General features: G+C 45.7%; 1 protein-coding gene and 1 pseudogene across 1 annotated transcript; both read left to right on the top strand.

Annotated features, from left to right (window-relative positions):
- The first annotated feature begins 19,502 nt into the window (after window positions 1-19,502).
- On the top strand, window positions 19,503-20,431 carry LOC147679455 (uncharacterized; annotated as a pseudogene).
- Window positions 20,432-24,852: 4,421 nt separating this feature from the next.
- PPTC7 (protein phosphatase targeting COQ7) lies at window positions 24,853-199,933 on the top strand. The gene is made up of 6 exons (XM_086943019.1): window positions 24,853-25,467; window positions 85,368-85,547; window positions 128,751-128,949; window positions 131,406-131,529; window positions 154,303-154,432; window positions 198,832-199,933. The coding sequence occupies exons 1-6, from the start codon at window positions 25,266-25,268 to the stop codon at window positions 198,888-198,890; spliced, it is 894 nt and encodes a 297-aa protein (XP_086799145.1). The 5' UTR covers window positions 24,853-25,265; the 3' UTR covers window positions 198,891-199,933.
- The last annotated feature ends 43,860 nt before the right edge of the window (window positions 199,934-243,793 follow it).

The following is a 243,793-nucleotide window of genomic DNA, read 5'->3' as shown; positions in this document are numbered from 1 at the left end:
GCATTTGTGGCATTGATGCAATCACATAAGGAGAGGTAGGCGAGGGCCTACTACAGAGCGGTCCTCATAGTAGAACGTGGTCGATGGTAATCACAATGATCAACAAGTGTACGCAACAAGGAACATCGGCATGGCCCAGGGGACTGCTACACCACCTCAAGACACTGCACCCCGGATCCCTCCCCACCATCATCAGACTCCGAGGAAGCGGAGGAAAACAGCTCCGCGCTAGTAGCGTCCGAGTCATCCTCCTCCATCCCCTCGATACACATGGCCCTCCAAGCGAGTAAGTCCTCCTGGAGTTTCCCATCCCTGCGTGTGCTCTGCATATGTGTCTCCTCCGCTAGGGCCCATTCCCTAGCGTCCCGTAACCAACTAGAGATTTCAGGCGCCCTCTGTCCCATCCAAGTAATGGCCACCCGCCTTCGCGCCAGAACCAACAGGAGTTGCAGTAATTTGTAGGACAGACCCTTCTTCCTGGGTTTGGGCACTAGCGCCAGCAGACAGTGAAGCGGTTCCAGTTGGATCGCAAGGTGTGTAATCCGGGTAATATGTGCCACCACCTCCACCCAAAAGTCATGTACTAGGGGGCATTCCCAGGCCAGGTGAAGGAATCCCGCCCGTTCAGCCCTACACCTCGGGCAATTATGGCTCCTGTCTGAGGAGATACGGTGGAGGGAGGCAGGTGTCATATATGTGCGATGGAGGAAATTAAAATGTATCAATTTGAAACGCGCATTACAAGAGACTTTACGAGTCAACATTCCTATCCGCTTCCTCTGGGCTGGATCCAGTTCAATCCCCAGGTCCGTCTCCCAAGCCCTCCAAGCCGGCATCAATGGGGGAGTCGAGTCCCTGCGCATCGCCGAGTAAAGAAGGGAAATCAGTCTCCTACCTCTGCCACAGGACAAGATGATGTCCAGAGTATTAGTGAGCTCAGGCGCCTCTGAGAATTGGGGCCATGTCGTCCTGGCTACATCCCGGAGACATCCATAATGCAGGTACTGGCCCTCACGCAGTCCAAACGAGTCCGCTGCTCTCTCAAATGACACAAACGAGTCGTCCGGATAGAGATCCGCAAGTGTCTCGCAACCGCCCATGCGCCACTCTCGGAAGGACATATTCGCCTCCATCTTGAGTATTGGGGCCAGGATCCAAAGGGAGAGCTCCCTATGGAATGGCGCACGTCGCAAAACGCGTTCAACGAAATGCTGCCAAATGCGGGCCGTATGCCTGACGACATAGGGCAGAGCGTCGTCGGCGCCCCGACCCTGCATTAGTGCTTCCTGTAGCACCCTGTCCGAAGCCACTCCCGCCAACATTGCCAACTCCCAGTTCTCAGTGTCAGCAAACCATCTGGCCGCCGGGAGAAGTTGTGCAGCATAGTAATATAAATCAAATCTCGGGGCCTCAAGGCCTCCCGCATCCCAACATTGCGTCACTGTACGCAACGCAACTCTGCTGCGACCACCCGCCCAGAGAAGAGATGTAAGGAGCGAATTCAGTGTGCGGAACACCCGGGGGGGCAACGGGCATAGGGTATTCTGCAGCACATATAGAACTCTAGGGAGCATCACCATTTTGGCAACTGCTAGACGGCCCATAAGGGAGAGAGGGAGCGTATTCCAGAATACAACGGACTTGCGGAGGGCCACAAGGATCCTGTCCATGTTATGGGTTAAGAGAGCCTCATCAGAAGCGGCCACCTGAATACCCAGGTACCGGAACGCCAGACGTTCACATCGGAGGCCCGCACAGTGAGAATCCGGCGTCGGGACGAGATCATCAGGAGTCAGCGGGAACACCAGGGACTTATTAACATTTATGCGCAGTCCCGAGGCCGCACCAAAGCGGTCCAAGAGGTGCAACAGAGCGGGGAGGGCCTCCAGCGGAGAGGTCAGGTAGAAAAGCGCGTCATCGGCGTAAAGGGAGATGATATTTGTAGTGTCTCCCACCACAATACCCCATTCCTGTAACTCCTTACGGGCCGATATGGCCAGGGGCTCAATTGCGAGGGCAAATAAAAGGGGGGACAATGGGCAGCCCTGTCTGGTACCCCTCCCCAACGTCCACTCATCAGAGCGGGCCGAACCCAGACGCACCCTGGCCCGGGGCGTCCTATATAATATCCGTATCCACTCTCGAAAGCCAGGACCAAATCCCATCTTAAGAAGTACATGCATCAGGTATCCCCAATGCACTGTATCAAAGGCTTTGGCCAGGTCAACGGAGACCAGCACATGGGGAGTGTCTCGCCCCCGGACCTCGTGCAATACGTGGTTCAGGCGGCGTAGGTTCATCGCCGTATTGCGACCAGGAACAAAGCCACATTGGTCCGGATGGACGAGCTGAGCTACGTGCGGGGCAAGGCGATTGGCCAACAGTTTGGTTAGGATTTTCGCGTCTGAGTTAATCAAAGTGATAGGACGATACGAGGCGGGGTCTGTACTGTCACCGCCCGGTTTCAGGATCATACAAACCTCACCCTGATTCAAGGTGGGTGGGAGGTCACCTGTGCGTAAGGCTTAATGGTAAACCTGCAAAAGGAGGGGGGCCAGGGTGTGCCCGAACGTATGATAAAACTCTGCAGGGAATCCATCCCCGCCAGGGGTTTTGGCTCGTGGGAGGGCGGCAATCGCCGCAGAGATTTCACCGAGCGTCAGTTTGACATCAAGGTCTTTTGCCGCTGCCTCTGGGAGGGTCGGCAAGCCAATGTTTTCGAGGTATGGGTGGTAGACCTCCTCAGATATAGACTGGTCAGACTCATACACAGCCCGCAGGTGGTCCCGCAGAACCGTGAGTACAGCAGCTTCCGAGTGGACCATATCGCCATTGGGCGCCCGCAGGGCTACTATACGCTCAGCCGTGAACTCCCGGCGAAGTATCCAGGCCAACAAGCGGCCAGATTTATCCCCCTCTCGATGCAGCCTTTGTCTATATTGGCCCAGCGTAAAGCGATCGAGCCTCGTGAGAATATCATGGATCGATCCAAGGGCCAGGCCCTCCACGCGCTGATCCGAGATGTCCGGGTCAGGGCGGGCCTGGACACGCAAGAGCTCCGCCTCCGCAGTCTGTAAGTCTGATAGTAGTTGTTTCCTGACCCCGTACGTCAGGCCCATACACGCACCGCGGACGACCGCTTTTAGTGCCTCCCACTTAGTGGAGCAGGGCAAGTCACTCCCCGCCCAGTTAAGTTCCAGATAATCGGAGAGGGACGTTGCCACATGATCCCGGGCCACCTGATCTTGGAGCAGATCAGTTGGCAGTCTCCACGAGCGGGGACGTTCCGTCCGGTCAGGCCATTGCGCCAGGCACGTGACCGGAGCATGATCCGACAGGTATCGAGCCTGGTGTGTGACCGTCAACGTGAGAGAGGAGGGGAGATTGGCCGCCAACACTCTATCTAGTCTACTGTGAGTGCCATTGGTCGGGGAGTAACAAGTGTAAAGCTTCTGTGTGGGGTGACACGCGCGCCAGACATCGATCGCCCCTATATTATGCATCACATCCCGCAAACACGCCGTCATACGGGGCTTAGTTCCCGCTCGGGGTGGATTACGGTCCAGTTCATGATGTAGCACACAGTTAAAGTCCCCGCACCAAAGGAGGGGCGCGTCTAGGCTAGGAGCCACTAGATCCTGCATACGGGAGAAAAATGCCGGATCATCAATGTTCGGCGCGTACGTATTAAAGACCAGAAGGACCTTATCATCCAATCTGAGTTTCGCCAATATGTACCTGCCTTCCACATCCGCATCAATATATTGGACAGCGCATGGAACCCCAGGGGCCACCCAGATTAGGACCCCCCTAGCGTATGTAGAGTAGGAGGAGTGAAATAGCTGGCCTCTCCATTTCTTGGCTAGGCGCTGCGCACCATCATCATCCAAGTGGGTCTCCTGTAAACAAGCAACTGAAATCCCATGGCGTTTTAGGAAGGTGAGGACCCTGTGTCTCTTAGTGCACGTACCCAGGCCACGCACATTCCACGTCAAGAATTTAAACCCCATGACCACCATTCATGCCCAGCCGGGCAACAGTTTACACACAGCCTAGGCTGTCGCCAGTAGGCCCTCGCCACAAAGAAGTTCAAAAATGCATCGCACAAAGCAAGCGTCCCGCTAAGCAGAAGCAACATGCGCCAAATGCCAGTGTCATCAGTGTCACACCCCAAATCCCGCCCCCCAACAACCCCAACATACGAAATATTGACTGGAACCCCAGAAACCCCACCACCCACGAGCAATAGGATAGCAACAACCAGAAACGCCACCCCGCCCTTCCCCCGCCAGTGCCAGGACGTGCACAGCCACCCCATTCAACACTCTCCACTCACACACACACACAACAAAACAACCCAAACCACCCCCCCTCCCAGCTCCCCGAAAGACCCAAAGAATCCGGTATACGAACCCGGACACCTCTCCCCCCCTAAGTCAGCAACGCGGGAGGAGCAGCTCACACTCACAACCCCCCTCACTCGGTGCACATGCAACCCAGTCGCCAAATGCAAGGTATCGATCAGTGAACAATCACCCACTACATCCACTCTGAACGAGCAGAGATTTAAAGAGCTACTGGGCAATAAGGAACCATACAATAACAGCAATCGCACAGCAGAGTCAGTGTAGGCAGGGCCAGGATCATTCCAAGTCTAGGGTCTGCAAGGCAGTTTCCGGGACCACTGGGGCCGCAGACTCCACGTTCACCGGCGTCACCTGCAGGGTATCCGGGACCAAAATGTCATCAGGTGCAGCCGCACCGTGTAACCGTGACTCAGTCCTGTCAGGCGAGGCTTCCATCAGTATGGCCCCGTCCGGACCCACCGTGGGTCGAGTCTCAGGAGGACCACGAGATCCAGAACGGCGATTCCTCCTGCCACGCCGTCGTCTCTGCGGCCTGGTCCCCCACACTTCACGCGATCCTCCTCTCTCACCCGGGGGCAGATCATCCCCTCTGATCTCGAGCCACTCCCATACCTCTGCCGGCGTCTCAAAGAAGTGTGCCCGGCCCTGGGAGAGCACCTTGAGCTTAGCGGGGTATAAGAGCATATACTGCAGCTGCATGTCGCGTAGCTTCTGCTTGACCCCCAAGTAAGATTTTCTTTGCTCCTGCACCTGCTGGGTATAGTCGGGGTAAATGGAGATGCGACTGTTCTCGATCGTGTGGGGCCCCGATTCTCTCGCCGCCTTGAGGATGCAGTCCCGGTCTTTATAGTTTAGGATTTTTGCAATGAGGGCTCTAGGGGCCTCCCCAGGACGCGGAGGGGGCACCAGGGCTCTGTGGGCCCGCTCCACAATAAAGACACTGGACAAACCGTTCGGACAGAGATGCTCACGGATCCAGGTCTCCAGGAATCGTTCAGGGTTCCCTGCCTCCAGTCGCTCCGGGACCCCCAGGACCCGTATGTTACTTCGGCGCGCCCTACCTTCTGCATCCTCGGCGCGTCTCTCCAATGCTCGGGTAGTAGAGGCAAGCTGAGAGAGTGACTTCTGTAGGGACGCTACCTCCCCCTGCAGCTGAGTAATGTTGCCCTCCGCGTCCGAGACTTTATCCGCCACCTTGCGAAGGTCAGTCCTCAAAAGGTTCACGTCCACGGACACTGTCTCAATCTGGCGCTCTAGGGCAGTGTGCGAACCCTGTATAGCCTTAAGAAGTTCCGCCCTGGACGGCTCCGGTGACTCCCCATCCCCATCTCCAACGCCCGTTTGGCGCGTGATCCTCTGCGGTGGCAGACGAGGGGTAGTATACTGTGTGATCGTGTTGGGTTGGGTAGCCTTAGGGCCACGGCCAGTCCGGCCTGTCATATCTGCAGCCCCAGGGATCAATGTTCTCAGCGGGGCCCTCCCTGAAGCCACCCAAGCAGGGTAGAGTGCGCACCACCACAGCGCCGAAGTGAAAATGGGTAAGCAGTGCACGGGTCCACAAGACCAAGATCGCAGTAGGCAACGCAGGTCACAGTTCAGATGCCACCAGAGCGCAGTATCACGGGTTCACCTCTACCAGCGAGCAGGGCAGAGCGGGGCACAGACAGACTCTTCTACCGGCCGCCACCGATCCCAAGGAGGCCGCCCAAAACCAAGTCCAAAATGGCGGACAGCCGGGGGAGGGGCGCCGTACGTCCACGGGTCCAACAGCCTCTCCGTGAGCCCCCCCGGCGTCCCACAAGTGTCAGGGATCCCGATCTGCCTCAGGGCACAGGATACTAGCCAGCGGGAGGGGGCACAGGAGTGGCAGATCCAGAGTGGTCGGGCCCTGAGAGAATCACAGCAGACCAGGGCCCCCACACGCACCTCCGCGCCACAAGGGGGGGCCAGGGCAGATTGGTTCCACAGCCCCCACTCCCAGATGAAGGCGCTCCGTCCTCCGGTCGTGCAGCGCTAGCAATCAGGGAGGGGCGGGCCCTCCGCACTTCAGCCCAGCGGGGCCGCGTAAGATGGCCGACACCTCTGTCCCTCTCCCCTCCTCACCGCATTACAGTAGGGCCGCAGTCCTCCGGCACCGCCGTCTCCCGGTCCCGGGTCAGGATCTCACAGCAGTCAGCTGGCGGGCATCAGGTTACGGACGCAGGCTGGGGTCGCTGCTCACATCTGTCGCTGTCCGGCCCAGCGAGTAGGCCAAAGCCGCGGTGCCGCGTGAAGGAGCACGCCGGCGCCGCCTTCAGGAGCAGCCAGGCCGCAGATCGCGGCGGATTGCCGACCACGGGTCCGGTCCCTCAGGCACAGGAGTTCGGCGGGACTTCCACTGCCTCTCCGACACGCTTTCCCGGAAACGAGAGGGTCCGGGCAGGAGAAATAGCAGGATTTAGACGGTCTTCGGGACGGAGCTGGTGGAGCTCACGTCCTGTCGGCCATGCTGCTTGGCCACGCCCCCGATAATATATACCATTAAGTTGTATTATCATATGCTCTCAATGGCACTTCGAAATGCATGTATCAGAGCAGTGTCCCTTTATATATTTATTTGTATAGCCCTGTATGGGCAAATTATTCCTGTTTAAATACATTTACTAGACAGTCAAATCACACACTGGACTACAGGATAATATACATCTGCTATATCTTGCTATTCTCGCCCCCTACTACAGTTCTCTCCAGGCTACTTTCCCACATGATCCCATGTCGAATTTAGAGGTGTACCACATTTCCTCATCATTATTAAGCCCCCATGGGGCCATAGTTTTTAGTTCGATGATGTACTTTGACTCCAACACTCGGAGTGCCTTGACCCTGTCTCCTCCTCGTTCTGAACGATCTATTTGATCTATACAATAGAAACTCATTAGGTCCCTATTACCCCGGTGCAGCTCTGAAAGTGGCGTGCCACCGGATAGGATCTATCGTTTTTCGTGATGGCACGCATGTGCTCAAGATTTCTCAATTTCGTAGGGGTGTTCGTACTCCCTATGTATCTTTTCTTACAGGGACACTCTAGGCAATAGATGGTGAACTCCGAGTTACAATTTAGAAGTTTTTTGATCTCTCTGTTGGGTTTTCCCTCATTAGTTCTCCCTGGGTAGTCAGTAACTTTTTTGCTGTTCTTACAAGCCTTACAACGTAGGCAAGGGAAAAATCCCTTAGCTTTGGACAGTTTTGTCAGCTGTGTTTTGGAGGAGAAATGACTGTGGACTAGGTGGTCTGCTAGTGACTGGCAGCGTCGGTACGTAATTAATGGTCTTACAGGGAGGTGTTTTTTCAGCACATTGCATATATATATATAGACGACCTGCCGCTGATATATCAATGCCTGCAACAACTATCTTACAATGTGAACATAACTATTGCATTATCACAGGATCTGGGATTTGTCATCAACCAAGAGAAATCCGACCTGATTCAGCCAGGGTAATTCCTGGGATTTTTCATAGATCCAGTGATGGCCAACCTGAGTTTTCAGGAGAAGAAAATGGCGGTGCTAAAAAAGGAACCAAGGATTATCATTCTGAGAGACATTATGTCTCTCAGACAACTGACCAGAATAGTAAGTCTACTGTCCTCGTCTAATCAGGCCATTCTTTGTGTCCTCTACATTACAGGGCCATTCAGAAATTGAAGGCGAGTTACCTCATCTATGAAATGAAATAGTCAGAATTCATACAAATACCTATAATAGCCAGAACGGAGATCCAGAGGTGGCTGGATGCGAGGAGGCATGGAACAGAACAGCTGTCTTCTCAGCTCTTCTGGATATCAAGTCCCTCACAAAAGAACAAGGGGGCATATTAGCAAGAACCTCGTTAAACTTATCGCTGTTTTAGCGGCAGGAAACTGTAGCTAAAACGGCGATAATGGGCTTGCTAATATGTGTTATAGATTTCCAATAGAAGTCCAGGTTAGATGTCCTGCACATCTAGCCTGGGCTTCTATTGGAATTCAATAACGCATATTAGCAAGCCCATTATCGCCGTTTTAGCTACAGTTTCCTGACGCTATAACAGCGATAAGTTTAACGAGGTTCTTGCTAATATGCCCCATGGTTTCTTGCTGAATGCTCATGAAAATGGACAATGTGTCAGCAATGAGATATAACAATTAACTGGTGGGCACAATATCCAACATCTTGGTGGATCTAGCAAAGGATTTCTGGTATTTCTGCCTGTAAAATTGTTTTTTGTACAGCTGAGTATCTTATGGGCAAATAAAACTAAGTGCCAATTGGAATTTCAGATTCAGCAGGGTCTCCAGTGTTTGTAAACTGAACCGCAAGGTCTTCAAAGCTCAGATGCCCAGATGAGGACTTCGCAAGATTGGCCTCTTTGCATCCAGGTTGAACAGCCAACTTCAGGAATATCTCAGTTTAAGACTGTGCTAAAAGCTCAGTTGGTTGGGAACTCATAATTAAGTATTTCTCCTATTTGCCAGGGTCTCAGCTCAGATGAGAGGACAGACAACTGATCTGATTTTGGTGACTCACATTTGGAGATCACAAACATGGTTCCCCACTCTGCTGGAGGTAACAAGGGAGCTCCCAATAGTGCTTCCAGTTACACTGAATATACTGACAGACTAAAGAGATCACTTCCATCCTCTGGTCCTTAAGGATAATCTCAAGTTGATGGAGTGGAGGATTTCTTGGGACATTGGACTAACTAAAGTATTTCAGGGGTCTTTGCAAAGTTCATCCAACAAGCTTGGGCTGAGAGTAAGGTCAAGAGGTACCAATCAGTCTGCAGGAAATGGTACATTTGGAGAAACATCTAGAGCCATCAGGAGGCGGGCATTGACATGTTCTGAATTTTGAGTCTTGAAAGGGCGGCATCAGGCTTGGCATACAGAACAATAAACACTTTCAGGTCGGCGATCCCTGCAGGACACTGCTGAGTGAACAACAACCATGTAGGTGAACATGAGGGTGTGTAAACTGATTTAAAGAATTCGACTCTCCAAACCTCCAGAGCCTATATATTTGAGTCACTGGGATGTGGATATGGTTCTAAATTGAGATTTTCCTAGCCTTGGTGTCTGAAAGGCTAGATTTTATTAAAAACATGGAGGCAAGTATTATGCTTATTTCTTGCTTTAATTAATACAGCAGCCAAGAAAAACTACAATACCCAGAAACTCTGGGAAAGAACAACATTACATCACAATAAAGTTTCCAATCAGACGTCGAGTACAGCAATAATTATCTTGACTGACAGCAACAAGCCCTCTTTTCTTGCGAGAGTCACTCAAGATCAGATTCAGAAAACAAAATTAAAACCGGAGATAAAATTAGAATCACAGTCATGAAATCCTTAAAGATGTCCATAAGATCAAAAACAGCCACAACAGGAAATGGAGAAGCAGAGAGGGAACTCCACCAGGAATAATCCAGAGAAAATGTTTCAGCTTTGTTAATTGGAAACAGCTGAACCTGCTGAAGGCACTGGAGCTGCAAACAAAAGACCAGGGAGGGTTACTAAAATAGTGGTGGGATAATACTTGTCTCTGTGTCCTTAAACAAAAATCTAGCCTTTCAGACACCAATGCATTGAAAATCTCAATTTTATTACAAGACCAGAGGCTCATATTATGCTTGTTCAAAGCAAAGATGCAACGAGTCAGATGGATGAACAACTAGTTTACAATAAAAAGTTCTGAATGTATTAACGTTTGACCAATCTGTAGGTCTGAGAATATCATGTAAACTTGCCAATGCCCAGAAAGACCTAAAGGCCAAAGCCCGTCTGGTTGAATGGGTGCCAAAGGAAACAGTGGAAATGCCATCCAAGGACATTGCTCATCCAACCCAATGAGACAGTGAAGGGGCAGAAACTGGTCTATGGGGTTTTTCAAATGAAATAATGAGTTGAGATGAGGACCCTCTGAGATCTGCAGTTCGCGAAACGTATGGTTTCAAACAGTCTAACACGCAATTTAGGTTGAGAGGGAAACAACAGATAATGAACTGATGAAAGATTGGTTTCGGTACGTCTGTTAACTTGAAAATAAACTCCCAAGGCAGAATATTGGAAAGAGGATACAGCCAGAGCTCAAACATCTGAAACACGTTTGTTAGACACCAACCAATAAAAGCATTGTCAACTTTGCAGATAATTGTTTGAGAGATAATTCAACATTGTCTGGCTTTGAAATAAACAAACGCAATACCAAATTAACATCCCACATATCATTATATTTGGGTACGGGTAGTTAAGTAAAAACATACTCCCTTCACGACAAAGACGAAAAACCAACAAGTGTTCACCTATAGGTCTTAGGTCCACTCTGACATGCTCTGCAGACATTGCCGATTTGTAAGTGTTAATTATGTTAATTATGCAGTAGGCTTTTCACTGTGAAGCCAAAGAGGCTAAGAAATGAACCACCAAGGTTACATTCTCTGAAAGGGGATCTGAATCCCTGTCCACATACCAGCTACACTAAACCATCCAAGCTGCTTTGTATACCTTAGCTGTTTCCAGTGCCCAGGACTGTTAGATGAACTGGACAGCTTCCTCTGAAATTCCTGGGGTTCTCCAAGAAGGCTCAAAAATCTCCATGCAAAGTTACTCAGTGGGAAATACACTATATAATACATTATGAAACCTCTTTTATTTAATGCACTGCCGAGGTATGTGTGTAATCAGAGAGCCACAGAATTTAATTTGGCTGATGCAGTGGAGAATAGTGATGTATGTGTTTATTGCTAGGCGGTCGCAACGAGTGACAGAAAGCACTGTGAATTTGTAAGTCATTATTTTATACTTGCATTGCACAAGTTATATGATAGACTGCTACAAACTGTGCATACAGTTTTAGGATAAAATGGAGCTTCCAAAATGTAGATTTGAGTAATGTGACGCCATAAGTAATGCATTTTTTTCATAACTGTCCCTGATCTCCTTATCAGGGGTACTATTAAAAGCAAACACTTCACATCCCAGTTGTTAACCACCAAGGCAAAAAAGAAAAAACACATCTTTGCCTTCACAGTGCTTGGAGTGATTCGAGCAATACAAGTCAGAACCCCTCCCAAGCATCCTTTACATTTGCAGATTAACTCCTATCACACATTTGAATTTCAAGCCGACAAGCAGGCACCCTGGAAACAAGGCTTGTTTGAAGGATTGTAATACCTGTCTGAAGGGCCTCTTCGTTTTACAGCAAATTAGACTCAATTTACTACAGCTGAAGTATTTTAACGATCGCGGCTGTCCTTGTCCAAGGGGAAGAGCACATGTTTTGTATACCAGGCAGAAGTTAGGCCTGGAAATGCACGACCCCCTTCCCAGGACTCCACAGCCCTTCTGGGGGGCGCCCCACAGATTGAAGACCTCTGATCTAATCTGAAGTGGCATTGTGGCCAAAAACAACAATGGGTTGGAATACTATCCCGAACGATTGCCAGTGGATAAATTATTTACTAACATTCCTCCCATCACCTTTTGTGTGTTTTATGTAACACTTAAGTGGCCATGGGCATGCTCAGATGTGGGACCTCTGCTTACAGCACCACTGAAATCAAGCTGCACTTGACTGAAGAGGACCAAATAGGCTGAAACTGGTATGTGGTTGCTTTTGCTCTAGTTCAAAGAGGACCTGGTTTGGCAGTTAGGGTTGGATTGTTTGTATTGGAGTAAGACCAAAGCTAATTTGCATATGGCTGGATCTAATATGGGGTAGCATGGTGGGCAAAATAACTGGTTTGGAATGCAACCCTGAGCGACCGCCAGTGATTACATTATTTACGAGAATTCCACCAATCACCTTTTGTGTGTTGGCCTATGAGAATATGGCAGCATAAGTAAGACCAGCAGGGGAGAGGCAACTACGGCTTGCCCTGAAGAAATTTTCAAAGATGGTGTTTTCTCGTTCCACCACCAAGTAGTTACATTGGATTATGTAGGAAACCAGTACAGATGTTTCAAATGTAGGGCCATACTCAGCAAGAGGTGCAATGCTTCCAAAGCAGGTGCAACAGGAGGGCTACTGAAGACATTCTGATTGGATTGATCACCAAAATAGACATTTTAAAAATTCGATTTTTAACATATTACGGAGGCAGTTTCCTTGGTGGTAACTAGGCTTTAAACAGGCATTGTTCATACCTCCAGTTCTGACATAGAATATAACATTTCATATCAAGAGGGAAAGCTTCAGTTCTATTAATGACATGGAGGTGAGGATTATCCTACCCAACAACCTTATAATGAAGTTCTATGTCGGTACACGGAGGGTTCATATTATGCTTCTCTTTTTTTACTGAAGCACATACAGCAGCCAATAAACTTTAAACAGCATAACCCGAAGGACTGCTCCTTCTCTGTATACACCAATCGCAGTTCCCCATATTGCTATAAATGCCCTGAACACAAAAGTCCATCCTCTTTATTTGCTGTTGCAGCATGCGAGATAAGTGATGTTTAGTTATTTCATTTGCATGTGAGTTTATGCATGCAGTATTGATTTATGTTGTTTTACCGATAGCGATCGCGAGTAAGTGTGTAGCCGGGCTGACAGATGCCCGTAATTAAGTGGAGCTTGACAGTCGCGCTTCCCACGCGCTTGAGGAAGTCTGTCTTTTCTGCTTAGTGGGTGGTGCACATGCGCAAGGAGATGCTCGGATCGAGTTGCTGTCGATCGGTCCCTTGTGTGCTGCATTTCGTGGCTGGGGCTCTAAAAACCTCCTCTGTCCCTGAGGACACCCGATGGGGCGAATAAACGAAGTAGGGCATTGCCAGAGGAGAGTTTGGGGTGCCTCCCTCCACATTCAAATTGTTTTGCTGAGTCTGTTTCACGTTGTGCATGTTTGAATTTGAAACAGACTTTAACTTGAGGCCCTAAGCCTGTAAGAGTATTATTAACAGCATACTTGGGCTTACTCTCCCGATGAACCTCTTCCACCACTCCAGTATAGTGCAGGATTGCGTAAGATGAGGAGGAGGGGGATGAATATACTTAATTGGTAGAGTATGAAGAAGTGCCTCATGAGCACCAAAGGGAGGAGCAGTTAGTTGAGGCCCTGGATTCCCATTTCAAGATTTAGTGAATCGGGTATTGATAAAGACGTTACAGCCTTTCACCCAACCAATCAAGAACTATGGCAGGCGAGCCCTTGGAGGTCTTGTGGGGGTATTCTCAATGAAAGAACTGAAGTTGGGTAAGAAGAGTTCGGCCAGGGAGCCACCGTCTATGCATTCATCTGCGGAGCTCCTATCACAGATGGCGTCATTGGTCCTACAGGACCATGGATAGGGAAGATCTTTTGGCGTTCTAGGTTTTTCCACCCCAGGGGTGACGGAGATTTACTTACATACTTCCTCTGACACGTCCGAGTCTGATGATGCGGAAAAAAGGTACGACCAGTGAAAATACGTTTGTGTAAGATGCACCATGTGGATCCTGAGGTTCCAAATAACAAGAACCTTTTGTTTGACCCTAAAAACATAGTGCATCCTCGGTGAACAGAATGGGTAACTTGTGCAGCGGTCGCACACTATGTGCAAGATAACATACAACAAGGTTTTGAACGGGAGGTGTGCAGCACTTCGAAATCCGAGTGTCCACGACCCACACTCCTGGGCAAGGTGACCGAAACATGAGAGTTAGACCACAATATGGCCACGTTCTTAAAAAAGTTTGCAAAATACCCAAAGAAGGGACTTGACAGGGCTTGGAGGGGATGCCAAGATAAACCGTTGGATGTGTCGTGGCCTCTCACAAAAATTCTTGACCCGTCTGAGGTACTTGAGTGGACACAAAGAGCCCTTTATTTCTTAGGGATCTCCAATTGTGCCTTGTCGATGGAACACAGGAAATCTTTCTTAATGAGGACTGACACCCAATTGGCGGAATTAGCATCCACAGAAGCAGGTTCCCTAGCCAATGGGCTTCTATTTGGCGAGAAATTTGTTGAAGATAGGAAAATATGTTTTGACGTTCTCTGCCCTAGACAAAGAGGATTCTACCAGGCCTCAAGAGGATATGTGGCCATGTGACGCGGAGAAGCCTCCCGATCCAATTTCTATCCCACTAGAAATAGAGAGGGCAGAGGTCAGCAACGCCAGGTAGGATACAAAGGAGGAGATATCTCTGGTGATACATCCTACACAGGTAAACATTTTCCCTTCGGTGGAGGTATCAGTAGGAGGAAGGATAAGTTTGTTTAAACACAAGTGGGCCCTAATTACTCAGGATCCATGGGTTCTGCAGACAGTCCAGGGATACCACTTGGAGTTCTACTCAACTCCATCCTAGAGTCAGATACTACATCCTCTCCATTTTTCCCAGACAGAAAGCAGTTTCATAGATGAGGAGGTATCATCTCTGATATGCAAAAGGGCTATTAAAGAGACTAGTCCACACCCGCAGGGGTTTGTCAGTACTATTTTTCTGGTCCCAAAGAAGGATCAAGGTTTCCGATTGGTGTTAAACCTCACGGAATTCAACTCTTGGATTGTGTCTCGCCACTTCAAGATGGAGGGCATACATCTATTGAGGGATGTGTTACTGGAGGGAGACTAGATGACGCATCTCAAAGACTCTTATTTAACAGTTCCCATTAGCCCATCTCATCGGAGGTTCCTACAATTTCAATGGCGCCAGAGTTGGTTCGAGTTTGTCGCCATGCCTTTCAGCCTTTCCTCAGCTCCTTGGTGTTTAACAAAGCTGCTCAGACCAGTGGTACAATACCTTTGAGAAAGGGGATTTTGTCTAATAATTTACCTAGACGACATACCGGTTATGGCACAAACCACAGATTTGGTCTTGCTTCATCTGTCTTGGACAATCCAGCTCCTTTAGGATCTGGGGTTTGTTATTAATAGAGTAATGTCAGTGGTAGTCCCTTCCCAACAGATGGACTTCTTGGGATTTCAGGTGGACTCCGTTTTGACTCAACTCTTACTTCCTCTGAAGAAGAGAGTGGCGATCAAGAAAGAGTTGAGGAGAGCACTTGCCTCTCAGACCATATCCTTGCGGATATGGGCCAGGTTGGTAGGTCTTCTAGTGCCATACATACAAGCAGTATTACCGGGCCCTCTTCATTATCGTGCCCGGCAACGACTGAAGATATTACATCTTCGTTGAGGTCCATCTTACAAGGAACAGATTGTGTTAACTACGAAAGCCAGGATGGAAATGTCCTGGTGGCTGAATCATATGGATGTGTGGAACTGCAAATAAATCTTTGTGGCGATTTTGGAGACAATAATAGAGTCAGATGCCACTCGTTGGGGCTGGGGAGTCTGGTGTGGTCCAGTGGAGACAGGGGGCAGATGGTCCCCAGAGGAACTCCAGCTTCATATAAATTGTCTCGAACTCCTAGCGGGGTCATTTGCAATCAACAATCTCTCACCGAATTAGACGAGTTGTTGCATCCTGTTAAGGATGGACAATGTTTCAGCGCTGAGATACATCAGTCAGTTGAGAGGAATGAGATCTTGTCTTCTGGCAGAGATAGCCTAGGATTTTTGACACTATTTTTTTAATTTATTTTTTAGAGTTTTATATAGCGCAAAGTAGAGCCGAGGCATCAGGTATCAGAGCGCTTTATATGAGCACCACTTTCGTTACAGATGAGCACATTCACTGTTTTTGTTAGGCACAGGGAGATTAAGTGATTTGGCCAGAATCACAGGAATTTGAGCATCGTTGCAGAGACTCGAACCCGGTTCCCCAGCTTCAAGTTCGAATGCTCTAGCAGTACGACTACATCCTCTCCCCATATTGCCTGCAATACCACATTTCAGTAATGGCAGAATACATTCCGGGACATTCCAATGTGGTGGCAGATTAGAATTCATGCTTCCTGATGAATACCAGCGACTGGAGAGTGCACCCCAGGGTTTTTCATCAGCTGAATTTGAAATATAAGGCACATGCACAATGGATCCATTTGCATCCCGACTGAACGCTCAGTTACCCATCTTCTAAAGTTGGAGGCCGGATCCACAAGCTCTAAATTCAGATGCATTTCTCCAGTCCTGGGCGACGGGTCGGCTTAATGCCTTTCCCCCTTTCCCCCTTTCGCCGAGATTCAAACAGTATTGGAGTTTCTTCAATTTTTCTTTCTTTTAATGATACATTGAAACAATTTTCCTTGTATTTCAAGTTGTTTTTATTAATTCTTCATATTCACAATTAAAGCTTTATTCTTGATTCTTAAATTCCATCATTTATGGATTTCTTCATTAGCTATATTTCATAAACCCAATGCATTTCGGGTCGGAATGTTGACCCTTCATCAGGGGTCTGTAAGGAAAGTACAGGAAACTAGGTGAGCTAGTCTTAACTAAATGGTAAATAATGTACATGATCTAAAAAACATTTTCACTTGAATGAACATTGCACATTTGATTACATTCGAATTGTGATATTCAGTTACTGTGTTACGTAGGTACATATGGATAGTTTACTGGCTCATGACTATGTCAATTGATTACTAAAAATAGTCATGAATTTAGTTAAAAAGTTAGGTGCATGGTAACTGGCGTAGTGTTACACTGGAATAAACATGGTGTCATCCGATTATATTTCAATCCCGAAATTCTATTACAGTGTTATGTGTTCTCGTCTTGATGGTTAACGGGCTCGTGACTATATCTTTCGATCGCTAATAAACTAGTTACGTGGTATCTGGCGTGGAGTACCTCCTTTGGAGTGCTTACATCGCAATCCACGAGGGCTTATGTAGCTAAATACACTCATTCACCGCACATTACATTCTTTGTCTCAGGGACATGTTGTATACAAAATGCAATTGTCTTTAGCTGTTTATTCATTTCTGCATGCTTTTTTATAATGTTTTAATCAAGACTCAAAATATAAACTAGACTTTTTTCCTTTGTCTGTACTTGTTTAAAAGTATAACAAACACGTTTTTGATGTATTTGTTTTTTTCTTTATTTATGCATACACTTATGTAACTGTATATATCGGGACACAATAATGGCATACATTGTACTTTGCCCTATGTCTCCCCCTGTAAAGCGCTCTGATGCCCGCAAGGGTCATGTTTGCGCTATATAAAACCTTCCAAATAAAAAAAATAAAAAAAGAGTTATTTTCGTTGAGTTCTGGTTCAGGTCGATGGAGTGGATCGACGGAGTTCTGGTTTGATGGTTCAAGTTTATGGACTGTGATTAATGGTTTGCAAAGAAAGAGGACAGACTTTTGTGCCACAGGAATTTATACACATATGGGGAATTGTGATTGGTGTATAGAGGGAAGGGGAAGTCCTTCCGGGTTATGCGGTTTAAAGTTTATTGGCTGCTGTATTTGCTTCAGTAAAGAAAGAGAAGCATAATCCTTGCCTCCGTGCCCTTAATAAAATTGAAAATTCTTGATGCGTCAACTGTAAAAAAAGAATATTCTCCCTTCCTGTGAATGATGTAATTAAGAGTACGTTTTTTCACAGTAAAGGATATTGACGTAACTAAATTTGTATCATTATACTTGATGAAACTATTATTCATGAGTTCACATGATGTTTTTATTTTTTATTTTTTAAACATTTGTTTATTGACATTTAAGAAAAGCAGAAAGACATCAATTACTATAATAGCTCTGCTAGGTTTCAGAAAACAGATCATAAATAAGTGCATCACAGTTATAGCTTAGCATGTAAACAATGTACAAACACAGAATTGTGGGGGAAAGGCACAGTAGAGCGGAAAGACATATAACCCAGTTGCACAATAGTAAGATGCTCTCTCGCACATTCCTGGTACATAAGTGCTAGGGATCTCCAACCTTTTCTGTAATAAGAGCTACTTATGTTCAATAAAAGCCACTCAGATCTACTTGTATATTAGTTCTACACTAGTGACCATATCAGATAAGATTACATTAGAGGCCACTATATGCAAGATACGAGCAGTTATCAACTCATAAGGCATGGTTGCATGCAGTAATGGAAAAAAGGCTTTTTCAATGTGGAATGCCTCTACATGGGTAATGCAAAGCAGCCATAGCTGCAATGCTCTGGCACCAAGGTAATAGATCTCCCGATTGTCATGAGTTATCACTCAAATATCAGCTTTAAATGTATTTTTAAATTCAACAACTTCTCACCAAACATATTGTTATCAGGTCTGAAAATACATACATTCTTATCTCAAATACATGCTTTTGAATTATTGTATACATACATTAGTATAATAAAACAAAAGGTTTGAATTCTATGTCAGGAGAGGCGGATCCGATTATGCTTTCTTATTTCTTTATTAGAAATGCTCAGCAGCCAATAGAAAAACAGTATATAAAAATAAAACTACAATACCCTTGAACCTCTGGGTATCACATGACATATCATAGAGTCACTGGTATAAAAGATCCCTTAGAGAATACCAAATCATCTTTCTTTGCTGCTCCGCAGCCAGTTAAGTGGATTCCTAACATTTTACTATCTGCATTATTACTGGATTCTGGCATTGTATCTGTATTTGGTGTTTATTGTTTATCAGCGCGCGTTGTTGCCGCTTTGTTTGCGCTTTAAATCCTGCCGGTTTTGCTGGCTTTACAACTTTCTTTCTGCGGGTTGTTTCGGCCTCGTTTTACGCTTGGTTTGTTTTCTTTGTGTGCAGCGTATGGCTTGAGGAGCACGCGTATTCCTCCTCGGTGCAGGCGCTACGCTCCCGCATTCTTTCTTGTGGAGCGGGAGTTACCGGGGCAGGGGGGCTCGCGCGCGGTGCGCGAAAGCTTCTCCTATTGTGCTGTCAGGCAGCCGTACCGCACATGCGCGGCGGCCATTTTTACGGTGTTTTTTCACTGAAACCTGCACCGGAGGATATTTCTGACGTGGCGTCCTCACCCAATAAAGCCCACAGCCTACAGCTTGCCCCAAATTACTCCCAAATTTGAAAATATTACATTTGGGCTTCATAATATTCATGGGCTTTGCCTAGAGTGGCTAGTTTGGGCAAGCCCTCCCTCCACATTTAATTTGGCTTGTCTCACAGGTTCTGCCTGTGGGTTTTTGGCTTGCTTTGAAGTTGGTCAATCCCTCTGCATTGTGCCTTTGGCCATATTGGTTTTTAGTCTCCTCTGTGTGCATTATTGTCGCAGTTTTGTGTGACTATGGCAGGTTATGATGAGGAGGAAGACTATTATTATGAGGATGACGCCTCTGGCTCTATGGAGCAGGATTTGGTTGAGGTTTTCGATCAAGGGGTCCAACAGTCAGTCAATAAGGCACTGGTTCGGGCAATTACTCCCTTGAAACGTCATTTGTCCAAATATGCACAACAACAGGGCTGGTTGCCATCTTCTCGGGCTTCGTCTAAATCTCCCAAGAACCCCCATAAATCAGATTTTCAAAAGTTGGCAAAGGCCTTATCTTCAGACCACGTCTCTGCTAAGTCCTCCGTGGGGCTTCCACGTCTCAGGTTCAGCTGACTGATTCTGATGTCACTCACCCCTCTTCCTCCTCTGACCAGGATGATCCTCCACCCTCTAAGAGAGCTCGTAAGGAGCACTATGTGGATGCTCCCACGCATCCTCCTCTTCTCACATTTGAGCCTTCCGACATCATTCATCCTAATTCGTCATCTTGGCTTCCGTCTCCGGCTGTAGCAGAATATGTTCAGGCACATATTCGCCGGCCCTTTGAGAAGGATGTCTGGGCTCGCCTGAGGTCTGAATGCCCTCGTCCTGATCTGTCTGACAATTTGGCTGACATCCCGGAGGTTGACCCTACCATGGTCACGTACCTTAAGAAATATGCCAGGGATCCAAAGAAAGGGATCGACCGAGCATGGCGTTCCTGCCAGGACAAGATTCTGGATTTATTGGGTCCTCTAACTAAGATTTTAGCCCTGGGATTTCAAGCCAAAGAATCTTCAGGTCTTGTCGATCTGGATGAATTGATCGAGTGGTCCCAAAGGGCCATTTGACAATTGGGTAATGCCAATTGTGCGATTTCTTGTGAGTGTCGCCGCTCCATCCTTCTGAAACTAGACCCAAAATTAGCAGAACTGTCTTCTTCTGAGTCGGGTCCGTTGGCTTAGGGACTGCTTTTTGGCCAACCTTTCCTGAAGGAATTGACCAAGCTTGTGGCTACTTTTAGTGGGCTCGATAAGGCTCAAGCTTCTCTGAGACAAGCCTTTCGACCGGTTTTTACCAGGGCCGGACGACACAGGGGACGCTCGTTCGGCCGGGGATCTCAACAGAATTCCCAGCGGGGATTCTAGTCCCAAAGAGGCGGAGGACAAGATGCTGGTTACAACAACCGTTCCAACTTCTATCTCTCTTGCAAAGGAAGAGGACAGTATAAGAAAGGAAGATTCCGCTGGAATCAGGGAGGACATCATGATTTCAACACTTCAGGTGAGGTTGATTCCAGCTTTGGAAGTTGTATTGGGGGGCAGGTTCCAATTTTTTCTGCACAATTGGCGCATGATCTCCAGCTATGCATGGGTGCTGGAAACTGTTCAGGGTTACAAGATACAATTTTACCAGCCCTAGCGTCAATCCCACCCTCCAACCCCATTGGTTTTCTCCCTTCAAAATCAAAAGTTCATTTCAGCAGAGATAGAATCCCGTCTGAAAAAAGGGGCGATTCTTCAGACTTCCCACCATCCAAAAGGGTTTGTGAGCACAGTTTTTCTAGTTCAGAAAAAAGGGGGCGGATCCCACTTGGTTCTAAATCTGAAGGATTTCAACGGAGGAGTGGTTTATCGCCATTTCAAGATGGAAGGCATCCATCTGTTGCGAGATCTGCTTTGAGAAGGAGACTGGGTGGTCCGTCTCGATCTAAACGATGCGTATTTGTTGATTCCAATTTACGGCCCGCATCATCGGTTCCTGCAGTTCCAATGGCAGGGGAGTTGGTCCGAGTACTAAGTTCTCCCGTTCGGCCTCTCGTCAGCACCTTGGTGCTTCACGAAACTTCTGAGGCCCGTTGTGGAATCCTTGCGTGCTCGGGGAGTTCGTCTGATTATATATCTGGACGACATTCTGATCATGGCAGATTGTCTCCGCACCCTCATGACGCATCTGGAGTGGTCTATCAACCTTTTACAGTCTCTGGGATTTCTGGTGAATCCTCAGAAATCTGTCTTCATTCCTTCTCAAGTGATAGACTTTCTGGGTTTCCAGACCAATTCCCTCTCCTAACAACTTCTCTTGCCCAATCAAAAGATTCGCTACATCAAGAGGGAGTTGAATTCAATTATATCCAGACAGAATGTATTGTTGAGATCTCTAGCATGAGTTGTCGGTCTGTTGGCATCCTCGATTCAGGCAATTTTCCTGGGCCCTTCACACTACCGGGCACTTCAACGTTTGAATATCCGTCATCTCCACAAAGGCCTTCGCTATTCAGATCTGGTCCCTCTTTCAGAGGAAGCGAGGTGGGGGATGCAGTGGTGGTTGGACCACATGGATGCCTGGAATGGGACTAGCCCTGTTCGGAACGTCTTCGGAAATGGTGATAGAGTCCGATGCCAGCCTGTGGGGTTGGGGAGCCTGGTGCGGTCCATTGTCGACGGGGGGTCGGTGGTCTCAACAGGAGTTGTCTCTCCATATAAATTGCCTGGAACTCCTTGCGGGGTCCTTTGCGATCCGTTGTTTTTATCCTCGCCAGTCCAATTGTTGCATTCTTCTTCGCATGGACAATTTTTTGGCAGTTCGCTATGTCAACAAGCTGGGCGGAACGAAGTCCAGGATATTGGCGGAGATCGCCAAAGATTTCTGGCATTTTTGTCTCCAGAGGAAGATCACTGTTATTGCCGAATACCTTCCCGGTCGCAGCAATCTGATTGCGGACTGGAATTTGCGTCACCTTCGAGACTTCAACGATTGGAGACTTCATCCTCGCATATTCCGTTCTCTCCTCCGGGTTTGGGGCCAGTGTCAGATCGACCTGTTTGCCTCTCGTCTCAACGCTCAGCTTCCCCTGTTTTTCAGCTGGAGACCGGACCCGGAAGCCCTGGTCACGGATGCATTTCTGCAGACCTGGCCACCGCTCCTGTGTTACGCCTTTCCCCCATTTATGATGATTCCCAAGGTCCTGGCTTGCACAAAGCGTTATCAGTCAGAGCTGATTCTGATCACTCCTCTTTGGAGGGCTCAAGCTTGGTTCCCAGTTCTCCTGGAAATGTGTTGTGCAGTGCAGCTCCTTCGTCCCCAGGAGTGGAATCTCTTGCTGGATCCTCTCGGCAATCCGCATCCCCTCATCCAGTCGGGCAATCTTCTTCTGCTGGCATGGCAAATTTTGGGGATCGCTGGAAAATCCCGGGCCTTTTGCGAGACGCTTCCAGATTTATCAGCGAGGCTTGGTCATCCAACACTCACAAACGTTATACAGGGTCTTGGAAACGATGGTGTGATTGGTGTGTTCAACGGGAGGTGGATCCCGCTTCAGCAGATCTCTCTCTGATCATTAATTTTCTAGCTTCCATTGCTTCCTCTGGTTTGGCTTATCGGGCAGTTAATAATTTCCGTTCGGCCATTTCGGCAGGTCATATCCATATTGATGGTAAACCTGCAGGTGAGCATCCGTTGATTTCCAAATTGCTTAAGGGCATTCGCCTGGCGAAGCCTCCTTGTGCGAAATACGTGACCCTGTGGGATGTTTCCATTGTGTTGCGATTTTTGGAGGCCTGGCCTTCCAATTCCTTGTTATTTCGCAAACAACTGTCAGCAAAACTGACTATGTTATTATGCCTCGTGTCATGCAAACTTGTGTCTGATGTTCGAGTACTGGACCTAGCGGGTCGCAGTTTTACGCCTGAGGATGTTACTTTTGTTATTTCCAGACGCACAAAAACTAATACATCTTCGGTTACCTATCCTTCTTTTCCCAATAATCCCAAACTTTGCGTGGTTCAATGTGTTAAAGATTACGAGGTGAGTACTGCTCCTTTTCGTCACGATATGCATGGTCAATTGTATATTGCTTTGCAGAAGCCTTTCCGCCCTGTCGCCCCAGCTACATTGGCCCGCTGGGTCAGATGGCTCATGTCGGAGGCTGGTATTGATGTCTCGACTTTTGGTGCTCATTCCGCACGTGGGGCTATGGCTTCTAAAGGGAGTGACTTTGTTTGACATTATGAAGACCGCTGATTGGTCTTCTGATTCTGTGTTTAAAACTTTGTATTACAAACCTATTGATCATATTGCTTCTGTTGTGGTGGATCAGCTTTGAACAAGCATAATCCGTGCCTCCTGTCCTGACATAGAATTCAAAATTTGCGAACATACGTGACAAGAATTTTCAATTCTATTATGGACAAGGAGGCGAGGATTATCCCACCCATATTCTGCATTTACATCTTATCTTGTTATTGATCATTGCTAATTGCATATGGTATTTTGTTTTATTGTTCCTTGTTTTTACCCCCCCTATTCTGTTGACATTCTGAGCACTAGATGTGTATAATACGGCTTTCTATCTCTTTTCAGGATCTGATCCGAAATAGAGGTTGATGACCAACACGATTCGCCCTGCCTGATGGTTATCTTCTCTTCTAAGTTGTCTACGGCTGCAAACCTCCGGTTTTTCCTTCTCTTCATGGATTCTGTTGCCTGGTTCCTTCCTTCTGGATCTGCATATTGGACACTCCATTTGGTTTTTCTTTTTGACCTGTTTTAGTCGCCAAAGAAAGAGGATTTGGTATTCTCTATGGAACCTTTTATACCAGTAACTCTATGATATCTCATGTGATACCCAGAGGTTCATGGGTATTGTAGTTTTATTTTTATATATTGTTTTTCTATTGGCTGCTGAGCATTTCTAATAAAGAAATGAGAAAGCATAATCCTCGCCTCCTTGTCCTTAATAGAATTGAAAATTTGTGTCCCGTATGTTCGCAAATTTTGAATTCAGTAGGACTGGAGGAACTCAGGAGAGCTACTTATGGGTAGCTGGAGAGCTACCAGTGTCTCAGGAGCTACTCGTTGGAGAAGCCTGTGCAGCTACACCAACCAAAGCAGAGTCACTAGTGATGAAAGTTGTGTATCCCACGTGGTCTGAAGACTCTGGGGCAGGAGGTGGAGGAGTTGAAAACATGGAAAGTATCTAAAATAATAAGGAAAAGCCAAACTGTTTCGGGGTAACTGCTGACAGCAAGTGATAAAGGGCATGTGCTGATATATAACGAGGTTACTATTGAACTGGATAACATAACAGGTTTGCGTTGCCTTATTAGGTCTGGAGTAGAAGAATGGTCAGTGAGAGAAGAGATGATAGAGTTTGTTCTAATGAAGCAAGAGAAAAATGAAGAGTAGACCGAGGATAATGTGTATGTTGCTCCTCAGCCAGCTTCTCCGAGAGTCATTGGCACCTAATTTAATCATTGAGTCAAGGACGCAGTCTAGTTCACGGTCTAAACGCATCGTCCTTTTTCAATGTCAACTACCGGTCTCTGACAGCTTTGGCACAGGGCCAGCGCGAGCGTGAAAGAGAGTGGGAGTTGAAGGATCCTTCTACGCCTACATCAAATCGTTGTGACGTCAGCCAAAGGCTAGCCCGTCTCAACACGAAGCTGGATAGGGGCTCGTGCTGGAGGCACTGACGTCTAAACTACGCCAGGCACCCGCCCCTCTTTTATGTCAGCGCGTGCGCGTGCATGTCTAGCGTGTCCGCGCACTGCACGCCGAAAGCTTCCGAAGATGGCGGTGGTTAAGGTCACCAGGAGGAGCCGGCTCTGACGGGATCACACTAACCTTTAATTTTTTGTCAAACACTTGTACAAGTCCTGGTATTGTCTCCTGGGTTCATAAAGGGGAGACGGTTTATTCCTGTGACGGAGGTGAGCGGAGGCCGTTTTGCGGCGGCTGTCTAGGGGGCATTGTCACCCGCAGCCGCGGGAAGCAGGGACGGCTGCAGCCCCCTGTGCCATGTTCTCGGTACTTTCCTACGGCAGGTTGGTGGCCCGTGCAGTTTTCGGCGGCCTTTCCCAGACGGACACGAGGGATTACAGTCTGGTGACCGCTAGCTGTGGCTTCGGCAAGGACTTCCGCAAGGGGATCCTGAAGAAGGGCATGTGTTACGGAGACGACGCTTGCTTCATCGCCCGGCACCGGTCAGCCGACGTTCTCGGTGAGTCTTAAAATGCCTGAAGCCTGTAAACTATCTTAGCTAACAAACCAAGTACATGGTTGGTGAGCACAAGGGCCGAAGACGATCCTTTAAAAATGATATATCGGAACCTACTATGTAGGTAGAGTCCTTGACCTTCAACTGCTGCGACACTCCCGTGTAGCATATCACACATAGAATTCCTCATGCAGACTATGGGCCTGATTACAAGCACAGGTGCTATTTAGCGCACCTGGTAAATAACGATAACCTGGGCTGGGCTTCGAAATTTCTGGGGTGCGATAAATGGCACCTATTACGAGTTATTGAGGAATAGCATGCGGATTTTATGTAAGGCAACAAAATCGCATGGTATGATAAATGCTATACACATTTAGACAGAGTTGACATGTCGAAATTTAATGAATGCTGGTTATTTAAAGTATCCAATAATTCTAGGATCAGTTATGTAACGAAATTAAACGCTCACCTTTTAATCAGAGCCATAGTCTGATCACTTTTACTCGATTGCTATAAAGGTTGCTATTTGTTTGTGCTCATTCCCCCCCCCCCCCCCACTCCCACCTTTTTAAAGCCAGATTGTGCAAGGTGAGTTAGTTGGGTTCACTCCTTTTGTTTGTGTGCTGTGCTAATAGGAACCAGTTTGTCTAGACCTACACCTCGATCTGGCAGGCGTCTCCAAGCCTTATGACATTCAGAGGTCGTAAGGAGGACCTTGCTGCTGGGTACTACCCACACACCTACCTGTTTCGTATTAAACCATCTTGGACGTTCCCTAAACAAGTAATGCTGAAAGAAAAAAAACAGACGTCTTGCATGCAACCACTTGCAAATAATAAATTTCATAGAAAAACTTGTCTTGCCATAAAAACCTAACGTGATCTAAATAATTCTCCCTTAACGGGAGAACATAACCTGTTTTTATAAGCATCATGTCTTAGATGCTAACCTTTAATATCCATAGTACAGGATTCTGATCATGTCTTTGGCCCATACTAGGCAACCCCCTTTATTGCCCTTCCTTAAAACGTGTACAGTAATATAAGAATCATAAGCTCCCTGCCCAATATTATTTCGGCTTTTTTCACATAGAATATCTCCACGTCTTATTCTAGACAAGATACTGTTTTACGTGTCTGCGAAGCTTTTACTAAAGTATAATCTTCTGCTGTATAGTGCACTGCTGCAGTTTGAACAAGGCCCATTTTGTACGAGATTCCTAAAATAAAAAACACGCTCCATGCAAAAAAGGAAAACATGCATTTTTGTAGTCAAATTATTTCGAGGTTCTGTACGTTAGGACTCAATAGAAAAAAATGTTTTGTAAAATTCACGTTCAAGCGGTGCATTCTGATCAGTATAGTGCCCTTTTAGAAACCCGCTCAAGGCATGGTTTATAGTTAAGTATAGAAGGTAATTCATAGTAAGTTATCTCCCGTCTGTGCAATCACTCAGCTCTTAAACTTGGCAAATAGAAGTGTAAGTAATTGTTGTCTTTCACTTTCGACTCCTGTTTGAAGATGGAAAGGCTGGCGCTTAGTTTAAAAGGTTTTGTTCTTTTAATTCCTTATGTGCTGCACTCTTTAAAAGGTACAATGTAGTTCAAATGCACAAAGGGCGTTTCTGGTGCAGAAAGCTGTCAAATAGAAGGGGGGGGGGGCTGTTTTAAAAAATAAACTACAAACTGTTTTATTGCATGTCAATTCTGATGTTCCTTAAAGGTTTTGTATGCTCACTGCTGCGATACTGACCCGCTTCATCCTCGGCATTCTTTGTTTTTGAGTTGTTGCGTCACAGTGCATTGATAATACTCTTCGCTTGCAGTGCACACTGCAGAAATGGTGCTGCCTCTTTCCTTGAAACATGTGTGCTGCAAGACCATCTGACATCAGTAACCTAATTTCTGCACTTCGTTTCCCAAACAAATGAGTTTTTGACAGTGCCTATCTTTTTGGGTGAAAGTTAACAATCTAAACCTACACGCAGGAGGGGGGTACAGAAGAGACTAAATTACAAAGTTTCCAAACACCAAGAACAGTAACAGGGTAAGCAGCATTGTGTTTCTCTCTAACACACAAAGCATGTAAAGCTTAGGTAGAACTGGTGTACTACTTATGTACAAAACTGGAAATTGCAATGTTGTCACCAATAATTGCAGTCAGTTAGCAGATATGTTTACGAGAGTGAAAGCTGACTCGTTGGAGAACTTCAAGTTTTTGGCTTGGTTTGAATTCTTCCGTATTGACTGGGGCATTTATTTCGATAAGGATTAGGATATTTTATATTTAAAGGGGGCTGATGTCCTGTGTTTCGGTGCACTGGCATTTCAGAGATTCTTAATGAAAACTAAGCTGCATGCTCTTCTGGACGCGAATTGGGTCCACCGGCTGTGTTTTGTTGAGCATCCTCTAATTGAGGAAACTGTCAAGTCTGGGTGTATTTTCAGCTTTTGTTTGAGAACCTTCCCGACAGAAGGAGGCCTGAGACATTGTAGACTCTTCCCTGTCTCGTTTCATGTTTACATAATGAGGTTGTTAAAGTAGTCCAACCCTTTTAGATCAAGCTTTAACCAGAAACGGAGAAGGACCTAGAGTGTGTGTGTGTGTTTATTTGTATTGTTTTCTTACATTTTAGCATAACAGTAAAACGACTTGCCTGTATTTTTCAAAGCATCGTCTGCTTGACAAAAACAAGCATTGTAAATGAAATTGGTCTCATTTGAGTAAGAGAGCGCGTTTGGCATTGTAAATTTACCTATATTATGAAGTCTATGTATGTGGTGTGTAGGTGAATTATGTGGGTTGGATTAGTTATTTGCGGAATGGTGTGGCGTGGAATTACATGTTGTGTAGTGGAATTATGTGGTTGGTGATTGTGGTATTGAGTGTACTGGGATTATGTGGAGTGGGAATGTGAATTATGGAGTGTACTTATGTGGAATGGTATTTTGTGTTGTGGAGTGGTTTGTTGTGAAGTTTTTGTGGTGTGCTGTTGAATTTTGTGTCATGATGTGGAATTGAGCTTTGTGTGTTGGATGTATGTTGTGTGTTGTATAATTAGTTGAGTTATGTAGTTTTGTGTTGAATTATGTGGTTGGTGTGGATTTGAAATGTGTGGCTTGGAACTGCGTGGAAAACTTTGCCTTTTTGGTGAAGGAAAAAACCAAAAGGGTAGGAGCTAAGTTCCAGATATGTTTTTGTAAAAATATGAATTAGTAAAATGAGTTTTTTTTTGGGGAGGAGGGGGGGGGGGGGTTGTATAAAATCTGCAGGTAATTATACACAATACATGTGGTCCAAATTTTCTGCAAAATTGTAACTGCAAAATCCTCCACATTGAAAACCCGGCTTTGGAAATTAGACTAATTTATTACTTAAAATGCTTGTGACGCTCCTAAGTGCATTTATTATTAGATATAACCCGCTCAGAACAGAGGACCAGATCAGACGAGAGTTCTTCCCTGTTTGTATTTTGAAATAAAAATATTATTTTTCTCCTAGGTACTTAAATGTCCAAGGTTTCAATGCTCTTGTCTTAATAGCAACTGTTGTATGTGCTGTAGAGTTGCCACAAGATGGCGTTCTAATAGACAAATACATTAAAAATGCAACAATAACATCATGAAAGTTTGTGTGCTCGTATACAAGTGGGACAAATTAACAAGTTTTTCATAGAACTGGGATTACTATCAATGCAGACTAAAACACAGTAAAAACAAAGGTCTTGAGTGTGGAATGGAACTCCTTCAGTTAAGGTGGAAAATCGTGGGCACAAGGCTAAGTTAAAGTGCTATGAAGCATACTCACATTCACTATTAAGTGCTGCCTTAACTCGTTCTCAAAACATCCCTTTGTCGTCCGGTCCATTGCATTCGCTTTGCCTTTTATTCTCACCCTGGAATCACAAGTAGCTCTAATAATGAACCCTATTCCATTAATAAGGCACTTTTTAGGTCTCGCCTAGCGTTGCTGTGCTCGAGTGCAGCTCGCTCGGCGAGATTTATTGTTAGAGTAGTTTTAGAAAAGGGCTTTAATCCCCACCCATTATTTCCATTGGCTGGCTTCACCGTTTATGGTAAACGGTGGCCTGCCATTGGAAATGAGGGTTTTTGGTGGATGCCTTTGGCCGCCAAGCCGGATTTGGTGGCCAGCTTTGCTGCTCTCGCAAAGCAGTTTCTTATCTTTATGGGGCCATGTGTTAGAAACGCATGGCCCCATAAAGACAAGCGATCAATGCTTGTTTTAATGTGCCTTGCTTTTTGGCAGTGTTGAAATGTGCCAAGTGTTTCCCGACTTTTTTTTACTTTGAGGCAAAAGTGCACACATAATTTTCTTTTTAACATGTTAAGTTAAAGTATTTGCTAATGCGTCCATTTATTTGTTCTTTTTTAATTTAAAGTATTTGCTACTTATTGCGTTGAGCCGAAGACAAGGCTCGACCACTGGTCCACAGCTCCCCAGTCGGCAGCTCTCACCACTGAACCATCACCTCTCCCTCGAAAGCAGCATACCGTTCTCTCTACATGTTTGATCCAGTGGTAAATGGTTGTTGTCTTTAACATATGCTTTGTACAAAGAAGACGTCTTCACTTTCTTTCCTGATACACTCATCAGCCCGATGGCATCTGATGCAGTATTTCCAGAGCCATGCTTTGCTATAACCCCTCGGTGCAAGGCAGGCTTGTTGTAGAACAGAAGTGGGCGGGATCTACGCTCCTCTCTCACAGTGGCCGCCATTGGAGCTGGGGAAGCAGGCTCGAGTCTCGGAGGGGACGCGCAAGCATCCTGTGATTTTGGGCAAATCACGTCATCTCTCGTGCCTAACACAATAATGTGCCTGTCTGTAATGCAACTGGTGCTCATGTAAAGCACTCTGACATCTTCGTGTCAAGAATGTGCCAGATAAAACTGAAAAAAACTGCAGCAGCCTCCAGCCAGCCCTAAGAGTGAGCAACCCAAAGCTCTGTAGGAGTGTCCCCATGTTAGGGCCTGGAAATAAACCATCAGGAGAATGCTTTTCCCCCATTCACCTCTGTTGAAGCAGAGGCAAGTTCAAATGGGGGGCAGCCACAAGGACACGGTTTGTGGCTTAAAATCGTGAGTCTCCCACTTGAAGAGGGTCTACAGGAGCCTCGTGGGGTGCGGGGGAAATGCTTGTTTCGTAACTAGGTGCTGTTCACCTCAGTGTTCAATCCCCTCTGCCTAAACCCCTCTTCTATCAGGAGCTCCCTGTCACCATCCCACTCCTCCCAGCTGGCGCCTCGACACCTACAGAGCCCCGTGTCCGATCGTCTGCCTGGGGATGCCCTATCTGGAGTGATGGAGATCTTGGAGCTGAGCCTCTCGACCCCTCTGGGCTACCACAACCAGTGAGTGTCTCCCATTGTGCTGAGCGCTGCGGGGTGAAGGGTGGACGCAGACCCAAACCGGTACAACAATATATTTATTTTATTTGAAATGTTTTATATAGCGCTGGCTAGACCCAGGGGTATCAGAGCGCTTTACATGAGTATCAGACCATAGTTGAAGGTTACATTGTTACAAAGTTTACACCGTTTTAGAGCATAGCTACACAGTTACATGTTGCGTCGAGACAAACAATAAGGACATATCGGTAAGGGAAAAAGCAGACAAGGGGAGAGATTCAGGGGAGAGGGGGTAGGAGCAGGGGAAGTAGACGGAGAACAAAGCAGGGAAACCGGAGGGGTAGGGTGAGAGACTTAGCCTGAAAGTGGAGGGGAAGGGTGGCGGGGGCACAAACCGGTAGACGAGTAATAGCTGGGTCCAAAGTCCAGTAAGCTGTGATCCCAGGGGAAGTGGTATCATTCCTCCATCTGCGTTGCGAGAGGCTCCCTTTACGCAGTGGACTCTCTCAGAGGGGTCTCCGAGACTCCAAGGCATATCTACTGGATCCTTCCCCAAAAGGGGAGAGGGAGTGCTTTGGCCTCCCTAGACTCTGTGGACTCTCTCAGAGGGGTCACTGAGACTCCAGAGTATGAATATTGGATATTTCCCCAACAAGGGGAGAAGGAGTGCTTAGTCAAAGGGCGACAGGGGGCTAGAAGGCGGGTAGGAACTGGCAGGTCAACAGAGGGGGAACAAACGGCATAAAAAAGAATCACATTAATTACAGAAAGAAAACACCTTCAATTCCAGGGTAAATTAGTGATCTAGAAAAGTCAAGATCTGTGAAAGGCAGGGGTTAGGGAGAACAATGGGAGGGAGTCAGCGAGTTGAAGAGTCTCACAAGGAAGAGATACAGATAGCAGAAAAGGAAATGAATACGTTGTAGAGTCACTCAGGGGAGAGATGCAAACTGGAAAGCTCAGAATCACAAAATAGTGATATTAAGTACAAAGAACTACTACATATACTAGTGGTTAGAGTTGTAACTATGCAAATAGTAAATTCACTCAGGATTCCAATTACATAACGATTAGGCTAAAATTGATTATATAACTTATCTATAAAGTGAACGGAGAAATAAGACATCCAAGGGGGTAGAGAGAGGGAGGGGGAGATGAGATAGGTGATGGGAGGGACGGGGGCCTGGGGGGGACGGGGGCCTGGGGGGAGAAAGAGATAAGGACATATTTATTTTTTAGACACAGGGAGATTAACTGATTTGCCCAGAATCACAGGATGTTGATCCGACGCTGATACTTCAACTTGGTTTCCCAGCGCCAAAGTCGGTAACTCTGACCTTTAAGCCACATCATCATTGCCTCACAGAGCAGTGGGAAGATCTAAGTGCCACACTGGACCGTACAATATCCAGGCACTTTAGGACTGAACTGAATTTGGCGTTAGTCTAGGACTAGGCAGAGTTTAACACTGGGGGATTTAGACCTTGTCCCAATGATTCCTGGTCAGCCTCTTGAATCTTGTTGTTTATTCTTATGAACTATATGCTGCTTCTATTAAAAGTGATGAAATGAAAAAAGTTATTGACCAGCATAGTTGAGGTTTTGCTCTATGAATTATGGACTTTATATTTTATTGATTTTGGTTTGTAAAATGCTTTTGACATTTTACAACTGTCAATCTAGGTCTTCCAGTCTTAAGTGGGCTTCTCATGTGAAATCCGCTGCTGATGTGAGCTTGTAAACTCCAGAGATTGTTTTAGGTATCAGTCCTCGAAAAATCTTAAAACTGTTAAAAGGCCTGCAGGTCTAGTGACTTAAATAATCTACTAGACCTAATTGTAATGCTCTTGACCCATAAACTGGTTTCAAACGATGTGTTCCTGGGCAAGTATTTTAATTCACTGAGCCACCATTTTCTTCATTATCATATGAGTGCCCCTCCAAATATCTGTTGGGGTTGAGGGATGAAGTAGTTTGAATTGCTGTTAGTAAATGCAGGCTAGGTTAGAGTACGGAGAATTTAAAAATGGTGATAGAAAGGAAATAATAAGGATCATCTTTGAGTGATGTTTCCAGTAGGCCCGTAGGAATTGGAGCATTGCCAACTATTGACATATTCAAGGCATTTCAAAGAGACTATTTCTGCTATGGATCTTTACAAATTTGTGGTGGGCATAGTTCCAGCAGATTTGTGTCCCTCTCACAGCAGCTTTACAAAGTGCAAGTAGTCTGCAATTGCTGAAGAAATAGGATGGTAGAATTTGTGTCTGTTACTGCACAGTGCTGCAGAGGCAGCAGCAATATGTTTTCATAGATTTTTTTTACACACTGAATTGTGCTTTCTTTCTTAGAAGTACAAATGGTTGTTATAAATATTTCAGAACGCAAGTGCGAAAATGCGCTGCATTGTTGAATACTTAAAAGGTCCCAAAGTTGAGACCGATTGCATTGCAAATGCTTGTTTTGTTCTGCTAGCGAGCCTTACATCCACTCTGTCCGTGCACCTCAAACCTAATGTGGCATGTTTGCGGCTTGTCGCATGTTTAACCACGGCGCAAAATACGCCACGGTGCAGGCGTTCTATTGCGCGGGCGAGGCCACGTCGGCCAACGGATGTGTGCAGCACTATGGAGGTAGTGCTTGCGATAGCTGTTGGGCGACACACGCACGCAACGAGTTAAGAAGTCTGTGTTAATTATTGGAGACTGATAGTTTAGAGTGCTTTTGAGGTCCCACTACTTCTTTTTTTGCGTTGCAATGATTGATGCGCATGCTTTGTGCTGTTGTCCTGACCTGTGCAGCATTATAGCGAGAGATTGTGTTCTATCCATGTTTCGGCGAACATTACCATTTGCACTGATTCAGACTAAAAACAAAATGGTTTCAAAATTAGGCAAATGTATGCATTAAGGTGTAAGGATGCCAGGCCAATGTGGACTCCGGGTGACTGTATCATTTTTTTAAACATCTACAGAAATACCAAAATATTGCAGTAACTCTCCCTGCTGAAGATCTTTAATGTAAGCTTGCTTATCACAGATACCTTTCTGTCCTTTGTGGCTGCACTTTGTTTCCTCTGTGTTAGTACTTACAAGTTTTATTCCAATGTGTCACACGTCCCTCGAGATTCCTTAGGAGTGGATAACGTGAGAGGCAGGGGCGGCTCCTTCGCTATGGTGGAGGAGCGTTGGCCCACTAGCTCACAGCCAGCACCTGGAAAATAAAACAATGTAATTTGTTTTTATTTTAGTTGCTGGCTGAGCCAGTGTGCAGCAGGGGATGGGAGAGGGGCGAGGAGGAGTGCAATGTGCACTTCTAAGCGCACATGTGTGTCTGGCAGGTCATCGCAGGTCGGCCAAACACACATGCGCACCAAGGTTTCTCCAACCCGGCTGCATTGAACAGCCGGTTGGAGAAACCCCACAGACTCCCTGAGCAGAGTGTCTTTTCAGTCTTCTTAGGTCAATCCCCGCACTGCTCTCATGGCATGAGAACAGCATGGGGATTTGTGAGAAGTTGGCCTGATATATAATGTTCACTATTCTAGTGAGCACTCTGTATCAGTCCAAACAACCCTTATTGATGATTGGTTGTAAGTCAACCTTATAGACCAGCTATCAGACAGCTAGACAGGAGGAGGTGTCGCCCTGATAACCCGCACTGATTTTCACTTCCAGACACTACCTTCCTCCCCTATTCCCGCTGTAGACTGTCTAGTAGTCCGTTCCACCTCATTTGGGGTTCCCCTGACTTGTGTACTTATTTATCGTCCCCCTCAGTCCACTCCCCAATTTCTCACTTCCATTGAGGACCTTTTGGCCACTTTAGTAGTGAACAATTCAGCAGTCCTGGTTCTCGGAGATCTAAACTATTGGCCTAATGACCCGGCGGAGGACGCCAGATCTAAGGAGTTCACAGCCCTGCTTGTTAGTCTCAACTTCCTCCCCCAGCTTGCTACACCACCTCACATCCAAGGTCATCAGCTTGACCAAATATGGACCCTCAATATCCCAACCAACTCTCCTATCATCTCGCCCTGTCCCTGTTCAGACCACTCCCTTATTTCCTTTGCACTAAACCTTGGACAGCCGCCTAAACCTCCTTTGCCCAAAAACATCTGGGTTAGAAAGTGGGACAAGGCTGATCTTCCCGATGTCTGCTCTTCCCTTGCGGCATCTAGCCCTGAGCTTAGTGAGCTATCTCTCCCCACTCAGCTCACAGCCATCAACAACTGGCTGCTAAAGGCATGCAACAGCTTTGTTCCCCTTAAGAGAGTGGCTATTAAACGCGCCCACGCTGCCAACAGGTGGTTCACTCCTCTCCTCAGGGACAAGAAGTTGGCGGCGCGCAGAGCAGAACGAGTATGGCGACGCACCTACTGTCCCCTTCTTAGAGCAAAGTACTGCCTGGTACTCAATGAATATAAAAGGGACATACTAAAAGCTAAAACTGAGTACTTTCCTGGTAGAATTCTGGCAGCGGAAAATCAATCTAAGGAAATATTCGCCACGGTACACGAGTTCGCTGCCTCCGACAGGGTGATTTCTAAAATTCCTCCGTCTCAATCACTCTGCAATTCCCTCAACTCCTTCTTTATCGAGAAGGTAGCTCTCATTAAGGCCAACATCCCTCCCTCACTCCCGACACCGTCCATCGCTCCCCCGCCTCCCGCTGCTCCACTCCTCACTCAGCTTCCCCCTTTGACACGAGAAACCCTTCTCCCCTTACTGGCTCGGGTAAAATCGGGCTCACCCCAGGACATCGGCCCGGCTTTTGCCCTGAAAGAGATCTTCTCCAGCTGTTATTCCCCTCCACGCACATTAATTAACCACTCCCTTAAAACTGGCATCGTCCCAAACGCCCATAAATCAGCAGTTATCATTCCGATTCTGAAAAAGGCAGGTGCCGATCCATCTCTGCCCGCTAACTATCGTCCCATTTCCCTTCTCCCTTACTTAGCGAAGGTCTCAGAGGCTCATGTTACCGGGACCCTGAGCTCCTTTGTGGAGTCTACTGGCCGCCTCTCCTCCTGTCAGGCAGGTTTTCGCCCGCTGCACTCAACCGAGAAGGTGGTAGTTTCGGTGATGGACAAACTGAGGGAGGGCATTGATATCTGCCTCCCCCAGGCCCTGGTCCTCTTAGATCTGTCCGCCGCGTTCGACACGGTGGATCATGACATCCTGTTGACCCGTGTCGAGGCGGCGGGCATTGGGGGCACGGCCCACGCCTGGCTCCGGTCCTTCCTAACGGACAGGGAGCAGGCTGTCCATCTGGCCGACTTTGCTGCCCCTCCTCGTAGAGTGACATGCGGCGTTCCCCAGGGCTCCTCTTTGTCTCCCCTGCTATTTAATTTATACATCTCACCCCTTATTTTTTCTTTACAGCAGATGGAGGTCTCGGTGTTCAATTACGCCGACGACCTCCAACTTATTTTTAACCTTTCCCATTCTCCCTCCTCTGCCCAGAATTTCCAGAGGGTGATGCTCTTCATCCAAGATTGGATGAACTGCAACCACCTCAAACTAAATCCCGACAAAACCGAACTGGTTTTGACCGGGAGTGGTTGCAGTCTCTGGTCCCCGTCTTTTTGGCCCGACTCACTTGGTCCCCCTCCCCTCCCGGTTCCAAAGGTCAAAACCCTGGGCATCTTTATCAATTCCCAGCTCTCCCTTCACACGCAGGTTCACTCAGTGGTGTCCTCTTGTTTCTTTTCACTTCGCACTATTCGTAAGGTTTCACGTTTTTTTTCTGTTCCCGCCCTCAAGCTTATCCTCATGGCCATGGTGCTATCGCGCCTTGACTATGGGAATGTGGTCTACAATGGCGCCCCAGACTACCTGATCCGTCACCTTCAACAGATTCAAAATCAGGCTGCCCGCCTGATTTACGGACTCCCTAAATTTCACCATGCTACCCCTCTGCTGCAATCTCTGCACTGGTTACCGGTGAAGGAGAGGGCTCTCTTCAAGTTGGGCTGCATGACTTATCAGGCTAGGTCAGGGACTGCCCCTGTCTTCCTCTGTGATGTCATATCACCCTACCTTCCGGCCAGAGAGCTCCGCTCATCTCACCAGGCCCTCCTGACAATTCCCCGCTTTAGGAAGAAGAGGTCCGGGGGGACAAGATTTGCGGTCCTAGCTCCACCCTTTTGGAACTCTCTCCCTTCTGCCCTCAGAGCCTCTACCTCCTATGCGGAATTCCGCAAACATCTTAAGACCTTCTTGTTCTCCAGATCCCTAGCAGTCTAGCCTCCGTCTCTATGTCCACTGGTTCACCGCTACCTAGCGCCATGAAACCGTCCCGGTATAAGCGCGCTCTACAAATATGTTAAAATTCAAATTCAAATCCTAGTAGCATGGATACGAGCAGTCTTCGGGCTAAACTCTAGAGGGCGTGTTAAGCCAGCTGTTATACCATCACATATACCCCTTGAACACCAAGTGAAAGACACCACACAAGTGTTATGAAAATAAACAGTGTATTTATTTAGATCACAACAGCCCTGTACTCTTTATGAGGACAGGGTACTAAGCACACAACAAAACTCTTACGAAAATACTTTAAGTTGCACAATTTACACAAATGCCCGAGGGGCACGAAAAACCATATACTACAAAAGTGGAATGCGAAATTACTAGCAGGTAAGTACTGGACTAATAGGCTTTGGAATCGCTAGGACTACGTTACTGAACCTTCAGATTACTAGTAGGAGGCCTAGGGGACTCGGGTGCAGAGTGTGCACTCTCACGCGGGATGCGGGACAAAGTCTATGGAGGCTAGTAAAAGCAAAGTTAGTATTCTCGGGCGAACCCGACTAGATAGGCGGAAAACGAAAGTGGATCTGGACCCTTGGATAGTGAGGCTATGCTGGGGCACCGAAATGCCGAAGTTACCTAGCCCAGGGGCTGCGGCTGCATAGGTCTGAAAAGACGTCAGGAATCCTCGTTGTCGTCTATGGAGCCTGAAAGAAGAAGTTGCTGGCAGGCGACCAGTGAAGATTGTTCGATGGATCCAAGCCTGGATCGAAGATGGAAGACACCTGTAAGCAGAGGGGACCAAGTTTTGAATCACTAGCCAGTGATTAGATGGGCACCAGGATGGCACCGGATGGAGTCACCTCGACCAGGTGAGTGGGCGACGCTGGGCTCTGCAGTCTCACGGACCAGGAGGCGTTGTCGGCGACCAGGATAGAGGTGCGAGCTGTCCCACGATGGTTGATGCTGTCGACGTCGCTGGACCCAGGATTGGGGCAACAAGTTTTGGCAAATTCAAGCCCACGCGGTGGACCTAAAATGGCGTCTGGAGTGGACCAGGAGGGTCCGGGGTGCTCCTCTTTTGGAAGGGAGCAAGGGCCAGTCTGGAGCAACCAGACCAGCAGTGTTGTCGTCGTCGGGAAGGCCACAAGCCAGCGGGCTAGTAGCCAGACAACGCGGTGAGCAGCAAAAAGCAGAAGGGCCCCACGCAGACCTCGTGGATGCTGGGGGGCTGGACTTCGGTGCTGGAGCTGCTCAGGGTCGGGGCTTCTCGGACCCCAAAGCACTCACCAGAGGATTCCTCGGCGGTCGTGCTGGAAAGAAGTTGTGCAGTTCTGATGATGGCCGGTCCCTCGAGGTCTCGTCGCACCTACGGTTCTCAGCTTAGCTGTAGAGGTAGGTAGAGGTCAGAGGTGCCAGGGAAGCCGGGGCTCGTCGTGCTGGTCGGCCGGATTCCGGAGGAAGGACGTGCAGCAAACCGCAGTGTTCTTGGATGGTGCCTGCGGATGCAGGGTGACTACTCCTTAGTCACAAGGGAGAAATCTTGAGAAGAGTCGAGAGTTCCTTTCGTGGAAAGTAGTTTCTTGATTCAAAGATGATCTAATTTGTAAGGGTCCCCGCTCCTGCCTTTATCCTAAAGAAATGGGTGGGTACGCGACTAGGTCCTGCCCTAGGGGTGGGACCAGGAAGGGGGGTGGTTACACCCCTCTCCCATGCCGGACTTTCCCCAGGCCAGGGGCTGGTGTGCCCCTGGAACTGGTTCTAGCCGGCAGATGCATAGTGAGCACTGGGGTGCCACTTGCAGTCACCTTCCTGTAAAGCCCAGCCTACCCAGGATACACAAAACCCTGTCTTGGATGGTGCTAGCACCGCCCCTGACAGGGAACCCTTTGTCCAAGCTCCCCTCGCTGGAAGGACTCCCAGCTGCAGGGGGTCAGACTTGTGTCTGTGGTGGCAGCATCCATTTTGAGATGCTGAGGCTCGAGTTAACTTTAACCGGGGTTCACAGTTACATACATGTCGTGTCCCTCTAGAAGGGTGGAATGCTAACTCCGTCGCCAGAATTGGCGAGGGGTTAGTATTCCAATTCGTATGACACCTTACTCGACATGTTTTGATAAAGCGATACCAGAGATAGCATATAACCGCAAGGATTATAATGCACTTAAGAGTATATGGTATGCGTTATCATGGAACAGCTATTAGGACTTGGTTCCGCAAGTTGCAAATGGCCTCAGCTCATGCCAGAGCACCATCTCACACGATTCCAAGCACTCTGCCTTCAGGATTGTCAAGGCCTGCCATAGGAGTGACTGATAGGAATCTGTGTGTCCATTTTAGGGTTAGATACAGGTATACTATATCTAAAGCAAGGGGTGATTACACCACCTTGCCCCAGCTGTCGTGCAGCCAGTTGTGTCAGATTTAGATGGCCAGCCAGGGGTGGCATAATACATGCTTCAGCCCCTGGTAGGCCCTGGGTACACCTATGCCCTGAGTTACAGGGTCTGATAAGGTGGCCCAGTACCAATTGGAAATGTACCAAGGTACATGGAATCCATTTTAGAGAGAGAGCAGTAGGCCTGGGGTCCTGATTGGCAGGGTCCCAGGCCAACTAAGTCGGAAAACCAGCAAAACACCAGGCAAAAAGTTGGGGGCAACCATAGTCCGGTATCCACTTTCCTACAGGATTGCACAGGGAGTCTTTGATGTAGTCCTAGCGTTTGCTGGGGCCAAAAAGGAAGACCGAGGCGCAATGCATGTGGCGACCGGCAGCTGCAGGTAAGTTTTCCTTTAAAAAAAATAATAATAATAATATATTATTAAACTCCCTGCCCTACCACTTTTTTTCTGTGGCGACTGCCCCTGGTAAGAGGTATTGGTTTTGTGCTGCTCCCCAAGCTGCATTCTCTCGCCAGAGGCTGTGCCTTTGTATGTAGCTTGTTATAGTGCCTACACTGTCGTCTCTAGAAGCATTGTGCCAGTAGACTCATTAGGACTATCGTAACATGGCCCTTTCGTAAGCTTTTTGAAGTTAAGCGGGGTTCAGCAACACTCTCTCTCATTTTAATTTAGTGCTATTGAACAGCAGAAGTGGACTATTTCACCACTCCCAGCACTTCACTGCTCGGCTGGAGGCATTGCTTTGTCATGTCTCTTCTGCAACTTATTTGACTATACGGTCCTATTCTGAGTGGTGACTCCTCTCGTCCAGAAAACAGCTTTAGGCTGGTCAAATACCCCAATTCAGCCCAAAATATACTACCTTATTTTGGGGAGAAACCTTTGATGTACCCTGGTTTTAACTAAGGTCGTTAACCCCTTCGCTGCTCATGACCAGCTCAGCTCGTCATGCAGTACACTGGTCGTGTGCTTATGACGAGCTGAGCTCGTCATGAAACAATGGTTTTCAAATAGGCTCAGCACCCAGCGGGAGTTGCCTTAGCAGTCAAAGTGTTTAAATAAATAAATAAATAAATAAATTTCTGATAAACTGGAATCTAAAAAATAAAACCTGGATATGGGTCTGGAGCATGGGAGGAGCTGGACATTTACTATTTGGACAGCATGAGGGGGTGGAAGGGGCTAAAGGCAACGTAGATGATGAGTGAATAAAAAAAGTGGGACGCAGGGTGGCACTAGGACAGTGGCAGGTCCTTCTATATGGCGGAGGAGCATCACCCCACTGCTTGGCAGCAGTGAAAGAAAGGAAAAATACAATAACTTGATGTTATCATTTTATTTGTTCCTGCTGTGGCATCTTGGTGGGGTAAGTCTGCTCTCCTCACAGGGCAGGGGAGGAGTGGTGGACACACTGTAAGTGCGCACAATGCTTTGGTCGGCCATCTTGGGCCAGCCAAAGTGTCATGCGCACTTTGCATCTTCACCACCTAGGCTTCATTACAGCCTGGGTGGAGAACATGCCCTGGCCCCGATTCCCTGGCTTGTCGCTGAGCCGCAGCACTTAGACCAATCGCAGTTCTGCATTGCAGCATTGTAATTGGCTCAGGGGAGCCTGGGTGTGCTTTCTCAATCATGTTCGACGCGGAGGAGAGATGACGTTAGAGAGACTCTGCGATAAGTGAGTTTTTTTTAATCCTTTTTCTTAATTTCCCGCCAATCCTGATCCGTGCGTACTGCCACTGCGCTTGAAGCTATGACCACGAGCAGGAAATAATCCATGTAACAGTAGCAGTCTTCAGGGCGTGGCCGAAACAGAAAAAGGGGGACAAATGTAAGCTATTCACCAATGAAAACAAAGGAACTTGGAAAAGCAAATGAAGGAACCAATCATAAGCGATGCGTGTACTGCATGCTTATACAGCAGGTCTCGAAAGACTGCGTATGCACTGCCTAAGCAAGACCTAAAGTCACCTGAACCATCGCATAGTACTCTGAAAGAGTTAATCATATTGCAGTATGAAGGTATTATCTAGACACCAACATTCAAGTTTTGCCTTCACCAAGAGCTTCATGAGTGAGTTGAAGGACTGAAAACACCATGTTTGTTTTATTTGTGTGAACAGCTGTCACCTCTCCTTCAGTCAGTAGCTTACTCGAGTAACATCCAAACACGATGGGCAATAGAAGCAAAGATTGGTGGAGGCTGTGTCATTCAATGTGCGAGTGACGCCCATTGTGCAGTGTGACACAGCAACAGAGTGGAGTTTGCTGTGGTGCTAATGGTCTACCGCCTTTCCTCCTAGCCGTCCTCACCTCTCGAGGAAATGGATATTTCACACAGATCTGAGTTGTAGTGCTTTTGAGGCAGGCTGCCTGCTAACCTTCTGAACCTACCTCTCAATCTTGGGCCCTTCCCATTTCGCACAGCTGGTCTGTGACCAGAAGTTAAGATAGCGAGTTGTTAATATGGCGTATGCAGGGCAGCAAGTCGGGGATACACTCGGGTACACGGCATCCACCTACTATTTTCACAGGGTGGACGCCGTCCCCCCTGCCAAGAAGTTGTTCCCCATAGAAATATGCTGAACTTGTCCCGTTGTAAGACAGCAGGACACGTTTAGCAGCATCTGTACGTTGTCTGCTTTCAATTGCCAGCAAAATCGTGCAGGCATGGGCGTTTTTATGTTCACCTCCAGCTGGGCCGAAGTTAAGGGGCCATTAGTTCTCCTTTTGTTTGAATACACTGACTGGAGGTGGCCTGGAGCCTCGCACTTAAATGTAAATGCAACGGAGGGGAAACAAAGGCACACAGCTTTGTTCAGTCCCTGTATATAAGAGGTGCATACACTGTAAGATTTTCAGGTGTTTGTCTGTCCCAGAATTTACACAAATAACAATTTAAATAGCACTACTTAATTTTTTTTATAGTGCTATGCAACCCAGTGCAGTGTCAAAGCTTTTTACATAACATACCTATTATACATTGACAATATATAATGTCCATGTGTAAATCAATACAATTCACAAGATGAGTTACATTAGACAGGGTTACAAGGTGTAGGAGTCACATGAGTTTCATAGCTCACTGTGCTATATTACAATTTACGAACTGCAGAAAACAAAAGGATATGTGTTAAAAGCAGTAACACTTTTTAGTATCTTCACAAAATAAAAATCTGTCATCTGCATGTTGCATGAAGTGCTTTGCAGGAGACACGTTTACCATATACTACTTTGATTCAAATCTGGGACTTCACAAAACACAGACCGCTCCAACAAAGGCGTTACATTCCAGAGAAACCTTTGCTCTGTATCTCTGTGCCTGGGAGCCTGACTCGGAGTTTAGAACGCGGCAGCTAGCAGAGCTTACGATCCGGGGGTGAGACACGCACCCTCCCTGCACATTCACTGCTACATCTCCGGTTTCCCGCTTTGCGGGAAAAGCTCTCACCTGTGAGCAGTCCGCTTGGGTTCGGTGAGAGACTATAACGCCCAGAGGTCAGTGGGGCACGGCTACACTCGCCCAGACCAGGTGCTTCAAATAACCTGCGGACCTGCGCATCGTGGGACGCGCGTGGGAGAAGCCTGGGCCAAGGGCGAGCCCGTTTCAGCCCGGGCAAGGATGTTACGGGTCACCCCCCCCCCTAATATTGTCTTCACCAGCTCCACGAACCTAAGGTTAGTGACTAACTGAAATTGATTCACTAAGGAACGATCTGTCTGATGTAGGTTGGTTTTTATTCCACTGTATAATTATACATATGTCAGTGCATAATGGCCACAACATCACCCCCTCAAGGAAATGCTAGAAAAAAGTACTGGGGGGTCCCTAATGGGTACTTTGGACAATCTTCTGATACGAGTATCTAGTGCCCTGGCTAAAGACATCGAACTGACAGAAAAAAGACTGTCTATGGACAATCTGTCAGTTAACCTCTCAGATAAAAGGTCATCTATTGGAAGTATCGCAAAGGCAATCACCAGTTGCCCAGGGGCCTTCCCACCAGGACATACAGATCTCCAGTGGAGGGGAGGTGGACAGCTACATTTTACAATCAGCAGAGATCTTTGTTGGTCGGGACCCCACGGATAATGTGTTAAAAACCGGGACACAGAAAAACAAACCCCCGAGGAAGCCCCCCTCGCCTAATATAAAGACCAGGTCTGCGAGAATTGCCAAAACGGGGGTGGTAGAGCTATCGCAATGTCCGGTGACGCTCAAAAGGAAAAGAACAGGGGCACAAATGCAGGCTGCAGAAAGAGGGGCTCAAAAGGTGAAGGAACACACGGAGAACCCAGCAGTCGGTACTGGGCCCTGCACTCAGGAACGTGCTCCAACAAATGAAGGAACAAATCCACTAGTAAATAAGGAAGGGGAGATGGGGGGCGAATCACACTCTTTTTGGAAAATCATGGAAAACACTATCAAAAAGACAATTAAACCGATTCATGACAGACTGGATAGGATTGAATCAAGACTGGGGTGTGTGGAACTTTTGCTTGCATCAATACAGTCAAGGGGTCACCTGGGCAGGCATCAACAGGGCAAGGCCACAAAGGCGCCAGGGAGAAATACTGAGCGTAACATCACCAAAGATAATAGTATCGTGCAGCAAGTACCAATGCTGCCTTAGAAGGCTGTCAACCATCATCAGCCAATAGGCAAGGGACAGGCAAGGGGCTATCGCCTAGCCCAGGTGAGGATCGGGGAAAAACACAAAGAAGTACAGATAGTGCTGGGGGATCTAGTACTCATGTAGCCCAATCCTCTGTGGTACAACCCCAGCCTGTGCTTAAGCCATGCACTAATTACCGGGTGACCACTTTGTAAACAATAGATTTACCACCAGACTCTGCACTCTACGTGGTAATCCTAGCAGGAGTACCATCACTTGATCACGGGAGTAGGGAAACATATAGGGAGCTAAAAAATAAGTATTTATTGGCTTGACGAATCGCCCTTTGCCACCCTATATGTGTGCCTAGTTACTGTTTCCTAGGCGGGTTAACTGGATGGGAAGGCGGGCAAAGACAGGGGAAGGGGATTACATCATTAATTTTAGCGATCCACGATGTGCAGAATACATCTGGAATTGGGCCCAGAAAGAACAAATGGGACGAATCTACCCACTACCCCTAAGATACTTTTATGCCCCTCCACAGAGTAGACAGTGGGGCTACCCAAGTAGGAATAATGGCCAGAATTTCCCTGCCCCACAGAATATAAGGCTAGAGAACATGTTTGATGCATTGTCTGGGCTATCTGAGTGTGATTGACAACAAACTCAGAAAGGCGGAGAAGGCGAGGGTAGTTCCCCCACCAACCGTAATCTCCATAGTAGAACGGTGTTATAGTTCTGTGTCACCCAAAGACCCAACAATAGTAACTCAGTGGAATACATTGGATCTACTGTCCTGGAATTTTGCAGGCTTAGCAACAAAATTTGAAAATAGAGAATGGTTGGAGTATGTAACGAAATGTAATGTAATCTGTGCACAAGAGACCTGGGCAGTGAACCCAACCATCTTTGATTTGGATGGTTATAAGATGTTCAGTGTCCCAGCAGCCAGATCCAATGCTGGAAGGGCGAGAGGGGGGCTCGCGGTGTGGGTCCGTCTGACTATAAGAGGAGTTTGGAAGGATCTACATTGGAAGTCCGATTTGTATGTTGGCGGTTCAGTTGAAAACCAAGAAACTCAATTTAATTGTGGTCAATTTTTATAATGTGAGCGGGGGGAGAACAGAGGAATTGGAAAAATGTTTAGGTGCCCAGATGGAGCAAATGACAGATACCCTAGCTCCACGAATTTTAATTGCGGGGGATTTTAATTGCCACTTATGCCCCAACCTAATACCCTTCACTGAGAATTGGTCTGCTTGTAATTTGGAGGAAGGTGCCCATTTTGAGCATATTACAGAAGGGGTTAAATTAAACACAATGATGTCAAATTTGGAGTTGGTACACTCAATGGATTTAATATCCCTTAACTCGGAAAGTGGAGTAAATCCAACATTCAAAGGGAGAGGATGCGGTTCCTACATAGATTTTGTATTGGTGTCGCCAACAATAAAGTTGAGACTACTAGAATTTAACATTGAGAGTAGTGGCTTCAGTGATCATAACCCCGTCACCCTGGTAATGGTATTATCAAAAGGGGCGAAGGAAACAAGAAAGAGACTAACGGATGTTAGAGAAACGGTAACCGATCAGGGCAGACGTCTAAAGTGGGCCAAACTGGATGGGGTAACTTTTTATATGTCACTAGTGGCCAAGGGCTCAAAATGTCTGGAACTTTGTTTGGATCTTGACGTAGTGGGCCTCTGGTAGTTGAGGCGTTTAATAATCTAGGACGGCTAATATATAGTCTTCTATATACAAACGGGAAGGGTAAAGTAGAGTCCGAATGTAAATCAAGGGATGAACCAACGATTTTGCGATGTAGATTACGCTATAAACAAGTCAAGCGTAGGAAAAATGCCCTCCAAACGGAGGCTTGGGAAGATCTGAGGGAGGCCTTGGAAAAAAGGGACCTTTCAATGTTTTGGTCCATAATAAATAGACCCTGCTTTCAAGAGGGTAATAGTCCCAGTACAGCATCTAAAGTACTGCCTGACCAATGGGTGGCTCATTTTTCTGGGCTATATAACCGAAGCATCCAGGGAGATGGAGAACAGAATGTGGGAAGGGAGATAACTATAGAGCCGATTATCTTCACCCTGAAAGAGATCGAGTGGGGAATCAAGGGCCTCACTCGAAATAAGGCACCGGGGCCCAATGGGATACAGCCGGACCTTTTTCGAAGCAACATAGAACTGTGGGGCCCGATACTGACGAGAGGCATTAATGCGGCAGTAGCCTCAGGCCTTCCCCGCTCTTGGTCGACGGCCATAATAGTTCCCATTTTCAAAAAAGGTAATCAGGACAACCCACAATGTTATAGGCCCATTTCCCTGATAGACGTAACTGCAAAGGTAATGGGCAGGGCCATCCTGAATCGCCTCATGTGCTGGGAAGAAGAGAATTGTATTTTGAGCGAAGTACAATATGGCTTCAGGGCAGGCAGAGTGTCTAAATCTATATTTACTGGTCACAAAATACACAGTGGCAAGTAATGAAAAAGTGTATTTAGCCTTTATGGATCTGGCTGCTGCTTTTGATTGCGTAAACTGAGCAAAGTTATGGGCTATACTTTTGGGTTTAGGTGTTGACACTGGTCTTGTCCATATCCTGAGAACCCTCCAACATAATACAACAGCAAAAGTGAGGTACAACCCAGAGGGGTGTTGACAGACTCCTTTAAATGCACAAGCGAAGTCCGACAAAGATGTATTTTAGCACCCTTTTTGTTTTCAATTTATATAAATGGGTTGGAAAAATCCTTAAGCCTGCAAGTGGACTGCCCAAGGATAGGAGATAGATCGGTGCCGCTCCTCCTCTAGCGGACAATGCAGTCCTGCTGGCACACACTCCATTGGGCCTGCAGCTTCTCATTGATGGGTTCATCAAGTTTATGAACAGCTTGGATCTCTCAGCCAACCTGACAAAATCATATGTCATGGAAGGTGTCTTCTAAATGTAAGGGGAGACATTTTAATTATAGCGATATAATAATAATATGTGAAAGAAGTTTTAGAGGGAATTGGATGCAGCACTCTATTTTCAAATCCGCAAACCATTACTAAATGGATTGAGCGATAGTAATTGGAATGCTGTTTAAAAGGCAGGAGGCAATGCGGGAATCCCACTCAAAGAAACTGCAGACAGTCAAGGTATATCTCCCAGTGAAACCTTGTATGGGGCCTGAACCTTATCTTGCTCTTGTATATAACCCACATGACAGGTTTTTAATAACATGTTTTAGACTCGACACGATTCATCATGTGTTATCAAACCCCTTCGGGGTTTACTGAGTCAGTCGAGTCAAAGGGACCCTGTGGCTGCGATCCACTATCTCCACAGGATTCCCTTCATTTTGTATTATTTTGCCCATTTTACCTAATGCCCAGGTGCCGTTTTTTAAGAGGAATTCTAAAGAAGGCTAACCTCAGATCCGCTAGAGACGCGCTGGTCTATTTAAAAGTATCAAAAGATCCCCTGACTTTATTTTGTGTGATTAACTTTTTAAGAATTTCTGCTAAATTGAGGTCCAGTATCGAACTATGATAACTGTTATTTGCATGGAGAGGAAGGAAAATAGTTCAGTTTTAAATTGTTTTATGATTTATGTGACCCCCTGTGTTGCGGACTGTGTTTTTTTTTCTTTTTTTCTTATCAACATTGGATGAAATGTTGGCATATTCATGTATTGTATTTTTTTAATGCTGTACTTTTATGGTGTTTCTTAAATGCCGAATAAAGTTTTATAAATTGAAAAAAGATCTGTTAAAAGCAATAACCCTTTTTAGTATCTTTACAAAATAAAAATCTGTCATCTGCATGTTGCATGAAGTGCTTTGCAGGAGACACGTTTACCATATACTACTTCGATTCAAATCTGGGACTTCACAAAACACAGACTGCTCCAACAAAGGCGTTACATTCCAGAGTTAACTCGCCATTGTTCCTATTCCCTGAGATTTACGGGGCACCTTTACAGCCGATGCCTTAACCCAATCAAACATTTTAAAATGTAGACTTTGCAACCAATTAAGCATAACAGATCTACTGCCATGCATCTCCTTGTTGCCAATTTCTTTGTGTGTCGGGCTTAAAAAAAAAAATGTATTCGTTGAGGACCAAATTTTGCGTCAGGATTGCGCCACTTTTTGGCATAACCCCAATGCCAAATCCCATATGTTAAATCTCATAATGTGCATAAATGTACTCATGATATACCTGAGAATCATATGTTCTTGCCATGTACGGTCAGTGCAGCCTCTGCCTTCCAGCAAGGAGCGTGTCAGATCAATGAGCCCCTACCTGCCTAACGTGCCACAAAAGGGCCAGATTAGACCAGTCTCTTGATGCAGATTGCAGTGACTACGCTTGTGAGACTTACCATTTGACGGACTTTTCGGTCTCATGCCGTAAATTTTCTTTTCAAGTGATGAAAATGGAACCGCATACGAAGGCGGCTTCATAACCTATCGACACTAGTCTTGTCTTTTTGCAATGGTTGAGCGTTAGAAACACTATGAAATTGGATACATGATGGTAGTTAGCTTGTCTAAATCCCGATTTGCTATCGTGATGCCTTCTTTTAGCAATCCCTCACTCCTATCTGAACATGTAATTCTTTTAAAATAAACTAGCAGTAACCCCAAAACCTTTATTTTTTTCTTAAATCATTTTTTATCACATGATGTATATGCACATTTGGTAATTCATTCATGTTGTGAGAATGCCTGAATGTTTATAAACGCCAGCTTTACTTGGAAAGTGAAGTGCTCTAGAGTGTCCATATCAGACTCCCTATATAGTGTTGGTTGCAGGGGCGGACGGCAGGGCACACTCTTCTGAGCTGAGCAAATCCTTTGATTTCCCCATACCTGTGCGGCTTCTCCTAATCGAAGCTTGCTGCACCGGTTTTACCAGTTGTGTGAAGGTAGATGCCACCGCTGCTGCCTATGCCACACCTGTTCTGTGTTAGCGAGGGAAGCTTGCATTGATGATGTCCTTAGACTACCTTTCTATGTCTGTGTACATGCTTGAAGTATGCGCTGTTGATGATCATGTGGTCGTACCTCTTATGTATTTCAAAGCGTAATATACGTTTTTCACTATACAATATGATTAACATTATCAATGTTTGTCAGGTTTTCTTTTTTTGAATGGCATTCATATCTAGCTTTTTTGTAGATCACTTTAAGAATAATGTCCCCGGGTGCACTTTGTGGAATGGAATTGATAGCTGTGCAGTTAATTGACCGGGAGACTAATGCAAGCATCGTTCTTCAGGCTAAAGCACGGCTCCTTCTCGGTCTGTGTGCTTCTTTTTGTGTGGTGTTTTTTTGTTTTTTTATTTTTTTATTGGGGCATTATGAGAAATAAATCCTAACCGTATTAATAATTGGTCTTGCATTGCTTGATGGTAACCAGATTCGGTCATTAATTTGACATTGGCAAACAAAGAGTGTTGTACAGAGTTCCCCAATGGGAGCCAGTGATTTAGCTCTACTTGTCTTCTCTCTCACTAGTTAGAAGGGGGATAAGTGCATGGTGTAGACCCTTTTCAGAATTTAAGGATACCTCACACAGGCTACCGGCAGGACCACAACTGTTGTCCCAGCCGATGACCGTCCAGTGTCATCATCGGTATCCTGCTCCTACGGCAGGCTGGCGGTGCAATGCCCGTCGGGCAGCAAGGGGAGCTGCACTTTGGCGGAGATCTTCTATTCCGAGCCAACGGGTGTGTGTGTGTGAGGGGCCTAAAAAAGTGCAACAGTGAGCGTGGGGGTGTGTGTGTCTAAAAAAAAGTCAGTCGAGTCCCTTGGAGATTATATTTTAATAGTCAGGCTCACTGCTTTGTTAAAAATAAAGGGGTATTAAGGAGTGGTGGGCAATGAAACCAATCCTTATTCAACCCTTGATGTGAATGCGGTCGACATGTTTCTTGCCATAAGGGCAATTCGTCAGGACCTACGTGCTCATATAATTGCTGGGATCCTCTCAATTAAGAGGACACCGGTATACGACCTGTATAGTATCGTACAGAATTGGTTCCTTGCGAGGGACCTCCTGGGAACCGTTGTAATTCCTCCTGAGGGCCTCACGAGCCGGCTGTCCAGACTTCGTTGTTCCCGTGGGAGGGGTAGGTGCTGAGATGCCTGCCATCAGCGACCTTTGAGGAACTCCTCACTCGCTGTTGGCCCCACCTGGACAGCTCGTGAGGCCCTCAGGAGGAATTAAGCTGTGCACCGGTAAAAAGCTGTGAAGAGCTGTGTGGAGCTGCGAAGAGCCGTGTGGAGCTGTGCAGAGCCGAGCTGAGACGGGGCAGGGACGCTCTAAGCACTGTTTAACCGCCCCGCAGTCGGATGGTACTTCGGTACTTCAAGGTCAAGGTCCGCGGGAGCCATAATGTCGTAAGTTCAACTGCGGGAGCAGCACCTTTCTCGTGCTCGGCGTCTCATCCTCGGCGTCTCCCCGCTCTCCCCTGCTCGCTGCAGCCGGCGGTCAAAACAAAGACGCGGCTACTGGATTGCGGAACTGGAACCGAAGTTGTTGATTAATGGTGTTACACATTACGAGTTTACACACTTGAATTAAGCATGAGCATGGTTTGAATGCTGTCCCACACGATTTAGATCAACGGCAGTTGCGTTATGCGCAACATAATTTAATGTTACTTGAGTTTGTTGAGTTAGGTCTCGCAAATAAAATTTTTGTTTGAGGACCAATTCTTCAGGCAAGTATCAGGCACAGCTATGGGCACCTGCTTTGCCCCCAGCTATGCAAACTCGTTCGTTGGCTGGTGGGAGGAGCAGGTGCCCAGGGAGTATGAGGGACAGGACAGTGGAAGAGTTGTACAGTGGCATCGGTATATCAATGACCTGTTCATTGTGTGGAAGGGGACGGTGAACACTGCTCATCGATATATCGATGTTCTTAATGAGAATAATTACAACCGGCACTTATCGGGTACCATTAGTCCAGGGGCAGTGGACTATTTGGACCCGAGGGGTTTGGTGATAACGGCAGATTGCACACACCACTCTTTCACAAACCTACGGCTGGCAATTCTATTCTTTTTGCCAGTAGCAACCACCCGCCCAAATTGATCCAAAGTATACCGTATGGTGAGCTACTTAGATTACGGAGAAACAGTTCCAGAGAACAGGACTTCGAGGCAGCTGCCTCGGAGTGCATAAGTAGATTTAATGTGAGAGGTTATGACCAGGGTGCTCTAGAGAAGATTTAAGAGGGTTAGAAAGATCCCTAGAGAAAAACTACTCAGACAAAACACAAGATGAATGACACCAGTAAAGAAGGTCAATTCCGTATGATCACTCCCTACTTCTCGGAAGCTACCAATCTGAGAAAGCTGCTTACGAAGAATCGGCACATCCTCAAAACTGATACTGTCATTAAGGATGATATACCGGCACATCCACTGGTCACATTTAGAAAAGCTAGCGCCCTACAGGATATGCTGTTAAAGAGCCATTTAGAGAGGGTTGCACCAAGAGTTGGGACTTTGAAAGAGATGAAGGGCTTTTTCCCTTATAGCAGGTGCAAGGCTTGCGCCGCCAGTAAAAGAGTAAATGGAAATGTATTTGAGCTTGTAAAGCGCACTGCTACCCGTAGATTTCCTGGCGCTGTATAACGCTGGGGAACCCGTCCTGGCTTTCCCTGTGAGATGGTCCCTATTGGGCACCCCCAAGGTGAAGCCAGACATCCCCGGCGTTGATAGGGCCGTTTGTGGAGATTAAGCAAGCTATTGCCCAGAGTTGCTGAGTGGGACCCATGGTTGGAATGGCACCGAAGGCGAGATTTATCGAGCCCGCTGACTTTGGCCCAACACCCCGCCGCGTCGGGAATTGAACCCTGGTCCAGGGCAGACATCTGCTTCTGGGTCTGCCGCCTCTAACCAGTGAGCCACACTACTCCATTACTACTTACATACACTTTACCAGATACAGGGAAATTCAAGGAAATTACGAAATTCTTCACGTGCAGTACACCCTACACAGTTTACTGTTTAGTTTGCCCATGTGGGCGACGCTATATTGGTAGTACTATACACCAGCTCAAGATCAGAATCCTAGAACATCTGAGAGCGATAGACAAAGCTGATCCTGCCTATCCAGTTGCACAACATTTTGCCGAATTCCATCAGAGCGACAGAGGCAAACTACAGTATTTCGGTCTGGATTTCATTGCGAATAGTATCAGGGGTGGAGATAGGCTACGCAAGCTACGGCTTCTAGAATCCAGATACATCATTGATTTATTGACCAAATTTCTGAAGGGCCTGAACAGTGGAGATGAGCTAGTGATAATAATAATTCTTTATTGTTTGATTACTTAAAATCTTACAATATAAAATACACATCTACTATAATATGGAGAGGAGATAGTGGTACATTTGGGAAAGTAGTAGATCAGTTACCCCATTTTACTTTTGTTTCTGTCTTGATCGATTCCAGATTTGTCTATGGTCTTTGAGAAAAAGCACTTTATGAATTTATATATATATGAATTTAATGCTTATGAATTCAATAAGTGTTTAAAGAATAATATGATTAACTGTTAGTACGCTGTTGCACCTATGAATGATATTGATTCTCGCAGCCACTACATGAAGGAATGTTGTAAGGAAGGGACAAGCCGATTTACGGCGAGATCTTGTTTTTTTTTACCCCTTGGCAAGCTGCCTCATTATCTCTGAGCCGCTGCCGAGCCGCCGATCATTGCCTCACCTCTAACCTACGCGGTGAAAGGTGAACAATTGCTAAACTTTTATTTATTATTACAGTTTTCACCTTTTTTCTTAACGTTTCTTAAACGCTACCACGATAATACAATTGAACTGGTATCTCACAGGCAACCCGGCTTTCTCCACGCTTTCTCCAAGCCACTCCTAAAAGCGGCCTCCACGCTCTGGCGGGCCTACATTCCTTCCCTTCTGCACAGCTTGTTTGACCGGCGGCAGAGGTTGTGACCTGCTGAGCTGAGAAACCACCGACCAAAGGGAAATGGAGTGGGGGTCGAGGTAACCCGCGAGCGTGGCCGCCGTTAGCGGCTACCGCAGAGTAAGAGCCCGGGGGGTCGACTGGGAGGTGGCCAGACTAAGTCTGGCTAGCCCGCGGTCCTCCCTGTGAGCCCCTAGACTCCCCTCCATCACTAACTGATAAGCGATCAAGTGATAAAGCTCAACTAAAGTACAGTTAAAGTTAAGCTCAAGATCACGCAAGAAAACGCACAGGACATATGTCATCGAAATACAAGTCATCAAAAGAAACCAGAAAAGTGAAGGATAAGTGAAATGAAGGACAAGCCCTTCTCGACCAACTATGCGAACAAGGAGTTGCACCCAATCACAAAGCACTCACCGCCCCCACAAGAGCGCTAAACGAATGAAGACCAAACTGCTCTACTCTACTCCGCTTTTAAGACAATTATAATAATGGCTTATCGCATTGAGGAGGGCAGGTAACCAACTTCCATTGCTTCTTTATACACCACCAGAAGGCGAGGTGCCAAGATATGTAAAATTTGACTGTCAGGCCATCCGGTCCTGGGGCCTTATCTACTGGGAGACTGCCTATGGTCTGCCTGACGTCTTCTACCGTGAAGGGTGCCTCCATGTACTCCCGGTGGGCTCTGTTGAACCATACTAGTGCAATGGAATCAAAGTATTTGTGCAGTACTTCCTCTGCCGGGTCGGAAGTGGATTGATATAGTTGGTCGTAAAAGCTGTTCATAGTGGATAAAATGTCTGACTGGGAGCAAGCCATTGTACCATCAGTGTTGGCCAATTCTGTGATGAAGGGAGAGTGTCTGGGCTTGTGCAGGAGATTGGCCAGTGTTTTACTCGGTCTATCCCCCTCCCCGTATCTACGCGCTGTTGCCTGGTAATGTATAATTTTGACTTCACGCTCCGGTTCTTCCTGATATGACATCAGCGTGGTGCTTATATTCGCCAAAATGAAGGGTGTTGGCGTTGCTCAGTACTGTGTTTCTAGGTCCTGCAATTCCTTTTCTATTCTACTCGGACTGTTTCTTATATCATGGAGGACACCCGACTGACCTGCTATTCAATGTCCACGGATTACCACTTTAAACCCCTTCCCACAAAGCACCCTCGGTTGTCACCGAACCTATGTTGTGCGTAAAGTACTCTTGGATGTGTGTTCGAATGGTCTCATGAAAGGCTGTGTCTAATAAGGCATTGGTGAGTAGGCGTCATGAGAATGGCTGTCGATAAGGCTGTGGGATCAGTAGGGCCAGGGCTACTGGGGCATGGTCCGATAGTGTCCTCACTTGGTGGGTGGCTTCCCGTACTCAGACTTGTAGGGGTGTGTGATGTAGTTTCCCTCTCGTAGTGCGGGTCGGGTACGGTGAGATGTAATGGTGAGGGGCTTGAAATGAGCGAAGGGTCATGACGACCGTATATCCCTCTATGCCGCTGACATCCTACTTTACCTGGCCTCCCGATATAGAGCTATTCATGGGGTGTTAAATATCTTCACAAATTTTGGGAAATACTCCTGTTACGCCATAAACTGGAACAAGTCTGTATTTGTGCTCCGTGGTACGGTACCGCTACTCCTGGAAGGGTATAATGTGGAAGAGGCCACAGATGGCTTTTGCTATCTGAGAATATTGGTAACCTAAGATCCCACTTTTGTTTTTTATGACCGTAATCTAGCACCACCGCTAGCCCGGCTGCGAGCGGGTGTGAAACATTGGAGATATCTGCCTCTTTTGTTGGTGGGCCAAGCTACCCTTCTTAAGATGCTGGCCCTCCAACGCTTTCTCTACATCCTTCAAGATTGCCCACATCGGGTCCCAGATGCCTACTTCTCTGGAGTAGAGAGAGAGGTGGTTAGTTGAAAGAGAGAGAGAGGTGCTGCTATGGGACGGGGGGAGCTCCTCGTATTGCAATGAAAAAGTTGACGAAGGGGTGGTATGATGGCGGCATTGCCCTCCCAGACCATAGGCTTTATTATTGGGCATCGCATTTAGTGGTTGTAACTCACTGGATATAGCGCTCCCCTATCAACCCTGCTTATCTACTGAACGGTTATCAAACTGGACGAACTTGATACTTGGGGGCACTATATTTAAAAGTTAGCAAAAGGTGATATTTTGGGCCCACCTCTCGCGCTATAACGATTTGGCATCAGGCAAATTCCCGTCTTGGATGGTCAAATGTAATTACAAAAGCCACGCCCCTGTGGTATACCCAGAGATTGGGACACCTGTGTCACCAACCTGGCTTTGACAAGTGGGATAGGATACTATAGGAATTTCCACTGTCGGGGATTTGATTATAAAAGGTTTGGTCCTTAGATTTGAGGAGCTTAGGGATGAATACGAAATGGCCCATGGGGAGATATTCAGATATCTGCAAGTTAGACACGTCCTTACCACTGCTTTACCCGATCTCACGGACATACCAGAGTCGACACCGTTAAAAGATCGACTGGCCGCTACACTCAAAAGCTATATCACTAACCTATAAGAAGCTATGCAATAACCTACCTGACACATTCCACAAACTTAGAGCGGTGGCAGAATGACCTGGGACCCATTGACAATGAGGACTGGCAAACTGCATTAATATCCCCCACAGAAGCAACTATCACTCTCCGCTTCAGACTGATACAATTCCGAATCTTACATAGATCGTACATGACTGGTTACATGGGCAAAGATCCGCGCTAGACTAGATGCACTCTGCCTTGGGGGCTGCCAACAACCTGCTTCCTTCTATCACACAATTTGGGAATGCCCTGAGCTGCGGCAAATATGGGAGGGGTCCAAAACTCGTATCCAGAATGCCTTGGTAAAAGAAATCATCTTACAGAGAGACTAGGTCTTCTTAACATTTGGGCACCGTCTGACCTTACAGAGGTGGAACAACAAACTACACTAAGCTGTACCCTTGTTAAGCAGGAAATTGCGAAAGGTTGGTGAGCGACACACACCTTCTCCCAGAGTGTGGGTGAAAGAGTTTGATAAGTGCATGATTGAATAGACTGAAGTTTTCAAGTCACGAGAGTGTCCGAAGAAATGGGATAGGAAATGGGGCAAACGAAATATATATCGTGGTAATCTATGTATTTCCCCATCAGTGGAACTGGAAATGCAGCATGGTGGAGAGCGGGATATTGGGATATTGTGATTGTAATTATTCTCTCCTTAGCCACTGTGATGACATATTCAGCAATTTATTCGGAATTTCATATGGAAAATGTGTGTGATTCTATTGAAATTAATAAAGATTAATAAAAATAAAGCTGTGCTGTACAAACTGACCGGAAGTCAGTGATCTAGAAAGTGTCTTAGTGCAAAACAAAACAATTCTTTGTAAGTGGCAGACGTCTTGGAATAGTCATTTCATACTTTACTGTGTGGCAAACCGATTCGATCATGTTTACAGTTTTAATCACTATATTTATTGTTCTTGCGCGACAAACGTGACTGAGAACGGGCGGATACTAACGTTCGCCAAAAAGTAGGATTGCCCCAGAAAACAATTACAATCAACAAAACAGAAGGCACATTCGCAACAGGACACCTCCATTCGAGGTGAAGGTTTCGGAAGGAGAGCAATCAGGTGGGACACTGAATAAACCGACAACTTTTTTTCAGGAGTACAAAATAATTTGAGGAATAAGACAACGACCTGCACAGAGAACACACCCACCATAAAAAAGAAGAGCAGGAGGACAAGAAGGGGCAAAAAAGGCAGGAAGCGAAAGCGCCACACCGGTTATGACACAAAGCAAACTGGCAGGAAGATGGAACTAAATGAAAGCAAATAAACAGTACTCAACCTATCAGATTGTGTGTTGACTGACACGGAGATCAAAGTACTGCAATTGGGATTAACTTTCTGTCCAACTTCCGAATTCGACTACACACAGACACGTATAGACGTTTATAAATTTGTACGTAAAATCAAGTTAATGAAAATACATGTACTGAACCCTAGAAGGAGAGAAGGTACACAAACGGAAGGAATAGAGCCCTTTGGTCAACTCATATGGGCAGATTTAGGGACGTTATGGACTCTCCATGAATTGGACGATGAGTTAAAATTCCAAAGAGACATTGAAGGTGGCACAACGTGAATGCTCTAAGAAACCGGCATATCACAGAAGAGCTGCAATAGTAATCTGAGGGTAAAATCAAAACCAATCCCACGGACACCACATGATAGATGGATACATTTCAAGAGACTGTAATTGAAGACCTGAAAAAATTACAAGAAAAGAGATTCAATGCAAACCAGAGTAATCTAACCAAAGAACAATGGTAGGCCGTTGTGAAACTAAAAGAGGATGACAAGATTATAATCAAACCCTCGGATAAGGGAGGGAATGTGGTGGTTCTAAACAAGAAACAATATGAGGGTGAGGCCTTGTAACAGCTGAATAAGGATGAGCATTACTCTTCCATCACAAGAAAACAATATGAAGACATTATAGCAGCATTCCAGGAACTAGTGATGAAATGATGGAGTGTTAGAACAGGAGGATTGGACATACCTGAATTGTGAATTTCCGGAGTTAGCAACATTCTATCACCTACAGAAGGTTCACAAACATGAACAATTGCCACCAAGATGACCAATAATCAAAGAACAGTCTCCTAGAAAATACCTCCATGTATATAGATTACTTTATTCCCCCCATGGTGAAAGATCTCCGCTCTTATCTACGAGACACTAAATACTTTCTTCGATTTCTCGAAGGGACACATTGGGAGACCGATATGCTTCTAATAACTTTAGACATCACAAGCCTATACACATGTATTGATCACAAAAAAGGCTTGGAAGCATCACAATTTTTCTACAAAAAAGACTCCTCCAGTTTTGAAATCATAATCAAATGTTAATTGAATTGTCTGGGTTCTGTCTCAATAATAACAATAATAACAGGCCAACTGTATGCACAAAAGCAGGGTACCGCCATGGGAACGTGCTTTGCCCCCAGCTACGCAAATCTTTTCGTGGGCTGGTGGGTGAAGCGCGTGGCCTGAGTGGGTACTAATGAGGGATGGGTGAACAATGTGCCTCCATGGACACGCCATATTGATTATCTTTTCATCATTTGGCGGGTTCCACAGAGTGAAGCAGAGAATTATATAAAGTCTCTAAATGAGAATTATTTGAATCTGCAATTTACCAGCAAAAAAGAGGTGGGATATTTGGACCTGAGGGTATATATAGATAAGGATACCATGGAAACATCACTTCATCGTAAACCTACCGCAGGAAATTCAATCCTGCATGCTGGCAGCTATCATCCCAGAAGCGTGATTAACAACATCCCATTGGGGGAGTTTCTGAGGATGGGAGTTTCTGAGGATGAAACTGAATTGTTCCACTACATGCAAATATAAAAAAGCTAAAGAAACAGCGAAACGGAGATTTCTCAGAAGAGGGTACTGCAGGGGGATTCTAAATAAAGTAGAATCTAGTTGTGGTGAGGTACAGCGGGGCCAACTCTTAATTGCCAAAGTGGAGAACAGCATGAAACGAGAAGAAAATCAGATGAATCCCAGATAACACTGAGAAGTCATCAGAAGTATTCCAAATCATGAGAAGGAATTGGCGGATGGTAAACTCAGACAGTGTAATAGGGGTACTGATGTAGGATAAACCTTTAGTGACCTACAGAAGAGGAACATCAATAAAAGACCATTTGGTTAGGAGTCACTATAAAGTGAAACCAAGACCACTTAATCAATCAAAGGGTTTTATCCTTGCATGAGATGTAAGGCCTGCAGAAATAGCAGTAAGGTAAAGGAATACTTGATACTGGGCAAGAAATCCAAGACCATAATATCAAAGTTTCTTAGCTGCAATTCAGACCATACAGTTTTCTGTTTACAGTGCCCAGGTGGCAAACAGTACGTGGGTAGTACGATCCACCCCACGAAGTATAGGGTCTTGGAGCATCTTCAGGCAATTAATAACTAGGATCAAAGTTATCCGGTTGCCTGGCATTTTGAACTCCTGCATAACCGCAACAGTAATCTACTAAAATTCTTCTGCCTGGATCAAGTAGAAAAATCTGAGAGGCCAGGACAGGGTGAAAAGATTATTCACCCTAGAATCCAAATACATCATTAAACTGCAGAGGAAGGCCCCAAGAGGATTAAACAATGAGGAGGAGATGTGGGTCCATGTAGGCTAAATAGAAAAGAAATTGATAGGAAATGAAGGGAGAAGCTTTGGCACACCCAATAAGATATTTCGTAAAATAACTTTCAGTTTCTGGTTGTGCTCGTTGACATTGCATAGTATAGGATTTCACTGCTGCGAAAAAAGCCCATACAGGGCATGATGAAAATGGAATATTTGGTAAGTATACTAAATGTTCCAAACCGAACCCCTGAAGGAATTCTATTAAATTTAAGAGAGTTCACCCCCGAAAAGTTGGGTGAAGGAAATACATTCGAAGTAGGGTATAAGAAACAAGGGAAAAGATTCCGTAATCATATGTAATTGTTCGAATTTCAGTTCCTCCCTCTTCTTTTCCTATTTCGTCGAAACTGACATTATTTAACATATATTGAAGAGGAGGATTCAAAATGGTCCATCCCAACCTTATCCTTGCCCCCCATTAGGAAATGGTCAGCTAGGGCAATCCAAATCAATGCACTGACTAGGGACCACAAGTTAAGAGCCCTTAATGGCAGAACTATATCCGATCAGGCAGGGGCACTGACCTTCAACAGACTTACTGGGCCGTCCCGAATTGACTACATCCTAATGGATGTTAGCTTTTGGGCAGACCTTATTGATATGGAAGTCCTCCCAAGTCAGGACAGTGACCACAACCCCCTGTGTTGCAAGTTTAATTGGGTTACCCCCAAAGACAGGAGGGTGAATGTCATCTTAAAAACATCTAAAGAGATTATCCCATATAACAACAACCGTAGATTGAAATGGGATAAGGCTAATCTAAAGGAGGAAGATCTAGGGGCCATAAAATCATTGGTTGAGGGCTTGTCTTCTGATTTGGAGATCTGGGTTGGTGAAAATCAGATTAGCGGGTCCCCATACCCCTCCCTTGACTCAGCTTATAAAACCACAATAGATCATGTCGGTTAATTCTTTACCTCGAAAGGGAAAAGCAATAGGGATACTGTTAAACCCCCCTCTTCCAATAAACCTTGGTATACAGCCCAGTGTAAGGGCAAAAGAAAAAACCTGACAAAAGCCCTGATTTCTGGGGATCCTTTACTGGTTAGAGCGGCCAGGAAGGAATACCTAAAAGCATTATCACTGGCCAAACGTGAGTGGGAGGAACAGCATTGGCAGGACCTATCCAATGCTGTGAGCAGTAGGAACCCGAACCTTTTTTGGGATCTGATCAATAGAACTAGGCAGAGGAAATCGCAACCATTGGCTGCACATATAACCAGTCAGCAATGGTTTGATCATTTCTCATCCCTATATGGAGGTAATGAGGAAACAGCCAGCCCTGGGGTAGATAGTTTGGGTGATGGAGACTTCTTAGGGGTAGTCGATCCCCCATTTACAACCGCAGAAGTAGTGACGGCGATCAGACATCTAACCCCAAAGAAAGCAGCTGGGCAAGATGGGATTCCTGGAGACCTGTTGATAGCGGAGCCGCAGGCTTGGGCCAAATTAATCGCCGCCATAATGAACTTGATTACCAGGGGACACCAGGTGCCAGACTCTTGGAAGGGGGCAGAGGTAGTAACCGTGTTCAAGAAGGGTGCAAGAGATGACCCTGCGAACTACAGACCTATCAGTCTGATCGACATAATTCAGAAAGTGGTCGGCAGGGTCATCATCTCAAGAGTAGGAGACTGGATGGAGGAGGCCAGTATTCTCTCCCACCTACAAGCGGGGTTCAGAAGAAAGGTAGGCACGATGGACCAGGTCTTTCGCTTTTTTGTTATCTATTGGAAGGCAGTTACCATCATGAAAGGCAGCTTATACATGGCCTTCATAGATCTCAAAACGGCTTTCGACCTGGTCCCCGCGCAAAATTATGGGAGATCCTAGGAGAGATGGGATTCCCTGGTGGCCTCCTGAACCTAATCGTAAAGCTCCATGAGGGGAATTACGCGAGGGTCAGATGGGGAACCCAGGGAACAGTTAACAGATAGGGTCCCTGTGAGGAGAGGAGTACGCCAGGGCTGTGTTATGGCTCCGACCCTTTTCTCCCTATTCGTGAATGGAGTGGTGGACCATCTGAAGGGGGAGGAGACGGACGCCCCATCCCTGGCGGGGGAAAGAATCCCCACTTTACTCTTCGCCGACGACACCATATTAATCTCCAAATCCCCAGTGGGTCTACAAAAACTCTTGAACCGGTTTAGCTCCTTTTGTACCATCCGAGGCTTAACCATCAATACCTCAAAAACTAAATTGATGGCACTCTCCTCCTCTAAAAGATTAAAAAATAACTTCCTGCTTAATGGTGTTCCTTTGGAGTTGGTCGAGTCTTTTGACTATCTCGGTGTCCGGATAAACAGTCGAATGACCTGGAAGGACCACTTGGCCAAAATGCTACTCAGCCATCAAAGAGTTTCGGGGGTGATGTTGAGGGAACTCCGTGAATCATGTAGTAAACCTGTCTCCCCGGCCATGGCCATTTACGAGGGTCAGATTCTTCCAGCGGCATTATATGGCTCCGAACTCTGGGGGTTCGAAAATGTTTCAGATCTTTCGACAGCGGAAAACAATTTTCTAAGGAAGGTGGTGGCTCTTCCTGCTTCCACCCCACTAATCCCCCTGAGACTAGATCTGGGCAGAAGAGCACTAAAGGACCTGGTAAGGCTACGCCCGTTGCTCTTTTGGACTCGTTTAAGAAGGACTGAGGAGCTTGCAAAGTATGGCGAGGGGTTGGATGAGCTTCTCCAACTGGACACGGGTAAAAAAATAGGATGGTTGAATAAATTGAAAGACCTGGTTCTTAAGTTAGGACTAAGGGATGCTTGGGAGTCACAATTGCCGCCACCCAAGGAGGTGATCAAAAAGTTATATTGGGACTGGGTGCAGAGTAATGCACTGAGGGTTACGGATGGGGGCTCACTCACGGACCAATTTTTGTTAGTTAAATGTGTGAGAAAATTGGAGCCCTTCCTCGACCTGATAACCAAACCCTTAGATCGAGCACTATATCTAAAACTGCGATATGGGACGCTTCCGGTGCATGACTTCACGGTGAGGTGGTCAAACTCTGGTGCCCCCATGCGTTCATGCCCTGGCTGTGTAGCACCAACAGAGTCTGTGGCCCATCTATTTTTTGCCTGTCCAGCTTACAAAGGGGCGCGGAAATTTTGGCTGAAACCTGTTTGCAGAGAACTGGGGTTGAGGTGCCATAGCCAGGCACTCCGTGTACTCTCTACGGACTCTTCATCTCCCTTCATGATATGTGGGGTGGCAAAGTTCTTGGGTAATGCATGGACGACACGCTCCCGTTTATTGAAATTGCACTCGGGGGGGACCAACGGTTTGAGGATACAACCGCTGGTAGCAATCTAGTGACTGTGGTGTACCTCCTTTCTTTTATTCGTATTTTAATAATTTTATGGGAGTATTGCAAATGTATTTTATATGTATTCTTTTATGGTGATCAAGTTGCCGAATAAAGATATTTCAATCAATCAAACATATATTTTAATTATATGTATATCTAAAGAATGACGTTGAGGAACCAATATGGGCATGTGATGAAACCTGAATCATTGACAATGAATATAGTTTTTAAAACTGTAAATATGATAGAATCCTGTTTGCTACCAAGTAGCGAATGAAATGACTAATCCAAGATGTCTGCCACTTACAAAGAGTTGTTTTGCACTAAGACACTTTCTTTATCACTGACTTCCAGTCAGTTTGTACAGCACAACTTTATTTAAAAGCACGTAATTCAAATGAATTGTTGACACTGAAGGCAGGAATGCCGAAACGTGTATGTCAATCGGACACGAAGAATACAATAATGAAAAATGCATTGCTCCAGAGTGCTCTCTTTTGGAAAAGTGATTCCCAGATCTGAGAGAGAGATATGTATGTATGTATTTATTTATATATATATATTTATATATATATATATATATATATATATTACACGCTGAAGCCGGAACCTGCTTGACCGCAAAGCCGTAAAAAACGAAAGGATTGAGGATTCTGAGAACGGCCAGAAAAAGCAGTGTGCAAGGTGAGCGATAACCGCTTGAACGTTAACTTGCAATATAAAGCATTCTATTGTGGGAGAGGGAATACGCTAGTGCAAGAAAATATTGGGACAGTTTGTTGTTCGCGACAACTCGCTCAGATATATTTCCTCATCAGCGCTTTAATGGCAGAGACAGCGGACGTGCTTCGTGACCGCGAGGCAATGGCTGAAGCTCTCTATTCGAGTGTGGTTGTAGTCGATAAAAGCAAACCTAAGAAATTTACAAATGGATAAAAAAGATGCATATGTAAGAAGCACTTTGAAAAAATTAGAAAAATTGCAGAAATCGGAGCTTACCAAATGGTGGGAGAGTAAATCCCTACAAAAGTATAAGGAAGCTGGAAGAGTCCCTAGGGGGTTGAGAGTACTAATAGCACCCTCCTTCGAAAAAGCAAATCCTGAGCTGTTAAAAGAATGGGCAATAAATAATCTTGATGCCTCAATGAACATGGTGAGCCTGCTGATAAAATACGCTGAAATTGACAGAGTGGATATTATAAAAGAGATAGAGGCAGTTTTACTTAAATTAGAAGCATTTGAGGAACAAGATCTGATCAGAAAAGGAAAATATCACCAAACGCTTGGATAAACAGGAAGTCATCAAAAATAGGAAAATCTATAAATTTGCAAGAGACAAAAAGGATTACGAGACGGGAAAAATCTTTACCTTCTCGAAAAAATTCGATAATGTAAAAAGAAAAGCGCTCTTGCCCAAAAAAGTTGCAATAACTGCAAGCAATGTTGAAAGGGAAATATCTTCTATCTCTACTGATGACACAAATTCAATAACCACCCCAATAAGCAGCAACAGTGGCAGTGTGGAATCCATAGATGACGTGGGAATAAACCTGAGCGAAGCAAGCTTTACACCCTCAGAGGAATTGGGGTTTATGGTGGAAGACCGCAGATACTCCCTACGTTCGAGGGGGACACAACAAAAATCGCACAATCAAGCCGGAACAAACGCCGCAACTAGAGGCGGAAACGCAAGAGGCAATTGGAGAAACAGAGGAGGGAAAGGGAGAGGGAAGGTGCAGCAACCCCAATAGGACAAGAAGGTATGAATAGTCAAAACACAGTGATCAACTTAAGCGACTTGGACAAGGCAGAATTACAGCTACTTGCTTCGGGTCTATCTTTTTGTCCAAAAACAGACTTCCAATACACTCAAGCCAGAATTGATGTGTTCAAGTTTATACGAAAACTAAAATTGGTCAAGTTCCACAAACTAAAAAAAGCCAATGACAGGGCAGTGGACATAAACTTTTCTAACACACCTAGCACAAAATTTCAAATCTCTGATATCGCTGGGTTAAGAACAGTACAAGCATTGGCGGCAACATCTGATGGTGATGACTATGAAAATACTCAACAGGAGTTAAGAGATATGGGTATAGTAAGTACATGCCATGCAGAGAGCCCCTTTAAGCCGATCTCTACTTTTGTACCCATTATGCCACGCGATGCGATAGATATCTTCAGTGAGGTGGTCATTGATGACCTCAAGCAACTTAACAGAGACATGAAAACCAAAAAATTCAATAAAAGCTACAAGGAGCAACAATACACAAAATTGATGAAAAAATCAAGGATGCGAACAATGTAATTGTAAAAAACGCAGACAAGGGCGGCAACATAGTTCTTTGGCCTAGAAATATGTACATTGATGAAGCTAATAAGCATTTGAATGATCTGGAATGCTATAAAAAAAGCTAGTACTAGGGAACTGACGACCACTAAAGACCTATTATTTAAGGAATTGGCCAATTGGAAAAGGAGAGGTCTTATTAACAAGGAGGAATATAATTTTCTAAAAAATGACTTCCCAACAACCCCTACCCTATACTTTCTTCCCAAAATACATAAACAGGTGGATCCTATACCAGGGCGTCCCATTATATCTGCCCGGGGAGGACTGTTGGAGCCAATCTCTAAATATGTGGACTTTTTTATTAAAAGCTATGTTGAAGCCCTTGACTCATACATTAAGGATACGGGTCATTTTTTGAAAAAACTTAGTGAAATAGTCTGGTGTGATCAATACTGTTTCATTGTCATGGATATTTGTGCCCTATATACCAGTATTAACCATGAACAGGGTTTAGCTGCAGTTAATTTCTACCTATCCAAGAGAGAAATTAAATTCCATGAACACAATAAAATGATCCTGAGAATGATTGAAATATGTTTAAAACATAATTACTTCCTTTTTAATGCAACAGTATACCAACAACTCAGGGGTGTGGCAATGGGGGCATGCTTCTCCCCCAGTTTTGCATGCTTGCATGTGGGATGGTGGGAGGAGCATGTCCTCAAGCCCATCCTAGAAAAAAGCTTCCCGAACAAAGTAGTTCCCTGGTGGCGATTTATAGATGATGTCTGTGTCATTTGGCAGGGATCTGCAGAATCAGCACAAAGCTTCATTGATACAATTAATGTGAATGAATTGAATCTTAATTTCACAGCCAATATAAGCAAAACAAAAGTGGAGTTCCTTGATGTAGAAATCTATATCTCTAATGATATAATAAATACCAGACTGCATAGGAAAACCACGGCTGGCAATTCGATCTTACATGCCAGCAGCACCCATCCCAGACACCTTATTAAAAGCATCCCCTATGGGGAATTTTTGAGGATTAAAAGAATTTGCAGTAATACTGATGATTTTAAAAACTTGTTTAGATGAATCAGTGCAGAGATTTGTCATCAGAGGATATAAAATGGAAGACCTAAAGAAAGCCTTGCTAAAACTTGACACTCCAATAGCCACACCTAATGAAAATTTGATAATCAATAGTCTTGAGACTACCAGGGAAAAAGTACCGATCAGATTAATTACGGCCTACAACTGTCAACATAAAAGAATAAGACAGATAATAACAAAAAATTGGTCTATTCTAAAATCTGAAATGAATGTGGAAGGGTGCTGCACTCATTAACACTGTTCAAATGTTTTTCTCGGTATGTGTGCAATACTGGACTAGTGCCTGCAAACTGTATCAAATGGATGAATATGGCCTGATGTCAGAAGTCACCAGGACTCCAGTATGCACTACCTCAATGCAATTGATTGTTTGTACATTCAATTCATTTCATCAATTCTTATGTTTTCTGTTTTATAATTTAATGAATTTGGTTGCATTATACTCAAATGATGATACGGATAATAATGTGAGAAAAGTTGAACTAATGAATATAATGATGATATTATTATATGTTTATATATATGTTCCAGGATAATGTCGTTTTAAAAGAATATTATTGGCAAGTTTGCAAAAAGAAAAGTTAAACAACAATGATAAAAGAAACAGTTGGTTAAAACATAGTCTATCTTTTATGTCTATGACAAAGATGGGAGGAGTCTTGTGTAAGGGAAAATAGTATTTAATCACCGTGGTGGTCATGGCATGTTATGTGATCAAGTCCGGGCTTACCGGACGAAACGCGTCATGTCTGTTGGTGTGAGGAAATAAAAGCACTTGAAAAATCGAAACTTGCCGTGTGGTCCGTGTCCTGGTTTGGTGTCCATGAGGCGGTGAACACTAGGAAGTGGAGGCCCTCTCACAATGTGTTCACCTTTATTTTAGCAAGGCGGCAGTGGACAAAAGCATGGTAGGTACAGCTGATTTTCGCCACATCTCCCGACGCGTTTCAGGTTCCTCTCTTTTCTTCATGGGGATGGCAGTATGGAAAAGCGGCTTGCAGGTGATACAAATAGTCCAGCAGTGATTAGTCCAGCCCGGGAGATCTGACTGACGTTTCCACCGTCAGTGGTACCACTGCTTTTTGTGTCTGACATCTGTTCGCTATTTCTTTGCGAGTCTGATCATATTTCTTCGCAAATGTCAGGACTCTGCCCATGGCGTAGTCTCGTTCATCGCAATCACGTTTTTCTTGCTTACGGACTTTGATCCAACCGTTTTTTCATAGCTGATCTGAGTTGTTCCTGTTCTTGATCTGTGTTCTTGAGTAGCTCCTCTTCTAGAGCTTCAATCTCTTTGAGAGTTTTGTCCCGATCACTCCATGCAAATTGTATCAGGATTTCCAACATGCCCTTACACGATAAGGCTATGTGATCTGGACAAAACTCTCAAAGAGATTGAAGCTCAACATCATCAGACAAAACTGGTTAAGGGGAGGAAAAAACAAACCCCCAGAAGAGGCAGGAAAACCAGAAGGGGCAGCCGGAAGGGGAAGAGCCAAACCATATCCAAATGTGATAGTGACAAGAAGCAAGAGGGGCAAGATGATAGATGATCATGACCATCTAACCATCGTAAATCTCTCACATAGAGTGTTAACATCAGATGAGTCTGTATTAAAATTGGGGCTCACGTTCTGCCCGAACGATGGCATACAATACACACAGACCAGAATTGATTTGTTCAAATTCATCCGAAAAATTAAGTTACATAAATATTATAAAACCAAACCCGCTCCGAAAAACTTTTACGAATAAATCCAAAGGAGACCGATCTCCTAAATGTGAATGACCTGACGGCATTGGAACTACTTGAAAGCCTACGACATGGGGGTATTACGGAAAACATCACAGAAACCACTACCCTAACTCTGAGACTGTCGAGAGTGGAAATTGATCAAGAGGCACCAAGTAGTGGATTCAAGCAGACTTCTAAATTTCTTCCACAGCTGCCCACCCATGCAATAGATACTTCCTCAGAATTGACCATCAGGGAGCTGATGGCCTTCAGGGAAAGTAAATCATCAAAGTAAAAAAGGGATAATTTAACCAAAGCCCAAAGGGGGGCATTGAGAAGTCTAACAGGATCATTCTATTATTTGTAAACCCTCAGACAAAGGGGGCAATGTCGTCCTTCTCTCGCGAGAACAGTATGTTGAGGCTATGCGACAAGTCTGAGATGACAAGTGTTATGAAATTTCAACAAGGGATGTATATCAATCAAGCATCGAAAATCTACACTGTCTGTTGAGGAAATGGCATGACAAACACATGCTTGATGTGGATGAATTTTTATTTTTAAAGACAACTAATCCGATTCTACCCACCTTCTATTATTTACCGAAGGTACACAAGAACCGAGACAAACCGCCGGGGTGGCCCATAGTCTCCTCAATTGGTGGCCTGACAGAAAACCTCTCAATTTTTGGATCACTTTTTGTTTGAATCAGTTTTTGCTTTAAAGTCTTATAACAGAGACACAACTGATTTCATTGAACATATTGAGAAATTGAGTTAGCAACCGACGTATTGTTTAATTACATTGGACATAACCAGCCTATATACATGTATAGATCATATACAGGGTCTCCAGGCAGTAGAATATTTTCTGAAGAAACGACCACTGAAATTAGCCATGCACAACCAGATGTTATTAAAACTCATTGAATTCTGTCTATATAACAACATTTTTCTCTTCCAGGGTGACATGTTTAGACAGAGCTCAGGTACGGCGATGGGCTCCTGCTTCGCCCCCAGCTACGCAAATTTATTTGTGGGCTGGTGGGAGGAGCAGGTAGCCTGGGCCCCAGGGAATGATGAATGGTCAGAGAAGGTTGTATCATTGCATATATACATTGATGACCTGTTTCTGGTCTGGAATGGAACTGTAGAATAGGCTGAGTGCTATATAAGAGTACTTAATGATAACATTTGCAACCTAAAATTCACCGGCCAGATAAGCTTGGTGGCAGCAAGCTATCTGGACCTGAGTGTAGAGGTATCCAATGGTAAAATTAAGACTTCTCTTTACAGAAAGCCAACTGCCGGGAATAGTACGTTACACGCGTCTAGCAGTGGAGAAGTGTGGCTCAATGCTTAGAGCGTATTAATAAAGGGTTATACCCAGCTAATGTCACTGGGACCTGGGTTATCAAAGTGATTGGAGGAAGGGGTCCCAGTAATCAACGAACAAATTGCAGAACAAATGAAAATAAATCAACCAAAAAACAAATTTGTCCACATTGTTTTAATCACAATGTGACTGTATATACCAAATATATACTTTATCCAAGAACGTAAGAACAATAGTGGTTTCACAGTGCCCCAAATGTGTTGGAGAGAAAAGGAGGGGGGGTGATCCTGTGAGGATAAAGTGAAGGGAAGGAGGAAAATTCTTAAGTGACAGTTTAATCAATAAATATGCAACATTTGTCCATACTACACAGTATGTGCAGAGATAGGGACCACAAGCTTCAAATTATTATTTCCACAAAACAGCATACTCCACATGGTTCAGAAAATGAAAGCGATAGGGCGTGGAGTTGATAATACAAATGGTTGTCGACGTTTCGACCCTCTTGTATGCAGGTACAGTTGCTATCCTTGCTGTGGGGTCTTCATCAGGACGGGGGGGTAGGGACACACCACGAGGTGGTATTCAAAGGACCCTGGTTCAGTCTATCGGCGTGGTCCAAGATACCGTCGATACTAGCGAAACACAAGGTGGTATTGGGAGGACCCTGGTTCAGTCTATCGGCGTGGTCCAAAGTACCGTCGATGCTAGCGAAACTAGGAAATAAATGAACAACGCGATCAATAAAGGATCGTGAAGAGGTCTGGTCAAGTCAGGAGATAACTTGTTGTTTTCGATTACGGAGTGAATCACGTCCCGCAAGAAGCTGAAAATCGCAATTTTCATTAAATTGGTGCAACACAAACTCACCTGGGGGCTCTTCCTTGGGGGCAACTCTTATGTTTGGATTTTAGCGGCTTGCTCTGCCGCGGAGGAGCCACACTGCAGAAGCGGACCCCCTGTGATTCCTAATAAAGTCACCTACTACAAGGGAGGTAGTGCCTTGAATAATTATGCATAACTAAGCAGCGCTTTTCATGCGGGACTGTTTTCTTCAACCACTAGGTTTTTATTCAAAGTTAAAAGCGCAAAACTTTGGGCAGCCTCACTGGAGGAAAACCTTAATCCTACCACATTGACCAGAAGGCCAATGGAGGGGGCCACGCCCACTGGGGGCAGGTCGATAAGTAGGATTAGCAACACATTCTGCCTCAATATTGCCGCAACTAAACTCCACTGAATGTGAATGTAAATGTATTTGAGCTTATATAGCGCACAGCTACCCGCAGTGGGTTTCCCGGCGCTTGCTTAGGGAACCCGTCCTGGTATTCCCCTGTGAGAACCCCGGCAGGGGATCCACAAGGTGAAAGCCAGGCATCCCGCCACGAGGGGCCGTTGTGGAGATTAAGCAAGCTATTGCCCAGAGTCGCAGAGTGTGAACCCGTGAGTCGAGAAGGCACCGGAGCGAGAATTATCGAGTCCGTGGAATTTTTAGCCCAAGACCCGCCGAGGTGGGGAATTGAACCCTGGTCCAGGGCCGATCTCAGCTTCCGGGTCTGCCGCCTCCAACCCCTGAGCCACACTTCTCCACTGAAGAAGGGGAAAACCTGAAACGCGTATGGCACATGATGTAAGAAGCCAGTTCTTCAACAATTGTGACTGCTGCATTTTCATTAAATTGGTGTAACACAAACCTACCTGGAGGCGCTTCCTTGGGGGCAACTCTTATGTTTGGAGATATATATATTCTGTTCAGCTTGTCCACAGTCCACTACCCTCTGCTGCCTTCGGTTTGTGCCTTTCCTGCTCGTTTCGCTGCCTTCTTTTCTGCCCTTTATTTGCCTCATTTTATGTTGCCATTAATGCTCATCTTCTTCCTGGGCTGCAGTGACAGAGCGGCATTGTGAATCAATCAGTCCCAAGTTGCCTCCATCTTTAGTAGTATTTGGAAACAGGTGTGCTCGCTTTGTAGCATGTGACCACGACATACCGGAGCACACTGAAGTGCTTGTAATGGTATGGTGGACTGTAATTACCACTGTAACTCTGCTGGAATTAAGAGGACAAAGCGGAACTCACTATGAGGAATAACCAATTTTATAATCCCTACAAGTCCCAGAAATCACTTGGATGTGGTCACATGCTACAAAGCGAACAAATACTACTAAAGATGGAGGCAACTTGGTATTGATTGATTCACAATGCCACTCTATCACTGCAGCCCAGGAAGAAGATGCGGACAGCATTGAAACGCGTTGGCGAGCAGAATTATTGACGGATGTTGTGTAACCTCTGAAGCGCATTAAAATAGGAAACTTCCTACCTGCTGTGAGTGCTTTTTCTTTGCAAGAGCCTTTGGAAACACAACAAATACATATGTATGTATACATGAACTGAAAAAATCCAAAGTTTAAAAGGACATTATAGTTAGATGAAAATGTCAGTTAAAACGTGCAGTTTTAAACGAGCATTGGCATAGCCAATAGGCCTCGCCTTTGGGACCATGTAAGTGTTTAGCCAGAGCTATTGGATTAGGCAGTGTTATTAGGCTATGTCACCCAAGTGAACATATATGCCTAAGTAGAAAGGAGAGCGTTTGATGTACCCAATGAGTGTAGATCTTGTTAGTGTGGATTAAAATGATAGAGACCCTAATGTATTAATAAAATGTGTAGTGTTTTCAATACATCAACTTTAGAAGGCCAAGGGACTGTGATGATGCTAAGAGCAATGTACACAACGTTTGGCTGTAGAAAGAGTACTGTGTTTTCCTTGTGTAGTTTCGATATTTTTGATAACCAGCCTTTCACATTACCAGCACCCGTGTGTGTTGTCTCTTCTAACATATTGCTTTAGCATCAACCTCTGTTTAAGATCCTGCAATGAACACTAGTGGGCATTTTGCGAAAGACCAAGCAACCAGTGACCTGCGTGTAGCACAAAAAATATATTGGAAACATATTGCTTTTTTAATTAGATATATTGTGGTCTAGTGGGAAGTAAATGCTGCTGTACAGTTCAATGTATCTTGTCAAAAATATTGGCATCCGGCTGTTCCTCCGGAGATTGGCATAGTGCACTTTTTTAAAGAAACAAAATAAAATACAGTATTATGTTTTATTAGATGAGTTCATAACCAGGTGTGTATGGTAGAATGTTGAGTCATTTCACAAAAAAAGGCACATTTGAAAAAACACGCAAACATCAGCAAAAGGACGAGGTGGGGTGGCATCTTTTGCCTCAGATTTGCTGCAGACATGACCCAAGCCCCATGCTTCATGCCGGGGCGGTTTTTACAGGTTAAGGGCCCTGTGTTGTTTTCCACGGTGGTTTGGTGTATGCATTATCCAGGTCAGTCAGTGGCTGCTTATTCTACCACAGTAAGCTATACTAACCCCCAAATGGCAGGTTAAATGGAACAAACTATCTTAAACTCACTATCGGTCAGATATGTTCCATTTTCCTAATGGGATGCTCCTCATTTTCCTCGAGTGCCCCTGCAAGTCAAACCGTTCAATGGAGAGTCAACCTTGGTCTAAGATCCCCAATCAAGAGCTGAGGCCCATTTTTGTTCTCTCCGTCTGAAGGGTTTGGAAGGCAGCTTTGGGTCATACACGGCCTCCTTGAACATGTATTACCAGACCGTATACATCATTGAGGAACTGGTAGGTACATACCTTCCAAAAAACACCCAAGAAAGAGTATTCTCCTAGTATTTTAAATTGAAATAATGGATGTTTTAGGTGCAAAACAAGTGAGAAACATGAAAATTGGATGGTATAACTATAGCACCACCACGTAAGGCGAGCTCGTACGCATGACGTACCAGCTGAAGACCGGATATCCCTGCTGGGTTGTCTTCTTCTGCTTCTCCTTTGGGATCATACTGAAGGATTTGCACATGGAACTGCAGAGGAGTTCTTGGGCCTGTTCTCTGCATTCAGTGCCTGGCATCCTGTGCTCCATGGTCGGCTATAGGTGCTACGTGCACTGTATGGGACAAGGCACGACAACCGGTGCTCTGCCATCACTGGCTCATATGTTCTGTGTCTATAGCGTGAGGTGCCTTGGATAGCCGCGGCCTGGGAGGAGAGTGCAGGGATTCCCACAACCTGAGCCCACCCATGGAGACAAAATATACGGTGTACTCGAAGGCACGAGCTGGGGAGATGTGGTAAATAAAGTTTACCTATACGGAATTTCTATGCGGTAAAGTTCAATAAGAATAACTCAATCAAAAATGAGAGGCAGAGTCTGTGGCATCTGAGTTTATAAGGGTTTTATTCCATAAAATGGAATTGGTTCGAACCAGGTATCATGTTCCATCACCACGAAGGTTCAGGAAGGGATAGACAATGCTTTATTAACAGAGTACAATATATATAGTAAATGCATATAATGGTGATGGATACAGAAGGCATAACAGCTGAGAGAAAAGAGATAAGAACACATGTGCGTAACAGAAGGCGTGCACGAGGGCGTACACGGAGGTGTGTGCTAGACAACGTCACATGAGTGTCACAGGTGGGTGGATCCATAGAAGAATCCTGCAGTGTCAGCAGAAATATGTGGCAGAGATGCGCGCGCAGCAGCATGACGTGTGATTGACGTGGAACTGGAGGGTGAAGGGGACTTGACATTTGCACTATACGGGGAGACAGAAGTCTGGCGTGTCAGAACAACCTAAACCCAAATCATATCTAATATCTTGTGTTTGAGGAACTGTATTATCTAGAAGGAAAGGTCTCTCGGGCAGAGGCTATTCTATACTGACTGCTAGTGCATGCATATGTGACTACGTGTCTACGTGTAATGCCAGGGGGCCATGGGCCTACCATGGTAACGGGAGCAATGAATTACTTGCACGGAGACAGAAAGGCCAGGCCCTTTGCTCTGCAGCTGGGAAGATGTTTTCCTAAATCACTAGACAGGAATGTATTTTCGAGGAGCGGAGCAGATAACTTGAAGGCTGAATACAGTCTTGGCAGGCAAGCAGGCCGAGCCGGGCACCGCTCGCCGCACAGGGAGTAGGGTAAGGGTCATGGATGCGGATCCAGGCTGCAGCTTTCAGAGGCTGAAGGCAGAAAAGGCTCTGGCAGAAATCAGGGCCTAGCTCGCCAGAGCCAAGAAAACGTGAAAGTGCACCATGTAAAGACGGTGGCACGGCATACTTAGGAACTGAATATTCGACCCATTCATGGTGGATCTGAAAGAGGACATGTTAACGTTGGACGCAAATGTATTTGCGTCTTCATAGCTGGTTGTGGAGGGAACATACATACATACATACATGTACTTGAAGCACGTACATGGAGCCGTTGGGGTCTACGTTAGGGGACACAATTGACCATAAAAATTCATATTACCTCAGCAGAAGGGCCTCTTTCTGGCCAGACATACCCAGACACGGCCTGTGTGCTGTCCAGCAGTGCGTGAGGATATCCTCTCGCTTATTCAAATGTAAATCACTTACTTAAAAAAACAAACCAAATGTAAATCACGATTATTGCATATACATCACACCACGGTCCCAGATGCATCTGCTCTTCTGCTAAAGTTCATATGGTAATTTCTGATTTACGTAGTTTACGTAAAGGCATTCCAAACTTGACTGCAGTTAGCACACTTGGGAGCGCTTGTGCACTTCAGTTCCAGTAGTTATGGTGCTGCTGGCAATCCCTGCAGTGCAGGTGTGTTTGGCACCTACAGTTGCTTACCTGAGTGGTCCCTAAGTATTGCTGTACTTTGGACTAGCAGCGCTAGTGCCTACGGCATTGTTTTTATAAAGCGACAGTGTTTTAAAAATAGGCAGTTTTTCCCATTCCCTGCCTCGCAATTAACAAGTTGCAGGCGCTTCATTTTATGGGAATTATGGTAGTGGCAGCCCCTCACAGACCACAGCGGCGCAGTCCTTGGACTGGGAGAAATCCTTGGGGACTCCCACCCCCTTGACATGGCGTTAATGATCCATTGGGATCAGTGCAGGAGAACAGAACACCCAGCAACAGCCCGGACTCTGCAGTGTGTCACAGTTAGAGGCAGTCACGGGACTGGGAAACATCAGCACTTGAGGGAAACTAAACTTGCACATTTCTGGGAAGCACTAGTTCACTCCCATTATGCTGAAAAGTGAAGCAGACATGGGAATAATGGCAGCACGAGCAAAGCGTGCACCCCGCTGTGACTGTCGCCACAGCAGTCGCCGTGGGTAACTGCTCATACTAAATAATGCAGAAGTAATTTGCAAGAGTTATTTGAAACTAGTGATGCACTCATAGAAAGCAGTTAATAACAAGCGAAAGCATGGCACAATGTGTGTAACATGACCCACTAGGAATGCAGCTGCCACCCTGCGCGACGCTGCTCGCTCCCAAGAGCAAAGCGCAGTGGGAGTGACGCATTGGAAAGGAGATGAGAAATGCACCCGCCTTTGGCCATTTGCGTGCTTTCATTATTGAAAGACGCATGCAAAGGCCAAATCAATGTGTGGGAGGAATCAGACCCACACAGAAGTTTAGAGCGCTTACAAGAAGCCTCCCATGGACGGCGCATGTGCGCTCCGCTAGGCTCGACCTAACAAAAACCACAGAAATTCTCCTGTAATCTCAGGTACCTATAACTTGTGCCTTAAAGTAATTATTACTCACTCCCTTGCCATGCAGTGTTGTCCTCCATGATTTCATTTCAGATGTTTCAGTGATGTTATCAATGATGTCAAAGAACTTGTAATGAGTGATGTAATTTTGGAGATCGTAGTGTATTGCGAGGGCTTGAGTTAGTTACTTTAGGACACAACTTTGTCCATGTGCGCACTTCCTGCAGCCCCCACTACATTAAAAAAAGATTTAGTGGTGCCCTTGCCTCTTCTAGATGCAGCACCAGCAGTAAAATATTTAGTAAACAAAAAAAATAAGCCATAGGGCGTTATGGGGCGCACTTTGACGGCGCAGCGAATAATAAATTATTGGTTCCTGCTGCTTCATTGTATTTATTTATGGGTTTCCCTGTGCCCACCCACATATTTAATTTCCATTGGGGGCTGCAGAGGGGAGCCCCAGTTCCCTTCCGACACTGTGAGAGATGTCCGAGTGCCTGAAGGATGGATTTGCGTGAAACTTGACAATTTACTATCGCTGTCAGATAAGCTTCGTCTAAGCAATAATCGTGAAGATCCTTCCATGGGGGAAAAGTGGAGTTGGAGAGGTGAAAAAGTGTATAATTTCCCATTGAGGGCCGCGGCTCGTGGCCGCGTCAGCAGGCATCGTCGGTGAGACCACTGTTGCGGTGCCCTCTGCGGTGCCTTCAGGGCACTGAGTTGGCGGCGACGTATAAGTCTTCTGGTTGCTTTTCTTCTGTTGCAGCACAAAACATACAGTTCCCAGTGCTGAGGGCAGAAGAGCTTGAAGTCTTTTCTGTTCCTGAGACATCTTGACCAGGGGGCAAGATCTAACTCAAGCCCTTGGAGAAACTCACAAAAGTAGATTGCAGAAAGTTCAGTTGAGTCCTTTCACTGCCAAAGACAGAAGAAGCCACTGCGGGCCAACACAGCAGAGCACACAGCAAAGTGGTAGTTCCTCCTCGCAGCTTCTTCAGCTCTTCTTCTTGGCAGTCTTCTTGAGCCATAAGAGTCCTGAAGTTCAGGGCCCCAATATTTATATCCCAAAATCTTTTGATATATTGGGCAGAGAGTGTCTGTGCCCAGCCAAAACAAGTTCTGCCTTCTCTGGTGTGGCTTCCTGGCAGGAGGTGGAGACTGCATTGTCTGAGGCAGACCAGGCTCATTCAGGTGCAAGGAAGTCTCCTCCCCCTACTCTAAATGCAGCCCAGGTCTACTCAGCTTTTTCCTGACCCACCTAGACTATCCAGAGCCACTCCTGATCCCAGCCCCTGTCATCCAAAACCCAGACAGTCAGTCCACAAACCCAGCAGAGGCACACTGGATGGTTAGTCAAGAAAATACCTACTTTCTAAAAGTTTTATTTTCAAACACCGTATGTAAAAATCGCCTTCACTAAAAGATGCACCGTTAGATTGTGAGTCAAGCGTACTAAACTTCATTTTCCTCCCTAGTTCCCAGGGCCAGTTATTTTATAAGATGTTATAAACAAACTCCCCATTCTATCCTATGGGGAACAGGTAGCCTTGCAATAGTGAAAAACGAAATTGGCAGTAATTCATAATCAGGACATGCCACACACATCAGGACATGTCCTGCCTTTCACGTATACTCATTCTGCCCACAGGGGTACCTTGGGCCTACCTTGGGGGGGGTGACTGACATGTAAGAAAAGGAAAGGCTGGGGCCTGGCAAGTGGGTGCACTTGCCAAGTCGACATGGCAGTACCAGACTGCACACAGGCTCTGCAATGGCAGGCCGGAGTTACATTTACGGTCTGTTTGGGTGGGTAGCTCAATCCAGTGCTGCAGCCCACCAACAGCATTCGATTTACGGCCCTGGCACACGCAGTGCACTTTACTAGGGACTGAGACACAAATGAAACAGGCCAATCATGGAAACACCAATCCACAACACATTTTACCACAGGAGCACTTGCACTTTACCACTGGTCAGCAGTGAGAAAAGTGAACAGAAACACTAAGAGTAAAAACCACGAGGTCAGATAGCAAAAACTCTGGGGAAATCAGCCAAAAGATGCCAAGTCTAACCATGTCTTTGAAGCATGTGTTTCTCTAAGTACAGTGAATCAAAATATATATATATATATATATATATATATATATATATATATATATATATATATATATATATATATATATATATATATATTTTTTTTTTGTACGAGCAAGAATACGTTGGCTTGACTAGTTATCCTGTGTCTCTTCCATTCTCTGGTAAAAGAGTTTAGTATCTTATTTGGAGATCAACCATGTGAACCGGGCAGTTCCTAAACCCACATCATACCGTGTTTATATGAAAAAGGACAATTACATCCTCATTAGGTTCAGCCACATTGTAGTTTCAAATGCCAAATATGTACCCTTGTCCAATAGTACCACAAAGGTTGTAGGAATATATCATTATATAGTGTTGCATTCTCATGAGCTAAATGCTATTACATCAGACATGACAAATAACGTAAACATTGTGAGCAAGGAGCCTATAATATAAATAATGTGTAACAAGATGATGACCATTTCAACAAATAAATCACACCAGATTTCATCCTATCTACTGTGGTAGACTTCTTTAGGCAACATGTAAAATTCATAAGAGCAAAGCAATATCAATATATGTATATTAATTCAAAATGATCAAATAACTCCTATACTACTGCCTATATTGGATTGTGGTCTAAACCACAATACATAATAAAAGTGAATGTGCTGTTAGACGTAAACAACTCCAAACCTCCAAATGAGATACATTGTCATTTTGTCACTCACGAAATAATCAGCTGTTTTCCAATGAAAACTAGTCACATGTGAATCTTGCAGTATCCTATACCTGTAGAAAGAGTGGATGCATCGGATGTAAATCACAGTGTATGTGCACAGAGAGTGCAAAGTCCGACCCCTGCTATCCAAGTATTGCACCAACCACGTATTTATTTATTTTGAAAGTTTTATAGAGCGCGAACAATATCCTTATGGATATCAGAGCGCTTTACAAACCGAGTGGGATAAAAAAATGAGTAATAATTAAACAAAACATTTGAGAAAAGAAGTGCAAATCGTTACAAAATAAAAGAAAACCAGGTAAGGTAGCAACGGTGCATAAGAGCTCAATATACATAGTCACAGGAGGAAGAGTACTGAGTTCCGATATTACAATTGCACTTACAGTGCAAATGCCAGTTCCTAGACTATGCTTAGTATGGGCCAATAATTGCTAAATTCATATGCAAATATAGACTAGAGGCCATTAAGTAGCTCACCTATCCACTACAAAGTGCAAATGCAGATATAAACAACATATCCAACCACTATCTAACCAATATTGCACCAACAACATAAAGTGCAAATGACAGTTCCTAGACATTGCGGCCAGTGGGCCAGCCGTTACTAATCTCCTGAACAAACGTACAGTTGACCCATCCACTATTGCTAATGCATATGTAAACAACCTACTTCAATCATACAGATACAATATATCTTCATCAAATATTAATTATCCCCTCCTTTTTAAATGGACAGCATGATAAATTAGGTGTCAAAAAGGGTTCTAATCTCATAAATAAGCGCAAGAAACGAATTCATCCATAGTTTCATATATTACCTGAAAATGTGGCTGTATTGTCTCGCCCCAAGTGGTGCATCCCAATTGCTGAAACAAGGTAAACACTGCTCTTTAACTAAAAATCCTGTAAAGTGCAGGTGCTATAATGTGCATAATGTCAAAATAGCATGATAAAGAAACATTTCCTATCCAATAAATAATCAGCACTCAGTTCGAAGAGGACCAAAATCTCAACACTGCGGAAAAGCAGAAATCTGGGCTAAAGTAATTACTCATAAATGGACATGCAACTCAGCATCAAGATTGTGTCTCTGGAGTCTTTAAGTGCCCAAGAGGATAATCATCCGCAATTTACATCGGCATAGTTCCAAATTCCCTAATGCCCCTGCGCGGAAGGAGCTTGATGTGCTTAATACCAAAATATTGAAAGATACCAAATTGCCTTAGTTCACTTCCCAAAAATGCTTCACCATGGGGGTGTACTCGGTCCTGATGCTTGGTTTCCCTAATCTTCTGCAAAATCCTGAGTCTTAGCCTATTAATAGTGCTGCCCACATAGCATTTACCACAACCGCATTCCAATACATAGACTGCAAACTCTGTATCGCAGGTTATTGTTTCCCAGATCTTGCATACCCTGCCCTCAAAGATCTTCTAATGGGTCCAGTTGATAACAAATTTGCAGGTCTTGCAGGTGGCACATTTTCTAAAGTCTAAACTCCTACTTGTCAACCAATCGGGCTCTTGATAAAACCTGTATCTTGTTAGTATGTCTCCCAAGGATGGTGCTCTGATAGTTGATCTTGGTATATTGACCAATGACATCCTTCAAATGTTTATTATGCTTCAAAATGTGCCAATTCCTATTGATCAGGGAGCGAATAGAACCATATTCCTTGTTGTATCCCATGAAAAAAATGATCACTTGATTCTGATCAGTTGTAATTCCTCCAACGGGTGTTTTTGGTCTGAATGCTCAGTAGCTGATCCCTATTTTTTTTAATTCTTTTTATTGTTGCATCAGAAGTATCACAGATGTAAGAATTAGCATACGGTAGAGCGTCAACATTCCGCCCTGACCGTTAGTCACGCAACTTTTCTTGTTACTGGATGCCATACCCATCATTAGAACACTTTGCTCTTGAACTAGCAACATAAGGAAAACATAATTAAATAAAGTAGTCCCCCAAACAGCAGCCCACCGACCCACCTCTCCCTCCTCCTCCCCCCCCCCCCCCTTGGTCCTATCCCTCCTCCTCTATGGAACTCCTATCCATCTCGTATACATGATCTGAGCATTAAAGTATACATATGTCCATCAGGGATCCCGATCGTACATACTGCCACGCCAGGGGTCCCCTTGACCTCCTGTTCCTAGTCTGCAATGTCTCATTCCAGTCCATGATACTGTCTCCATTTAGCCCATACTCTCCGAAATTGTTTGGGGCAACCCCTGGCTTTGTAGGACACGCTCTCCGCCGCCATGTACAGATCCAGCCCTCTCCTCCATTCCTCCAAATCTGGCCTTTCGGACGTCCCCCAGTATCTTGCAATGTCCCTTTTCGCCACCACTAAAGCCAATACCAGAAAGATAATCAAGGGACGGGTTAGGTCCACTTCTGTTTTCATGCCCAGCAGCGCCAATCTAGGGTCGCGCGGTATGTCCACCCCCAGTACCTCCTCTAGTTCCAGGAACACACCTTCCCAGTATTCTTGAATGACTTCGCAGCCCCAGAGTGTATGGAAAAAATCGCCATTTTGCTGATGACACCTAAGGCACGCTGTCAGTTATCCTACCCATTTTAAACAGTCGCACCCTGTCAAAGTAGGATCTGTGGAGTACCTTGAATTGTATGAGATGGAGTCTTGACTTGATCGCCACCTCGCGAGGGTGCATGAGGGCGAGCTCCCAATCCAGATCCTCCATGCCTCCCACCTCTGCCTCCCATTTGTCTCGTAGGACCTGTAAGTCCCCTAGCATATTGTTGGTCAAAGTTTTATACGTTAGGGATATCGCCCCGCCCAGTATCTGTTCCTGCAGCAATCTACCCTCTAGTGGTGCGTATTCTGGGATGTCTATGAGTGTGATATTTTGTGCCCTCCATGCGTGCCTCAGTTGAACGTATTTGTAGTACTGGGTGGTTGAGCAAGCCAAATTCTTCCCCGAGCGCCTGAAAGGTTTTCAATTCCCCCCTTGCTATCACGTCTCCCACTGTGGAAATACCGATGTCGTCCCACCGTCTAAAGCCTTTCAGCCTATTAAGCTCCCCTAGCCACTTGCAGCACCATAGTGGCGTCTGTCGAGTGAGCCTCTTGTCCCAACCCATTCTTTTTGTCGCTCTATGCCACGCCGTTAGCGTAATCCTGGTGGCAGGTAGGAACTGCTGTCCCACCGTCCCTCCATAGAGGTAGTGCAGTATAGTCTTGTTTGACCATTTAGACCTTTCTAGTGCATAGATAGGGTGATTGGCTGCCGCATGTATCCACTCGTTAATCGGGGCGAGGTGTTCCGCCCAGTAGTACGCCTCTAGGTTGGGAAGCGAAATCCCACCACTGTATTGGTGTCGCTGTAGTGTGGATAGAGCCACTCTCGGCTGTTTCCCCAGCCACAGGAATGCACGCAGGTCCGCATGGATTTTATTCAAGGTCCTGGCAGGCAGGGCATAATATTTGTTCTGAAGTGCATAGAGAAACTTTGGTAATAGGACCATTTTATAGAGTGCGGCGCGTCCCAATAAGGTGAGTGGGAGCTGTATCCACCTGTCCATCTCTATCGTTGCTTCTACCATTATTCGGGCTACGTTGTTAGTGAAAGAGCGTTCCCTATCTAGCGTTATATATATTCCTAGGTATTGAAAGCCTTCCGTTGTATGAATGAGTAGCTCTGGCAGGCACTCCCTCCGCTCTTTGCCTTGGGGATCATAAAGGACCGATTTGTGCCAGTTTATCGCGTGACCCGCCCTCGACCCGAAATCGCCTAGTTCTCTAAACAGTGCTGGGATTGTCGTGTCTGGGTCAGTCACAAACAATAGTACGTCGTCGGCATACAGGGATATTTTCTCCTGTGTTGCGTCCGAGCCTCCCCACGTAAAGCCCCCGATTCCCTGGTTCTGCCTAATCCGTATCGCTAAGATTTCTATTGTAAGGGTAAAGAGAAGGGGGGACAGTGGGCAGCCCAGGCGCGTTCCCCTTCCGATTGTAAATTCGCGGGACAACCTTCCGTTAACCCGCACTCGCGCCCTCGGGTCTGAATATAGGAGCTGAACCCATTTCAAGTACTTGGGTCCAAACCCAAACCGTTGGAGGGTCTCCATCAGGAAAGGCCAGTGGACTGCGTCGAAGGCCTTCTCCGCATCCAGGGAGAGGAACCAGTGGGGGTTCACTTCTCTCACGGACCTCCTGTAGCCAATTATGGGTGCGGCGGAGATTTAATTTGGTCGCCCTGTCCGGAAGGAAGCCGGACTGGTCCATATGTACCAGCTCTGTAATGACCTGTCGTAGACGTCTAGCTAGGACAGTGGCCAGAATTTTCGTCTCCATATTTAGGAGGGAAATTGGGCGGTAGGAGACACAGTCGTCCCTGGGCTTTCCCTCTTTGTAGATTGGGACGATAGTGGCCAAGGCTAGATCTGGCAGGAGACTCCCCGCCCGGTACGACTCTGTGAATAAAGTCTTCATGTGTCGCTGCAACAAATCCGCCGTCCGTTTAAAGAATTCCGCCGGGAAACCATTGGGCCCCGGTGTTTTCCCCGGTTTCAGCGCTGTTCGGCTAACGATATTTCCTCTAGTGTCAAGTCCGCCTCCAAGGCCGCACTGGCCTCCGTGGACAGAATCGGCACTTCCATATCGCACATGTAGTGTAGGGCGTCCTCCCTGTCACCCAAGTCCCTGGCCCTATAGAAGTCCTCATAATAGGTCGCAAAGGCGTCCGCTATGGCCGCGTCCGTGTTCACCCGTCTGTTCACTGCTAACGTGATCTGATCCACCCACCTTGTCGCTCGTTCTTTCCTGCTCAACCAAGCTAAGAGTTTGCCGGACTTGTCACCTACTTCATATAATCGGTGCAGTGTTGCCAGCGCCTGAGTGCATGCCTCGTCTGTGACTATTTCCCTGTAGTGTCTCTGCGTGTCTAGCAGTTTCCTGAGGAGCGCCTCTCCCTTCTGCTGGTGGTATTCTGCTTCTAGGTTTAAGATGGTCACCTCTTCACTCGCTATCTTGCCCTGTCGTTTCCGCCTAGCGTCCCCTAGCCTACTTTGAATGCGGTCTCTCAGGACTGGTTTCATTGCTTCCCATAGGGTAACTCCGGAGTCAACTGAACCCTCATTTTCGGCCATGTAGACCCGTAAGTCCGCTCGCATACCCCAAAGTATTTCCGGCGTTTGGATGTCCCATGCCGCTAGTCGCCATTCCGCCTTCCTCTCTCCTCTCTCCCGCCCCAACTGTACATATAGCGGGGAGTGATCTGAGATCCCTCTCGCTTTGTATTCTGCTAAATCTCTCGCTGAGACCTCCTGTCTGGATACGAAGATATAATCCAACCTAGAAAAGACTTTGTGGGCCCCCGAGTAAAATGAGTATGCCTCGTGCGTAGGATGAAGCCACCTCCATACATCAGTGAGGCCGATGGTGTTCATTTGCCGCGCTAGGGCTGTAGTGGACCCTACTGTGTGAGGTGACCCTGATCTATCCTGTGAAGCGCACATAACATCGTTAAAATCCCCCCCCCACTACTTGTGTTGTGTCGGCCGTGTCCAGTAGTATGGCCGTGATTGCCTTCAGTGTGCGTGTCTGTAACTTGGGTGGGGCATATACTGATAGTATTGTGTACCTACGTCTCCTCCACATCCCCTGAACTCCCGCATAGGTGCCCTGTGGGTCCAGCCAAGTGCGCATAACCGTGAATGGCGTCGTTTTTTTTATGAGAATCGCAACTCCCCTGGAGTCTGTTGTGTACCCTGCATGTGCCAGGACAGCATATCGTCCTCGCGCTATAAATGTGCACTGATTTCCTCTAAGGTGTGTTTCCTGGAGGAGGATGATGTCAGGCTGATCCCTATTTTTAGTCAAAACCCTTTGCTTCCCTGAGAATCTGCATTGGCTAACCCCTTCAGAGAATCGTGCAATCATCAATTTAACCCCTACTTCAGTAGAGCAGATCATCCGTGCCCCCAAGTAATTAGCTGTAAGGAATACTCAATTTTAGAGAGTGTAGATGGCCCACTATTGCCATGTAGAATAGAATTACAGGCTGTCTCTTTTCGAAAGACCTTGATTTGTATGGAGTTCCCCATTACTTGTAATTTCACATCCAAGAAATCAATTTCATGTGTGCTCCAGTCGGCAGTCACTTGTATGCTATAGGGATTTATGTTTAAAATGGCAACATATTTAACCAAGGATGCCTAATCCCCCCCCATCCCACAAAATAAATAGTCAATGAAACGCACCCACATTGCAATTTTACTGATGTGGCGAGCATTGCATTCCGCCCAAACAACTTCGTTATCCCACCAGCCCATGTAGATGTTCGCATATGTGGGGCGATAGCTGCCCCAATCACCGTACCTTGCTTCTGAAGATAGATTTTCATGTAAAAAAGAAACGTTATGGGTAAGGCAGAAGGAGAGCATCATAAGAAACATTGTGGTATGCTGTCAATATCTGGGTGTATAGATCTTATGAAATAACGACAGGCCTCTGCACCGTAGTTATGCGAGATGGAAGTATACCAAGAACAAACATCCATTGTTAACATGATGTAACCGCTGCACCAGGGAATGTTGTTAATCTTAAGTTATTTGAGTTTTGTATGTACAATGCCAGACTGGTGACATAAAAAAGTCTAGAAATCTTGGGGTGTTCTCTAACATATATAAATATTACATATGTTTTTTATGGGTCAAAACACTTCTCTGTGTAGTTGCACATTTTTGCTTTCTCAAATGTAAAGTACGATCTGTTTAATGTCTCAAATAGGATCTTTTTTGTTTGCTACTTCATAAAAAATAACCTTTTTTAATTCAATAGACTTAAAAATAAATGTAAAACATTTTGATTTTAGGTGTTGCTGATGGTGTGGGAGGATGGCGAGATTACGGTGTCGACCCTTCACAGTTCTCAGGGACCCTAATGCGAACATGTGAACGATTAGTGAAGGAAGGACGGTTTACACCAAGCAACCCCGTTGGAATTCTAACCTCAAGTTACCGTGAGCTACTGCAGAACAAAGTCCCCTTGCTTGGTAAGTGTGGTGAATGATATATATTGCCTTTAGAAAGTCAACACTGTGCGTAGCGTTTCAAATGCTTTTCACTGTATATTCTGTGGTGTAAAGAATACTCCCATAAATCGGTGATCCTCAATACACAAAAGCGTGTAATGAATCAACAATTTTTTTCAAGTTCAAGAGATATAACCAATTTCAAAAATTGGAAACATGCTGTAGAATAAAATAAAGGCGTGTATTGATTGACTGGGAGGAAAGAGGATATTCAGAAGAGGACACATGATTGGCTTTGTGAGTGGTAAACCAATGGTAGCAAAAAATATTTATTACAAAATAAAAACAAGCATTAAAGTTTGAGTTACTGGCATTGTAAATGACAATGCTTTGCATTATTTTATTTTTTTAATTTGCAATTGGTATATAAACATTGTTTGTGAATGGTTAGCTGTTGCTTATGCTAAGTAAAGTTGGAAGTAATATAGAGTGCTAGTCTTGCTTGTTATAAGCATGCTGATTTAAAGCGCTCTGATACCTGCGGATAAAGTTTGCGCTATATAAAAGTGAAAACTGATAAATTGAAAAAAGCTACCTGTACTACGTCCTTTCTTCATTTGAAGAAATGAGTCTACGGAGGTGAGAGCCAGCACTCTTTGTAGACCAGACAAGATGGCACGGAAGAAGCTGGTATGGGCACCCAGTGGGCACTGCTGTCAAGCCCAAAGCTCCTTGAGGCACCCTATAGACCAAGGTAGGCTTAATAAAGCTACTAACCCCCACGCCCCCGCCCCCCAATCACCAACTCCATCAACTCTAAATGATGAGAGGAGGGTGGGCAGTAATAAATATAAAGGGGGCGTTCGGCTTTTTCCCCCGGGAATACATGTTCTAGTGGGGGCAACACAGTTAAATTACTTGGGCCAAGAAATGCCACAACAAAATACTGCAGAGACAAAACAAAATCCGACTAATGCCTCGTCAGGGGTAGTAAGCATGATATAAATGCAATTACAATACAATACAATGTGACGCTTAGAGGGAGGTCTTTCCGGGCGGGTGAGAGGCAGTAACAATCCCAAACTCCCAGCGGTCATGAAAGGCAAAAAAATGGAGCGACACTTTGAAATCTGTTGATAATGGACAGCCCCTCACTGACACAGGAAAGAGATTTACCCTGGAGATAATCTAGAGTCCGTGAAGGGGGCACAGCCAACAGGCGAGTCAACAGTGGACACAGGGTGAGAAGTAAAAAAATAAAAAAAGTTTGATACAACGGTCTGGGGTGCTTCTGGACGTTGTCAACTTTGCAATCATCTCTATATTAATGCCAAGTAGTTCAAACAGAGCTGCAAGTGGTATGATGTTTTAGACAGTTCTGGGGTTTTGTATTGTACAGCCCTCTGCATCCATGTAACCATATGCCCATAACTCCACATGCGAAAGCAAAACTACATGTCCAAGAAAGCACAGCGTTTCTGGCGTAAAACCAGGAATGGGTGCCCAAGCGTGTCACGTGTCGTGAGGATATGGATACCTCGCAGCTGTGTCGGGAGGAGCCAGTGGTAAGCATGAATTAATCGGTGTGTTCAGCAAGTAAAACAGAGTGTGGTTGGTAAATGTTTTGAGACATGTAGATGAACGTTATGGGAAAATCCGGGTTTCTTTAGTGCTAAAATAAGTGAGCCCAGAAGATCCGCGGGGTCCAGGGAGGGGTAGAGAGATGGCTGCAAACCAGTAACGGCCCGCTCTTCAGGGTGCTGCGGACACAGAGAGCCCCAGGGCTGGGTGTGGTGGGGAGGGGAGGGCCAGTAGGTCGTGAATTATTCATTTAATAAGCGTAAATCACTAGTCTGGAATGAGTCGTCGATCACAAGTCAGTGCAACATTACAATGTTAACATACCATCATCCACACAAGCATTACTGCGCTGCACTCGCAATACTTTGGTGTTTTAGCAGCCATTTCATCTGGCATGATCAAAAGTGCTGCGACACCACAAAGCAGTTCTTCATCAGCGCTGCATCACTAACCAATAGAAACACACCACAAGTGCAGCTGTAGAATGCACAGTGATGCACAATCAACTAACAGAACGCATCTTAATCACAAAGATGGGCAGTAAATAAAACAAACTTACAGCATCATCACCATCACTTTGTATTTTCACTAAAGTGCCTACACCGAGTAACAAGCCAAAGCTCGCCCACGTTACCGTACTCACCAGCGCGGGTCCCATTCGTAGAAATTACAGCTGGCTTCGGACCTGAGTTTCGAGACCCCTCTTACAGATCCATTGGGCCAGAAGTTTGTGGAACTCGGAGTCGCTCAGTAACAAACACAACATCTCGGCACTCTGAGCCCATAAAACCCGCCCACAGGTGAAAGACTGACGCGTGCAGCAGCTGCACACCCAATGAACGGCGAGCTAACGTTCTCTCGCCCAATCCTAGCTCACAGTTCTGTGTCCAAGACTGGACAGCCAATCAAACAATTAGCAAGAGCTCACACAGCTACTCTTGCATCGCTGGGCGTGAAACCGAAACCGCGGTGGGAGAGCACGTGATGTCGTCACCGTGAGCGTGCACATCGGCTGCAAGCTGTGGATCGCGGAGAAGACACGCCGAGCCTGCTGCCGCTGCGGAGGAGGAGGGACATGCGAAAAGAGCCCGGTGAGTGAGGGGGCAGTGTGGGGGGTAGAGGGAGGGGATATGTATGTATGTATGTATGTATGTATGTATTTTTTTACAAGGAGCCAAGGGAGATTGTGAACGCGCGCAACCTGATCCGATTTCGCAAGGTTGCGCGTGCACATCACTTGTCTCCTGTCTCCCTTGACTCCTTGAAAGCAGAACTGATTACAATAGAGTCTCTCAAAATTAGCACACGCTGCCCCGGCCTCCCCTATACACGACTGAGAAATCCCACATGTAAGAGCAGCTGCCAGCAAGCTGCCCCTATGCAATCCTTGTTCCATTGCAACTCAGGAGAGGTAGGGAGAACTGTTCTATTTTCTGTTTTAAGGGAGCTGGATTGTAAGACTTTGCGACCCGTCTCTCATACATGCTAAAGACTTATTCATCATAAAGTATTGTATGTGACCAAGATTAAAAGCCAATATTGTTTTAAAAAAAAAAAGACTAAGCATTGATATCCGGAGGGAGCACAGACCAGAAAAAAGCATAACATTATATTGAATACTAGTAGGGGTTGGGAGAAATCACACTTGTATGCCTTTTGCCTTCACTACTGGCTGGTCGCAGTCACAAAATAATTTAGGCAGGGCATGTAACTTGGTTTGCTGAGGTGATTGTTCTAAGGTTTCTTTACTGAAAGGTTTGTAATTTGAGCGTCAGTAAGGGAACTGACGTTCCGCTGCACCGTATAATCATAACTGCTGTAATTCCTTCTTATTCTTATAGGTTTTGGTTTAATTTAATTCTTCTGGATTTATACAACACGTGTCCTCCGTTTTTTTGTGTTGAATATCCCCAATTCTTTGTTTGCCTGATTGCGGTTGTCAAATGTGGTTTGTTCTTAGAAGCAGAAACTTCCTCAACGGTTAGCACTTTTGACCAGATTTTCACTGTCATGTGCTACTGGTTGTAAGCAAAATCAAAGGGGATGATAAACTGAGTGTTGAACATTGCAAGCACTCACCCCTAGTCAACTGATCTGGGTTTAATCCATCATTCTTTAGCTCACTCCGCCACCCCAGTTCAGACGAGGCCATATGCAAACCAGTCTGACCCTGGCCTCATGGGAACAGTCCAGCCTGAACTGCCAAGCCATGTCTTCCATGGTAAGAAAACCAGCATCCTGGGACCGGTTTCTGGCTAATCAGCCATCAACAGCCAGACTAGCTTGAATCCAGTGGCAAAGTTAGCAAGGGACGCACGTCTGGGCATACCCTGCCAACTTACGGCGAACAAAGCAAAACCAAAGTGGATGATGGACTGGTGGACTGATGGGTGGATGGATCTATTCACACAAATGAGATTAACATCAAAAGCACTAATTTGTTTTATTGCTGCAGCACGGTCAGTTGTAAGTCCCTATTAAATGCGAGAAAGACAACGGTCATCAACAAAATATAACCTATACACCTTAAGTTCACATAAGGCATCTGCTATGAGGGTTGTTAGTCACTAGTACTGTTCAGCCAAATAAAAACAGGCTTCGTCAAATCAACAGGCATGGAATAACTAAAAAGATCTGTCACACATTCATGGATAATTTAGAATACTTTATTATAGTCCAACATTGGCGGTTTCAAATATCTATACAATCAGTCTGCTTCCTTACATCCCACAAAGACACATTTTCTCAGCTTGGACAACCCAGTGCAGTAACGGGCTACACAGACTATATCCCATGAAAACCCATAAAGGGACCTGCAGAGTTGTTAAAATGAACCAGCATGCAAAACAAAGTATAAACCTGCATGGCTACGTCTCACATTTTATCTTTCAGTACATTTCTAGGCACTGAGTCCCATAACATAACTGCACCTCAGTGGTCATCCTTGAAACAGTTTCCAGATAGGATCAAAACAAAGACATCGGCATCCTCCCAACCGGCCCACCCTGCACTGTGTATGTTGCGACTTGTGTAGCCAAGTGCTTCAACGCCCCGCCTACATAGGGGTAGTAAGTGCTATGTAAATACTGCAATAGATGAAGAATCCACTTAAAATACAATTAATGCATTTCAGATGTCAACGTTCAATGTAATTCCACCATTCTCGTTCTAAAGATGCCCCTTCTTCCTATTTCTTGCCCACCCACTCCTTCTTAATCCTTTTGTGGTGGACAATCCCTATACCCTTACCCACTGTACTCCTGCTCCCTACTTTTGTCATTTAGCATCATCTAGCCTTGATATATATACATACACCATTTTGTGTTGAGCCACAAAATGTTCATGTACCTATTGTACAGCCCCTGGAGATGTGATGTTCACCCTCTCCTATATACACTTTACATCATATAGTCTTTCTGTGTAACAATTGCTTGTTTAATTACTGTAAAGTGATGTGATACCCATATGGGACTGGTTTGTGCTATATAAAACCACACATAAACACTTCTCACTTTTTGTTTCCAAATGGTTGAGTTTCACACTGAGCTGTTTGACATTGTTTACGTTATATCTTCTAGAACTCAACACACCCTTCTGTGTGTTCCTGACTCTGTAACAGTCCACATGGAGCTTTAAAAAAAAACTTGCTCAGAGTTCACATTTTCATTGGTAGATGGTGCTTTCTATAGTGGTTGTACTCAGATAAAACAAATTGCCTTGTGCCTGGACCTATTTTTCTTCATTGCAAAAAATATCTTAATATTTTGCGTGGCTTTTAAAGTTAGTACACGTCATGGCCTTATCTTAGCCGAACCGTGCAGATGAAAATGTCGGAGCAAGTAGTCCAAGGAAGACAATACAAAGTCTTCTAGGGCTGCCGTGCAGTATAGGTTCTGTCACAAACTCGTAAGTTGAAAGAAAAGTTCCTTCACACTTCTGTACGCACCTCCCCAACTTCTTTAGTAATTCTTTGTTTTAACACCGCTAGGGACTATATAATTTGTAGTATAGACTCACTACCATGCACTTCTGTTTTGGATTTTCTGACATGTCCCACCTCCTTGTCACAAATGGGGGTGGGGTCGCACACTACTCACACACCAGCGGTGTCGCCCCTAAGGACTCTGGTTGATGTAGTAACGTGTTTGCGATGCATGATCTTTCGATCTTCTGCTATCTTCGCTGTCTTCGCCATCCCTGGACACGTGTTTCGGGGTATCACCCCTTGTCAGCAGGGATAGGCCATGTTCTGGGGTTGCCGATGGCTGCCAAATATCTGCCAGGTTTAGTACCACTCAGGCGCGTAGGTGCGGGATCCCAGGCTCGTCAGCCAACTGCTCAAGGGAGCTTTAATGTTACAAATGGGGGTGGGGTCGCACACTACTCACACACCGGCGGTGTCGCCTCTAAGGACTCTGGTTAATGTAGTAACGTGTTCGCGATGCATCATCTTTCGATCTTCTGCTATCTTCCCTTATGCTTTGAGCTGACGAGCTCCTGGACGACGCACCTGCGTGCCGGTTCGGGCATCAAGGCCTTTGACGGTTGCTTGGCGGCCTTCTCTTCCACCCCAAACTATTTTCTCTACTGATGAGGGAAGTTATCCCGAAACCTGAGCCATGTCTCTGGCGATATCCAAAAACCCGGGACATGTATCGGGTCTAGAGATCATCATTTCAACAAGTACCTACTTGCACCCACTGGGGTGACCCACTCAAGAACTCCATGTACCAGAGTCCCTAGGGGCGATCCAGAGGAGGGGCTAGCGGTGTGCGGTCCATTGCGATTGTTTCTACAAATTGGCTCCCTTGAACTTTGAGCTGACGAGCTCCTGGATGACGCATCTGCATGCTGGTTCGGGCATCGAGGCCTTTGACGGTTTCTTGGCGGCCTTCTCTTCCACCCCAAACTATTTTCTCTACTGATGAGGGAAGTTATCCCGAAACCCGAGCCATGTCTCGGGCGATATCCAAAAACCCGGAACATGTATAGGGTCTAGAGATCATCATTTCAACAAGTACCTACTTGCACCCACTGGGGTGAACCACTCAAGAACTTCATGTACCAGAGTCCCTAGGGGCGATCCGGAGGAGGGGCTAGCGGTGTGCGGTCCATTGTGATTGTCCCACCTACTTACTGGGGGTTACCAAACTACAGTTGATATTGAAAACTTCGACATTTTCAAAAACTGATCGTCGGAGGCTGAGCAGCAGTTTGGTGGTGGCAGAACGTAACCCGCTCAGAGTGCTTGACTTGCAAAAGCTCAATTTACCTCTGCTCTGAATAGAAATCATAGGGTCTCGGAAATATACTTGCGAGCAATAGAAAAACTTTGGAACAAATTGCTCTGGAATTCGAACTCTGGACTTATAACGTGCCCGGACTTTTCAACCAATTGGAAAGGGATTATATGAATCCCTCCATTTGGGTCCAAGCTTTTGAGAACTGAAGCACAGTTTGTGGAAGGCTATTTCTTTGAGCGGGTAAGTAGTTGGTATTTGAAGAGAAGTTCAATACATCTACTTGCTCTAAGGTAGCATGACCATTTTTCTGCTGTAAACCTTTTTAGTTATGTTTGTCCATCAATTTGCTGGATCATAACTGCAACAGCATTTGTATATTACATTAGTTATTTGTAAAGTGTGCTTATCCAGTATTAGGGGTGTCTTTCATAGATTCACATGCCTGAATCATTCCCCGTCGTCGAGACGGGAGCCTCCGGTAAATAAAAAAGTAATGTCCATAGACATACATAGAGAGAAAGGGGTCCAAGGGTCTCCCCTTAGTAGCCTTTCCTTGTCCTTATGTAAAAAGGACCAAACTGACATAGTCAGCCAATCAGCTCCGACCTCCCTCTAGAACCTTCCTGGGAGGAGCCTCAGTCCCTCAGATTTTCTACCGCACGTTGTGCTAGGGAGTCTCCAGCCTGAGCTCTCCTCAGGATTATTACTAAAAAACATCAAACTCTCTTGGAAGTTTCTCTGAAACAAAAAACTCTTCAAGGACTTCCTCAACACACTACCCCTGAAGTAAGTGTGTGTTTATACTGCCTTTGTCATGTCTGACTTGGGGAAGAAAGCCCTGTTCAGGGCCTGCTCTTCCTGCAGTAAGAAAAGGATTCACGTGGATGACAAACACGACCTGTGCCTGTATTGCCTTTACCCGGATCACAATTCGGAAAAATGCGCAATCTGTCGGTCTTTTCCCAAAAAGACCGTGAGAGACAGAGAAGGTCGCCTTCTGATCTGGCTGGACAGGCTTAAGAACAGGGACAATCCAGAGTCCTCTGTGAGCAGCGTTTCCAGAACTTCTGCTGTCTCGAGCAAGAGGCCAAGGGACGCTTCCCCGGGCCACTCAGACACTCCTCCTGCGAAGACTCACAAAAAGTCTTCTGAGGCGAGATCGGCGTCATCCTCAGTGTCGGCGAAGGAAGATAAAACCTTCAAAATGCCTGCTCCGTCCTCCAGACAAAGCCAGAGGACTACCTCAGTAAAAACCACGGTGTCTACCACATCGGCATCGTCGCCCTCAGCTTCAACGACGATGACTACTTCCTCTTCATCTACAGGTAGGCCTGTTTCTTCAATTATTCCCCTGACAATGTCGACGAAGACTACACCGTCGACGACGCCATCAACAGCGACGAGCACATCGTCGTCCAAACAGTCGTTGACGAGAGTGTCGACGAGAGACTCGTCGACAAAACAGTCGTCTACGAAGGCACCGTCGATGACGACGACGGCTGCGCAGTCGTCGACGACCAAGATCCCTTCGTCAACCCCTCCGTCGACGAAGACCTCGTCGACGCCCGGCTCGTCGGCGACGAGCCCGTCGACGAAGACACCGTCGACGAAGACACCATCGACGAAGACACCGTCGACGAAGACACCGTCGACGAAGACACCGTCGACGAAGACACCGTCGACGAAGACACCGTCGACGAAGACACCGTCGACGAGCGATTCGGCGACGAACGAAACATGGAAGAAATCAAAGCTGGTGGAGACGCCGTACATGATGCTACCACCGTCGACGGACCCCGCGACGACTACGAGCTCTACCATTCAGTATACCAAACAGGAAAAGTCAATAATTACCCCGGAAACGACGTCTCCTAGCAAGGTGGAAAAACAACCACCTCAAGAAATTTTCCAAAGCGAGGAATCCGAGGAGGATGACCATCTGAATCCCGCTACTTCTCTCACAGACCTCCACATAAAATGCCAAAGCACTGATGAGGAACAGGACGAATTCACGTATCAGGAGCACTCGGTCCAAGCCACTGTCCACACCGAAGTCACCCCCATGATATGCCTGCCGGCGACACTGGTGGATGACTTGAAACTTCTTGTGCAAGACTACAAGCGGCGCTTTCCGGAACCTAGCAAAGGAGGTCAAGCACCTGAAAGTCCCGCACCAGAGGACAAGGAAGATCAGACGCCTCCAGTGCATGTTCAGGTGTCCGCACCGGAACGCCCTCATCCTCGCCATCAACCCCACCAGGAAGTTCATCCTCAAGTGGTGGTCTCTTCGGACGAAGAAGAGGAAGAGGAAGAACTGGAGGAAGGAGAGGTCCAGGAGGTTCACTCAGACCACTCGGACCATGCTGATGAGGACGAATATATTACATCATCCCCAGCTTCACCACAACCACGCCAAGCGGACTCCCCACCGGTGGACATTGCGGGTTTCCACAAGCTGGTGGAGAGAGCGGCGAAGAGATTCCACATGGTGGTGGAATCCACGGAAACGGACTGTTTCCTCCATGACTTCAAGGAACAGCCTCAAAAATCTGCAAAAGCTGTTCCAATCATAGACTTTTTGTGGGAACAGGGAAAGAAGCTAATGCTCACTCCTGCTTCTGTGCCAGCGGTGGTCCCACGCCTTGATAAAAAATACAGGGCACCACTCACTGCAGCGGCTTGTCTAAATGGTCACCCCAAACCGGACTCGGTAGTGACGCAGGCGGCCCAGAAAAACTCCCGCAACCCTTCATCACCACTGTCAGCTCCCCCGGATAAAGAGGGCAGGAAACTGGACACAATAGGCAAGCGCTTCACTTCCACATCGGCCATGTCCATCAAGGTGGCCAACTCCATTGCCTTGCTAGGACGCTACAATCGACAATTATGGGAGGACATTGCCCCTTACCTAAAGGAACTACCTGATGACGTCCAGGGTGAGGTGAAAGCGCTCCTCGTGGAGGGTCAATCTTCTGCAGCGGAACTCATAGACTGTGCTATCGACGCAGCCATGACAGGCTTCCGTCAACTTGCGGGAGCGGCTGTGCTGAGACGACAGGGATGGCTCAAAGCCACTTCATTCCGCCAAGAAGTTCAGGCAAAGGTTCTAGACATGCCCTTCGACGGCCAGCACCTGTTTGGAGTACAGGTCGACGAGGCCCTACAGGCCATTAAAAAGGACACAGACACGGCAAGGGCCCTGGGATCTCTACAGTTCAGAAACCAGTCCTTTCGTGGCAACAAGCCCAGGGGTCAATCCTCCTATAGAGGCTCATATCAAAACAGGTCCTCGGCCTCATTCTCGTACAATCAAAAAGGCCAGTACCAAAACAAGCAACAACAGGGCAGACAGTCTTCATTCGGAAGGTCGTCCTACAGAGGTAAAAACACCAAGAGGGGCGCTGGCGGCCGCCAGTGACCACCTCCTCCAGCCAGTCCGAACACCATCTCCGTCCTTTCAGATTGGAGGAAAGCTGACCCATTTCCTTCACAATTGGCAGAACATCACCACGGACCGGTGGGTTCTTCAAATTATTCGATTTGGCCACTCTCTCGAGTTCACCTCCATCCCTCCCAATACCCCTCCACGCAGACGGACACACAAACATCCACGCCTGCTTCTAAAGGAACTTTCGACAATGCTACAAAAAGGAGCAATCGAAAGGGTTCCGGCATCCTCGAAGGGGAAAGGATTTTACTCCCACTTCTTTCTTGTTCAACAAAAAGAAAACAAGTGGAGACCCATCCTGGATCTCCGGGGGCTCAACACCTTCCTACGAAGCCAATCATTCAGGATGGTGACAATTCAGGAAATCCTGGGCATTCTAGAGAAAGGAGATTTTATGGTGTCACTGGATCTCCAGGATGCATACTACCACATCCCTATCCTCAAAACTCACCGAAAGTTCCTAAGATTCGAGGTGGCGGGCCGTCACTATCAGTTCAAAGTACTGCCGTTCGGCCTCAAGTCCGCGCCGCGCATATTCACGAAATGCCTTGCGCCTGTGGCGGCATTCCTGCGCCAACTGGGCCACCAAGTCTTCCCCTACCTAGACGACTGGCTGGTGAAAGCACCCTCACCTGGGGACGCGGTCACGTCCTCCAACGCCTGCACCAATCTCTTTCAAAATCTGGGATTGACGCTCAATGTCAAGAAATCATGCATGGTGCCCGCAACAAAAATTACCTTCCTAGGGGCAATGTTAGACACAAGCTGCACGAAGGCCTTCCCCTCAAAAGAAAGAGCAGACAGGATCTTATCTCTGGCCACGGCTGTGGCAAAGAGAAAGCAACTGAAAGTTCGGACTTACTCCTCCCTCCTCGGGATGATGTCTTCCTGCATACTCCTCATACCACACTGCAGGCTCAGAATGCGGCCCTTACAGGAGGCACTCGCGAGCCAATGGACACAAAGCACTGGCTCATTCGAAGACATCCTTCGGATCACACCGAAGATTTCAAAAGCTCTACAACGGTGGACAAGTCGTCACAACCTGATGGTGGGCTTGCCGTTTCTCCTCCCAGCATCACCGCTGGTGATAACAACAGACGCCTCCCTAGAGGGTTGGGGCGCAGTGCTCCAGGACCTACAGATCAGCGGCAAATGGGACTCTCAAGAGCAATTGCTCCATATCAACCTCTTGGAGCTGAGAGCAGTGTTTCTGGCTCTACAAGCCTTCCTACCCCGCATCCAGAAATCCCCAGTGCTCGTCAGGACGGACAACACCACGACGATGCACTATTTGAACAAACAAGGGGGAACGCGTTCACTCTCGCTCTCACGCGAATCACAGACGATCTGGAACTGGCTGGTACTACACGACATCCAACTCAAAGCGGAATACGTGCCGGGAAGGGACAATACCATCGCGGACGCCCTGAGCAGGCAAAAATCCCTCTCCCACGAGTGGGAACTATCGGACAGCGCCCTCACTCACATCTTCTCTCTTTGGGGAGTCCCAAACATCGACCTCTTTGCCACCAGGAGGAACGCAAAATGCCCGTGCTACGCAAGTTGGCATCCCCAACCAGGATCACTAGGAAATGCGTTCTCCATCGGATGGTACAGCGTCTTTGCATACGCCTTTCCTCCATTCCCGATGATTCCACGGCTCCTGAGGAAAATGAAAGCGGAACCATGCACCCTGATCTTGATCGCCCCGTCCTGGCCGAGGCAACACTGGTACTCGGATCTGCTTCGACTATCCATCAAATCACCGATCCGACTGCACCAACACCCAGCCCTACTGACGATGTCCAACGGACAAGTGCAACACCCGAACCTCCAATCGCTCAAATTATCAGCCTGGCTCCTGAGCACAGAGAATTCGGGGGCCTGAATATCCCACAAGACTGCAGGGATGTGCTAGCCAAAGCAAGTGCGGACAGTACGAACAAGACCTACTGTCTCAAATGGAAGAGGTTCTGCATATGGTGCTCGGAACGGGGCTTACAGCCACTCACCATCACACCAGAACAAATACTGCCATACCTCCTGCATTTGGCCCAGTCGGGACTGGCGCATGCGTCCATCAAAGTCCACCTGGCAGCAATCTCGAGGTTCACCAGAACGGTCACAGGACCATCCCTGTGGTCTAGTCGGCTAGTTAAACAATTCCTCAAAGGACTGTACAGATCCTTCCCGAGGCCTCGGAAGGTACCCCCCACCTGGCAGCTTAACCTGGTACTCAACCAGCTCATGCGACACCCGTTTGAACCCATTCACAGGGCATCGCTTCAACACCTTTCATGGAAAACTGCACTCTTGCTCGCTCTAACTTCGGCCAGAAGGGTCAGCGAGCTGCAGGCCTTGTCCATTCAAGAACCTTATCTACAATTCAGACATGATAGGGTGATACTGCGACCAAACCCTAAGTTCATTCCAAAGGTACCGTCGGACTTCCATCTCAACGAACCTTTGGTCCTTAGGTCTTTCTTCGCCAACCCTTCCACAGCGGCGGAAAGGTCACTGCATTCTTTGGACCTTATGAGGTGCCTGAAGTTCTACCTGGAGAAGACTAAGGATCTAAGGAAATCCTCACAGATGTTCGTGGCATACAGCAGGCCAAGAATGGGCCTACCACTCACGAAGCAAAGCATATCCAGATGGATCTCCTCGGCGATTTCCTTCTGCCACGAACAGGCCGGCCGGCCTCTGAATGATCATGTTACCGCTCATTCCACCAGGGCGATGTCCACGTCAGCGGCGCTGTTTGCAGGAGTGCCAATCCTGGACATCTGCAGGGCGGCGACCTGGAAGTCACCGCATACTTTCTCCAGACACTACTGCCTGGATATCGAACTCCAGAAGGATGCAGCAGTGGGCCAGGCGGTGCTTCGCCATCTCTTTCAGTAAGGTGAGCCTTCCTACATCCCGCCTTCCAGGTATGCACATTATTGCTCTGATGATATTGTTTCTAAGCTGTCTCTTTATTGTATGATATTATATGCATTATCTACTATGACGGCAGAGCAACTCTGTTTTACAAATGTGCTACTGTGATTGCTAGCTACTCTGATTCAGGCATGTGAATCTATGAAAGACACCCCTAATACTGGATAAGAAATGCGTTACTTACCTGTAACAGCAGTTATCCAGTATTGGTGTCTTTCATAGATTCACATGCAACCCTCCCGCCTCCCCTGGAAGGACTCACTTCCCTCTCGGAACTATACTACGCCAAACCTAGCTGGGTGCGTACGAAAATCTGAGGGACTGAGGCTCCTCCCAGGAAGGTTCTAGAGGGAGGTCGGAGCTGATTGGCTGACTATGTCAGTTTGGTCCTTTTTACATAAGGACAAGGAAAGGCTACTAAGGGGAGACCCTTGGACCCCTTTCTCTCTATGTATGTCTATGGACATTACTTTTTTATTTACCGGAGGCTCCCGTCTCGACGACGGGGAATGATTCAGGCATGTGAATCTATGAAAGACACCAATACTGGATAACTGCTGTTACAGGTAAGTAACGCATTTCTTACTCATTAGTGTACATAAACCAACAATGCTTAACAAATACATGCTGTTACATAACAAATACAATACATGTTATTGCTATAGAAATACATGCTTTTAGTGTTGGATGGAATTCCAAATGTTGGTCGCCGAGTTTTATGTGGAAACTTCGTACTTAGCAGCAGAATAGGAGATTTAGGAGTTGTGGCTTGTGTAGAACGTAGGTTTCCACCTTAAGACATAACTTATTGTGTGCTGTAGTGAGGTAAAGGAGTGGGCCGTAGACTCCTCTTGAAGGGTCAGCACAAGCGGTCGTTCTCTGTGTCACTGTTAACAACCGAATGTACTATTCAAAACTTGTTAATGTCATAAATTATTTTTTATGAGAGTCCTTTCTGTTTCTTATACCCCTGTGAGCTTTTTTAGTGATATCAGATATGCAAGTATGTTCATTAAGATCAAATCTACCTGTTCACTGTAGGTCTCTTGATATGCCATAAGTTGAAATGAAGATGAATGCAAAGGTCACACCGGCTGGATGTTCGTTTTATTTGCAGCCTGAAAGGGATAGCAGCAGACAGTGTCCAGCTCATTGGAAATGTATTATTAATGGGGCTTAAATCTAGATTATATACTTCCATTATTAGTAAATGTCAGCATGGAACTGCGTACTTGCTAAAAGTGCTATTTTGATGATCACATGTGGAGCTATAGAACTTACGTTTCAGTCATGCCTACTGTGAGAGTCTGCCATGTGCTTCCAAAAGGCCCCTTAAAATATGCCCTTTAAAAGGACGAAAGAAGCCTGAAGTCGGTATCTGGATGAAATTAACTGTCTGAAGTTAAATGTTGAAAGAACAAAGGGCCTATTAGTTGGTAAGGACTCTACGATATGGTCCAACTCCTGGTGGCTAGCTGATTTCAGCACCCTACTTACAGTAGTGAAATTGGTGAGTAATTTAGGAGTTGCTTTTTTTGACAATTCACAGACAACCTTGACGCATGTCCGCCAAGTAACAGCCCCTTTCACCATGTTGTGCACTCTTAGGGAAATCGTTCCCTTTATAATGGTTCCCTTGGCAGGAAGCTGGTGTCCATTCTCTGGAGCAGCTGTTTCATGGTGATACTTTTAAATCATTTTCCCAACTTAGCTGAAATGAAACTGCTGATGTTTTCTTGCACTGATTAATATCCAGATATGCTCTCTAATAGGCTATTTACTGCTGTCAACGAGCCAGCAGTAACTTCCTGCTTGATTATACAGTTATTAGCATGGTAGACCACCCTGGGCATCTCACCCCCTTCCCCTTTAAAATGTTAGTTTCACTTTGTCCCAGTTTTGCTTTTAATATCTCCTGCATTTGTTATTTATTTATAATTGTACATTTGGTTTGTGGAATCTCCTCGCACTTGTCTGGCCTGGGAGGTCCCATTGACCAGGAGCTAGTGCACCCTGTCGGGAACCCCTTTGAGCATGAACTGTAGAAAGTCATAATAGGTCTTCTGTATGTGTGTGGTTGTGCTTGTATGTGCAGCTCTTCAAATAAACATGTATCAGTCTCTTCACTTCTTGTAACGTGGGCAGACACACACTTCACCACTGCATCCATTACTATTACAATGGCACTGCATGTTCCACTTGTGTGTCTGTAGTGTGGTACCTGGCCCGTGCAGCTTGTTCTCTCTTGTGGCCTGCAGAAGCCCTTCCAGGCCTGATATTGCTCCCCCGTTCACCAGTGGACATGAAGTTGTAGCATCCAGGATAATGTGTTGCATGACCAAATACTTACAAGGTCCCAAAGGTGAGACTTATCGACTTTGCCAATACTTGTTCTGTTAGTGTGTGAAATTGGATGCGAGGAGCAGACTGCTCCTTTCACCCTCCTACCCTACCAGCAGCTGAAATTAACCAGGAGGTTGGTGAATTGAAACTAAGTGGCTAGGATTATGCCTAGTCCCTACCAATCCCTACTTCCTGATTAAATGACACACTCCAAGAGAAGCATTGTAGAAAGATGTGTCTACAGCTCAGCATAGGATCAGATACTTTGATTTTTATTTTTTTGATACATTTTTAACACTAACACATTGCAGGTGTATACAGGTCCTTTCTGTATATGCAAAGGAATTTTATTTGTTGTTTTGCGCTGCAGCCAGCTTTTATATTGCTTTTGACAGTGCTTAAATGTGTCAAACCTATTGGCGTTACCAATGTTTGTTAATTTCTGGGTTCTTAATCCCTTTTGTCTAGTCCTATCCAAGTTACTCCTGATTTGTTTTTATCAACATGCTTTCAAAGAAAAATATATTCTTGTAATAAAGACCAACTATGAAGAGTGCTTCTGGGATTTAATTTGGTCCTCAACGGTGGTCAAAAAAGGGTACAAAATATTCATTGTGATTTTCCAGATACAATTTTAGATTGTGAATATTTTGATCTGAATGTTTGCAAGTTGTGAGTAAAATTATTTCTCAGAGTGAAAGTCATTTTTTTCACCATGCACATTTTTTTTTCAAGAATGTTATACTAAGATTTTTTAAACAATTGGTATTGCGTAACCAATGCTTGCTGCTAGCTGTAAATTCACAAAAATAAGACATTTTCACCTTCATAAGTCTTTAACACTTTTGAGTGGACTAAAATGATGGCATAAATCCAGAAACAGTGAGGGTCCCACATCAATCGTGTATAGACCTAGAAATGTTTGGGGGCGTGTCTACGGGCCAAGCATGGAGGAGGTGAACTGAGTCAGCTCCGTCCCATGCCCTGAATATAAGCACATTATCCTGAGATCCCTGTTCCCGCTGCGCAGCCACCTTCGCCCACTTGACTACAGAGAAGGGGGAGATTAGCGGAAACAACTTGGACGACGATTGAGGCTCCTGAAGAGTGTGGGAGATTGACTGAAGCGGAGCGGCCTTGCTGCAAGTCGGAAGCCGCGGGCTGACGCAGAGGGAGGAGCCGACCCGGGTGCGGCGCAAGAACAGAGGCATCGACCCGGCGCCTGGAGGTGTGAGAGAAGCGACCCGCAGTGAGTGGGGAAGATAGCACCAGCACCTTAGGGGACGGCCGGCCAGGTTCGGATCGGGTGCGCAAAGGGGCAGATAGAAAGCACGCTACCACAGAGCGACCCGGCGCCTGAGCGCAGGCCCGTCGTAAGGAACCCCGCCACACAAAGTATACAGCGGCAAAACCCAAGTAAGAGGAGCGGAGAGCAGGGGCTGGGGGACGCGGCAACGCGGAGGGAGGCCGGGAGATCATGTCAGACTCCTGAGGTCTGGACCAGACTGGCTACATATTGAGGACATTGGTGCCAAAGTTGGCAGGTGCCGTTTTGTACAACGTAGCAGGCGATCACTGAGCGCATGAACCTCAAAGGGAGTCCTAAACTGGCGAAGAGGGACAGAATACCGGAGCTGTGCTAGGACAGTGCGGTCACATTGAGTCCCTGGTGAGGAATCAGCGGACACCCCATGTAGCACATTGGCGAAGCCCTGCCAACAGACACCATACAGTACACACATCCTAAAGGGATGTGCTAAGTGACGAACCAACGGTGTAGATAGCTGCCCGTTCCCAACCCGGGTGACTTACCCTGACCATCACAAAGGTAGCGTTACTTGGAACTCACACTGATGAGCGGGCAAAAACGCCGAACGTGAACCACAGCAACACTACGAGCCGCATAGGGGACAACCTCCCCCTCTCCCCCCTGCCAAACACAGCAGGACCCGGACTGACCTAAGGGGGTGAATATGATGCAGGAGACTAGAAGAGCGGTGTGAGTACACACATATTCGCAGCACCGGCCCCGCCAGATAGGGGCCCCGCACAGGGATTAGATCACTAGACCGCCCCCCCTCCCCCCAGCAACTGGAGACAGGGCACGAATAACACCGACACCAACTAAGAGGGGAGCCGAGAGTATACGCAAGAAAGCGGAGCACGGCGCCAAACCACCACGCAATCATGGGACGAAACAGACTCCAGCAACAAGACCCAGTGGTGAATGCTGAACTACAATCTACTGGTTCCGAGGACCCACTGGCCTCTTCCAACAACGAAATTATACCACCGACAATACTCGCAAGAGGCAAAATTAGACCTCATTTTAACAGAAATAAGGGCCTCCAGAGAAGCGCTCGAATCACGGATGGATGCAATGTCAACGGCCTGTCACTCCTTAAAGCCGACCACAAGTTGGCGGAGAAAGTCACGGAACACAAGCTTGTGCTTAACGATCTGATTCCACAACAAACGGAACATTCCACGCGAATTGAGAACATGGAACGGCAGCTTAAGACTCTGGGAGATAGAGTGGATGAGGTGGAAGGGCGCTCACGCAGAAATGTCTGAATACTAGGCGTTCTGGAACACAGTGAAGGGAGGAACCCCACACAGTTTGTGGAAGACTGGCTGAAGACAGTGGTGGGACCTACAGACCTTACTCCACTATACAGTGTGGAGCGGACACACCGAATGCCTCCGAAACCGCCCAGACCAGGAGCTCCACCGCGACCTCTGATTGCACGCCTACTTCACTATAAGGACAGAGACTCGGTACTCAGGGCAGCCAGAGAGAAAGCCCCTTTGAAATATGAAAACAAGACGATATCTATTTACCCGGACTTCACCCCGGCAGTCCAGAAAGCTAGATCGAATTTCCTGGGAGTGAAACGCAAACTACGTGACCGTAATCTGAAATACGCACTCCTTTTCTCAGCCCGCCTAAAAATCTTGCACAGCAACAAAACTTACTTTTTCGACTCCCCTGAGGAGGCCTCGGAGTGGATGGAAGTGGCGCTAACACCGCTACACACCCAAGAACCCATGGCGGAAGACCAAGAAGACGGACCATCACACCAAGAGGAAATACAGCCCATCTTCGAGGAGACAACTGGTGCAAAAGGAAAGAGGACACAGGGCAAGCCGAGATCGAATCCAGAAGTGACTTTGCTGACGACGGATGCACTGGCAGCGCATGACGCCAGGGAAAAGACGGACATGGGCAGCAATTCGTACTCACACACGGAAATGTCGGGCTCTGTCACTAGTCTGCAATTGTTCCCAAAAATCACTGCACAAGTGGCGAACGAATTCTGAAATATTGAAGTCACCAAGTGGTAATGTATGACGACTATATGTGGAGGCGGAGGTGGGCAAACAGGGTACATATTGAGTACAGGGTAGATTGCTGTAACTACTAGCAGTTACCTAGTGAGTGCGTGTGACCGACCACACCCCCCAGGACGCAGGCACTCTTCAGTTTTTGTTGCCCACGTTGGGCGATGATGTTTGGTCCCCATCTTTTTACAGATGGAGACCTTAAGATTGCTATTGTGTGTGGCGTGTGAGTTCAATCGTCCTGAGTTGGAAAGCCGGGACCTGCTGTGAGAGACTGTGCTCTTTTTAATCGCCCGTTATTTTTAAACTTATTTACACCTGAAATACTTTTTTAATATTCTACAACTTACCCGCTGCCTAATTTACAGGTGGGACACAACGTTTCTCTTCCCCCCGGTTTGATCGACCGGTGCTGACTCAATCCCGCCCACTTGACTTCTATTCTTGCCAGGACCACCCCATCGCAGCCGAGTAGGTGCTGTCTGGGGTCCCGCCATCTTGGGTGAGGAGCAGGAGTAGGAATAGCAGATTAGTGGTAAGCCCCTCACCAGTACAAAATGATGCCCTTACCCCGGAAGCGCAGCGGACGGGCGCGCCGGCGGTGAGCCAAAGGCAAGCCCGTCTGCGCCTGGCCCGCGCCTAGAGCCATAACCCCTGGCCAAATGGAACCTATCTTGACGACAGCTAGTCGCCTTTCCTATAATCGGAGTACACTGTGGGCCTTGGGGGGCGAAAACAGAACATCAGGCTGTATCAGGCAGCAAATGTGCCCAGACACACAGTTAACTCAACATCAGTGTGCTGGCTGTAAGCAAATGCTTCCCCGGGTTCTATGGCAACCTAGTAAGACTATTAAATACCCTGATAAAGTCGTACCCCGAAAAGAGCAGGCCACAGTAAAATGCATGCCGCTCAAGGCCAGGTCGCTGGTAAAACACAGCCTTGAACTGGCTGAATTGATATTCGAGGCAAATGTTAAGGTGGCCTTTATAACTGAATCCTGGACGGATGCAGCATCTGGCCCTGACATTGTCAAAGCCAACCCCCCCAACTATAACTGTTTTGTACTGGGCAGGCAAGGGAAGAAAGGTGGGGGATTGGCGGTAATTTACCACAACTCGGTAAGAGGAAGTTTAAAACCCGCATCTAGGGGTTTGGATGAAATGCTTGCTTTTAATCTTACTTTATCAGACCATCAAACCCTAAAAGGCTGCCTACTCTACAGGCCCCCGGGGGCTAAGGCCCCATTCTTCTCGACTCTGGGGAATCTGTTAGAAGAAGAAATATGTACAAAATCATTTACTATGCTTGGTGATTTCAATTTCCATCTGGAATGCATGTCCGATACTGATACTCGAGATCTTCTAGATCTGATGCAGGGGGTGGAACTATACCAAAAAGTTATGGGCCTGCCACATAAGGCGGGACATACTCTTGATGGCATTTTTTCCAACCATCCTAACCTAGCGGTCACGGCAGTTGACCCTGCTCCCTGGTCGGACCATGCCGCAATCTATTTTCATATCACCTTAGGCCCCCCCTAGGTCTAGTAAGGTTAGGAATCCTCCCAGAACAATTAGAAACTGGAAAAGCATTGACAGTAAGGCCCTAGAGACCTTATTGACCTCCTTACCAACGCATTCCTCGGGTACGGTTGAGGAGGCGGCAATGAGTTATACTAACTGGCTAGACTCGACATGTATGCAATTAGTACCCCCTAAAACTTACCATTCCACACGTTCAAGTCCATCAGCTCCATGGTTTTCGGAACAAATCAGGGACCATAAGGTGAAATGTAAAAAACTGGAAAGAATATGGCGGAAACACAAGGAGGAGGACAAAAAGCTACTGAATGCAGAGTTGGGAGTCTACAAAGAGATGATTCGATCAGCCAAAAAGGCCTTTTTTACCACTCTCATTCAGAATGCGAGTAATTCCTCCAAAGAACTATTCCGCACAGTGTCATCTTTGGCAGCGCCTAAAGCAGTGGAAATTTCCCCGAGTCAAGACTTATGTGAAGGCCTGGCCACATTTTTCCAGGGTAAGGTCGAGAAGATCTTTTACTCTCTCGATCACCTAGTTAAGGTCAATCCTCCACTGACTAACCTTGATAGTTCAGAGACTGACAGCCAAAAAGGAAAATTACTTAACTTCTCCCATATCACCGAGGAGGAGGTTAGGACTTGGATACAGAGGATTAAATCAGGCTCCCCTGGTGATCCCTGCCCAGCCACTATCTTAAAAACAGTCCCATTCATCATAGCAGCGAAACTCACCCCACTTTTCAATAACATGCTGGAAAGTGGTGATTTCCCCACATGCTGGAAACAAGCATCGATCCTACCCCTTCTCAAAAACCAAACCTAGATGTGGTCGATTTGAATAACTATCGGCCCATCGCCAGGTTACCTTTACCTGCCAAAATTATAGAGGGTCTAATAAACTCAGCTGAGCGCATTTCTAGGGAAAGTACGATGTCTGGATCCATCACAGCACGGATTCCGGCCAGGGCATAGTACAGAATCAGCTCTGATAAAATCTGCCGAAGATATAAGACAAGTGATGGATGCAGGAGGAAGAGCCGCCCTGATCATGTTGGACCTGTCCGCAGCCTTCGACACGATCCACCACAGGCTGCTGGTGGACCGGTTGGGGGGCCTGCGGAATTCAGGGAAAGGCCCTTACGTTCTTGCAGGCCTTCCTGTCCAGCAGGACTCAGGTGGTAGCTCTGGGAGACTATGAATCTGCCCCTTTTTGTACTCCCTTGTGGAGTCCCTCAAGGTTCGTCCTTGAGTCCAACCCTTGTTAATGTGTACGTCTCCACCCTGGCGCCAGTTATAAGATCTTTCGGCTTCAACGTAACAGACGACACACAGATTGTAGTGTCGCTGCTACCGGGTGGAGTAGATGACACAGCTGACAGGTTTAGGGACTGCATGTGTGAGGTCAGTAACTGGATGGCAAAAAACTGTCTTAAACTGAATTCAGCTAAGACTGAAGTCCTGCTATTCGGGGCCAAAGAGAACTTCTGGTCCCCAAGATGGTGGCCCGAGGAAATGGGGGCGCACCCCTCTCCAGTTACTAAGGTCAAAAACCTGGGGGTGCAGATGGACGACACTCTCCTTCTGGCCCCAAGTCAACGCCCTGTCTTCATCCATCCACTATGTCCTGAAAACTATACGAAAAGTGCTCCCTTATATCCCTGACGAACACAGAAAGACTGTAGTAACAGGATTGGCAATATCCTGCTTAGACTATTGTAACAGCCTGCTCCTAAATGCCCAACAGGGGCTGTTGAACATGCTTCAAATCCTACAGAATGCGGCTGCCCGCCTGATTACGGGCACTTCCAAATTCTCTTCGGTAGCACAAGATCTGGTAAAGCTACACTGGCTGCCAGTGCGGAAAAGAATATCGTTTAAGACTCTTTGTGTAGTTTTTAAAGCACTGAATGGTTTGGGCCCCCACTGCATGACCTCGGTCTTTCAGTGGTACATACCGACCAGGTCGCTTAGGTCTTCTGACCAAGGACTGATCATAGTCCCCAAAGTCAGGAGGGCCCGCTGGGGGGGGGGGAGGAGTTTCTCCCTAGGAGCGGCTAGGGCTTGGAATGCTCTGCCTCTGGCCCGAAGGCAGACTTCTGACCTGCTTCCCTTCAGAAGGGCCCTGAAAACCTGGCTATTCACACACTAATCTCATCCGACATGCCCTCTAGTGATCCCTCAGCGCCAGGACACCATTTGGTAACCGCGCGCTTAACAAATGTGGAAAATAAATAAAATAAAGAAGTAAAGGTCAGGCACGTATGACACCAATTTACATATACCGCGCACTGACTGTACTGCGTTTGACATATGTAATGGACATGCACTGCCATGGGGTCTCCAAGCACATACAAGATATGCACCTGGAATGTGAGGGGTATGGCATCAGTACACAAGCGCCATAGAATTTTAGCACAGCTGAATCGGCGACAGGTAGATATAGCATACCTTCAGGAGACCTTAATGGTGCAGAGAGCGCCAAACTGCATAAGAAATAGAAGGGTCAATTGTTTGCTACTACTTACGCCGCGTTTTTGAGAGGAGCGGCTGTATGGCTCAAAAACTCAGTTCCCTTCAGGATGTTAGAGCAAAGAGTAGACAAGGAGGGTAGATATGTATTTATAAGTGGGACATCGGATGGTTCCCCCTTAGTGCTCGGCAGTGTATACGCGCCAAACACTGACCAGATGACTTTCCTCGCCACAATTAGCAGGGTTTTGTCTGAATGGTTGGAGTATGACTGGGTAATAGGAGGGGACTATAATGCAGTCCTAGATATATCCCTTGACAGGTCCCACCACCCCGAAGCACTAACACAATGGGCAGACGGTTGGGATTTGACTGATATATGAGGAGCAAAAACATAAGACACAGGGATTATACCTTCTATTCTCCACCTCACAGATTGCACACAAGGATAGATCGCATTTTCTGCTCTAGAGCATTGATTGGGTCTGTTACGACTGCTGCTCATATGGGGAAGACGTTCTCCGATCACAACCCGGTAGAAATCGCAATCCGCTGGGGTAGAATCCCAATTCCAATACCAACATGGCGCCTAACGCCGGAACTACTGGAGGACACTGTCTTCAGGTCCGCAATAACAGATACTATCACACAATATTTCACTATGAACGCAGGCACAGCTAGCTCTAGGCAGATCGAATGGGACGCCTTTAAAGTGACCATACGAGGCGTAGCAATGGGTACGAAAGTGGGCATGAGGTACACAGTAATGGAACGACTCAAGGAGGAAGAAGGGAGACTGGCAATGCTAGAGAGTGAGGCAGCAGGCACGAATGAACAACTCGCACAATTGCAGGAGGCACACATCCACCACGTGGAATTACTGGAGAAATTGAGGATACTTGACGACAAAGAATACACATGCAGACAACACGCGCAAGCTGACAGGTCGGGTCCATTGCTGGCATGATTGGTACGAAATACACCCTTATACACCCCCATATTAGAAGTGAATGACCAACAAGGGGCACCGGTTACGACACAACTTGACATAAACACTACATTCCGGGAATACTACGAGGCACTATATGGGCGACATTCGCAGTTATCGGGTGAAAAGTATGAGTCCTGTATGACTGACCTCACTATGCCACAGATCAGAGGGAGGATTTAGCGCGCCCAATTACGGTTGCAGAAATAAGACAGGCGATCCGAGCACTACCGCGGAACAAAACCCCCGGAACTGACGGCTTACCAGCTGAGTTCTATGGGCCTTATATTGACCTACTTGCACCACATTTGCATGTATTATTTCAAGAGTCTCTGAAATCCAACGGGCTACCTCCTACGACTCTACAGGCGCTGATCGTTTCACTTCTATAACCGGATAGAGACGGGCTCCAATTAGCAAACTACAGACCGCTCTTGCTACTCAACTCGTACTACAAGATCCTTAGTAAGATCTTTGCGACGCGGCTGGCGAAATACATTCCACAATTGATACTCTGACCAATGCGGTTTTGTACCCGGTCGGAGTACAGCGATGAACCTACGGAGACTCAGCCAGATAATGCTCCACGAAGACGCGACAAACAGTACAGAGGGATGTATAACCTTGGACCTAAAGCAGGCGTTTGATTCCATAAGGTGGGATTATATGTTTGCAACATTCGCTAATTTCGGAATACTAACAGAGTTCATAGCATGGGTAGCACTATTGTACACACACCCAACGGCCAGAGTACGCACTAATGAATGCATTTCTGGACCACTGAGTATAGCGAAGGGTACTAGGCAGGGTTGTCCACTGTCTCCCATACTGTTTATATTAGCTTTAGAACCCCTTTTACAAAAACTTCGGACCTTCGCCCCACACAGAGGGATACGGAGGAGCACAGTGAGACACGTCGTGTCGGCTTACGCGGATGACCTAATACTATACCTAAGGGACATGAGGGGTTGCCTTGACCCTATACCGGAGATATTCGAGGAATTTCGGATAATATCGGGACTTACGATAAATTACACTAAGTCATATGGCTATTGTTTTAACGCCACTGAGGAGACCGCACCACTGTGGTTTCCCCCCTATCGGTTACAGATGGCAACAATGACCTTTAAGTACCTTAGGATACAAATATACAGAGAGACGCAGGACATGCTAGACGGGAACCTCTCTAATGGCGAAAGGCAACGCACAACCAGGTGCAGGAAGTGAAATAACATTGAGATATTGATAAAAGGAGTGAATATGGACATGGCTGGAATTTGAATGGAAAATATCCTCCTAAATGATGCAAACACAGTACAAAGTGAATATGAATGAGAATGTGAAAGTGCCGGGGAAGTTGGAGGGAGGGGGGAGTTGATGTAAACAAAAGGGAGCATAAAAAGAAAAAGCATTATTATGTCTAATATTCTACATAACTGAATGGACCTACGACACAAGTTATATGATGGATGCAATGCTTTCAAATTGTAATTGTCCATGACCAATTTGTGAAATAAAGAAATTAAAAAAAAAAATAGAAATGTTTTTAATTTCTTCTCACCTCTTCTTGGTTTCTTCCTACCTCTAGATACTACTTTAATAAGGAATAAAAGTGCAAGAGGTATCACATCATACTTCCATTAATCCAAAAACTTATCAAACACCGACAGCCAATAGACCATATCTATTCGCAGCAATATTCGGAAAATCGATCCAGTTAGATTTAACAATGTTAAAAAAAACTTACGGTAAACCCATTGCAGAAATCTTCAAACAGCAAAGACCATATCCTTTTTGAGGTCAACCATAGTTTAGCCTTCAGTGAAAAGGCACATAGACACTTCTTCAGAGAAGTCCAAATACATCATTAAATATTCTATTCAGGATTATTAAATATTACCTTCAGGATTACCTCATCTTAGATTTGACTCTCCCTCCTTTACCACAGGTACGTAATGCCTTAATAATTTCCAGTGTGGAAGGAGTTCAAGCCAGAATAGTGTGGCAGAGGTATGCCACAAGAAAATGCTTCATAACTTCTGCCTAAAATGCTTTTTACTTTCATGTTTCTTTGCTGTTTTTAAAAACCAAAAAAAATCCCAACAAAATAAGACATGAATGGGTTCTTGCGCAAAAGAAACACACATAAATGGTGCAAGGACGATGTATTTCTTATATACAAGCCTTTGGGAAAAGTAAAGTGTGTGGCTATGCAATGATGTGCTCAGTATGTCCCTAAACAGTACAACAAGACACCACAGGTGTTCTTAGTGTTGCTCAAACAGAACGAATCAATCTGGATTTGTGGACCGTAGCTGCTTCACCCTTGAGGATCTCTAGGCGCTGTTGGATCATGCTGCTTGTTCGCCTGCTGGTTGAACATCCAGGTCTTTAGGTCCTTCCTGAATTGCTGGAGCAATAGTGAGGCTCTGGGGTGCAGAGGGAGGTCGTTCCAGGTCTTGGCTGCGAGATGGGAGAAGGAGTGGCCTCTACTGTTACTCTGGCGAATATGACCGGTAGCAGCTAGGGCGAGGAAAGTTGTGTTGGTTGGGGTATGCAGGTCCTTTGTTGTGTAGTGCCTTGTATGCATGGGTGAGTAGCTTGTACCGGCATCTTCTCATGACTGTTAGCCATTAGAGTTTCCTGAGGTGAGGGGTTATATGCGTCCATTTGGGTAGGTTGGGGATGAGTCTGGCTGCTGTGTTGGATCGTCTGGAATTTCTTCTCGAATTGGGCTGTCATTCCCATTTAGAGGGAGTTGGCATAGTCTAGTCTGCTGGTGACTAGAGTCTGCGTAATAATTTACCTGGTGTTGGTCGGGAGCTGTCTGTAAACCTTCCGAAGTATCAACCGTAGTACAGAAATAATCTCGACTATGGGTCCACATCTAAGTAGTGTAGACTGAAGATAAACGTAAAGGTGAGCCACACCCCTGAAACCCCCAGAACAGATAAGTGATATTAGGAGCGTTCCATTTGGATTAAGCTAATGTCCTTTTATATTTTATCGTCTTCCTACGTGTTCTTGTTAACATCACATAGAGGCTTGTAAAATAGGACCAGACAGCAAATGTTTTGCCCCCTTCAGTGCGATGGCCTGGGGCTTTTTCAAAGCTGTAAATAAATGAGGAGGCATATCAAGAAATTTTAAATAAAAAGCAAGCAATGTATTGTACCAAATTATAACAATAAAACAAATCCTAATTAGAACAACCACTAAGTAAATTAAACATCATGGTGGTGACAGACAAAAACAGACCGAAATAAGAACCATGAGAAACAAAAATAAATCTGTGTATGTTGTATATAGAGTCATGATATCCACCATATTTTTTATTCTGAAGTGTTTACTGGAAAACATGTCAAACTGTGAGACATGGCACACTTATGAGCAATCATGACTGGATAGAAATAAGCAGTACAGTGCAGTGCAGTGCAGGTGCCAGTGTATAGTGAAGGTTTAAGCAATGTCTCTTAAATCGATCTTGGTGATCCACTACCCATGCAGCTAGACTAAGTTATTGATAGAACTTAGAAAGAGTTATGCATAACAAAGCAAGGTAGGGAAAAGGCTGTATGTCATCTTGCCAGAGAATATGATGACTACCAAGACTGGCAGAGAATGCTAATCACTGCATGTGTAGTCCAACTGGACTCTATAAATCAAATCAAAAAAGTTATCCAATAAATCATTCACATTCAACAGTTTTTTTCAAGGGATAAACCTGTTATTCCTTTATGTATGTATCCTCATATGTTATGTCAATTGAGTTGTACAAACTGATTTATCACATTTCATTCAATTAACAATAAATGAATCAATTGTTAGATCCATTACATCATGGAACCAATTAATTAATGCTTGACATTGAAATGCAGTTTTTCATCGTTGATCAGTGAATTTAAAACAATGACTTTCTTGGCAATGCCCAATGCATTTCGGGACAGTAATGTCCCTTCTTCAGGGGACAATCTGTAAAAGCAAAAACGACTGTTCAAAATTTACAGTAAGGTATACTTACAAATAAAACAAAGCTATGCACTTTAAATGATGACAAAACCATGTGCGGGTCATGACATAATGTAGCTTCAAAATGAACACTGGTATCGTAGTAAAGCAAGCATATCTCGCATATGCTGAAGTGCTCGAGTGGCACCACCACATAGTGCCATCAAATCATAGAAAGGTAAACCAAAACACCAAAACAATGTCACTCACAGTGCTGGAAAAAGAAATAAGTGATGTTAATCAGTACCCCAACTACAAGAAGAAATTGAAAAGGAAATGAAAGAAATTAGTGTAAAGTTACCTGGCTGAAAAAACGTCTCACCAGCTATAAGAAACAGGCAAAAAAAATGCTAGTGGTTACCTATTACATGAACCTCTACAACATGCCATCACTAATCTCTAAAGCCAACCAAGCTGCCTACCTGATCATTAACAGGGCTGAACCCTGTCCAACAAACGCTGTATCAATAGAGGTGCCAATAAGTCATTTGCTGAAACGAAAAGTAGTGTATACCACTTAGTCACGCCAAAAGTAAAGGTTTATGGTAAACAAACTTAAAGAGCCATGACGCTCCTGCCACTTACCAGCGGGGAAGAGGCCGAGCAGATAATACCACGCTCCTCAGGTTTTTACAACCCAATATTGTCCCCTGGTTCCTTGCTTAACAAATCTGTGAAAACGAATAAATGTTTCCACTTTACAGCTAGCAACATATATCATAATGTAATCCTGACTCAAACCTATGTTCGTACTCACCACTATTTTCAAAGTTATACGCCGCGAAAAACCATCATCCTCCGAAAACGCTTAGATCAATCAGGTAAACGCGAGTCCGTTACGCGACTCGCCGCTAATAATGCTGTAGAAGGAAAATAGGACTACTGGTCTCGAGAGAGGCCGCCATATTGAAAGCGAACTGCATCCAAGATCAATACTACTAAAATCAAAACTCTGCTGTTAAGAATGCTTAAACCTAAACTGTAGTATACTCGATAGCGGAAATCCTAATAACTACACTGAAAATGAGAATGTAAAGCTGTTCCATCGGAAATAACAAAACTGCAAAAAGTAAAAGGACCACTCAACGCTTTTAGCGGTCGCCATCTTAGAAAGGGTCTGGAGGGGAGAAGATGTACATTAGGCATGCATAAAAATGTGTGTGACTTAAGTCGTAACACGTATATTAAAGAAAATGACCTTCCACACAAAGCATAATCTAAAACCGATTAGTCAATAATCCATTAACCGCTGAGTAAAGTGATGGTCAATTAGAGATGGTGTAGCAACAATAGCCACTTACTCTAAGGCGTGTAAAAAATGAAATAAACTTGCGTTATGATAATTTATCAGTAGTTACCTGCTCAAGAATGCCTATGATACAGTTCTTTATATAGAGAAAAGAAAATAGACGATTATAGCTGGATAGAAGATGCAAGAATTTCCCAGTGCTTCTAAAAGTAAAGAAAGTGCAAAAAAAGGGTCTTAAACAGAAAAGAGCCCTTCGAATTTTCACGATATGCAACACAGTGCAATGTATACAGTGCTATGCACAACAATGGTAACCTTGTATTGTACAATGTAAAAGTGGACCATGGTTTCATTAAAACCCACAGGTACAAGATTCGATGTTCATTTCCGGTGGCATGTTCCTGCTGCAATACAACCATTTTTAATCACTGTTGCCACAACACTACATCTGTTACATCTAATGTGCTACAAAATTTCATAAATACATGATTTATAATAAGCTGAATATGTAACATGATGTTGACATGAAAATACAATTAAAACATGTGTACTCCCGGACACCAGATAATGTTTACAGGAAACAACTCATGTCAAAACGATCATTAAGACCAATTGGTTGCATGGTGCCCAAGGTTTGGATCCAATACAGTTCGCGTTTTAACAGTACCCTATTTACATTCATACCTGGTCTGCTCTTTATTTGTTCAACAACTTGGACCCTGAGTTGAGAAATAGAATGTTTAACTCCCTCCCAATGGACGGCTAAACTAGATGTTGTGTTCCTAGTGCGGATCCTGCTCTTGTGTTCGGTTATCCTAACTCTCAGTTTTCGTGATGTTTTACCAATGTAGGCTTTCCCACATGGACATTTTATACAGTAGATTATGTCTTAGTATGATTTTTTTGACCTGACAAAGGGTGTGCCAAAGTATCTGCAACCATCACATTATTGCAGTGAATGCAACTATTGCATCGCTTGGTTCTAAGTGTTCCTGCTGTGTGTCACTATGTTTGGCGTTAGACAAGATTGTATGTAGATTTCTGCCCTTGCAAAAAGGGGTCTGTCCGAAAATATACCATTGAAATCGTTCTCATGTTGAAGTAAGTCCCATCGTTTGGATATTAGGTTTTTGACTGCATGCCAAACAGTGGAGTATCTGGATACAAAAACCATTCGAGTTTTGGATTCTGTTGCTTGTTTTTGCAACAATTGATCTCGAGTTTTGTCTAATGCCTTCTTAAGACACTGCTCCATGATCTGGGTTGGATAACCCCTTTCCTGAAATTTCTGAGCTTGCTATTCCAATTTGATATCGCTCTCAAGGGGGTCCGAATAGATTCTCCGTACCCTTATGAACTGAGAATAAGGTAGATTCTGTATGAGACCTTTAGGGTGAAAACTGGAATACTGCAATGTGCTATTCTGGTCAGTTGGTTTGGAATAAACTGTAGTCTGAAACTGATTATTGGGTAGCTTCTGTACCTGTACATCCAAATAATGTATGGTCTCCTGCTGAATGTTATATGTATATCATATATGTGGATTTAAGTTGTTCAGTTCATCAATCATTGCCACTAATGATTGTTCAGATGCCTTCCAAATCAGGAAAATGTCATCGATAAACCTGCAGTAAATCAAAATATTGTCCCACCATTCTGAATTGGAAATAATGTGGTCTGATTCATACTGTGCCATGTAGATATTTTTTGCAGTTTTGTTATTTACGATTGAACAGCGTTACAGTCTCATTTTCAGTGTAGTTATTAGGATTTCAGCTATCGAGTATACTACAGTTTAGGTTTAAGCATTCTTAACAGCAGAGTTTTGATTTGAGTAGTATTGGTATTGGATGCGGTTCGCTTTCAATATGGTGGCCTCTCTCGTGGCCAGTAGTCCTTCTTCTATTTCCCTACTACAGCGTTATTAGCAGCGAGTCGCGCAACGGACTCGCGTTTACCTGATTGATCTAAGCGTTTTCGGAGGGTGATGATTTTTCGCGGCGTATTACTTTGAAAATAGTGGTGTGTACGAACATAGGTTTGAGTCAGGATTACATTATGATATATGTTGCTAACTGTCAAGTGGAAACAACATTTATTCGTTTTCACAGATTTGTTAAGCAAGCAACCAGGGGACAGTATTGGGTTGTAAGCCGAGGAGCGTGGTATTATCTGCTCTGCGTCTTCCCTGCCGGTAAGTGGCAGGAGCGTCATGGCTCATTAAGTTTGTTTAGCATAAACCTTTACTTTTGGCGTGACTAAGTGGTATACACTACTTTTCGTTTCAGCAAACGACTTTTATTGCCACCTCTATTGATACAGCGATTGTTGGACAGGGTTCAGCCCTGTTGATGATCAGGTAGGCAGCTTTGTTGGCTTTAGAGATTAGTGATGGCATGTTGTAGAGGTTCATGTAAATAGGTGACCACTAGCATTTTTTGCTTGTTTCTTATAGCTGGTGAGACGTTTTTCAGCCAGGTAACTTTACACTCATTTCTTTAATTTCCTTTTCAATTTCTTCTTGTAGTTGGTGTACTGATTAACATCACTTATATATTTTCCCAGCACTGTGAGTGACATGGTTTTGGGGTTTTGGTTTACCTTTCTATGATTTGATGGCACTGTGGTGTTGCCACTCGAGCACTTCAGCATATGCGTGATATGCTTGCTTTACTACGATACAAGTGTTCATTTTGAAGCTACATTATGTCATGACCCGCACATGGTTTTGTCATCATTTAAACTGCATAGCTCTTTGTTTTATTAGGAAGTATACCTTACTGTAAATTTTGAACAGTTATTTTTGCTTTTACAGATTGCCCCTGAAGGGACATTACTGTCCCGAAATGCATTGGGCATTGCCAAGAAAGTCATTGTTATAAATTCACTGATCAACGATGAAAAACTGCATTTCAATGTCCAGCATTAATTAAATGGTTCCATGATGTAATGGATCTAACAGTTGATTCATTTATTGTTAATTGAATGAAATGTGATAAATCAGTTTGTACAACTCAATTGACATAACATGTGAGGATACATACATAAAGGAATAACAGGTTTATCCCTTGAAAAAAACTGTTGAATGTGTATGATTTATTGGATAATTTTTTTGATTTGATTTATAGAGTCCAGTTGGACTACACGTGCACAGTGCGTATCGTTCTCTGCCAGTCTTGGTAGTCATCATATTCTACTGTCACATTGCACTTGATAGACAGCAAGTGCGCTGCGGCACCATTGTTTTGTAAAAATCTTTAATCTTAGTTTAGAGTGATGAGTTAGATTAGCAGGAGTGCGCTTCCAATCCCCTTTATTATCTTGCCAGAGAGGCACAGGAGGAAAAGTGGGCTATAGGAATGAGGGAGGAGGGGCTAGCCTGCTTTTTCTGGAGGAAGTGATTCAGGTAAGCTGTAGGGCTGTGGATAATACGCAAAAGGGAATAAGTGTGTCTGGTGACTTAAGAAATGGAATAATTAAAAAAAAAAAAAAAGAAAAAGGCTCCTTGCAAGTATGTGCTGAAGGTTACAGTGGATCTAAATACTAATCCTTACCAATCCAGGGATGTCCTTACATATTACCCTTTTCATAGACTGATTCCCTGGGACTGTTTTCACAACACTCCAGAGCATTTGGCTTGGTCATCATAATCAGTGAATCGATAGAAACTACCTCTAATACAATGTTTCTGCATAACATCTCCTTTTTGTCTACTAAACTTAGTGTTGATCACTTGTAACTTTCAGCGACAAATATGCCCTAGGCATTATTTTTAAATTATTTGTACCTTAGGTGTGCCACTTGCCAGCAGTTGGCTAGAAGTCTTATGGTTGGAGATCTGATTCCCCTCCTCCATTTTTCATCTGCACCAGTAAAAGCAGGTTTTATGATTTCTCGTGTTTTCCAAGGTTACATTGCTGTAGCCCTTCGCCTTGATTATTCCCTCCAGTTGTTCAAACATATTGTCCCATATCAGGCTAAGATTCTTAGGAAGGTTTCTGTTTATATTATGACCTGATCTGTCTCAGCGTTGACACCACATTTCAGATTCTTTGAGATGGTGATAATTATTGAACAATATTTGGTTTTTCAGGTGAAGGCTGTGCTTGTTTAGCTACGTTTTCTGCTACTCCGCATCAGAATTTTAAGGACATAGTTTGGCTGATAGTTTTTGTAGCACATAGACCATGCATCGAATTGAATGCAGTCCCTGTCGGATTAGATTGCATATCCTTCCTGAATGAAGACAAAACAAAATTACGAGATGAATCTAGAGTTTTGACCTACCAGTCTTAAATGGTGTTCTCCTGTTAACCGATTTGTCATTAGTCCTGTATAAAGGCATTAACTGATTAGGTTCTGAAGAGGCTCAAGGGTAAGTTTGTAACGGGAACAAAAACATTAGAAATGTATGTAATGAATTACCTCCTACTGTATGTTAAACGATTATTGCAAATCACTGACTAGTTCCGTGACGAGATTAGCTATGCAACATGAAAGGCACACAGTCCAACTCCAAAGTGCTGTTCGTGGAGTAGGGGCGGATTTGAGGAGTAAGCTGGAATTTTGTGATTTGGTGAATTTAATGTCTTCAGATTAAATCTGATTTGGCCAGATACTTGCTAATAAGGATTGTGGGAAGGGCTTGAGCTGCGGAACTCTGCAACCTCCCTGGTAACCATCTTTAGACCACATTAAATGTATAATTATGGTGTTTGTTTTTTTGTTTGTTATCCACCCCTAATAAGCTAATTGCAGACTAAAAAACACTGGAATAGCTTTGAAATAGATTTTGTGTTTGATTATTACCCATTTAAATTGACTGTCTATATCATTTTGGCATGAACAGTACACGTTTGAATCTGTAGTCCATAAGTATTCAGTTGCAGTAAAAAGGACTTAACCAAAAGCACATTTTATCTCCAGATGTAAAAATAAGTGTATTGCATGGTCACTGCCGATTTTACTTTTTGTAGACTAGTTCAGTGTAAAGCAGGTAGGCAATTGAGTGAAGTAGAGTAGTCACTAGCCGAGGGAATCTTTAATATAAACTGAATTGAGAGTAAAGTCCAGTCAAAGCAATCAGGGAGTCAGAGACTTGTCTTCCTCCAGCATGAAGGCTCTAGTGAAAATGGCTGTTTTATTTCTGATTTAGGCCATAATGGGGGTACCAGTTTAGGCATGTTCATTTTTGAGAATTGCTGCATTAGTCCTATCTTTGTGGTGACCAACTTTATTAATTCAGCAGTCTTCCCCACCCTTGAAACAGAAGGACTCTCCACTGTCCGCAAACTCCAAAAAAGGTTTCTAATCATATTTCAGTATCAACTTATTAGTAGCAATCATCAACCGGTAGGATGAAAGCAAATTTTGTTGGGCCCATTCATTCTAAAATGGCGTTTATGCAAATTGAAGCTGCCCCTAGGTGTGAAAACTTCACAAGGGAACATTGGCTCTCATTCTATTTCTGGTAATTAACCATTGTAGGTTAAGTACCCACGGTGGCCCATGAGGCCAAACTGCGACCTACATTAATTAGCATTGCAACATATAAGGCTTTTCTTTGCTGATAAAATTGGCTGCCGGTCATGTGCCATTTCTAAAACGTGGCAGGAGTCCACAGTTTATTTATTCATTCATTTTCATTGGTCCCATCTGCCATTCCTTTAATGGGCAGAAATTGATCACTGGTGTTACTGGTCTGCTACTCCAAGCAGTCCAAAACCACCAATTGCGTAAAGGGCCTCTTGTGTTCAATTTACTGCACATACTATGAAATACCTATGGCAGTGATAGAGCGTGCAGGTCACCCGACTAACTTTGTTACCAAATAATGCACACTTGGGCCCATAAAATATTTTTTATTACACATTAATCAGGTAACCTACACTCTACTACCAGCAATTCAGTTCCTTTCTGATTATTTCCGTGTACCTGACTTACCAATCCTCGTCACAGGTACCTAAGATCACAATGGATCAAGGAGCTAGCTGTGGAGTAAGTAGACAATACCATACAATATGCAGTTTAATAATGTTTATATTCTTTGTAATAACCACAAACTCAGGAGGTTTTGAAAACCTTTATCTCATCATCATCATCATCATCATCATCATCATCATCATCATCATCATCATCATCATCATATGCCATGAGCCACAAATTTACACAGATCAAACTGTCTAACTAGAATTAGAAATATTGTATAGCAATGAATGAGAGTAAAAATAATTTAGAAATTGAAACTAAAGGGAAGGAGAAAAATAAGGAACAAGCTAATTTAGATTAACAGACTTTCACAACTTCACTAAAGGCGGGTAAAGAAAGGGAACATACTAATTAAAGTAGACTTTCGAAATTCACTAACGGTTCAGAGGAAACAAAACCTATGCAATTTGACTTATCCAGATATGTTTATTCTCTATAGGGAGGGCAAGAATGAAACAAACTATATATGCAAAACGATTTATTTTTTGACTAAAGGTAGGTAGAAAGTGGAACATGCTAATAGACAATAATGCATGAAAAATCTCATTTATAGAAAGTAAAAGGAGAAGGGAACGTATGCAATTATGCTTTATTCGAGACGTTAGAAAGGGAATTTAGAAAAACGAACATACACATAGATTTATATTTACCTAGAATAGATTGAAGTCTAACCCTGGCCACGGGTCAGTTTGTAAATACGGGAAAGGACCCTCAAGGATTTAGGTTGCCAGTAGGCGAGCAGGTACAGCTCATGAACAGTCGGGACGGGATAACCCCAGGATTCGGATCAGGACCGGGTTCACCAGAGGGTACGACCAACACCCGCAGCTTCGGTTGCAACGCCTGCGCTACTCCCTCTCTGCAAGGAATCTGCCAATAACCCCGATTGGGTTTTCGAATCTCCCAGCAAAGTGCTTCGCCAGCAATTAAGGTTCCCAAAACCCCGAGTGGGTCTGTGGAAATTCGGACAGAGTGCTCCGCAGCTCTCTGTATCAGTCACCTATAGAGTACGTTGGGTCAGTGACAGGTCAGCTATTCGGACAAGTCAGACAATTTCTCTAGCTAAACTAGGCTAGTTATACTGTTTTTCGGGTCAATGTACCACCCCCCAATGTTGCAAGTGTAAGGATCCCCAAGTTCTGATTGGACAAAGGAGGAGGTTAAGTCATCACACCACCACAATTTTAGACTTTCTCAGACTTAATATTCATTTTTGTACCCACCCCTTACATTTCTAGTTTCCCCTGGCATATGTTTTACAGAGGACCATGGGGTATAGAGCAGTTTAATACAATTGTAGCGATCTGAGGTACAGTTCAGCTTCGTCCTGCTGGGTTACAGGTCGGTTCCCAGGAGCATCTTGGGCGAGGCTGCCAGCTAGCTGGGTTCCTCTGCTGCATGGCTTTCTTTTCCCCATTCACGTGACTGTTACCATACAGGCTTCCAAAATGGAGTAACAAGCGCCTCCCAGGCCCAAAGCATACGATACATGAAAAGCAAGCGAAAACAATTTAGAAACAAAGGATAAAAGATTACACTGCATCCCATGAAACAGCTATACTATATCCCTTACTTTATAATAACTATTGCATTAGGGTAAGTGCAGAACAAACAGCTTTGCAAAAGCGGCTATGCAAGCTCGGAGCATGTGAGAACATAAAGCAGCCATCTTTAAGTGCATTGCGCATGAGCAACAAATTCCCACCAGAACTGCGAGTGAGTCACATCACATGGGTATGACCGACGCATGCGCAGACTAAATTCGCGCAAAGCAGCGGCCATTTAAGAGGCAAGGGTATTACGTTTTTAGAAAACACATAGGCAAGCGTCTCTGGGACACCCTGTGTAGTGTAAAATGTGCAATATTAGTAAGACAAGCAGATTGATTACAAAGTTAAGGTTATTCGAGGTTCATGAATACAAGCAAGTCGCTAATTGTGCGAAACCTTGCTCCATCAGCAGCAGTTTCTGTTTAAATTGTTTTCCCTGGCTTATAAACTGCCACAAACTAAAGGGTAAATCAGACATTGGAGTCTGTAGAATTCCAAACCAGTTGTGTGACTGCATGGGTAGGGTAGCCACGGCTTTGCCTTATGATGTTCGAAGGGCTTGATTTGGCCCTGACTGAAGAAGTCCTGTATATTCTACATTCTCAATTATTTTAACTAGAAAAGGTGTCTCCTATTAGATATGCAGTAAAACCCAGGTTATGAATAATTGGTGTTTTGGCAACCCTTCTCTCTCCTCTCACCACCATCTGATTCCATACCTCCAAAACTGTCATTTTGGAGTAGCCTGGTATGTGTTACATGGCTGTCCACTTTTTCCTCACCCTCACTTTGCATTCTGAGTTGATGCACAGACGGGGCAACCTTTATAACCACCACCACCAGCAGATCTGGATACACTAGACGACCTCTATCTAGGTGCCTTTCTACCATCAGCCTACTCGCCAACTATTTTACGTTCAGCTTTAAAATTCTTATCAGAAGGGACTGCAAGAGTAGAGGACCCTGGGTATTATATTGATTTTGAGGGTGTTGATGTGTCCTAATCAGATTACGTACAGGCGATACCAGATTCTGTTATCTTCCAGTATTTTCATGTAGAGGGTTGCAAGTTGATTTTTCTCCATTTCTCCAGCCAGGCAGTCAGATGTAGTCTCTGGTTACAAATTGAACGTTCAGTCTACTGAAATGGTAATGTTTGATGTAGCTCTTGTGTGTCCACCAGGGGGACACACGCTGAGAAAGATCAATGTGTTTGTTGATTGTGAATCCATAGATCTCTCGTTTGGTCCGGCAATACCTCAACTGCTGGATTAGACCTGCCTGGGTCTGTCAGCAAGAGCAGAACGTTGCCTGCAAATACGAAGACTTCATGCTCATATCCACCAGATGTGATAACCCTAATGTCTCTGCATGCCCAGATTTTGGTCGCAAGCCGCTCGCCCAGTAGAGAAAATAAACTAACGTGTGGGGGATCTCTGCCTCATGCCTGGGTGGGTGGTGGGGGGGGGGGGTCCTGGGGGGAGATCTGTCCATTCACCAATACCTTAAGGGATCTGAGTTCTGTTCTCCTCTTAAACTACATCCAGGAACACCTTGAGAAAACACTTTTTCAACATCGAAAGGCGACAGTATTTCTGGAATGTTATTTTTACCAACCTTTTCTATTAGGTGGGTCGGTAGCCTAGTAATATTGCTACTGTATCTCTTCTGAATAAAGCCCGCTTGATCAGATTCTTTCAGTTGAGTCAATAATGCTTACAGGTGGTTGGTTAGAATATTTGTAAAGCTTTTTGCATCTGTGTTTAGCAGCGCAGTCGACTTGTACGAGTCCTTTTCGTCTGGGTCTTTCCGGGGTTATGTAATAGTGTGATGTCTGCCTCCCACATAGTTGGAATTAGGCCTGAGGTGCGGTTGAACAGGGTTGGCAATGACTTTCATAGCACTGCATAGACAATTTTGTAGAGTAAGCCAGGGAAGCTGTCTGGTCCTAGTGTCTTTCCTGGCAGCATGACTTTGAAGGCCTGCAGAATTCCCACATTTCTATATTGGCCTTATGGAAGTCCTTCCCTCTCTAGAATCCTTGGTGCCTGTTCCCATGATTCCAAGCAGGCAACTGACTTCTCTGTGTTCTTGCATTATCTTATACAGAGCTTGAGTATTCCCGGAAGAAATAGTGTGTACCATTCTCGCTGGTTGCACACATATGATTTCTTTATCTTTGTAAAGTGGGTCTTTGCCCTTCGGAATCCTAATGTTGTGGCTTGTAGCGTCCCTTTGTCTCCATGTCCTGAACTGGACAATTTTAGTAATGCAGTTTCAGCTCGATTTGACACTGTAAACTCTAAACTGTCCCCTGAGCATTTACTTTTTTTTCTTTTTGAAAGATGAATGTGGTTTGCTAGCAGTCCTCTAGCAGTATTTTCTCCTTGGCATGTCCAATGTCTTTTCCTAGTAATGGCTCTGTCACGTACTGTTTCCTTCAGAGCATCCCATATTGTGCTAGACGCCGAGCACGCCAAGATTCCCATATACCGAGGTTTCTCACGATTTATCCGAAAATATAAGGAAAGGTGACAATTCAACTTTGAGATTCTGAAACATGAGAGAATGTGGAACTTTGTGGATTTCATAAATAACGGAGGAAAATTCAAGGTTTGATCACCCGAGGTTTCGCCAATATCATAGATAAAAGATATTTATTCGCCCTGACGAAGTCCATAAACTGTATAAAGTTAGGACGAAACACATGTTGGCGGCAAAGCAAAAAAGAAAGAAAAGTACTGAGTGACTGGAAAGAAGAAAATAAAGAAGTTTTTTTGAAATATACTGGATTCATTTCTTCTGATTTGTTCAGATATAATTTGGATGCTTTTTTGTGGATTAATTCTGATAATGCTTTAGTAACTGCTCAGGAAGAGAATTGTGTAACATCCCATATTGTGCTGGGGGGCTCATTGGAGGGGGGAGGTTTTTGTCAAAGAAATGCTGTATCACTTCTCTTATTATGACTGTTGGTACTGGGTCTCTGAGCATTTCTGCCTGCATCTTCCAAAATGAAGTCTCTGGGCCCTTTTCTCCGTTCCCAAACTATCTCCAAATGTCCGTGATCTGAAATGAAAATATCAGACATTTCTACATCGTGAGGGAACAAAGCAATTAGTGCAAAGCCAAATAGTCTGTGCATGAGTATATGTCAAGTAGGTGGGGGTTGTAAGGGTCAACTCACAATGAAGGTGTTTAAAGCTTTCCCCAGGTTTATTAGTTTCTATTTTTGAGTGCCCACAGTATGGCCTCTGTTACTGGGTATAAAGATCTTATCCCGGTCTAGGTCATGGTCCCAGGCAAGATTAAAATCTCCCCCAAACCCCCCCAAACTGAAACGTCTTCTTTGTTTTCAATCAGGTCTTTGAATAGTTATCGGAGAAAGGGCTCTTGGATTGTTAGGGGAACATAGGTAGGTGAAGGTGTAGGAAGTATTATGCAATGTGAGTTATATTTTGACGAATCAACCTTCCCTGTCTTTTCACTTTAGCATCCACTCCCCCTTTATTTGCATAGGATAACCACACCTTGCATCTTTGTGGGGGGGGTCAGACACTCATAATGTATTGAAGTAGTGTTCACATCTCATCAAAATAGGTCTGTATGCTGGAGGTGGGTTTCCTGGAGATAAACCACCTCCGAGTCAAACCACAGCTTCACCCCCCCCCCCGCCCCCTCCCATTTCTAAAAATGTTGTGGTGAATCGTGGGAGGATAGTATGTTCAGACCTAGATTGTAAGAAATGCTAAGGGCCCAAGCCAATTGGAATTGGACTACAGCAATGCAGTATTATTTCCCTATAGTTGCGTTTCCAGACTCTCATTGAGCCCTAAGGGTTAAGGTGAATTAGGCTTATCCCCGTTTTTCACCTTGTCTGACTTGTATTGCTCGCTATACTGCTACCTCCACTGCAGCCCCGAACTTCTTCAAAAGTTGGATCACATCTTACTTTGACACTGAGGTGTTTATCGAATGTATTCTTATTCTTGTTGCCCTATAGTTGCTCAGCTAATCTCGGAGGGATCCCCACCTCCTCTTGTTTATTGCCTTCAGGCCAGCAGAGTTCTTGCTTTAGGTAGTGATCGCAGTGCTCTGTTTCCCGTTCCAGTGAAATAAGACTGAAGGGATGCCCATACTAATAGGGGATCTTGTTGTCTCTGAGAGACAGCTATTTGGCAGAACTCTCTCCTTCCTCGAAGTCACAGCTGACCAGTCTTGGGAGAGTTGGAATTTGTGAATCCTGGAAAAACATTGCCTTCTCACAAAAGTCTCCTTATTATGAATTCCTTCTCACATAGCTGTACTATTGTCAAGATAATAGAGAACTTGGAATCTTGTTGCGTAGATACTCCTTTCTACCTAGGTTTGTTGGGGGCATCTGGCTGGGCTCTGATGTTATTTAGGACATTGCAGATGAATCTCTGAATATCTTCCCTTCCACACTTTTAGGTACTAATCTGATTCTAATGTTGGTTTGACACTGCTTTCCAAGACTAACTTGCTTTGGAATTCAGAGTTCAGTTTTCTAGCAACATACTGAGCCAGACTTGTGTTTGCTCTTTGGATCTTTCGTCCAATGCTCCATCTAGATCGCCTGCTTTCTCCCTACCCTCAATTCTGTAATCTCACCACAGAGTTCATCAATCCTTGTCTTCAGGCTGGTCTTTGTACGGATCTCATTTAGAGAGTGTTCAAGATAGTCCTGTGTTTGGCTTGAGGTACGGGGGATGTGGTGTGATTTGACTGAAATGTTCCCGTTCCAGATTCTGCTCCATTCCTTTTTGCCTTAGAGAAGGTCCACATGTCGGTCACTTGGTGCTTGTTTTGATTCAGACCTCTTGTGTTCCCCTCCTAACCCCAACAGCCTGCTCCCGGTGAGACAATCTATTCCTCTGTGGACAGGTTTCACAGGTCTTAGTTCATTGCCAGAGAAGCGTAGTCCTCCCTTGGTATTTAATGACGGTCTGTAAACTGCTCTAATAGGTGTACTCCCCGCTGCCCTTTCAGCCGTATCCTTCCATTTGTTTAAGTTGATACATTGAGGTCACTAACAGGCTTTGGGACTCAGCAACCACAGTGAAAACGCTCAATGCTTTAGTGAAAGCCATTGGGTTGTGTGTGTGCCAGTTAGCAGTAGGACATCAGTTGTAGTGTTCTGAACCTTACAATTAGTGTGGGGGTGGTGGGGGCACGCCTATTTAGATCGCCTTATCCTCAAGGGCATTATGCATTTCACACATCCTTTGTAGACTGGTGTCTCTCCCTCTTCTCTGACTCATTGTGCTCCTCTACATTCACATTAAGAGTCGGACAGCTCGACCAGAGAAACTCATGCACCTGCAGAGTTTTTATATACCTTTATTTATTCGACATTGGAATGCATAAGGGACTATTTTACATCTGGAAAAAGTCACCCCATATTACACGGAGTAAACGAAAGTAACCTTTTTGGTTTCTTTTTCACTACAGCAGGCTTGATAATAATTTTAGTTGAAATTCCGAATACAAGCCAGGCATATTCTCTTTGCCAGTGCTTGTTTATTCTCTCACCAAATTATCTATTTTTTTTATGTTTATTATTATTTATTTTTCCATTTATAAAGCCCTTGGTTACACCACCGGTGTGTCTGCGCTAGAACAGACTCTCTGTAAGGAAGTGAATATTCTTATGCAAGGCTACTGGTCCCCGACAGTGGCTCTAACAGCCATGTTTTTAAGAAAGTTGGTTTCACAAGGTTCTTCTCATAGGTCAGCCGGTAAGGTCCGCCGGTAGTGTGCGCCACGTTTTAGCTGCAAGATATCTGAAGGAGCGTGCATCCATTCTTGCTTTATATATTCTCGGCACAGTCCCCAATGCCTCACCTTTGGATTTTAGGTTCCGGCACAGTGTGTAGGATGTTATCAATGGTTGCAGATTAAAAGCGGTGTTATTATTCGCTGCAGAATTCACCCAAAACCTACCAAATCTGAAAATCATGACTGCAAGAGGTTTGACATTTTAAGTTGATGTGCAAATGGTTTTGTTTTCCTTCAGTAGGGCTTCTCAATCGAGGAACACATTAATAGAAGCAAGTATCTAGAGCAAAGGTCGCTCGCTTTCTATAACGACCCCTCCCTTCTCGAAGTGAAGGCTAGAGCAGCTGCAGAAAACTCCTCGTCTGTGCTACAGTGTACAGATACTTTGTTCGTGTACATTAGTTGTCAATTCTTAAGAATTATTTTTCCAGCATTAAAGATGATTCTGAATGTGAAGCTTAAAAGGCAGACTTCGTTTTAACAGCTTATCTAGTCTCTGGTTGTGTGATCCTGTCACTCAATACGTCCTAGACCAGTTACACATCAGTATAAAGTGTTGGAAGTTGGCAGCGAGCGCATGTACTTCGATTAATATTTTGTCTAATGCATTACAGATATATTTTTTAATATCTTTAACCAGTATTTCATGATTCCATGCAAACCTTTGCACGTTGCTATGCTTGGCGCGAACAGCTTCCCATGTATAACCATGCCGTTTCGTTTTAGGGAGCAGCACGGCGTGCATAGTCATTCTGGACCGCGCACGCCATCGGTTACACACCGCGAACTTGGGGGACTCTGGCTTTTTAGTGGTGCGAGGAGGAGAGGTGGTCCATCGGTCCGATGAGCAGCAGCATTACTTCAACACTCCGTTCCAGCTGTCCATCGCGCCGCCGGGAGCAGAGGGCGTGGTGCTAAGTGACAGGTATGTGCATTGTTGAGACACGGTTGTTTGTGTGAGTGCTGTGGAGATTGAAGTCCTACCTCTCTTTAGCCACAGGTGACTGCAGGTTGTGGAGACTGCCCTCTGGGACACACACACACACACGTCACTCCCACGGTGGTCCTGAAAGGCCAGTGGGGCTTAGGTGGGGTATTTACTCGTGCAACAAACAAGACCGGGTGTATTTAAAAAGCACGCGTTCCCTCATCTTGGGGGCTGACCGGCTGAATAGCGCGTTATATTGAATCCGCGGCATTCTAAAGGCTGGGCTCGCTCGCCCAGACTCGAAGTTGTTGAGAGACCCAGGGTAGGAAAACCTGAACGAGGTCCCACCCACCCCTCCCTCCTGTTTTTCTGGGCCTCTTTGGGTTTCTGATTGCGTGTAGCCTAGGTTGCCGGACAGTTTAGTTTCCGGTTGGTACGTTCTCGGGTACGGACGTGCTCAGCCTGGCATGGGGGGTGGGGGGGGGGGGGGCGCGGGCTGGAGTCGGGTCAGTTAAAGGTCCACACGTCGCCGAGGTAATCTCGCTGGTCCGTGATACCCATGTGCACTACGGACTGGGAGAAAGATTACTGCCGCGGTGTCATGCGAAGGGGTGGGGCAGCGCTCCCGGGAAGCCTTTCAACGTATTAATGGAATGTGCACAAGAAGTGTCCTTTTGGCTTTTGAATGTATATATGTATAGCATTTTCAAGAAGACCCTGAGCATTATTTCAGGAGGGTCCCCTGCGTGGGACGCTCTCACCGTAGTGCATTAGCTGCAGAACAGAATCTGCGTCTGGCGATGCAGGCGCTTCGAGAGATACAGTTTGGTCCTTGTGTAACGAGTTGGAGATCTGTGGGGCAGCTCAGGTGGTTGCCCATCTGCCCTGAGAGTTGTTGTCCTTGTAAGGCAAGCTCACGTTGCCATGAAGTGACAGGCCTTTTTATTCTCTTTAGTGAGTTATTATTTTCTTTCTTTGAATGTGCTTGTGTTTGCGACAGTTTCACTTGTGATAGACTGCCTAGAAGAATATCTCGGAGTCCAGAGAATGAAGCATGTGATTACAGCTCATATTGCACGGGCAGCAGTCAAAGTTTCCATTGGTAAGTACAGCGTGTTCCGCGAACCAGAGGCAAACTTGTCTTGGCAGAGCACCAGGTACTGCCGAGGGAGTGTTCAGGAATAGGCCTCGCACTGTCCAATGGGAGAGAATCCTTTACAACTCGAAAGGCGCATATGCAGCCCCAGGCACAGACGGACTGGGCATTGAACTCCACTAGCCGAAGGATTACTGGGAAAGCCTAAAGTAAGCATAATCAGGGATGATACCAGTGCTCTGACTAGTGTCTCGCCTTGTATGACTTTTTTTTAGATAAGTAATGAGCTCCAAGTCTCTTTTTTTGTTTATATTTGAAAATGGTTCCGATTCCTACCATACTTTGCCCCCCACCCCGGTACTCGTAATACTTATTGCAGAAGCCAATATGCACAAAAAGCACCATCGAAAACATGCTAAGAAACCTTAAACAGTTTGATTAAACTGCACATCGCCTCCGACTCTCCTCTGGAAGGTTACTTTTAACCCCTCCCCTGCTGATGACGGAACCGCTCCGTCATCAGCTACGGTTGGGCTGTGCTGATGACGGAGCGGTTCCGTCATGGCCCGGCCGCCGCGCCTGCGCGGCGCTGATTTCGCGCCTGCGCGGCAGTTTTAATGAGCGGGGCGGGTCATGACTGAACCGCTCCGTCACCAGCACAGCTCAACCGTGGCTGGTGACGGAGCGGTTCTGTCACCAGCATGCGGCCGCTGAGCGGCCGCCCCGCCCACTTAGCGCTGCGGCGGAATAGCTGCCGCACCGAAAGGGTTAAATACTTTGAAAAAATGATAGGGATGCACTTCCTAATCAGATGGAACATGAACTCCCTAGTGCCCTCATAAGGAATTGTAGCTCTAGTAGTTTCATTTCTTACACCTCACTGGGTGTCAGTCCCATGGAGGTCTGAGATGACCTTGTTGACACTGAAGATCAATTGAGGACTCCTGAATAGTAGTGAGTGGAGGGGGATAAACCAAGGAAGTCTGAGGGAAGAGTTGTGGGTTAAGGGAACAATCAGACTTCTTAATAGTTTGACTTCCAAGAGGGAAGTACTTGTTGGAGATTCACTTACGGTGTAAGTATAAGCTCCACTTACTAATACTGACAGACTTGAGTAATGTGATGAAAGTGCTGTATTATAAATTGTTTCTGCTAGCTAGCCATTCTTTTATTTGTTTGTTGATGAAGTTCCCCAAGAAATTGTGACCTAGCATTCTGCAACGAAAAATGCTGAAAACTAGAACAAAAAACTCACTGGAAGACTAATCCAAAAAACCGTAGCAATGTGTTTCTTTTTTATGAATGCGGAGGATCAAGTTGTAGCTCTTTTATTTTTTTTTTCTTTTCATTCTCTCAGCCCCGATGCTGCTGATAGCAGTTCCTTTGATGTGCAGCTTGGAGATATCATTCTGACAGCGACAGATGGGCTATTTGACAACATGCCAGATTACATGATTCTTCAAGAGTTAAAAAAATTAAAGGTAATTAACTTTTACACGGGTATGGTTTTCATAAACGTTTTTTTGTGATTTTTAGTTAACATAAGTAATATGTTTGATCAATAAGCAATTTCTACTGGGCATTTCGCTTGTTGTTCAGGTTCTTTAACTTCTGTTGCTGCTTTCCTGTCCCCAGTATCCTAAGACTGAGTTATAAGAAGTGTTCGATGGGTTTATTGAGACATGGCACGTAGAGTTCTCAGTTTATTTCATGCTAGTGACATTCATGAACTCAGCAATGGGCAGCTTTCTTCTTTTTAATTGTTTACATTGAAAAAAGCTCCACAGCCAATCTTAGGAATATAGACAAACTCAGTGGGCAAGGGGCAACTGGATTCAGTCTTTAAAGCAGTCAATAATAACATGATGGTCCAATTTGGGGCCTTCAGTATGCCATAAATATAAAGCATGGGTGGAGAGAGAGTAAAAAATTTACGCATTTCCACTGGCCCAAATTGCAGCTCCTTTCTTTTGGCAGATATTCCAATACACCCTATTCTGACCTAAACCAAAATATGCAATATCAGAAGTCGCACCTTTTCCACCAAAAAATATTCTAAGCTCAAATAGCCCCATAGCGTTACTCCATGCCTCCACAAAGTCTTGTAAAATAAAGATTTTACAAGACTTAAATAGAACCAAACACAATTTTTTTTTGCATTGCAGTTCTTGCCTCCACAGTGTGGTCACTTTATTGTGCGATGAAGAAGTGAGCACATTCCTTGTATGTATGCTTAAAACACACAACACACGTACACCCCATCTCTGAATGATGTGCAGCTTTCAACGTTAGATCTTTCATAGATTCACATGTTTGAATTATTGCTCGTTGTTAGGCTGGGAACTCTCGATAAACCATAGTAGCATAGCAGGGATTTCTTTACACCCACTAATATTGAAGATTGCAAAATAGTTTTGTACCCTATTCAGTTTGTGACCCAAACACCAGCCGATCTGAAACCTAGACTCTTAAGGTGCTACCTGGCAGAGGCTTCAAACTGCCAATTTTGTACTGCAGAGTCAAGTAATCAGTCCTCAAGAGATGTCGATCTGAAAAAAAAATCACGTTATCTATGCTCCACCTGCTACAACGTTTGGAACATTATGGCAGGCATTCTTGAGGGTAAAAATAAATGTGTGGAAAAAGAAAGATCAATGGAGTTGACCCAGTACCTCCACTGTATCCACCCAGGCCATATTCCTGCAGAATGTGAGATTTGCAAGATCTTCCGCCAAAAGATTGTCAAGAACAGAATGGTAACTGGCATATGCAGTTTATGAAGGAAAGTCTGAGACCTCTACCACAGGAGGTCCCATGGTAAGCCAAGAAGATGCTTCTAAATACCTTGTTTATCTTGGCCTGGACAAGGCAAACTATTTGGGTAAGGCATTTTGGACCAGCATTTTGCTTAGGCTCCACACTTTGATTCGCTCAACTGGCTTTTAGTTAGATATCCAACAATGTCTTATGGACATGCGTTCGATGAACCAAAACTTTTTGGAGCAAAGGTTGACTTCTCCCTTGAAATTTAAAGCTCAAGCCCTCCACTCACACTCTAGGCCTGGTAACATAACAATGCCCCTTTCGAGGCTTCAATAGGGGGATACCTGCAGAAACATCACCAGAAGAGGCTTTAGCAGCAACATGCCATCCCATTCTTCTAGGGCGAGGCGAAGAAGTTAGCTGTCAATGTTTAGATCCCCAGGAGTGACGCCCCACCCCAACCCTCTCTTCCAGCTACTGGTAAACCACTTTGTGTGCCACCAAGGGCATATTAATCAGTCAACGGGTCCTATCGTGTTTAACCATTCCAGATGGCGGAGCATCAAGTCTGACCAATGTGTGAACACTGATATTCCCTACCCGTCCTGTCCTGACCCCTAGACATCCCTCCAGTAGCACAGAACCTCATAATTTCCCAGAGGACCACTTGCCCATGCTCTGCCTGGAATTTGAGGATTGCTTGACCAAGGTAGTGATACAAATGGTGCCTTTCTCAGAGATTGGGGCCAGTTCTCCTGTTATTTGTCTGTTGCCAAAAAAGGGCCTTCGTCCCATTCTGGATCTACACCCTCTAAACAGTCTTCGAAAGTTCAAAATGTTCACCCTCGCCCAAATTCTGTCTGCTCTAGTTCCAGGAGACTGGATGGTAGCACTGAACTTGCGAGAGCCACTCTTCCATATTCCTGTCCCGCAGTCTCACAGGCATTACCTGTGGTTTCGGTTAGGCCATGAGCTCTTTTCAGCTCTCTGTGCTCCACATTGGTCTCACCAGTGCACCACGGGTGTTGGCAGTTGAGCTGCAACCACCACCATCGCCTTTGTAGAGGTTGGGAATACCAGTCTTCCCATACTGTGTCATCTGGCTACTGAAGGCAGACTCTCCCTAAACAGTCCTAAGACAACGGCTCACCTGTTGACATTGTTGGGTTTCGCCAATGTTCTGTAGTAACAACTGACTACCAAGGTAACCTCTCGGACTCCAACCAGGTAGTTGACTGAAATTGGGAAAGTCTTGCCATGGTGGTTGCTCTCTCAGTTGGAACCGCAGCAGAACCCTCTTCCTACTCCTTCCAGAGCCACCGCTCGTGACTGATGCATCGTTGCTTGGTTGAGGAGGTCATCTGGTAAAGTTGGAGCTCAAAGATCTCCGGCAGCAGTTTCCCTCCACATAAACTTGCTGTAGTTACATGTGATTCCCTTGGCATTTAAAATGCTCCTCCTGACCATCAAAGGAGAAGGGGTGCAAGTACTCTTGGGCAACATGATCGCCATGTTGTAAAGCAAGACAGTGTGGGGTTGTGAGTTCTGTGCCGAGAGGCCCTGTGCCTCTGGAAGTGTCTGAACACTCAGGATATTGCCATGATCGCTCTACACCTGGCAAGATGTTTAAACGCCAGGGAAAACAAGCTCAGCCGACATTGCCTACACTCAGAGGTGGCGCAGGACATCTTCCAGTAGTGGGTGAGATCCCTAGCTTGAACTATTTGCCCCCGCAGAGAATGTAAAATCTTGAAACGTTTGTGCATTTGAGTTCCCAAGGTAGTTGTCCCTCAGATGCCTTATGCCAGCAATAGGGCCAACGAGTTTTATACTCCGTTCTGGCCCTTCCTCTCTTGCTCTGAGTACTCAAGAAGATCAAGAGGTGGGGCCCAAGTCATGCTAGTGGCCACAGACTAGGCGAGGAGAGAAGTAACCAGCACTTCTGGCCATGAGCATATGTCCTCCAATACAGCTGCCTATTTACAAGAACCTTCTGTCTCAGCAGCATGGTTGAGTCGTGTACCCAAACCTGCGCTATTTACACCGAGGTGTAAATGGAGATTGAGCAGCAGCTGATGGCTTTTGATCTTTCTCCGGAAGTGATTGGTGTCCACTTAGCAGCCAGGTGTCGATCAACCAAATCAATTTATGCAGGAGACTGGGAGACGTATGGTATCTGGTGCTCTTTCCAGAACCTGCAGCTTGCAGCCTCCCAGTTACCGCATGTTCTGTTCTGTGTGTCTTTGGCTTAATGTGGCAACAGTTCAAGATTACCTATCTTCGCTTTCCACTCTTGTGTTATCCTGACCAGCCTTCCCTCTTCAAGTCACCTGTTGTGTTTTTTGAAGCTGCTAGCACATGTTTCTTCCGACTTCATTTGTCATGCTGCAGTGGGACCTTATTTTTGTAGTCTCCTGTTTGTTGTGTACTCCCTTCAAACCCATGCGCAGTGGCCATCTTCACCTTCTTACCATGAAGACCGCATTCCTCATAGTTATTGCATTGGCCAGACAAGTGTGTAAATTTCAGGCGTTGTCTGTGGGTCCTGCCTTATACATCCTTATACATCTTACACATATCTATTCCCATACCAATTAGTCCTCCAGACAAAAACCGCATTCCTGCCCAAGGTAGACACTCCCTTTCATAGCAGTCCATCACCTTTCTGGCTTTCTATGCCCCACGTCATCCTTCCAACGAGGAGGAAAGCCGTCATCGGCTTGATCCAAAATAGGCACTTAGCTTCTTTGTTTACTGAACCAGGTAAAACTGACTGGATGATCAACTTTTCATAGGTTTCTTTGGGGCTGAAAATGGTAAAACAGTGCAAAAGAAGACCATCTCTTTATAGCTTGTGTTATGATAGAAAAGAACCAGCCGCCAGAAGGCTTGTGTGCTCATTCCACCAGAGCGAAGACTGCAACCACTGCGCTGGTGTGTGATGTCCCAGTCATGGACATTTGCTAGGCTGCTACATAGGCGTCCCTCCACACTTTCATGAAGCTTTACTGTCTGGATAGCCAGGTCCAGCAATATGGGCACTTCACCCAATCAGCCCAGCAGGGTTTTCCTAGTTTAAAAGATTCCACACACCCACCACAAGAGAAGGTGTACTTGCCTTGGGATGTTGACAAGGTGGGCAGTCTGCAGTTGGAAATCTCTATCAGAAGAACAAGTTACTTACCTTTTCTCATAGAACTGTATATCACTGCAGATTCCTCACCAACTCCTCCGACTCCTCTTCATTCTCTGGAATAGATTACATTGTCCATTTAATAAGAAGCCAAATAGAAGTTATCTGCACACTGCAATCATTTACATGGCAAAGCATCCAACGGTGGAGATTGAGACCAGAAATCAATTGACGTCCGCGCATGGTCGACACATCGGAGGCAAGATGTAGTTGAATGATGCCACATACTGCCGCATGTGGGAATACCTGTAAAGTTTCTGGAACCAAATGGGCACCTGGGCTAATTCACAAGGTTGGGAATCTGCACTTAAGAGTCTAGAGCAGAGGTCTTCAAACTGGGGGGTGGGCCCCCAAGGGGTTGAGGGGCTTCAGTGATCTTAGGGGGGAGAGGTGCCAGTCTCTGGCCAAGAGAGGCATCATATTTTGTTATCCGTGTTAAAAGCAAGAATGGCAGTAAGCCACATTTTTTTTTTGTTGAGTTTTATATAGCGCAAACTAGACCCAAGACATCTGGTTTCAGAGCGCTTTAAATGAACACCAGTTTTGTTACACGAGTACACATACATTTTTTGTTAGGCAAGGTTTGATTAAGTGATTTACCCAGAATCGCAGGATGTCGAGTCGTTGCCGACTGGGAGTATGTGTAAAAAGGGGTTACAGAACTTGGCTGCAATGTTTTAATAGGTTTAGTCCTGTTTAAACCATGCTAATTTAGCAGTATATTTGTGAAAAAATTGAGGGGGGCCCTGAGCATTTACATTTTTTTTTTTGCAGGGGGGAGCACAGCATTAAGAAGTTTGAAAACCACTGGTCTAGAGCAATGTTCCCTATAATTTATTTCCTCTTTGTGCGGCAGTGGAAGGGCTATGTGTGCTGCAGCCAAGGCTATTTGCCACAATAACCAGGCCACGCATGTGAATGCAGTGCCAAATATCAGTGCAAAAATCAAACCAAACGTTTGCTTAAAGCGAAAAGATGGTGTATTTCCACATATACAGTGCCACATGAAGGGTCTCAAGGCAGGTTTGCAATTTAGATACACACACCATGACATGAATTGGTTACACAGGCAAGTACTCTTCAGGTTGAGAAAAGCAGAAGACTCCATCAGTGGTACCATTATAAAATGTTACTATGGCTTCTCAACTGGAGCACTATTCATTGTGTGGGGAAATGTTGGCAGCCTATACAAGATCACATATACATAAGTTACACAATTACATATCTTCGAGACTATCACTATCTGCTTGAGAGAATCATATGTTCTATTATTTAAAGGGAGTAAGTGTACTCTTCCAGGGTGGGTTGGAAATATATTGAAATTTATTGACCTTTAGGATGTCTTGGTATTTTGATTGCTAATAAGTTTGGTCCTTCACTATATTGGAAGGAACATCTCTGGAAAGTCTGTCTATGGGGTTGTGATTGTCGTCTTTTACAATATTCTTCCGCAAGAAAGTTTTAACTACTGTTCTGCCAGAATATTGGTAACACAATATTGTGAAAGGATATCTAGATAGACATACACAAGTGTGTTTAAATATTTACCTACACATGTTTGCCATGACAAATTACATAGCTTAACCCCTTCGATGCTTGTGACGGAACCATTCCGTCATCAGTCACGGTTGGGCTGTGCTGATGACTGAATGGTTCCGTCACAACCACACCCATTTAGATCTAGGCCAGCACAGGGGGAAAACTCCTTTAGCAGCGATGAGGTTAAAAAAACAGTAAATATTCCCTTACTTTCAGATCATGGTAGTTAATATTTTGGTCACAATATTCTGGCAGCATGATATGCGGTAACTAGATATGGTAGAACCACCAAGACTTGGACTAGCTAGCAGGTCTCCTAAAAGTCAAAAAAGACATCTAAAAGGTAGGTGGGGCACACTCCACTCCACCTGAAGAAACACCTGGCCAATAGAGTACCTGACTAAAGCGGTACCTTGTCACTAGGTTCACTTCGAAGTCCAAGGTTTTCCTAAACCAAGACATTGTTGCTGGCAGGCATATGTGTTGTGAAGCCATGCACCCAGTCTGAGACCCATCTGATGTCCCTGAAGAGGGTCCTTCATGCTAAAGCTAAGCTCAAAATATGTTTGTAAATAAGCCTTCAGTACTCCAAGAAACGCTCTCACCTTTGAAAACTGTGCATCACCTATAAAGCAGTCAACAGCACACACATGTAGCTGGCATCTAAGAGTCCTACACCTAGAGGACTATATAAGGCTCTCAGCAGCAGCCTTGATATACTAGAGACCTAGTAGAAGAGAGGACCCGAGGAGAGACCTTCTCCTGACAAGCATGTGGTACCCTGAATTTCAAGCAACAATTCATTGCTAAGAAACCTCTTAGCTAGCACACTTATCTGAAGCAGGCCCATAATCAACGATCTGCTCCATTGATCCTGGCATGCCTACCTACTCTGACACGTCCTCTGTTGCACATTGCGTCACATATTCTCCCCCAATGTCTGGCCCCTTCTGCTGCTTTCCCACCTCTCGCACTACTTTTCTGTTACAACCACTTCTTAGTTTGTATTTCTACCTCCACTAAACAGCACTCCGTAGCACTGGAGCTGTGTTGCCCCCCCACATCACCCAGGTACCAAAGTACACCACTTCCCATATACAGTAGGGTGTGCTCACTTGGAAGAAAGTATAAATGCTGGTACATTGAAACCAACCATTATAATAGTTTGTCAAGATTACCCTTGACCTTTCCTTCAGCATGGCCATTTTGCTTCCTAATAGAAACCTGTATAGAGACAAAATATTAGTCTATGTGCCCCAAACATTTAAATGGGGACAACAGGAAAACACTGGCTAGGGTTCGCCAGGTATCAAGGCGGTGAACCCGTAACCGGCGAGATACTTTGGGAGCGGTGGCTTGGGTCACAGACGCTTTAAGTTGTGAATTGTAGGTCTGTTAACTTCATACCTTTCTCGAAATACATCTGTCCTTGGTGCTCCAAGGACTTCTCTGTATTCTCTAAACTTACATATGTGACTTACTACTTCATCGCTTCTTAAGATTTGAGCCTTGAAAAATTTGTCATCAAAACGAAACATTTGTCGGTTGTACCATTCCTCTACTGACCTGCTTGTCAACGGAATTTTGGATTGGGATATCTGTGAATAAAAATTGGATCTGTGAGATGGACCGGTCTTAATGACTATATGTGTAGTGGTCTGGATTGTTTAAATTTGTCTTTAAATGGAAACTGTTTCTTTATTGACCTATATACACTATTGAGATGACATAGTGTTGATTCATTTGAGCACACAGTACTTCTGTATTTTATGTAACTACCTTTGACTGTAGTCAGATGTGCAAGCAGTCTGCTGTTACCACTACCATCTTTTTCTGGTGCAATAAAGACCAACGCCTAAATGTGGATTTCTGCTCTGCAGTTGCACTCTGTTAAGAAAATCGCAGCACTTGCTCAGCCTTAGGGACAGCCAGGACAACTCGGCACCTGGGCTCTATGGGCCAGGTAAAATTGAACTGTTGTGGCTTGGTCCTGGGACCCCCATCACCTTTACCATTCTTGGGTTCCACGCAACTCGTCCTGCAAGTGACAGATTGTCACTACCATATTTTCCCATTGACCGCAATGCAAAAGTTTTCAGTATTTAATTGGTGTGATTTTTGTTTTGTTCTAAAATCCATAACTGTCATATGCATCTGATCACGTTGTCTAAATTAAGATAAAAATAAACTTTATTTTTCAGAAATGGTGTACGATTTTTGTTGAGTCATGCCATTTACTTATCGTCCATGTTGGTACTCTGAAATGCTTAACACATGTTCTCTAGTAAAGCCTGACTGCTCTTGGCCACGATACCAGGACTGAGCTTCGGGTTTGTTATTGTGAATCTAAGGACCATCTTTGGGGTCTGTGAAAGTATTGCATGGTGAAGCCTAACAAACATCACCACATAATACTCCACCTTTCTACATTATAGGTCATTTGATGGTAATACCACAATTGGCAAGAAAAATGATTATTTAATCAATTAAAACAAACTAATATGGCCACTTCCGGCTGCTTCTTCTAAACTGCAAAGCAAACACAGAGATGATGTACAGAGTACTGAAACTTTTCAGACACTCATCCCCGGTCACAGATCTGGGTTGAATCCATCATCGTTCTTTAGCTCACTTCCCCACCTCAGTTCAGACCCAGCCATATGCAAATCAGTCTTGACCCTGTGCCTCATGGGAACAGTCCACACCGAACTGCAAAGCCAGGCGAAAACATCAAACAATTTCAATAAACTTTTTTTTTCACATGCAAACAATTTGCCACATGTGGTCAACAGGCCAGACAACCAAAACAGCGCAGTCCGAAAGCGACCATGAATACTTATAGGTCGATTGCAAACCAAAGGGGAGTATCTTGAACTGGTCATGGTCGGTCTACCTTTGCAGTTGCACATAAACAACTGGTCTTTCTTGTGCTGATTTCCTTTCAAGTCTCTCTAACTCTGAGCCAAGCACATGAATATATTGAGTTGTAAGATGTGCCTGCCACTGTAGTCTGCCTTCGCAGAGTTATTAGAGCACACCAGCGCATACAATAGACTGTCACCTTACAAAAGAACGAAACAATCGGCCAACTCCGCTGACTTGTCTCTGGCTCATTGCAGACGGCAGTGTCCCACATCTAAGACAGCAGAACTACCCCTCAGCTGCTATAGTCTGATAAACGATCTCTTGTTTATTGAAGACTGAAAGGTCCTTCACTTGCCAGTTCAGTTCATAAGGCTTTATTTCGGAACATAAAAACAATGTCCATAAAAGCACAGCAAATACAAGCAGGGTACATTCACCAGTAAAAGAACATGATATAAAAGTCCATATAAATAGTTAAAAAATCATACTTTTCCTGGCCCTAATCGCTTTCAGAAGAAAAGTAGCAGTAAAAAAGCAGATATCAACATGATTTAAATTAAAAAGCAGTTTCAGACTGAAAGGTCCTTCACTTGTCATTAACACCGGAACTGTGCATAGCTCCGCCGATTCATCTGTGGATAGGCTCTCACTTTAAAATATATTCCGGTTTCTTTTGACAGCATCCATTTCTCCAGCCCAGGGTGAAATCATGGGGGAGAGAGCCTAATGTAGATATATTTTGACGGTACAAGGAATTATGGAAGTTGGGAACTTTTGCAAAGGAAACCCTGGATGAGTCAACTGGCATGGACAGTGAATTCAGGAAATCATATGTAGTCTGGAAACTGGCATAGAGGGTTTCTTGCCAAGGGTGACATCTAGGCAGGAAATGCAAGAGACTAGGTCTCAAAGGTAATGGATTTCAGAACAACTGAGAACTTGTGTGAAAGACAGATTTCTCCATTGCCATGGATTCAAAAACCATGGTTGTGTGGATCAATAAGAATCTAGATCAGGAACACTACCCCAGGAGATGCGCAGAAGTGTTCTAAATACTGATTTTAAAGATTGCCAGAGTCACGTTAGTCATTTGGAAGATAACCAGGTACAATGACCCGGCATAAACACTACCTTGCCTACTAACTAATCCCCCTCCACAGAACACGGCGCAGGAAAACCATTTGACACTGTCCCAGTCACATAGATTAGGTCGGTTGGTGACCAGATCACCCTTCGCAAACTAGAAACACTTCTACAGCCTCATCATGCAAACTCAAATACCCAGCTTACTTGAAGACATGGAAATGTAAATTGACAAATTCCTTATCTTCACAGAGGGACTCAGTGAGACAAGTCCACAATCGCAAATCTGTGAACCAGTGTGAACCTAAAGTGCCAAGGCACTAAGGAATGAATTGGTGGATGCAGTAGTATAACAAAATACTCCAGATTGTATCAGAGACAGAAGTTCCATGGGCAAAACATTCAAGATTGTCACTTTCCATACACTGTGCATGCTTCAACATCAGACTGTACATTGGTAGCAGTCACAGAAGCCATAATCTAGGTATTCTGATTGCTGGGCTACTAATTAGGTCTCCTCTTTGGTGGATTCAGGAGCCATAACCTCAAAAGCTGCCAGCCAGCACCTCGTAATGTAAATCTTCAGCATACATTTATAGGACAATTACTGTGAGCCCAGGGCCAAAAGAATCAATTTTACATGCAGGCTTCACGCCTGGAAGGAAGGCTTTCATATGGGACTTCTGGAGCTCAAGAGCATTTTTTGGGGGACTCCGATATCATCTTCTGCTTCTCATCGGGCAGGTATCCTAGTGGGTAGCACTGCTGCTAAGTTTTATTTTAATGAGCAAGGTTGTCATCTTGCAACTCCGTTATGGGATTGGTTCTTTAAATGGTATTGTTCCTTATAGAGGTGAAGAATAATTTGAGATCAAGCTGCTGACCACAAATGCCCATGCATCACACAAGTGAAACACCGATCGCCAAGTACTACTGACAGACTGCAGGGGTTGTGGCCTTTCAGAACTGGATTTATTTTCCACAAAGGAACTGTTTGGATTTGGCCACTCTTCCATGGGCATAGAAGTAATCCTTGGCAGGAGACCGAGTCTAGGAGAGTAGGACTATTGCTGAAGCCAAAGTATAATTTCAGTTAATGTAGGAAAGCAGTGAACAGCATAACCAAGTAAAGGTATGAAAGCGCAGAGGGCCACTGGGCTGCTCAACAAAGCTACAGTTTTAAAGGCCACACGTGTCTTCTAGTGCCCATTGACACTTAACTCTTGTACACTCTGGGAAGAATGAAGTAGAGCTTGAGTAAGTCAGACACCCCTACAACACCAAGGACATTTGAAACTCACGAAAACCATCTTCTTCTTTGCCAATTAGTCCGCATGTAGCCAAGTGGCTTAGTCCTGCGCATGGAGATCCAGACTTCTCACCAAGCACCCCATTCCAAAATGTCGTACTGTGCAGGATTTGACTAGTTTTTATTCCTAACTCGTTTCTGGCCAGTTCCTCAGATGGAAAATCCAAATAATATGTTTTTGTAAAACAGATGTTTCCTTTTGCCAGCTTGGCTTTACAGTCTACAAGTGCAGTTTGCCTGTTGAGCGGTCACATTCATGCCTTATGGGACACGGCTGGCAAGAATCTTGCCAGAGGATCTTGGGGCTTTCCTGGCTCGGAGCATCGACCGGCAGGATGATTTTAAAATACATCAACTATGCAGACCTGGACACCACTGGTTGCATTGGCAGAGCTGTTTTGGTACCAGTGTTTTGCAGGCATGCTTGGATGAGGTTGACCATATTTTCTGGTAATGTCCAAGCATCCCTGATGGACATGCCTTTTGATAGTTCAAGACTCTTCAAAGAAAAGACAGACCCTGTGCAAAACAGTTAAAAGGCAGTAGGGCCACAGCACATGCCTTGGGGCTTTTGACTCCTGCAAAACAATTCCCCGATCACTTGTGCAGGTTAATGGACTATTCCCAGGGGCTGGCATTTGCAGGTTCTCGGGGACACCACCATATTGGCAGGGTTGGGGTACTGGGTCTCCTGTCAAAAGGCTTAACATTTCAGGAGGCGGCAAAAGCATCAGAACATCTTTCTACTAGCCAAGCACCTGGCAGAGATCTACTAGACCATGAGTGGTGGCTGCATTCTGAGGTGGCACAGGGCATATTTGATCAGTGATAGAGCTCTAGCTGAACCCATTCATCTCCGCCAAGAACATCCCAATGATTTTTGCACTTTGAAGTTTCAGCGAGTGCATTTGTTAGGAGAGTCATTCTGGCTGAAATTAAACATTTCCAACACTGCCTCCTCTTCTCAAAGTTCCGGAGAAGATCAAAAACAACCAGGCTTAAATCTTAAGTCCTCCTAATTTCCCTGGACTAGGCCAGGAGAGTGTGGTCCCCGGTACTTCGGAGCATGTGCATCTGTCCTCTGATCAGGCTACCACTTTGGGAAGACCTCCTATTGCAGCAGCAGGGCAGGGTCCTTCATCCAAACGTCTACATTTTACACCTCCATTCGTGGAGATTGGGCTGTGGCAATTGACTCCATTTGAGTTGCCGTCTGGCGCCCATTTGAAATTCATCAGTGCTGGACTCTGGGACAAGTTGTTGCCTGGAGTGGGCGCTCTTTCTTTGGCCCAGTAAGTTCCTGCAGTGGGCACTGTAAAATGAAAAGATTGTTTGCCAGCTTTCTGCATTTTCCAGGCCAGCTGTCCTGGATTATGGACCCTGTTGAGGTTTATAGTCCTTTGCATCAATATCTGCTACTTAACCTACCTAAAAATACCCCTTTGAGGGCCCGAGAACCTCCAGAAGGGCCAAGGCTGCTGCAACAACTTTGGCATGCGGGGTAGCTGTTGGTATTCCTGGGCAGTGACGTGGGTGCTGTGCATACCTTCATGTAGTACTTATTGGTCTAAGACCTCTTCTAGGCCTCCCTCCTCCTTTGGGAGGTACTGTTTTGGTATATATTCTAAATGTGAGCAATCTGTAGTTGGGACTAACCATCAGAATTACAAGTTCCTTTCCTTCGGTAATGCTGTTTCTAGTAGATACTCTAAAAGCAGATTCATCACTGCCTTACCACTTTTCGGTTCTACCGAGCAGCCTGTTTACTATCTTAAAAAGTCTATGTTGGAGATCAGACCTCTGTAACCAATAATTGTTTTATGCTCTCCGTCTAAGGGCACGAAAATGGAAAGAACAAGAAACTGATGGGGTGGCACTGAAATGTTGCCCCATCATTTTGGAAAGCCAATGCATTACCCTAAAGTAAGCGTAAAAATTGAGCGGGTTTACAGAGCAGATGCATAATAGTCTGGAGAAAAATGCAAGGGATTGTGATGTCAAATTAGAAAGAGTAGCTCAATTGCATCCTTTCTCCTACCAATAGTAACTTCACCAGGAGTCAACCTGCCAGTCTCAGGTTCTCAAACTATTTTCTGGTGAAACCACGCCCCATATGCAATCCAAAACAAATAAAAGATTGTACACATTTGAGGTGATTGCTTTTGTAATTGATGAATAAGGCAGTGTAAAGAAGTACTCCTTCCAGTTTAACGAAGGGAATTACATAAGGGTGTTTGGTTGGAGGCATACTTTGCTACTGCACTGCTTGCACAAACTCCTTTTTGGTCACATCATTTTGGCAAGCAGGGCCAGATCTTACTGACCTAATCTTAGCATCTATTTATTAGTAGTTGGAGAGTGTGGTGACATTTGGTTGGTTAAGATGGCAGACAGATAATTACTTTGTATTGTGTGAATGCCTCTTACATCTGTCAGAAGGAAACTTCTTTTCTCAAAGGAAGCTCTTTCCAAAATGGGCGATGTGGCATATATATGCGTTGTGATGACCTAGTGTATGCACATGATTCAGCAGTCATCTTTCAATTGAGTTTTTTGTGTCGATGCAATTCAAAGATGGCCTTTGTGAGGTGTAGGCATTGTAAAGTCATGGTGCACTTGAAAACACACCACCCGTTTTTCTTTTCACTCTTAACTGCCAATCAATCAATTGCAAAGCCTGTAGTTTGACATTTGTGTTCAAAGGCAAGACTGTTTGGAATTGCCAGTGCTTTTTGCTTTTATGCGGTGGGAGGTGGTGAGGATGTGTTTTCTTAGGTACAGTTCATTATACGAAAAGTCATGGCTGGAATGCTTGTGCTTGAATTACTAAGCCAGTTGTAATTACTTTGGGCTGCATCCATTATTTCACACACCTTCGTTTGGTCCTGCCATACGCAAATCAGTCTTGACCAGGCTCCAATGGGAACCATGCAGCCCAGACTGCCAGGTCATGTCCTACCTGAACAGGAACACAAGCAAACTAGGAACAGTTTCACCTTGATTAGGGCTCATCAGCCCGGTATAGCTTGGTTCCAGTTACGTTGTGCAGAGGACCCACATCTGGGCAGACCCATTTAACTTAGGGCCCCACATTGAAGTATGAAAAAAAGTGATGGATTGCATGCTCTAGTTTAATCTCAGCCACTTGTTTCGGGGCTGCATCCCAGTCCATTGTTATTTTAGTATAGTTGACAAGAATGCTCAAACCACCAGTTTGGCCCTGGTGCTTTACTGTCACATAAAGTGGTGAGACTAATACCTTGCATGAAACAAACTCCCTTCCTCTGCATTAAAAGGAAGCCCTGGGATTGTGTGTGGAAATCCATGAGGTTCCATGTCTACATCTCTAATACAGATGCTGGCTCAGCACTACAGTAGTTCTTGATGTATATAGGATCACTTTTAATCCTCATGGGGTCTAGTCCTTAAACTACCTTCACCATGCCTCATCTGGACATGGATCTAAGCACTTATCTAGTATGCCCATACTAGATGAGTATCTAGTACTTGCAGAAGGGGGGCAAGTACTCTAAGAATCTCTGGAGGATAGAATAGGTACACTAGCAGTCCGTTTCAAAATTAAAATAATGAAAAGGTAAAACAGACCTGACTAGGCTGTTGAATCTCCAATACGATTTCAGAGAGGGAGAGATCCAACCACATCATGCAGTAGACTTTGTAGTCGAACTGCATGGTAACCACAAGTACTAAAAACTTCAGTGACTGTTCTTCAGGGTAGTGCTCCCGATTTCAAGGGCCATTCTCAAGTTTGACTGTATCAGTGGTGTCATGATAGGAACATGCCTGTATTTTTCAGTGAACGCTGTATCATTCTGAAGACCACAAATGACTTCATACTTTTGGTTTGTCCCGAGAGAGAAAACTAGGGTGGCTTTATCTCCTCATCAGTGCTCAGCCTACATTTATTGCAGCCATAGACAGAGTTACTAAATATTGATCAAACAATGTTTGAGTAAAATACTCACTGGATTGTTAATTTGCTGTCTAATAGGTTGTTGCTTTTGGAATCTTACTTTTCCTTTTGTTATTGACTCCTCCCCATGTTCCAGATGCTCTGAGGCATTCTTTGGTCACATGAGCGCATGTCAATAAGTGTACACCAACGAGCACAATTTAAACTTCACCGGCACTACATAACACTGGCCCAGTATACCTCACCAATCACGTCTATCACAAACATTCCAGACACCTTTTCTTATCCAGCTCCTACTGTCACACATACGGAATACCACATCTGACGGTCAAGCTTTCTCCCACATTGATTCTAAAACATGTGACAACCTCCTGCTACAAACAAGAGCCACCTCCTCACTTCTTGAATTCAGCAACAAGCTGAAGACCTGACTTTTGATTAGTCACTCTAGGCCCTAAGTTTGGCTTGACTAGCATCTGCTTAGAGCCGGGATGCCCTCCCAGGTGATAGTGCGCTTTGCAAATCCGCATAGCAAAATATTCAGTCCATTGTTTTCAGCTGTGCCGGTACACTTGTGGCAGTGAGAATGTCATGTATTTGGATTTTGGTACTTATAGTTCGAGACATGTGGGCTGCTGAATTCATATCTGTGCATAGATCGCCGCCTAGTGTTGGGTCCGGATGATTGCATGTTGTTGTCCTGGAAGAGTCTTCGAAGTATCACGAGATAGGTGGCTCCTCCCTTGGACTACAGTGCGCATGGGCATCCTCTCCATCCTCAGATTGTTTTTTTCCGCCATTGGGTTCGGATGTACTTTCCTACACTCCAAGTTCGGAATTGACTAAATCTTCTTTAAGGCCAAAAGGCCTTCGGTTCCGTTGGTATTGTTTAGTGCTCGGTACCGAGACTCTTCAGAAACATTTATTGCATTCCGGTCGTCTAATCGGGCCGTGAGGCCTTCTCGACTCCACGTGGACCGACCGTCGATGGAACGAAGTCCATTTAAATACTGTCCGAAGTGCAACTCAAAGTTCCCGCACACTGATAAGCATCCCGTGTGCAACAAATACCTATCTCCGGACCACAAGGAAGATAGTTGCCTAGCTTGTGCCCAGTTCCGGTCGAAAAAGACTATCCGGAATCGACGGGCAGCAAGGCAAGAAATGCAGAGGTCGGCGCCAGAACCAGATAACATCTTTGACGATGAGGAAAAACTAGGTAGCACGGAAGAATCGGATCAAGACGTACGTCAATACTCTGAGCACGACTCCGAAAACTACTTCGAAGAAGACGAAGACATAGTCGATCTCGAAGAATACAATCAAGACAACATCGTATCTGTCGAAGACGACTCAGATAACGACGAGGTGCGAACCGGGAGTACACCTCCCCATATAGACACTACACCAATATCAGAGACTCAGGTCGAGGCATCGCCAGTGGGCCTTAGCCAAGATCAACATTTTCGTTCTACAGTCCCGCCATACAGACCGGCTAAGAACATATTCGAATAGTTCTGAGACACGCCCTATGGCACCGGTTCTATTGAATCCAAAACTCATCGACAACACAGTCTTCGGACCAAATATCGTCGATCCGAAAGTAGTTAAGCAAAAGGTCCTCGAGCTGAAGGCCGTAGTCCCAACACAACCTTCGAAGCCAAAGACCGTCGAGTCGACATCGAAAACAAGACCTGTCGAGTAGAGCTCGAAGCCAAAAGCCATCGAGTCCACCTTGCGGCACAAACAAGTCGATCCGATGCCAAAGCAAAGGCACGTCGAATCAACCTCTAAACCAAGGCACGTCGAATTGAGAAAACAAGACTCAAATATCGACAAAGGGAAAAACACTGTCGACTAAAGTAAAAGGCTGACGCCCAAAACTAACGTCGAACCGAAAGTGAAACCTACTGTGGACAACAAAGCGGTCGAGCCGAAGCACCTCGAACCGAAGAAAGGCATCGAGCCAAAACAACATACTCCTAAAACACCTAACGAGACTGTCGCAACCAAACCGCTCGGTCCGAAAAAGGTGGTGAAGCCAGCTGAACCGACAAAAAGGGTCGATAAACATCAGAGACCCATCCAACCACCAAAAGCGGTCGAAGCCAATAAACCTACAGACCCAAAATCAGGCAAACCAAAGGCTGCGGCACCGAAGGAAAGGACGGTGGAGGAAGAGCTTATTCACCCAGACCCCTCCACAGAGGACCAGTCCAAGCTATATATTGACCCATCAACTGGCAAAGTGACTTTGTACACAAAAAAGAAAAGGCCTCTGCCAATAGCAGGCTTTCCTAGAATACCACTCAAAAAGAAACGAGACTGTGCTACCTCTCCTATCCTTTTTTAACCTATCAATCCAGCCACGCCTACAACCCCATATGCCCCAACATCACCTGAACATAACCCAGATGAAGATCAGGATGCAGATGTGGGGTTTGGTTATCGACCAAACCCACCTGAAGACCCCGACCTACAGCCATGGGGTGCAGGAGGAGAACCAGATAATGAAGGGACTCTGCCCATTACAGAACCAGCAGTTTACCCAACTAAGCCATCACCCACTGAAGATACAGTGGCTTTCAATTCTTTACTTGATAGAGCAGCTACCTACCATAACGTAGATATGCACTCTGACGCTATTGAAGAAGACTTTCTCTTTGATACACTCACAACATCTGAGAGACATGTCAAAACACTCACCATGTTAAAGGGCGTCTTAAAACATGCACATGACATTTTTAAAGACACTGCTAGGGCACGGGTCATTAACCCTAGAATTGAAAAGAAATATAGGGCTGCACCTATTGATCCTACATACATAAAAGGGCAGCTACCCCTGGACTCCCTAGTGGTGTCCAACGCACGTAAGAGGGCTAACTCCCAGACTACCGGAGAGGCTGCTCCTCCAGACAAGGAGTCAAAAATCTTTGAGGCATCAGGCAAGAGAGTAGCAGCTCAAGCAGCAAACTCTTGGAGAATTGCCAATACACAGGCCTTGCTGGCCAGATACGACAGGGCGCATTATGACAGCTTAGAAGAAATTCTCCAACACTTACCTGACCCTTATAAACATCAGGCAGATGAACTAATACAAGAAGGGAAGCTCATCACCAATGCCTCAATTAAATGTGCTCTACACGCGGCTGATACAGCTGCCAGATCCATCAATACAAGCGTGCTGCTAAGGCGCCACGCATGGCTTCGCATATCAGGTTTTAAGAATGAAGTCCAATCCACTATTCTTAATCAGCCCATCAACCCAGACTTTTTATTTGGTCCAGCAGTTGACTCAATTCTGGACAGAATGAAAAAGGATGTGGAAACAGCGACGTCCATGGGAGCCCTCCAGTCCCAACAACACCGGGGCTCCTTTCGTCGCTCCAATTATAGAGGAGGAGCCAGAAGTAATACGTCACAGCAATCCTCCACCTACAAAGCTAACACGCAATCCACGTACAACAAAAACACCAACAGGGGTGGATACAGGGGCAATAACACCAAAGGAAGGGGTCGTGGTGGCAATGCAAATAGATCCTCCACTAACACCAAACAGTGACTTCTTGGCACTGCCCCCAGACCATATAACACCGGTCGGGGGAAGACTACAACAATTTCTGCCAATCTGGTTAAGTATCACAACAGACAAGTGGGTCAGGCAAATTATCCAACATGGCTATTGCCTAGAACTCACCTCAACCCCACCCAACATACCACCTGTGAACCGTCCAATGTCACAGGAACATATAACACTACTGCAGCAAGAGGTCATCAGTATGCTGCAAAAGGGGGCCATAGAACCAGTCCCACTACAACATCAGGGGACAGGGGTATACTCCCTATACTTCCTAATTCCAAAGAAGGACGGGTCTCTCAGACCAATATTGGACCTCAGGCCCCTCAACCTGTACATTTTGTCGGAGCATTTTCATATGCTCACTCTCCAGCAAGTCTTACCATTGCTCCGCAAGGGAGACTTTCTAGCAACTCTAGACCTCAAAGACGCATACTTTCATATACCAATACACCCTGCTCACAGAAAGTATCTCCGGTTCACCATACAGGGACAGCACTACCAGTTCAAAGTACTACCATTTGGTGTCACAACAGCTCCACGCGTCTTCACCAAATGTCTAGCTACAGTGGCGGCACATTTCAGAAGGCAACACATCCATGTGTACCCATATCTAGACGATTGGCTAATACACGTGCCATCGGCCCAGCAGTGTGCCAACCACATGTCAAAAACCATCCATCTCCTGCACAGTTTAGGCTTCTCGCTAAACTACCCAAAGTCGCATCTACAACCCTCCCATGTACAACAATACCTGGGAGCAACTATAGATACTGGCAGCAAAAGCATACCCCAATGCAGCACGCATCAAAAGCATGCAAGCACTAATCCAAAAATTCAGCCCCCAACACTCGCTACTAGCGCAAGTGTTTATGCAACTGATGGGCATGATGGCCTCGTGCATATTCATAGTCCCTCATGCCAGACTACACATGTGTCCTCCAAGAGTGCCTAGCAAGGCAGTGGAACCAGGCTCAAGGGCAATTACAGGACCTAGTGTTGGTGACCAGTCGGGCATATAACTATCTGCATTGGTGGAATCCACAAAACCTTTGCAAAGGACGACTGTTCCAAGAGCCTGTCCCACAAATAGTGTTAACAGCGGACGCATCCCAACTAGGATGGGGAGCCCATGTCCTACATTACACAGTACAGGGACTATGGACTGTACAACAAAAGAAGATGCACATCAACCTTCTGGAGCTGATGGCTATGTTTCTGGCTCTGAAAGCATTCAAGACACACTTATGCAGCAATACTGTGTGATCCGGACGGACAACATGACAGCTATGTATTGCATTCAAAAACAGGGAGGAACACACTCTCCACAGCTGTCGCACCTAGCTCAAGCAATGTAGAAGTGGGCCATTCAAACGAACATGTTTCTTATGGCAGAGCACCTCCAGGGCAAGGACAATCAAGGAGCTGACCTGCTCAGCAGGTACAGCCAACAAATGCACGAATGGGAGATTCACCCCAAAGTGCTCCAACCATTCTTCCGGAAGTGGGGACACCCGGAAATAGATCTGTTTGCCACAAGCGAAAACGCAAAATGCCAGTACTTTGCCGCCAGGTTCACACATCCACAGTCGCAAGGCAATGCGATATGGATGAACTGGTCAGGCAAATTTGCGTACGCTTTTCCCCCAGCTCCATTAATACCGCTAGTGGCACGCAAACTATGTCAACATTCACTAACGCTAATCCTAGTTGCTCCCACATGGGCAAGGCAAACATGGTACACGACGTTCCTAGAACTGTCAGTGGTGCCTCATCAAAGACTGAGACTACCACCCAATCTCCTAACTCAGAGCCATGGAGAAATCCAACATCCAGATCTGCAACAGCTGAACCTTGTAATCTGGATTCTGAAATCCTAGAGTTTGGATACCTGAACTTGCCCCCAGACTGTATGAACATTATCAAGGAGGCAAGAAAACCCACTACCAGGGCATGCTATGCAGCTAAGTGGAAACGTTTCGTCATTTACTGCAGTAACTATGATATAAACCCACTTGATGCTTCAACTCAAAACATCACTTGCTATCTCTTGCACCTACAGCGCTGCAATTTAGCCTACTCATCCATCAGAATACATTTAGCTGTGTTAGCAGCATATCTTCAAAACAGGCAACACCTTTCACTCTTAAGGGTGCCAGCAATTAAGGCGTTTATGGAAGGACTCAAGCGTGTAATTCCTCCAACACACCCACCTTCACCAGTCTGGAATCTGAACATATTTTTAACCAGACTTATGGGACCACCTTTTGAACCACTACACTCATGCGAAATACCATTTCTTACTTGGAAGGTGGCTTTCCTTATTGCCATTACTTCGCTTCGAAGAGTTAGTGAGCTGCAAGCCCTATAACTATTCAAGAGCCATTCATCCAAATGCATGCAAATAGAGTAGTTCTCAGAACAAACCCTAAATTCATGCCAAAGGCGGTATCCCATTTCCACATAAATCAAACAATCGAACTGCCAGTGTTCTTTCAAAATCCACAGACTGTAGCTGAAAGGGCCTTGCATACTCTAGATGTCAAAAGAGCTCTGCTATACTATATAGACAGAACTAAGGCGTTTCGAAAAACAAAACAGTTTGTTGCTTTCTCACCGCAACACAAGGGCAACCCTATTTCAAAATCAGGTATAGCCAGATGGATCGTTAAATGCATCCAAGTATGTTATTTAAAAGCCAAACACACCTTAACAGTTCCCCCTAGAGCGCATTCCACACGCAAGCTAGGGGCATCCATGGCTTTCCTGGGTAATATTCCTTTACACGAGATTTGTAAATCAGCCACGTTGTCAACCACACATACATTTACAAAACACTATTGTGTAGATGTACATTCAAAACAGCAAGCTGCTGTAGGACAGGCTGTTCTCAAAACTCTTTTCCAGACTGCTGCGACTGACACAGGTAGCCACCGCTAAGGGAGATACTGCTATACATTCTATGCACAGATATGAATTCAGCAGCCCACATGCCTCGAACGGAATATGCTACTTACCAGTATGCATCTGTTCTTGGCATGTAGGGCTGCTGACATTCATATCGCCCACCCACCTCCCCGGTGCCTGTCGCAGCCGCAGCATTCACTCTTAGCATGGACATCTCTTACTGTACTATACTCCATCTCTGCCACAATGGCGAAAAACAATCTGAGAATGGAGAGGATGCCCATGCGCACTGTAGTCCAAGGGAGGTGCCACCTATCTTGTGATACTTCAAAGACTCTTCCAGGACAACAACATGCAATCATCCGGACCCAACACTAGGCGTCGATCTATGCACAGATATGAATGTCAGCAGCCCTACATGCCAAGAACAGATGCATACTGGTAAGTAGCATATTCCTTTTCATCGCTTGCGCACATGGATTTAATATCTTTAGGACTGATACTAAAGCAGTGGATTGGAAGAAAATGTTTGCCCGTTCTTTGCTGGTACATTTATTCTGTTCCAGAGTGCCAGAGAAGTATCTTTTGGACAAAGCTGGATTCATTGCGTAACAAAGTATTTTTTCTTTCCCTCTTCTATGGCACAGAGTGATGGTGGAGGAATTCAAGTCACTGTATTGAATGACACATATAGTATCCAATATATATAGACTACCTCTATTTACTTTCTTAAGTAGGTATGGAGTTAATAACAGTATGTATATGTGTGTGTATATATATATTTACTGCGACAGTGTAATCGATGTTTTGGATGCAGTATTTTTGTCTGTCGATATGTGACCTCCGTATACAGACATATGATATTGCAGATGTAAAATCTGCATGTCAAGGCTTTGCACACAACTGGCGGACAGCAAAATGTAATACTGCTTTAACAGGGCAATTTTTCCTAAAGTATGTTCCTTTGTGTACATTTAGCAAAACCGGTGTTTACCTCTACTTTGATCCAGTGTTAGGACCTGTATCAATCGATATGGTAGTTATGTATCAGAATAATTTTGCTCTTTTTCTTCTTTCACTGTAGAAAACAAACTATGAGAGTATACAGCAGACAGCACGAAGCATTGCAGAACAAGCACATGAGTTGGCCTATGACCCCAATTACATGTCACCTTTTGCACAGTTTGCATGTGACAATGGATTGAATGTGAGAGGTATGTCTTTGCATGTTAATCTCAAATGCTACATATGCGAATTAAAGTAAAAAGCCTAACTTATAAAGTCATGTCTAGTATTGGTGGCTATGTAGAACGACTTAGAAATGGTGTGCTATTTTACTTCGGTTTGGCTTGGACTAATTGATTGTTTTACTGTAAAGACTCCATTTCTATTAAAGAGACTATCTAGCAGTTTATAAGCCTTCTACTCTGCCTTTCTAATGGTTTTGATTAGTCCCTTTCCTTTTTAAAACATTTATTAGGTCTCATGTGCTGCTCGCCTTGGCGAGATCTATAGTAGTTAGTTTTGCGTCCCGCTTCTTTGGAAGCGGGGTTTGTGTCCGCTGTGTCTCCCTTAGGCCCCGCCCACCCAGACAGGAGATTTAGCTCACGCACGCCGTATCTTCCAGACACGCGTACCGGAGGCTGCTTCGCCATGTTCACTTCTCGCTACAGCTGCCTGCTACGTAAAAAAGGTAACCGGAAGCTGCTTCTTAGTGTTTCCTAATTGCTGGAGTACATCGCGCCTCAGGTGCCTGCCTGTGCCCTGATCCATTACCTCATGTAGAGTAGCGTGTCTGGTTTTGTAATAGTAAAGCGCATCTCTAATATTTTTACTGGAAGGGACCTGCCATGAAAGTTTCCTGTTTTATATCCCGTGCACTGGTTTCACATCTTTCGCTAATGCATTTCCTACAGCTTGTGAATTGTGTGCGGTCTCCCTCCCCTCTGTCTCACCCTCAGATCCCGCCCACAGCGCAGAATGTACTCCTCGACATTCTACCCAGGAAATCCTAGCAACATTCGCTCTATGGTTTCTGTCAAACACACAGCCACATCACAAGCTGTCCGTCTCGTGCAAGGAACGCCCGCTGTCCAGCACCACAGCTCGCCATGTGCAGGAGGAAAAGCTGTAAATTCTGCACTCTGGTTACCCCTGTGTTGCAACCGTGCTTTCATGTATGTGCACGGTACTCCGGCGACATTGACAACATTTTATCGCTTGTGTCCCCTGACACGGGTTAATATTTGAATAACTATAACCTCATACATGCCAAGGATTGTGACCTGCTCCATGCCTTCACACAGGCAGGGTACAAATACTGGATTCCAGGTGGAGCCGCTCTGAAGTGTTGCTTCTGGATCACTTTGCTCTCCTCTTCAGAATTTACGCAGTCTATTCATCCTAAGCAAGTGACGTCAAGGCACCCTTCCATCACCTTAGTAATGCTAGGCAACCTAGAACCAAAGGACCCAGACGCAAGCCATGGTGTCCAGCATAGAGGGCACAAGAAGACTCCATGGTTACTCACCTACAGCACTATCCCAATTGAAGGGTGGGCACAAGTGTCCGTAACTCACCATGACAATTCTTGATTTTGGATATCTGTCCCAGCAGCCCAACACTTTCTGAAAATATCCAGGATTTGAAAGAGTCTTGGATGTGGTTGCACATAATCCCCATGCTAATTCCCCCAGTGATCCTCTCTCAAGCCAGATTACTTCTCAGGGTGACAGGGAAGTCTTTTGAAACAAAACATGTGTGCTGGCACTAGCTGTGCTCTGTCATAACACCCATCAAATGCCCTCAATCACCCACTCTTTGCAGCACTGCCTATGCCGGATTCCATCAGATTCTGAACAAGGCCTGTCAGGGTAAATATAGGTGTCCCTTCACAGCATATATCACAACAAGACCAGGGCCACTGGCATTAGGTGGCATGGGAGGATCAAATTATGCTGCAGGTTTGACTAGATTGTGCGGCAAAGAAAGGTCAAATATGCAGTGTAATGCGGCACATTTTGTGACACTAATACATAATTTTGTAATTTTTTGGTCGCTGCGATACACCACCTACATCCACTCTACACCAAACCGCATAAGAAAAACACATTGCCATTAACAACGCAAATAAGTCTAACTCTATCAAATGCGAGACCTATTGCATTGTAAAAGCTTGTTTTAAGAGTAGTGGTATCCTTGTATAAGCTTCCCTCCCCATGACACACTTTCAACCATTGTTCAAATAATCACTTCTTTATCCATTTTGGGACTACCTTAATTCTTTCAATGTTTTTCGTCATTCAGCGTTGCAGGTTTTATAATGTTAGATATCCAATTAGTTAAAAAAAAATGTAATCAGTGCTGAAACTCCTCTAGTCTTTAAGAACCGTCTGGGAGAGAATCGGTACCAAAGCTGGGCCATCCACTGCAAAGTGCTGGCATCAAGTTGGCCAAATCTTTTAGTACCGGTCCTAGTGTTTCCTCCAATGCACCTCTGTTTAGGAGCGTGAACCATTTGTTTGCAAGTACATCCTAGAAGGAAAGAAGCAAGTCAAAAGATCGGAGGTATGGAATTACCATTTCAGGTCTAGACAAGGTGGCATACAGGAATGATTATGCCTTTAATCTCCACAGAATAATATGGTAAGCAGGTGGTGCTAGATCAGGCTCTCAGATACAAAGTCATTATGGATATTGTTTGGACTATGACTTTTCACTTACATTACATGTCATTTTTTTATTGTACATAGCCACTATCATTTATCTAACTTGGGTCGAGGTGCCTTTCCTGAAAGAGATGCCGGTGCTTTGGCATGTGGTTTAGAACATATTTGATAATGTAATAAAACAGGTACTCGTATGTCTCTATCTTATTTCCAACCTATGGGTACCTTGCGCAACCAAGAGCTGTGACTAGTAATTGCTGATCTAAACAGTTAATTATGAGCTTTGTGTACATATTGCTTGTACGCTGTTATGCAAGATTACTTTAACAGAGTCATACTTTCAGAAGTTGTGTTGCGCTGCCCCTCACCCCTCCATATTCATGGGTTGAGAACCTGGAACTTGAGGTTCGAGGCATGTGGGCTGCTAAATTCATATCTTTGCATTAGATCGCCACCTAGTGTTGGGTCCGGATGATCGCACATTGTTGTCCTGGAAGAGTCTTCGAAGTATCCTGAGATGGGTGGCTCCTCCCCTGGACTACAGTGCGCATGGGCATCGGCTCCATCCCCAGATTGTTTTTTTCCGCCATTGGGTTCGGATGCGGTCTCGACGTCTCTCCGTCGGAACCGAAATAACATCATTTTTCACGGCCAAAAGGCTTTGGGTTCTTCACGTCGGTATTGTTTGCGTACGGTCTCGAGTTTCTTCCGTCTCCCGGAGCCGGAATCACCGGAGTTTCTTACAACTCTTCGGACGTCGAGGCCTTCTCATCGCGACTCGACACTAAGTTCCCAACATGGAGCGGAGTCCGTTTAAACTCTGTCCGCTCTGTGGGTCCAAATACCCACATATAGACGTACACCCGGTATGTAATAAGTGCCTTTCGCCAGACCATGACGAAGGAAGTTGCCGGGCCTGTGCGAAGTTCAGGTCGAAGAAGACTCTCACGATTCGGCGCGCGGTGCGCCTTGTGGCCAAGCAAGCGGCCCCGGATCCAGATAACATCTTCGGCGACCAAGAAGAAGAGGACCAGAGCCATCATCTTCAAATCTCCCCGCCTGAGACGGAGGTCGAGGCCGATCCGGAATATGACGACGACGGAGTCGTGGGTCAGGGCCTTGAATACGTCGACGAGGTAGGGGACGACGCCATGGTTTATGGGGCCGAGGAAGATAGCTCAGAGGACGAGCTATGCCCCGAAGTTGAAGAACATCACGAGGGGGTCGCGGGATCGCCTGTCGGCCTTACCCAAGACCCTGTAGCGCAAGCCACGGCCCCGCCTGTCGGCCCGGCCACGGACATACTTGCTGCGCCTAGGGTTTCGAAACCGAAACTGAAAGCAACGGTCTCGACTACACCTAAAATGGCCGACCCGAAACCGAAACCGAAAGTGAAGGACTCGAACGTCCCTAAGATGGCGGTCGCAACGGCGAAAACAAGTAAGACGACGGCCTCATCGACTCCGTCGACCTCCGGTCCGCAGAAGTCGAAGAAACACGGCGATTCCACAGGGTCGAAATCGGCGCCAGAGGAGAAATCCTCTAAGAAAAGTGGCACGCACAAGACAAGCGCGCCGGCGCCGGCGAAGCCTGCTAAAGCAACCGACACAGCACCGGCTCCAAAGGGGACATCTGCGCATCGCTCCAAGGACTCGGGGTCGGCGCCGTCCATCCCTCTAAAAGACCTCCGGAACGTCGCATCCGAGGGCAAGGCCACCCCGTAGGTGCCAAAGTCATCGGTCACCGACGCATCTCTCGTGGCGGCTTCGCTACAAAGAATTAAGGACAAGGTTCTTTCCTCGTCGACGCCAACGCCATCGACGCAGAAGGCGGCAGATGTCCCGGACAAGCCGGCAAGCAAGCTCCTCTTCCTTCTACCTCCAAAGGTGGTGCCAAAGGCTTTTTCCTCTAAATCGACGCCAAAGAAGTCGGATTCTTCTACGGCGGGGACATCTTCAGGTCAGGTGATCGACCCCGAAGAGGATTCGGAGTGTTTTATAGATGCGGACACGGGGAAGTTGACCCTTTACAAGAGAAAGATCACTTCGCAGCCGGTGGAATCCTACGTCATTCCTCTAAAGAAGAAGAAGTTTCCACAGGACGCCCCGGTCCTCATGGAACCTATTCTACCTCCTCAGGGAAGGAGCCCAACACCGTCTCCAGACCACTCTGACAGTGGGGACTATGGTGAAGATGAACAATACACGTTCCCAGTAAATGAACCTGATGCACAGCCAGATTCTTATTATGGCATTGGGGACCAAGGCAACCAAGATGTGGGGCAAGAGCCACAGTCCTTCAGTACACGTGCATCCCCTACGGAGGATTCTGCAGGTTTTCATGCACTAATTGAGAGGGCAGCTGCTAATCATGATGTGGACATGCATGCTGACCCAGTTGAGGAAGACTTTCTATTCGACACATTTTCAGTTTCGGAAAGAAATGTAAAGACACTGCCTATGCTCAAAGGGGTCCTCAAGCACGCTGCGGACATCTTTAAAGAGCCTACCAGGGCGAGGGTGGTCAACCCACGTATTGAAAAAAAGTACAGACCAGCGCCTGCAGACCCTGCATACATTCGAGGACAGTTGCCGCTTGACTCCTTGGTGGTAGCAAACGCACGCAAGAGGGCCAACTCCCAAACAACGGGTGAAGCTCCTCCCCCGGATAAGGAGTCCAAAGTGCTAGAGGCAGGGGGCAAAAGAGTGGCTGCACAGGCTGCCAATTTCTGGCGTATTGCAAATACACAGGCACTACTGGCACGTTATGATCGTTCACATTACGACACACTAGAGCAGATTGTAGAACACCTGCCTCCGCAGTTTCAAGAGGGCACCAAGATGCTTATACAAGAGGGACAACTGATCTCCAACGCGGCCATAAAGTGCGCACTTGATGTCGCGGACACAGCCGCTAGGGCCGTTAACACCAGTGTCATGCTCAGAAGACAGGCTTGGCTCCGCATATCGGGGTTCAAACCTGACATTCAAACAACCATACTTAATCAACCAGTCAATCCGGATAGACTGTTTGGTCCAGATGTTGACACCACCCTGGAAAAGATTAAAAAGGACACTGAAACTGCTAAATCGATGGGGGCCCTACAATCTCAGCAGTTTCGGGGCAATAATTTTCGTCGCTCAGGTGCCCGTGGAGTCACCAGAGGACAGATGGGTCAACAGTCGCAGTTCCCTAGAGGTGGACCACAGTCCTCGTACCCCAAACAGAACAAGAGGGGCTACAGGGGAAACAGCAACAAAGGACGTGGCAAAGGAGGCAACAATTCACGCTCCTCTGCCCCAAGCAACCAGTGACTCTCTGTCACTGCCCCCCGACCATTTAACACCTGTCGGGGGGAGAATACAGCAGTTCCTGCCCGTCTGGACCAACATCACCACAGACAGGTGGGTGCGACAGCTTATCCAGTACGGTTATTGTCTAGAGTTAAAGTCCACTCCACCCAACATTCCACCAAGGCAAAGACCTATGTCAGCAGAGCACTTGCACTTATTGCAGCAAGAAGTGTTGGTAATGCTGCAAAAAGGGGCAATCGAGCTCGTGCCAGTGGGGGAAGAAGGCACAGGGGTTTATTCCCTGTACTTCCTCATTCCAAAGAAGGATGGATCTCTACGGCCAATTCTGGATCTCCGTCCCCTCAATCTGTACATACTGTCAGAGCATTTCCACATGCTTACACTGCAACAGATTCTTCCTATGTTAAACAAAGGAGACTTCTTAGCAACCTTAGATCTCAAGGATGCTTATTTCCACATTCCGTTACATCCGTCCCACAGGAAGTACCTCAGGTTCACTATCCAGGGCACGCATTATCAGTTCAAAGTCCTACCCTTCGGAGTCACAACTGCCCCAAGGGTCTTTACCAAGTGTCTGGCGACTGTAGCAGCGCACCTCAGGAGGCAGAACATCCATGTCTACCCCTACCTCGACGACTGGCTCGTTCAAGCCAGATCGGAACAGCAGTGCGCCGCGGACATGTCGACTACCATTCACCTCCTTCACGACCTGGGTTTCTCGTTGAATTACCCGAAGTCACACCTTCAGCCGGCACACGTCCGGCAGTTTCTGGGTGCGACAATCAATACCCTGACGGCCTCGGCACAACCAAACCAGGTCAGGATAGACGGCATACAGTCTTTAATCCAGAAGTTCAGACCGGGACACTCACTTCCAGCAAGAGTGTTCATGCAGTTGATAGGCATGATGGCCTCCTGCATCTTCATAGTCCCTCACGCACGGTTGCATATGCGCCCGCTCCAGGAGTGCTTAGCAAATCAGTGGACACAGGCTCAGGGACAATTAACAGACCTAGTGTTGGTTACCAGTCGGGCATACAACTCTCTGCATTGGTGGACTCCACACAACCTTTGCAAGGGCCGACTGTTCCAGGAGCCAGTGCCACAGGTTATCCTGACAACGGACGCATCTCTCCAGGGATGGGGAGCACACCTGCTAACTTACACAGTGCAGGGACTATGGACGACGCAGCAACAGAAGATGCACATCAACTATCTAGAACTGATGGCGATCTTCATGGCGCTCAAGTCCTTCATTGTACATCTGTGCAACAAGGTGGTGTTAGTCCGGACGGACAACATGACCGCGATGTACTACATCCAAAAACAGGGAGGCACCCACTCACCACAGCTGTCTCACCTGGCTCAGAGCATGTGGAAGTGGGCCATTCAGAGGAACATCTTCCTCATGGCAGAACACCTCCCGGGGAAGGACAATCAGATGGCGGATCTGCTCAGCAGATACAGTCATCAAATGCACGAGTGGGAGATACATCCATCGGTACTCCAGCCGTACTTCCAAAGGTGGGGGCGTCCAGACATAGACCTGTTCGCCACAAGGGAGAACGCAAAATGCCAAAGCTTCGCCGCCAGGTTCCCACACCCCCAATCGCAGGGCAATGCGATATGGATGAACTGGTCAGGCAAATTTGCTTACGCTTTTCCCCCGACACCCCTGATACCACTGGTGGCGAGGAAACTACGGCAACACTCCATGACACTCATCCTAGTTGCTCCAACGTGGGCGCGCCAGGCATGGTACACCACGTTCCTCGAGCTCTCAGTGGTCCCGCATCAAAGACTGCGCCTCACGCCCAGACTTCTGACGCAGAACCATGGAGAAATTCAGCATCCAGATCCGCAACAGCTCAACCTAGCGATCTGGCTCCTGAAGTCTTAGAGTTTGGATACCTGAACCTACCTCCTGAATGCATGAACATCATCAAGGAGGCAAGGAAGCCGTCAACCAGAGCATGCTATGCCGCAAAATGGAAGCGTTTTGTCATTTACTGTGCAGACAATGACATAAACCCGCTAGATGCATCTATCCCTAACATCATTTGCTATCTGTTACACCTTTACAAGTGCAAACTAGCGTACACTTCTATTCGGATACATCTATCCGCCATCGCAGCTTACCTTCAAAATAGGCAGCATCTCTCAGTCTTCAGGGTGCCTGCCATTAAAGCGTTTCTTGAAGGACTGAAACGAGTCATTCCCCCAAGAACACCGCCAGCTCCCGTGTGGAACCTCAATGTGGTCCTCACCAGGCTGATGGGACCACCGTTTGAGCCAATGCACTCGTGCGAACTGCAATTCCTAACGTGGAAAGTTGCTTTCCTAATTGCCATTACGTCACTAAGACGCGTAAGTGAGTTGCAAGCACTCACGATACAAGAGCCTTTCATCCAGATTCATCCAAATAGGGTGGTACTACGTACTAACCCCAAATTCCTTCCAAAGGTGGTGTCACATTTTCATCTCAACCAAACTATCGATTTGCCTGCATTCTTCCAGAACCCACAAACAGTGGCGGAAAGGATGCTCCATACCTTGGACGTACGGAGGGCATTGATGTACTACATAGACAGGACACAACACTTTAGGAAGACAAAACAACTCTTTGTTGCCTTCTCACCACAACACAAAGGCAACCCAATTTCCAAAGCAGGAATAGCCAGATGGATTGTTAAGTGCATCCAAATCTGTTATCATAAAGCCAAGCGCACTTTAACAATACCCCCAAAGGCACATTCCACACGCAAGTTGGGGGCATCCATGGCTTTCCTGGGAAACATTCCTCTAGAGGATATTTGCAGAGCAGCCACGTGGGTTACACCACATACCTTTACAAAACACTACTGTGTTGATGTACATTCCAAACAGCAAGCGGCTGTAGGGCAGGCTGTTCTCAAGACACTTTTTCAGGTTTCTGCAGCTGGCACGGGCAACCGCCGCTGATGGAGGGACTGCTATGTATTCTATGCAAAGATATGAATTTAGCAGCCCACATGCCTCGAACTGAATATGCTACTTACTAGTATGCATCTGTTCTTGGCATGTAGGGCTGCTAACATTCATATCGCCCACCCTCTTCCCCGGTGCCTGTCGCAGCTGCAGATATACTATTGTATTTAATCATTAGCATGGACATCCTTTACACTTGCCACTCCATCCTCTGCCACAATGGCTAAAAACAATCTGGGGATGGAGCCGATGCCCATGCGCACTGTAGTCCAGGGGAGGAGCCACCCATCTCAGGATACTTCGAAGACTCTTCCAGGACAACAATGTGCGATCATCCGGACCCAACACTAGGTGGCGATCTAATGCAAAGATATGAATGTTAGCAGCCCTACATGCCAAGAACAGATGCATACTAGTAAGTAGCATATTCATTTTGCAACCAGTATTTCCACAACTGATGATCCTTGCCTACACTTCTTTATTTTATAGCTGTTTTCCCCCATTTCTTCATTTTCGCCAACTGGTACCCTAGTGCGCTACTTTGAAGCCATGCATGAAAAGGCAACAAGCCGTTTATAGCAGCTGACGCATGTGCTTACTCTGTTAGCTGTCAAAAATACATCTCATGCATGCCTCCCCTTTCCTGCTTGGGTAAGAGGTCTTGCAAGATGTTTGACATGCATGCAGAAAAGGTGACCTGTGCTTCAAAACATTTTAGATTTAGTTTTTTTGGGTCTAATTTGGATTAAAATATCTGATAGACTCCCCACAGATTCCTTAACATAAAATTATCCCCGGGCGCCTAACTGGATCCGGAAAGTTTTCAGAAGCAGTACCCCTGCTCACCGGTAGGTGGCAACGTTCGGCTCAGCATGGCATCATTGGCAACATCCGCACCGGAAGTCATGTCTGCAGTGCCACCTAGGTGTGCTGACATCTGTTCTTTTCTTTCCGTGCCAGTCAGCGCAGATCCGGGAAGAGCTACTCCTTTTTCACTTTTTTGGCAAAGATGCGGGAGGGGTCACATTACAAAGGTGGCAGACCTTTGAAGTTTCCCTCTAAGAGCACTGGCCCATCCTGAAGCATGACACCTCTGCCCAGGATGTCCATTGTTTTTGGCCCTAGAGCAGGGGCAGGGGCTCTCCACCCAGAGGTCCAGAAACATGTCTGGTGGTTGCTGGCTGCCTACAGCCGGTCAGAGACCACACTAGGGTTGGTAAGGATTCCGGTGGCACCTCTGAGGTGCCCTCTGTGTACATGGTACAATAAATCCCACACTGGCATCAGTGGGGATTTATTGAAAGGAGTAGTTTGGTACCAAACATTCAGTAAAGCCATCCTGGTGCTCTCTAACTCTAGTTGTCCATGTGCTCTCTATGGCTTCTCTGGCACTTAGGAAATGGGGCCCAGTATTGTAGGGGCAGATCTACTAATGCCCTGCCTTAGGGCTGTGAGGCCTACCAGAGGGGCGACTTACCTATGCTGTCAGGCAGTGGTAGCTTTGTCATTTTCTCCCTCACAGGCTGCAAGGGCGCAGTGGCATTGTCCCAGTGAAAGGGGGGTCCCCTTGTACCCTCTTCAGTCCCCGAGCCCTAGGTACCCAGGGCACCATTTACTAGGGACTTACAGTGGGCAGAAGCACCAATTGGGGTTTGTTTTAGGGAAGGAGCGCTGGCAAAGCTGACCTGGTTGATAGGGACCCTGTCCACTACATTTGAAACCACATCCAAACCAGGCAAAATGTGGGGCTAAACATGCAAAATAGGTCATTTCTCACAGCAGTTTATAACACTTGATTACACCTTTGCTGGATGATTTGTCTTATGCAGGATATCGGCATTGTATTTGAGGTCCAACCATCTTCTGTTACCTTGAAGGACTTTAGGGCTACAGATGTGAAGGGTTTGTAGCTGTAATGGTAATAAATCACTGCTATGCAATTGTGAATTCAAGTGTTGAAGCCAGATATGGCAGGACTGTGCGTTGTGAGTTTAACTTCAACCCAGCACTATTTTTGAAATAGAAAGCTTACATACAGGAACATAAATGTCTGTCTTGTATGGTAATGTTGAAAGGTAGGACCTATAGTAATACATTTTTTTATAAAGTAAAAAAGCATTGGCTAAGACGATAGCCCCCCCTTATAATGCAAGTGCCAAGGAAAAGAAAAAATGCATTTGAAAATACTGTAGGAAAAGCTTAAGGTTCTCTACTGAACTTTAAGTTCAATATTTTTAATGTTTATGGGCCACATGGTTTGCTCTCCAAAGTTCATACGAAGCCTATTGCATGCAATCCAGTTTGAAAATACCACCAAATTAGTTGCAGGTATTTTTAAAGACCATAACAGCTGTCTAAGGAATTGTCAGTGTTTAAAGGAAACATTTGCCATTTACTTTATTCACAAGTTGTAAATGAAAGTAATGCTCTGGCTGTTTGGTTCTCTGCAGAAGCCATGGGGGGCATATTCAGTAATTTCCGGGAGAAGAGACTGCTTCTTTACAGTCTATCGGAGTAAACTGTCCGCCTCATGTGTAGGCTGAGTGATTGCAACTGCCTGCCTCTTCACCTGTACCATAAATACTGCCTAAGTGTGGGACACGCACAAGACTTTCATGTAACATGTGGAAGGTGGGAGATACAAGATCACCAATTCGATAAAGTCTTCTCTTTAGCCAAACCTGTGAGATAGTACCTATCTATTGCTGTGCTTTAATTGGTGACCTTGGGGGAAGGGAGCAACACAAAGCATGGAGGGGTTAGGGCTGCTGGAAGGTGCACATGGAGTGAGCAAGAAAACACATGCAGATAATGGAGCGTACACAGAAAGAAAGTTGTTACCTGCTGTGAGCCGTTGAAGGTAAATTTTAATTCAGTCAAAAGTCTATTACATGAGCTGTGCCTCATGGGCAGGGGGTGAGGAAAACCATTAAATAAGAACCAAGCAAACTAGATTGACAAGAAAGCCATCAAATGATGAGCAGTCTTCTAACCCAAGCCTACAAAGTATTAGTATTGTCAATAATAGGCAGTTATCTATGGGTGAGACCTAAATTATGGTACATTCCATATGATGGATACTTCTTACCTGCAAATGCCTCACCTCTTGAATCTCCTCCAGTTGCCATGCTGGATCCGTAAAGTCCAAATAGCTCTCCGGCGCTGCTAAGTGATACTTAACCATGCATCAGCGCTAGGCACTGCACCAGACATGATCTCACCAGAGCCATAGATGTTCCACCCTGTGCACCAATGTCAAGCCCTTTTTTTATGTCCTTCTTTTTCCCCCTGTGCCCTTTGACGCAGATTCTGAGTGCTCTTTTCAGAACTGTCCACACAAAAGTCGAAAAATTACAATGTGAGCAGGTGGTCCCCAGGAAATCCGGGGTTAAGCCTGTCCTGCCATCAGCAGATGTCCATCTCGACTGACAAGGTGTTTAAGGTGCCTAGGGCTCAAGCACAACTCCATGTTTTGCTATAAATGGTACTTTATGCACAGGAAGGCTATTAAAGAGTGGGAGCAGAATGCATTTATGGCTCTATCCTGGCATCGTCCGAGTTCCAGATATCGCTCCACATCTGCTCCTTTTCCATTGGCAAGCAAGTTACACAGGACTTCAGGAAAATCTAAGAAAAAAACACAAGAAGCTCTGTAGATCAGCATTGATATGATGCTCACATTCCTGTACCCATGGTAGTTCTCCAGTCTTTCGCCAAGTGTCCACTTCAGCCTCGTCTATTGGAGACTGATCTCGCCGACGTGACCCCAGCACAGACTCGAGGGGCCAGGCTCTGTGCTGCCTCCGATTTTTTTTTTTTCTTCAGAATTTCCAGCCTCCGGAGCAGACCCCACGCAAATTGTGGCCTTTACTTGATGTAAAGTCACTAAGGTCCAACTGCGTTTTATGTTGACCCTCCTCCATCGTGGCTAATGGAGGATGCCAGATTCTCACTCTCATATAATGTAAGTCGCCATCTTTCCAGATTTATGCAGAATCATTGTCATGTTTGTCATTAGAAGCATATGTCGCCTGACCTTATGTTTCTAAGAACTATGAGGGCATCAAGCTGTTCGATTGATGATATAGATAGATAACACCCTTAACGCAACATTCGTCTGGGTCAAATGCATACTTTTCACCAAGTTAATGTTAAATAAGAACACACAGGCAAATAACTAAAATAATAACCAAATAACAAAAATAATGTATTCTGAATTGATGTCCTTTTAACTTATATGTTCATAAGGAAGCGATTGGGATACACACCTTGATACACATAATCTATGTCAGACATTCCTAATCTTATGTGAGAAATTCCAGTTTCTGATCAGATTTAGTATATAAGGACTGCCACTTGTCAGAGGTCCTCACCCCGATTATTGCCCGAGATTTTGTCAGACGGTTTCACCTACTTCTAGCACACTTTAAACTTTGCAGATGCTACAGCTTGCCTGAAACTGAAAAAGCAGCTTCTTTGTCCTTCGTAGGGGAACACTGTCTTCACATTTGAAAACATGCTAGAAATGTTCATTTTATTCTCGTTATTTGTGTTGTCTTGCATTTTTTAAAAATAATATTGTGTAGTTGTTTTAGACATACTGAGAAACAGATTTGGTGTAGTAATAAATAATTAGACTCAAAAGTGTTAGTTCATCTTAGCACAGTCTGTGTGATACTGTGACTAATGACAGAAGGCTTGTTACTGTTACCATGGTGCCCCTGATCCCCTTATGGGATTGTTGGTAACCCAAAAGCAGTACTTCGATCTCAACTACACATTGATTAGTGTTTTGTAGGGCTACAATAACCTGTCTTTCACATTCGTCGCTGGTGCATTGAACCAAGTTTACTCGTGTCACCCGTGGGTGGGTAAACGCACCATGTAGTGTTACACCAAAGTCGTTATTTATGCAACACACTCAGGTGATGGTGAACTAGTTTTGTCATGCTCCCTAAGGTGCACCATTAGGGTACATGACGCTGTTGTGTTTCTCGACTGGAGGTCTGTCCAGGCGTATACACCCACCACCAGTTGGCCCCTGCTCAGCTTCTCCTTAAATCCTGCCATCACCGTTCCTCCTCTGAAGGCCTCACCAGTGGTGCCCCTCTGTACCATCTTGGAGCCACCAGTGCTAACTTCCAAGCCATCAAGTTCTAAATACCAAGCGCAAACATTGGTAAAGGAGTCTCAATAGAGACCCCTCCTTAGGAACAAATACTTAAGAATTAAAAAACGCATGATTTATTCAGGTAAGGCTATTCATACCAGACATTGTCAAACATGATGACACCAAAAGCAGTGATGAGGCTAACCATTTTCTGCCAGCAAGCACCGATGGCCCTTCAAATACCAGTGTTTATGATCCCTCCCCAGAGGTTGGCTTGGAGTGTGCAGTGTGCCCCATATAGGCAGAAGGATCTCCTTCGCAACTGTCTAGAATAAGGGCCCTGTGGCTCTGGAATCACCTTTTACCACAAGAGAAGAACAAGACAAACATCCAAACCGATTTTGAAGGTGCCCCTGTTCAATCTTAGTTGACTTTGAAGAAACAAACTTCCACCCCATTGGTGAATACAGTCGTTTCGCTAACTGACATCATAAAGCCTGTGGGATCAAAGTTTTTTTTGTTGACAAATCTGTCCCCAGAGTCTCCGGTAGGACACACTTCATCCTGTGGTGGTGCAGGCATCATCCTGCTCTAAGCAGGACCTGGAACCTTTCCCCATGATTCCCCCTGATTATGAGCCTATAAGAGACAGAGGCTGTCAAAGTTTCTCCTGAGATAGCCTGGCTCTTCACTTCACTGATGCGTCCCACCTCCTTGCTTTGGACCATTTGTGAGACCAATTTGAGGAGGCCGTCTGTGGTGGCCAGGATGCAGCTCAAGAAAGCCCCTGGTCACGGTAGACTTGGTGGCATTCTCTGTTGTGCCCCCTGTCTCCGTTGTGTTGCACTGGGTTTTTGAAGGATTTCCAGGCCAACCTGCTTGATATGCCAGTCAATAGCTCTTGCCTATTTGAGGGTGGAATGCTTATTCAGCTGTTGAGAGGTTCAAGCATGGGTGGACTACTGCACATTCCCTGGAACGGACCTCCCTGTCCGACAATTTCATAGGAGATAACTTAAAATTTGCAGGTTCTCCAGGGAAATGCCCCTTCAGCATCGCCAGCCGTTCCAACCAGTGCAGCAGCCCAACCAACTGCTGAGCGTGCCTTATCTTTAGCCTCTGTGACCCAACCTGCAAAACCTCTTTAGATCGATGCCCACCGAACATGTGTGATCTTTGAAAGGGAGGGTATCTTCTGAATTAGTAGGCCATCACAGCAACTGATAGTGTTCCTGGGTGGCATATTGCTTAAGGCATATGCCTAGGCTGGTACTTGGAGGAGAGTGCCACCCACTGGTGCAGGAGAGCGGTTTTGACTTTTCTGTCTAGTGTCTGGAGGAAATTCAGAGTATGACAATCTGCAGGTAGAGGGAGTATCCACCAGAAAGATCGTTACCAAAGGTAAATTGGTTGCTTTTGCTTGGTTTTCTGTTCCTCCTCTTAGACCTTCAATCACCCAGGCCATTTGTGTAGAATCCTCCTAACGTTCAGATTACCTTGTAGCAAAGATAGGTGCATTTCTCAACCATACTTCAAGTTCAGCCAGTTAGTCCTTCATAATTATGGACTGCTATAGGTTTTTTTTCCTCATAAATTTGTTTAATCAATTTCACCCACAAACTGTTTTTATTTAGTTACCTTAGCTTCTCTCCTGCTTGCTTCGCCACATAGCATCTCTGGCTGTTATGTAGGCCGAATACATTTAACATAGCCCAATATTTAAGCATGCACCTGTATTGGTGGCCTCCAGACCTCTACCCTAGTACATGGACCCTTAAAGTGCCTACTTATCACTGTTACACCAATCTGATAGAGACTTCTAACTGCAGATTACTTACCTTTGAATTTCTTGGCATCAGGCTGGATCTGGAAACGTTTGCGTGAGTAGAACCCCTGCGCGCCGTCTAGTAGCTCCGTTCTGCTCCACGTGACATCTGTTTTGTCGCAGTAGCCTATATAGGCGCCACCCAGGCGTGCGGAAGCCAGTTATTTTCTTTCCGTGCCAGTTAAGCTCTGATTTGAAAAAGAACTACCCCTCTGTCTTTTTGGATAGGCTTTTTTGACTTTTGTTGAGTGATTTTTCTTTTATGTCGAGGATTTCATTTAGACGTACAGGGTTTAAACCGTGTTGCGCCTGTCACCGCACCATGTCGGTGGCTGACCCCCACCTTGTTTGTAGTGTCTCAATCGTGACCACGACACAAAGTTGTGCTCTGATTGCCGAGCCATGGCTCTGAGGGCCTTCCGGGAGATAGCTTTGAAGCTCCTTGAGGCCGGGCAATCGACACTGTCCAGCGAAACTCCGCTGAGATCCTGTCCCTTTCGGAAAAGTGGCCACGAGACAGCTCCAAGAGCTCAGTCCTCCTCTTCACACTAGAGGTCTTTGGAACACTCTGGGAAGAGGCACCTAATCTGTCATCCGTCGACTAAACTGTTAAGGAGCACTGACACTCGGTTCTGCATAATCATAGAAAGGCTCGACTTTGCACCTCCTCCTATTTCCAGGAGCTGCAGTGACCCCCACTTAAACTAAAGAATTTTACGAGGCCATGCACCGCATAATTGAGCCGGCCGACCCCTCTATGGAGCCTCGGGCCCCTTAAGGTTTTTGTAGGGGGCCCCATCGGGTTCTACACTGTCCGCTCTGGCCACGGTGCCGCTGGGGCCTCATGGACCCGATTCCAAGTTGACACTGGTCATGCAAACGCCACCATTCAGACCCGAAGTCTGTGCCTTCAGCGGAGTTGCCACCAACCCCATCCTTAAACCCGGCGAGTCTGGTCGACGCCGGTAGAGCCCTGATGTTCTAAGTCGGTACTTGTGCATTTTGAGGAAGTTTCAGTCATGGGTGAGGATTGGGAGGAGTCTATGAACCCTTTAGAACAGCATATAGATGTTCCTGTGAAACTGTTGGACTGGACTAATATAGGATCTTGGTGAAGCCAGTGTACTGGACACCTCTCCAGATACTGATATGCTCTCTCCACTGACGACTGTGGCTACAGAGGAGGGGGCTTCTTATATCATGGTGGTTAGGAGGGCAGCGGAGGTCATTGGACTGACGCTGCCCTCTGTGCAGATAGGACTAATTTCTTGACCGAGGTGCTTCAGCCTGAGGCTTCCACGTCTGAACCCCTATTGCCCTTTAAAAAAGCACTAACGGATGTCCTTCTAGGCAGTTTGTCCAACCTAGCACAGGGGCTCCTGTGAATAGGACAATTGCATGCCGTCGGTGCCCTCATCGACCCAAGTTTCTTCAGCCAACACCCCAGCCCTGAGAGCTTGGTGGTTCAGGCTTCAACGTCCCTTCTGCTCCTCTGGATAGGGAATCAAAGAGGCTGGACTCACTTGGGAAGAAAATGGTTTCTTCTATCAGCCTGGCATTGTGGTCGGTGAATAGCACATGCTTATTGGCCCGTTTCTCCCACACCCTTTGGGAAACGGTTATGCAGATGTTGCCACAGGTCCCAGATGAGGCCCGGGCCGCACTCTCCCAGGCAGTGAAGGATGAGATGCAGCAAAATTCACGGTTAGATGTGTCTTAGACACGACTGACTTGCTGGGCAGATCGGTTTAATCGACTATGGTCTTACGGCGTCACGCCTGGCTCAGAACATCTGGCTTCTCGGGTGATGTCCAGGCTAACCTCATGGACATGCCCTTTGATGGGAATCTCTTTTTGTGGTGACAAAGCGGACTCTGAGCGCTTCAAGGAATCTTGTGCTACGTTCAGATCCCGCGCAAAAACAATTCATGTACAGAATGCAGAACAAAGTCATACATTCACCCCAGTACAGAGATCTAGGCCTAAATCCATAGTTTGTTTGCTCCTCATGCCATTCCAGTTTAAACCCAGCCATATGCAAATCAGTCTTGACCCTGCACCCAATGGGAATAGTCCAGCCTGAGCTGCGAGGCCAAGACCCCCTGGACTGGAAAGAAGCATCCTAGGACTGGTTTCGTGGTTTCACCCCTCATCAGCCAGGATATCTCGACTCCAATGGCATGGAGAGCACTCGTGGTGACAAATGCAAATACAACGGCATTCCAGTTACACCTCGTGGCAAGTCTAGCTTACGGCCCTTTCGTGGCAATGTAATGGGTTTTCAACGGCATCAGCCGTATCCCAGCCACAGTCCTGCGCAGACTTAAGTTGTGCGAGGATGTGGACACGGTTCATTCCGACCTTGGAATGTTAGCCAGAAGTAGTGTGCCACCCAGCCCTTTGCAGCTGCAGCCTCCAAGCAATCCTAGTTTGAGTCTGCACGACCATTCTACTACAGTTGGAGGGAGAACTCAACACCATCTCCTCCTCTTGAGGTCCATAACATCGGACAAATTGATCTTGCAGATCATTCTGGAAGGCTATTCTCTTCCTTTTTCTTTTGTTTCCTTTCCTCCTCCTATACTGCCAATTCAAGAATGGCTGGCAGGGGATCATCTAGCATAACTCCAAAAGGAAGTTACAGCTCTCCTGGCCAAGGGAGCTAAAGAAAGTGTTCAGATTTCAGAAGTAGGCACTGGTTGCTATTCCTGCTACTTTGTTTCCGAAAAAGAACAAAAAGTTGCAGCCCATTTTGGACCTTCGGACAGTCAGTCTCTTCCTCAAAAAGGAGAAATTCAAGATGCTGACATTGGCTCAGGTCTGGTCTGCCCTAGGCCATGGAGACTGGCTGGTAGCATTGGACTTGCAGGATGTGTATTTTCACATCTCCATCCTGCCGGGCCACAGGTTTTATCTGTTGTTCAAGGTAGGCCGCAAGCACTTTCAGTTTACCATGCTGCCATTTGGCCTTACCAGCGCCCCTCGCATGTTCACCAAGGTGATTGTGTTGGTCGCAGCTCATCAGCACAAGTTAGGGCTATCGGTATTCCCCTACCCTGACAACTGAATTTTGAATGAGCCTTCGCCCCAGACTGTCTTCTCCCACCTCCTGACTACGGTGAAACTCCTGCATTTGCTGGGGTTCTATAAACAAGTCGAAGTCACACCTGACTACTCGGACGCTCCCTCTAATCAGAGGTGAATCCTAGACCTCCGGTTCAGGTCAGCACTCTCCCCAGCAGCTCTGCACTCGGCACAGGCTCATCTCTGCTCAGAGCCTCCTGTCTAACCTGGATCTTGGCAGGGTTCGCCCCAGCTGCTCGTCGCTGCTCTGAGGTGATCGCGCTCCAGCCTGGTGTCTCACTGTAATTCTCCCGATTTCTAAAATGTATTGTTCCCCCTGCTATAATGTTGTCTGTTTCATTTATTCAGGTGTAAATCTATTTGTTATTATCGTTCCTCCTATTGTCTTGTTGCTAGTTCCTTCCTGTACAGGTTCTTCCTCCGTTCTTGCTCGCTGTCTTTCCCGCCACTGCGGCACCGTCCCCCAACACAGCCACCGTTCCTGCCTCCCGTCAACCCTCCCTACTTAATGGCGGCAGCGCGCAGCGGGCGTGCCTTAGCGCCAGAAACCCTGTCTCTCCCAGGCCCCACATCTACGACTCTGCCACCCACCACGCACTCGGTCCCAGAAGACACTCCGACTGCGTCAGATCCTTGCCGATCACCACCCACGGACGATTCTCGTGCAGACCCTGCCGCAGATCCTTCACCACTGACAATACCCTCACCACCGCCAAAGGCCCGCCTGCCGCACACACCACTAACACCCTGACATACATCCTCCTCAATGTGCTCTCCCTGCACCGACATGCCATAGAAATCTGGGACCCGATTGACACCCTCTCACCCGATGTCGCATTCATCACGGAATCCTGGACCAACGTCCCCTCTGGCCTGACATCGCCAGGCCATCCCCGACTGCTACAAGATCCAGAGAAAGGACCGCCCGACTGCCCAGGGGGAGGACTCGCCATCGCACACAAGACCCCCCTCCGACTCTCCACTTCCAACACGAGTGACCCTCACTCAAACACAGAACACCTCCACTTCCAGATCCACACCAGCCCCAGAACCACGCTACGCAGCACCCTCATTTACAGACTGCCGGGACCTCGCACCCAGTCCACAACCACCATCGCCGAGCTCACCCTACCCCACGCAATCACCTCAAAGGACTACATTCTGCTCGGGGACCTGAACTTCCAAGGCGACAACCATAATGACCTCGCCAACCTCTGACTGAAGCAACTGGTCAACACACCCACACACAGCCGGACACACCCTCGACCCAATCTTCGCGGGAAGAACAAACATCCGTTACAGCTACACCACCCAGACCCTCTGGACTGACCACCACTGCATCCACTTCACTTTCTACACCACCACTGCACCCAAGCCTGCGCTGCGACCACCGCAAAGGAGCTGGAGCAAGGTCACAGAGGAAATCCTCATCACCACCACCCTCCTCCAAGACACCCCACCCCGCAAACACGACCAATGCCAAGGAACTGTTCAACGTCATACAGCAGTTCACTAAATCCCCCCAGCAAAGTTACAGACGTCACACCTTCCCAGGAACTCTGCAACAAACTTAGCTCATACTTCCATCTGAAAATCAAGACCCTCTACAACATTTTCAGCGAACAGACTCAGTACACCGCCCCCCCCCGCAACGCCGCCGTCAAACCAACCATCATGCCCTGGGATCCCGCCAACGGCGAACACATCACTGCCACCATGAAGAAAACCCACCCGGGAGCCTCAATGGACCTCTGCCCACCGCACATATTCCACAGAGCTGCTTCGCACCCGAACTTGGACTGACCATCAACCCCTCCTTCAGGTCCAGGGAAGACGTGGCTTGGCAGTTCAGGCTGGACTGTTCCCATGAGCCACAGGGTCAGACTGATTTGCATATGGCCATGTCTGACCTGGGGTGGTCGAGTGAGCTAAAGAATAATGATGGATTAAACCCAAATCAGTTGACTGGGGGTGAGTGTTTGATTTGCTCCATCACTCCGTCCATCATCCCCTTTAGTATCCTTCATGTCTGGCATCTTCCCTGACGACTGGAAGCGGGTGGAGGTTAAACCCCTCCTCAAGAAACCCACCGCCGACCCAACCGACTTGAAGAACTACCGGCCCATCTCTCTCCTTCCTTTTGCGGCCAAAGTCGCAGAGAGACTCTTGAACGCCCAGCTGACCACCTTCATCGAAGAGAACTCCATCCTAGACGCCTTCCAGTCTGGATTGCGCAGCAAACACAGCACCGAGACAACCCTCCTTGCCGCCACCAACAACATCCGCATGCTACTCGACCAGGGACACACCGCAGCCCTTATCCTTCTACACATCTTTGCAGCCTTCGACACAGTCTCACTGACACGCACAAAACCTCTATCATCCTCGACTAATCTCCCTCTCCATGAACCGCCAGAAAAACGCTGTCTCCTCCACCAGCTTCAACTGCATGCACATCCTCCGCAAGACCTTCAAATGGATCCCCCCCGACTGCAGAAAGATGGTCACCCATGCGCTCATTACTAGCAGACTTTGCTACGGCAACGCCCTCTACGCCGGAATCAACTGAGCCCTACTACAGACTCCAGAACGCCGCTTCCAGACTTGTTCTCGGAACAGTCACGAACACATGACCCAACACATACAAGACCTCCACTGGCTCAATCATCGAAGAGGGTCACCTTCAAACTCCTCACCCACGCCTACAAATCCCTCAACAACATCGGACCCAAATACTCAATAAGCGAGTATCCTTCCACGTACCCAAGAGGAACCTCCGCTCCGCCGACCTCACCCTGGGAGAAGTCCCGGTATCCGCAGAAACAGAACAGGTGGAAAAGCCTTCTCCATCGCAGCCAAGACCTGGAACGAGCTCCCCGTTCACACCAGACACACCCCTACTCTTCACACGTTCAGAAAGGACCTCAAGATCTGGCTCTTCGACTGATCCGGAGCTGCCCCCCAGCGCCTTGAGACACTCTTGGGTGAGTAGTGTGCTTTATAGACCCCTCGATTAATTGATTGATTGATTGCAGTTCTGGGCACAGTGCAGTTTTGGGCCTATCCTCCCGAGCAACGATTCCAGAATATTCAGGCTATGATACCAATGTTTCCGCCTCTATCCTGGATTTTGTTGAGATTGACTCAAGGCTGCTAGGTCTCATGTCTTCCTGCATCCTGTTGGTAAGTCATGCCAGATGGGGTATGTGGGCTCTGCAGTGGGACCTGAAGTTCCAGTGGGCGCAGCATCAGGAGAATCTCTGATCTGGTTCTGGTCTCGGATTTCGGTATGGGGGCAGGGACGCACTTCAAAAGACCTACGGTGGTTGATGAACCGCGGTTGGGTCAGAGGCAGAACACTCCCTTCCCCAACCTGATCTCACTGTAGCGATAGATGCATCACTCCTGGGATGGAAAAGAGGTGGAGATCAGGGAAAACTGACCTCTGGCAGAGTTGGTGCTCCACATCAATTTGTTGGAGCTTCAGTGATTCGGTTGGCATTGAAAGCATTTCTCCCCTCTGTCTAGCGGAAGTTAGTGCAGGTGTTCACGGACACCACCGCCGCCATGTGGTATTGCAACAAGCAAGATGGGGTGTTATGGTCCCTTTGACAGGAGGCCCTGCGTCTCTGGACATGGCTTGAACAGCAGGGCATAACCCTGGTGGATAATGGACAAAAAACACTGACAACTGTACGCACCTATCTAATTTTTTTTTTTTTTTAACTCTGAGTCAACTATGCCCGCTTGTATGGTGGGAGCTGTGTGCACACTGTATGGTACCTGCTGTCAGTCCCTGTCCCCAACCAGGACTTAAAAATTTACAAAAGAAGCAAAGGTGCACCACCCAAGAAAATTGATCGCCACAACTCAATCAGTTGTCCATGTCCAGAAAGAAAAGTCTTCAATAATTTTTCTTTTTCTTCTTCTTTTTTTCATTACAAGTAAAAAACTGGGTTCAACACCAAGTACGCGTTTCATCCTTCTACAGGACTTCTTCAGGGAGCTAAAGTAGCAAGGGGTCAAAGATCTCCATATACTTTGTGGGAAAAACAAGCTCCCTACATGGATCAATTCCCCGTCCGGTGAAATATGAATATTTGAAACCTTGCCCCGCACATATCTTGACAATGAAAATGTGCAGCAGTAGCACTTCTCGCTTAAAGGGCGTCCAAATAGGCCAAGTTTGAATGAAGTTCAATATCAGACCTGCACACAAGTAATATATCCTGTACGTTTTTGAGAGCAGGCCCCTTCAAGCAGGATGAACGTCTTGTTGCATGAGTGCTCAATTGCACCTAAACATGGTCTGGAAACGACGAACGTCCCGGTGCTGGGCAAATTGGTAATTGTATAACCGAAAGGCTTATGAATAAATAGCCTACAAGATACAAATGGAGGATCCTTAAGACAGAGGCAACCGATCTGGGCAAACAAAAATACTGCTTCAATACCACACAGTTAGTAAAAAATATGACTTCAAGTGTCGGCTTACCTATAGGTAAAAAGAGCACCTTGAACGTCCCATTACAGGACAACTCGAGAAATTCAATTTTAAAGCGGCTTGTGGATAATTGCCAAAATCGAAATATCGCGGAACCGAGATGTTTGGGGGGGGATACGTCGATCAGAAGGCAGAAACCCTGGTGGTTCGACACCTGGCAGGTTCTCTGAATGCCAGGACAGATTAACTCAGCTGTTGATACCGAGCGGATCACAAATGGAGTCTCCAGTGCAGGTGACGCAAAGTCTTTCAGCAGTGGGGAGAGCCTTGATTAGATCTGTTCTCCAAAGAGAACACGCAGTGTCAGCAGTTTTGCATGCTGTAGTTTCCAAGGCTGCTATGGCTTAACAATGCTTTTCATCTAGTGGCGCTCAGGCTTCCTGTACCCCTTTCCGCCCATACCACTTCTGACCAGTGTTCTCCAGAAGATCAAGAATGGCCAAGCCCAAGTCATTATTGTGGTTACGGTCTAGCCACGGAGAGTCTGGTATCCAGAGCTTCTTCGAATGCACATCGATCCTCTCATCAGGCGGACCCTTCTGGAGGATGTTCTGTCACAGCATCAGGGGCGGGTCCTCCACCCAAACCTGTCAACTCTGCCTCCATGCGTGGAGACTGAGCAGTTGATAGCTTTCGACCTTCCTCCTGAAGTATGTAATGTGGTTTTTGCAGCCACGCTGCCCGCCAATAAAACTGTATAGGCCTGCTGTTGGCAAAAAATGGTAAAATAATGTACAGAAAGATCTATTGACCCTCTTTCTGCTTCTCTAGCTAATATCTTTATCCTTACCCTTGCCCAGCAGGGCTCTGCTTTGGGTACTCTTAACGGTTATCTTTCTGGTCTGTCCGATGTTCAAATCCCCTATTGTAAATAGGTTTTTTAAAAGGCTTGTAAATGTTTTAATCTATGCCCTTTGTCATGACATAGTGGGACCTTAATTTGTTCCTCACATTTCTTGAATTGCAGGCATTATCATGAAAGCCTCCTTACATGATGACTTTTGCGGATAAGGTGGTGCTTTGCACCCGAACTTCATTCTTACCAAAAGTGGTCACCCCATTTCATCTGGGTCAGTCAGTCACGCTTCCTACCTTTTTTGCTCCCCTGCACCCCTCTAAGGAAGAGAAATGTCTTCACCGTCTGGATCCAAAAAGAGCTTTGTCGTTCTACCTTGATTGCACAAGAGTTCCGGGTGGAAAACCAACTCTTTCTTGGTTACATGGAAGCTCACAAAGGTTGGGCTGTGCAGAAGCAAACCATTTCTCGCTGGGTCTTTCTCTGCATTAAAATCTGCTAAGCACTGGCTAGGAAGCAGCTCATTGGGGGCTTACAAGCTCATCCCACCAGGGGGAAAGCTGCAACCAGTGTTTGCTCTTGGATCCCCAGTCCTGCAAACCTGCCAGGCTGCAACATGGGCGTCTCTGGACACATATGCCAAGCATTACTGCCTAGACAGTTGGGTCCGCAGGTACGGGCATTTTGTCAATTCGGTCCTGGAGGACTTTTTAGTTTGAAAATGTGTCTGCAGCCCACTGCCAGGATGGTATTTCTTGGGTATCTATTCAAAGGTAAGAAATCTGCAGCTAGAAGTCTATCAGATGAAGTTACTTATCTTCTAAAAGGCATTATCTGATAGAGACAATACCTATCTGCAGATTCCTTACAGACCCGCCCATGCCTCCCCGCTTTGCATACTCATTTAGTAGGGCTAGGTTTGTTCCATTTTTTCAGTGCCCTAGTTATGACACACACCAGTCAATTCACTTTCTGACTTTTCGGTACTGGCGTGAAAAAGTGAAAAGGAACGGATGTCTGCACCCCTGGGTGGCGCCTATATAGGTGACTGCAACCTCATAACCGATGCTAAAAATTCTGATGCGGAGCCGAAGGGAGCCACCTGACTTGGCGCAGGGCTACTGCTCATGCAAATGTTTCTGCATCCAGCCTGACACCTGGGAATTCAAAGGTAAGGAATCTGCAGCTAGATATTGTCTCTACCAGAAAACGTCTTAATGAAGGTAAGTAACTTTATCTTTATGTCAAACGGATTTGCTGCACTGCTACTGTAGTCTCTCTGCAAGACAACTGTACGACCTGTCCTGTAGTCAACACAAATGCTCCACTTTATGTAACTCATACCAAGCAACACCCTTCTCCCTCACACCTGCATGCCATCAAGATAAAGGGAGCATGGCATCTAAGCAACACTATTGGCAGAAGTGTGCAGTGAAAATGACCAATGGCAGTTTGCAATCCGTGAGCAATGTAATACTCCTACACCTTGGTTTGAGTGTTCACTCAACCACATCAGATAAACTGTCCAATGTGTTGGTCATAGGTAACACCAAATACATTGCGTATTTCTAATTATTTCCAGAGGGTCCTTTTGTTTGTGCATGTTCTCTTCCAGGGGATCCTCATCAATAGTCATAAGCACTGAATAATCCCGCCCATGTGCGGGACCCCGGAAGCAATATAAAAATATATATGTAAAAACACATATATCTCGCTCCCCATATATGTACATACATATATTATTTTTCCCACACCAATGCAGCTCCAAAACTGAGGCTAAAACAATGTAAACACATGTACATGTACTGCAATTAGTAAGGAAACAAAACCCACATTAGGTCAAATTTCCCTTGAACTTTGTGTTTTAATGAGTAAAACCACTCATAAATCCTGAAAATTGCCTATAAATAGACATTGTTAGCCCTCAGGCTGCATTGTAAAACAATAGCATAGAAAATGAAACCATTTTCAACAAAAACTGGCACCGTGCCTTTAAGGCAGCCCTGACCCCAGGCTTCCCATCATGCCTCAGGGGTGACAGTTAGGTCAGTTGTTCTTTCCGGCTCCTTCAGTCAGGACCCTGGTGAAACAGCTCCCGTTCTTTTTGACTTTCTGTCAAAAAATATTCTAGTTAATCTACAATTTTTGCTTTCACTCGACGTCTTTTAGACCTAGGGTGCTACTACCACCTTTTTTAGGCTTAAAAAATGTGTTTTTCCTGTCAAAATGCCTTCCCTTTTTGACAAATGCCCTTCATGTGGAAGGAAGATGGCCAAGACTGACACTCATTCATTGTGTATCCTGTGCCTACCAGACTCTCTCAAAGACCGAGAGAGAATTTGAGTTTATGGACTTTCTGAGAGAGGAAGATCTCCCAAGAAGCAGAAAAGTCAGAGGGCGCGGTCGACGTCGAAAGAAGCCCCGACTTGTTCACCTTCGGCGTCGGGATCGGCGTCGAAGAAGCAGTAGGCGACAAAGAAGACGTCTTCAGCGTCAACATCCAAGGTATCTCCGCTACAGACAGCGTCGAGGGGTCGGTCACCATCAAAGCAGAAGAGCTCGACGGCGAGCCAACTGAAGTCGAAGCAGCATCGTCATGCTGTGACGTCGAGGCATTCTCAGTCTACGCCTGGTCACCGGCGTTCGGCGTCGAGGGAGCCTCTGCCGACACATCGTCGATCGACGTCTAAGCAGCCCACGTCGACGCCCTGTCAATGGCGTTCGAGGTCGAGGCAGCCTCCATCGCCGCCAGAGCATCGGCGGTCGGCGTCGAAGCAGGCATCCTTCAACGGCGAGACGCTCGTGTCGAAGGACAGTCATCGACACTCTAGGTCGGCGTCGAGGAAGTCACGGTCGACATCGAGGGAGCGTCTATCTGCTCGGCGCTCGGCGTCGAAACAGCCACCGTCGACGGATCACCGGAGATCCAGAGAGCGGAGCGTCTCGCAGCCAGTGAATATATCTCCTTCAAGATCACAGGAGAAGTCACCTGTGAGGCAGGTGGTGCATGAGATGGAGAGTGAACCATTGGGCCAGACTCGAGTCCCAAGGTCTCAGCTGGGTTCCCCAGGATCAGCATCGGCTGCGGAGGTGGAGAAATCACCATTACAGGATCCTCCCGCCAAGAGAAGGAGGGTTTCGGAAGAGAGAGGTCGGTCGAGGTCTTCCTCTAGACGGTCTGTAGTGAGCCTGTCCTCATCCTCCTCGGCATCTTGAAGTGGCAGATCCTCGGATGGGGAATACAGCTATTCGGATAGGGACAGGTAAAAGTCCCCTGCAAGGTCGCAGCAAGATCGAACGGATCAGCCTCCTCCACGTTCGCCAGTGCAGAAGCGCGCCCATAAATCTCCTCTTGTTCGTCTTTCCCTAAGGTGGTATAGACCTCTTCACCACTGGGCCAAGGACAAGGAGGCGGCGGATCGGTTGAGGGCGTATCGAGATCAGACCTCCCGCCGCAAAGAACGGTCTCGTTCTAGAGGGCATTCAAGTAGAAGATCTAGTCACAAGGAGCGATCTCGTTCTAGAACGCGCTCAAGTAGAAGATCATCTAGGTCCAGACGGACTCATAGCTCTTAGAGTTCATCGAGGACCCGATCGCACAGGAATTACTCTCCGGCCCTAACAAACAGTCCACGCTCGAGAATATCTCCAACAGAGGATATTTTCTCGTTCCAAGACATCTTGGGCAGCGGAGCACTGAAGCTAGGAGTGCCTATGACAGCTCCGCAGATCAAGACGACGGTCATCTTTGAAACCCTGCAGCACAGAACGGCACCCAAACCCTTATTGCTGTTGGTCCCGGTTATCATGGACCCGGTGAATGAAGTTTTCCTGACTCCGGCTACGGTAAAGTCAGTCCCAGCACGGATTCTCAAAAAGTATCGTCCTCCTGAAGAGGATCCTCTGTTCCTCAAGTCCGATCCACCGCCAGATTCGGTAATCATTGCGGCGGCTAAAAAATCCAATGCGGTGGCCTCCTCATCCACGGTACCGCCGGATAAGGACAGCAAGCTACAAGACTCATGGGGGAGAAGAGTATGTAACACCTCTGCTTCTTTCCTCAAAGTTTCCAATGCAGACGCTCTGCTGGGCAGATATGATAGATCTCTGTGGGACTCGCTTCAGAGGAGGAGATTCTGATGGAGGGCAGTCAAGTCTCCAATCAGATTATAGGGGCGGCGGCAGATGGAGCAACGCTGGCTGCGCATGGTTATGCGCATGGAATCACAGCGAGGAGATCCTCGTGTTTGCGCCTTACAGCATTGAAACCCGAGGCTCAGGCCAGAATACTAAATCTTCCTTTTTCAGGCACATCTCTCTTTGGGGCGAGCGCCGATGAGGCGATGCAAAGGATGAAGACGGAATTAGACCCCCTTAAAGCCGTGGGGCTTGAAAAGAAAAAGGAATTCCGTAAGAAATTCCGTTCGGACAACAAGGGCTCTTCGAAGCAGAGGGTTCAAACCCCTCACTTGCAGAAGGGCCAGAACCAGCAAGGCCAACAAAAGTCGCAATATAAAGGAAAGCGCAATTCATAAGGAAACGGAAATCAGCACCAAGGCAACAACTTCAATAAGCCTCAGCTGAAGCAATGAGTCTTCACTTCCCCCAGCGCCGTTGTCCACTCCAGTGGGGGGAAGCATTGCGCATCACAGGACAGAGTGGCAGGCCATTACAGAAGACCAATGGGTGTTGTCTACGCTGCAGAATGGGTACTGTCTTCGTTTCCATTGTCTACCTCCATCCGTTCCTCCGATGTCAACGTCAAGCCACCAGCTACACATGTTAAAGAAAGAAGTAGCGACACTCCTCGAAAAATCAGCCATCGAGAGGGTGCCGGTGGCTCAAAGGGGGAAAGGAGTATATTCAAGGTATTTTCTGGTCAGAAAAAAGGGCCAAAAGGCGGAATACAGGCCCATTCTGGACTTGAGAACACTCAATCTACATGTCAGAAAAGAAAAGTTTCGCATGTTGGCGCTTCACCAAATATATCCACATCTCAGGAAGGGGGATTGGATGTGTTCGATGGACATTCAAGATGCGTACTTTCATGTCCCGATACGGCCCGATCACAGGAGATTCCTTCGATTCCGGGTGGGAACCTCCCACTACCAGTTCAAAGTCCTGCCGTTTGGGTTGAAGTCTGCCCCCAGGGTGTTCACGAAGTGTGTCGCAGTGGTGGCGGCAGCTCTACGACGCAGGGGGGTCTTTGTATACCCATACTTAGACGATTGGCTGTTGAAAGGTCCTTCTCCGGACAACATAAGGAATCAATTCCAGACATGCATAGAACTCTGTCAACGTCTGGGCCTGCATGTCAACTACAGCAAGTCTGTCTCCCAACCCACTCAGAAGATTCCCTTCCTAGGAGCTCTTCTAGACTCCGAGGTAGGAAAAGTGTTTCCTTCGGAGGAGAGACAGTTTTCGATAACGCTCAAGTGCCAGCAAGTTCTTCGCAACAGGACTCAAAGTGCAAAAGAGAGCCTCTCTCTTAGGGTCGATGGCTTCATGCATCTTCTTAGTACCGAATGCCAGACTTCGGATGCGTCCTCTTCAGCAGGATCTGGAGGACAATGGGACCAGCAATCAGATCGCTGGGACGATCAGATCACTTTGTCAGAGGTAGCTCGTTCTTCCATCCCTTGGTGGACAAAGAAGCAGAAAATGCAGGTGGGAGTTCTCTTCCATCAATCTCCTCCTGCACAAACTATCATCACAGACGCGTCTTTACAAGGCTGGGGGGCGCACATGGGGCCTCTCCAAGTGCAAGGTCTGTGGTCGTCCAAAGAAAGCATCTACCACAACTTGCTGGAATTGAGAGCAGTCCACCTGGCTCTCAAAGCGTTCCTTCCCTCGCTTCAGGAGGAAATGATTCTAGTACAAACGGACAACACCACCACGATGTACTATTTGAACAAGCAGGGCGGAACACGCTCAAGGACTCTATCACTGGAAGCTCAGCGCATCTGGCATTGGCTTCTGGCTCGCAAGTTGTCTGTTCAAGCAGTCCATCTCCCAGGAGAGCAGAACGTGAGAGCGGACGCACTAAGTCGGCACTTCGAGGAAAGAGAGGACTGGGTTCTCAACGACGAAGTGCTAGAAGATATTTTCCAGTCTTGGTGTCGTCCTTCCATAGATCTCTTCGCGGACGACGTAAACAGCAAATGCCCAAGCTTCGCCTCAAGGTTCTACCGACCAGGAACGAGAGGGAATGCTCTTTTGATCGACTGGTCAGGGGAATTTGTGTATGCCTTTCCAACCCTTCCGTTGATCCCGAAGGTGGTGAGCAAGCTGAGTCACTCGTGCACAGCAATGATCCTGATTGCCCCCGATTGGCCGAGGCAATGGTGGTACACGGACCTACTTCACCCGTCAGTGTCTCCTCACAAGAGGCTTCCATGCAGGCCGGACCTATTATCGAAGATGAACGGGAGGATTCACCATCCCAACCTTCCGTCACTGAACTTGGCAGCATGGCTCCTGAGGTCATTCAGTACGGCCATCTAGGACTGCCACAAGACTGCATGTCCATTCTGAAAGAAGCATAACTGTAGCAGGGTTTCCGTTCTCCCACAGAACTGTGCATAGAGATCTAGAACCTCAGTGAATTAGGATGACCCAAAACTCACCTCAGTGTCAGAAATCCCCTTACCGAGCTAGCTACAGTGTCTCATTGGTCACAACAAGCTGACCAATGACTTAGACAAACCAGAACATGATCTTAGGTTACCTCAGGTATCGTGGAACACATGAACACTCTTTCGTTATATAATCATTTCAAACCAAAACTGGGAGTCAAAGAACACACGTGCAAGTTTGAAATATTTATTTTTCAATGCAAGGTTCTCAAACGCAGTATCTTATATAATACCAGAATACATATTATAAAAATCTGAGTTATCAGCATAGTCACTAATCCATAGTAAGCAAAAGGTGATAGCATATTATAATACAAATTCTATAGAAATCTGTATAACCTATATTTCGCGCACCCTATTTAGCATACTAGATTATATCTAAGAAGGTCTCATTTGGGTTTTTTGCAGGGCGGGCCCATACCTCTAAATGTCAGTAGGAGAAGATCACATCAACAGCTACCGGCTCTCTGCATGCGAAGCATCAAGTGTGTTGATTCATTCCCTGTAACTCGATCTTAAACCCGCGTAGAGCCCAATGTTGGCAGCAACATTATTTGTGTTATGTCTTATGTGGTGCGAGGATCAGGCCTCCAGCAACCTTGTGTTAGTTTATTCTTAGAGGGTGCAGTTCTCAGTGTGCAGACAGTTGTACCAAGTGTACCAAGCACAACTGATATCAGAGCAATAACATATTATTCTCAAATAAATCACATCTTTCGTCTAGTTTGAAAGCTACAATAACAATTAGGTGTCGTGTGCAAACTGAAGCCGAAGGAAAATATGTTGTTTAAACATTTAATAAACTCATGCTAACTTAACACAATATATAGAAACGCAGTAACCATATGACACCCCCCCAATGATCCGAGGACGGTCAAAAAGGAAAAAACAAGCCAATACTATAAGAAAGGCAAAACATGAAAGCAGAGTTCAACAATATTGAGCCACGCTAAATGTATGTAGATGTATATAAAAATCAATAATACAAAATATGTATGAATGCCTATAGTGGCCACACAAAAATATAAAAATCTTGAACTTGAGGCCAATTATAAAATCATAGGCCCAGAACATATAAAAGTCGAATGTTCGTAAAAGAAAAGGCACCATTCAGAATTCCTAAAAAGTCACGTGCCATAATAGTGAAAGTCTCCAAAGCCACTCATGGGTGGATAGAATATTCAAAATAGGCAGCCACAGCTTCCAACATGAAATCACTGTCCTCATCCGAAAACAGTTCAGCCATCCAATTAAGCAATCGGAAAGAACATACGTGCTCCTCCAGCACCGAATCCTCTAGCAATATCAGAGGACAACTCAGTGGGTTCTCGAACGCTATGTGCCAGAAAGTCATGCGCCGCTGCGGGTATGTCCCACTGACCCATTAGTCCATGCATCGCTGCCACGGCCATAACCCTTTCGCCAGAACAAACCAACTCGTGAGCAACTACGGGGCTCATCAGATGATCAAAATCGACGTCCGGAGAAGTCGTCAAGCAGAGACACAAATCAATGGCCCAGTCGAAATCACAGCTCAGGCAATGAAACACAGGCTGGACACATGTGAAATAGGAAAATCGAAATGATAATCCAAAAGCCGTGCTTAAAGTCGCAAGCGGCAAGGTGCCATAGTAATCAAGCATCCTATTACGAAACAGAATCAGGAGCTGTTGGACGGCTTCTTGCGCAGGATGAGCATCCATGTTTTATAAAGCAAAATATCACTAAAACGCCTGCAGCCAAAGCCAGCAAAACAGGGAATCCGCCAAACAAACTTGCGAATATAGAATGAAAGAACGCAGGGATAATACCAAATACTTTTTCAAACTTAGTCACGAGACCACTGCTAACCAATTAAAAAAAATGTGCGAGTCCAGACGTGGAGGAGGCATTAAATATTTGATGAACCAGCTCGCAGAAATGAAACGGCAAGTCAGTATTTAAAAGTGCCTGCACCTCTGTGCGTGTGTTAGCTATGTTAAGGACATAAGTTTCACGTGCCGAGCTCAGGGCCACTTCTTTTTGAGACAAAAGGGCTCTTATTCGGCTCAAACCGTTGAACTCCGCTCTCAAGGTTGGGATGCGCGGCCAGATGGAAACATCTCTATTCCCATGCGTGGGTGGATATAACACGTTCTTGCAACACACCACACGTTCTGATACGGTAACCACATAGGCGATACCGACCATTAACCCACAACACTCCTCGTTATTCAAAAGTAAATAACTACCGTTAGTCAATAAAGTGAATGTGGGAACTATTGCAGGAACCGGTGTGCCTTTTAAAACACACGCTAAATTAGGCCGGTCCTGATTACAAGAACCAGGCAACTAGATGTGTCTGCATATCAGTGAACGGTCAGGCGACTGTGTGCATTCTTCACCATTCAGATTCACTTCCTTCCCTCCCTTCAGACATCTGTATGTGTATGGTAAAGACCATGTCTCATGTAGGAAAGCACTGCCTAGTGGTTCATATCGCCCTATAGCAATATATCGCATACAATTTGTAAATTTATACAGAGCAAATGGTAAAGTAATAATACCATGGATAAGCCATGTAGCAGCTGCCTCAGCTACAGAAAAGGGCAAAGATTCTAATTTTTCAATGTGTAACATAGAAAATGATGCATCTCGCATGGAAAGCATGCGCTGCTTGTCAGTCAAATTAAATGGGGCAAATAGTGATGAGACGTTCATGTAACTCCAAGGCACTCGACCAGCTTTCAGAGTCTGTAGTGTCCATGCAAACTGCATAACAGAACGCAATTGATTTTGACCATGATATAATACGGACACTTCATCATGCACAATGTCAACAACAGAAGAGACAATATTGTTCAACGTGTAAATTCGGGAAGAAAGCAGGTTAATACTGTTATCGACAACTGCAAATACTTTTTCCAAATTTGCTTGGTCAATTGCCCTTAGGCGCTTAGCAGCCTCAATTTGAGAAACTTTCCAAATTTCATTGTAAACTGCATAAATCCACCGCTTAGATCTACCCTTAGCCGGGCCTTTTATAAAATCATTTAAATCCACATTTTCAGTTAACTGAGACAGATGTAGTTTAACTGCAGCTAACGTGGAATGTTGCAACCAATTCTGACAGTTTCCCCACAGAGTAAGTGGTGACAGTATAATCAGTTTCAAAACGGGGATCTGGTCTGACTTGTGTGAACCCTTCAGCCAACCTCAGAAACGACGTTGGCAAGAATCAGCACTTCTTTGCCACAACAGCCAACCCTTTGGATCCAAACTGGATACATTAAAGGACGAATTGTGTAATAGAGACTGTATCTCACGAATAGACAAATCAGAAAAATTACCCCAACCTGAATATTCTTCTAATTCGGGGATAATTGGTGTATTTAATTTTTTAGAAGTAGCCAATCCAAAGCATGTTGTTTGGGAAATAGTAGAATTTAGAAACAACATGTGATTCGGGATGAGACATGCACGGTGCAAAGCCTCAGTGCCTTGTACCTGTTAATCTTTGGTACCCCAAACAGATTTAAGGTCAATTATTCCCTTCCAGAACTCGTAGCCATCTACAGCCAATTTGTCTAGAAAGGACTTCGAATACAGCAACTTTGTATCGGTAAGTCTAACTTTGGACATGGACTTTTGTGTCATTCTGAAGTAAAATGACTCAGGATTCGATTGATTAAAATCTGTAAAATAACAGTTTTTTCAGAAATGTATTGGAGCTTTCTATTAATGGAGCTGGGCAGTGTTCCCACTGCGTGTAATTCACAGCAACCCTCCTGGAATTCGTCTTATGGAGAAAATGATTACCATAATGTTGGAAGCAAAACAAATCACCATAATTAACAGAATCTAAATAGAAGTCTTCAGCATCAAAAGCTGCATAATATTTTAAATCAGAGAATAATGCTTATACGGCCTGAATATCCCAATCATCAGAACGTATATTTTGTTTAATCACATCCCCCATGTTTACTCTAAGCACATTCGGAACATTAATCACTTCAGTGGGGCCATGTATTTGAAATCTAACCGCATCCCACACAATCCCATCAAGGACAGGCCAAGCAGTAATGTTGACTGTATTAAATTCTCGTTTCAGTCTCTGTGCTGAATGTGAGGAGGAAAGAGGGGGCCAATGTTCCATTAAGGTACCGAATTCCTGTTCTTTCTTTGACATAATGACCATCGATCAGGCGGAAAAAAATAAAACACAAAACCAATTGACATACAAAGATAAAATGAAAATAGAATCAACCAAATGTATGTCCAAGGGGGAATTAAAAATGTTTTTTAAACAAAGTGGCATATTTCGCAATAGTTGAGGGTTTCTTTGAAAGTTCCGAAACGGAGTCAAAAGAGAATCTGGACTGGTCGGCCAAACGAGTCTGCAAATCAGGCATTGATAAATCAGCAGGATAGGTGTAGTTCAGCTCATCAATGTTAGTAACAGGAATAGTATTTAATAAAGGACTGGAAATAGCAGGCATCTCGAGGGACACCTCCGGTTCTGCACCAGAAGTAATAGCCAGCACAGTGCCTCACCATGGAAGGACAGGATACAGCCGGTGTCATGCTATGAAGAATCGGCCACCCTGTGTGTCTTTACATTGTCAATTGAGATAAATCTGTTTTCCTTACGACCTGGAAGTGGTGGTAAAATGACTGTTCTTGTGCCCTTCACTCCAAGAACTCGAACCGGTGCACGATATGGGGGACCAAACTCTTTCTTGTTATCGATCTTCTCTCGAACCAGTTCTCCAACTTGGGGTAGCCAGCCAACTACCGAGATCTGCAACGCATCATCCGATGTGGAGGGCAAATGTTCCTTAGCTAGACTGTCTCTGGTCTTTTGTAGATCCTGTAAAACATTGCAATGTTCATCTACGTCAAAGGCAGCGGCCTGGGCCTTGCAGTCTAGCCCGTCGAGGTCAGGTACATACATCTTGATACCAAAGAGCATTTCGTACGGGGTCCGCCCACCCAGAGACCTTCTAGGGAGATTATTAAGCGCACGCTGCACGCCATTGAGGTGGGCCAACCAGTTTCTGCCAGTGCCTATAACTCGAGCTGTCAAAGATTGCTTTAAGTCACGGTTCATTCGTTCCACTACACTATTACCCTCGGGTGTGTACGGACTCAAACTTGACTTGGACCCCCAACGAAACCATAGCATCCTTATACGCCCTAGAGGCGAAAGCCGGACCCTGATCCGAATGGAAGGTACCACAGGCAAAAATCTCTATAAAGACTCGCAAATCCTTGATGACAGTCCGTGAATCAGCGCTCCGATGTGACCATACCCACACAAAGCGTGTGCATGAATCAACTGCTACTAAGATGTACTTGTATGCAGTATCCGAAGAAAATGGACCGCAGTGATCCAAATAAACGCAACCAAGCGGTTTATTAGAGATACACAACTGTGTCTGAGGCGGACGCGCAGCAGTTGAAGGTTTAATCTGCTGGCAAATGTCACATTGAAGGACATAATCGCGCGTCTGTTTGTACAGTCCCCGCCACCAGAACCTTTGTTGTAGCTGAGTTACAGTGGCTGAGACGCCCGCATGCGCAGACGCCACACCTTCATGAGCTGCTGTAATCAAAGCAGCCCTGCGATCCGAGTTGGGAACTAGACGTTCGCCAACATCAGGAATTTTCACATAAGGAACCTTATCGGGACTTAAGTGGTATGTGTACTTCGAAGGGAACCCCGCAGGATATTTACCTCCCTTCTCGGTGGTAGCAATAGCTGCCAATATGTCATCATCTATCTTGCTTTTGGACCTCGTGACTGCTGCAACTAAGTATTTCGATACCGCTGACTTCGCTGCTTCATCAGCAAGCGAATTACCAACAGCGTGGACCCCCACGCGCTGATGGCCAAGAGTATGAATCACAAACATGAGTGGCAACTTATCTTTAAGTTCCGCCACTCGGACCCAGATCATTTTATGTTTTATTGTGCTACCTTTGGAATCACGAAATTCATTCTGAATCCAAAAGAACAAGTTTTCATTGTAAGACTGGACACAGTAGTAAGAGTCACTTACGATCAAAGTCGTCACACTAGGATCTGCGTACTCCAATGCAAGCATCAGAGCACGAAGCTCTGCTAATTGTGCGGTGCAGTCCCCAAGCGTCTGCGTGTGCACGACACTGGACTTGAACTCCTCGTTCACCATGGCACCGACCACAATGGCGCATGCGGAAACGTAGGCATGTTTAGAGCCATGCGCAACTTGCGCCGAACCATCAGTGTAAATGATGCAATGGAAATCCTCCAACGGCCGCATTGCTAAAGGAGCAGGATGAACAAATTCATACTGTAAATACTCCTGCGACCGTAAAGTGGCGTCAAAAATAAACGTGACATCCTGGGATGTCAAGGATGCAGCCCACTGAATCCACCTAGGGTGCAAAGCTTTGTCATTTGGTACACTGGCTTTCGTAACTGCCTCCAAGGCAGGACACGGGGTAACAACCAACATGCGTTTTCCTTGTGACAGGGCACGTTCTTTAAGAATCGCCATCTGTACAGCCGTTAACTTTCTCCACAGTGGAAAAAAGCAGTTCAGCCGAAGTGTACAAGTGTGACTTGTAAGCAATAGGTACTGTATCCCCTTCATTAAAAGTCAGTTACGTGAAACCCACCGCCCCAGGGATAATTCTTATCACCAGGTTGGTCTGGTTATCACGAGTCTGTAAGTATTCAGAAGCGAGCAAATCAGCCTGCAAAGACTGCAAAATGGCTGAATGCTAAGGCAGCCAGCATGATTTGGAAAAAGATGGTTGTATCAAAGCATACAAAGGCTTGATACGCTGGGCATATTCCGGAATGTAAGTCCTCCCGAAATTCAAAAAGCCCAGTAAAGATTGTAATTTTTTCAGTGTTGTCGGAGAGCGCAACTGTGCGCATTTCTCCAGGAATTGAGGTGCCAACCCCTTTCCCTCGTTGTTAAGCTCGTAGCCGAGAAACAACACTGTGTATTCTGCAATGTGCGATTTTGCAAAGTTAAACTTGTAACCTATGTCTGCAAAGTTACAAATTATGCTATTAACTCGACACAGATGCTCCCAAAGATCGTCGTCTGTGAGATAAATATCATCCACATACGAACAAGCAACTGGGTTGATTCCCTCCAAAAGAGAGACTATGCGGGCGGAGAAAACTCCAGGACTATTCTTATAGCCCATCGGGAGACGTCGAAACATTTTTTGCACACCGCCGCAAGTAAAGCTGGTCCATTGGGAACTTAGACCATCTAATCTATGGGCATAAAAACCATTGGAAATGTCAAGCGTGGTTTTGAACTGTTTACGCTCAACACTATTCACTAAAGCAGAGCCGTGAGTATTCTGAACTGCACAGTTACGGCAATGCGAGTTTAAATGCCTATAATCCAAAACCAAACGATATGAGCCGTCCGGCTTGTTCACAGTAAAAAGGGGGTTATTCATCGGTGACACACACGTTTCAATTACACCTTGATATTCCAATTGTTCAAGGATAGCCGCGACTGAAGCTTTGGCTTCACGCCGTATGGGATATTGAGGTTGAGGCTGCGGCTGAGACCGTAAAGGAATCTCGTGGCTTGGAGACAATTTATCCCAGCCACACTGATTGCGGTACACAGCCGGTGCAAGCGCCAGAGCCCACTCTTCTGCAAAATGCAGCGCTTCCACTCTCGGTACAGTGTGCGCGAAACTGGGGAGGATCACCTCCTCCCCTCGCGGAGCTGCGAGAACAAAAGGCGGGGGCCAGTCAGCCTCCGAAAGCAAAATGTCATACGTAGACAAAAGATTTTCCCAAAATACCCCTTTTACAGTTCGCTGCATGTCACCTTCGATTAACAGGACAATTTCAAAAAGACGTTCAGGGGGAGCAACATGCGTATCAGCCGTTTCAATTACAACATAAGTGTCAGTCGCTGTCACCTTCAACAGTGGACGGAGGGCCTCTCTCACTATGGTAATCTCCGCCGCGCTGTCCAGCAAGGTCAGAGCCCACGTCAGATTCCGAAGCCGCGTTCTCACTATCTGGGGCATATCGATGCGCTGTCAGGGCGGCGACCTTCTTCGTGGCAAACTGTGGTCTCTTGGGCGTAGTGCCTTCCTGCTGATCTCCACCGTTACGCAGGCGGGGCTGACCACGTCCTTGCTGGCCACCCCGGCCCCTGCCGCCCCCTCCACCACCGGTTGACGGAGCCGATGAGTCCTGAAAGGAACGAGGAGAGCGTTGGTCAGAAGCCTGAAACCTTTCAGGTGATTTAATCATCGCGCGATCGCGCAAATCATAAACTCGATCCGACTGCGCAGGCAACGTAGACGCAGGAGTAGAAACCTGTGTTTGTTGTTGTTGTTGCTTACCCTGATTCTGCTTTTTAGGCCAATTCTGTTTCTTGGACTTAGGTTTACCACTAGTTTCCGAAGACTGTCCCTGGGGCTGCTTTTTCTCTTCATCAGAAAAAGTCCTAAGACCCTTTGCATTGCGGCCAACCGTTTTATAAGCCGCCACAATTATTCTTGCTAACTGACGGGGTTTCTCGGCCTCGGGAATTAACGCCAGAGCGTTAGCCACCTGAAAGTTCACTGCATCCCCCTTGACATTCGCAAGGATCAGATCGCAAACTATATCAAAGGTGCCACACAGGCGCATACCCAACTCAACCGCCGACTCCGGTCCGTGATCATCTTGAACACGTTTAAGGACCGCAGACAGGTTGGTCACAGACGGGGTGCCATAGCACCTCGAATAGACCGCTGCAAAAGTCTTACCCCAGGTCTCACAGTCAACAAGTTCAGGGGCCAAATCTTTCGGTAAACTAAGTGTAAGAATCCGGTGTTTTTCACCAGGATTCGTATTAGGAAACACAGCCTCCAGCTGGTCGAATTCCTCGGCAAGCCAGAAAGGAAAATCATCCTTATCCTGGGGCTTCTTGCCCATTACGGAATTCACCATGACAGGACTGATTTTCAAACCAGCCTGTTCTGCTCGAAGCTGCGCACCCCTAGGGGCCGCGTCCTGAACATTACGGCTTGTGTAATGAACAAGTGCTCTAATCACTGACACAGCGACCTCATGAAGTCGCCGCAGATCAGCCACGTTACAAGTGGCGCGATTAGGGTGAGGAGTGAATCCAGCCAAAGAGGGCCAATTAGTGCCCGGAATGGACAAAGGACCCAACCTCGGAGCAGTTAAAGCGTGTGGTAGGGCGCCACCAAACTCCATGCTGCCAAACATCAATAGGAACCTCCAGTGCCCTGTACGGAGCATACGCAGCCGGTACAGCTGAGGCAGTGTAAGAATGGAACATACCAGAATTAGCGTCCACAGGTGGAAATGTCACCCACGAAGAAAACAGTTCGTACGGGTAAGCATGTTCCGCACTCACTACCAGAACCACAGCCATGCCTTCCACAGGGACATTAAAAGCCCGCAAGTGGTCACGCACCGCAATGCGACTATGCTGCGGGATGTCCACGGCTTGTGCCATGTCAGCACAGGAAATTGGAAAAAAACAAAGAATACTATGTAGCACAACTGGGTAGTAATTCAAGGAAACCGATTTAGATGAATTCAAGCTTGAAAAGACCTATTTTAAAAAATAGGCAAGTTGTCCGACACCACCGTTTTCCAGAAACGGGAATGAAGGGGTTAAGGTTTGAATGATATACTACTCGAGTGTCATGATATAAGGCCAACAACGTATGGGCGCCATGTAGCAGGGTTTCCTTTCTCCCACAGAACTGTGCATAGAGGTCTAGAACCTCAGTGAATTAGGATGACCCAAAACTCACCTCCGTGTCAGAAATCCCCTTACCGAGCTAGCTACAGTGTCTCATTGGTCACAACAAGCTGACCAATGACTTAGACAAACCAGAACATGATCTTAGGTTACCTCAGGTATCGTGGAACACATCAACACTCTTTTGTTATATAATCATTTCAAACCAAAACTGGCTGTCAAAGAACACACGTGCAAGTTTGAAATATTTATTTTTCAATGCAAGGTTCTCAAACGCAGTATCTTATATAATACCAGAATACATATTATAAAAATCAGTTATCAGCATAGTCACTAATCCATAGTAAGCAAAAGGTGATAGTATATTATAATACAGATTCCTATATTTCGCGCACCCTATTTAGCATACTAGATTATATCTAAGAAGGTCTCATTTGGGTTTTTAGCAGGGCGGGCCCATACCTCTAAATGTCAGTAGGAGAAGATCACATCAACAGCTACCGGCTCTCTGCATGCGAAGCATCAAGTGTGTTGATTCATTCCCTGTAACTATCTTAAACCCGCGTAGAGCCCAATGTTGGCAGCAACATTATTTGTGTTATGTCTAATGTGGTGCGAGGATCAGGCCTCCAGCAACCTTGTGTTAGGTTATTCTTAGAGGGTGCAGTTCTCAGTGTGCAGACAGTTGTACCAAGTGTACCAAGCACAACTGATATCAGAGCAATAACATATTATTCTCAAATAAATCACATCTTTCGTCTAGGTTGAAAGCTACAATAACAATTAGGTGTCGTGTGCAAACTGAAGCCGAAGGAAAATATGTTGTTTAAACATTTAATAAACTCATGCTAACTTAACACAATATATAGAAACACAGTAACCATATGACACAACGTCCTTCCACAAGACATTCTTACGCATGCAAGTGGAAGAGGTTCTATATGTGGTGCATGCAGAATGGTCACAATCCGGTGAAGAGTCAGGAAGAAGCGGTTCTTCCATACTTGTTGTACCTGGCTAAAGCAGGGTTGAAATTTAACTCCATTAAAGTGCATTTAGCCGCTGTAACTGCGTATAGGCGATCACCTTCACAAACCTCTTTTTTCCAGTTGCCAGCAGTAAAAGATTTTCTGCAGGGTCTGAAAAAGGTGTACCCTCCTGTACGTCCTCCTTCTCCTCCCTGGGAGCTGAACCTAGTACTATCAAAGTTGATGGGCCCTCCTTTTGAGCCCATTCATAAAGCTACTTTACAGCATATTTCCTGGAAAGCGGCTTTTTTGGTAGCGATTACGTCAGCCCGCAGGGTGAGCGAGATTCAGGCCCTCTGTACCAAGGAACCATATACAGTGTTTCATTTGAATAGAGTAGTGCTGAGAACGCACCCTTCTTTCCTGCCGAAAGTGGTGTCAGATTTTCTTGTCAATCAGTCAATTTCTCTGCCCACTTTCTTCCCCAATCCCTCTACTCCAGCTGGGAGGGCTTTACTCTCTTTGGACCTGAAAAGGGTTTTAAAGTTCTATTTGGACAGGTCCAAGTTGATTCGACATTCTGATCAGTTATTTATTAACTATGGATCGATCAGAACTGGTCATGCAGCATCGAAACGTTCCATTTCCAGATAGATCGTCTCGTGTATCAAACTTGCTTACCAATTGGCGCAAAAACCTCTGGGGTTTACCCCTAGAGCGCATTCTACTAGAGGTAGGGCTGCCACGGCAGCTTACCTACAGAATGTGCCCATGTCTGAGATTTGTAAAGCGGCGACCTGGATGTCTGTCCATACATTTACCAGACATTACTGTCTAGATTCGGACACGAGAGCAGATACCCAGGTAGGCCAGGCCTCCCTGAGGAATCTGTTTAGCAGCTGAGTTATTGACTGTTATGATATGGTTGGGTCATGTACTTCTCATTTACCTGCAGGTGGTTGATGGGCTTGCTATTCTATTCAGTGCTTATGACTATTAATGAGGATCTCCTGGAAGAGAAGCATAAGTTACTTACCTGTAATCCTAGTTCTCTTCCAGGGGTATCCTCATCAAAGTCATAAGCAACCCACCCGCCTCCCCAGGTAAATGAGATTCGGTACTATTGCAATCTTATGGTTGAGCTCTGTCTTCAGGGTTATGCAAAGAACAACTGACCTAACTGTCACCCCTGAGGCATGATGGGAAGCCTGGGGTCAGGGCTGTCTTAAAGGCACGGTGCCAGTTTTTGTTGAAAATGGTTTCATTTTCTATGCTATTGTTTTACAATGCAGCCTAAGGGCTAACAATGTCTATTTATAGGCAATTTTCAGGATTTATGAGTGGTTTTACTCATTAAAACACAAAGTTCAAGGGAATTTTGACCTAATGAACCGCCCTGTGGAGTCCCTCAAGGATCCTCGCTAAGTCCCACGCTTTTTAATATCTATGTTGCGGACTTGGCGAGGGTTATTAAATCACATGGGATGCGATTAACTACCTACGCGGATGACACCCAGCTCGTGTTGGCGGTACACAAGAACGGTCCAGTGGTAGCAGCCAAGTTTCAGGAGGGGTTACTGGATGTACAATCATGGATGCATAGTAACTGCCTGAAACTTAATGCAGAGAAAACCGAAGTCATGACTTTCGGTAAGCTTTCTCCCGAATGGTCCTCAACTTGGTGGCCCAGTCAGATGGGCTCCCCCCCCCCGATTCCAGCTGTTAAGGTTAGGAATTTGGGAGTGATCTTCGATAATAGGCAAACTTTTGGTCATCATGTCAACAAGGTGGTCTCTGCTGCATTCTTCATGCTGAAAAAAATAAAAAAAACTCATGCCATACTTACCTGATTCGGCAGGGAAAACACTTATCACCACCTTAGTGTTTTCGAAGCTGGACTATGGAAACGCCCTCTTCCTTGGCACACACAAATACATCCTGAACAAACTACATTCTGTGCAAAATATGGCAGCACGGATTCTGCTTAATATTCCTTGGCGACACTCCACTTCAGTAGCCATACGCCATCTACATTGGCTAAGAGTGGAGAGCAGAATCAAATTCAAGGCTCTCTGCATCGCCTATAAGGCCATTCATCAGACTGGACCAAAGTTCTTGAAGGAAGCTTTTCAGGTGTATATACCTGGAAAGAATCTAAGATCAGCAGCAAGCTACCTATTGCATGTTCCCCGAACAAGAACGGCCACATGGGGAGACAGACGTTTCCTGGTAGCGACCCCCATACTGTGGAACACACTCCCCTTGTATATTAAAACAGCACCAACACTCATTGCCTTTCGTAAGGCCTTGAAAACTTGGTTATTCAATTAATACGTTCGTGCCCTGAACTTTGTGTATCCTAGAGCATCTCACTGCGCCTAGACACCCTAGGGTATTAGTTGCGCATTAAAAATCCCATAAATAAATAAATAAATAAATAATGTGTTTTTTGTTTCCTTACTAATTGCAGTACATGTACATGTGTTTACATTGTTTTAGCCTCAGTTTTGGAGCTGCATTGGTGTGAGAAAAATAATATATGTATGTACATATATGGGGAGCGAGATGTGTTTTTACATATATATTTATATGGTTTCCGGGGTCCAGCACATGGGCGGGAATATTCAGTGCTTATGACTTTGATGAGGATACCCCTGGAAGAGAACTAGGATTACAGGTAAGTAACTTATCAATAAAGTGCCTTTAATGATTTGATTCCTCCTTTAAGTATACTATTAACATGTTCTGATCAACACCGTTTCAGTTCTTTTGACTATTCCTGTGAAAAACTGTTGAAGGTCTTACATGGAGTGCCTGCTGTCCTCTTTAGCTTGTGTAGAAACTGTGTACAGTCTTGGTTTATTGAGGCCTACTCCCTGATGATTGGAAATGGTTGTTGTCCAAATGGCTTGGCTCTCCTTTATGTACGCACATAATTTACATTGAAAATAAGTTCTTTAGCATGAAGACTAGTCTAATTTGATATTTATTCTGTTTTGTTGCAGGAGGAAAACCCGATGACATCACAGTTCTTCTTTCTATAGTAGCTGAATATACAGACTAATTTGCCTGAAATATCGACTTTTTTCTGTTTTTTTTAAACCCAAACGTCCTACCTTCAAATGTGTGGTTTCCTGCTGGCAGGACCATTTTCTTGCGTTACAACTGTTTGGTGGCTGTTGCCTCCCAGCCCGTTGCCCCTACTTAAGAAACGGTGATCTAAGAACCACTATTAAAATATACAGAGAAGCAACTGAAAAAAAAGAACTTCAAACTAATCCATCCTTTCTTTTTTTAAATTCAAGTGGGACCGACGTCAGCCACCTGCCTGCTACATAGTAAACGAAAATGTTAGAACAGTGTATTGTGTGAAAACAAAATTTATTGGTGGAATGTAAGGCCAAGCTAGATGTCATTGGACCTGCCTCAAATCCCAGGGAGTGTTTTTATTGACAGTGTTTAATTGTATACCGATCTGGTGCAGTCGTTCAAATACAAATCAACAGGACGTGGAACACATCGCTTCTGTGCACCATAGGGCGGTTCGTGAATCTAAAGCAGTATATTATTCCAAACTAACTTGTTTCCTGCACTTAGTCAGTCTGAACACATCCCTGCTCGTATGCACAGAGGCATCTAAAGAGTCCTGACGTACCTACACTGAAACTAATGTTTAAGAGCTTCTGAATCAACTATAATAATGTTTACAATTATTTAACTTCTGAAATCTAGCATTTCTTCATGGATTACAGTAGAGTACACAACTGTCAGCTGGGTATTTAGTTCAGTACAGTTCACGTAGAAGTTAACTGCTGTTAAGTTAATTTTTGGTTCATTTTTTGTTCTCTGGTAGAATTATAGCTCTATCGATACTTAAATCAAAGCCATGTTTTTTTACATAGATCTATATATATATATATATACTTGTCGGGTAACATTTGTTTGGAGACGTACATTATGGAACCATATTAGTAATCTTCACTTTTTAAGAAACGTCTGTTCTTCATTGTGGCATTACAGATATGTTGTAATATAGAAAAAAACGTGTCTTAAAAGGAGATTTTATTAAGTGGCTTCATTGTAATAAAACTGTTGTCCAACTTTGAACACCCATTTTTTTAATACGCTTAGTTGCACTGTATATGTGCTTGTGTGTGTGTGTTCGACCTATTTAAAATCCTTCAACATGTACCATGTACATGTCATACTGTGTCATGCTTGGAAGTGACATTTCATTTTTTACGCCTGCGGTTCAGTAATGTATCTGTTTTGGGATTGGCACTATTGGTTATACATATTAAAGCAACCAAAATTACTAGTTAAAATGCCTTAACTGTCCTATTAATAATAAATCCTCAAATTAGTCAGCAACGCATTTTGAATGCCTTTTGAAAGTTGAAGTTTATGGCAATGTGGTACAAGTGATAAATGCTTTAGTTTGTAATTGAATGTGTCTTATATCTGATTTGACTTCTTTCTATGCAGCTCTATTCCAAGTTTGTCAGCATGAGTTGGCTTTTTGCATAGTATACCATGACTTTATGTGGATTAGGTTAAATCCTTTTGTCCATGTTCGCTAAAACATGTATTTTGTCATGAGTGGAACCGTATTAGGACCGTAAAACACCTAGAATGCATTCGCTAGAAGTAACTCATGTTAGCAAATTGAGTGCCTCTAATAGACTATTGGAGCTTATGTTGATAAAGAATTAATCGGGCAGTATGTTATTAACCAGTTGGTTCAGAAATGATCCTTTGTGGCTCTGTAATGGCTCACATTAAGCAGTCTGACATTTTTTTTGATTGAATTTTACTTCGCTCAGTTCTTTAGCAGCTTCTTCACTTTTATGTTGCTTGTAAAAGCTGCTTCTTTGTGGACCGGTAGTGGTCCATTGCCTTGCAGTTGGCAAGAGTACATTCTTTGGATCTAGGTTTTTGAGAATTCTCCAGAACTTGGTGAAGTTTTTGAAAACTAAGCACTGCAGTTTAACGTTGCATGACTATTCACATATTTAAATGTTTGTCTCAAGGCTACGAGCACTTCTGGTGTACATTTTACAATATTTTCCCTTACACTGAAGAGGGACACATTTTCCAATTTCTGAAGGTTCTTCATCATCTTTGAAAGATTTAACAATTATTTTTTTAGAGGTCAGTCTCAGCACGATTGTAGTCTTAAAGGTACAGAGCTCTTGTCAGATTTGCGGGGAGTTCTAGGTTGCTGCAGTTAGTCATGTGTTGCTACCTTGCTTTTGGTCTTATTGTGTTTTTTGTTTAAGACCTAATGCTTTGCAGAAGTTGCAAATACGACTTTTACTTAGTGTTCAGAAAAAGCACTTGTTGCCTGTCCTGTTCCAACAATGATCAAACTCTGCTTCCTTGTAGCAGTAGGGCACACATGATGGGCCAAATCAAAAATGGCTAGCATAGTGGAGGCAGTATTTCTGAAATGCGCCACTGTCAAGATTTTGATTAAATTCCTTCACTAAGTATTTTCTTTAAACTGGTGTGCATGTTTTGCATGGATTTCTTTTTGTCCCTGCACCACTGCATCCTTGAGTGGTATTATTTATTTTCAAAAACATGTTTTTATTGAAGCAAACTTCATCATGACAGTTAATAGACAGCATTTTCACATCTACGCAGTTATACATATGCAAATATACAGTTTTCATCTGGACAGTAGTACATCACATTCTCAAGTTCAACTACACAACCCCTCATACCCAGTCCTAACCCTCCTCCCTTTCCACCTCGTCATCTGAATTTTCGACATAAGGCTCTGGCAATGGTTCGCATAGTCCCCCGCGGAATGTATTCCTGGCTGCCCAGAGTTTGTTCCATTTTCGCGGGTTTCCCTTGGTGCGTACACTGTGCGTTCTGTGATCATTGCAAGCTCCATGTTCCTACACCATATGGACAACGTGGGTAGATATGTAGCCCCCCACTTCTGCGCTATGTCCCGCTTGGCAATCATGAGGCCTATCGTGGCCCACATCTGCCCCATACGCGTAAGATCGTTCGGCTCCCACACATTTAAGAGGCATTTTCTCGGCTCTGGCAGAAGTGACACTTCCAGCGTTTGTGATATTGTGCGTAGCACTTGTCTCCAGTATTCCACCACAGCGGGACACTCCCACATAGTGTGGAGGAAAGTACCTTCCTGCCCACACCCCCGAAGACCAAATGGATGTTGTGCCTTCTGTAATTTGTGTAAAATGGTTCTAGTGTAATAGACACGATGTAGGATTTTAAGCTGCACCAATCTGAGCTTGGCTGAAATTCCCACTTCCTTGGGTGAGGCCAGGGCCTTTGTCCATTCCGTATCGTTTATGTCCCCTACTTCCGCCACCCACTTCTCCGTAGAGTGAATGTTGGATCCGGTAAGTTGTTGAGCATTTTTCTGTATGTGGGTGACGTTGCACGTTTTTGCATATAATCAGTGAGTAAACGGTCTTCTAGCGGTGATGCCTCCGGGACGTCTGTATCTTGTGGGAGTACTGTTAGCAACGCATGCCTGATTTGTATGTACCTGTAGGTTTCGGTCGGGCCCAATTCATATTGTTGCTGAAGTTGGGTAAACGGGATTACGTCCCTTTATTCCATAAGTCTCCCACTGTGGAGATGCCAATACTGTCCCACTGCGTAAAGCCCTTGCTTCGTCAAGAGTCCCAAAGCCCTAGTGTCTCAGAGTGGGGTGAGTTTGGTTATAACCCCTTTCCATCCTAACTTAGCTTGCGCTGTGTACCATAATGCGACCGTTTGCTTTGTGGGCCCCTCCAATTTAGAGGCAATCCTCCTGTTGTAGAGTGCAGCTAACCTGTTGTCCGAACCCAACTGTGCCCTGTCCGCCCTATATGCTGGATCATCTTGGGGCGCATGAATCCAGTAATTGAGGGATCTGAGTTTTGCTGCCCAGTAATAGTTGTAGGTTCGGTAGCGCTATCCCGCCACTATACCAATCCCTGTGCAGCTTGATGAGCGCTATACGAGCGGGACGGTTGCCTCATAGAAGGGTCGCGACTTGCGCAGCTATTAGTCGGAAGTACCTGGGTGGAACTGGGTAGGGCGTGTTGTCAAGGGCATAAAGAAATCTTTGCAGGGCCATCATTTTGTACAATGCTGCCCTCCCCAGAAGCGTCAAGGGCAAAGACGCCCAGTGTGTGACGTCGCGCCTCAAACGCTCCAGAGGCGGAGCCAGATTTTTGGCGAAGTCTGTCGCGTTTCTGGTGATGTGAATACCTAAGTACTTGAAGGGGTCCCCTGCCTGCACAAGCGGGCATTCGGCCGGGAGTGAAGGCTCCGGACCTTTTATGGTGTAGAGTACCGATTTGGACCAGTTTATTGTGTACCCCGACACTCTCCAGAGTGAGTCGCAGATTGTTTGGAGCCCTGGTATACTGGTTTCTGGGTCTGTCGGATATTATAACATGTCGTCCGCATAAAGCGACAGACTAACTTCCCATCCCTCCCTCCAAGCAATTCCATTCAGCAGCAGGGTCGTCCTAATTAATGTTGCTAACGGTTCCAGTACCATTGCAAATAGCAACAGCGACAGGGCACCCCTGGCGCATCCCCCTCGCCAATTGTATTGTATGAGATAAATGGCCGTTGGTAGTAACTTGAGCCAACGGTTTCGTGTACAAAAGTCGTACCCAAGCTTTAAATTTGGGTCCGAAACCCATATGGAACAGGACAGCAAAAAGATATTCCCATTCCACCAAGTCAAAGGCCATGTTCGCATCTAATGACAGTAGCAGCTTTGGCTCTGATAACTTCGAAGCCCATGCCAGTGCCCCATGTACTCGCCTATGGTTGAGGGCTGTGTTCCTATAGGGCATAAAGCCCGACTGATCCGGGTGGATCAACTGTGGGAGGTGGGGCATCAATCTATTTGCTAGTAATTTTGCTAAAATCTTGGCTTCTGCATTTAGCAGTGATATCGGGCGGCAGGAGGCACAATCCGTCGGGTTTACCGGGTTTTCGGATCACCACTATAGTCGCGATTCGTTGATCCCTTGGAAGTTCCATATGTACTAAACTCTCATTGTACATGGCTAGCAGGGGCGGACTTAGTCTCGGCCATCAGTTTGTACCATTCAATTGGAATCCCGTTGGGGCTCAGAACTTTACCCGATTGAGGTATTGTTTGTTTTAATAGGCATCCGTCTTATGTGGGTCAGGTAAAAAAAAAGTTATACTTTTAACTCCTGGTTGGCCAATTATCAATTTTAGCAATTGTTGCCTCAAAGTAAGAAGACTATTGTGGAATTCTTTCACATAGTTTTAAAGTGTCTGAAGACTTTGCAAGTCGTTTCTTTATGAAATACCATGTTGAAAATGGGTCCAGGGTATGGAGAAGCCAGATACTTGCATCCAAGCAAGACTCTGTTCCATTCATATAACTGAAAAGTTAGGAGCCTCTTAACAACGATGTAGTGGTTTTCTCCAATGATCAGCCTTGTACAATATATTTAGCATTTGTACCATTTGACGTGCTTACTCCTCTTGATCGTTAATATTGCTCATTAACGTGCTCAAGCCCCTTTGCAGTTTAAGTTCCTCCTTTGGCTTTATCTAGAACTGAAGCCAGTCATAGCTGTAACTGCTTCTCTTCCAAGTTGTGGAGAAGGGGTTGCTTAATTCGTATTGGTGCCTCAGTGCAAAGTGCACAGAAGGCATAGAAATTAATTATAGAGCCATTACGGTTGAGATTTAAGTAGTGTAGTAAGATTCGGAAGTCACTTGTTTAGTGTAATAGGCACACATTAGTGGATAAAGCAATCTAAACTCGTAGACGCCAGGCAGTTTACAATCCAAAAGTAATTTTATTTCCAGTGAAAACTATTGTGTACTCCTAGGGATTTTCATTTGCTTTTATTAGTTTACTACAAGCATAGCAATTACGGGCACTGAACGGCTATCAAGAAAGATTTACCAGTTTTGGGGTTAAAGAGGCTTGATCATTCACTATCGGCTCTTCGTCTCAGATGACTGCCTTTATTTCAGGATTTATAACTTTCATAAAGCTTGTAAGATGTTTAGTCAGCAAAGAGAACTGAAGTAGAATCAAAATTTGTAGCTTAGAGTCCAGACAGTACTCCGAGGTTTTTTCTGTCCTCACAGATGGTTTTAAGCACAGAGCACATGTGCCTTCAACGTCAATCCTCACAAGAGACCTTTTACTTGTTGCCTGGTTTATGAAAAGCCAATATGCATTTTATTTCAGAGTGATCTGTGAGTTTATGGAGCATGTTATAGATCAATACTTAGTTGTAACAAACCATTTTCATACTTAAACATGCTGAGATTTTCCAATTTAGTGTAGAGTCCACATCCTTCAGAACACAAGTTGCACGTTGAGACCTGGTTTTAACCTTGCATGCAAATGTGTTAGAAGCTTGGTAGTGTAACAGCCCAAGTTCAGGTATTTTGGCAGCGTGAGCTGAAGTTCCATTTTGCTACCACCTTTCACTCAGCCTTCTTTACTAGAAGCATGCCTGTTTTCAATATACCTGGTAATATATAAATGAAAATCAGTTTATTTTGTTTTGGCTAGGCTATTGAGTTATGAACATTTTATGTCTAAAGGGCTTTTTTTTTTTTAAATGCAACATTGTCCATTCTGTTTGCGTCAATATTGAGTCGTGGTCTTCGAACACTAGATCTTCATCATTGCGTTTATTCTTACATAAACCTAAACTTTGAAGCACATTTGACCAGCCTACGTGTTAAATCAACGACCAGTCTTACATTTGGGATCTGAAGCATTTCTCATCTAGATCTACACACCAAATGTAAGACTGAATGTTAAAAAGGCAGTGGTAGGGTACCTATTAAAATGTGTGTCTTGAACTAGTTAAAAGAATTATGATTCTACATTACTGCTAAATATTGCTTAGCCTTGGAACAAACAGTCTTTGCCCTTTTTGCTGTCACTCCTTTTTGCAGGCCAAGAACAGCGTGCTGAACTGTTGCGTGTTGGCCATGAACGTACTGGACTTCAGTCTAAAGTGTAGGCCTGTTTAATGTGTGAAGTTCAACATTACTGTTCGTTGTTATGACTGTATTGTATGTTTTACATTTCACCCTGGTGATAGCCTGTAGGTTTCCTGCTGAAAGGAACGTTTGATATGGGTTATAACTTGCCTTTTTCTCTCCTCTCCTCTAGTCTTAAGCCGCATAGACTACTGCAATGGCCTATTCCTGTCCGCTAATGAAGGTGTTCTGGCGAAACTCCAAGTGGTTCAGAACACTGCAGCGCGACTGGTCCTCAACGCCCCTTCCCGAACCCCTTCCAAACCTCTGTTGGCCAAACTTCATTGGCTGCCCATAAAACAGAGAACCAAATTCAAAACTTGCTGCATTATTCATAAATGCCTTAACGGTTCAGGCCCAGAATATCTAATAAACAAATTCACCCCCTATATTCCTACACGCTCCCTCAGGTCCTGCGACCAAGGTCTACTATGTGTCCCTCGGACTAAGAAGGCTAGACACGGTGGTAAGGCACTGTCTGTGGCTGGACCTTCCCTATGGAACAGTCTCCCCAGAGCTCTCAGACAATGCTCAGAGCACTTACCATTTAGGAAACAACTTAAAACATTTCTGTTTCAACTTATACCTATTCTAGCCAGTTCCTATTCATCTTGCTGTTGTGGCTGCCAAAGCGCAGAGTTACTCCTTCGGGAGTCGAATCAAGCGCTATACAAACCCGCAAATAAAAATAAATAAAATAGTCACTCTTCATTCCTTTCAAAAGCCATGTCTTAGGAACCATCCTAAATATTTGCTTGTAAGCGTCTTGGTTTACGAAACCAGAGTCCATCTAAGCATTTTCAAAAGTTGTCCATTTTTTAAAATCCTCAGACTTTGATCAGCTCCGAATTACTCTTCCCAGAATATCTTTGCTTTTATCTCTGTATTAAAGTGTTTGAGGGACCTATTAGTTTTGGCATATAATCTGTAAGTGTTAAGTCTACAAAGAACACCATGCTTGTTTAGTTTAGAATGTTTGAATATTCTTGGTAGCTCACAAAATGGAGTGCACTCCATGAAGTCTTATTTGTTGTTGTATTTTCCCTTCATTCCAAAACAGAAAAGATGGATAACTGCTGCACGGTCCCACACATTTTTATATCGCTTAGAACAGGTGTTTTACTTGTAATGTGGGCTAATAATGTCTTAGCTTTTCATGAGGTTTAAGATTATCTGTCATTGCCTATAGATACACCTGCAACACCCATCAGCCTAGTCTTTAGTAAGTGCCCTAGTGTTCAGCGTGGTTCACAGTCTACAAAGTACAATATAATTAATCAGTTATAAATAGCGTAATTAGTCCTAATGTTTTGTCACTTTCCAAATCGCAAAATGAATCTCACAAAGCACAAGCTCGATAAAAAGACAGCCTTGCAATCTTTTTTAATGATGAAATCCAAACTTTGAAATGGGTCTTAACCTAACCCAAATCTTGCATAAGGGTCACTGTCCGCATTACCAGTGACAAATCTGCATCTAAACTATAGCTAAGTTTCATTGATTTTATTGAGAATTTGTGACACAAGTGAGCTCTGGCTTCTACTTTTAGTTCATAGGCCTTGAATAGTGACCTCACACAAAATGGCAGTGTCCAGCTGAGTTCACTGAGGGTGTAATCTGAACACATTTTCCTAAAATGGTCTGCTGAATTGTTTTTTTCCTTGGGAATGTTTCATATTATTGTGCCCTATGAACTTGCCATGGACCAAATTGGGTATTCAAACCCTATGCAGAGATGATGCTTGAAAGTGGGTCATTTAGGTTAGTAACTGTCTAACTCAATCTCATCTACACATGCATCTGTGAATACATTTTTTCCTTAATATTTTTACCAAAGGATCTCTTACTAATGGCCAGTTACCTTGTAGTTATAGATGGCGCGCACTGTCATGGCACTATCAGTTGAAGCTTGTTTTTACAAAGTGGGTTGTAGGAGCATCAATATCAAATGTTTCAGCCAAATAGGCACTTATATGAACTTGAGTAGCGGGTTGAGGGTCATTCTTCAACCTGTTTTAAAAACATTATGTTGAGCTGATATCCTTGTTCCTCAAATGTCAGTCATTGCAGAGCCACGAGTATTGAAGGTAATTGTGTGCTAATCGAGGAGTTTATTTACTGATATTTCCTTAATTACAATAAATGTTTCTTATTTAAACATTTAATGTCCAGGGATTTCAAATGCTTACTTAAAGTGAACATTAATCGAAAAAGGAAGAAAGTGCTTTTTAAAAGACAATTGGCAAAGCATATTGATAACTATTTCTGCAGCTGTATCTGCTGAGCCTTCTTCATCTACAATTTGTGCTTGTTTACAACTGCAGTTGCTTTTCTGTGCAAAAGCAAAACTCGAATGCTATAGTGTATTATTTTTCTCCTCGAAGTTATCCTGAAGTTCCATGCGGTCAAATGTTCAAATAAAAAGTCTGTTCTTAAAAAAAAAATCAGCTTAGTTAAATATATATATATATATATATATATATATATATATATATATATATATATATATATATATACCCATCAAGTCGACAACACTAACAAAAATGTAAATTAGTTTTCATTTTAACTTTGTTTTCATTCTGTACGAAGTTGGTGTGTTGGTGCAGATTACAGATGCCTTTTATTTGTAGTGGGAGCTAATCTTACAGAAGTTGTATATGCTCATCTGCTATTGGGTAGGAGCACAGTACTGAGCAAACATTTGATTTTTTTACAGTAATATACTCTAAATTCTTTGAGGCCAAAAAATATATTTGTTAAACACATTTACGACTGATCGGCTGAATGTAAATCACTTAGTTGAAATAAAAATAGGCTGAACCATGTATTTCAAAATTAATTTGCGTAGTTTCACATGCAATCCTATTTTGAGTGAATAATAGGCAAACTTTTTTTGCTGCTCGCTTGACGCACATGACTAATTAGGGACTTTAGCTTTTACATGTGTAAAGCAATACTGTATGCTAAATGTCTTTTCTAATCAAAATTTTGTGAATTGTAATTGCTCAGATTTTTGGGATTTTCACCATAACATATCAGTTTCATTTTGTCCTGTATATATACAAAGCTGGTAACGCACAACAAAATCCACCAAAAATGAAGCCTACAAATAGAGGGCCCATGCATTTTTACAAGCTAAACATGTTTGTAATGCTACTTGGACATTTTGTTTGGGAACCAATGTGGTAACAAGATATGAAGAGAAACACGCAAAATATACTGCTTTTGCGTTCAAAGTACTGGCTATGAATGTATTCAATTTATCAAAACACATTGATTTTAAGTGGACACTGGATGTTAAGGTATGCTGTCGAAATATTCTGACCTAATGAAGGTGAAACTGTTTTATATTGCACAATCTTTCTTCACCAAGGTAGGTTCATTACAGAATTTCGCTTGAAGTAAGTTTTGGTGACAAGTGTATAGGGTTTAATTCACAGTACTAAGAGTGGTTAAGAGTGAAATGAGGCTTCCATGCAGTTTAAGAGAAAGCTTTGTTACGGTTGCAACATAATTTTTGTCCAGATGTGTTCTTCTGTTTCCAGTGTGTAGAAATGTGCCTCAAGCAAGCGTACTGCAGTGTGTAATTTAGGGCCTGGTGCCAATTTATAATAACTCATAGTGCCGCAAGAAATTAGTTTGTCTAATATGATGAAATGATTGTTGTATACCGTGAGCCTGACTTCCGGTTTGAAAATAGATTTGTCAAGTTAAGGATGCGTGAAGTCACCGAGTAGTGGAGAGTGCAACAAGTCTATTGCTCTGTTTGTGCTTTAGAAAGGGTTTGTGTTTTTGTTTGAGATTGTTGCCATCTGTAATGCAGTTACCCGAATCTAATGTCTGAAATGCAGAAATAACTCTGTAAATACATTTAAAAAAATCTGTAAAAATATTTAATAAATATAGTATTTATACTAAAGTTGTGTGTTTTAATGTTTATTTTTAATAAATCTCTTGTTTATTTTTTAAGTATATAACTTTTTGTGCATTTGTTAGAAATGAAATTTTTTAGGTCTGGATGGAGAGCTTTGCCAGTACTTAAGCAGTTTTCAAAAATACTTAATGTAGTTTTGTGAGAAGGGTTTTGGCTCCACCCTCTTGATCTTTTCTACAGGCATTTGTCAGCCTGCTTATAAAATATACCCTTTGTTCAGAACTGATAGCAATTCTGTGAGTACGGGGTCCTGTAGTAAGAAGACCTCTCTGCACCGGCGGTAAGACCACAATATGAACCTGTGACCCCTGATTCGCCTGGACATACATCCCCACTCCCCTGTTCTCCCTTTATGTGTGTGTGAGGAAAGGCTGCAAGCAGTCCCAGAGCAATTGTTCTTGTTAAATGCATAGACAGCCTGGGTCTTTAATGCTCGTCTCACATTTTATGCAGCATCATTGGGTATACCAAGGCTCACAAGTGGAATAGGAGGACTCTGCTTAAGAATGACTGCTTCAACATAGTTTGAAGAGTAATACTCTCCACATTGTTGAAGTGTACAGTTTGTCTTCGGTCATTATCTGAAAAGTTGAAGGTTGGCACTAAGCCTGTCTGATGAAATAGTAAAACTCACACACCCTTAAAAGATTAGCATTGCAGGTGTTTTTTTATTTGTATTTAAATAGCACTTACACTAAGGTAGCAGTCACACACTCCCAGAAGCGTTTTTAGACCTTTCTGGATTTATAGTCTCCCTATCACAAGATTCCCACCCCCACCAGAATAGCAGTTCCGCATTATTGACAGCACGATCATATCCCTCAGATATCTTGTAACCCACCCCAAAATGATGAGGGGCACTCCCAGAAATATGGCCTTATCCCCCAAGTTGAGTTTGCTTATTGCACCCCATTTGCAGAAAAGTAACAGACAGCCATTACTCACTCATCCCTGTAACGAGTTAGGCTCATCTAGGTTTAAAATGGTATGAGTCGAACAAACCTGCCAGAGAAGTTTATCTTTAAGGATTATTTTTACTTGTGCTGACACTCGCCTTGATCCCTGAAAGCAGTAAGCTCACACAACCGACTTTGTTGATTGATTAGTTATTTATTATGTATAATAAGCTTGCAAACTTTGTGTAGTCGGATGATATATTCTCACCATCCATTATATAGAACAAGATCAATATTAGAAAAACCGAAAGCATCTTGTATCTTACATCCCTACTATCCTTAATAATTAGTTTAAACCCTACCTGACTTTTAGATCTATTCTCATTGGCCTTCTAATTACAGTATTAGCTGATTTTATTACTACTTTCCCTCACTACTTTATGCCTATACTTCCTTGGTAAGTTATATACAAAATGTAAAATCTCTTTAAAAAAAATGCAAATTACATTTTTCAAAGATATTGCATTCCAACAAAGATGCTGTAATGAGAGCAGTGCATTTATGAATTGTGATTGTGACAAAAGGTGTGCTGGAGCTATATACAAGCATGTGTACAGTACCAGGGTTTGTTATACAGACCACTTTCCATATTATCCTAAATGATATCAATCCACTTGTCTAGTTGTTGACATGTCAACCCTATTTAAAGATTTTGAGTAGGGTCATTGGGACCAAAAACGATATCCACCTAAGAGAACAAGCATTGGCAGAGCCAATGGGTCTCGCCGTTGAGAGAGGTAATGGGGTTTGTTTTTTTGCCATGTTATTTTAATTTAGAACGCATACAGAAAACGCCGGGAGGGGTATCTCTGGCAGCCCAGATCACAAAAGGAGTTCTTTGCGGCCTAATGGCTGTGATTCAGTCTTAAAAATTTCCAAAATTTAAAATGATCCGTGCAGTGATGTAGGTAGAGCGTAAAAGCCTGTTCCAATACAGAGGGGCCAAATAAGGAAGTCCTGCCTTCTGAACGAGACTTTATTTGAGAAACAGTAAGCAGGACTTTATCACTAGATCTCAATGAATTGTCTGGCCGATAAGGGAAAAGCTTAGCGGACAGATATCTTGGGTCTTTGTCATTTAAGCATTTGTGTCAGACAGATTTTAAAAATTATTCTTTTGTGAATTGGCAGCCAATGAAGAGAATGTAAAAGGGGAGAAGGTGGCGTCCTGGGTGGGAGGTCAGTTATGAGAAGTGCTGCTGTATTCTGGACCACTTGCAATTTATGAATCATTTTCTCATTGATCAGACCCCCCCCCCCCCCCCACCCCCCCACCCAGGATATTGCAGTAATCATTCCTTTTCTGCCTTAAATCAGTGTAAACTGTTTTAGTATATTTTGTTTTATTACGTTCAAACGCCTACTTCCTGATGCAAGCAAAGGTAGAAGTCCGCTCTTCTTTCGATGATGGTGAACGAACTGGTTCTTTGGCAGGTTCTTTGTTGCATGTAAATATGACTGGTCGATGCCTTAACTTGGATTCCATGTACAGTCTGCGAGCCAAAAACATTAAAAAAAAGATTGCAGGCACAACTTAGTTACGGTACTCCTATTTTGCTTTTGGCATTGAGTCCTCTGGCAGCTCTCCCTCTCACCTCATTCTGTCTCTCTCGCTCCTCACCTGCTGAAAGCCGTGACTTCAAGAAATTACTCTTGCCCTCTTTATCCTTTCTTGTCCTTTATTCATTCCCCTGTGAAATGTATCCGGATTGTATGGTACTAATGTGGCTACGTGCCCTTGCAGCAGTGTATCCTGGTTAATACTCGTGGCTTTTTCAACTGGAGGCCTGTATACAATGAGTACCGAGAGATCACTGGTGGCTGCAGTTTTTTTGTGCAGTTGTATATGCGCGAACTCAACCCGCAGGTATCGGAGCGCTTTACATGAGCACCAGTTGTATTATAGACGGCCACATAAATTTTTAGGCACAGGGAGATTATTTGATTTGCCCAGAATCACAGGCTGTTTGAGCCACTCTGCAGACTCGAACCTGGTTTCCCAGCTTTAAAGTCGGCCTCCCTAGCCTTTAAGCCACACCCTCTCCCAATTTTTGCAGTTTTTTATAGTGCGAACTCTAACCGAAGGTATTGGAGCGATTTGCAATAGCACCTGTTATGTTTGACAAGGACAGTAATTTTGGTAGGCACGGGTAAATGAAGTGATTTGCCCAGAATCACAGGATGTAGAGCAGACGATGAGGCTCGAACTTGGTTCCCTAGTGCCAAAGTTTGCAGCTCTGGCTGTTATGCTAAATACAGAGACAGGGGCATTACAGAGACTAAAGGACTGCCTGATACTATTGTAGACTACATGTGCAGCAACACACTACCTGGGACGACTTGAGACTTCCAAACTCTCCTGGTACCCGCTAGAATCTTTCAGCCAATTGCAGCGAGAAGCAAAGATTTTGAGGAGCCATAGAAACCATAAGAGGCTGCCTGTGAATGTCAGACTCCTAGTGCAGACTCTTCGAGAAAGTTACTAGTATTCATAAGAATCCATATTCCTCCATGTATAGTACACACTGGAGGAGATTACCAGAGACTTGTATCTTCTACCAGTTGTTACAGAACAGCTGCACTAGGGGACTTGAGCAGCCTGCTAAAGGAATAACGGCAGATACTAGACCATGTCAATTCAAGAGTCCACCTGAGATTACAAGTAACGAATAGAATACTGGTTGGGAATGAGAGACCAATGCCTGCATATGCGAGCACGAATTGCGCATGCGCTTCATAGTGAACTAGCACTGGTCGATACAATAAGAACGGCTGCTGGAAACTTTGGCAAACATCAAGATCGCTTGATAGGCTTGCGTTTCGATATTTGTCACTTTCCTTATACAGAAATTACAACTGTATAAAATCAAATAAACCCCTTTAATATGAACTCAGAAATATACATTTATCATGTACTGTGTAATAAGTATTTTATACTATGTATTTAAATATTCTGTCTGTAAGCTAACATTAAATTTGACATTTGGGCTTCAATGCATAAACTTCACTGAATTTATCTAGAGCCATTCACAGGCAAGATGCCAGTCTTAGTTTCCAGACAGGCCCTCCCGCTACACTCCTCTTTGTAGGGCTGCACGTGTAGGCATCAGTCCTTTTCTTCTGTCTGTTGTAGTCTTGTGGCACCAAAGCAATAACAATCACCGAGCCTGAGGACACTGTAGCCTTTGGCAGACTGCTGGTAATAAGTGGGGACTCTGCTGGATTTATGGGTGTGCGCTCAGAACGAAAATCATTAAAAATAAAAACGATGTTTATAAAAATACTAGAAGTGGTTTTATGGATGGCATCCAAACAGCACATTTTAGTGCAAAAATGGCAATCCAAAACGAGCGAAACTAGTGCGCAAATAAACACATTAATATAACATAGAGTAAGAGTACATGTAACGGGGCAGTCTCCATGGGAAGGGACCGTACACCAAAAGGAGGGACAAATGGGCACATTTTACCCCTCAGAAGTAAGGCTTTTAGAAAGGCTTACAAAAGAACCAACTAAAACTGATGGGTGTGCTGAAAGCCCACAGGAATTACAGAATACCTTCCAGAGCAGCGCATGTGTGCTGCCTCTAGGCTCGACTTAAAAATGAGCCAAATTCATTCATTACACTTCAGGAAAAGATGGTAAATAAAACAAGATATTTTGGAAAAAGGTAATAAACATACCAGGAATAGAATAATACGAATTTTGTTTGCCCCCACTTGTCGGGGCACTAAAAAAGCAAAATCATGGATATGATTAAAAAAAATAAAAAAATCTGTCCCGCATCCACATGCAATAGTGCTCCACCTATGTGACCCCAAACCTCTGTTTATTTTTAAGAGGAAAGATTACTGCAGGAACCCAGTGTTCAGAAAGTCAATATATGGATAAAAAGTGCCACTGAAATTTTATAAATGTAACCTCTATGAAAATTGGAGCAATAGAAACCAGCAAACCTAAAGGAATTTGTTTTTTCTACTGGGTCTGCTCGAAAGAATGTAGAAAACAATGGAATTTGTTAGTTGTGAACTAAACTACAACCAACACTGGTGAATAGTCATGTATGTTACCGGTTAAAGGGACGTAAAACAGATTCACCTAATTGAATCAGAAGAGGTTGCCCCCTGTGGTTCCGTAGTTTATGGGTCCGTGGTTCGTAGATTCTGAACCCGTACAATAAAGGTCGTCGGATATAGACGATTTTGGTATCAGCGGACCGCAAATCACAAGTGTGGTGTGTACGAGTGTTTTCGTAATAATCGATCAATGAGAACACTACGTATTCAGGGATTTCGTTTGAACGCTCTGGTTCCATTTTTGTGTGCGGCAGCCATTTTGTGTGGTTGCCCTCACATAGGCCGATGACTATGGCCGAACGAGTCTTTGGGACACGTACACCTTAGCTGACTCTTGTGTGACCTGACCGAACTGAGGTTTTATGATGAGTTTGTCCGGCCTGATCAAACAGGATTTTGGAATGTGCTTGGTCATCTCTGGTGGGCTGGACAACGGAAAGTGGGATTGTCGTCATGCGATACTTTCGAAATGTCACTGTTCCATTGGTCAGTTTGTATGTAATTGATGCTAGCCTGGAATGTGATTTTTGGCATAAAAGACCATGCTCCATTCATTGAAATTGTGCAGTCTCTAGCAAACCACCCGTGTTGTGCTTCGTAGACCTCTGTTCCTGGTTGCAGCCAATAAACTTGGTCTTTGACGTCATCAAGAAGTGTCCCGTGTCTCTGTTTGCCGAGGTAGGGGAATCCGAAGACATCGGGTGTTATCCCTGGCGCCGCTGGATTCTAAAACCCGGTTCTTCAGTTGGCGCCCAACAGGAACGACTTCAGCGGTACAGGTCCAAGCCCGAAGATCGTGAGGAGCTTCGTGTGGAAATTCTGGAGGAAGGCCTGCCACTTCATCGACCCCTGTATGTCGTCATGGTCCGAAAGTCTTTGCTGCAAGGTTCCCTGCTTTCCGACGGCTACGAAGGACTGCTGCCCTGACTGTCGCCCTGTCTTGGAGCCATTAGACGATTTGTAGAGCGAGACAATAGACTGGTCTTCTGGTGACGCCATCGACATTTCAGTTAAGTATGAGTGGAGCGTCTCCCAGTCTTTAGTTTTGTTTGGGTATCCTTCGGGATCGCTTTGATTTGGTACCTGCAGGCCCCAAAGCCGAGGGACTTGTGTTTTCACGAGACTATCGTTTTGAGATTTCCCTTGAAGTTTGAAGCTAGACTTAGCAGACTTGGAAAAATATTTGGTTTTGGTTGTACTAGAGATTCCCGGTTGGAGGATTCGTGTCCGGTTCCTCCAATTGGAACTCCGACCTATGAGCTCTACGTAAAACATGGAGTGGGCCCCATCGCATACAATGGTATATGGGTTAAATGCACGAGAAAAGACGGTGTCCTACAGTGGCCCCGTTATGGTAGCTTTGAAACAGAGATTTTAGACAATCTTGAAGTTAAATTGTTCAAGAAGAAAGCCCGGCCGGCAATATTTGACTCTCCGCTTATGGCGAAAGGAAGCCAAACAGAAAGAAATTAAGTTAGCGAAGAAAAATAAACGAGAACGAGGTATGTCAATGGTGCAAGCTGCTATACAGTTTAGGGATAATGAGGAAGAACAAGAGAGCGAACAGATGCTTAGGCAGCGTAAACTAGCGGTAGACAAGTGCTACCCAGCTTTGCCACCTCAACAGCAAGAGGAGAAAAAAGATCTTGTGAAAGATCCTTTAATGTCTCATCCATTGAGTTCGCCTCCCCCTTATGCGCAGGATGCTACGGCACCTCCGCCACCAGTTGTATTTGCTCAACCTCCGGTTGCTTTGCCACCTTTGATTCCTCAACCGCCAGCTCCTTTTCCGTTGGCTACTATTCCTTTGGTGCAGCCCTCTCAAGGGCCGCCGACTTTGCTACCTCCTTCGTCTGTTACTCCTACGCCTGTCTTGTATACTCCTCCTGTTATTGTTCCGCCTTTGGTTTCCTCTCATTCAGCTCCGTCTCCTCTTATCACCTTCTCCTTCTGCTCGACAGAGAATGACTGATGCAGTTGCTAGTATCTTTTCTCCTTTGTTGGGTTCATTGGGTATGTCTCCTGTTGTCGAGCGTAGGCAATCGGGTAGTCAGTTGCCTAGTCCTGATGAAAGGACAGTGTTAGATAACTTGGCGCGTAAATGGGTTACGTATCCTACGCAGTATGACCTTGAGGGTATTATGGATGTGTTCCATCAATGGGAAGCACCGAAACAACGGTACGTTTTCGATATGATGTGTTCTTTCCTTCGTGAACAGTGGGAAGATAGTGAAGTAGGTCAAACTCCTTCTGAGTTGTACCGTATACGCTCTGAGTTTGCGAAAGGGACTGTTGTGGGTCTCTAGGTTGAGAAAGCAGTTGGGACGTTGTCATTACGGAATGCATCTCCTTCTGACCGAGTGTTTGAGCCTGATTCGTCAGTTAGGAGAAAGGCGCGTCAATATCCGATGCGTGAGGTTCCTCCAGTTTGGAGGCCTGGTGATGCAGCCGCTAATCCAGCTATTCTGCCACACTTTCAGCGTGTTTGGGTACATGTTCATTGGAAGCATGCTGAAGTTTTAGCTATTAAGCAGTCTTTGCCTGATCCGCGCAAAAACCCAGCAGGGTACTATAAGGAGCTAACTCAGACTGTGAGTTCATGTATCATGAATTTGGCAGACATAGACATGTTCGGGAATGTTGTTCCACAGCCTATTTGGGGTAAGATTCGTCACACGGATCATGCGCATGAATTAGGTGAGACATGAGTTAATCTTAGAGATGCCGATAATAGACAAGTAGGCGGTGCTAAGCCTGAGGATTTGATTGCTGATCTTCCTGGTAGGATTATTACTTATATGAAGACTCTAATGCCCGAATTGCGTGTTAATTGGGATAAGTTGTCTGCGTGCAAACAGAAGAAAGATGAAACTGTGTCCGACTTTTTCACGCGGTTTGAAGAGACCTTTGTAGACCACAGTGGTCAGGACATGGCTACCGAAGGTGGTCAGAGATTGTTTGTTGACAAATTTGTTCATAATTTGCTTCCAGAATTGTGTAATAGATTGAAGGATTCCGAGAGTGCTTGGGCTGTTTCCACGCCAGTGCAGATTTTGGCTACTGCCCAGTACTATGAAAATAGGAATAAGGATGAGATAGAGAAAGCGGATAAGAAGACGAAGGAATTGAAGACTAAAGTTCTTCTACAACAAGCTTATCCGCCCCGTAATAATCAACGTGATTATCAGCAATCTCAGCAATATCAGAGAAACTCTCAAAGGTTCGACTCTTCTCAACAACGTTTTCCCGTTGGTCCTAATCAGTGTGCGTATTGCAAAGAGGGCCATTTCAAGAGTAGTTGTCCGGTTCTGGTACAGCGCACGAATGGTGTTTCTGGTGTGAGAGGTCGAGGTGCTCAGCAAGCGCCTAGAGGTAGAGGTTGTGGTCAGAATACGCGTTCTTTGCCTCCACAGAATTCTATGAATAGCTTTGATCAGCAAAATGGTGCGTCTGGTAGGACGGCACAGTACTATACGGACGATTACTACGTCTAAGGTGAGGAAGTGACTGGTAATGTTTGTTAGGACAGCCATAGACAAAGAGAGGGAGTTGTTTCAGTTCCAGTAGATCTGAGTGGACCTTATGTTGAAGTGATTGCATCAGGTGTGTCAGAGCCTTTTCTGTTGGATACTGGTGCTGCGAAGAGATCTATTATGCACTCTAAACTCCCTGGCGCACCTTTGTCTGGCTTAAAGAATGTTTCAGTAGGTTTTTCTGGCGCCCCGGTTACGAATCCTCTTTCTGTTGGACCTCGTAGATTCGAAGCACCCCTCATTTTGATGACCGGTTGTGGTGAGAACTTGTTGGGATTGGACTTGTTGAAGAGATTGTATGCGACGTTATATTGTTCTCCTTTGGGAGTACATCTTACCTTGGGTAAGAGAGTGATCTCTCCGATGTACTTATCTAAAGATCGACTTCCACCTGAATTGTCTTCTCTCCCTGATTCTTTTTGGGCTACTGGTCCAAACGATGTAGGCCTTTTAGAGATTCCGCCATATGTTGTGACATTGAAAGCGAATGCCAGATTGCCACGTATTCCACAGTACCGTATCTCGAGTGATGGTTAGAGAGCACTTTTGGCGATCATCTATGATCTAATTGAGAAAGATGTGATTGAGGAAATGAGAAGTAATGTGTGCAATAGTCCTGTTTTGCCTGTTCTGAAGAGAACTGATTCTTCACAGCCTCCTGTATATAGGTTTGTGATCGATCTTCGCGAGGTGAATAAGATTGTTGTTCCGCAATTTCCTGTTGTACCTGATATCACCGCTTTACTGACTTTGATCCCGGCTACAGCCACGTGGTTCTCGGTGATTGATTTGAAGAACGCTTTCTTCAGCATCCCGATTGCCGTGGAAAGTAGAGATATTTTTGGCTTCTCTTTAGGAGGACGAAGTTTCCGCTTTAAACGCGCTCCTCAAGGCTATTGTGAGAGTCCATCGATCTATAGTGGAGCTTTGAAGACGCAACTTGATCTGTTGGTTTTACCTGATGGTGCTGCTCTTATTCAGTATGTTGCCGATTTGTTAGTTGCTGCTGACAATGAAGAGATTTGTAGTGAGGCTACTTTGTTGTTGTTACGTCACTTGTTTGATTTCCACCATAAGGTTTCTCTTTCAAAGTTGCAATATTGTCGACAAGAAGTTACCTACCTAGGTCACCTCTTATCGAAGGAGGGAAGGAAACTGACCCCAGAAAGAATTCAAGCGATTGCGAAAATGAGTGTGCCTACCACACAGAGAGAAGTACGTGTGTTTTTGGGTATTACGTCGTACTGTAGACAGTGGATCCCTAATTTTTCGTTGTTAGCGAAACCATTGATAGCTCTTACTGTTAAGGGTACTCCAAATCCTATTCCTTGGACTGATGAATGTCAGAAGAGCTTTTCAGATTTACGTGATGCGTTGTGTTCGGCTCCTGTGTTGGGTACCCCCCGACTACAGCAAGCCTTTCGCATTTTATGTCCACGAGAGAGAGGGATGTACATTGTCAGTCTTGACTCAACAATTTGGCGATGAGCAGCGTCCATGTGCTTATTTTTCGTCAACTTTGGATCCGGTAGCTAGAGCGTTGCCGAGTTGTTTGAGAGCTACAGCAGCAGCGGCTGTTTCGATTCGACAGTCTGCTGGTTTGGTGATGGATAATACATTGATTGTGATGGTTCCACATGCAGTGGATACCTTGTTGAATAGTACCAAGACACAGCACTTAACTAGTGCTCGGTTGTCGGGTTACGAATTGACCTTGTTAGCGAGTCATGTGCATATTAAGAGATGCAACACGTTGAATCCAGCCACGTTGTTGCAGATTTTAGCTGAGTCCGATAACACAGAACAGCATGATTGTTTCCTTAGAACTGAGGAAGAAACGAAAGGGAGGATAGACCTTAGGGATACTCTTCCAGAATGTGATGGTACTTTGTGGGTTGATGGTTCGTGCTTCAAGCTTCCGAATGGTGATACGACTGCGGCATATGCGGTTACGACTTTGCATACGATTGTTGAAGCTGCTCGTGTCCCACATAATTCAGCGCAAGCAGCAGAGTTGATTGCATTAACGAGAGCATGTGTGTTGGCAAAAGGAAAACGAGTGACTGTGTATACTGACAGCCAGTATGCATTTGGTGTGGCTCATAGTTTTGGACGTTTGTGGAGAGCGTGGGTTCCTGACTTCGCATGGGACGAAAATCCAGCATGGCCAGTTGGTGAATGAACTCCTTGAATCACTTACTTTGCCATTGCAAATAGAGATTGTGAAATGCAGTGCACATAAGAAAGTTACGGATGATGTTGGTCGCGGAAATGCGTTTGCAGATGAGGTCGCGAAAGAAACTGCGAGAAATGTGATGAGTCGAATGTATGTTGCAGGTCCGGCGAGATGGGTTCCAGATAGAAGTATGTGTGAAGATACGATCGAGAGTGTGGAATCCATCCAAGCTGAAGCTACGGAGAAAGTTGAATGAATGGAGAGAGAGTAAGGGTAGATTGGACTCGAATGGGTGTTGGGTTGATTTGTCTGAGCATCAGAGATGGTTGCTACCTGATGCATATGTGCTTCCAGTGGTTACAATGGCTCATGGAATGGCACATATCAGTGTGAAAGGGATTTGCAAGTTGTTGGCTCCGGTTTGGCAGAATGCTGGAATTCCTAAGTGTGCAGAGAATTTGGTTAAGAATTGTATGGTGTGTTTGATGTACAATCCTGGTAAGGGAACTCCAACTCCAGCTGGTCATTTTGCTCCTCCAACATATCCGTTCGAGGCTTTGCAGCTAGATTTCATCCACATGGAGAGGTGAAGTAGTGTGGCTCACTGGTTAGAGGAGGCAGACCCGAGAGCAGAGGACGGCCCAGGACCAGGGTTCGATTCCCGGCGCGGCAGGTTTCTGGACCAGGGTCAGCGGACTCGATAATTCTCTCGCCTCGGTGCCCACTCTGACCAGCGATCACACTCGGCAACTCTGGGCATTAGCTTGCCTCATCTTCACTAACGGCCCCACCAGACCGCCGGGGATGCCTGGTCTCACCCTGGAGATACCCATTAAGGGACCATCTCTCAGGGAAGCCAGGAAGGGTTTCGCAGCGGTCGAAGCGCCTTGGGACCCTACGGGTAAGTAGTGCGCTATATAAATGCCTATACATACATACAACAACCTAAAGTATGTGTTAGTGGTTGTTTGCTCTTTTTCTAGATGGGTGGAAGCCTACCCTTTGAAGGACAATACTGCCTTGTCCACAGCGAAAGCCCTTATCAAAGAGTTTTTCCCTAGGTATGGATTGCCGAGAATGATCTGGAGTGACAATGGAAGTGAATTTGTGGGTCAAGTGATGAAGAGAGTGTATGATGGGTTAGGAATAAGGCAGAAGTTCCACGCTGCAAATCACCCCCAATCAGCTGGTTTAGTCGAGTGCTATAATGGCACTCTGAAATTAAAATTGGCCAAAATTCAAGCGAGCTCTGTTTTACAATGGCCAGATGCTCTGCCTTAAGCTCTTTTGTCCACTAGAATGACTGTGCATTCAGGAATGGGTTGGAGTCCGTATGAGGTAGTGTTTGGCTGCCCGGCGAATATTTGGGGTGTGCCAAGACGGACTAAATTCAGTGAGATTGAACATCCTGTGTTGCTCGATTATCTGTATGAATTGACGGCTAAATTGTGTGTTTTACATCAACAGGTTCATGACCGTTTACCACAGGCTTCTGAAGATCCAGGACACGCCATTGAACCTGGTTCCTGGGTGTTTGTCAAGAATTTTCAGCGGAGCAAGAACGAGCAGCCCCGCTGGACAGGACCCTTCCTTGTTTTGTTGTCCACCCGTTCCGCAGTCAGAGTGCACGGTAAAAAGAATTGGATCCACGGCGTACACTGTAAAAGGGCTCCTTTGCCCTTGCGTACGACCGGTGGGTCCAGAAGGGACTTCCAGAATCTGAGACTGAGACCGTGCCTCGTTTTCTGCCATTCAGCGATGCCCGTTTGATTGGAACTAACACTTATAAAGAAAGTGATGATCTTCTTCAAGAAGCCGTGCCTCCATTGAACCGTTTGAACACTACTGAACCTGAACTCTTGTTCCGCGAACAAACATTACCTGGCAAAGACCGTTATAATTTGTGACCGAAAGTCGCGGGACAAATAAAAGTGTAAAGTTTTTTTTAATGATTTTTCTGTTTGCAGGTTAACTCTCCTCCGAGGAACTACTTTGATTTTTGTTTTTTGAACCGCCATCCGGGTTCAGCTGTAGGGTCGCGGTTGCCGAAGTCTTTGGAGTGCAAGCTTGAGACACTGTCGACGGTTCTGGTTGGCCTAAGGGAGTTGCCCTAGGCTGACAGAGGCATTCCTAAGCATAGAACACCCTACCACCGCGAGCAGCATATTAGAGAGGATGGAGTTTTTCGAGATGGAGAAACCTGTTGAGACAATAAGCTTTAAGAGCAAAATTTGCAAACTGATGACTCAAACGATTTTTAATACTGTGTTTATTTATGTTACTGAGTTTAATGATATTTTTAATTGGTTATGTGACATTCTCTTTTAAAGTGACGTTTGTGCCCACTGTGCAACCTATACCTCCTACTACTATTTCTTCTCATTCTTTTCACCCTCTGCCCGAACATGAAATCGTTAGAAGACTGGAATTTGCTAACAATTCCTTTATTCGACTTTTGCACCAACACCAGCTAGTTATGAACACGACAAATTGTTGGATTTGTGACCTCATACCCCATACGACCGATAAAGGTATTCCTTACTTGGTTTTGCCTTTCAGCCATTATGGTTCTATTTGGGCATGTAGAACGATGTTCATTTATGCCCATAGTGTCTATCCCCAACGTTCTGCGAAAGATAATCCGAAGAATAGTGCTCTGGCCAAGGTTATAGTCGACATGATTAAAGGAACTAGTTCATATGAGACTATTCCGAGAGATGAGACAACCATACATTGGTTGGAACGTTACTGGATATGGAGTTAGTCTGAGTGTTAACCAGCGAGCAAAAAGTTATCCACCGATTTGGATAGTGCCCCATCAGGGTCGCTATTGTCTGCAAGGTAATGGCAAGAATCAGAGAGCTCAGTTAGGGAAGAGTGTTTGCACTGAGACTTAAGTATTTGTGTCTCAGACTTCCCCAGCGTTTCTAGCAGCTAGGGGTACCTATTTCATCTGCTACGACAAAGTGTACACATGGTTGCCTCCCTGACTTCTCGGGGGCAACCATGTGTACACTTCACGTGGTTCGTAGATTCTGAACCTGTACAATAAAGGTCGTCGAATATAGACGATTTTGGTATCAGCGGACCGCAAATCACGAGTGTGGTGTGTACGAGTTTTCTTATTAATTGATCAATGAGAACACTACGTATTCAGGGATTTCGTTTGAACCCTCGGTTCCATTTTTGTGTGCTGCAGCCATTTTGTATGGTTGCCCTCACATAGGCCGATGACTATGGCCGAGTCTTTGGGACACGTACACCTTAGCTGACTCTTGTGTGACCTGGCCGAACTGACTCCCTGGCCCGAGGCTGACCTCGCTGAGCCAGTTCCTTGTTAAGCAGCTGGTCAGATAAAGATCAGAGTAGAACGTTGCTGAGTTTATGGTACACTGCACCCACCCTCTATCTTGCTTCTCATCTGTTTCTGTTCCTTCCTTTATGGCCTAATCACTGATTTGGGCTGAGGTTTTATGATGGGTTTGTCCAGCTTGATCGAACAGGATATTGGAATGTGCTTGGTCATCTCTGGTGGGCTGGACAACGGAAAGTGGGATTGTCGTCATGCGATACTTTCGAAATGTCACTGTTCCATTGGTCAGTTTGTATGTAATCGATGCTAGCCTGGAATGTGATTTTTGGCATAAAAGACCATGCTCCATTCATTGAAATTGTGCAGTCTCTAGCGAACCACCCGTGTTGTGCTTCGTACACCTCTGTTCCTGGTTGCAGCCAATAAACTTGGTCTTTGACTTCATCAAGAAGTGTCCAGTGTCTGTTTGCCAAGGCAGGGGAATCCGAAGACATCGGGCGTTATCCCTGGCGCCGCTGGGTTCTAAAACCCGGTTCTTCACCCCAACAGGCTGTTATCTAATGACGTACAGACATCGGAACAAACAGCATCCCACAAAGCATCCCTTTTGTTGTGGAGACCGTATCCATTTGCACACAATAAAAAAACATGTAGGATGCAATGCAGTGGATGCAGCACGCTATTTACTGAGCAGCAGGCAGACACTGAAATTCAGAACGGTCTGCTTACACATGTGCGAGCCTCTGAAAATAGACTTGCGGCTCGCATGCATGTTATAGGGCAGACCTTATGTTAATATATGTTGAACATGTATTTTTTATTTGAAAGGAGCACAATCAGTTCTCAAATATTTTTAGGCAAAACTGGATATTTAAAAACGTTTTTGACTATTGGGGAAAACACAGTAATTGTACAATGTTTGGAAAGGTTGAAAGACCTTAATGAAAATAAAAAACATCTTCACTGGAATAGTCAAAGTAGAGTTGTCATTCTAATAACATCCCAATGAATGAAGGTCCTACATATACTTGAAATTCAAATAGACCCAAATAGAATATCACAATTTTATGTACAGTCTCCACAAAATCGTATTACTTTTTGGAGAAATGCATCCTTTCTAAAGGCTTCCCCTGAATTGAGTCTATTCTTAAGAGTCCAATTTCTCCATCCCCTGTAAATTCCCAACCAATACATTGAGGAAGGTGGGTGTGGCAAAGTCTTCCTAAAAAATCCTGAAGTACAGAGCGGGTAAAGTGACGGTCTTTCCTCATTTCGGAATCCAAACAGTAATATTTGGGAACGGTGTGGAGAGACTATTACCTACCCAGTTTGCATGCCTTCAGCTAATGCTGCTATGGAGGATTTGGCTCTGGTGCTCTGAGCCCTTATGTCTTCAGGTTTAATTTTTTTTTTTTTGCCAGTGCTTAACAGATTTTTGTATACACATGATAATCCATGCAGCTTTTTTACATTAGAGATTGCAAGTGTCTGAGCTGCTTTACTCTTTTTGCAACAAGTGAAGAGCTAGTTATCTGATCTTAGGTCCTTGGTGCGGTTAATGTCAATCAATCAGCGGAATTTATAAAGCACGCTACTCACCCGTAAGGGTCTCAAGGCGCTGGGGGGGGGGGGGGTCGCTACTGCTCGAACAGCCAGGTCTTGAGTTGCTTCCTGAAGGAGAGATGGTCTAGGGTCAGCCGTAGGTGAGTGGGGAGGGAGTTCCATGTCTTGGCTGCCAGGTAGGAGAAGGACCTTCCTCCGATGGTGGATTTCCGAAAACGTGGGGCGAGGGCGAGGCTGGCGGATCGGAGCTGGCGGGTGGGTGTGTAGAATGTGAGGTGGCTGTTGAGGTACTTCGGGCCCATGTCGTGGAGAGCCTTGTGTGCGTGGGTGAGGAGTGTGAACGTGATACTCTTGTTGACGGGGAGCCAGTGCAGGTCTTTCACGTGGGGAGAGATGTGGCTGCGGCGAGTGATGTCCAGGATGAGTCTTGCTGAGGCGTTATGGATGCGCTGGAGCCTTTTCTGGAGTTTGGCTGTGGTTCCAGCGTAGAGGGTGTTCCCGTAGTCCAGACGGCTGATGAGGAGGGCCTGGGTGACGGCCTTCCTGGTTTCGGTGGGGATCCAGCAGAAGATCTTACGGAGCATGCGCAGGGTGTTGAAGCAGGATGATGAGATGGCGTTCACTTGCTTGGTCATCGTGAGGGAGGAGTCCAGGATGAAGCCCAGGTTGCGTGCGTGGTCTGTTGGTTTGGGTGTGATGCCCAGGGCAGGGGGCCACCAGGAGTCGTCCCAGGCAGAGGGAGATGGTCAGAGGATGAGGACTTCTGTCTTGTCTGAGTTCAGTTTCAGACGGCTGATCTTCATCCATTCTGCGACTTCTCTCATTCCTTCCTGGAGGTTGGCTTTGGCGGTGTCGTTGGTGAGGGAGAGGATCAGCTGGGTGTCAGCGTAGGAGATGATGTTGAGGTTGTGTTGGCGGGCGATGGCTGCGAAGGGGCTCATGTAGATGTTGAAGAGGGTGGGGCTGAGAGGATCCTTGCGGGACGCCGCAGATGACTTCTGTGGCCACGGAGCGGAACGCGGGGAGGCGGACTCTCTCGGTTCTTCTGTCGAGGAACGAGATGATCCACTCCAGGGCCACTCCTTGGATTCCGGTGTTTCTGAGGCGTTGTATCAGGGTGCGGTGGCATACGGTGTCGAAGGCTGCTGAGAGGTCTAGGAGGATGAGGGCGGCTGTTTCCGCGTTGTCGAGCAGGGACCTGATGTCGGTGGCTGCGATGAGGGCGGCCTCGGTGCTGTGGTTTGCTCGGAAGCTGGACTGTGAGGGGTTGAGGGATCCGTTGGTCTCGAGGAAGGCAGAGAGTTGTCTGTTGACGGTCTTCTCGATGACTGGCTGGAAACAGGAGGAGCGAGATGGGGCGGAAGTTCTTGAGGTCCGTGGAGCGCGCTCAGCTCTGCATGTTTCCGGCTCTCCGGGAAAGTGGCGGATGCGAAGGAGCTGTTGATGACGTTCCGGAGTTGGGGTGCGATGATGGCGTCGGCCTTGTTGAAGATGTGGTGTGGACAGGGGTCGGTGGGGGAGCCGGAGTGGATGGTGTTCATCAGGCGGGTGGCGTCTTCGGTGCTGACCAGGGTCCAGGTGCGGAGGATGGTGGGGGCGTTGGGTCGGTGGTTGGGTGCGTGGTTTGTGCGCCGAAACTATTGTGTATGTCGGCGATTTTGCAGTGGAAGAACGAGGCGAGAGAGTCGCAGAGGTCTTGCGAGGGAGTGATGTCGGTGTTGCAGGCGCTGGGGTTGGAGAGCTCTTTAACGATGCTGAAGAGCTCCTTGCTGTTGTGGGTGTTGTTGTCCAGTCGTTGAATGCTGTCTTCTTGGTGGTGTGGATCAGCTGGTGGTGTTTGCGGGTGGCGTTCTTGAGGGCGGTCATGTGTTCTGCTGTCTGGTCGTGGCGCCAGGCTTTCTCGAGGGTGCGGCCGGTTTTCTTGGAGTTTTTGAGGTCTTTGGTAAACCAAGAGGCTTTCCTGCTGCTGGGTCTGTTGGAAGGGTTCTTCAGTGGTGCGAGTAGGTCGGCTCAGTCGGTGAGCCACTGTGTGAGGTTGCGGGCTGCTTCGCTGGGGTCCGTCGTGTTGGTGGGTGGGTTCTGGCTGCGGGAGGAGGCGAGCTGGTCGGAGGTGATCTTGCTCCAGCTTCTGCAGGGAACCTGTTGCGGGTGGTGGTGGGTCGTGGTTCTCCTGAAGTGGACGCAGCTGTGGTCTGTCCAGTGTAGTCCGGTTGAGTGGCTGAAGGAGATGTGCTTGCTGGAGGAGAAGACTGGGTCAAGCGTGTGGCTGGCATAGTGGGTGGGAGTGTTCACCAGTTGCTTAAGTCCCAGGTTGGCGAGGTTGTTCAGCAGGGTGGCGGTGTTGCTGTCCTTGTTGTTCTCCAGGTGGAAGTTGAGGTCCCCTAGGAGGATGTAGACTGTTGAGGTGATGGCGTGTAAAAGTTGACCGCTCTTCTAGGGTCTTATTTGTGAAGTTTTTCTTTTTACTTTGGAAGATGTGGAGGCAGATAGAATACTGGTAAAGTGATAGTATCAGGCCAGGTAGACTTTGTTACCTTATGGGCTGCGCTTTCTGCTTTGAAACCTCTGTACTTTTTACTTATATGCCCTTATCTCGTTACCTTTCAATTTGAAAAAGAAAGCTTGTATGTTTGTACAAATGTGAAACCTACACACCTTCGGGTAATTTCTTGGTTCGTCGCGGGCTTGCCCGATTGTGTGGAGGAAATCAGTGAACACTGCCCTCTTCCACTCCTATACCATCCAGGGGGTAGTGGTCTAGTGCAACGCACCACCAGAATAAAAACTAATGACAGCGCAGGTACGTAGTGGACACGTGCCGCTGGTGTGCCAAAGACAAGCCAGTCTGTGCCCGTCCATGTCCGGATCATGACCAGTGCTAGCCCCCCTGGACATTTCATAGCAGGACACACTGATAGGAGAATTTACTCTAAAGAGGAGCTGATATCTATGCCACCAACCTTCAAACATAAGACGTGCATCAACCTGTATCCAGAAATGAAGGTGAGAGGAAAGTGTGTCCAACATGTCTCTTTGCCCCAAAGCCACATTTAAAGGAAGGCAATAGGTCATTGCTACTAAAAAGAGCTGAGCTAAGGACATCCAGTGCGCCCTCATGAACGCCAGATCTTTATAGAGCAAGACAACATAGACATATTGTTTAAAACCGAAACTTGGTCTAATGCCTCCTTGGGGCCAGAACTAATCACAACCACTCCCCCTGGTTATGAAACAACTATACATGACCATACGGACCATAAAGGTGGCGGAATTGCCATTATCTCTAGGAATACCATCACAACTAATTGTCTACCCCTTCCGTATAATCCAGAAGGCGAAGCACTTGTTAAAATAACCCTCAATGCAAAAAAAAACCTTTAATGGAATACTTTTGTACCAGCCTCCCGTTATAAAATGTCTCACATCTTGGAAGTACTAGGCCCCTTCTTAGAACTGCGTTGCGAAACAACAAATTTCACTTTCCTGGGTGACTTTAACTATCACCCTGAGGGGCGTGGCCAAGATGGTGGAGTGAGAGGATGTTTCTTCTCGATGCTCCCCGGCCCGACTAGGCCCGAGCCCTGAAATATAGCTCTTTCTCCCCCCTCCGTAGCTTAACGGCACGGGGAGAGGCAGAGGAGCCTGCAGAGACAACGCTGGTCGAGTCCTAGCCTCCGATTAGCCTCAGGACAGCCCGTCGGACGGTGTTGAAGGTCTGGCCTGGGAAGCGCGAAGAGGAGGCCGCCGACCCCAGAGCACGTCGGCCGGACGCACGCCGCGCCCAGTGCCGCTTGGAGTGAGCAGCTGGAGGAGATACCGCAGCGCCTCGACCGGGAGGTCCTGCGAGCCTAGAGGGACCATCGTATCGGCCCCGTGAGAGCGGAAGGGTGAGGCGCTTGAGTCCCGGCATACGCGTCTGGCCGCCCACCGGGAGGACATCAAAGCAGCAAAGGTGCGGACCCGGGCCTTGCGCGGATCCTTCCCTCCCCAGCCCCTCCGGTGGGGAGACTCCAAAACTCAGTGAACGCCGAAGCTCACAGCGACACCGGAGTCCTTGGCGGCCCCGCGGCTTGTATGGTCGGACCCGGAGCGACTCTCGGCCATTAGCACTGTGACGCACGACGAATCTAGCCAAAGGTGGGAGATGGCGGAATCGCCCTGAGGGGCCTCTGTTGACGGTGACGGCTGGAGAGTCCTGCGCATTCCCGGAGGAGTCCACAACGCCTCCCCCTTTGGGAGTGATCGGAGGCAGAAAGAGGGGACAGTCGCAGGTGATACTATCCGGGCCTAGTGGAGGCCGCGACAGACGGAGACTGGCGAGGCCTATAGAAGGAGTGCGCATCCCGCCATAGCGACCGCGTCTGGACCCTAGCGTGACGGACCCAGAGGTGCTGTCCCCAGACGGTGCTTGGTGCAGTTGCCGGTGACTATCGCCGGTTCCTTGTCTGCCGCGGGAAGGGAGACCTGGCCCGCACTCAATCCAAGATGGCGTCGGACAGAGGCGCCAAGCGGGGAGAACGCACTCTCCCTGACATGCTCAGCAGATCCCAACAAAGAGGAGATAGGGGGCCGTTATCAGCAAGCCCGGCCGGAGGCTTGCAGAGTTCGACTGGAGGGGAACCACCGGTCACCAGATCGTTCCTTGAGTCGCTGTTTGGCACCCTCAGAAACGATTTTCAGACACTGAAACAGGAAGTGGCGGGCGAGGTTTGGGAGGTACGCAGAGAAGTGGAAGAGATCGGGGAACGAGTGGCCACGGTGGAGGGCACGAACCACCGTATCGATGAGGAGTTAGTCCTGCTGCAACAGGAGGTGTTGCGCCTCAGAGAACAGCACCTAGATCTGCAAATGCACAATGAGGACCGTGAGAACCGCTCTTGGCGAAACAATATTCGAGTCCGGGGGGTTCCGTCCTCGGATGAAGGCACAGATGTGACTGGCTACCTGGGAGACTTGTTCCGAGCTATCCTGGGTGAACCGCCTGAATTCTGATTGACAGGGCGCACCGAGTGGGCCCGCCACGGCGAGCTTCAGCACCCCCCCCCCCCCCCCCGACATTTTGGCTTTCCTTCCGGACTTCCCACTAAAGGAACGCATCATGGCGGAGGCCCGGAAACAATCTGCGTTCACTTTCCGTGGCCATTCTGTGGGACTGTATCAGGACTTGTCCGCCATTACTTTGCAAAAACGGAAATCCTTCAAGATCGCCACGGACTTTCTGAGAGAGCACGAAACACCCTATGCCTGAGGCCACCCCTTCCGCCTCATCTTTAGATGGAACGGCACGATGCATCAACTTAGATCGCTCCAGGACACCTGTGAGGCTCTGGGGATCACGGCGGAGGAGGAAGACACGAACACGCCGAACCGGAGGTGCAGCCCCAGAGACGGATGGCAGAGGGTGTCACGGAGACGTGGGTCGACCAACCCCAGAAGGCCGGACTCGCCCACCATTAGAGCCAACATGGCGGATGCAGTCTCTGAGGCGGCCAGAAGCAACGCCTCCACCGGTGATGTGGCTCTTACAGCATAATGACGCTCCGGGGGGAGACAACCACAGCCTTACTGGAATAGCAGGTTCGGGTCTTGGAGGGCGGGGGGAAATGAGGAAGGGGGTAAGTGGCTGGACGTCCACATTGGTAACTCACCACAGACTTGCCCGAGGGCATGACTGGGACTGACATTTGTTTGAACTACAGGGGTTTGTTGGGGGAGGTGGGAAGAGGTCGTTTGGTTGTTTGCATGAAGGGTTTGTTGGGGTGTGGAGGGTGTTGGTGGGGAGGGGGAGGATGGGCAGCTTGGAAGACGTGTGGGGGGGGTTGAGGGGGAATCAGAGGGTCCGTCCAGTGCAACTATGCCACTCACCACAGCCTTGCTGTGCTTCTATACATCATCTACACCGCACCCACCTCTCTTAGGCCATGACACACTGCGTCTACCTCGGTCTTACCCACACAGATGGCGGCTTTCACAGTAGTTACCCTTAATGTGAAGGGATTAAATAATCCTGTCAAGAGAAGGGCGGTTCTTTCCTTATTGGAGAATACCCACGCAGACATTTGTCTCCTACAGGAGACACATCTCCTAGCCAGAGACTGCCAGAGGATGCGCTCCCATAAGTTTCCCACACAACTCTTCTCCTGCAATACCACTAAGACCGCTGGGGTCGCAATTTTGGTATCCCAAAAGTTTAAGAGAGAGATCCTCCATAAGTTTGCTGAGCAGAAGGGTAGACTCCTGGCTTATAGGGTCAAGTACGGGGGACTGATCTTCACTATTGGATCGATGTATAGCCCCAATGAACACCAAGAACGATTCCTACACTCGGTTGTGGTGGATATCACCGCCACACCAGATAGACACGTCGTCATAGGGGGAGATCTGAATATGGTCTTCGACTCTTCCCTGGATAGGTCGGTGCAACGGCGCCCGCAGACTGGGGAGATCTCGCAGACGGGTAAACGCCAACTGGAGGACTCGGATCTCCATGGCCATTGGCGTTGCTTACACCCCACCACTCTGGATTATTCCTATTATTCACACGGCCACAAGACCTACGCACGCCTCGACCATCTCCTGGTCTCCAAGCCGGTCCGCGACTTTGCCATAGCGTCAACGATAGGGGTTCTCTCTCTATCAGACCACGCCCCGGTTATAGGAACGTTTCAATTGCCATCGATGTCACCGAGTATGGCGCCTCAGATACCTTGCTGCACAGACAGACAGTGGTAAAGCATATTCAAGACTCAATTCGGGAATACCAGGAGCACAATGATAACGGTGACACTTCCCTAGCAACGCAATGGGCGGCATTGAAAGTGGTGCTCCGAGGGGAATTTATTGCCATCTCCTCAGCTGAGAATCGGGAGCGTCAACGGAAGCATGAGGAACTCACAGGCAAGGTGCGAGAACTGGAACAGGTCCACCAGAGAACGGGGGCTCCCAGAATCTGGAAGCAGCTTAAGGCAGCGAGGAAGCTTTTGGCAGCCTTGGATATGGACAGGGCGGAATATGCTGCATTGCGCCTGAAGCATGCATATTATACAGGTGGGGACCGGTGTGGGAAACTCCTGGCACACAAACTTAGGGAAGCACACCAGAAGCACTTAGTGAAGGAGCTATCGACACCCTCTGGGGGGTCAGTAACGGAAGACGATCTAATAGCTGAAGGCTTCCGTCGATTTTATGCTGACCTCTACAAGGGTGAACCCCCGTCAGCACAAGCAGAGGAGGCCTACCTGGCCTCGGTTGACCTTCCCTCCCTCGCTCCGGAGCAGGCAGAATATTTCGAGAGGGATATTCGAGTGGAGGAAGTAATCACAGCCATCTCCAGGCTTAAACATGGGAAGGCCCCAGGCCCTGATGGTTATACTTCCCTCTTCTATAAGACTTTCTGCCCTACGTTGGCACCGATCCTCACGCGCCTATTTAATTCCTTCTCTGCTCCTGGAGCTATCCCTCCGGGTCTGCTTAGGGCAACAGTCTCGGTTATTCCCAAACCGGGGAAGGACCGGACGCAATGTGGCTCCTACAGGCCAATCTCTCTTGAATATTGACCTTAAGTTGTATTCTGGGATCCTGGCGGCCCGTCTGGCGCTTCACCTTCCGGGCCTAGTAGAATCGGATCAAGCCGGGTTCGTTCCGGGGAGGCAAACGGTGGACAACACCAAGAGGATGGTTCATGTACTGGAGAAAGCCTCCAGGATACCCGGAGAAAGGATGTTACTAGCAGTCGACGCACAGAAAGCCTTCGACAGGGTGCACTGGCCATATCTAGAGAAAGTTCTGGCGAAAGTAGGTATTGGCGAGAAATTTCGCACTCTGGTGTTTAACTGCTACAAGTTTCCATCAGCGGTGGTGCGGGTTAATGGCTGCAGCTCCCATCAATTCGCGATAGAAAGGGGTACCAGACAGGGGTGTCCGTTATCCCCTCTCCTATTCGCACTCTATATGGAACCCCTGGCCCAAAGAATACGTCAGAATCCGAATGCTCTGGGAATTAAGATGGGGGAGTACACCCACACTGTCAGTCTGTACGCAGATGATGTAATTCTGACATTAGAGGATCCGGGGAGGTCGCTCCCTGCATGCATCGATGAGATGGAAGCCTTTGCTGCCATAGCGGGCTTTAAAGATGAATATGGGGAAATCGGCGGCCCTTGACGTCTCACTCACCACGCCCAACAGGACTGACTTGCAGAGGCGATTTCCCATGCACTGGTCGAAAGATCTGGTGCCCTACCTGGGCATTCTTCTGGCACCTACACTACCCGCTATGGTGACTGCGAACTACACTGCCCTAGGTTCTAAAATTAAGGAGGAACTGGGCCGCTGGAGCAAGGGCACATTGTCCTGGCTAGGCAGAATTGCCGCGGTGAAAATGACCATCTTACCGCAGGCGCTCTACCTGTTTCGTGCCCTGCCGCTGCAGCCCCCGAAAGGATGGCTGCTTCAGACTCAGGCGGATATTGCGCGCTTCATATGGCAGGGCCGTAAACCCAGACTCAAGAGGACCTTGGCTACCCTGGCACCCGAGGCGGGGGGGACTAGGAATACCTGACCTCCGTAAATATTTTCAGGCGGCCCAGCTAAGGTATCTGGTGGAGTGGAGCAAATGGGAGACCGACAAACACTGGCTTTTTCAAGACCAGGCAGTGGCGGGCCGAACCCTGCAGGAAGTGCCCTTTTTGCGGCGGACACATCGCCCTCCCAATTTATATGCATCTTATATCACACGGGTCCCCATGAGGGTGTGGGATGCCACGAACTTGACTCACACACTTACCACCTTCCCCTCTCCGTTCACGCCTTTGATCGATAACCCGGAGTTTCGCCCTGGCACGGAACCGGGGGCTTTTGCACGCTGGTGGGCTGCAGGCTGCTGAGCACTTTTTCATCTATATGGCCCGGAGGGCATAATTCCGTTCCCAGAGTTCATGAAAGAATATCGGCTGCCGGAGGTAGAATGGTTGCGCTATATGCAGGTGCGCCACTGGGCGCTGCAGCCACAGACACGGGAGTCGGCAGATCGGAAGCTCCTTCCGTATGAGAAATGGCTTATAACACGCACCTCCCCTTTTGACATCTATAACCCGGGTAGGGAACGATGGGAAAGAGAACTGGGGAGATCCTTAAGCCGTAAGGAATAGGACAGCTGGGCTTACGGAAACATTCCCAAAAGTGTCCACATACTGGTATTACAAGCCCCAAAGGTTACATGAGATGAATCGCAACATTGACGCCACCTGCTGGCGAGCATGCGGGCAATTGGGCACCCTCACTCCTGTTTTATGGGAATGTCCGATGCTAACCCCTTACTGGAAAGAGGTCTTAGACTTGATTGACTCCAACTTTGAGATTGAATTGCCCCGCTTTCCAGCATATTTCCTGTTGGGCTTACCCAACGGCCTGATGTATCCTCTGAAGTCTCGAAGGGGGAGGCAAATTGCGATAGCACTGGGTTCTGCTGTACAAAATATACTCATTCATTGGCGCACCACCACACTCCCCTCCACTACGGGGTGGTTGCATAGGCTATGGCATGTCCTGGGAATGGAAAAATTGTCGCTCATGGTGGCGGGGGAGGTGGAGCAATTTAATGAACTATGGCAACCGTTTCACTCATTGCTTGTAGGGGAATTTACAGAGCTTACATGCCCCAGATATCTCCGCCTGTTGAGGTTGACTACATTAGCAGACTCGGATGGCCAGCGAGCCTAGACGAGAGGGCACTGGGGAGGGAGGAGCGGTTTCTGGGGGGAGGGCGGGTGTTGTTATGAGGCACTGGACGGGGCTGGAGGGAGGGGGCATGGTTGGGTTCGGGGAGGAGGGGGAGTTGGGGGGATTTGTTCACTTTGGAGCGCCTTGTGGTAGCATACGCACCAGCCATTGCACCTGAATGTACACTGCTCTTTACAGGACCCTAACGTGCTGGTGCGCTATTATATGATTGTATCGGACGCTTTGCTCCTTTGTGTCGACTGTTTGTTTTTCTTTTCCTTTTGTGAATGCTCAATAAAATGCTTTAAACCTAACTATCACCCTGAGGTTAATAAATTAACAGATAATATGGTCACTTTTAGGCTTAGCCAAAGCCACAGACCACCCACTCCTCCATTTCTAGGAGGTTCTACTGTTGGTGTGGTCTGACCACCATGCCATACTATTCCACTTCTCTTACACCAAACCAGATATCCCCACTCACCTTCCAACAACCAGGAAGAGTCATTCCTGGAATAAAAAACACCTAGCCAACCTAGAGAACGCTCTGTATCTGCCCCCATACCAACAACAGTGCCTGACAAAATGGCAATAAATTATCAGGTCTGGTTAGTAAGGCTATAAATAACTTTAGCTCCACTGACCATTGCAAAGGGACAACGCAAAAATCCCTCTTAATCGTGGTTCTTCCCCCCCCCCCCCCCCAGCTTTAAAGAACCAAAAAAGTCTAACCGAAATGGCGATCACAATATAATGAGGATAAAGTCCAATATAAGCAAGTGCTCACAAATGATAAATCAATGATTTTTGCAAATCTGCCTTTTTCTCAGAGAAAATTTAATTAGGTAAAGACTCAACCAAGGAACTGTTTAGAAGGGTTAAAGTCTAATCAAATACAACTCAAAATAAGCTGATCAACGCCAGTCAACTCTTTTGTAATGAGCTGGTAAAGACTTTTCAATCAAAAGGACTCAATATTTTTTCCACTTTTAGCACTAACGTTCCCAAATTATCTGTCAAAAGCTTCACCCTAAAACCATCAGTGAATGCTGATTTCCTAACTTCTTACCTATAACCCAAGAATAAGTTAGGAGCCTCCTTGCCAGCATGAAATCGGGATCTCTGGAAGACCCATGTCCACCCCAAGTGCTACATCTCGCTACTAAGATAATCTCTGGACTTCTCACATTGATTTTTCAATGAAATCATACAAACCGGTTCTTTCCCAAAGCTTTAGAAGAAAGCAGCAATACTTCCCCTTATAAAGAAGGCAAATCTCCCAGCATCAGAGCCCTCAAACTATCATCCCATAGCACGACTACCTTTGCCGGTCAAAATACTAGACAAACTTTGTAATCACCAATTATCCGCCTACATAAAGGAAAACAACCTATTAGATGATTCTCATTTTGGATTCCGGAGTCAACAGAGCACTGAATCTGCTTTTATTATTTCTGCAGAAAGCATCAGATCTATAGTAGACAGGAGAAAACACAGGACTGATACTATTAGATCTCATGGGAGCGTTTGAAACGTCAATCACAACATTCTGCTAAATCACCTTAATGAGATTGGCATTAGGGATAAATCCATCTCCCTACTAACGTCCATATTAGCAGATGGAGAATAATAAATTACCTTAAATTTCTCATCAACTTCTTGGAGTTCTCCCTGCCAAGTCCCTCGAGCGTCATGATTGCTTCTCTATTTAATCTTTATATTGCCCCTCTGGTAAAACTCAAGATCTTTGGTTTCTGTCTCCTACACTGACGACAGGTAAATTGTTGTCTGTTGCAGGAAATATTGGAGACACACAGTTCTGCATGGAAAAAATCGGAATTTGGATGTCAGAAAGCTGCCTGAGAATAAACTCTGGCAAGACAGAGATACTACTCTTCAGAAAAAAATACTGTTCTGTGGTCCCCAGCATGGTGGCCACCAGAAATGGGCCCTATTCCATCTCCAGTAGAAAAGGTTAAGAATCTTGATATCCTCTTTGAGTAAAAAAAATGGACTTTAGAAAACCAGATCAACAAATTTGCATCTTTGGTTTTCTTTCTTTTAAAAACTGAGAAACCCCTACCCTATATTCCCCCTTACTTACAAAAATAGGTCATATCTGCTCTAATTCTGACCGAACTAGACTATTGTAATGGACTATACATTGGCTTACGACAAAAAATTGTATTTACACTCCAGACCCTCAAAAATGCAGTCGCCAGTCTCTTATTCAATCTCCCTAAATTTCAGCCCGAAGCCACAGCAGTGAAACCTACTCTGGCTGCCTGTAAAAAAATATATATTTTTTTTAAAAAAGGATCACATTCAAAGCATTATGGATTGCCTTTAAGGCACTTGACGATACTGACCCAATGGCTCTTAGACAGTATTTCCACTGGTATACACCTTCTAGACCATCACACTCTTCTGGAGCAATGAATATCGAAGTACCCAAGTTCAAACTAGCCCGATGGAACTCTTACTCTGCTCAATCTATGCCTGAAGTTGTAGGCTCTGAAGACTGAGGCACAGAATTTGCCTTCCCAATTATTACACGTCTTCTCTGAGCAGAAGATTAAAAGAAGCTGCTACAGTTAGATACCATAGGTTTGTGTATTACACACTTCTCAGGCAGTCCAGGGCGATGAGAATTATTTGGACCCGGTCTCTGCGAATCTTCAGAACTCAAGGCATCAAGGGTATAGGGGAAATGCTTAGTAAAGCGGAAACTTCCATGTCAACTGAATTTTCAGCTAAGGCTCCCTGCAAAGGATACTGGAAGACACAGATTCTCAGGCAATGAGTGTTGTTTTCAGTAGCGAACAGGTCCACTTGAAGTACACCCCAAAGAACAAATATCGTGACCTCTCTCCGGGTTAAGGTTTTCCTAGTGGTAGGCAAGATGACGCAGACTCAAGCTGTGGTCCTTTGCCTCAGCCAGTGTTCAAACACCCATGTCAAGCACCTCAGGCCTACATGGTAGAAAAACTGAGACCCCACTCATCCTTGTTAGTTCAGGTACTACTTTGCAGTTGTGTTGTTGAACAAGATGTGGACCGACTGACCTGGAAGAGAGGCAAGCCTTGAGGGGCAAGTATATAGCCCTGAATTTCAGAAGATTGATGTAGAACTTCTGCTCTTCTAGAGATCAGAGGCACCTAATTTCCAGGCCCTCCAGGTGTGAACCACACTTAAAGGTGGAGGTGTTTGTCCAAACTGTGGTGAACTCTGGAGGGGGATGGCAGGATCTCTCTCAAATCAGGTTGTCCTAGTTTCCCTACCAGCTCCTCCCCACTGCAGCATCTCTGGAGACCACAATAAATTCTGTCAAGTCTCCTTAATGTTGGAAACACTGCCTGCAGGGGCTCCACTAAAGAGCCATTGTGCCTGCACGTATGTGTGAACAGGCCGATGCAAGAAGCAAACGGAATGAGCAAAATTTGGATTCCTCACCTTTCCAATATTCCTCGGGTGTCTTGAGAGGAGCAGTACTGGACAGATTATCTTTGCAAGCTTTCCTTCCTCCCTCCCTCCCCAAAGCATCCCAAATATTCCAGATATGATTATGATGTTTCGGGGGAGGCAGTGTAAGCTTGGATTCCAGTCTCCACCTGGTAAGTCTGGCTTCCTGCATCTTTCTAGATAATATGCATAGTGGCACATAAGTGCTCTCGAGTGTTTCGCCTCAGGCAGTGGTTTCAGCTTGGGAAAGAGATCTGTCAGACTGCATCAGAATGCTACTGTGGACCAGGCCTGTTGGTCAGTGGAGGATGTCCGTCTACCCTCCACCAGCCATAATTATGGTGATAGTGATGATTCATCAATCCTTGTGTGCGGTAATCAATTGGAGGTAGGATGCCTTTGATCCCCAGGAGAGTGAATGTTGCACATCAACTTGCTTGTACTGAAGGTGAATAGGCTGGTGCTCAGAGGCTTCGACCCATTTGCTTTGAGCCTGTCCAGATATACAAGGACAGTACAACTACGATTGGGTATATCAGCAACATAACCGTCAAACCTGTGCATGACTGAGTTCAGACACACTACCTGGATATGTTGGCCTTAGTCCTGGCTAGTTCACAGTGCACCATCTGGACCTCTAACCTTACAAGGTATTGGATAGTATGTGCAACCTCAGACCATGACAACTGACTCCCCAAGGAAATCATGGAAACAGATCTGTCCCTTTCATTAGTAACTCAAAGCATGCCCGAAGATAACACACATACTCAAATTGACATTTCAAATATTGATTGAAGCAATAAGATTCTTGTGTAAAATGCATGCGCTGTAATAATTAATAAAAGGAAACCGAACAGTTGAAGATAAAACATATCCTGTGCAGATGTTAAGGAAACTTCCTTCTTAAACAGTAAGGCTTTCAGTTTGCTTAAAGCATCAAAGTACACATTTGAGATTGGAATTGAAGGCCAAATTGCCGCTTACCTATCTGCGAACAGGTGAAAAAAAAGTACTTGTGTACAACAGGTCATGACCTTAGAAACCATCACCAGATATGGTGTTCCTGGTTTCATCCCACAGCAACCTTGGTCATTCAACATCAAATAGCTTCCATTCAAAAGCAGCCTGAATGCCTGATGAATTACAGCGGCTAAGGACAATTTCGCCTTGGATGCGTTACATACCCCATGAAGTATAACTTCTCTGAAAATTACAGAAAGGCCTAAACTGTTCTCAGGCTATACAGCTAAGAAAAACCTCAGTTGCACCATTTCTACATCTGTAAGTGCAAGGTAAGACCCATCCCTCGTGTACAAATTCCTCCCCTAGTGCTTCATATCTCCCTGCCTAATTGTGTTCTAAGAAGTACTGAAAGTAAAAAGTTGAATTTGGCCGTAAAAGAAATCCATGTATTATCCAATCAGCTAATGGTATCTCTGATATAGTGAATGGTAAGTTTTCTTTGTGTAACATCGTGTATGTCACATCTTTTCTGGCCATGGTTTCTGTTCTTTTGTCAAATTATCGCAAACACAAATTTGTGGGGTTTAAATGCTTCCATGGAACACAACCACTGTGCAAAGCCTGCAAAGTCCAGCTCAATAGCATAATATACCTAAGCTGTGTTTGTCCATGTTGTAATAGGGACATGTCCCGCTCTGATGTCAATAGTAGACAAAACAATGTTACTCGGAGAATATATCTTAGTGGATAATGTAGTTGCACCATTATCTACACCCGCTAGAGCCTTCTGTAAATTTTCTCTGTCAATTTCACATATTTGCTCAGCAGGTTCCTGCTGCGAAACCTTCCACACTTCATTGTATATTGCATACAAAAAGTGCATTTTACGTGACTCCCTAGGATCTATCAAGAAATCCTATAAATCCATGTCATCAGAAAGGAGACGTTGAATGTTTTATCCAATCTAGGCACAACTTTTCAACACTATGTCGCGTTAAGAAAACGTGCTTGACATCCATTAGTATGTAATGGCCACACATGCCATCCCTCTGGACTGAAACGTGAAGAATTGTATGTGCCATTTCTAAGCATGTTGTTGAATGTTTCCTCCCTGTAGTTTGTGAATTTTTACCAATTCAAAAAATGTGCAAATTTTGGAATATTTGGTGTATTCATAGCTTTTATTTTGACCAGGCCGAGAGGACGTTTACTGCACTGTTTTGTTCAGGAAAATCATTTGTTGTGATACAAGCATGCCCTGCACAAAGCTTCATTACTATGAACTTGCCAATCTTTAGTTCCCCAGGTGGATTTCAAATTAGTTATCTTTCCAAAACTCATACCCTTGTACCGACAACTGTGACATGAAAGGGGCTAAATAAATTAGCATAGTGTCGGCATATTTTTCTTTCCTTGGAACAGGAGACGCTTATAATAGAATTATGATTCTACAGGATTGTGGCCAGAAAATAAAATATGCAAATGTCTTTGAACTACACACTGGTGGTGTGGGGCAGTGTTCCCATTTTGCGTAGTTAAATTCTGCACGTTGAGTACTTGATTTATATAAATAAGTGTCCATAATGGTGAAAATAAACCAAACATTTTATCCTATCCGATGTACCAATATACAGATCTTCACTTTCAAATACAGTATAATGTTCTAAATCATCAAGCATTTGCTTTATTGTATGAATGTCCCAGTCATCAGAGATGCTGCCATCATTGAGAGAAATTAAAAAAAGATGTGGGATTTTTAAAGTCTGTCAGTCCAAATATATCATGGGCAATGTTCCCTCTAATTATTTTCCTCTGTGTGCGGCAAAGTAAAGTCTCTGTGCGCTGCAGCCAAGGCTCTGTGCGCCAAGAACCTGACCGCGCGTGTAGACCAGGGCTTTGAGTGTGATGAAAATACTCTGGGATCTTTCAAGGGGCGTAACCAATGCAATTAAGGGTGTGGCTTAAAAGCAATTAAGCTATAAATATGTGCATCGCATAGTGTGCCCTACTGATATTTTGCTGCCTCTGTCAGTACATCAAGATATATAATACAAGTAACATTACACCTACAAGAAGCCAAGACTATTGGCTTTGTCAGTGGTTGTTTTTAGCATCAAGTTGTATATAATAATAGGCGGATTCGAACTGACCAATATTAACTCTCTATGTGGGAAATTCCACAAGGTGTGATTCAACTAAGTGGAAAATCACCACCAGTAAGGCAGGCAGAAGTATGATTTGGACCTTAAACTAGTTTGTTTTCTTTTATAGGCAAAACAGAAACTCAAAAAGTGGGGGTGTCTGAGAAGCATTCTAACAGTATTAAACGTAACCCTACAACTAGGCATTCTGGTCCATTTGCCCAGGGCGGCAGAAGTTAACCCTGTTATTACAGTGTGTTGTCAAGCTGCCTAGTTAAATATGGTACCAATGAGGTATTACCTAGAGAGAAAGAGGAATTCTTTGAACTTAGGGTGGGTTTTCGCCCAGGCCATTCCACGGAGACAGTGGTCCTCGCGGTCCTGGACGAACTCAAGGGGAAAGCTGACATCAATCTCCCCCAAGCCTTGGTCCTCCTCGATTTGTCCGCTGCGTTTGACACGGTCGATCATTCCATCCTTCTCGACCGTGTCAGCGCAACGGGCATCCAAGGCGCTGCCCTCTCTTGGCTTGCGTCCTTTCTTCAAGGTAGGTCCCAAGAGGTCCACTGCTCAGGTTTCTCCGCTCCTCCTCGCTCGGTTACCTGTGGGGTCCCCCAAGGTTCTTCCCTTTCCCCTCTTCTTTTCAATCTTTATATCCACCCCCTTATCATCGCTCTTCTCGAGCTGGGGGTCTCTGTGTTAACTACGCGGATGACCTCCAGCTCGTTTTCGATCTTTCCTCCCCTTCTGATTCCCTCCCTAAGTTCTGTTCCACCTTAGTTTTCATATCCGAATGGATGAGCATCAATCATTTGAAGCCCAATTCTGACAAGACGGAGCTTGTCCTCATGGGTGGTCCCTCAAACCCTTGGTCCTCGCTCCACTGGCCCCCTTCCTTCGGTTCCCCCCCTTCACCGGCTTCCTCTGTTAGAACCTTGGGCATCAAGGTCAGCCACGACCTGTCCATGCATGCCCAAATTAGCTCCGTCGTATCTTCATGTTTTTTGTCCCTCCGTCTCATCCGTAAGATCTCCCGTTTTTTTTCGTCGGACGCCCTTAAAACCATCGTCATGGCTCTTATCACTTCTCGCCTTGACTACGGGAATGGCCTGTACGTGGGCATACCCGCTTATGAAACCCGCCGCCTTCAGGCCATTCAAAATCAGGCAGCTCGCCTCATTCTCCGTCTCCCCAAATCTTCCCACATTACCCCTGCACTCAAGTCCCTTCATTGGCTCCCTGTGCACCTCGGATCTTTTTTCAAATTGGCCTGTCTGGCCTTTCGGGCCCACTCCCTCTCAGCTCCTCTCTTTATCAGATCTCTCATCACTCTTCACGCCCCCAGTCGCACTCTCCACTCCTCTCTTTCCCTTTTGCATGTCCCCCGCTTCCGTAAATCCAGAACGGGGGGCACCCGATTTTCGGTATTGGCCCCACGGTTCTGGAACTGTCTTCCTCTTTCCATCCGTTCTATTCCCATCTATACTCACTTCCGTAAAGCTCTCAAAACTCTTCTGTTTTCCCAGGCATTTCCCTGCTAGTCTCCCTGGGTCCCCTCTGTGAGTCTGGTCAAGTCCCCAGCGCCAGGAAGCCGCTCGGCCGCAGTGCGCTTAACCAAGTTTCTTTTTCATTTCATTTAATTTCTTAGCTGGTCCCAGAAACCGCAGTGATGAACACGTAGATGGAGGGTAATGGATGTAAAAAGTATGGATGTAAATAGTATCGCTGAGATATCCGGTGTCTGTCTAAAGATGATTCTATACAACCTGGCATAGAGGTTGAAAAAAAAAGGGGGGGAGGGAAAGAAAATGACATGATGTAAACCTGCCAAAACAGTAGAGTTAACCTTACACTGGGTGCATCGAGAATTTGGGATAATAAGAATATGCTAAGTTACCTTAATATCGGTAAATCTAATTCGGGCTCGAGGGGAGTGCATAGCGATGGACTGTGTCCGTTGTTAACACTGCTGAGCTCATTGAATGAACATGATGTAATCAGGCAAACAATCTAGGGAGAAACACGGGGCCATAATCTGTTAGAAACGAGGAAAGAACAGCTGATGAAAAAGTGATGTGACACAGATATTTAA

This window comes from Lissotriton vulgaris, chromosome 11, assembly GCF_964263255.1.
Source record: "Lissotriton vulgaris chromosome 11, aLisVul1.2, whole genome shotgun sequence".
Taxonomy (NCBI): Eukaryota; Metazoa; Chordata; class Amphibia; order Caudata; family Salamandridae; genus Lissotriton; species Lissotriton vulgaris.
Note: the sequence above shows the minus strand (reverse complement) of the source record. Positions and strands in the feature narration are given on the sequence as shown.

Bases quoted from the DNA above. Each gene is read 5' to 3' on its own strand.
- PPTC7 (XM_086943019.1), top strand. From the start codon at position 25,266: ATGTTCTCGGTACTTTCCTACGGCAGGTTGGTGGCCCGTGCAGTTTTC. The intron at 25,468-85,367 runs GTGAGTCTTAAA...TTTTGATTTTAG, and splicing joins CCGGTCAGCCGACGTTCTCG to GTGTTGCTGATGGTGTGGGA. The intron at 128,950-131,405 runs GTATGTGCATTG...TCATTCTCTCAG, and splicing joins GGCGTGGTGCTAAGTGACAG to CCCCGATGCTGCTGATAGCA.